The sequence below is a fragment of the Marmota monax genome, unplaced genomic scaffold (genome assembly GCF_021218885.2).
Source record: "Marmota monax isolate L192 unplaced genomic scaffold, Marmota_monax_Labrador192_F-V1.1 WCK01_AAM20220418_F8-fsc00057, whole genome shotgun sequence".
In the NCBI taxonomy this organism is placed as follows: Eukaryota; Metazoa; Chordata; class Mammalia; order Rodentia; family Sciuridae; genus Marmota; species Marmota monax.
Genome location: NW_026693933.1, coordinates 3,018,512 through 3,306,869, shown reverse-complemented (window position 1 = coordinate 3,306,869; position 288,358 = coordinate 3,018,512). Strand labels below are relative to the sequence as shown.

The 288,358-nt window shown below is 37.0% G+C and overlaps 5 protein-coding genes across 8 annotated transcripts; 2 read left to right on the top strand and 3 right to left on the bottom strand.

Annotated features, from left to right (window-relative positions):
• Positions 1-1,995: 1,995 nt before the first annotated feature.
• Agr2 (anterior gradient 2, protein disulphide isomerase family member) lies at positions 1,996-13,666 on the top strand. 2 transcript variants are annotated; one of them, XM_046463632.1, is made up of 8 exons: positions 1,996-2,058; positions 5,277-5,422; positions 5,688-5,751; positions 5,863-5,915; positions 7,806-7,879; positions 10,333-10,396; positions 11,463-11,546; positions 13,371-13,666. In XM_046463632.1, the coding sequence occupies exons 2-8, from the start codon at positions 5,284-5,286 to the stop codon at positions 13,418-13,420; spliced, it is 528 nt and encodes a 175-aa protein (XP_046319588.1). In that variant the 5' UTR covers positions 1,996-2,058; positions 5,277-5,283; the 3' UTR covers positions 13,421-13,666. The 2 variants fall into 2 exon arrangements, with proteins under 2 accessions (XP_046319588.1, XP_046319589.1); XM_046463633.2 differs by having other exon boundaries at positions 2,015-2,040.
• A 4,973-nt stretch (positions 13,667-18,639) lies between these two features.
• Tspan13 (tetraspanin 13) lies at positions 18,640-49,535 on the bottom strand. Its single transcript, XM_046463648.2, has 6 exons — positions 49,254-49,535; positions 25,843-26,010; positions 25,087-25,167; positions 24,369-24,482; positions 22,947-23,060; positions 18,640-19,702 (listed from the first exon to the last, which is right to left on the bottom strand). The coding sequence occupies exons 1-6, from the start codon at positions 49,314-49,316 to the stop codon at positions 19,628-19,630; spliced, it is 615 nt and encodes a 204-aa protein (XP_046319604.1). The 5' UTR covers positions 49,317-49,535; the 3' UTR covers positions 18,640-19,627.
• A 79,464-nt stretch (positions 49,536-128,999) lies between these two features.
• On the bottom strand, positions 129,000-185,211 carry Bzw2 (basic leucine zipper and W2 domains 2). 2 transcript variants are annotated; one of them, XM_046463644.2, is made up of 12 exons: positions 185,082-185,211; positions 165,760-165,824; positions 159,036-159,212; positions 154,501-154,604; positions 151,514-151,579; positions 147,420-147,555; positions 143,864-143,973; positions 139,695-139,865; positions 137,847-137,993; positions 136,646-136,784; positions 130,517-130,639; positions 129,000-129,458 (listed from the first exon to the last, which is right to left on the bottom strand). In XM_046463644.2, exons 2-12 carry the CDS (start codon positions 165,815-165,817, stop codon positions 129,430-129,432), a joined length of 1,260 nt encoding a protein of 419 aa, XP_046319600.1. In that variant the 5' UTR covers positions 165,818-165,824; positions 185,082-185,211; the 3' UTR covers positions 129,000-129,429. The 2 variants fall into 2 exon arrangements, with proteins under 2 accessions (XP_046319600.1, XP_046319599.1); XM_046463643.2 differs by lacking the exon at positions 185,082-185,211 and adding an exon at positions 168,486-168,587.
• Positions 185,212-185,567: 356 nt separating this feature from the next.
• Ankmy2 (ankyrin repeat and MYND domain containing 2) lies at positions 185,568-221,757 on the top strand. Of its 2 annotated transcripts, none has more exons than XM_046463624.2 (10): positions 185,568-185,823; positions 192,681-192,745; positions 197,501-197,639; positions 199,475-199,573; positions 206,348-206,508; positions 210,675-210,889; positions 211,637-211,772; positions 216,986-217,114; positions 219,033-219,162; positions 220,577-221,757. In XM_046463624.2, exons 1-10 carry the CDS (start codon positions 185,757-185,759, stop codon positions 220,759-220,761), a joined length of 1,326 nt encoding a protein of 441 aa, XP_046319580.1. In that variant the 5' UTR covers positions 185,568-185,756; the 3' UTR covers positions 220,762-221,757. The 2 variants fall into 2 exon arrangements, with proteins under 2 accessions (XP_046319580.1, XP_046319581.1); XM_046463625.2 differs by lacking the exon at positions 185,568-185,823 and adding an exon at positions 186,529-186,927.
• A 3,996-nt stretch (positions 221,758-225,753) lies between these two features.
• On the bottom strand, positions 225,754-287,644 carry Lrrc72 (leucine rich repeat containing 72). Its single transcript, XM_046463562.1, has 9 exons — positions 287,576-287,644; positions 277,009-277,082; positions 265,328-265,397; positions 244,060-244,141; positions 242,801-242,911; positions 235,471-235,560; positions 234,109-234,261; positions 226,780-226,807; positions 225,754-225,919 (listed from the first exon to the last, which is right to left on the bottom strand). The coding sequence occupies exons 1-9, from the start codon at positions 287,642-287,644 to the stop codon at positions 225,754-225,756; spliced, it is 843 nt and encodes a 280-aa protein (XP_046319518.1).
• Positions 287,645-288,358: the final 714 nt, after the last annotated feature.

Below are 288,358 nucleotides of genomic sequence, written 5' to 3'. Positions count from 1 at the left end.
CAAGAAAAGGAAATAGGAGACAGGTACAGAGAGAAGATCAGGTGAACACTGGGACATCCACAAGCCAAGGAGAGAGTCCTCAAAAGAAACTAACCCTGCAGACACATTCACCTTGGACTTCTGGTCTCTAGAATTGTGACAAAATAAAGTTCTGTTGTTTAAGCCTTCTGGGCTGTGATATTTGGTTATGGCAGTCCAAAGAGGTCAAATATTTTCTCTTAACTCATTTGATGTTCAGAACAGTCATGTATATCATCTCTTTGATAGATAGGGACAGTAAAGTTTCAGAGATGTTAAAGGACATTGTGCTGTCATCCAGTGACCAAGCGGCAGAATGCTCACATTCTGGAATCTGTGGACTCTAAATGCCATACACTCTCTGCATATGACTGATTAGAAGACCCCTGTGCTTTGGCCCCAGTTTTGCCCTAAACTGGTTGTGAGACCTTTGGAAGATTATTAACTTTTTGATGTTTTCATTTTTTTTCACCTGCAGATGAGGGGGAGTTGAATTGAACATTCTAAGGACTGAAAAGATTAAGGGTCTGTATAAGAGCCATTCTAGTTATAAGTGTTTAGCTCAAATTACTGCTTTCAGTCAAACTCCTAATGAAATTATCTCTGTACACTTGTTTAGAATTCAAAGAAAATTCATCATTTGGGAATGACATTTAGCCTACAGAATTCAGAAATTGAGAAAATTGAGGGAAAAGATTCGTGCTTGAAAGTGTTTTAAAATATAATGATCCTAACTCATTTTAAAAGTTACTTTATAGAATTTGCATCTCATAAGTTAATTTTCTGGTAAAGATTTCTCCACTCTGAGCTTTTAGGGATTACATATAACTTCATGAAGAAAACTCAGGAAGGATTAAAATTTTCTAACAGAAAATTTGAGTTCCATTTGATTGGACAAAGGGGATGGAGAGAAAGATGGGGGCATGGGGGCAGGAAATATGGTGGAATGAGATGGACATCATAACCCTAGGTACATGGATGACTGCCCATATGGTGCAACGCTACGTTGTGTAGAATCAGAGAAATAAAAAGTTATGCTCTATTTTGTATGTACAGTAAATCAAAAGTGCATTCTGCTGTCGTATATACTTAATTAGAATAAATAAATGTTTTTTTAAAAAAGAAAGAAAATTTGAGTTCCAGTCTTAAAATCCTCAGTGAGTAATCAAATAATCTTAAGTAAAAATAAATAAATAAAGTCGCAGGCATAGTTTCTAGTCTGAAAAATTAGGTAAGTAGTTTCCTATATGCCTACAAGGAAAGTTTGTCATAAATAGAAAAATATCTGTGAAATACCTTTGAATTCAGTCTTTGGAGTGAAGTTGCTATATACACTCATCACTAATGTAGTTTTTACAAGTTCATAGTGTCAAATGTCCTTTTACAATAACTTTCTCAGTTTTGAAATATTCAATTGGTACTTAATTTGTATTTTTTATGCTGTAGTTAATGTGCTAACCCCACACACACACACACACACACACACATTCACACACACCAGAGGAAGGAACTGTATTGTGGAAAATAATTTGTATTGTAATGGAGTATGGCAGGTTGTATGACTGCCAGGGTTAGAATTATGAATCATCTCTCGTGTTTTTAGCTAAATAAAGGCAATCTGCCTAAGGTGGAGGAAAAAAAAAATTCTCTAAACCACAAACCATCCAATCACACAAAGACAAATCAGCCTTTAGACAAATCAAATGTCTTCATTTAAAGCTGACCTGGATTTGGCACTCTGCCTGTCTTTTCCAAAACTCTTAACAATATACTTTCACAAATAGTTTAAAAACATGCATATTGAAAAGCATACCTTTTGCAATGTTGTTGTTACAAACAAGAAACTCATTAACCCAGGGAAGACAATTGTTTGGGGAAAGGAGAGTTTTCTTCCGAGTTAGCAACATGTAAATGCAGGATTAGTGGGTGGGATTGAGGTGTGCTGGGGTGCATAAATAGAGGCTCTGAATTGTGCTGGCACACTCAGAAGCTTGGACACATCCCAGCCGGTTCACAAGGCAGGTGGGTGGGGAAAACCAGGTAAGGCTCTTGTCAACAGCTTTGGAATGGCTCTTGTTAGAGTGAGCTTTGGCCTCTGATTGCTCTGTAACTTTGCAGACTATCAACCGACAGAGAAATGCAAGTTTCCTGGGTTGCCCTGAAGTGAGGTTTGGAGATGGAAAAATGAAATTTCCACCAAAGGCTTACTGGGACCTTTGACTAAAGCTGTAGTGTTAACATTCCTGAGCAGGTTCAAAGTGGTGATTTCTCCATTAAGAAACAAGAGGTTTAAAGCAGGTGAATTATAGGAGTTTTGAAGCTTGAGACAGGGCCCATGGATGTCCATTCAGTCACTATCTATGCTCTGCTTCTTTCCCACTGGCTAAGCAAAGACCCAAAAGCTCCTCCAATGCGAAAATTTAGCTCAAATTGCCCCTGTGGAATATATTATTACAAATCAGAAAGAGTTTCTTTTTCTTTTTTTGGTCTGGTGTAAAGACATTCTTGTTGTTGTTCATTTATTTGTTTTCAATCTTAAAATTCATGGGCTTGTCGGTTAGAAGAAAGTGAGTTACTTTGCTGGATATAATATGTAATAACAGGGACTCTGAAACCTCCTGCAACTTCATTTTTTGTTAAAGATAAGACCAGGATGGAGCAACCAGTAAAAAGTGGTGTCACAAAGTGTCAGTGTGTGTTCATGTTCCTGTGTATGTGTGTTTCCAAATTATCAAAATCTTCCAAAGTTAGCATTGTGTTTTGAGGAGCTTATGCAGAAAGTATATGGAGCAGAGTCTCTTCATGTTATGAAAACTCGGTGGAGTGAATCTGAGAAAATCACCCAGAGCAGGATGTTTGCACAGCAGGAGTTATATTAGCCTTCCTTCAGTCATCCTGCCATAAAACACATGTAATCTACCAATAGTTCCAACCTATAACCCGTGGAACTATTGCAAGGGCTCCTGTGAACTAGGTATATGAGAATTGTCAACAGACTGAAGTGCTTTGCCCCCAATTTACTATTATTTTTTCAAATATTCATAGATGCTATTATAAAATTCAAAATCAAATGTCTTTTGATAAATTCAAAGTAGTTTACATTTCTGAACCAATATTTCAAAAGTATAGTGATTCTCACAAGGAAGTTCTTTTTTTATTTTAAAAAGTAGTTTTTATATTAAGAGGGCTGGGTATTGTTGAATTATATTATACTTGAGTTATTTTTGTAGACCTTTAGAAGACAAAAGTTATTACTGGCATTTCTACATCTTTATGAATATAAAAAAAAATGAAGAAATTAAGTTGGGAATGGTGGTGCATACTGCAATCCCAGCTACTCAGGTGGCTGAGGCTAGAGAATCACAAGTTCAAGACCAGTCTGGGCAACTTAGCAAAATTCTGTCTCAAAGTAAAAAGTACTGGGAATATAGCTTAGTCATAGAGTTCTTGCCTAGTTCTTGCATGAATAAGGCTCTGGAGTTGATCCTAAGCATTGAAAAAACAAATTAAAGAAAGAAAAAAATTATATCCCTGAATTTTGCTTACGTCTTTTCTAAGATATTATGTGGCTACCTACTAACACTTGTTTAGTTTAACAGAACACATCTCTTGGATTTGGTATTTTTAGTTGTAGATGGACACAACTTTATTTTATTTTTATTATTATTATTTTTTTAATGTGGCCCTGGGGTCAAACCCAGTGGCCTAGAGCATGCTAGGCAAGCATCTACCACTGAGCCACAACCCTGGCCCAGCAACATTCTTTCTAATCATCTAATGCTTAGTGAAACATTGCCACTTGAGCTATCAAATTGTTTGAAACTCCTGGCTTACAAACACTAAGCAACAATTATTCATCCTGCTTCCTTTGAAGAGTCTGACTTAATTAAAAAACTACCCCAGTATTAGGTGCCATGGTTCCCTATTTCTTTTTAAGAAATATTAGTGTTTGGCTTTACCAGAATCCCAAGTCTCTGGCTTTCTATGCTCTGGCCCCAAGATAACCTTACTGACTTGTGGCGCCACCACTATGCTCACTAAGCTCACCCTTTCTCTCAGCACTCATGGAACTTATCTTGTCATTCACATTCCTGTTCCCAGGCATCTAAGCCTGCCTAGCAGAAAGGAAAAAAGAAATTTCACAGACACCCCTGGGGTTTATTTCTTCATGTTATGAATCTCACAGAATATTTTTTGCTCTACAATGTATGCCCACAACGACCCACCTCTGAAGACCCACACAAAGAATGTTTCACTGGAAGGAACTTGACTTTGATTGTCTCAGTCAATTCAAAGCTAATACAGAGTTTGAGTAAACATTACACCAGGGAGAGAGTTGTGTGGGTGCAAATCTTCAGTTAAGTGACAAAGCTGGCAGGTTCTAAATGAAATAAGGAATTGATCATTTTATTTATAGCTCATTCTTCAATGGCAATGTACCCATTTTAACTTAAAGAAACCAGTCTGTTTAGGGTAATTGTTTTAGGGAGGAGAGAAGAAGCCAGCCCTGTAAAATGAAAAGATCTAGAAGTTTTTGTGCTGGACCCACCTCACAAATGTTATCTCTCTGAACTTTGGATTCTTCACCTACATAATGAGGCATTAGGGAAGTGGGAAAGAAGTAGTAATGCTTAAAATAACTTCTGGTACTATACCTTTTTTTCAAGAGTATATACAGACAGGACTGGGATGTAGCTTAGTAGTAACCTAGCATGCATGAAGCCCTGGACTTAATCTCCAGCACTGTGGGGGGGGGGGGGAGTTTATACATCTAACTAGTTATCTCCTTCCTTAAGTTATATCTGTTTCTCTTATGGATCTATATCTATTGATAGATAGGGGAAGACACAGAGACCGACATATAATGTATTTTTTTATTTCTTTATTTTTTGTACCAGAGATTGAACTCGGGGTGCTCAACCACTGAGCCACATCCCCAGCCTGTTTTAAAATATTTTATTTAGAGGTAGGTTCTTACTGAGTTGCTTAGGGTCTCACCAAATTGCTAAGGCTGAGTTTGAACTTGCAATCTTCTTGCCTCAGCCTCCCAAGCTACTGGGATGACAGGCGTGCACCACTGTGCCCATCACATACTGTGTATTCTTATGAAAATCCCATGGGAGTTAGCTTTTATTCCAATCTCATGAGTCCAGTCTCAGAAGAGCCTGTTTCTGTTCTATTCCACTACACACAGATTCTGTGACATAATCTATAGATCTTGAAGAGTCCTAATTCCTTCTTGTTTGTTTTCCATATAGATTTGCCATGGAGAAAATTTCAATGTCAGCGTTCTTGCTCCTTGTGGCCCTCTCCTACAGTCTGGCCAAAGAGACCACAGTCAAACCTGGAGCTAAAAAGGACACAAAGGACTCTCAACCCAAACTGCCACAGACCCTCTCCAGAGGTGGGAGTCAGCTTCTCGTTGGCTTTCAGCTCCTACTTCATTGGGAAGGACTTCCTAACTCTTGGTGCTGAAATGCATGCACAGAATATATTTTACTCTGTTTCTTTTAGATTTATCCTAGTTTATAATTACTTCTACTTTCTCAAGGTTTTTTTTCTCAAGGTTGTTTTGAGTATATATTTATTCCAGTCTTCACTATTGCTTCTCAGTAGGTTTTGGCCTGAAATTATAGTGGTTTGAAATATGCTGGTTTATTTTGTTTTAGGTTGGGGTGATCTACTCATCTGGACTCAGACATATGAAGAAGCTCTATACAAATCCAAGACGAGGTAAAGACAATGGTTACACAGAGCCCTCTCTGGGCTCTCAAGAGCACCATCTAGTGACCCTAGGTCTATATGAAATCCTACCCACCAAAAATCACCCTTTGTCTCTTACAGTAACAAGCCCTTGATGATTATTCATCACTTGGATGAATGCCCACACAGCCAAGGTATTTATTCTTCTAAATATGATTTTCTTTATGAGCTTTTAGGTAGAACCAGGGTTCGGATCACCTATCTTTATACCAGTAGAAATAAGAAAGGAGGGCTGGGGTTGTGGCTTAGTGGTAAAGTGCTTGCCTCGTACATGTGAGGCACTGGGTTCGATTCTCAGCACCGCAAATAAATAAATGATTAAGGGTCCATCAACAACTAAAAAAAATTTTTTAAAAAGAAAGAAATAAGAGAGGGCTGGAGCTGGGAATATAGCTTTATGTTAGAACACTTGCCTAGCACAAGAGTGAGGCCCTGGGTTCACTCTCCAGTTATTAAAAAATAATAATAATTATTATTATTATTATTATATATATACACATATATGTATGTGTATGTGTATATATTTATAAATATATAAATATTTATTTATATATAAAATATATAAATATATGTATGTATATATATAAAGAAGTATATATTATGTAGTAAAAACATGTTTTAAAGTAACTCAAATATTTACAGATTTTGTGTTCATCATTGATGCATATTTTGAACATTAAGCTCTCAGATTCATCTCGACTTCATGATTTCTCTTATGTACCACATTCAAGACATCAGCATATACTGTTGACTTTACCTTCAAAGATCCTTCTGCCAGCACTAGCTTCACCCACATGCAACCTGTGCCAGGACCCATAACTTAGAAGGCTCCCACACTTGATTTAGTTCTCTGCTACCAATGTCTTAAAATTATGAACAATTCTTGAACAAAAGGTTTTGCATTTTCATTTTGCCCTTGGGATACATTATCTAGCTGGTCCTGACCAAATCCAATCACTTCTTTTTCATATATATATATATTTTAGTTGTAGATGGACATGATACCTTTATTTTATTTATTTTTATGTGGTGCTGAGGATTGAACCCAGGGCTTCACACATGGGAGGCGAGCACTCTACCACTGAGCCACAACCCCAGCCCTCCAAGTACTTTTTATTGCTTCAAGGCCCAAGCCAAGATCACATCTGCTCTAGAATGCTGTAACGGCCACTAACTCATCACCCTCCTGTCAGTTCTCCACACAGAAACCAGAGAGAGGCTAATGAATACAAAGCAAATCCTGTCACTCTTTTGCTCAAATGGCTTCTCCTCACAGGCAGAATTAAGCCCCAAGTGCTGACCAGTCTAGCCAAAGGCTACCTTTCCTTTCCCACCATTCTCCCTTGCTCTCAGAGTCCTCTATCTAGCCTGGACTTTATGCTATTTCTTGAGCCTCGCGGCCCACTCTCATATTGAGGCTATTGCTTTTGCAGTTTCCTCTGCCAAGAGTGACCTGCCCCCCAAATTTTAACTCGCTACCCACATAATGGACCACCCTGTCTTCAATGTCGTTTCCTCAGAGAGATCTGCCCTATCTCTTAAACCCCTTGCCTCACTTATTCTTCAAAGTACACATCTCCACCTGAAATTACTAAATATTTGCTTATGTACTTGTTTTTGGTCTGTCCCTCACACAAGCCTCTCTCTACAGAAAAAGCATATGCTTTTCTCTTTATTGCATCTTCCCCAGAGCATAAAACTATACCTGCCACATAGTAGGCAGTCGGTAAATACGTGTTGAAAAAAGGTAAATGGGTGAGTGAATGGAAAAAAAGCAAAGGGAGACAATGGTTGGGTGTTATTTCACAAATCGTTCACTGAAAGGGCAAGGTGTATTGCATTTGAAACACAACTTGGGGACTGGGGTGTAGCTCAGTGGTACAGCACCTTGTCTGGCATGTTCAAGGCCCTGGGTCCATCCCAGCCTGGCAGAACAAGAAAACACAACTGATTTAAAAATACAACAGAAAACAAGAGTTTTAACCCATGCTGACACTATTTAATGATGTTGCTTTACATTGTAGCTTTAAAGAAAGTGTTTGCTGACAATAAAGATATCCAGAAATTGGCGGAGCAGTTTGTCCTCCTCAATCTAGTTGTAAGTTTGCTTTACATCATTAACATCCCCCCCTCCAGTTCATTATGTGAAAAGGGTGATTCATTTTTCTATATATCTCAGTCATACTGCATTAACTGGGATCTCTTCCAAATAGCCCATCTCATAGATTGGAAAGAAAAAAAAAAGATACTTCATCTTATTGATAATCTATCTGGCATGTCTATGTTTTTATTTAGTAATTAATAACCTTAGCCTGTCAGAAACAAACAAAAAAAACCTCTCCTGCAGCAAGGTTATTTTCTATTTCTGTAATAATGGAAAGGTAATTACATTTTGCAAAGTACGTCCTGTGTCTGTGTCCCAGAAGTCCTGGCTTCTCAATCACTGTCCCTTTGCCATGTGAAGAAGCCAGTTCCCAGGCTTTCTGAATCTAGATCCTGCCTCTTCACACTGTAGCTTCATGTATTCCCACTTGACTTCACCATGGACACTTCTCCTGATGTTCAAGCTTCCTGTCTTCCCCAGGGGGAGACAAAAAGGGCTTTTGGGTTTGGTTTGGTTTTGTACCAGAGATTGAACTCCAGGGTGTTTAACCACTGAGGCACATCCCCACCCTTTGTTATTTTGAGACAGGGTCTCACTAAATTGCTTGGGCCCTCGCTAAATTGCTACGGCTGGCTTAGAATTTACCATCCTCCTACCTCAGCCTCCCCTGAGTTGCTGGGATCACAGGCATACTCCATCATGCCCAGCTCCACTTTCCTTTTGAAAGTGAACAAACAAAATCAATTCTACTAAGCATATGTTCCCTTGAGCCTCTCTTCCTCATCTTCTTCAAAGAACAATCCATATCAATAATTCTTTCTCATCTCCCTTCCATAGGCTCCTCTTCCTCTTTCTACTCCTAATGTGAATGAATCAATGAATCTCTATTTGATAACCCACTTTTTTTATATCTTGTACTCTCTGTGGACATCATCAACTATACTTGAGTTAAATTGATTCCTATACACTAATTTCCTACATCTTACCTAAACATGCAACAACTTCCAACTTGCCTATCCAACCCTGTTCCAGATAGTTCATAATTAGCTTAAACTCAGTATGCTCCACACCTTGGTTCAGGTTTTTCAAATAGCTCATTTGTCTTTATTCCCTATTTCACTGAAAGCAGTGCTTTTCTGGATCACACTCTCCTTATCTGTAGTCGTCAAGAAGCTCTCTGCTCATACATTCTAAATGTTCCTGCTATCATTATACATTGCAGTGTATGACCTTTCACTTCACCTAGCTTACTGCAGTGTTACTAAGCATCTTCCTGCCTACAAGATAAACCCACCTGATCCCACAGGGCTATCAGGGCAATCACTCTAAGGACCAAACAGGTCGTGGTGCCTCTTCAAGCATCCCTTCAGGAGCTCGTGTTTCTGAGCAAATGAAAACTCTGTGGCATGGTGAGCAGGGCCAGTCAGAAGATGCCCCCAGAAGCAACTTAACTGCTCTCAAGAGTCCATAATGCTTCACTATGACCAAGCGTTAGTCATACAACGCTTGGTCATACAAGAAAGTGCCATGTTTTCCTCTCATACCTTTGCACTTAACCGACCGACCTACTTCATGGAGTGATCTTTTTTCCCCACATAATTAATCCCTGTTCACTTTAATATTCCTCCTCACCCACTTCAGAAAGTCCCCGGGAACTTTCATATTGGGATCAATGTCCTGCTCCAGTCATCCAAAACCCTGTATATCCCATCATAACATTTCACCCACTGGACCCTCAGCATGCACTTTCCTACCTGGATCTCACAAAAGACTATGCATTCATTAAAAATAAGCACTGTGTCTTGCTAAATCAGTAACATTCTAAATAGAAACCGACAGATGAATGCTCAAGAAAATCCTTTTGGTTTTTATAATTTCTCCAAAAATATCTTCTGCTTTTTTTTCCTTTAATCCATCTCCTCCTACCTCATCCAAGATTTCTTCCCCCACAACATCACAACTCCTTCCAGATACTCCTTCTTGAACTTCTTTGGTCTTTCCATATCATATCCATTCAATTCTTTACCTCATGGTCTGCATCACATTCTGTTCTTATTATTTCATGCACGTAACTTATCTCCCTACCTATATCCATAAATTCTTTGGAGCAGATATCTTCTGTTCTTAGCCCACTAACAAATACAATCTTTTTCTTTTTTTTTTTTTTTTGGTATTGAGGATTGAACTCAGGGACACTCGACCACTGAGCCACATCCCCAGCTCTATTTAGTATTTTATTTAGAGACAGGGTCTCGCTGAGTTACTTAGCATCTCGATTTTGCTCATGCTGGCTTTGAACTCGCCATCCTCCTGTTTTAGCCTCCCGAGCCACTGCGATTACAGGCATTTGCCACCAGGCTAGGCACAAACACAATCTTGAGTTAAAAAGTTTGAAAATAATCAAAGAGTAAGCAAACTAAAATCTGCATTTCTTTTTTAAATCTTAGTATGAAACAACCGACAAACATCTTTCTCCTGATGGCCAGTACGTCCCCAGGATTATGTTTGTGGGTAAGTGAGAGTGACAAGATAAAACATGCTCAATACACTGTGCAAGTGCTGCACATCCCTTTCTCTCCTTCTCACACTACTCTGCCACTTCGCCACAGTCAAGATCACTGCTAAACTCTAGCAAGGCATTCCTGTGGATGTGGCATTTCACAGCATATTTTCTTTAGTGTGAGCTTCAACCTATTTACACAGACAACTTCTTTCCTCATCAGCTAATTTTAACTTTTCATTTTCTGCCACAATACATCTGAGAAAAAAGCACCATGTTTCTCTCATTGGTAGAATGGCACTCAGACCTCTTTTGGGTGCATCTTATTTTTAAGATCTTTTCTCATTAACCATTTAACTTCAAGCTACATATAAAACATGACAAAATGGATTTAAATCTAAGAAATATAAATAGACACAAAAGACTCAAATTTCTATTTTTTAAAAATTTTTAGTTATAGATGGACTTTATTTTATTCATTTTTATGTGATGCTGAGGATAGAACCCAGTGCCTCACACATGCTAGATGAGCGCTCTACCACTGAGCCACAGTCCCAGCCCCTCAAATTTCTATCTTTAAAATGCAGCTAATTAAACAACAAAGTAAAAAATAGTGGGGAACAATTAGTGTTTATTTGACCTTGCTGTTCTTAAGGGCTTGCATTCTTCCATTTGTTAAAAGAAAATGAAAACCAGCATTAAATGTAAGTTTCTAATTATCCAGGTTGCTCTTGGTAAAACATGTCAACTACAATGCAATTATTCCAGAAGTTTACAATAATTCTGTAGGAATGGATGTTAATATTCTCATCAATAAAACATCATCCCCCAAATATATATAATCCTGTTTTCAGGTCACTTTAGACAGAACAACAGGTTTCATATCCTTTTCCAAAAACAACACAGCACAGCTGTCCAATGCTCCCAGCCCTGCATTGGCTGGGCAGCAGAGTAGACGGGATGGAGTGTGATGCAGAACACACAGTGTTCAACAGGACATGAGTACTTAGGCTCATCGTGAAATAAAAGCTACTTGTAAAAAACAAAACAAAAATCCCATTCCTTTTATCTCTGCAGACCCATCCCTGACAGTCAGAGCTGACATCACCGGAAGATATTCAAATCGTCTCTATGCTTATGAACCTTCGGACACAGCTTTATGTAAGTGGTACTTCCAATTTGGATGTTGTCCAGGTGTAGCACAACGAGGTTGGTTATAGTGGTGGGATGAGAGGGCACAGGTGAAGTGAGAGAGAGCTCTGCTAAGTACAGCAGAGACAGAATCAGTTTGACCTTAACGAGGTAAATCACTCTCATTCCAATTCAATTTATTTTATTTTTATCTCAAGTGAAGAAGAACCCTTTAGAACAGGTATCTTTTTCTCTAGAAAAGTTCCATGACCACATTACCTGGACTTCAGGTTATCTCTCAGGCACACTAACTAACACATAACCCCTTCCTTCACAGAATTGATGCAAGAGTTGCAATAATTAGCATAGTTTTTCTCCCCAAATCACAAACCGAAATAATATAGTCCAGCTTGTTGAAGCTGAAGTCAGGCTCAATTTAAAGATCAATGGGCAAGATGATCCAAGGAATAGCCAAGATACTCACTTTTTTTAGCAGTTGCCATACTGGAAGAGAGAGGGGAGTGGGGGAGGAGGAGGCAGGCACACACTTGAGGCAGATGAGGTACCTAAATGGGAGAATATACCTGGCTATGACATCTGCTTACTCCTACTGGGAAGAAAACTGGGTTTTATCCTGGGAACCAGTACTGATCAATTATTGTGACTGCCTAGAACCTCACTACCCATATGTTAGCCATTAGCCACTTGTTGCTATGTAATTTTTTTTTTTTGCTCTTAAATTTTTAATTACTATTAAAAATTCCGTTTTTCAGTTATACCATCCATATTCCAAATACTCAGTCCACAGCAAGGGGTTTTCTACTGGAGAGCACTGGCTTAGAATATTTTGCTGGGGCAGAAAGTCTGTGCCTTATCCACGGAACAACTCCTCATGGTTCATTAATGTCTCTAGTAGGAGCCGTGCAGACAAGGGGAAGCACATTGCAAGTCCTGACCATTCTTGAGCTAGCAGCATGTATCCTATAATGCCCTATAGAACAGACATGTAATAAATATTTGTGGAATGTGTGAATAAGCAGCTGCTCAGTGTAGGTCTCTCATGTGGATATCCTGTCACCAGATCCCAGATCTCATATTCATGAGTTGCTGCTAAAGGGATACAAGTTAGAAGCTTGGGTTCTGGTGCACAGCTCCAGCACTTGTTATAGCTGTGTGATCCTGCACAAACTATGCTTAGCCCCATCTAAGCCTGTTTCATTATCTAAAAATGAAGTGACAGTAGAGTTTTTTTGGTACTGGGGATTGAATTCAGGGGTTTCTTACCACTGAATCACATCTCAGGTCCTTTTTGTATTTTATTTAAAGATGGGGTGTCACTGAGTTGCTTAGGGCTCCTGCCTCAGCCTCCTGAGTCATTGGGATTACATGCGTGCACCACCATACCCAATGCTAATAGGGTGTTCATTTGGATTAATTTATCTGTGTCAAACACTTGGTTTACTATTATTTATAATTTATATTCCACCCAATTCTAAAACAATTTGCAGTAGCTTCACACACCTAATGGATATTTCCTATGAACATGGTTTAAAATGTACTTCTATTAGTCTATATGTTCCAATAGAGCTTATGAAGAGATTCTTTTGTAAGAAGAGTTGGAGAAAAGATCTGAGAAGTAATGAGCACACTAGAAAACTGGGTGGTCACAAAAGCCATGGCACATAATTTTAGAAAAAAAATTACAGTATATTACCAGCAATTCATTCCATGATTTAAAGGCACCCTGTTAAGCAGGGAATAGAGTACTGTGTCTGGAGATTGATTATATTTATTATTTAAAACCTGATACAATTTGTGATGATACTTGATTATCCTAACCTTTTGTCCCACCAGTGCTTGACAACATGAAGAAAGCTCTCAAGTTGCTGAAGACTGAATTGTAGAGAAAAAAGCAAAGCCTTCAAGCTCTTTGCTTTGTTTCGAGCCTTGAGACTTGGAACCAGGGACTTCAAAAGACCAGAGAATGCAGAAGCCCAGATGGACATGCAGATTAGATTATGGTTTAATGTTACAGCCTCTATTTTTTTTTAATGGTTTCAAGTATACATGTATAAAAACAATATCATTATCTACCTTAATGAGCCATGATTTTCTAAAAAATAAATCCTTACGGGGGTAGCCAAACTGAATTTACCTTTTTTTTTTTTTTTTGCACCAACTTGGCCTTTCACAGAAAAGGCTACCTGGTTCATTCACCAATAAAACTATTGGACACACACACACACACCAAAAAAAAAAAAAAATATCAAGGAGGGAATAAGATAAAACTAGTTCAAACAATGAAAACCAAAGACAAAGTTGACAAAGTTGTCATTCTGCCACACCCCAGGTTCTCACTGACTAAAAGCAAGCGTGAGCATAATCAACAGAAACATCAAAGAGCAAACATTTCACTGTGAAAAACCACATAGAGCACCCCAAGAAAGCCAGCTTCCTGCTTAGAGACAACCCTCCCCACCTGGGCACTAACTCCTAGGGATACATTTTAGGAATTCAATTTTATTCACCAAATGGTCTCAGGAAGTATCTGGCTAGTAAGTCAGTGGAAAGGTCATTCAACGAACCATCTGTACCCCTAAGCACATCCTAAAGAAATCCTGGGAATGGGCTTTGCTCTCTCAAGGTCTAGAGCACTGGCCTAGAATAAATTCAGTCTGAATCCTCTTCTTTGCCAACACGTGATGGTCTGTGAGAAGAGCAAAGGGCAGTGATAGCACGTTGATGAGGCAGAGATCAGAGGTCAGTGATGTTTGGAAAAAGGGGTGAGAAGGTGAGGCAGCAAGTAGGGAAACAGCTTTACCGACTTTTAATCCTGTATTGTGCTTTTTAAAAAATCAGAATTGAGCTGTGTATAGTGATGTATACCTGTAATCCCAGCGACTCAGGGAGGCAGGAGGATCACAAGTTTGAAGCCAGCCTGAGCAATTTAACAAAACCGCCCCCCACCACCAGAAAAAAAAAAAAAAAAAAAACTTTTCAAGGTACACTTGCAACCACAGGAAATGTGTACATACAAGATTAAAGTGTTGAAGATTCAAACGTTAAAATGGTTTTCATAAACTCATGAAAACAGTAGCAATGCCTGTTCTTTCTACCAAATTCATCCACTGCCATTTCACCATCTTTCATTTGTGCTTAAATAAATTTCAAGTGAGAGTGTATCTTAACCTTTTATCTCTGCCTACTAATCTGTATACTAAGAAACAGAAGAGTACCATGAGACTGGAGAATATTATGTCCAGCAGCTACATAAAAATGTTAACACCACAGTGGGAAATGTAAAATGGTGCAGCCACTGTGGAAAACAATATCTCGGCTCCTCAAACTAGCAAACACAGAATTACCATACAACCCAGCAATTGCACTTTGGGGTGTATATTCCAAAGAATTGAAACCAGGGTACAGATATTTATACACCCATGCCCAGAGCAGCATTTTTCATAATAGCTAAATGATGGAAGCAACCCAAGTGCCCATCAATGGATGAATGGATCAACAAAGTATAGCATATGTAAAACTATGTACATACACACACACACACACACACACATACACACACACACACACAAAGGAATATTATTCAATCTTAAAAAATGAAATCCTTGAATATGTTACAACATGGATGAACCTTGAAGATATTACTTATGCTAAGTAAAATAAGTTACAAAAGGACAAAAATTGTAAAATTACATAACTACCTAGAGTGATCTTCAGAGACAGATTGGAAAGGTGGTTGTCAGGGCTGGAGGAAAAGAGGAGTCAGGAGCTACTGTTAATGTTTGTAGAGTTTTGGTTTGGGAAGATTAAATGTTTGTGAAATGGATGATGATGATAGTTGTGTATCAGTATAAAAGTACTTGATACTATTTAACTGTACGCTTAAAAATAGTTAAAATGACAAATTTATACTCTATCTATTTTTGCCACAGTAAAAACATTTTTCGGTTCATCTGAAGTCCCATAGTTTAGGGGAAGCCAGGCATGGTGGTGCACACCTGTAACCCCAGAGGTTTGGGAGGCTGAGGCAGGAGGATCGGGAGTTCAAAGTCAGCCTTAGAAATAGCAAGGCACTAAGCAACTTAGCAAGACCCTATCTCTAAATAAAAATATAAAATAGCGCTGGGAATGTGGCTCAGTGGTGGAGTGCCCCTGAGTTCAATCCTCAGTAAGCAAAACAAAACACACTTTAGGGGGGAAAAAGGAGGAATTAACTTTTTAAAAAATGTTGGTACCATAAATCATCCATAAAGTCATGATCAACAGGCTTAACCTATTTTAGAACTGCAGTATTCTTCGAACGGTCACCTGTGACTGTCCATGTCTATTTTGTTTTGCTATTTTATTGCATTTAGTGATCCTATGTAGCCAAGATCTTCCTATTTAGTGATCACGGATGAAATGGGAACCGGGGGAAACAGAAAAAGCTCTAAGGCAGGAATAGAACTTTTTTCAATCCAAGGACTTCAAAGTCCAAATCAAATCAGCTGAACTTATTAAAAGGCCTTTGTCAAGTTGTGATCTCACCTATTTGTAAAAACCGAGATACTGAAAGCAAGCAAAAGCAGTTTCACCCTTCAAGGGATATCAAAGTCCATTCTTAGATATTTTAACTCACAGTTAACTCCCACAAACCGTCACTTGGAAATGAATTCCAAAAACTAATTTTCCTAAGGAGAATGATGAGAAATGGCCTGGCATTTGGTAGAGGAGTCTGACTTTTCCTTTTCCCAGGTCTCAAGAAATATTTCAATGGCAATTGCCCAGTTGTGGAAAACAACACCATGACAAACCCCATCTTCTCCCTTCCCTGACTCTCTGAGGCACGGGGTGAGAGGATGCTTGCTCCCTTAAACTTGTTAGAACACATTCACTAACACATATCCTAATGCCAGTTAGCATAGACAGCCCCATATAAAAATCATCACTAGTTTCACACACACAACTTCACACAAATCTCCTCACTATCCGGACATCTAGAAGAGTTAAGCCTTTAACTTTCCTCTCACCTCTAAAAACAAAATTCATATGTAAGTGATCATATTTGTACAATAACAATGCATACTTTTCTCCTAAAAATTACTAAATGTGATTCTTTTTCAGTGCTTTTTCAGCTAAAAAAGCAAGAGGTTTAGTGTATTTGGTGCATTTTCAAAAGAGGGTACAAACTCAAACAGAGTTAAATATTTAGAAGAATTCTAGGAGGAGGTTTTGGCTCAAGGAAACTAAGAACTAAATGCCACACTTCTGGTTTCCTTCCCGTATTTGAAAGATTCCAGTCAACAGCATATTATTAAGGTTGGACATGCAGAACTGGTTCTCATACCAAACACATTGGTGCTCAGATAACAGAGTATCTGAGACAAATTTTATCCACAATAAGCTCAAACTTTAGAAATTACAGCCAAACCTTACTTTCTTCTTTTGTATTAGCATTATTTTCTTTAGCTAAAATTTCACCTTCAACATCAAGACTAACTGGAGTAAATAAATGTTCTAGGGAACATTCCTGTAAATGGAAAAATATAAACAGGGAATCAGAGAAATTTTTTAAAGTAGTTCCTTCTTAAAGAAATGTGATATTTGGAAGAAAGGAAATGTAAGGTCTTGGGTCTGCCTTACAGCTGTTTGTTGCAATTCGAGAACAGACCTGAAATATGCCCTCCTCTGACACTGTGTTTTAGGTTGTGTTTTTATACAAACAGCAGTGACCCTCCTGCAATCCTGGGATCAGCCTGAAACTGCTTTTGCACTGGTTCCGGAGGGGCTATGCGGGGCCATGCAGGACCATAATGGACTCTGAATGGACATGTTCAGAGGTCTTTCCCAGTGGATGTTATGAGACACTGTAGAATGAGAGCAGTGTTGATACAAAAGACACAAACAGATCACAAGAGACATGAATGAAAGAGGTGGTAATCAATCCATCACCTTCAGATCTGCCTGAAAGAAGAGAAAGCCAGATTCATTTAACAGGGCTGCCCCAGCGCTTGAAAACTTCTTGAGTGACTAATCATCAGTTATTTATTACCCACTCTTATAATCCTATAGTTACAAGTTCCAAAGATTCATCCTAGCAAGACAAGAAAGCTCACACCTATAATCCCAGCAATTCTTCAGATTGCAAAGAATCACAAATTCAAGGCCAGCCTAAGGATCTTAGTGAGGCCATGTCTCAATTAAAAAATAAAAGGGACTGGGGATATAGCTCAGTAGTAAAGAGTCCCTGGGTTCAGTACAGGGTGGGGGAGAGGGGATTAACCTATCAAGACCCTAATTTTTAAGTGTGTTGATCCAAACAAAGCACTTACAATCAGAGCACAAACCATGGTCTGGGCTGGTTTTTCTCTGCAATAGACTTTTCCCACATATAATCATGTGTACCAAGAGAAGCATTATATTAGGAAATTCCAGAACTTTATAGAATTTTGAAAAGAAACAAGACAAATAGGAAAATACAGAACACCTTAAAGGAAGACAAAACTAAAAAACCTCCCTTCATGTGTCACTTAGGATATCTTCCTACAGTATATGTGGACTCATATGAGGGGGTGCCCACAGCTTAAGATGACATTATAGAAATAGCACAGTTCTGTTTTCTTGGAAGATTAGGTAATGCTGCAGTCATGGGAATGGCATACCTATAAAATGCTGCAAAATGCTACAGACCAACCATTTACCATCTTTCTTCGTCTAAAACCTATCAAGGCAATTACTAAAAAAGTATTACATGCTATCCAGAATGCAAGCCAAGAAAGTGTGAAGTTAAAAGGGATAGGAACTTATGTATTTTTCCCAAATAAATAAAAATGACTTCTCTTAAAAAACAAAAAGGTCTTAAAAAAAAAAAAAGGAAGAAAGAAAAATATCTTTCTCGGCATGCAGAAAATATTAACCATTGAAATATTTCAAGAAAAGATTTGGGGATAACTACCAACAGACACTCGTGCTGAAAGTTCATTCCCAAGGCTTGATTGTGTATGAAAATAGCAACATCCAGCTCTAAGTATGCCAAAGGGAACCTAAAACAAATAATTCTACCAAACTTAATTCTTTATCAATTTTTCCATTACCTCCTTTTAATTTAAACATGCATACACAAAGAAAGGTTTCCATCTTTTAATTTTCAACATAATATACAGGGACTACGACACCATTTTAAGTTCAAATTAGGGGAAATATCACACTCAAATATGCTTTGATTTGACAAGTTGCTGTTACAATACTGAGAAGTTTCATGAAAAAGTTATTTAACAATTTTTAAGATAATCAAATATCTTTTTGCTACATGGGCCAATGCAGTAATAGTAATTTGTTTAAAAATGCAGTATTTTGCACTTCAAATTATTAAAAAAGAATATCAAGATCATATATGTTCTGAATTATTCAAACTCATTCCATTTTTAAAAGATGAAAGTAAACATTCTACATTAAACATTTCATGAGACCACTTCTCCTTTGCACTTACACATAAAAGTCAAAAACTAAAGCACAATTGCCTAAAGACATAGCTATATCTAGAATACACTGGTGTAATCATTAAAGACTACTGGAACTAAATTATCACTTTTATATCAACACTTTTCACCACAACACGTCTTTCCTAAAAAGACAAAAAATCTTGGGATTTAGATTTCCCTTATTGAACTGAACATAACAGAATCTCTTACATTCTGGCTTTATAATAAGCTTCAACTCCTTCCAGTAGGAACTATCTACACAGCACAGTGCTACATACAATTATTCCAGTGAGATGTGTATTTAGTTTCACAATATGATCAACACAGTAGTGCCATACAAAGTTTTCTGCAGGTAAAAATGCTAGGAAAGGCCACGGTGGACAGTGCCAGACACTGAGTACAGTAGATTACAGGTACCACTGAGGGCCAGAGGAGACCACAGATTTCAGTCTTTGTTCAGCAATGGAAAAAGAATAACATCTACAGAAACATAAGAATAAAAATATATAATTCCACTGTTGATAATGCAATTTTCCAGATACTGTTTCTTTTGTTAAATGGGCAAACTAGCTTTACTTCAAATTAGAGAAAGTGAATACAATCAGAATACGAAAGATTTTCCTTGTTTCCTCATCAAAGGAATGCACTAGGGTTAGCGCGAGGATCTTTCTGGTTCCTGTATCTGTAAGTCAGCCAAACCCCCAGGATCTGGAATTAAAAAAAAAAGAAAACAAAAGTTATGTTTGCATATATATGTTCTATTTATCAATAAAATAACTCTGAAACCTGAATAACTTTGCTTTTTTGTTTGTTCAAAAGAAGAAATTTCTATTTCTTTTTTTCAAATGAAGTAAACCAAATGAGAAGCCGTAAAACAAATTAAAGTATGAACACTGGGGTAGGCCACACGATTGTTGCCCAAAGGCATGCACATCAGGAGCCCCAGAACCTGGGAATATGTTCCTTCCCAGGGTAACAGGGACTTCACAGATGTGACTGAATTAGAGAGAATAACCTGATAAGCTCAATGATGCAATTGCAGGGGCTTTCATAAGAGGGAAGCAGGAAGGACAAAGTCAGAAATACAGAAAGAAGGCAGCCCGAGAACAAAGCAAGGAAGCAAAAGGATGCTACAGTTCTAGCTTTAAAGACAGAATATTAAGCTTCAACTTTTCTTTTTTATCTACTTTTTTAATAATAGGAAAATGTTAATTTTTCACTCTAGAGGGGAATTAAAATAGAATTTATAAAACACACACATATAATGTATTAACCATATATTTCATATATATATATATATAACATACATGTTTTATATATATATATATATATATATACACCACATATACAAAAATGAGATTCATACATTATCTGTACATTTTCCACATTCACAAAAAAAATATCAAAACAAGAAAAGCCTTTCTAGGAATAAAAATCAAAGTTCTAAACCATATAGGAAAAGGCAATAGATTTAACTACAATAAAAGAAAAATTTTCTGTAAGAAGAAACAGAAACAATAACAACAAAAAGTTAGGTAAATGCCAAAGGAACTGAAAGCAGAACAAAGCAAAGCAATGCAAGAAACAAAGTGGAGGCTAGAGAGGAATTAGTGGAAGGCATAGAGTGAGAAAGGGAGGTAGGAGGGGTATGAAGTGGGGAGCAGGCAGGAGGAGCCCAGTTTAAGGCCCAGCCTGTCCTATGCTCACCACAAACATTCCACCCCAAGTTCCCCTCTGAGACTCTGAGGAAAAATATCCCCTGTTTTGCATAGACTATTTTTGAGTTTGTTACATGCAGCTCAAAGAGTCTCAATTAGACAAAAAAGTAAATAAGCAAGTCACAAAAGAAATACAGCCAAAAAAAAAAAAAAAAAACCACATACGGATATATGGTCAAATTCAGTAGTCACTTTTTCAAAAGAAAAATATGGAATTGCAATACCTTTTTAAAAAAAAAAATTATCAAAGTGTCAAAAAAATTTTATAATGAAAATACCTAGTTAGTGCTTGAACCAAAAGTTGATACTCTTCCCAGAAATCTATTAAAACAATATAGTAGTCACCAAAAACCTTTTAAAAATCCCAACACTGGATTATATTTGATGTCTAGAAATATCATCACAGGGCAAAAGATAGGATACAGAAAAACATTTTGTACAAGATGACCATGGCATTATTTATTATACTGACATATTAAAGGAAAAATTAAGCAAACTTGTTAAGTTACACCCATACAAAAGACTCAGGATTTTTCTGATATTCTTTAAAGATACATGTTCACTCTTACAAACAGCCTACCATAGTTCTATAGCTACATATTCAACCTTAATTAAAAGAATTACTGGGTACATGTAATTCTGTTATCTGTTTAAAACAGGAATAAGACATAGTCATTTCATAATAGCAATAATAGGAGTCCCACCATCTTTTTATAATGGGCCATTGTGAGTATACACACACACACACACACACACACACACACACATCCCCATTTTAAAAAGTGAGGGGACAAAAGCACAAAATGATTAAGAAACTTATCCAAAGCCACACAACTAATAAGCAGCTGCTCTAGGGTTTCCAACCCAAATAATGCAGCTCCTAAGTTCATTCCTTAACCATGTGCTCCAGAGTGATAGACCGACAAAGCTAACCCAAAGGTTTGCTGCTACAAATAAATATCCTATATATTTGTTTCATATAATTATCTCCATAAAATACTAGAAGTGAAATTTATGAGTTAATTTTTTTTTTAAAAAATTAATCTTTATGTCAACTCAGAAGCATCTTTATGTGCACAGGGCTAGGAAGATAATTCAGTGGGAAGAGCACTTGCCTAGCATATTCAACCCTGGGTTGAATTTCCAGTACCACCAAAGGAAAAAAAAAGAAAGAAAGAAAAACTTGTGCACAGATATTGAGAGTTTAAAAGAAAAGACACTGAGCATACATCTATAGTCCCAGTTACTTAGAGGGCTAAGCCATGAGGACTGCGTGAGCCTAGGAGTTCAAGGCTAGGTTGAGCAACATAATGAGACCCTATCCCAAAAATATAAATTAAATAAATTGAATTTAAAAATTAAAAAGGGAGCTGAAGTTGTGGCTCAGTAGTATAGCACTTGCTTAGCATGTGTGAGGCACTTGGTTCGATCCTCAGCACCACAAATAAATAAATGAATAAAAAAAGGTCCATCAACTTCTAAAAAAATATTGGAAAAAAAAAGAAAATGCTTTAAAAACTAAAAAGGGCTGATGATGATTCAGTATCCAGTTACATGAGTAATGTATGAAACCTCACTCTAGCACCATAAAAAAAGAAAAAGAAGAATTATAAATAAATTTTCTTTAGAAAACACTAAGGAAATAATATTATTTAAAAATTATCAAATAATATTTTTGTGGTTTTTCTTATAGACATTTATACTATATAAAAGTTATAATTAGTATGGATATATTAATATAGTAAAAACATATATTCATGAAGAATTAATAACAGAGACAACTATAAGTTTTGGAAAGCCAGGACCATAGGAGAATGGAGGGTAAAGTTGCAAGGCAATTTTTCAAAGCATTCCTTTAGATATATATTTTTACATATATACATATTTATACACACATAATTATATATTAAATAATATAAATATGCAACCTATTCCAAAATTAATTTAAAATTGAAATTTATCATGCAAAGAAGAGACCCTAGAGATAATTCAGTCTATTCAGACTTATCTTATTTGCCCATTAAATTTTACATAATGGAAAATAGATGAGATATTTTACACTGTCATAAAGTTAAGGCTAGATTGATGGGATATTCTGATTCCAAGCCAGGGGTCCTTTGTTACATTGTAAAAATCAATTGGCCCACAGTAAGGTGCAATACCATATTCTCTTAACATACAAAACAGGACTCCCTATGACAAGAGGGAGAAAATACTGAGGATTTTGCACATACCTCTGTAAAACTGAAAAAGAGGCCAATGCCACCCACAAATCTCAAAACTTCTCCAGCATATTCTCCTATTATTGGAGCACAAAGCGAGCACTTGTGGCTGCTTTGAAGACAGCTCTGCATCAATTAAAGAAAAGACATGTTATTTCAAACTACATTTATAAAGAGCATATACAAAATGCACACGCACACTAATTTAGGGTCTGGGCATGTTACATGTCTGGGCATTGGTGTTTTAGTAGTATGCAAATTTTTAAGATAGTCTCCTCTCGTACATTTGGAAGCCCTGTATTTGCTTCCCCCCTGTGACTGGGACTTGAGAACAAGATGGGGGAAACACTCCCACATTTAGGCTGCATTCTATAATACTACTGCTTAACAGAAGGAAGAGAGAAAAGAGAGTAGTTCTGTATTTCCTCACCTTGGAAGTGTATAGCCGGCTAAGAACCCCACTTTAATATAGATCATTCTTCTTCTCCTGTCCTGATATGCTTTAAAAACCACATTATTTATATACCTCCTCTAAATGTCTAAGACTGATCATACAGTGCTCTTTTACAACATGTTGAAGGAACAGTCAAATAAGAAAGAATTAGGAGTGATAAACCAAAGCTTGTTTATCTGACGGGGCCCTGGAATATTCAGCATTCTCAGGATTTTGAGAACAGGCAAATGCTACAAAATGTATATGAAATACGATAGTTATATGTAAAGCAATTTTGAAATACAATTTAGCACCAGTGTTTTGGGAGGGGCTCAGACCCCGGAAGTAAGGTTCGGGGCTCAGCAGGTAGAAGATATAAAACTCAATTAGGACAGTAGACATGCTTTATTCAGAGGTGGCAACATCCTCCAGCCTATAGCTAGTTCCATTTTTCCCCAGTCAGTTCCCGTTAGCCCCTCAGTTTTTTCATAGGCCCCTTTTATATGCAGGTCAAACAAAGAAGGCACACTGCCAACAGGTTACATAAGTGGGAGCATGCTCACAAGCAAAATGTCTATGACCTTGAGTATATACGCTGATTCAGAGTGTTTGTGGCCTAGACTAGACAAGCTCCATCACTTATGATTATTAAAAGCCACTGTCAGTTTCATCTCATATTGAGGTGGCAATAAAAGTCTTTCCCAGCCATGTCCAACTGTCCAGGGACATAGACTGGATTCACCAGGGTTGTCTGGTAGCAGAACTGACAGGCACCTCCATGACCATAACATAGCTGGTTCCCAGCCCTGGGTATACACTAAAAACACCAACCTGCCAGAAGCTTCAGTAAGGAAGCCTAACTATAATCATTTGGGGCTTGCCTCGATAATCAGAAAATCTATTTTTTATGACAATTATTATTCATTTGTATATAATGAATTTATACACACACACACACACACACACACACACTTTATATATACTGTAAACTTTGGACTTACAGCCAGACAGGTATCATTTGGGTTAAAACTTCGGAACCCACAGCAGTTTAAATTTCTCTGGATGTCATTTCGAGCACTTGCTGTATTGTTCCAACCAACCTCCAGAAGCTGACTCTAGGAAATGCATTTAATATGCATTAAAATGTGTCATCTCTGCATCAATGTGTAAAGCTAGAGCCCAGCGCTTTTAGTATTGAGTGTATATAAAATACCCTACAAGACCATCAAAACTTTTCAAAAACTAAAGCGCTATTTCTACGAATGAAGAAGTCTTAATTTTCACATGCAAGTTAAAAGAAGCACTTGCTTCAAAGGCATAATTCTGAATGTAATGAGATAGAGTTTCTGTTGTTCCAAGACAGAAACCCATATTTCTCTACAAATTAGAGCTTGAAAAGAGTAGTTGCTAGAACTGAACCACAAATATTTTGGAGCAAATGTTTCACTACAAAGTGGTGGGTAAAGGCTAGATAAACATGCTTTAACAGTGTTAAATTTTACCCAGTGAGATATAAGGATACAAAATGCAACACACCTCCTGGTATCGTCAACTCTAATCAGTCCCACTCACACAATCAGGAACAGGAAAGCACAGCTCTCCAGAGTGAAATAGCATTCTGGGCAAGAAGAAATGCTTTACACTCCAACCATTTCTCCCCCCTTTTTCATACTCAGACTAAATAGTATAATAAAGTAGCAGGAAAAAGTATTTGCTTACCTGTTGCTCCTGGTTCAGGGCTAAACAAGCACAAGAGACGGAAAACTGAACAATAAATACAAGAAGGAGAATAATCATATACTGAAAGTTAAATGTTAAGGACATTTCTGAATACTCTTAAAATAGCATTAATCAGTGGGTACTGGCACACTTTAAAATGCACTGGCAGCAGTTCACCCAAAAAATAAAACAAATGGTGCTTTGAGAAAGTTCGAGGATATGTATACAGAAAAATAAAATTGATGATTATATAAATAAAAACACTTCTATCAGAATTTTATCCAAATTAAACAAAAAGTTTTACATACATGAAACAGAAAACAAATATAGACTAACACATATAAGCTTTCTTAATTTTTGTCTAAAACATAAAACACATAAGCTTCCTTAATTTGTCTAAAACATACGCTGTTAAATTCTCAAACATTGTATTATATTGGAAAAAACCTAGAGGTTCACCGAATCACTTCAATTTAACTAAATTAGCAATACATAAGTAAGATTATAATGAACTTGCAGAATACGGTCCAAAGCGACAAGGAGTGAGTGGGGACATGTAAACATACAATAACTTAACCCTCAGAAATGTTCCTAATATAGGTAGAACAAATGTGCACCAAGCTTCCTGGGAGTTGCTTTCTGCCAATTAATAATTTTCTAATAATGACATTATGTTAGCTGTAGTCATCAAAATAGTAATCAATAATAAGAGCGCAACCCAACTGGTGTACAAGTCCCAATTTTAAAAAAGGATACAAAAAATAGCAACACCTGATGATGTTTCACAGCTCCGATCAGCCCCACTAATGCAATCAGAAACAAGAAGATGCCCACTGCAATGACCACGCCAACCACTCGGAGACTGGAAATCAGCCCGAAGCCAATGCCCCAAGCAGCAATTCCAATAAGCAACAGACTAACCAACTGCAAAAAAAAAAAAAAAAAAAAAAAAAAAAAAAGGAGGGGGGCACAGGGAGGAGAGAGAGAGAAGGGAGAAAATGTCAATTTTCATAATATCAACATTTTTAAGGTTAATTAGATTTTATTATCTTTCAAATAATTGCTAATATTCAGTACATGGTCCCTCAGTATCCACAGGAGATTGGTCCCAGGAACCCCCCCCAAAGATACCAAAACCTAAGGATCCTCTATTTTCATATATAATGGTGTGGTAATTTTATATAACCTCTGAACACACTCTGGTATACTTTGAATCATCTCTAAGTAATACTTGATACAATATAAATGCTATATAAATAATTGTTATAGTGTACTGTTAGAGGAATAATGACAAGAAAAATGTTTGCCCAAGATGCAATTTGTTTTCTGAATATTCCTGATCCACAGCTGACTGAATATGGAGGGATGACTGTCCTAGAAGACATACAAAGGGTTTCAGTGGATATTGTTTAAATAAATTATATTAATTCTCAATATGTTTTAGACTAACAATAATCTATAATAGTAACAGGGAGCCTCAGAAGTCACCTGATTTACTTAAACCTAAACACCTGCTACCTAAGTTTATGAAGTAACGACATACATAATACTCCTAGACGTCAATATACCTCAGTCCAGTGTAATCATGACTTCACATGGAACTTGCTAACTGGACTATATCCCTCTCCGCCCTCCCAGCTCCCTAAAGACTGACTGAATCTCTCCCTCCTTTGGCAATGTACTTTCCTTGAGTTTGGTTAGACTGTTTCCATTACTACACTCAACATTGTTTCCAAGCCTCTCTCCAGGAGTAAGGTCACTTCAGAATAACGTCCCATGTTTACCCTCCATGTATTTCCAGAGCTCATCAAAGGCCCTGATCCCTGGGGAACACTTAAAAGTTGCTCCTAGAACTGTCACTGAAACGAAATGCTTTAGATATACATAAGAATTTATAGAGACAGGCAGAAAATGCTTAAATCTCCAAAAGGATGAAAAGCATGTAAGATATTTTCAGCTACTTAGAATGAAACAGCATTCTGAGCAACAAGAAATTATTTTATACTTGAATCACCAGGTAAAGAGGTTGAACACATGTCTAATTGATTTGAACCTGTAAAATTCAAAGTTACAGTCATTTCTTTAAAATAACAAAGGCTAACTGATAGAAGATGGGCTTCATCAGGTATCAGGGAAGAGATGGAAAAGGGTTGAAGAGCAGGAAACCTGAGCAAGCACCTTCCATGTACTTGTCATCAACCACGTACTGGAGCAATGGTGATGAGTTAATACCAAGTTTGAAGGAATCAAAATATTAAAAAATATATTTTGAAGCACTACTTAAAGGCCTGATAGAGTCTGTTTAGAAATATAAAAATTACCACTTAGTCAATGGATCTTTTTCTGCTCAAATGCAGAACTTTCATATGTAAAATACTGATTTATTAGACAAATTATACAACTACTGGTCTATTTAGCAAAAGTGCTAAATACTGTACATTTATTTGTATTTTAATCCAAAATTGTAATTTTGTATTTTTGCCATATAGGAACAACTTGAGAATAAAAGAAAGCATCTGTAACATGATAAAATCAAGCTTCGGAGCTACAGACTTGGTGGTCTCCACTGCAGCAGGCACACACACAAAGCATTCATTTTTAGAGGAACAGGGGAGTCAAAAAGTTCTCACAAACTTTGGCACTCCAGAAATTTGTCTAGTGCCTTCCTCAACTGCTCCTTATCAGCAGGCCCATTTGCTTCTGTTTCATTTTTATCATCCCCACCCGTCTTCTCACAACTTTAAACAATTTGGGATGGAGAAAAAGTCCTCCGCCCCTTCACAAGTGAGCTTATTTTTGACTTTGTGATTTCCAAATATACCATATTTCCTTTCACGAGGTGTAAAAGGCAGAAGCCTGAAGGAGGTGTGAAGGAAGAAGGGCTGGAGATGCTGGGACGGGCCTCGCCTTCAGGAGGTGACAGGGCTATGCTTAGCATCTTGGTACCAAACAAGGGAGATGGTCAAAACTTGCACATATTTGGGTAGCTTCGCAGTTATAGATCTCCAGATAAATAGAAGAAGCAGGAGGAGATATCTATGTTTATATCTAATTGTCAAGAGAATATGAGAAAGGGAGAGACAGAGGTAGAGAAATTTTGAAGAATTGGCTCATACGATTGTCAGGACTGGCAAGTCAGCAATTTGTAGGGTAGGCCAGCAGGGTAGAAACTCAGAATTTCTTCTTCCTCAGGAAACCTCAAAGGTTGCTTTTAAGGTTTCCCACCAATTGGATGAGGCCTACCAACACTGATTACAAATGTCAGTAGTACCTACAAAATGCCTTCAGAGCAATCTCCAGAGTAGGCTTTAAACAAACAAGTGGGCACCAGAGCCTATCTACAAGCTGACACATAAAATTAACCATCCCTTGGCTGGGGCTGTAGATGGAGGTAGAGTGCTTGCCTCGAATATGTGAGGCACTGGGTTTGATCCTCAGCACCACATAAAGATAAATAAATAAAGATATTGTTCATCTACAACAACAACAACAACAAAAAAAAAACAATTAAAAAAAAAAAAGAATTAATCATCCCTCTGGACAATAGAGTCCTGGATGCTTTATTTACAAGTTCAATTAAATTCATGAACTACTAACTCTTTATTTCATAGACCACCACTTTATTTTTCATCTTAGTCTTGGAGACAAAAAAAATAAATAAATCAGAAATATGAATAATCTGATATCAAAAAATGTTCTAATGCCATAGAATCCTTTGGAAAACCATACAAAATCCCTACTATGTAAGTGAAATTCTTAAACATTAAAAATATTAAAGGTTAAATATTCTTAAATGCTAAATTAAAAGCCAATTATTCATCAACAAATAGCATATACCAATTGTGTTCTAAACGCCAGAGACCAAACATCCCAACTACAACAGGAGTCAGCAGTTTCTCTTCAAATGGCAGGAGATTCAGTATTTGGCTTTGCAGATCATATGGTCCCTGCCATAACTATTCCATTTTGCTACTGTATGCAAATAATATTGTATGCAAGCTGAGACAATACATAAATGAATAAAAAGGGTTATATTCCAATAACATTCTATTTTTAAACACTGAAAATTGAATTCACATAATTTTCATGTATCACCAGTTTTTTCCACCCATTAAAAGTGTAAAACTGTTCTTTGCTAATATGCTATTTAAAAAAAAAAGTAGGCAGTAGAATAGATTTGGCCCAAAGGTCAGCACTTTGAAAATGAAAAATTACAATGGTACTAAGACTAATTGTTACATCACACATTTTTTTAAATGGGTCAGAATATAGGACAATAATCTCCTCCCCTCCCCCCACAAAAAAATCCAGATAAATAGGTGAAAGACTACAAGAGTGAGAAAGTAGAGAGTAAACCAAAAAAAAAAAAAAAAAAAAAGCCCACTGTGAATATTATCTTATGTAGTAAAAGAATGAACACTATTTATATGGCAAAAGATGTGACTAAATTAAGGATCTTAAAAGGAGGAGATTATCCTGCATTATCAGATGGGCCCTCAATGTCACTGAAAGATTCTCCCTCAGGGTCTTCAAAGGCAGCCTCACCCTGCCAGTACCTTGTCAGACTTCTGTTTTCCAAAACTATGAGAAAATACATTTCTGGTGTTATAAGGTTTGTGATAATTTGCCCCAACAGCTCTAGGAAAGAAATACAAAACAATTTTCACCTTGGAGTTGGACAAGTCAGGAACCTCTGTGACAGAAACTGTCTGATATTTTACTATCAATGTGATCCCAACTATATGGCCATGTTGAAATACTCCAGTATCTGTCAGCATCCTCCCCATTAACCAAACCTTTGAAACCAACAGCAGCATTTCAGCAAATGAGAAATCTGGTCAATTCTCACTTAATGGCCAACTAACAGGCTCATTAATGAGAAACTACTCCCCTCACCACTTTTTTTTTTTTTTTTTTTTAAGAGTCAGGGTCTTGAATGTTGCCCAGGCTGGCCCCAACCTCCTGGACTCAGCCTCCCCAAGACCTAAGACGTAGCCCTATAGCATCTTGCTCTGTAAAATTAATTTTTTTCAACCAAGGGTGGAGGGGAGTACTAGTCCAGTTCTCTGATTAGGCAGTATGCTATTATTAAAATGTTATCTAGAACATTCACAAGGATCTCTGCTCTGATTCCCCCCACTCACCCCCAACAATAGAGAAAAGAAGAAGGTGTTCCCTTCTTTAACTGTGTAGGCATTCCTCACCAAGGTGATTCTGCTGTTTCTTCAACAGGTTTTAGTACATCCTCATTACTCCTACCAGGCAATCTTTCAAAACCATTGAAGATTCCTATCATTGCTTGAATAAATTACCACAAATGCAGTGACTTAAAACAACACCGATTTATTCTCTACAGTTCCAGAGGTCAAAAGACCTGGAGAGGTTAACATTGTTATATCAGTCAGGCTGCACTTCTTCAGAAAGTTCCAGGAGAAATCTGTTTTCTACCCTTTCTAGCTTCTAGAGGTTTCCAGCATTTCTTGGTACACAGTCCCTGTTCCCCGTTCAAAGTCAGCAGTGTGGCCTCTTCAAATCTCAGACTACAATCTACTTCTCTCGGCACATCTCCTTTTCTGACTCTGACCATTCTGCCTACCACCTATAAGAACTTTTGTGATTATATAAGTCTTATTCAGATGATCCAGAATAACCTCCTCATCTCCAAGGTCTCAATTCAATCAAATCTTCAAAATCCCCTTTGCTATGTGAGGTAATATACTGGCAGGTTCCAAGGATTAGGATGTGGACTCCCCTGAAGGCAATCAGCACTCAGTCTACCACAGAGAGTAAGAACATGGGCAATTGAGTTACCCTAGAATCTTTCCTGCTACAAATATTTCAAAACCTCAAAGAAGATTGTAACATTTTATTGAAATATATATGTGAGCTCGAAGTAACCATGGGAAATCCCAGAGATCAGAAATGAAAGAAGAACTGAAACTTCAAGCTGTAAGCAGGCAACTGGTGAGGTGGGCCCATGAGCGGGTGGGGAAGGAGCTCCTAGATCAGAACAGTCCTTGAAGGAGAAGGACTTTGCTTTCAAGCCAAGTAGAACTAGGAAGCAGAACTGAGACCACACAGCTAGGAACTCCAAGAAGCTATTTTCTCAGTGTAAAATGTTATAGAAAAACAACAACTAAACATCCAGGAAGACAGCAAAGATTTTTTTTTAGACTCTTCACAAAATCTACAAGAAAGAGAAGCACCACTCTATATTTGGAGTTTAAATGCATACTACCCCATGCATGAAGAAATTTTCATGCCAAGTATTTCAAATAAAAGCTGGTCACAGATTGTGATGGTATTTTATGGAAGAAAAACTCATAGAAGCAATTCCAAAATGACTCAGGAGGGACATTATCAAATGACAACTCCAACACCATTTCCCCAAATTTTGTTAAAAAAATAATTATATACACCTATGTGTGACCATTGCTAACCTTAGCAAAAAACACAAAACCCATGAGAAAACAAATAAATAACTATGAGAGAGGCAATATACACAGAACAATTAGAGTTTCCAAGAACTTTAAGTGAAAAGAAATAAATGGACTATATATACTTAAGCTAATATACTTAAGCTAACTAAATAGATTTAAGAAGGAGGAGGAGGAGGAGCAACAACAACACGATTTGGAAAAAAAAAAAACAAAAACATATTTTTAAAATGCACTCAAAAAAGAGCCAGAGCTGGGGATATAGCTCAGTTGTTAGAGTGCTTGCCTTGCATGCACAAGACTCTGGGTTCAATTCCAGCACCACCACAAAAAAAAAAAAAAAAAAAAACCACAAAGAAGAAACATAGTAGAAAAGATAAAACATAACTTACAAAGATAACAATGGACCTTAAGCAAAATTATTTTTAAGAAAAAGAATAAGAGTAAATACCTTAAAATTTCCGTAACAAATAGCTATCAAAATTTCAGAGCAAAAATCACTCAGTTACAAAACAAATACTTCCTTCAAAACTCAAGAATAAGTTCACTTCTTCTACACAGCACTGTAGCAAGGTCTCAGACAACTGAGAAAGAGTGAACAGGAAAAAAAAAATGTGTGGGGCACAAGAAGCACTGCTGGCATTATTCAAAAATTAGCACAAATATGTAAACAGGAAATCCTAAACATTTGCAAATTACTAAAATTGATAAGAACCAGCAAAATTGCTATAACAGGATCAATATGCAAAAGTCAATAGCATGCTCATTCAACAAAAATATTTTAAAAATATTTTTCTTAGGATTCAACTTGTAATAGGCCCCCAGGGTACAAGGTACATACAAATAAATTTAACAAAAGCAGCATAAGACCTTCTGGAGCAAATTGTGAAATGAATTGAAGAACATGATGAAGATCTAAATTAAGAGCTATATCTTGTGCATACAAGAAGGGACACTCACAATAGGGTACTAACTCATCCCCTTCTAACCCACAAATTCAAAGTAATTCTAGGCAAAACAGTAGGGTTTTAATTCATGTGGTGTAAAGAATGGCACAAATGAGCTGGGAACACTCTGAACATTAAGGATAAATGCCCATATTTACTATACTTTTTTCAACCATGTCACCAGCTCCAGGTAGAAGAAATGTTCCTGCGGGCAAATCACACCTTGCTAAGTCATTAAATCCAACTGTCCTGAACTCTGCCTTTGACTTTTCATCCTATTCTGGAAACTTTATGCTTGATTCTGCATCTTTTGGGAATGCTTAATTCTTTAAACATTAGTAAAAATAAGCACATAAATGAAATTAAAAGAGCCAAAGAAGTGCTGGGCACGGTGGCACACCTATAATCCCAGGGACTCCACAGGCTGAGGCAGGGGGAATCACAAGTTCGAGGACAGGCTCAGCAATTTAGCAAGGCCCTGAGTAACTTAATGAGACTCTGTCTCAAAATAAAAACTAAAAAGAGCTGGGGATGTGAGTCAGTGGTTAAGCACCTCTGGGTTCAATCCCTGGTACAAAAAAAAAAAAAAAAATCAAAAGTGAAGAAGTTAAAAACCATCCTAACAAAAGTCAGAACTTACTTTAATGGTTCAGTAATTAAAACCAGGACAGGCAGATCTAAATAAGTCAACAGTGTGGTGTTTGAGAGAGCTGGAATTCTAAATCAGTAGGGAGACGGCTTCAATTAGCAGCTCTGTGACAATTACTTTCCATTGTGAAAGAGGATAGGATTAGTCCCTACCTCCTCCAATCAATTTAACCCTAAATAAAAGAAGCACAACTTGAAAGTTAAAAGAAAAAAAAAGTACAGAGAATATTGTAAAAACCTTGTGGTTAAAGAAATATTTTTAAACAAGACTCAAAAAGGTACACACTAATATGACATTTGATGTATGAAAAAAGTATTCTAAGTGTTTTACATTTATTAACCAATTTAATCTTTATAACAACCCTAGGAAGTAAGTGGTACTACAGCTTTCATTTCCCGGATGAAAACAAATTGCTCACAGAGATATTAAGTAACTTGCCCAAGGTTACACAGCAAGTAAGGGATAGAAGTAGAATATAAACATAGGCTTTCTGGCTGCTGATTCTGTACTATTACCCACTGTATACCATGATACATGTTAATTTTTTAAAATTTTATAAAATGAAAGATACAACAAATATAGGATAAGCCTAGGACTAAACATCTCCAACCCTTACAAATCAATTTAAAATGGGAAAAAGCACCCTGAAGAGTCATCAAAGGTAATAAGAGGTCATCCACTGAAGAAGAATCCAAAAAGACTACACATGGAAGATGTTAACACTCACTAAAAATCAGAAAATCAAAAGCTACATCCACGTACATGAACTCACATGCACTATATTGTCAAAAATTAGGTCCAAGGACCCCAAAGCCATGGGGATCCAGAAACCTTACAAACAGAAGTATGAAATGCTGTTGCTACTTTATAGAAAAATTTGGCAGGAAAGCTAAAGATGTGTATCCCATATTAACGCTGCAATTCTGTTTCTAGGTTAATCCCCAAGAGAACCATGCATTTCACCAACTAGCTATACACCAGGATTCTGCCGCAGCCTTGTTTGTTAATAGTGAAAAGCTGAAAACAACCTCAAACTCGTGATGAGGATTCATAGACTCTGGTATCATCACAACAGAACCCCAAATGACATTTTAATCTATTCCTATGAAATAATAAACTTCTAAAACATAAACCAGATAAGTTGTACAAATACAGATGAAACATACCATTTGTATATATTTCAAACACAAAAAACACTCAATATTCTCTATGGAGTTCAATATGTGAAGTTGTCACGGATTTCATAAACCTACAGATATTGACTTCAGGACAATGAAGTCCTGAAGAGGGGGAAACAGGCAGGGGCTGGAAAGGGGCCCTGTCCCACCACTGCAATCCTTCACCTTTCAAAACAGGAGCCTGGCAGAGTACCAGCATCTGCGAAGTCTCTCTGGTGGGTTCACAGGGCTCTAGCATGTTATTTTCTGTGCATATCAATTACTTTTTAATTAAAACTAGAAAAAAAATTTTGAAACTGCTTCTTAAAGGAACACCAAGTCTAAATTCTGCTTTTTGGCTTTACTCTACAAATCGGTCCATTTTTTCCTCATCTAGCCTTCGTTCCTCCCATTTCCCATACCCAGTAATTTGAATGAAGATAGTCTTGCTTTTCTTTCAAATATTTTGTGTCAATTCCAATCTGAATCATCAAGTGTGGCCCACACTCCCTCCTCTAATTTGCTCCTACTTAGAAAAAAAAAAAAAAGAAAGCTTTCAAATGATGGTGGTACATACAGACCTGAAAGCAGCAAGAAATAATTTCTTGAGTCTCCACACATGTGTGACAAAAAGTCCATCACACTTGGTCTCAAGTATGAACTCACAAGTCATTTATAAGAGCCATCAAAGGTAGTATAGAACAGAGTCAACTGTCTAATCCAAAAACAAATTTTCCATCACTATAACAGTGCAATTTATCAACATGAACTTATTTGAGGTGATCCATTTTCTCATTAAACTCCCCAAATATTTTTCATTTAAAAAAATTGAAAACAATGTATTTGTGTAAGAGTGATATTTCTATGACACAACAAAAATCTCCCAAATGTTCATAACTTGTTTAACTTTTTAAGTTAAAAATTGCACATAAAAACTTTAAATATGCCCCTAAGATTTGATTACTGGTATTTTGTTAACTTTTACTAAAGGAGATCCTTTTAAAGATAATAATGAAACAATTTATTTCTGAGCAGTGGTAATTACATGTTATCATTGGTTTGCAATTTTGAAGGGGAAGTTAAAAGAATTCTTACAAACTAGTGATCTAAAAATTATTGATTCAAATAAATTAATCCTAACTGCATAATTAAAAAGTCTAAGCTTGTCACTGTAACTTGGTAGACAAAGGAACTGCAAAGAATCCTTTGTTCAATTATAATAACAGTTTCCTTATGAAACCAATTGTAATAGAAAGTAAATTTAGACCCATGACAAATAGTTTCCTTCCTTTGGGAGACAGAATACTGATAAAAACAGATTATGGATCTGTTAACTCCTTGATAGTGATGTTTTTATGAGCAGGAAGCACCGACCTTTCCTGTTTTCTCTTTAAAACAAAGAAAAGTTGACCATGTAAAAAGAGCTTTAAGAGAGAGTTTAAAAAGCTGTAATGGAAAAGGCACACCACAGCAAGATGTGTAAAGCTGTTACAGTTTCGCCAAGCTAATCCCAAAGATGTATGTAGCAGCGGCAAAACTACCAGCTCATGCAAGAGTAGATTCTGAAGGTAAATAAATAGAATCTCATGAAAGGGATATAGAGATCCTCAGCCAATACTTGTAAGACAGCACAAAAACACAGAACCCCAGGACCCAAAGGTACTTGGTCAGTCATCTTAATGTATCCCTTCATTTTAGAGGTGAAGGCATCACAGTAGCAAGGTGACATCCAAATGATGCAGTGGTAGAGTTGTAGCAAACTTCCTGTTTGGTGCATTTTTCCCTCCACATAGGACTATATCCTAGTGCCTAGCAATGTACTTAAGAAATAGTTAACACAATATCAAAAATGACATTACAATATATAAGAAACTGCAGTTCTTGCTCTGTACCCCAGATCAATGTTTGAATAGCATCTTTTTAATTTACTTCCTATGAGATTTGACTGCACAGTAATGTGTAAAAGAACAATAAATCCCTCTTCTCATATGACCTTTCCATTAGTTAACTACCAAATGCTATCTTACCCTTTTTGTGTTTTATTATTCTTTTATCTGAATAAAAAATTCTGCCACATACACCTACATTCACACACAAACACAAGAGTACACACTGGGTTACCTAGGCTGGAGGAGGAAGACATTCTCCTTAGAATGGAGAGACTTTATCTCTGAGGTCACTGTAGTAAACAAAAAATGTTTGAAACTAATCAACTATGTGTTCATGCCCCTTTTGGATTGATACTTGAAATACTACTAAAAAAAAAAAGAAAGAAAGAAAAAAAAGAAAAGAAAAATAGATACACAAGGTTCTTTATTATCTAGCATTAAGTGTTAAAATGTTAAGCCATGACACTGTCTTTCAAATAAAGAAGAAACTTCTAGAATATTCTAGAATTAAAGAGAACCAAACAATTGCTGCCCAGAAGAAGAATAACCTTTGTAATGGACATACGTCACTTTTGCAACTTAGCACATATATTTCTTATCCTAGTGCTTTCACTTTTTTGCTGAAATAGAAAAGAGTGATTACCAGAGCCTGGGAAGAGATGGGGTGAGGAAGGGAAGAGAAATATAGAGATGACTAATGGGTCAGGGGTATAGTTGGATAGGACAAATAACTTCTAATGCTTTACAGCACAGTACATTACCTATGGTTGACAACAATTAATTGAACATTCCATGATAGCTAATTGAGGATTCTGAATGATCTGCACAATCTACATCTGAGGTGATGAAGTCAATTTCTTTGATCTGAACATCACACATTGTATATATATGAACTGAAATGTTACACTGTAGCACATTAAATACCTACAATTGCTACGTGTCCATTTAAAAACCTTTTTAAAAATGTTTATAGAAGAGCTCTCTAAAGCTTCTTGATCCAAAATCAAAAAAAAAAAAAAAAAAAAAAAAAGGTGTTAATGAGCCACAGTAACATCCTAGGCCATATTTTTTCTCCAAACACACTCCCTTGGCTTACTAACTTTACCTCCATCCTAAATTTTACTGCTGAGTAGGTCAGTAGTTATCTACAGATTTGGAATTGAGGTTGAGAGAAGAGAGGAATTACAAAAAAGATGGGGAGATTTCTGTGGGTAATGAAAATGTTTAAGGTCTTGAATTTGGTGATGGGGTCACAGACGCACAAATATACCAAAACTTACCAAATGCTACACTTTAAGTCTACATGGTCAATAACACCTCAATAAATCTGCCCCGCTCCCCAGCAAGACAAAACCTCAGAAGGAAAAGCATTTTAGAGCATCATCTTTCTTCTGGCATGAACAAATTCTGGTGCCTAAGAAAGGCACATGCCAAATAGGACTGGACAGAAAAACAGATGGAGACTAGGTACCTGACAGCATGCTTGGGTTGTGTACCTTGCCTGGGGGTTGCCCACCTCCTCACCTATTTCTCAATGGAAACAATGAACTTGGCCATTTTAAGCAGTGGTATAGCTGGGCAGCTATTCTTGCAACTGAAATGTTCCTATTGCTGTCTTGAATGTGTCCTCCAAAAACTTGAAACGTTAGAAACAGGATCCTCAAATCCATGTTTTGGTGATATCTGTAAGTGGAGATTTGGGGAGGTTATTAGAGTTAGATGAATTCTTGAGGGTGGGGGGCCTTGAGGAGGGGATTAGAAGCTTTATAACAGCCAAGTGTCAGGGTTTGGGACTCTGAGGCAGGAAGAGCTAAAGTTCAAGGTAAACCTCAGCAAGGTTTAGTAAGACCCTGTCCTAAAATTTAAAAAAGACTAGGGATATAACTCAATGGTAGAGCACCCCTGAATTCAATCCCCAGTACGGAAGGAAGGAAGGAATTTTTTAAGAAGAGAATGGACCTGAGTTTGTATATACCCACTCTCTTGCCATGTGATACCTTCCTCCATATTATGATGCAGCAAGAAGACCCTCACCAGATGCAGCCCCTCAATCCTGAGTTTTCCAACCTTCAGAACTGTGAGGAATAAATTTATTTTCTTTATAAATTATCCAGTCTGTGGTGTTCTGTTTTAGCAATAGCAAATAAACTTAAAACACTCACATGGTGGTCTTTGTTTAAAGCCAATCCAACTAGGTCATTCCTGGGCTGGCTACCCTTTGTTTCTTGTTTTAGGATAAAGTCTACCTAGGCTCTTAAATTCCAGCATGTGAAAGGCCTGGATGACTCCTAGAGGTAATTCATTAGTCATTAATCCCCACCCCCATTCGTTGAATTCCTTTAAGGGGCCCTCTACATGTTAAGTGCCATTCAATCAAGGCACATATTGATCTTATATTCCTAGCACCTGGCTATGTGCCTAGTACTGAAGAGATACTCAAGATACACTGCTGAATGAAAAAGTTCTAGATATGGCTCATTATACTTTAAGGATGGGCAAATGTTTATTCACCAGCCTATACAATACTTGGGGGGAAGAAATTCAGTCTGATAATGTCCCAGATTATTCTTCATAATACATAACCTATAAAAGTGATTTTCATTCTTTGATCAAATATCCACATTTCAAAAATAAGATGAAAAATCAGATTTGAATGTTTCTTAAACAGTTAACATTTTTCTGAGCACAAAAGTTCTACTAGAGTAAGTAAATTGCTAAAAAAAAAAAACTTAAAATATTTCAAAACACTGGATTAGATGTTGTAATTATTCAAAAATGTTTTTCTAGCAATAAAGTAAGAGAGAAGTTACATTGGTAGTATAAGGCAAGAAAATTTAGGTCATTATTAAGATACAGGAGAACTACACCACCGAAATGTAATGCAGCATCCACTGACATGGGAAGAAGAGTCCCAGACCACCTTCCTCCAGATGCTTCACCATTTATGAGTAAACACGTTTGAAAACTAAACTCTTTCCTAAATTATTAAATGTGGAAAAATAAAAAAGCAATTCAGAGATCAAGCATGTGTTTCTATGATGCCAAACATCTGGATGGAAATGTGAAAACTCTATAAATAATCCAGATATTGCTAAATAGTGTGAAAGCCAAAACCTCAGTTCTTCCATTGCTTTCATTCTTTAAATCATAGAAAAACCCCAAAGTGTTCTTGCACATATTTTTCTTCCTTATGGTTCTCCATAGTGCCATTGCTTTTATTTTTACTAGCCAGAAAATACAGAGCATATTGTAACTCTTGAAAAGAAATTACATAAAGGGAACTGAAAGTGAGGGATCCTGACTTGTCATTCTCCAAGGTTAATTAGTTTGCAATGGCACTCACAGCTGGCAAGAAAGTTCCTATCCCACCCTACCCTTCCTTCTTTGCAGCAGTTAGTTCTAAATGACAAGAAGTGAAGTTACAGGCAGGACAACCCTGCACTGATCCCTGCATTCAATTAACTAAATGCCAACCATGTGCCATGGCTGTGCTGTGCACAAAGGAAAGCGAGAATGATTGGGACACAGTCCTTACTGTTGACAGGCTTATAGGTATCTCAAGAAAAATAAAAGGGGTACCTGCTCTTTCCAATGACTTCATTGCTAAATTCAAGAATTAAGTTTTGGTCCTCATCTCAGCAGCAGCACTTGACACGCATGTTCAATACCACCTTCGTAACTCAGTTTGCATTTGGTGTCTAGGATGCCAAACCCTACCAGGTTTTCCTCCTACCTGACCAACAATTCCTTTCTCCACTCCTTTGCAGAATCTGCTTTGTCTCCTAGACCACTTAATGGACGAATGTCACTGCTTCAATCCATGGCTGCCCTTTTCTATATAACCTCACTAAATTGTTGGTTTAATTCAATCTCAACTCTGTAAATAACATTCTCTATGCTGACAGCTCTCTGCATTTAAATCTCCTGACAGCCCTCTCACCTGAACACCAATGTTCTTAGTCTGTGCCACCTGACCTCTCCACTTGGGTACCTATTGGCAAAAAATCTAATATTAAACCCCTGATTTTCATCCCAAATCCTACTTAACTGATAGCCTTCCCCGGCCCAGTTTATGGTGTATCTATCCTGCCAGTTGCTTAGGTCATAATTACGTGTAATCTGTAACTCATCCCTCTCTCTCACACTCCATTTCCAATCCATCAGGAAATATTGTTGACCTCACCCTAAAGAAAGATACAGAATCTATTTCTTTCACTTTCATTACTACCATACTGGTCCAAGTCTCCATCATCTCAGGCCTAAATTACATCAATATCCTTCTAATTAGTTGTACTGCTTCAGCCCAGGCTCTTGAATACAATTCTCAATAAAAGAGCAGACAATCTTTTACATAAAAATCATAGCCAGGCACAGTGGCACATAATTCCAGCGACTCAGGAAGTAAGGCAGGAGGATCTCAAGTTCAAAGCCAGCCTGGGCAATTTACTGAGATACTACTTCAAAATAAAATTTTTTAAAAAATGAGGATGTAGAACAATGATAAAGAACCCCTGAGTTCAATCCCTTCTATGAGAATTAGATAGATAGATAATCATCAACCCTCAGGCCAAACATACCAATGGTGCCCCTTTTTGTTTGGTATACAAGCTCAAGTCCTTATACTACCCTCCAGACCATTTATATTCCAGGTCCCTTAATTTCTCTGACCTCAGTTCTACCACTGTACTTCGGATTGGTGTTCCAGCCACACCTGACTCTTCACACTAGGAATACTTCTCCATCAGGGTTTTTTTCAAAGGCTGGTCCCTCTACCTGAAACACTTTCTCAAGACATTTATCCTTCACCTCCTTCAAACCTTTCTTCCAATGTGGTCTTCCCAAGAGAGCCAACTGTAACCATTATAGGTAAAACTCTATATCCCTTCTCCCCCACCAACTCCACTGCCCCACCATGTTCATTCCCTACATTCTGCTTCATTTTTCTCCAGGACACTTTTTTATGATGTATAATTTACTTATTTACTTATAATCTGTCTGCCCCTATATAATTAAGCTCCATAAAGGGCATCTTGGTTTGTTTTGTTTCCAGCTGTTGTTGCTCAATTAGTATTTATGATTGGAAAGAATAAAAGAAAATGACTTAGGTTCATCTTATAACATATTCATATTAGACTCACAATATAAAGAACCCCTGCCAAAAAAATTATGGTATAATTTATAACTTTACTGGAATAGATTTGTTCATGTGAAAGGCTACAGAAAACTCTCAGAAGTGTTTAAAAGGTTGTCCAACAACGGAACAAAAAAGTAATTCAAGAAAAATTAGATTCTACAGTGGATTAAAAAAAAAAAAGGATTCCTACTTAATATTAATTTTTAATCTACTGCTAACTTACATGCTTTAAAACATCAGGCCATGGGTTAGGGGTGTAGCTCAGCATAGAGAGCCTGACTAGAATGTAGGAGACCCTGGGTTTGATAACCCAGAAGCAAACAATAAATAAATAAATGATTGACTATGCTTCTGGATTTAACACCACCCCACCCCACCCCACTCCCAGTGCAAGAGATGGACCTCAAATCTCGCACATGATAGGCAAGAACTCTACCACAGAGCTACATTCCCAGCCCTGGATTTAACTTTGATCACAGTGGGCTAAAAAGAATAAGATACAGTTTTCCAGAAGTTTTCCTGATGTGAGAAAGAACAGCTGGAAAAGGAGCAACCAATTCTGTAAATTTGACTTGCAAAGTATTTAGAAAACAATTCTGTGTTACCCCAAAATAAAAATAACCACAGGTTTGGGGCCTGGGTTGTGGCTCAATGGTAGAGTGCTTGCCTAGCGTGCATGAGGCACTGGGTTCAATCCCCAGCACCACATAAAAATAAAAACAAATAAAAGTATTGTGTCCCTCTATAACTAAAAAAAATATATATTTAAAAAAATAACTACAGGCTTAATAATGCAAAAAGAGGGAGTATATAGATCACAGAGAAAGCTATGCTTTATGTCAACCAGAAAATAATGGTCTCACTGAGAGGACAAGAACACAGCTGTCTACAATACACAGCACTGGTAAATCAACAGCAACGACAGAGTAAAAGAAAATCTGACGACAGAAGTTCTCAGCTCTTACTGTAATCCACAAGTAGTTAAAGAAACATGAAAAAGAAAAATTGCATGCCCTCTGTCTCCCCAAACTGTTCTGGGACAGCACTCAAGTATTAAGAGAACAGAGAGAAAATTTGAAAATAAATATTTCTGCAAGGTATAGTGGTACATATAATCCCAGAGATTCTGAACACTGAAGCAGGAGGATCACAAGTTCAAAGGCAGCCCCAGCAACTTAGCAAGATCCTAAGCAATTCAGCAAGACCCTCTCTCAAAAGTAAAACAAATAAAGAGTTGGGGATGTGGCTCAGTCATAAAATACCCCTGGGTCAAATCCCTGGTACCAAAAAAATAAAATAAAATAAAGATTCCTTCCTGATAGAGCAGGCTTTATTGAATAACTTTCCAAAGACAGAGAAGAGCCTAGTATTAGCAAAAACAGGTAGGAAAGGGCACAATTGTATTGCCAATCCAAGCATAAAGCAATGTACATAGGAGGTCAGAGGGTGGTGAAAAATCTCAAATGGCCTGCTAAAGAACTTGTTCTCCTCTGGTTTTCATACGTTTTTAAAAGTGGATTTGGATTATTTCTTTTACAGTGTGGTAAAATGGTTTGTATGTGAATTCAGCTCAATGTAAGAAGGAATATGGATCAGACCCAACCTGCCTTCACCAAAAACTCAAATGTGTTTGAAATGATGACACCCATGGTGACTTACATTAGGACAATAAGATGTTCAAACCTCACTTTTCAACAATGGGCTGAATTTTCCCCAAAATTAATTATTTCTTTCTTTGGAAATGTCTTTAATAATTTTGTAGTTAAAATTTGTGAATGTCAGTAAGCTCATTTTAAATGAAAAATGGCATGAATAGGACATTTTTGTTACTGTATTTTTTAAATCATAAGGTGGAAAATTTTAGGAATATATTTGGCACAAAACCAGATTATAAATATCAACATAATGATATCCTCTGAAAATTCCACCTTCTGTAAGTAGTGAATCATTTTTACTTAAAATGCAAGTAAATATTCAGAACCAATTAAATTCATTCATCCAGTAGTTTGAATGACAGAGATAATGCTACGAATCTAATTACATTAAAATATTAAACTAGAATAATTTTTTAAATGGCCAGAACTTTTAAAAATGTCAAATGCAATAATTTGAAAGCAACTGCAGTAAGTACATTTTTTTTCTTTGGCTGAAGTACTAGTATTTCTTCATTTGAGTTATGACTGAACAAAAATTACAAATCTCCAGCATTCTAGTGACCACATTAGGACTCAGGAAAAAAAAAAAAATGCACAAAACTAAGTCTAAAATGTAAACCTTGCAATTCCAAATTTATACTTCCCACACCTTAATAATTTTTTTCTTAGAACTAAAAGATTTATTTCATTTTGAGGATATGAACTTTTTTCCTTTCTAGAGTCCATTGACTTAACTGAAGCCTGAATGTGTTTAAAACCCCAGAGGGCTGGAGATATAGCTCAGTTGGTAGAGTGCTTGCTTTGCATACACAATCCCCAGCACCATAAAAAAAAAAAGAAAGAAAAAAGAAAAAATTTAGATCTTGGGGGCATATGCCTGTAACCCCAGTGGCTCAGGAGGCTGAGGGAGGAGGATCATGAGCTCAAAGCTAGCCTCAGCAAAAATGAGGTGCTCAGCAACTCAATGAGACGCTGTCTCTAAATAAAATACAAAATGGGGCTGGGGATGTGGCTCAGTGGTTCAGTGCCCCTGAATTCAATCCCCAGTACCAAAAAAAAAAAAAAAAAAAAAAAAATCCCAATAGTTTGAAAATCTTTTTATTGTAGCATGCTGATTTATAATTAGGAAATGTAAAATAATTCACCTTTTTCCACCAGAACCTGTAACAACTCATTTTATTTCTGTAATATATCCAAAGCATTTATATACATCTTACTTTGACTGCAACTGCAAGAGGGAAGAATAGAAAATATTACTGATTTATAAATGAAGAAACTGAAGATGAAATAAAATAATTTTCTAATTCTACCTAAGTCTAAGGGGTAGAATTAGAAAAGTTGAGTTTTCTTTATAAATCTGATGATTTTTCTCTCCATAAATTAGTCTTTTTTTTTTTTAATCTGGAAAACATGGCACACTGTATCTATTATAAAATGCATCTCAATTTCAGAAATGTTAAAATGTAAATCAACGTGTCTCAGAATTGATAAAATTGGGGGGGGGGGGAAGTATCAAGGATTGAAATCAGGGTCACTTAACCACGGAGCCACATCTTCAGGGCTATTTTGTATTTTATTTAGAGACAGAGTCTCACTGAGTTGCTCAGTGCCTCGCTTTTGCTAAGGCTGGATTTGAACTCAGGATCCTCCTGCCTCAGCCTCCGGAGCCACTGGGATTACAGGCTTGTGCCTCTGTGCCCGGCCTTAAATTAGTATAATTTTTGATGTTACGTGAGAATTTTTTCAAAATAATCAAATATTTAGGGGGAAAAAGAGACAAACTTGGAATGATGTTAGAAGAATGAACACACAAAAATAAACTTCTGAAATTTCCTTCGTGATTTTAAGATCATGAGTTATTTGTTCTTTGGGTTCTTCTTTTTGGGGGGGCAGAACTGAGGACTGAACCTACAGGCAATTTATTACTGAACTACATCCTCAGTCTTTTTAGTTGTTTTTATTTTGAGACAGGGTCTTGCTAAGATGCCTAGGCTGGGCCTTGAATTTGCCATTCTCCTGACTCAGCTTCCCTGAGCCACTAGGATTACAAATATGTGCCTCTGCAACTGGCTTATTCCTTACAGTCTTAATTAAAACCCATATATATTAACCCATTAGTATTTATATTTTTTTCACATACATTTTACATATATACTTCTTACAAATGTGTATGTGTGTGTGTAGATATGTATGTGTATAATATACACATACATATATATGAACCATCCGTCAGTTCAACTCTTAAAGGTCCCAACACACTAAACACATTTGTGGTCATACTTTCAATTTGGTTCCATTTAACAAAGTCAGCTACCCAACTACTTTTCTTTCTTTCATTTAAAAAAAAAAAAAATAGATCTTTATTCTCAGGTTAAGAAGTACAAGGAGTTGTACTATAAAACTTCAAAATATAGGGCAGTGGATGTAGTTCAATGGTAAAGCACTTGCCTAGCATGTGCAAGGCCCTGGGTTTGATCTCCATCCAACACCAGGAGAAAATAACAAAAAAACAACAACCAAAAAAAAAAAAAAAAAAAAACTTAAAATATTACATATTTTAATACATTTCATATTTTCCCAATAAGTCACTATGTATATTTTTAAAAGTTCTTTTCTACTATTTGTCAAAATATTTCCAATCTAAAATATTCATATAAAAACATACTATTAAAATAAATCATTTTCCCAAACATGTTTTATTTATATCCTAAATAATTTCAAAGAAATTACACACTAAATTCTATATTTTCCCAATTCAATCACACCTTTATTCCCCTCCCACAAAGACCTTCCCCATTCCTAAATTTCATGGCACCTAAACCCTTACACACAATTTCTTCAACTAGATGTTGTCTTTTCCAAACAAGCATTCATGTTTGTATGTATTTATTTCCCACAATTTTTAGTACAGTACACACAGTAGGCAAATGTTTATAGACTAAATATAGTTCTTGACCTCATATGCACAAGAGGTTTGGCCAACCTCAGTGGCACACACCTGTAAACCCCCATGGCTCAGGAGGCTAAGACAGGAGAATCATAAGTTCAAGGCCAGCTTCAGCAACTTAGTGAGACCCTGTCTCACAATAAAAAATAAAAAATGAGCTGAGGATGTAGCTCAGTGGTAAAGCACCTCTGAGTTAGATCCCTAGTAACCCATCCCTCAAAAAAGAGGCTTCATAAAAACATATTGATTTTAAAGCCCTGTTTGATTTGCTGCTGTGTTTCCAGTCAGGAAATAAAGCCTGTCATACAGTAGGCACTCAAACAATATTTGTTGAATGAAGAAACTTTAATCATCTTTAAATATTGGAAGTTTTTTGGGGTGGGGATGTAGCTCAAGCGGTAGCACACTCGCCTGGCATGCGTGTGTCCAGGGTTCGATCCTCAGCACCACATACAAACAAAGATGTTGTGTCTGCTGAAAACTAAAAAAATAAATAAATATTAAAATTCTCAAAAAAAAAAAAAAAATATTGGAAGTTTTGAAGCAAGTCACTTTCCCTGACAACACCATGAAGATGGATTAAGAGACTGTAACTTTCACTTTTTATTCTATACTTATAAATTATTTACATATACCACAATAACTTATGGTTGTTCACTACTAGGGATCTCCTTTAATAATAATAACTAAGACAGAAAAAAAACAATTAAAAAAAATCACCCATTAAACTTTCTCATAGTCATCAAGTATCCAAGACAAGTTTGGGGATGTTCCTTCCACCATGTTCTAGTGACATGTTTCTGGGCTAATCATGAATCTAGCACTAATCTCAGTTTCATCAGAAGCCTACCTGAGAATCCAGAGTCCAGTTGTAGAGTCCTTAGTTCCTCAGAAAAGCGCTTCCACACAAGGAATGATGCCCTAGATAGGTCACGGTCTTTACACCTGCCATTCCCATAAGCAATCCTGGTTTTACTAATTCTTTTAGAAATGACCTCCAACCTAATCCTGCAGCTTTGAACATATTTTAGAGGCAGAGACCAAGGTAGGATTAGAACCTACAAAAGACTCTTTTATTCATGTTTTATAAATAAATGCCTTCCAAGTCCCCAAGTTCAACCCTACATCCACCCACCTCACATTTTTTTCATGTTAAAATGTTGAGAGAGAGACCAGGGCAGATACAGAATCTAAATAATAGCTATAGAATATTTCCCACATCTATTTAAGATCTAGTATAACTTTGCCTGTCATTCATCTCCAATTTAAATTGCCAAAGTTATTTTAGACTATTCCCAAAAGCATAAGAAGTGGCCACTAATTCATTTTAAGAAATGTCCCTTTGTCTATCTAAAAAGTCTAGGGTTTAAAAGGACAAACCATTTTTATATTCCCATGAATTTCCAATTAATTTTTTTGGTACCAGGGTCCAATTAAGTTTTACCACATAGCTATTAAATAAACAGAATATGCTTTGGAGGAAAATAATTTAGAATAGATATTAGTCTTAATAGATTCCTTTTTAAAACTTTCTATCTCCCTACTGTCCTGATATGCTATAAATACAATTAGAAATGATATATCTTAAAAAAGCAATAGAACTTGATTTAAAAATAACTTGCATGCATATATATGTGTATGTGTATGTATATATATATATATATATATATATATGTGTGTGTGTGTCTGTGTATGTATAAACATTACATAGACTCTGTAGACATTCTACTGTGTACAATCAGACACTGTAAGAGTAAATGTCTGGTGAGCAGGGGGAAGCATCAACAGGAGGAAAAAACAAATAAGAACACAAAATAGAATGTAAAGTTCTAAGCAGACCATTCATGCTAATAAAAGAAAATATCTTAAGTGTTCATCAGCATTTATTTAACAAATAATGATAGGCATGCCTCAGGTGAAACAGGTAGATTTTGACAAAAAAAAAAAATTGACATGTATCCACAATTACAAGCAGCTGAACCACCAGATGTTCTAGTATTTTTTTCCTCAAGACAAGTAAGAACTATGTTGAGGAGATCCCTACTAACTAGCTAGAAAAGCATACTCTATGCCTGTTTTTGCCCTGCCTTCCAAGCTTTGCCATCATGTTCACAGGGGGAAAAAATGGTAAAATGACCCAACCTCTGTGTTGGTGACCACAAGACAGCCTCTCTATTCCAAGGACGTAACCTAAGCTTGCACAGATGCCTAGCTCTCTGCTAATGCAGGGGAGCTGGGTTTGTTTTCAGGGTGGGTGTTGCAAAGCACCAGGTGTATTTATAGAAAGGAGCAAGATATGATGGAGGGATGATGACAGAAGAGGAAGTTTCACCCAGTAGAGAGAGCCTATAGAAAGATCTGGATTCCACAGCATAGGTCTCTTTTCTGATTCACCACTTACCAGCTATGAAAACTTATTAAAACCTTTTTTGGTCTGTTACCTTGTGTATACAATTTAGACAAATCCCCTTACCTCGAATGGTTGTCAGGAAGTCGAACAAATATCGTGTATGAAACCTAGGATATGATACGCATGCAATAAACGTCAACTTGTCATCCTCTTGTCAGTCCAAAATTGCGCCTCAAAAATCACAAAGATAGCTTGCAGCGTTAAAACTATGAGGCCTACGATGGTTGGCAGAGAAGAAACGACTTGGGTGGAGGCTATCTTATTTACTGGAGGACTTCTCTTAAAATGGAGTTAGGATATTGATAAGCGGGGGAGGGGTGGGGAACACATGGAAAAACCATCAAGTATGAGCAAAACTGGCAATAACATTTACAAAAAGACAGCCCTTTATGTAAGCACCAAACTTCGGAAGCTGCGCATATCCTCAGAACCTACTCGGTGGCCTCAATTCAAATTACAAGAGCACGCAGAGCTAACATAGAGGTACACTATCTGTACGCCCCCAGTCAGTTTCAGACCACGCCATTCAGCAAAACTGTCCTCAGACCCCGGGTGCTCTCCCGTCTCCAAACCCGTTCCATATGGGTTCGGAAGCCAGGAGCTAGCGGCAAAAGGAATCAGGATGAGAAAATGGGGAGGTCTGGTTAAATGCCTGAAAAACAAGGCGGTGGGTGAGGGGGCGGGGTGGAGCAATGTGGCAGAAACGCGGCCAGCTAGCCTGAAAGACCGCGGCTTCACAATGAGCCAAAGGAAGAGACTGCGACATGCGCCGGCTCCAGGTCCCGATCAGGGACTGATGGTTAGGCCGGGGGCGCGCAGAGCGTGGGAAGACGGGAAGTGGGGGGGGTGGCTGGGACGAAGCGAACGAGTCTGTGGCCAGACAGGGAAGACCAGAGGCGCCCAAGCAGGTGCAAAGCACCCAGGCCGGCTCGGGATACTTACCGTGTAGAGCAGGTTGAGGGCGCACAGGCAGTTCTTGGAACACGCGAAGCCCCCGCAAACCATCTTGGAGCCTGTGTTTGCCGGCAGCTTCAGGTAAATGCCACTGTAGCGGGGCCTTCCGGGAAGCCTCTTTGTCCTTGACTTGAGGGCCTGGCCGAGGCTACACGGCAGCGCCAACGCGGGCTGGGGGCTAGGGACTGGGGCTGCAGTGCCCGGCACGCCCGCGGCTGCACAGACCCGCTGTGGAACCTGCGGCCGCCGCAGCTCCAGCGGGAGCCGGAGTCCCGCCCAGCTCCCCCGCCTCGCCCCGCGCTCTGATTGGCTGCTGGCTGGGAACAAAGGTAGAAATATGCAAATAAATGCGCTCTGCCAGCCGGGATCCGGGAGGGGAGGGGCGGTCCTGGGCTAGGAAGAGAGGGGCGGGGGCCGTTGGGGAGGGAGTCGGAGGCCAGAGCTTGTGGCCTCCATGTCATTTCCCCCGGAGCAGGTGAGGAGCCGAGGGTGGGGCTCCAAGAGATCCACGTTGGCAGGGAGAAATATGACAGCGCCTTTCGATTCTTGGACCCGGCGGATGACGTGGCACCATTTTGAATGAGATTTTAAAATTAAGCACCTGGCCTTGTTTCAATGAAAGAATGAACGCAAGAATGTGAACGATTTAAAAGAAGGGATGAAGAGGGGACAAATGAGAGGAAGAAAATAAGCGAAAGAATAAAAGGAAGAAGTAAAATCTTTTTTCTTTCAGAAAATAGGTAAGGAATGTGGCCTATAATTATGACCAGTGTCCGATCAGAAAGACTTATTCTATAGGGATTTGCAAAATACTAATAAAGTATGAATACATGAATGCAAAAGAAAATCAAGAGTGATTATTTTTATGGTCATTTCCTGAATTTCAGTAAGTTTTGTTTTTGTTTTTCACGAATAGGAACTGTGAAAACCTTTAAATAAGTTTTCACCTCAGTTAATTATCACTTCATTACATGTCTACTTACAGAAATGCATCTTGAATCCTCAATTCCTCACCTGTAATCCAGATATTAAAAGTGTGTCAAGCTGCTGAAGTTTGGGGGGTGGACGATTGGTTGTCTATTTTTGTTTTTTGTTTGGTTTGGTTTGGTTTGGTTTGTTTAAGACAGTCTCTTGCTAAGTTGCTCAGGCTGGCCTTGAACTTATTTTCCTCCTTCCTCAACCTCTCAGCCTCCCAGGCCTGGGCCACCACAACCAGCCAGATCTGATAGTTTTAAACACTGTGTTCCAGGAATGAAGCTAAACCAATAAAAGTTCAGTTATTTTGTAGTACCTTTTGCCTAACAGAGGCTTTTATAAAGAGATTTTTGAATTTATAACACTTATATGAAACCTACAGTTTTATATAGAGTGAGTTATATGAATGAAAATTCTAAATATGTTCAAATATTGATTTATGCCATGCGGGCATGGTTGTGCACATCTGTAATCCAAGCAACTCAAGAGGCTGAGGCAGAAAGATGGCAAATTTAAAGCCAGCCTTAGCAATTTAGTGAGATCCTGTCTCAAAATAAAAAGGGTTAAGATGTGGCTAGGTGGTTGGTTACTCATTCAAGCTATGGTTTAAAAAACAAAACAAAACAAAAGGAAAACATTAAACAAGTTAATGAAAAAATAATGTCTTCTTCTAGCCTCCTCTTACCTCCCCCATCATCACCACACCAAGGTCTCATTGATTCTTTACCTTTTGTGATCTTTTATGTATATATAGAAATATTCCAAAAATTAATCTGGAAAATAATCCTCAAATCTAAACAGTACATTAATACTCAGTTTTCCTCTTTAAAAGCCAGAAGTTTATTACAGAAGAAATGTTGGCGGGCAATCTATTCATCCTTTTCCTCTCCTTGGTGTCATGTACATTATACCAATTTCAATTACTATTCATCTAACTATGGCAACCCTCTCTGCCTTCTTTGTAGTGCCCTTCACTGTCTCCCTGTGGGTTGAATCACTTTCTTTTTCTCAGAGAAGTACCACCTATGGGTCCAGAGCCCACCAGGAAGTAGATGGTACATTCAAATAATTGTTTGATAAAGGGACCATTTTCTAAGTGTGGACATGTTGAAGGAAGCCAACAAAGTATGATGACGTAGCCCAGGGCCAGTAAGAACAGAAACTTATAATTACCCCTAAGACTGAGGGATAATTTAAGGAAGCAGTTACAGAAGCCAGGCAAGAGCTGTAATTGTAGAAAGCATCTGCAAGGAGCTATGGCCTTTGAGGAATTAATACAAATAAGCAAAATAATATTAATAATAAAAGCTATGATGGGATTTCTCTTTCCACTTTGGGTGTAGGCATTTTTTTTTCATAAGAACATTTGCTCCCACTTTAATAAACAGCAAGTTAGATAAGCTATAAAAATCATAGTTATTTTATTGATATCTAGCTTTTCCCTCTCAGCATTTCATTTCTAACCAAATATATGTAAAAACAAAATAGATTTTGCCCATGTGCTTTTCTTATGTTACATTTTAGGAATGAAATTTTTCAAAAATGATGAGGAGAGAAAACCTTTGAAGAAAATCAACCAAAAAAAAAAAAAACAGTTCTTCCTGAGCTATAAAGAAAAAGATACATTTTTTAATATTAAAAGAAATGTATGAATGAAAAAGAAATTAATTAGGCTGTTTCTCCTTTGTGAAAATGTTTATCCTTTGTGTAAAATTGTTGATTTTTGTTTGTTTTTATAACCAAGACTTCTTGAAAATAGAGAAAGCAAATGTGAGGGGGAAAAAAAAAAGACTACCAAAGAACTGTGAAACTAAAGACATCTAAAGGAACTAGAATCCAGGAAGTAATGAGCTATTCTCAGGAAGAAAAAAACCCTACTATTGTTTCCATCCCTTGTAGATTATCTAAGAAGGAAGATAATACCATAGAGAAGGATCAGAAGAAACTAGTGGAACATTTAACCACCTTTTAAAGCTCAAATATGTAGAGTCATGTATCAAAATATAATCCAAGGAGCTGTGGCCACAGAGTGAGTCTGTAACTACTTGCCAGCTCAACCCCCAAGACCCTTCACTTGGAACAGGGATTATAAGCACCAAAGGCTGGGGTCAGGCTGGAGTACTGAGAGACATTCTCCCTCCCCTACTACCTTAAGGTACACAGGCCTTCCCCAGTACAAAATGGTGGCTAAAATCTGGGGAAAGGGCAGGAAGAATTTAAAATCCCAACAAAGCAATCGGGTATTTACCTAATCCAAGACTGAAATAGTAGCAGAAAAGGAAAATCACCACCGTATGCAAGAATCCCTCAATGGCTGATACAGAACAACAAGGTAGGGAGAGATTTCACAAGGTACTGAAGGCCAAGGACATGACTAGAGAGCAAAGAAGAGTCTCCAGCAAATAAGCAACAGGACACTAAGCACAGAGAACTCCCAAGGCCAGAAATACATCCTGGTAGCCAGGACATAAAGCTCAAAGTGACTGGTGTACCGACCTTCTTCCTATACAAGTCTTAATCACCTTCAAAAACATTTGGCACTAATGATGGACCCAACCTACAAAACCCATAACAAATCCTGACCCAGCTCAACTTAAGTGTGTGCTGACTGAGGTCCCCACACTAGCAGCCTAACAAAATAAGGGGTGTACCACTTTCTGGGAGTAAATGTTGACTTTGGTCTCAGTTTATCTTTTATACACACTCTCTGAAACACAATAGAAAATTCTGAAAGACTTGGATGATCAAAAAAGTTTGATTCAGAACTAAAAGGAGAATTTTGAACAATTTAGGAGATTGCTGAATTATCTCCTCCTCTCCCTACTCCCCCTGCTCTCTTCCTTCTCATTTTCTTTGTCCTCCCCTACACCCTTCTTCCTTCCCCTCCTTCTTCCCCTCTTGTTTTCCTCCTCCTCCTTCTTCCTCTTTCAGTATGTTTCTGAGCCAGGCAAAAGAAAATCCTTGTGCAAGGGTCCAGATCTTCTGAGGGCCAGATGCCAAGATGGGGTGGAATGTGTAAGAGATTTATTAGGAGAAATCCCTACAAGGGGACACAAGGAGAGAGCTACAGGAGGCTGGGCAGGCTGAATGGCCACAATGCAAGTTTGGTAACTGTGAAGAAGCAAAGAAAGGAAGGAAAGAAAAGAAAAAAGGGATTAAGAGAGGAAGGAGAAAAAAAAGAGAGGAAAAAATAAGGGTCTCAGATGGTGATGCAGTTTTAAGATTTGGCCAAGGCTGCTCTGGTTTGGATATGGTTAGTGTCACCACAAGACCTCATGTGTTGAAATTTAATTTCAACCATGAGGTATTAAGAGGGTAGAAACTTAATCTAACTGTGATGTTTGGTGGTGGCACCTTTAGAAGGTGATTAACCTTAGATAAGCTCAGTGAGGCAAAGCCCCCCTGATTGAATACTAGTGGGTTTATAATAAAAGGGACAGAAAGCCAAGCCAGACATGGTGATGAATGTCTATAATCCCAGCAACTTGGGAGACTGAGGCAGGAGGATGATATGTTTGAGGCTAGCCTGGGTAACTTAGTGAGACTGCCTCAAAATAAAAGAGGCTGGGGGTATTGCTTAGTGGTAAAGAATATCTGAGGCCAGCCCCCAGTAACACCAAAAAAAAAAAGGGGGGGGGGGGAAGAGATGATGAAACAGGTACACATGTTCATATCCAGTCTCTTGACATATGATACCCTGTGCTTCCTCAGGACTCTGCCAACAAGAAGTCTGTGACTAGATGTGTTATAGTTAAAGCTTCGTCCCAGGGTTTCATAAACTGACTTCCAGACCACTCACGTATAATCGAATCAAGCCTTTATTGAAGCACACCGGTGGCAGCTGACCAGAACATAAAGCTGTTCCCCTGATCAGCCCCGAACAATTGTAAGGGCACTCCTTATAAGCCTGAAAACCGCAAAAGGGATGTTCAGGGGGTCTAGCCAATGCAAGCAAGCCAGGTTACAGAAGCGGGACAGTGTAGTCAAGCGGAGGGAAGCCTAACCAATCACAGTTAGCCCAGTCACCCCAGTTACAGAAACAGAGCCCTGTTACCCTAGTTACAGAAACAATACCCCATTAGGTACTTTTGTGTTCTTAAAGGTTTCTATAGCAAAAGGAAAAGAACAACTTGCCCCAGTCATGACTCTTCTACTTGGCATGGTTGTTTTACAGGATGAAGTCATAAAACAAAATGGAGTCACATTTGCTCCTATTATCACAGATGCAGCCCCTCCACCTTGCTCGTCCAGAACCAGGAGCCAAAATAAACTTCTTTTTTGTTAAAATGTACTCAGTCTGTGTATTGTGCTATTGACAACAGAAAACTGATGCAAAAACCAATGCAGAATCTCTGAGGCAAAGTTGAATGTCATGAAAATCCTGCACGCCTCTCTGGATTGAGCCTGCTGATCATGCAGCCATACTCCATTACTGGCAGGAAACATCACCACAAATTCTGTGATGAATTTTGTACCACGGTGAGGTCATCTTCAATTATGCTCCCTACAGTAGATTTGAGAAGTACATTTCTTTTTTGAGGGGGTCAGGTAACTGGGGATTGAACTCAAGAGCACTCAACCACTGAGCCACAACCCCAGCCCTAGTTTGTATTTTATTTAGAGACAGGGTCTCACTGAGTTGCTTAGCACCTCACTGTTGTGGAGGCTGGCTTTGAACTCACCATCCTCCTGCCTCAGCCTCCAGAGCATCTGGGATTACAGGCTTATGCCACTACACCTGACAAGAAGTATCTTTCTTGAAAAATTAATTCAAATTACATTTTCCCCTATGTCCTACAAACATTTTCTCTAGTTGTATTTATTTTTTTTTAAATAAAATATTTATTTATGTATTTTTTTAGTTTTAGGTGGGCACATTTTTTTTTTATGTGGTGCTGAGGATCAAACCCAGTGCCTCACACATGCTAAGTGAGTACTCTACCACTGAGTAACAACCCTAGCCCCTCTAGTCGTATTTCAAAGCAGCTTGCAGTTTGCAGTCCTCCTCATTTTATCTGAGAAGGAAATTCTCTGACTTTAGGTAATCCATTTCAGGTTTGAACAATCCCTTTTATCTAGCATGTATGAGGCCATGAGTAAGATCCCCAGCACCACAAGACAGACAAAACAAAAACTAAAATGATCCTTACTTAAAACTCTTTCTTCATTGTTTAGCTTGACATTTTCTCAAAAATTTTAAACTCTCATTATTGAAACTTAAGATCAACATTTTTTAAAGATAATTCAAATTCCATATTTGAGTTTGCTCAATCTTGGCAAAATAGCTACTCCTAAATACCTACAGCACTGTTAACTACTCTACCAAAATACTTTTCCAGACTTCTCGGAGATATGAAGATGAAATTAGATAAAACAAAATTGTTCATACAAAATTTGTTGTCACATAAAACATCAGTGATACAACAAAATTCAAATTGTTTTTCCTCTAATATACCATGCTACAGCTAAATCTTGTTGCAATATTTCCATATTGCAATATCATTACTAGATAAATACCAATTTTTTAAATGTCAGTGGTTTTAAGTGGAATGGAGGTTCAATTATTTCTAATAACAAATTGATTTTTTTTTTTTTTGGTACCAGGGATTGAACTCAGGAGCACTTAACCACTGAGCCACATCCCCAGCCCCTTTTTATTTAGAACCAGGGTCTCACTGAGTTACTTAGCATTTAGCTAAGTTGCTGAGGCTGGTTTTGAACTCACAATCCTCCTGCTTCAGTCTCCCAAACTACTGGGATTATAGGCATGCACCACCTGGCACAACAACACATTGATTTCTTATTATAATTTTTTTGGCCCATGATTCCTGTGTGTCCTAAGTAAACAAAGGATAGAACTGAGAAAATTGTCCTTTGTAATAATTTGCAATCTTTAGAACTAAATGAAGCATGAGCAAGGAGTTCTCACCCAACAATGAGACAAGAAGTTTATCCACAGTAGATTTCTACCCTTCCATGTCTACCTCTTGCTCTATTTTCTGTGTGATCCTATTCTTTTTGATGTTTCGTCAGACTTCAACAATTAAATGCAACACCTTTGTCACCTCTACAATAATATCAGCCTCCCTTTTGCCATGCAGGATATTTCACTATGTATGCCAGAGAACTTCCAACCGTAACTCAAATTTTAAAAAATGTTTTTCTTCCAACCACAAGTTAAACTAGAAGTTTTTTGTTGCTGCTGCTGTTGTTGTTGTTATCAGCCTGCTGTCATATGCAAATGCTGCTCCTTTTCTTCCTCTCCATCATATGCCAGTGGGACTAAATCACACACATAAGTGTAACTATAGTGTTATATGATGTTGGCACTAACATCTCAATTCTGAATTTCCATATTGAATTTTTTAGTGGCATATTTAGCTATCACAACTTACACACAATTTCAGGGCCCAATGGGTAAAACTAGCTTGATGAACTGACAATTCCAGCCTGACCACTCCTCACCTCTCTTTGATTAGGGGAGAAAATCAGCTTTCATTACCTGTTAACACACTTGCATTTTACCTCTTTTTTCCTCCACATCCTCCCTTCCAACTCTCTATTCATAAAAGTATTGCACCAGTGTGATCACTACTTAGAATAAATTGATGGCATTTTTAATACTTTATCACACACGAGGAATTTTCTGCAACTCTGCCCTATTTGGACACTGAGGCCTGCATCTGTTTCCAGTATGATTATGGCAGATCAATAGCTGTTGTATTTATTTATCCAACAACTATTTCAACAAACATGTACAAGTTTTTTATCTGAAAGGTAATAAATAATACTGCCTAACACACAGAGGAAGTGATAGGTTAAACATGAGTGGGGAAGGTGCAATTAAGGTGTCCAGCTGCATATACTTAAATATGCCGTCATGTTTGAGGAAATGGAAGTAAACCTGGTATTTATAAGGGTGGTTAGGTGTTATTACATTTTATAAAAATGTATCTTTCTGCCTCTTCTCTATGAACAGTTTAGGAATTATAAAAATTTGCTACAATGTGATTCAGCTCTTGGTGTACTGGTAATCCTTCAAGCAGGAAACAACTCAAATATCCATCAACAGTAGAAATAGATAACTAAATCATGGCACATTTACATAATGAAAACCTCCCCCAATAAAATATAGCCACCTCAACAATATAGCTGTGTCAGTTGGATGGTGGCATCTACCTGTAATGCCCACCTACTCGGGAGACAGAGTCAGGAGGATCGCAAGTTTGAAGCTAGCCTGAGCAACTTAGCAAGACTGTCAGCAACTTAACAAGACACTGGCTAAAAGTAAAATTTAAAAGGCTGGGGGTGTAACTCAGTGGTAGAGGGCCTCTGGGTTCAATCCCCACTATAGGGAGAAAATAGCTATATCTATATTTATATCTATGTTTATATCTGGCTGTGTTTTACATCAACTTGAGTAAAAGAAAACAGAAATACAACAAGTATATTGTATGATTCCATTTATATAAAGCTCAAAAACATAAACTTTAATGGCAGTATTTAGAGATGAAATGTCAAAAATTGACATTATAAATAAAGATAAGGGATTGCTAATCATTAAAATCAGGAGATTCACGCATGTTGGAGAAGGTTGTGTGAAGAGGTGATGGGGAAGGAGGACCAGAGAGGCTTCCTGGGGTGATGCTAGTGTACTGTCTGGTCACTTTGAGATTAAGCTATAAAAGAGTTCAGAGGGGGAAGATAAGTACTTTGAGTCTAATGCACCACTAATCTGAATTTTAGATTATAAAAATAATGCTATTATAAAAAAATAATAAAGCCATCTTTGTGGTTTTTTTCAAGCTTAATTTCATAAACATATTTTCTTTAGAATGTTCCTTATTTTTTAGGAAATGTAGTGATAAGGCGACCTTTGTTATTCCACTTCAGAGGCCTTTGTTGGCTGCTACTGCCTGAAGTACCTATACTGTGTCTTCGTGCTATTTCTGGCAAAGTCTACCAGGTACAATCTAGGACAAAGAGTCATCATTTTGGGAAATAAAAGTGTGTCAGCATTAGGTTACATCCTGTTTATATGACTTTAAATATATTGGAACACATTGTTTGATACTCTCCTAAAATAGAGTACATGGTGAAAATTTTTGCACCAATCAGAAAATATTTTTATTCTTCTCTGATTTGGTTGAGAGTTTCACGGTATGTTGGATTCTAGGTTGGAAATTATTTCCAGTTAGGAGTTAAAAGGCTTTTATATTTCTATTATATTTGAGCCTCCAGGGCTGTTGAAAAGTCCAGTCATTCTGATTCCTGATATTTTATAAATGACAATTTGTATTTTTTTTTCTATTTGGAAGTTTATAAGAACAGTTGTTTTTGAAATATTCTGAAAATTTCCAGAAGCTCTTTAAGGAAAAAAAAAAAAAAAAAAGGATATCAGAGTACAAAAAATAAAATTAGGTAAAAAAGTAAAGATTTTAAATGAAAAAAATCAGCAAATTACAGATGTTCACAAATAAATGATAAATACTACAGATCTCTCTCACAAAACATTGAAGAATATCATGGTTTTTATTAATTAACTGTCTTTATCTACTTTATCATAAGTAAATAACTCTATCATACATTTGTCTACTTCTTCAATTGTTTACTCTTTAATATCTTCTTCATATGACAACAGTTTTGCAATATTTTCCACAATAAGAATAGAAAGGTAATTCAGTCTTTACTTTAGCATAGTTGATTAAAATTTATTTTGGAGGCTGGGAGTATAGCTCAGTGGTACAGTGTTTCCCTGGTATGTGTGAGGCCCTGATTTCAAACCCCTACACCCGTAGGAAAAAAAGAAAGAAAGAAAGAAAGAAAGAAAGAAAATAAATAAGTAAATAAATAAATACATAAATAAAATTCTTATCGATAATTTGGATTATCTTCTTTTGGCTTTACAATTTATAGTCGGAATTCTTTATTGGTAATGCTGCATAAATTTGTGGAAATTTCTTGTGTCTATTATCTATTTCTATATATAACATATTACCCTAAAATTTAGTAGCTTAAAACAACAACCTTCTCACTGTATCAGACAATTTTGTAGGTCAAGAATTTTGAGTAGGCCCAGGCACGTTGGCACATACCTGTAATACCAGTGACTCAGGAGACTGAGGCAGGGGGATCATGAGTTCAAAACCAGCCTCAGTAACTTAGTGAGGCCCTAAGCAACTCAGTGCGACCCTGGCTCAAAATTTAAAAAAAAGGGGGGAGCTGAGGATGTGGCTCAGTTATTAAGTGACTCTGAGTTCAATTCCCAGTACCAGAAAAAAAGAAAGAAAGAAAGAAAAAAAGAATTTGAGTAGGGCTTGGCTGGCCAATTCTTCTCCTCATAGTGTCTACTAAGTCTCTCAGAAGTATGCAGGTGATAGCTAGGCTGGGATATTTTGGGATTCATCTGGGATGTTCTCCCTTTCCCTGTAGTATCAGGACCTCTCCGTGTGGTTGCTGGACTTTCTACAAAGTGGCTCAATGCTCCAATACACTGGAGCAATGGAATCAGCTCATATTTGGAAAGATGAGCACTGACATTGTGTGACCTCTGGTGTACTCTATTGGCAGAGCAGTCCTAGGCCAGTTCAGCTTCAGGGAGTTTGCTGGGAGTTGTAGCAAAGATTTTGTATCTACAGGGATTCTATTCTAGTTCTCTATTGCTGCTTAATGAACCATCTCCAAAACAGACACGTAAAATGACAACTTATTATTATCTCTTTAGGTTCTGTGGATTGCGTGGACTCCGCTCTGCTTTTGCAGTTGGATGGAGCTGGGTTAGAGGCAGGCATCTGAAGGCTCTTGTAAGCTGGACATGTAAGATGGCTTCCTTACCACTCTCTGAGCCTCAGCTGGGATGACTAAAATAGCTGAGAGATGCTGGTCTTCTCCACAGGACTTACCTTCCTCCTAGAATGTCAAACTTAGGACAATAGGTATTAGACAATGTCGTGCTTCCCCTAGAATGCATGTTCAAGAAGCTCCAAGACTTCTTAGGACTTAGCTTCAGAGTTTACCCAATCACTTTTACCATATTTTTCTGATAAAAACCAAATAACACAGCCAATGTTAGAGTTAAGGAAAGGAGATTATGCAAAGATAGTAATACCAGAAGACATCGGGTACCATCTTTGAGACTAGGCACCACACCCTAAGTATATTTCTTTTTTATCTCTGGCACTACACTTTCATGTTTCATGGAATAGGCTGACATGGTGGAAACACAAGTTCTCCTGGAAGCTCCTCATACACAAGACTAGCAAGGACATAACTGAATTAGGAAAGTGACTGCAAGCTGCATGATTCTATCATACTTAATCCAAACTAATGCTATCCACCAACTCATTTTGCCTGAACTAAATGCAAATATGTTCATAGCCTCTATAAAACTGGAGTGGTGAATATAAAGAGGGCCAACAGACTTAAATAATTGGAATTAAGATATATTTGAAATTCTACAGAACATTGGACCATGTAAATCATTTCTAAAATCCCTCTCCAGGCCTTGGAAGAAGACTGTTTATGTTATTCTACTCCATTTCTGCCCTTTACCTCCTGTCCCTGCGTCATTTCAGGGTAACCTTCTTCAGACTTATTATCATAGCCTCTGTAACTAGTCTCCTTACCTTGGGTTTTAGTTTCTCTGCCTTGAAACAAAAGTCATCATTCTAAAATATAAATTTGACCTGATTGTCATTCTAGCTCAAAATCCTCAATGGCTTTTTGCCATCTTTAAAATTCCTTAATATGATTTACAAGGCTTTTCAAAGCTTGGACTGTACTATCTTTCAAACTAATTTTTCTATTGACCTTCAAGCACTCTTTGATCCAGTCATGCTGAACTGTTTTTAATTCCTTGACATTCTTTTCAGTCTGGGCCTTCCTAACTCCTAGGTCTAGGTTAGGCACTTTATTAATCATATATGGTAGACTAAATTTCTTTAATAGAAATTTTGACCCTGAAGTTCCATGGTTATAATAATACAAATGTTGATTCATACACATGCAAAATTGAGAGTCAGAACAACTGTCCTCCATGCGGTGACCCAGCAACCCAAGCAGCTTGTATCTTATCACAGCAGGAAGGAGAGAACTTGAATAATACACATATGCTACTGAAACCTCCACTCAAAAGTGACCTTTAAGGAGCTAGAGGTATAGCTCAGTGGAATTGCTGCTTACCTAGTACTTCTAAGGCTCTGGGTTTGATACTTGTGATGGGAAAAAAAAAAAGTGCTCACTGTCCCTTGGCCAAAATGAATCAAGTGGTTAGAATAATTACTGATCACCACTTACCTGGTCGGTTATCCATCTAACCCACTCCTATCCTACCTTCTACAACCCTGCCATTATCTTATTTTTTAATTCACTAATTGTTTTGGTTACCAGGGATTAAATCTAGGAGCACTTAAGTTTGAGCCACGTCCTCAACCCTTTATTTATTTATTTATTTATTTATTCATTCATTTTGCTACCAGGGATTGAACTTGGGGGAACTTGACCACGGAGCTACATCCTCAGCCCTATTTTGTATTTTATTTAGAGACAGAGTCTCACTGAGTTGCTTAGTGCCTCTGCAGATACTGGCTTTGAACTCACAATTCTCCTGCCTCAGCCTCCTAAGCTGCTGGGCTTACAGGTGTATGCCATCATGCCTGCCTCCCTGCCAGCATCCTTATCACACCTATTGCCCAGGACTTTTCACTATCTCTCTACCCTTTACTATCATAAAGCAATTTCTGTGAAAGGAGGAAATATATTTGTATGGCTAAATATTTTGTTCTCTCCTAGCACTTAGCAAATTGCAGGCAGTCAATGAATGTTTACTGAATAAATAAATGAATAATACATATGAACTATCAAATGTTTATTACAAGACTCAACTACAACTTTTCATAATCACTTGAAGAAATTATGAAACTTGGCTGGGTGTGGTGGCACATACCTCTAATCCCAGTGACTGAGGAGACTAGACAGAAAGATGGCAAGTTCAAGAACAGCTTCAGCAATCTAACAAGGCCCTAAGCAATTAAGTGAGACCCTGTCGCAAAATAAAAAATAAAAAGGGCTAGTTCAATCTCTGGGGAAAGAAAGAAAGAAGGAAGGAAGGAAGGAAGGAAGGAAGGAAGGAAAGACTGTAATCCCAATGGCTGGGGAAGCTGAGGCAGGAGGATTGCCAGTTCAAAGCCAGCCTCAGCGAAAATAAGGTGCTAAGCAACTCAGTGAGACCCTGTCTCTAAATAAAATACAAAATAGGGCTGAGATGTGGCTCAGTGGTTGAGTACCCTGAGTTCATCCCAGCACCAAAAAACAAAAAAGATCATGACGTTGAAGTTTAGAAATTACAGAGACTTTCTTTTTAGTCATATAACAAAGTTGCTTTGTTCAAATTCTAGATCCCATTTTACATCTGGGCAGAAATGGGTTGATATAACAGGCCTGAGTTGCATAAACCCTACACATTCTAAAGGAAGGATTGCCTTTGGCCACTTCCCAAATAATGGCTCATGAGTCCTTGGAATATTGTACCTGAATATGTCAGTGTTTTTGTGTACCTGAAGCCTTGGACCATGCTGTATTCATGGTAAATGTCTGTTTGCTCTTGTAGGGGCTGGGGAGCAGGGGTTGGAGTCTGAATAGTTGTGGTCAGTCACACTGGTGCTGCCAGGAGACACAAGTGACCTCCAACAACATCCTGGACATCAAGGCTAGGGTGAACTTTTTTGGTTTAGAACTTTTCGTATTGCGGGGAGAATTATGTTTATCCCGTGGAATATCAATAGGAGAAAAAGACCTAGAAACTTGCACCTGGCTATCCCTGGAACTTTTCCTATGTGCCTTTTATTTTGCTGCATTTTATCTGTATCCTTTCACTGTCTTAAATTGAAATGGAGTATGTGGCTGCTTTTCTGAGTCTTGTGAATCCTTCTAGTGAATCAGCAAACCTGAAAATGAATTGTCCCCCCAGCACAATCTCTAATATGCCAAGCTATCTGTCTTGCCAAGTTCTAAAGTCTATACTTATAAATTTGGACTTTTAGTTGAAAAATAAAAGCTTTTTATAATTAACTTTTTTTTTTGGTGCTGGTGTTGCCAAAAGTTTGGTCCTTGTCCGCAATGCCAATCCAATAAGAGGACATAGTTTTGAGAAAAAGGAAAAAGATGGTTTATTATTTTGCTAGCAAAGAAGAAACACAGCAGGAACAGGGGGGGCTTTTATAGAGGTGATTTAGAGAAAATGAGATTAGGGAGGAGAGATCAGGGAAGAGAAGATCAGGGAAAAGAAGATCATGGAGGACAAGATCAGGAAGAAGAGCTTTGGGAAAAAGAAAAAAACATGTAAGTTTCAAAGCCGTAAGGGATATAGTCGAAGCATCAAGTAAACCCCTGTTACACAGGGGATTAAACCTAGGACCTCACACATGCTAAGCATGTAGTCTAACACTGAGCTACACCTTTAGCCTTTTAACTGCCTTTTAATATTTTATTTTATTTTATTTTTTGGTACTGCGGATTGAACTCAGGGGCACTCAACCACTGAGCCACATCCCCAGCCCTATTTTGTATTTTATTTACAGACAGAGTCTCACTGAGTTGCTAAACACCCCATTTTTGCTAGGCTGGCTTTGAACTCACAATCCTCCTGTCTCAGCCTCCTGAGCTGCTGGGATTGCAGGCATGTGCCACCGCGCCCAGCTCCCCTTAACTGTCTTGTAATAAAACATTTCCATGCTATTTTTCAGAGATACAAAGTGCTGGATGAGAGTTTGTTAAAAGAATTAAGTTACACACATAAGAGGTTTAAATCATTCTCATGTTTCTTGGCAAGTACCAAGTAAACATTCAGGTCTGAACAGGCATCTTAGCAAAATGAAGAAAATGAGTTTGCAGTATTTTTTTTTCTTTATTTAAAGAAAATCATAGGGAAAGTAGCTTAATTTTAGCAAGGAGATCTACTGTTGTTATTATTTTGACTTGATAATTGATAAAAATTTAATTGGAAAGTCAGTAAATCTCTCCCTTAGTCAAAGATTAGGCCTTGGATAAATCTGATCCTCAGCTTTCTCATTTATAACCTGCAATGATAATTTTTCTCTAACTCCATTAAATCAGAGTTAGAAAGAAAAATGATAAAATATCTGAAAAAATTAGGAAACATTATAGCCATCTTTGAATAAAAAACATTATTATAAATTCTTAATTTAGTTGCAATAAAGGTTTATTATCAATATAGTTTATTTGTGCTCTGAAGAAATTGTGCAATTAGGTGGACTTTTTCAATAGAGAGATGTTTGTCATTTTGTAACAGTAGTCCACTTTATGCTTTGAACATAACTCTTGTGGGTCTGCCACTGCAAGTGATTTTTAAAGAGGACATGTTTCCTTCTGTTCCTCTCTGCCCTTCTCCCTAATCTCAGGGGAAACAGGTTTACCTTCTTCCCCATCCTAGACAGATTTATCTGTCCCTGAGTATACACCCACCATAGTAATGAAGCATCCAGACTTTGGTGATTGTGCCAGAAGATGTCAGAAATTATTATCTCCCAAATTAACAAGTGAATTACAACTCCACACAGAGAACACAGAACACATGGACTGTATAGCCTTTGAATCATCTCCTCAAAAGCTGCCTGTTCCTGCTGATGGGCAGAATCACAGCCTTTGGGTTTCTCCTTTGCTAGCAAAGCAACAACCCTTCTTTGTCCTTTTTCTCAGAACTGTGTCCTCGTTATTGGATTGGCATCAGGGACAAGGATCAAGCTTTTGGCAACAATTGACTTACAACCTAAGTGGACCCTTTAAACTAGTTATTTGACAAATCAAGAGACTCATACAGGACCACCCCCCTCACCCATGTAGGAGCCCAGGCCCAGGGTAGGCCCTGGTTCACACCGCAGCCTGGAGACTCACACCAGTGCCCAGACTCTGGCCCACGACCACCCCTGATGACCTGCTGACCTATGCCAGATCCAGGTCTAGGCCTAGGCCTAGGACAGCCTATGCCAACCTGCATGGGAGCCCAGAACCATGGTAGGCCCAGGTCTACCCCCCTCCCTACTTGGGAACCCAGGTCTAATCCACCTCCATCTTGGGATACTGCAGCCATCACCATAGCCCTCCCCATGCAGTACCTTCACCTTGGGACAACAGACAGGGCCTGGAGGCAGCTGCATCTTGGAACAGGCAGCCCAAAGACATGGTAAGTCCTACCCTTTCAGCTCTATGTCTGAAAGTGGTTGCATCTGTCTTGGGACACCCCCACTGTTATCTCAACTTACCTCCGTTATTGCTGCTACCACCTTTAGTTGTAATAGCATCCATCACAGGACACGGGTGAGGTTTGGAAGCCCAATTCCAAGGTGAGGTACAGATAATCTGCACAGATACTACAAGATTATAGGGTAGAAACTGTAATACCTCAGATCTGCACTGCAAGAAAGGAAGACACATACACAACATGAAAAAAAAAAAAAAAAAAAACAAGGGAAGAAAGTGCCCCAAACAAACAAGGATACTATAGTAATAGAATCCATGGACAGTGCAGTTGATGAAATGTCAGAGAAGGAGTTCAGAATATACATAATTAAAATGATCTGTGATTTAAAGAATGACATAAATGAGTAAATATAGGCAAAAATTGATTACACTAATAAGGAGATAAGGGAGCAAATACAGGTAGCAAAAGATTACTTCAAGAAAGAGATTCTGAAAAAAAATTAGAAATCCTTAAAATGAAGGAAACAATAAACCAAACAAAAACTCAATGGAAAGCATCACCAAAAGACTAGATGACTTAGAAGACAGAATGTCAGATAATGAAGACAAAGTATACAATCTGGGCAATAAAGTTGACCACACAGTGAAGATGGTAAGCAACCATGAACAGAACATCCAAGAATTATGGGATAGCCTCAAAAGACCAAATATAAGAGTTATGGGTATAGAGGAAGGTGCAGAGATTCAAACCAAAGGAATGCACAATCTCTTCAATGATCTAATGTCAGAAAATTTCCCAAATATAAAGAATGAATTATACAATCAAATACAAGAGGTTTATAGGACACCAAGTGTACAAAATCACAACAGATCTACACAAAGTCACATTTTAATGAAAATGACTAGCATACAGAAAAAGGATAGAATTTTAAAGGCTGCAAAAGAGAGGAATCAGATCACATATAGGGGTAGATCAATTCGTATCTCAACAGATTTTTCAACCAAGATCCTCAAATCCAGGAGATGCTGAAACAACATATACCAAATTCTGAAAGAAAATGGAAGCTAACCAAGAATCTTATTATACAGCAAAATTAAGTTTTAGCTTTGATGATGAAATAAAAACTTTTCATGATAAACAAAAGTTAAGTGAACTTACAGTGAGAAAGCCTGGACTACAGAACATTCTCAGGAAGATATTCCAGGAGGAGGAAATCCAAAGCAAAAATGAAAATCAGCAAATGGAGGAACTACACTGAAGGAAAGGCCAATCAAAGTAGAATCTAAGTCAAGTTAAAAACCCAAAATAAACCAAATGTCCAGTAACATAATTCATATTTAAATAATAACCCTGAATGAGAATGACCTAATCTCATCAATTAAAAGACAGAGACCAACAGATTGGATTTTTAAAAAGACCCAACAATATGTTGCCTTCAAGAGACTCATCTCACAGGAAAAGACATCCACATTCTGAAGGTTCCACTCACATGGACCACATAAACAAGCAGGGGTTTCCATCCTCATATCAGATAAAGTGAACTTCAAACTAAAACTACTGAAAAGGGATAAAGAAGGACATTTCATTTTGCTTTTGGGAATCATACATCAACAAGACATAACAATCATAAATGTCTATGCTCCAAACAATGAGGCATCTACATATGTCAAACACACCCTTCTCAAATACAGGGACCAAATAGACAACAACACAATAATACTGGGTAACTTTAATACATCTCTCTCACCACTGGATAGATCTTCCAAACAAAAACTAAACAAAAAAACTATAGAATTCAATAATACAATCAATAATTTGGACTTAACAGACCTATATAGAATATTTCATCAATCAACAAGCAAATATACTTTCTTCTCAGCAGCACATGAATCCCTCTCCAAAATAGACCATATGTTATGCCACAGAGCAAGTCTTAGCAAACACAAAAAAATAGAGATACTACCCTGAATTCTATCTGACTGTAATGGAATGAAAATAGAAATCAATGATAAAATTAAAAAGAGAAGCCACTCCAACACATGGAGAGTAAGTAATATGCTATTTAATGACACATGGATGATAGAAGACATCAGGGAAGAGATTTTAAAAAAAAGAATTCTTAGAGGTAAACGAGAACTCTAATATAACTTATAAAAATCTCTGGGACACTATGAAGGCAGTGTTAAGAGGAAAGTTTATTGCATGGAGTTTGTTCATTAAAAGAAAAGAAAGTCAACATTACAGCTGAAAGCCCTAGAAAAAGAAGAACAAATCAACACCAAAAGTAGTAGAAGATAGGACATAATTAAAATCAGGGAGGAAATCAATGAATTGAAACAAAAGAAATAATTCAAAAAATTGACAAAACAAAAAGCTGATTCTCTGAAAAAATAAATAAATTGACAAACCCTTAGCTACCCTAACAAAAGAAGGCAGGAGAAAACTCAAATTAGTATAATTTGTGATGAAAAAGGAAATATTGTGACAGACACTATTGAAATACAGAAGACAATTAGAAACTATTTTGAAAACTTATACTCTAGTAAAATAGAAAACCTCAAAGACACCAACAAATTTCTAGAGGCATATGATCAACTCAGAGTCAAGAAGACATCCAAAATTTAAACAGATCAATTTCAAGCAAGGAAATAGAAGACACCATCAAAGCCTACCAAGAAAAGCCCGGGACCAGAGAGATTAACTGCTGAGTTCTACAAGACCTACAAAGAACAACTAATACCAATACTCCTTAAATTATTCCATGAAATAGAAAAGGAAGAAATCCTTCCAAACTCATTCTACAAAGCTAGCATCATCCTGATACCAAAACCAGGCAGAGACGCATCAAGGAAAGAAAACTTCCGACCAATATCCCTGATGAACATTGATACAAAAATTCTCAATAACATTTTAGCAAATCTCATACAGAAACATATTTAAAAAATAGTGTACCCTGATCAAGTGGGGTTCATTCCAGGGATGCGAGGTTGGTTCAACATGCAGAAATCAATAAATATAATTCATCACATCAATAGACTTAAAGATAAGAGTTATGTGACTATATCAATTGATGCAAAGAAAGCATTTGACAAAATACAGCACCCTTTCACATTCAAAACACTACAAAAACTAGGGATGGTATGAACATACCTCAACATTATAAATGATATCTATGCTAAACCCAAGGCCAACATCATTCTAAATGGAAAAAAAAATGGAATCATTTCCTCTAAAAACTGGAACGATACAGGGATGCCCTCTTTCACCAATTCTATTCAACATAGTCCTTGAAGCTCTAGCCAGGGCAATTAAGCAGATGAAAGAAATTAAAGGGATATACAAATAGGAAAAGAAGAACTCAAACTATTATTAATTGTTGACGACATGATTATATACTTAGAGTATCCAAAAAACTCAACCAGAAAACTTCTAGAATTAATTAATAAGTTCAGCAAAGTAGCAGGATATAAAATCAATACCCATAAATCAAATGCATTTCTGTACATCAGTGATGAATCCTTTGAAAGAGAAATTAGGAAAACTACCCCATTCACAATAGCCTCAAAACAAGCAAACAAACAAACAAACTTGGGAATCAACTTAACAAAAGAAGTGAAAGACCTCTGCAATGAAATCAACAGAACACTAAAGAAAGAAATTAAAGAAGCCACATTAATGTTTATAGTGGCACAATTCACAATAACTAAACTATAGAACCAACCTAGATGCCTTTCAATAGATGAATGGATAAAAAAAAATGTGACATATATACACAATGGAATATTACTCAGCAATAAAAGAGAATAAAATCATGGCATTTGCAGGTAAATGGATACAGTTGAGAAAGTAATGCTAAATAAAGTTAGCCAATCCCCGCAAACCAAAGGCCGAATGTTTTCTCTGATACAAGGAGACTGATTCATAGTAAGGTAGGGAGGGGGAGCATGGGAGAAATAGACGAACTCTAGATAGGGCAGAGGGGTGGGAGAAGAAGGGAGGGGGCATGGGGTTAGAAATGATGGTGGAATGTGATGGACATTATTATCCAAAGTACATGTATAAGACATGAATTGCTATGAATATACTTTGTATATAGCCAGAGATATGAAAAATTGTGCTCTATATGTATAATATGAATTGTAATGCATTCCACTGTCATATATAAATAAAAATAATAATAATAATAAAAGAAACTCTCTTATTAGACAATTACAATGTTTCACCAAGCTCCACTGCATCTGAACCTGTCACAGAACAGTAATTTTAAACAATGGACTTTCCTGAGAGCTACACAAAACTCCTAATGTTGCACATTGCAACTATAGTATGTAACTGAAGAATAAGCTGCATAATGTTGCTAAATCTGTAACCCACCTAAGGACACAATAACAATAATGTACTACTGATGTCAGTGGCCTAATGTAACCTATTGATATAAGTAAAGCTGGCAGCTTGGACAAGGGGGAAAAAAGGAAATTCAAGAAGACCTTAGAAGATAGAAAGATCTCTCATGCTCTTGGACAGGCAAAATTAATATTGCCAAAATGGCCATACGACCCAAAGCACTATACAGATTCAATGCCATTCCAATTAAAATCCCAACATCATTCCTTATAGAAATAGAAAAAAAATCATGAATTTCACTTAGAAAATTAAGAGATTGAGAATAGCCAAAGCAATCCTTGGCAAGAAGAGTGAAGCAGGTGGTATCACTATACCAGACCTTAAACTATACCACAAAGCTATAGTAACAAGAACAGCATGGTATTGGCACCAAAATAGACTTGTAGACCAACAGTACAGAATAAAAGACACAGAGATAAACCCACATTAATACAGTTATCTCATACTAGACAAAGCCACCAAAAACATACATTGGAGAAAAGTTAGTGCAGAGAAATGGTGCAGAGAACTGGAAATCCACATGCAGCAAAATGAAAATAAACCCCTATCTCTCAGCATGCACAAAACAACTCAAAGTGGCTCAAGGACCTAGGAATTAGTCCAGAAACCTATGCCTAATAGAGAAAAAAACAGGCCCAACTCTTCATTATGTCGGATTATGCTCCAACTTCCTTAATAAGACTCCTAAAGCACAAGAAATAAAATCAAGAATTAATAAATAGGATGGACTCAAACTGAAAAATTTCTTTTCAGCAAAAGAAACAATCAATGAGGTCAAGAGAAAGCCTACATTTTGGGAGCAAATTTTTGCCACATGCATGTCAGATAGAACACTAATCTCCAGGATATATAAAGAACTCAAAAGAATTAACACCAAAAAAACAAACAACCCAATCAATAAATGGGCTAAGGAGCTGAACAGATAACTCTCAGAAGAAGATATACATTCAATCAACAAATATATGAAAAAAATGTTCAACATCTCTAGTAACTAGCAAAATGCAAATCAAAACTACCTTAAGATTTCATCTCACTCCAGTCAGAATGGCAGTTATCAAGAATACAGACAACAATGAATGTTGGCAAGATGTGGGGTAAAAGGCACACTCATACATTGCTGGTAAGACTGCAAATTGGTGCAACCAATCTGAAAAGCAGTATGGAGATTCCTTAGAAAACTTGGAATAGAACCACCATTTGACCCAGCTATCCCATTCCTCAACCTATACTCAAAGGACTTAAAATCTGCATACTGTGGTAACACAGCCACATCAATGTTCATAGCAGCTCAATTCACAATAACTAAACTGTGGAATTTCTATTCTTCTCTACCAGGTACCATACAGTGCTGGAGATGGGGTGACCTGCTGTAGCCACACAGCCCCTCAGAGATGGGTCTGATTGCAAGATGCCAATCAATAGATGAATGGATAAAGAAACTGTAGTATACATACACATGGAATATTACTCAGCATTAAAAGAGAATAAAATTATGGCATCTGTAGGTAAATGGATGGAGTTGGAGAATATCATGCTAAGTGAAGTAAGCCAATCCCCAAAAAACAAAGGCTGAATATTTTCTATGATATGTGGGTTCTGATCCATAATTGGGGAGGGGGCACAGGAAAAATGGAGGAACATTGATTGGGCAAAGGGGAGGGAGGGGTGGAAAGGGGTTATGGGGCCAGGAATGATGATGAAATGAGATGAACATCATTACCCTGGGTACATGTAAAACTGCACACATGGTGCGATGCTACATCGTGTACAACCAGAGAAATGAAAAGTTGTGTTGCAATTGTGTATAATGAATCAAAATGCTTTCTGCTGTATTATATACCTAATTAAAATAAATTAATTAATTAGTTTAAAAAAAAAGACTTATACATGGCACTTAACCACTGAGCCACCAGTCCTTTTTATTTTTTATTTTGAGACAAGTTCTCACTAATTCACTTGGGGCCTTGCTAACTTGCTGAGGCTTGCTTTAAACTCACAATCCTCAGACTCCTGAGCTACTGGGATTACAGGCATGCACTGACCACATTGGGTCAAATAAGGTTACTTTTAAAGGAAGAACAAATTTATGTTGTGAAACTGCCCACCCAAGTAGTGGGGATGGGTAAGAAAGTCATGTTTAATGTACTAATTTATAGCCTTAAAAGAGATAAAGATTAGACCATAAAGAGAGAACATTTCAACAATTCTGACAATGTAAAAATCATTTCATAAATAATAAATAACAGAACTTAGAACAGTCCCCAAATAATTCCAAATACAATATAATACTGTTGTTGTTGATGGGCTGGGGATGTGAGAAAGCTCAGTCCTTGTCCCTGATGCCAATCCAATAACGAGGACATGGTTTTGAGAAAAAGGAAAAAGTTTTGTTGCTTTGCTATCAAAGGAGAAGCCCAGGGGACTCCTTTACCAAAAGCTGTGATTCTGCCCATCAGCAGGAACAGGGGGCTTTTAAAGATGTGATTCAAAGGTGACATTCTACACATTCTCTGTCTGGAGTTGCAATACACTTGTTAATTTGGGGAGTTAGTCACTTCTGACATCTTCTGGTATCACCCCCAAAGTCTGGATTACTTCTTCCTGTGGTGGGTGTGTACTCAAGGACAGATAAATCTGTCTAGAATGGGTAAGAAAGGTATTCCTGTTTCCCCTGAGACTAGGAAGGAGGGCGGTTTCGGAACGAGCAGGGAGAGAAGAAGAGAAAGAAACGTCCATTTTAAGGGACGAAGAGCAGGAGAAGAAGATTAACATTTAACAGGGATGAGAGGTGGGAGGGAAAGGGAGAGAGAAGGGAAATTGCATGGTAATGGAAGGAGACCCTCAGGGTTATACAGTGGAGGAGGTAGAGAGAGAGGAGGGGAGGGGAGGGGAGAGGTGGGGAGGGGGGAGGGTGGAGGATAGAAAAGGCAGCGGAGCACAACAGACACTAGTATGGCAATTTGTAAATCAATGGATGTGTAACTGATGTGATTCTGCAATCTGTATATGGGGTGAAGGTGGGAGTTCATAACCCACTTGAATCAAAGTGTGGAATATGATACGTCAAGAAATTTGTAATGTTTTGAACAACCCACAATAAAAAATTTAAAAAAAAATCATGTATCACCTCTACAAAAAAAAAAAAAAGAAACGTCCATTTTACAAATCAGTTGTACTGGTAAAGCAGCAAGGGTTATATTCAAAACATAAAATGGACCACTGTTACACTGTGGCCAAAATAATTTGGTCTCAATAGACTAGGTTATGATGTGGTATTGTTAACACTGAGATCTCATTGATTAATTACGGCATAATTCATTTCTTGTTTATGCTGTATTGTCAGGGATGGCAGACCTTATTATGTTCCATATTGTCATCTGGTTCAGGTTGACAAAGATTCCACCATGTAGTGATCTGAATAGTTATTTATATAAGATTCTTTTTATTTATTTATTGTTGTGCTGGAGATTTAACCCAGGGACACTCTACCACTGAGCTACTCCTTTTTATTTCTAATTTTTAAGACAGGATCTCACTATCTTTGTCTCACTTGCTTTGAGCCTTGCTAAATTGCTGAGGCTGATCTGATTTCCCACTGCCTCAATCTCCCCAGGCACTAGGTTATAGGCATTAACCACTGTGCCCAGCTCTTTATAAGACTCTTAGGACCATCATATCATAGGAAGAAGAAGCATGGGAAACTTGTACCTGTTCTAAATATCCCAATCATTCCTCACAGCTCATTTTCTGAAGTCATTCTGGCAAGTAACTTTGGCTAGGAAGTTTTCTAAGGCCAAATACAATAAACGCTATTCACCTCCACCTCAGATGTGTCACATGCTAATGAGTCACCACTAGTATGAAAGTGTGGGAAAACATGCCACCCAGGTACAATCTGAGCCTTCCCTTCACCTAACAGAACTAACTTATGTGTGCTATGTGATTGTGTGTCGTATGATTTACAGACGTATGTTGGCCTATGCTGCTTGTTATGGATTGGGCACCTACCATGTGTTCATTTGTTTCTACCACCACATTCTCCCTTGGTAAAAGAAAACACTATTTTCCAAAAGCAGCACTTGGAACTCAGAAGAAGCTGATGCCACTCTAGTCTTCAAGAATGGGCCTTAGTGGTCTGTCTTTGGTGACAGGCTTTGATTCAGGGGAAAACATGTAAACCAAGTGGTATAATTGAGGTCAATCTCACTGACCTTGCTTGATGTGTCAGGGCAAAAGGTTCCTCTCCCAATAGGCAGATGTAAAACAAGAAAGGTAGCACCTTGGGAGAGTAATTTTTTCTGCATAGGAAGGAATAAGCCACCTGAGAAAATAAAGCCTGGAGTAATTAGAGAAGAAATAAAAGACAAAGTCGGAATTATGCTTTTAAGGGAGCACCTGATAAATTCTTCAAGTCCTGGTAGGAGCTGGAAGAGAACAATTAGTAAGTGGCTCCAGTAGTTTATTTAAGGTACATAAAAGGCAGGGATAAAGTTTTAGGGGTAGAGTCTTGCTTCGTGATGTGTTACAGTCAACAGGTTGATTGGCATCTTGCAATCACACCCATCTCTGAGGGGTTGTGTGGCTACAGCAGGTCACCCCATCTCCAGCACTGTATGGGACCTGGTAGAGCTGAATAGAAATTCACATGTATCTGGGTAGTCTTAACCAGGAGGATTGCCACTGGAAGTTCCCAGATACCAGATTTTCATATTCACTGACTACAATGCCATTTTATTCCACACATAGTCCGTGGATGGCTCTCAACAGAAGGGTACCAAAGGAAACCCAGTCTGAGAAGAATGCCACAAAAAGTCTCATAGCAAATGGAGGCAAAGAGAAATAGAATCCCAGCTCTGGAATTGCCAACCATGAAACCCCTGTCTTTCCTCTAAACTTGCTATTAAATGAGTCAACATGTTTGAATAAAGTCCTTGAGTCCAGGACTCTCTTACATGCAGCCAAAGACACTTTAGCAGAATAAAGACCTAAATCCTGAAAACACCAGCAGACATACCACTTGAACAATAAATTCAAATGTCTACAGGGATTGACAAACGAAACTTTATTCAAAGATCAGAGTAAAACCAGGTTCACGTGTTAGCACACGTGCTTGTGGTCTGAAATGAGTTGAAACTTGTGACTTCACTAGAACACGATTGTGAGCCCCATTAAATGAAATGATCCCTTAAAGTCATCAGCTTTGGTGTATTTCCTTTTCCTCCTTAGCTTTTGCTCTTGACTTCAGAGTATTTTAATCTTTTTTTCTTTTTCCAAATTTATGAAATACTATTCTTCCCTCTGTTCTCTGTCTTGCATAGCAATATCAAAAGCAACATATATTCCTTTGCGTATTTAATTAGTTTTTTGTACTTAATGCTTTTTGTTTTGTTTTTGTTTTGGGCACTGAGGATTAGACCCTGGGGTGCTTTACCACTGAGCTACTTCCCCAGTCTTTTTTCTTTTCCTTTATTTAATTTTTATTTTGAGACAGAGTCTCAGTCTCCTGAGTTGTTGGAATCAGAAATGTAAACCACCATGCCCAGGTTAGTTATTTTTTATGGGGTCCCACTATGTTGCTCATGCTAGTCTCAAACTCAGAGGCTTGAGTGATCTTTTTGCCTCAGCCTCCTAAGTCTAGGAGTCTACAGGCCAGCACCTTCATGCCACAAATAATATTCTCAAAGGCAATATCTACCAACTGCTTGGACCTAATTGTAAATTGGAGCCAGTACACCCAACATATTACTTTTAGTTCATGAAATAGAAAATACCTGTATAAATATCAGCATGGCATTATTGTCAAATAAATTTAATTATACAAGACTTAATGTAATATTAACTAAAAATTATCATGGGCAAATCAAAATTAAACTAGGAAATAATTAAAGTTAACTGAACATTTAAATGTGGCTACTATATCATGGTATAAATTATTGAGGATATAATTAAAAACAAAATCTCCTGTCAAACCTCCACAAAGGTAGTACAGAAAGAGAACATTCTCATTATTGAATAAGCAATAACCCAGAATGTAAGACACATCATGGTATGCTAAGAGATCACAAAGACAGAAAGAAATCTCACCTCTTTATACAGATATATTAGTTCATTTTTTGTTGCTACAACAAAGAACTTTAGGTTGGATAATATATAAGGAAAAAAGTTACTTAGTGCATAGGTTTAGAGATTGAAAATCCAAGATTGGGCAGCTCTATCAATTTGGACTCTACAGAGGGTCTCACAGCCAATGGCATCATGGTGAGAATATGTGCAAGGAAGATTGCATGCAAGAGGGATCATGTGGTGACAGAAAACCATAGAAAAAATGTGTGGGTAAGTGTAATGGTTAATTTGAATTGTCATCTTGATTAGATTAAGTGATTCCAATGATTAAAAGGCCTCTGGGTGTGTCAATGAGGATGTATCTAGCAATGGTTGGCATGTGAGATAGCAAACTGAAGTGGAGACCCTCCCTAAGTGTGGGCAGCACTGTCCAGTAGGATTGTGGCTTGGATGAAATAAAAGTTGGAAGAACAAGGAAGAAGCAACAGATAAAAACTCGATTCTTCTTTTTTCTGAGGGGAGAGGGGATACCAGGGATTGAATTCAGGTGCACTCAACCACTGAGCCACATCCCCAGTCCTATTTTGTATTTTATTTAGAGAAAGAGTCTTCCTGAGCTGCTTAGCACCTTGCCATTTCTGAGGCTGGCTTTAAACTCCAGATCCTCCTGTCTCAGCCTCTGGAGCCACTGAGACTACAGGCGTTTGTCACCACACCCAACTTCGATTCTCTTGAAAAGGCTGTTAATTGCTGCTGCAATTGCTTGAGAATATCAGACTCTCACTTTTTCATTCTTTCAAGATGGACCCTGCCAGTGATTCTCCAGGGAGTTTCTAGAAGTCTCTGTCTAGGACTAGGGTAGCACCTTTGATCTCTCTTGTTCTGAAGCTTTAGTCTCCTGACTGGTGCAGCAACTGGTTCTTCCAGTTCTTCAACTTGCAGATGGCCATTGTGGACTATACAGGTTTTGGTCATGTAAGCCAATCTTTTCAAGAGCCATCCATGGAGTGTGTATGGACCAAACCAGCATCGTGGCCAGTGAATCTGGTATCTGGGAATCCTGATGGTTAAGACTGCCCAGATACATGTGAGCTGTTATTCAGCTCTGCCAAAAAGGTCCCACACAACTTGACCAGAGATGAGGTGAGCTGCTGCAGCCACATAGCCACACAGACTCTCAGATTCGTGACCTGCCAAGATGCCAATCAATCTGTTGACTGCAAGACACCATGAAACAAGACTCCACTGTGGAGACCTTATCCCTGCCTTTGATACTCTCCCTTAAATAAAGAATTGGAGCCATTTTTTAACTATTCTGTTCCAGCTTCTAACAGGACTGGAAGAACCTATCAAATGCTCCCTTAAAACTGATTCTGATTCTGTCTCTTATTTCTTCATTAATTACTTCAGACTTTAATTCTCTCAGGTGGCTTATCCCCTACTGAGGAGGAAGAATTTCCTTGGTGAGGTGGTGACCGCCTTGAGATAAACCAAATAAATTCCCTTTTTATAAGCATACTTCCTGTTGATTCTGTTCCTTTAGAGAACCCTAACACAGTGGGGCTTGCTCTTATGAAACAACTCACTCTCAGAGGAACTAATGAGATTTCCACAAGCCCTACGTTAACCAATTCTGAGGGTAGCACCTTCAATGACCTAGCCACTTCTCTAGGGCTCTTAAAGATTTTACCACCTCCATACTGCCACACTGAGGACCAAACTTCCAACAAGTGAACCGTTAGGAACTAGACTACATACAAACCGCAGCAACAGCCAAGCTTACAACTCATTACACATGTTTTCAAGATAAACAATAATTGGTTCTTAAGCAAGAGAAACACACATAGCCCATCCTAACTTTACCTGGAAATGGGAGGAGGGCGATTTATATTGGCTAATGGACTTTTTCCAGGATATAAGACAAACTTCTACCTTTACAACAGGAAGTAGTTTTGCAAATTGAAGTAACATTCTCATTCAAGTAGGTTCCATAGCAACTGATGTATAGGAATGCTATCCTTATAATGTGTACATTTCAAGAAGATGGCTCCAATATCTTTTAAACACTCAATTCAATTTAATTTAATTTTTGTGATAGGTTTTTGCTAAGTTGCCCAGGCTGGTCTTGAACTTTCGATCCTCCTGCCTCAGTCTTCCGAGTAACTGGATTATAGGCACATACCTTTGTGCCTATACTCTATGGTTCCTGAGAGAGGCATTCCTAGGTCATAAATCTGGCAAAATGTTAATCTAGTTTTCAAAGGGATTTATATATATTTTAGAAAGAGGAGAAAGTATCTCTAGCTACAAGTTTTCTCATGTAAATTCTCTAAGAAAAAATGAGGGTGTTACCAAAAGCTTGGTGCTTGACCCCCTAGTAACCCAATAACAAGGAAATGGTTTTGAGAGAAAGGAAAAAGAAGCTGTGTTGCTTTGCTAGCAAAGAAGAAACATAGGGCACTTCTGTCCCAAAGGCTGTGATTCTGCCCATCACGGGGAACAGGGGGCTTTTAAAGAGGTGATTCAAAGGCTCCATTCCATGTGTTCTCTGTCCAGAGTTGTAATACACTTATTAATTTGGGAGAGAGTCATTTCTGAGATCTTCTGGTACCAGCCCCATGTCTGAATTGCTTTATTCCTGTGGTAGGTGTGTACTTAGGATAGGGAAGAAATCCTCTTTTCCTGAGTTTGTGAGGGGAGGATTATGGAGGAGCAGGGAGAGAGAAAGACAAAGAAACATGTTTGTTTTGAAAATAAGTCACAGTGGCAGATCAGTAAGGGCTATATTCAAAGCATAAAGTGGACCACTACTACATTTCTCCACTGTCAGTTTCTACATTACATTTATGTGGAAAAAATGAGTGACAACATCTCCAAGCTGAGAAAGAGCAAAGTTGGGGGGACTGACCAGAAGTCCTTGTTCTATATCAGGTAGGGCATGGACAAGTAAGGGTATTTAGCAGCAAGGCAGTCCAGAGGTGCATTGGCAGTTGGTGAGTGACTGGACAAGGCATATATAGGGCAGGGATCACACTATGACAACAATGAATGAGAGAGCAAAGCATTACTTTTTGTAAACAATTAGCACAAAAGCCATTAGTATTTCAGCCCATCTCTGAAAACCATGAAGACAGTATCTCAATCATAACAGTGAAAAACAGATTGAGTTTATCTATGTAGGAGGTTAGGAAGATGTGTAGGTCTATGAGATCAGGCTCAAATTGACCAGGACTAATTGGTAACTCTAGAATCCTTTGTGATCATTAATATTGGGCACTCCCACACAAGAATTCTTCTTTCATAGCCTCCAGCATTACTTATTTTTGGTAGGGCTGACAAGTGTACAGCCCTAAAGTTTTGTATTATGTTCCCTGTTTATTTTTATTTATTTGTTTGTTTATTGGTACCAGAGATTAATTAATCAGTAATCCACATCCCTAGGACTTTTTTGTATTTTATTTAGAGACAGGGAGCTGCTGAGTTGCTTAGGGCCTCATTAAGTTACTGAAGCTGGCTTTAACTCAGAATCCTCCTGCACAGCCTCTTGAACCACTGGATTATAGGCATGCATCACCACACTGGGCTTAACCCCTGTTTATTTGAGATCAGAGTAATTTTTTTTCAGGGTGAGGTATAGGGATTAAACTCAGGGCCACTGAATCTGCCACATACCCAACACTATTTTGCATTTTATTTAGATACAGAGTCTCACTGAGTTGCTTAGTGCTTTGCTGTTGGTGAGGCTGACTTGAACTCTGGATCCATCTGCCTCAGCCTCCCAAGCTGTTGGGATTACAGGCGTGCACCAGTACACCTGGCCAAGATCACAGTAAACTTTACAACAACAACAAAAAATCTATCTTTTGAAGTGTCATTCTAAAAGTTATCATGTATTGTTTCCTGAGTCTATGGGAATGTCAATCAACATGACACTACATTACACCTGAAACATTAATCAAACAGAAAGGCTAAGACAGTTCTTAACTTTTTTCTTGTAGAAATGGTGGCAAAATGGTTTTGTGCTCCACATTGTCAACCTTTGAACAAACCAGTTTCTCCTTATTTTCTTTTAAAAATACATTTAAATTCCCATCCTAGTGTAAAAAGTAGCACAAATTTTTATATATAACTCACTGACAACAGATTACCTTTATCTAGTTATAAAACATTAAATAATAAATACATACAAAATTAGTTATTTCTATATAAATCTGAGGAAGACTATTGTTACAGATAATTTTAGTTTGGAGAACACCAATTTGGTACAGTATTATCCTAAGCTTTACATTTTAAAATACTTATATACTTGAAGAATATGAATACATCTAACATACAGAGAAGCCAGTAATGGTTAAGGTCACAATTATGTAGATGTCCTTATATTAACTAAGTTTCAATTTTAAAGTAAAATGTAGAATCTATAGTATATGGTGACAATAACCACAGCTGTGTTAGTAATACTAGCAAAAATCAAAGGATAGCTTTAAATCTCTTATACACTTAGGAATCAATGTTAATGATCAAAATAGATTTAGTCAAGGCCAACAGATATAAGCCAGGCTTTCAAATGGCAGTGTGGTCCTTCTATGTCTGATACAATGTGTAAAATAGGCATTTTTGGTTTCCTTGCCAGTAGACTTACATAACACTGTCATTTTACAAACTTCCACATAACACTTAGACAAGGCTCAGACAAACATAGTTCTCAGATGTATACATATGCTAGTCACATATATTTAGGGTGTCAATTATATTGTTCTAACCTAAAATAACAGTTGTTTATTTAACCAGTTACCAAGTAATCATCTAAAAGACTTCACAATTGGTACAAACCCTAATTCCTTTAAGACTTAGTTTCCCTATGTAACAAAACCTAACAGGCACAAGAAAAAAAATGGGGGGGATTGAACTCAGGGACACTCAACCACTGAGGCACATCTTCAGCCCTATTTTATATTTTATTAGAGACAGGGTCTCACTGAGTTGCTTAGTGCCTCCCTAATTTGCTGAGGCTGGCTTTGAACTCACAATGCTCCTGCCTCTGCCTCCCGAGCTGCTGGGATTACAGGCATGTGCCACTGCACTTGGCCAAGAAAATTATTTTGATAGACAGTAGCAGATCAATGTTTCAGATTTTGCTGCATATCATCAGTACATTGAAATTTAAATAACTTTGACTTTGCTAATTATAGGCAATCTAATCACAAACTTTCTGAGATTTACCTTCCACAAACCTTCTGTAACTCACTTGGACATACAACTTATTTACATTCTTACTTTTGTCCTATCTTTATCTTGGACTCATAATACAAGAAACTTACTTCACCATACAAAATACTTTCTCATCCAGAAACATTTATTTTATCTTCTAATTTTTTATACTGCAATATATTTCTATACCTGTAACTTTTTTATATCTTTTTTCTAGTTTCAGACCCTTTCTTAAAGTCATATTCTAAAATAATCCTTATGAATATTATCTGAGCATTTAATTTACACAATAAATTTCATCTTAGGAGAGGGTTGAACAATTCAGCATATAAAAAAAATGAAAAGAAAAAAAAAAAAAGAAAAACTGTGTCTTAATCTTTTTTTCTCCCAGATTGCATTCAAAAGTTTTGAGCACAATATATTTTTGAGCCTGATCCGTCTGTGCTATCATTATCATGATGCCATCAACTTTAAGTGAGTTCCCCATTGTCAATAGTACCCAGAGGCTCCTTTTGGGTCTTTTTCTTATACTAGGCATATTGATATTCAGTGGAGGAGGCTCTTTCCATCTTTTTCTTTAGGCTTCCTTGAAGATCCCTTTGCAGAGGCTGCCAACAGAATGCAGCTTGGCCTTAGTGTCTGTTTTTTTCTTTTCTGGGTGCAGTTGTGTAACCTGCCAGTCTCTCCATGCATTCATTTAGTTTGATGGATACTTTGCTATAGCAAGAATTGCTTGCCCAAGTGATGGCCAAATGGGGTGTACTTTCAGATCTTAAAAAGAAAGACCATTCCTGTCCCTAGGTAATAAACTAACAGGGCTGAAACCTGCTGCCACATCCTTTGTGGCCAGCAGCCTCTACCTTCCATGAGCAAAGGGGCTGGAAGGCAGGGCAGAGGTCAGGTCCTCTTTGTATATTCTTCTACAGTTCAGGCAGCTTTCCTGTTTTTTATTTTCCCAGCCCAGGACTGGTGTCCCTGATCCACAGTGAGATGATCTTCAGTTTCCTGGGGCCAGGCTAAGAAACAGCGTTGAGTAGAGAGCTGTCAGCACACAGTCTAAAGGATTTAAATTTTTTTTAAAAAAAAACCTTTTCTTCTGGAGTCCTGGTATCATTGCATGCCAGAGGCAGTGCCTTTTTTGCAGGCTCAACTTAGTTTCTGACTGTTCTCTTTATCATGCAATTATATAAATGCTTGCATATATAGTTTTTCTTCCATGTACTTTATCTCTGACAGACCAACTCCAACTGCAAGATTGTGTAATAATCCAGAAAGCCATTCAAAGGCCAGATTGTGTTATAGTAAAACATCTTTCTTTTAGGCAGGTTTATACCTCCAGGTGGCCCATTCATGCAAGATCTTTCTTCCCAACAGACTACTGGTAAGATTGCTATAGCATGGCCCATGTCGTAAAGGGCCAGTAAAAGAAAGAAAGAAAGAAAGAAAGAAAGAAAGAAAGAAAGAAAGAAAGAAAAAGAGAGAGAGAGAGAGAGAATAAACACAGACAACCAGCAGAGAGGATCCCTGAAACCATGATCAACAGATGGGAACCTTTAAAACAAACAGACCTGTACATGCAGAATTTCTTTCATTTACTTTACTTCTGATAAACCAACTCCAACTATAAGATTCTATAATAATTTAGAAAGCCATTTGAAGGCCAGATCATTTCAATAAAACATCATTTTTTTCTTAGGCTTATACGTATAGGTGGCCCTTTCAGTCAAGATCTTTCCTAAGAGACTACCTATAAGATCAATGCAGCGTTGCTCATGTCTTGAATGGGGCAGTTACAGATGCAAACAAAAATACAGACAGACAACCAGAGGGACTCCTGAATCCAAGGCCAACAAACTGATGAGAACCTAGAACAAACAGAAAGGAGTAAAAATCCCCAGGTTCTCAAATCTTGCTTAACCATGACTCCTACGCTAGTGATGCCACAGATATCCCCACAAAAAGGAACCAGATGTGTGGAATCAAGGGTCAGATGTGTGAAACCAAGGGTCTTGACATGCTCACTGGGGGACTTACCAAATGGCCAAAGGTGTCACAATTTTACTATTTCAGTTAACTTTTTCTCAAAGTAGACCAAGATGAAGAAAACTGTACCATTCAGGTAGAAAAGGAAGATGTTTCCAGAAGCAAAAGAAGCTTTGGCAGCTATTGCAACAATCCCTCAGTATTCATAGGAAAAGATCCTCTGGTTTGACCTAAGGAAAATTCACCTTTCTCCTAAATCTCCAGCAGCTGATGCTCAACAAGTTCATCATCCATTGTTCTATTTGAGCATGGAAGTGGACATGTGGGGCCTGCCAGGCCTGCCCAGGAAGGCCAGAGTGGGAAGTGTTCTTGGGTTCCATCTGGGGTGCCAATATATTAAAGAAAGCCTGGTCCTTTTCCTTGATTCCAATCCAATAGGTCCTTGTCTCCTAGGCCAATCCAATAAGAAGGGTGTGATTTTGAGGAAAAGGAAAAAGAAGCTTTATTGCTTTGCTGGAAAAAGGAGAAACACAGGGGCCTCCTGTCCCAAAGGCTGTGATTCTGCCCATCAGAGGGAACAAGGACTATTAAAGAGGTGATTCAAAGGCTACATCCTATGTGTTCACTGTCCAGAGTTGTAATTCACTTGTTAATTTGGAGATAGTCATTTCTGAGATCTTCTTCTCCCATCCTCAGAAATCCAAATTACTTTATTCCTGTCATGGGTGTGTGCTCAAGGACAGATAACCTTGTCTAGGATAAGGAAGAAAGTGATCCTGTTTCCCTGAGATTGGAGGGTAGCAGTTATAGAGGAGGAGGAAGGGAGGAAGAGAAAGAAACATGTCCATTGAAACAATAAGTCAAAGTGGCAGAGCAGCAAGTAGTATATTCAAAGCATAAAGTGGACCACTGAAGCTAGTTTTGAAAATCAGGATCAGGTTTTGTTCCCTGGATGTTGAAGATTGAATACCCAAGAAACACTGAGGCAGGAACAAAAAGTTTTATTTACAGGCAGGAGAGAGAGAGAGAGAGAGAGAGAGAGAGAGAGAGAGAGAGAGAGAGAGAGAGAGAGAAGATTCCTCTGGAGAGAAGGGGGTTGATTGGGGGTGTTTTGGTGTTTTGTTCCTTTTATAGATTTTAGGTTTCGTTTCTTCTCTTGTCCCCTCCTCCTTTTATCTTGCTTACATGGCCAAGGGCAAAAAAGAGCAGTCCACAGGCACTTTTCCCTATTCTCCATATCTGCCCAGAAAGGCAGAAGGGAGCCACCAGGGGGCCATCCTTGCTCAGATGAACAATTCCCTGGAGGCAGGTGATCCTGGCAACAGGTGAAAGAGGGGAAGTGTTCTGGAGGTGTTAGCATTTTCCTTTTGAATCAGCACCCATCTTCCTGACCCAATTATTCCTTCTCTACACTGACTGTCCTTTCACCCTGGTCTTACTACTGTTGTAAGGGGAAGGAAATCTCTCCCTGTCTTCAACAGGGAAAATTTTTAAGCCTCTTTTTTAGAAATTTTATTTGTCCTTATGATCTACATATTTTGATTTCATTTTAAATACCAAGACAACAAAGTTATTGAGATTTTTTTTTTCATTCACTAAGTATTTCTCAGATTGCCTACTACACATTAGGCATGAACTTGGCAACCCCAAAATCATTTATCCTTATCTCATAATAAAAATCTCTCTGAGAATTATGCAAATTTTTATTAGTCTAGTGCTGAGACTCTTCTGGGAATAAAAGTTGTCCTCAAATGACATGAGACTAAGTATAATCTTTATTTAGTCCACTTATGAATAACCTTAACACATTTTTCTGAAAAGTGTTAGTGTACTTGAATACATAGACAGTACCCTAGACTGTTTAGTTAGTTTCAGTTATTGCTTAACTTTTTACTTTAAATGTTGAAGTAAAAAACATTAAAATATGGGGTAGGGGCAGGAGATTAGATTTTATATATATCTGCAGTAGCAAATGTACCTACATACTAGTGATTGATCTGTTATGCTCGAATTCGGAATCCCCAAAAGACCACCAGAGACCAAGATTGATGTAAGCAGCAAAGAGGTATTTATTGCGAGCTAGCTGGGTCCTCCATATGCACACAGCAACTGGTGACGCTGAGAGGCCCGGAACCCAGGGTTTGCAGCAGTTTTATTCACTCTTTGAGGAAGGCAGGGACTTCACATACATCATAGCATCTCTTAGCAAATCATCACACACCACGGGAAAATCATAAAACAACTCTAAAACATGATTCGTATATTCACTGGTGGGAGCAAGTTGGGTAAGGGTGATTGGTTAGTACAAGAGGGGGATCCCTTTGAACTGATTGGTTTAGGCCACGAGGGGAGTATGTGCTAAACTACAAGGTTTCCCAACACATTATCAACCATCATAAACTACTGGGGGGTCATCTGGCATCCCAGGTATTTTCCCTGTCTCATGCTGATTGGTGGTTGCTAGGAGGTTGCAATGGGTCCTCACCTAGCCTGACACCTGGCTTCGCAGATCTCTCCTGTTATTTGTAGATAAACAACTCAGCAGGGTGGGTATGTGACTTGGAGTGCTCTGTGGATATTTCCAAGGACCAGGGTCATGCCCCCTTCCTTGGACAGGCTTTGCTCTGAGGTAGAGGCTGGTTTCTCAGATTCTGTTATAGAGCTCGGGCCTTCCAAGAAATGGAGGCAGCATGAAGACCACCCCCTTTAAATCTCCAATTCTTGTGATCAAGTTAGAAAGATTTCAGATATTTACCTAAAAACAATAGGAATGAGTTTAGTGAAGAGATAGGAAAAGGGAAAATATACACTCTCAAGCGAGAGAGTAGGTCCTCTCAGAGAGAGACAAAGTGCCTCTCCTGCACTCCAGTTTTACTGGGGATCCCAGGGAAGTTTCCAGAGTCCTGTTCAGGTCCATCTTTTGACTTTTGACTGACAGCAGTGTGACATCAGACTTTCAAGTCCCTATTGCTATGACAACTCTGTCACCTTGACCCAGGCTGACTGGTTCTAATTAGATTCAGGCTCTATGGTTAGAGGAATTATCCTTATCTTCTGGAATCTAGTCTGTGAACAGGGTCATAAATAGCCCTTCAAAGTAACTTGGGTTCCTCTTATTGTTATTTCCTGCCTGCATTTCCTTGGGTAGTTTGCTGAGGAATGTGACATTTCCTGTCCACTTAGGCCAGGCAAAGAAAGCATGTGGGGGTCAAGAAAGCATATGGGGGTCAGCATAGTGGGCCCATTTCATAGAATTATTCTTAACCTCTTTTTCCCTCCATCCTCATCTGAATGTACCCTAACAATACCAGGGGCGCTTTACCACTGATCTACACTCCTAGCCCTTTAAAAAAAAATTTATATTGAAACTGGGTCTCACTAAATTGCTGAGAATGACCTCGAACTTGCAATCCTTCTGCCTCAGCCTCCTGAATCTCTGGGATTATAAGCATTCACCACCACACCTAGGACAAACGGTATTTTAAAAAATAAACTAAACCCATCAATATGTACTACTTACTATAATGCAACAATTAAAAATGTGGGAAAAATAAAATAAAATAAACTCCACATTATATCCAGTTATTGAGATTGAAGAAATAAAAAGAAAAAGTGGGGAAAAGTACCAATTGAAGTAAAGGGGGAGATGCAAGCATTTTGTACATAAATATACACATGCAAAAATTTGGCACAGAAACTAAAACAAAGTAGAAGTTGGATAAATATTTGTTATGAGAGGTACAGGAGTAAGAACAACTGGATAGGCAGAGAAAATGGAAAAGATGATCATAGAGTAACCACAAAGAAAAAATAACCTATTTCTAAAACTGAGGAGGAGAAAGGGGATGGAGAGGTGGTGAGGGAGGGAGGGAGAGAGAACACAGCCTAGAACAAACAGATAGTAAGAAAAAGACCAGGACTATCTGCTTTGTACTTAGATAGCTCTACAAGTCTGTGAGAGACTTCAAGAGGCCTATTACCTTTGATTTTTGAAATGCTAATTAACTGATTAAAGATTTTACCCAAATTATGTATACTTAAATTTTTAGAGGAGGTATTTGAGAAGTCTGGGCCTAACTCACTCAAAGGGAAATTATTCCTCTTGTCAAACTGACAAAGAAAGATGAGGTGGTGGGTATAGTCCTACCCAGTCTGAGGTTGTCTATTCTTTCTTTAGAATGAGTGAAAGATACCCCAGCATTTGATAGGTTTACATTTGAAAAGAAAGGTTATACATCATTGCAGTAACAAAGTCCTTTTTCCCACAGTTCTTTTTGTTTTGGTAATGTCATCCACAGCCATTCAATCTTTAAGGAGGCCTCTGCATATTAACTATTCAGAAGATACTGAAAGCTTCCAATTGTTCCATTGATAATGTCTTCTTTTTTGATTTTTTAATTTTTATTTATTTTTTTAATATTTATTTTTTTTAGTTCTCAGCAGACATAACATCTTTGTTTGTATGTGGTGCTGAGGATCAAACCCAGGCCGCATGCATGCCAGGCGAGCGCGCTACCACTTGAGCCACATCCCCAGCCCTGATTTTTTTATTATAAATCTTTTTTTTCCCCTTTCCTCAGTTCTGGGGATTGAACCCAGAGATGCTTAACTATATTTAGCTGAAAGCTTGGTCCTTGTCCCCAATACCAATTCAATAACCAGGAAACGGTTTTGAGAAAAAGGAGAAAGAAGGTTTATTGCTTTGCTAACAAAGGAGAAACACAGGGGACTCCTGTCCTAGAGGCTGTGATTCTGCCCATCAGCAGGAACAGGGAAGGGGCTTTTAAAGAGGTGACTCAAAGATAGTCCATGTGTTCTCTGTTGGAGTTGTCATTCGCTTGTTAATTTGAGAGATAGTCATTTCTGACATCTTCTGGTACCATCTCTAAAGTCTGGATTACTTCTTTCCTATGGTGGGTATGTACTCAAGGGCAGATAACGCTGCCTAGGATGGGTAAGAAAGGTAATCCTGTTTCCTCCGAGATTAGGGAGGAAGAGAGAGTAGGGAGGCTCAGGGAGAAAAGAAGAAAAGGAAACATGTCCATTTTAAAAATCAGTTGCAGTGGCCAGAGCAGCAAGGGTTATATCCAAAGCATAAGGTAGACCACTGTTACGTGACTAAATTCCACTCACTCTGTATTTCCCAAGCTGTGATACTGTGAGATATAGATAGTCTGGTGGTCCATTTTCAGAATACAGTATTTAGCTTAATTGGGATATAAGATACAGTCATAGCCATTTTGAGATCCAATTGTAGCCATTTTAACTGTAGTCCTTCCCTTTGCCTGCTCCAATTTTAAAATTAGCCAAATACCAAGAAATAATTAAAATTAGAGCTGAAATCAATGAAATCGAAACAAAAGAAACAATCGAAAAAATTGACAAAACTAAAAGTTGGTTCTTTGAAAAAATAAATAAGATTGATAGATCACTAGCCACGCTAACAAAGAGAAGAAGAGAGAACACCCAAATTACTAGCTTACGGGATGAAAAAGGCAACATCACAACAGACAATTCAGAAATACAGAAGATAATTAGAAATTATTTTGAAACCCTATACTCTAATAAAATAGAAGATAGTGAAGGCATTGATAAATTCCTTAAGACATATGAACTACCCAGATTGAGTCAGGATGATATAAACAACCTAAACAGACCAATATCAAGTGAGGAAATAGAAGAAGCCATCAAAAGACTACCAACCAAGAAAAGCCCAGGACCGGATGGATATACAGCAGAGTTTGACAAGAACTTTAAAGAAAAACTAATACCAATACTCTACAATCTATTTCAGGAGATAGAAAAAGAGGGAGAACTTCCAAATTCATTCTATGAGGCCAATATCATCCTGATTCCCAAACCAGATAAAGACACCTCAAAGAAAGAAAATTACAGACCAATATCCCTAATGAATTTAGATGCAAAAATCCTCAATAAAATTCTGGAAAATCAGATACAAAAACATATCAAAAAGATCGTGCATCATGATCAAGTAGGATTCACCCCTGGGATGCAAGGCTGGTTCAATATACGGAAATCAATAAACGTTATTCACCACATCAATAGACTTAAAGATAAGAACCATATGATCATCTCGATAGACGCAGAAAAAGCATTCGACAAAGTACAGCATCCATTTATGTTCAAAACACTAGAAAAACTAGAGATAACAGGAACTTACCTCAACACTGTAAAAGCTATATGTGCTAAGCCTCAGGCTAGCATCATTCTAAATGGAGAAAAACTGAAGGCATTCCCTCTAAAATCTGGAACAAGACAGGGATGCCCTCTCTCACCACTTCTATTCAATATAGTTCTCGAAATACTGGCCAGAGCAATTAGACAGACAAAAGAAATTAAAGGCATTAAGATAGGAAAAGAAGAACTTAAATTATCACTATTTGCGGATGATATGATCCTATACCTAGAAGACACAAAAGGGTCTACAAAGAAACTATTAGAGCTAATAAATGAATTCAGCAAAGTGGCAGGATATAAAATCAACATGCATAAATCAAAGGCATTCCTGTATATCAGCGACAAATCTTCTGAACTGGAAATGAGGAAAACCACCCCATTCACAATATCCTCAAAAAATAATAAAATACTTGGGAATCAACCTAACAAAAGAGGTGAAAGATTTATACAATGAAAACTACAGAACCCTAAAGAGAGAAATAGAAGAAGATCTTAGAAGATGGAAAAATATACCCTGTTCATGGATAGGCAGAACTAACATCATCAAAATGGCAATATTACCAAAAGTTCTCTATAGGTTCAATGCAATGCCAATCAAAATCCCAATGGCATTTCTTGTAGAAATAGAGAAAGCAATCATGAAATTCATATGGAAAAATAAAAGACCCAGAATAGCAAAAGCAATTCTAAGCAGGAAGTGTGAATCAGGAGGTATATCGATACCAGATTTCAAACTGTACTACAGAGCAATAGTAACAAAAACAGCATGGTACTGGTACCAAAACAGGCGGGTGGACCAATGGTACAGAATAGGGGACACAGAAACCAATCCACAAAATTACAACTGTCTTATATTCGATAAAGGGGCTAAAAGCATGCAATGGAGGAAGGATAGCATCTTCAACAAATGGTGCTGGGAAAACTGGAAATCCATATGCAACAAAATGAAACTGAATCCCTTTCTCTCACCATGCACAAAAGTTAACTCAAAATGGATCAAGGAGCTTGATATCAAATCAGAGACTCTGTGCCTGATAGAAGAAAAAGTTGGCTCTGATCTACATATTGTGGGGTCTGGCTCCAAATTCCTTAATAGGACACCCATAGCACAAGAGTTAAAAACAAGAATCAACAAATGGGACTTACTCAAACTAAGAAGTTTTTTCTCAGCAAGAGAAACAATAAGAGAGGTAAATAGGGAGCCTACATCCTGGGAACAAATCTTTACTCCTCACACTTCAGATAGAACCCTAATATCCAGAGTATACAAAGAACTCAAAAAATTAAGCAATAAGAAAACAAATAACCCAATCAACAAATGGGTTATTCTCAGAGGAGGATATACAATCAATCAACAAGTACATGAAAAATGCTCACCATCCCTAGCAATCAGAGAAATGCAAATCAAAACCACCCTAAGATACCATCTCACTCCAGTAAGATTGGCAGCCATTATGAAGTCAAACAACAACAAGTGCTGGCCAGGATGTGGGGAAAAGTGTACACTTGTACATTGCTGGTGGGACTGCAAATTGGTGCGGCCAATTTGGAAAGCATTATGGAGATTCCTGGGAAAGCTGGGAATGGAGCCACCATTTGACCCAGCTGTTCCCCTTCTCGGTCTATTCCCTGAAGACCTAAAAAGAGCATGCTACAGGGACACTGCTACATCGATGTTCATAGCAGCACAATTCACAATAGCTAGACTGTGGAACCAACTTAGATGCCCTTCAATAGATGAATGGATTAAAAAAATGTGGCATTTATACACAATGGAGTATTACTCAGCACTAAAAAATGACAAAATCATGGAATTTGCAGGGAAATGGATGGCATTAGAGCAGATTATGCTAAGTGAAGCTAGCCAATCCCTAAAAAACAAATGCCAAATATCTTCTTTGATATAAGGAGAGCAACTAAAAACAGAGCAGGGAGGAAGAGCATGAGAAAAAGATTAACATTAAATAGGGACGAGAGGTGGGAGGGAAAGGGAGAGAGAAGGGAAATTGCATGGAAATGGAAGGAGACCCTCATTGTTATACAAAATTACATATCAGAGGATGTGAGGGGAAAGGGAAAAAAAATCAAGGGAGAGAAATTAATTATAGTAGATGGGGTAGAGAGAGAAGATGGGAGGGGAGGGGAGGGGGGATAGTAGAGGATAGGAAAGATAGCCGAATACAACAGTCACTAGTATGGCAATATGTAAAAACATGGATGTGTAACCCATGTGATTCTGCAATCTGTATATGGGGTAAAAATGGGAGTTCCTAACCCACTTGAATCAAATGTATGAAATATGATATGTCAAGAGCTTTGTAATGTTTTGAACAACCAATTAAAAAAAATTAGCCAATTGCTTAGATCGTGACGCCAACTTCCTCTTATCAGAGCAAGGTGCAGTTGCTGCAGTTAGGGATTAAAAACAGGTGGACTGAGTAGGGTGTGGTGGTGAAGCCAGATTTAATGTTAGGTAGTCAGTGTAGTTAGGTAAATCAGGTCTAATATCGAGTGAGATCTAAAATGGAGGCCATGTTGAGAATGAATTCCGCGAAAAGTTGAACAACTCTTTGAATGTTAATGAAGTCCGGGAAAAGCCCAAGGCCAGAGCCCATCCCAAAGAAGTGTTAATGAACAGCCCCCAGCAAACTTGAAGATGCTGACTCAGAAGTCCTTCCTGCCCAGATTACTTGTTTGGCCCACCCCTTGGGTTTCCCACCTACATTCCATCACTGAAAGAACTATAAAAAGGGGAAACAACCGCACTTCCACGGATTCCATCTCTTGGGTCCCCTTCTTCCTCCGGGAGAAGTCTTTTCTGCTGTCCTTTAATAAAGCTTCTATTTTCCACTCTGACTTTGCCTCGGTGTGCTTCTCTGGTGTTATACTTCAACATTGGGGAAGCAAGGACTCGTCACCGGTCAGAAGCGGTAACAGTGGTACACACCTGTAATGCCAGCAGCTCAGTAGGCTGAGGCAGGAGGATTGTGAATTCAAAGCCAGCTACAGCAATGGCAAGGTGCTAAGCAGCTAAGTGAGACTCTGTCTCTAAATAAAATACAAAATAGGGCTGGGGATGTGGCTCAATAGTCAAATGCCTCTGGGTTCAATCCCCAGTACCCTTTCCCTGCAAAAAAAAAGAAAAGAAAAAAAACAGGTGGATTAGGGCTGGGAATATAGCTTAGTTGGTAGAGTGCTTTCCTTGCATGCATAAGACCCTGGGTTCAATCCCCAGCACCACAAAAAACAAATAAACAAGTGGACTGCTCCCCCAAGTGTGTTTGATTGCCAGACTTTGATAACATGCCCTTCTGCAGAAATAAAGTTTGCCTTGCTCAGAAGTATCTGGGCATGTTATCTATTCCTTGTGGCACCCGCAGTCTTTCTTAGTTACCCTTATTCTAAATTAGATTCACTTAATAAATGCTCTTACACTGTATATTATTTCTTCAAAACATTCCCAACAATTGCAGAATTTTATGTATTCTTCCTTCTTAGTAGAAAATAAGTTCCATAAGGTCAGAGATCATGCTATATTGTTAGTTCTAAATACATACTATCTAGCACATTTTGGTCTCCTAAGTAGTCGATTAGTAAATATTTGTTAATTATTAAAATCAAAGCTTCCTCTTCCTTTGCTATACTGATGAGATTATCTTAACTCTGGAAGATTGACGTGCAGTCATGATTTTCATTTTTACTTACCTCATAGCAAGGAGCTGAGGCTGAAGAAATCATCAACTCAGAAAGAAGCTTAGATGGGATGCTGAGAGGGTATAGCACTGAAGTTTCCTAATAAATTATGCTTACTTTATCCAGATCATGTTTGATAGATGGTCTTCCCTGATGAAAGGGCCCTTGCTTGCTCAAGGGGTCAGGGATGATCTCTGTGGCAATGTAATTCTAAAGCAGAGATTTGGCATGTAGGGTGTGATGTAGAGCATAGAGCATGAGCAAAGAGGGGGACAGGACAATTTAGAATAGCCTCTGAGTCACTCACTGACCCATTAAACCACTTGTTTTTGTTCAGATATGAGATGTCTCCCTAATAGCCCCTGAGTCACTCACTGACACATTAAATCACTTGTTATGGTTTAGATATAAAATGTCTCCCTAAAACTCATGTATTATATAATGCAAGAATTTTTAGAGGTGAAATGATTGAGTTATGAGAGCTTTAAACTAATCAGTAGATTAATCCACTGATAGGATTAAGTGAGTGGTAATTGTAGGAAGGTAGTGTGTGACTGGAGAAGGAAGGTCACTGGAGGATTTATATTTTGTCCCAGCTGAGGGAAACTCTTTCTTTGCTCCTGTTGCCATGTCCTGAGATGTCTTCCTCTGTCATATCCTTCCATCATGATGTTTTGCCTCATCTTGAGCCCAGAGCAATGGAGTTGCCCATGTATGGACTGGGACCTCTGAACCCCAAATAAAACATTCCCTCCTCTGTGTTGTTCAGGTCCTTTGGTCATTGTGAGATAGGAAAGGATAGGCAGTGGAGAATAGGGAAGGTACAGTGAAGGTTGATGAGAGGGCAAGCCCCAGAATAGTCATTTTAACATCCCTCGTCATGTTATAAAACAGTTTCTATTTCTCAGAAAGTGCATAAATTTCCTTGTCTGAGAAAGTGACTGCATAATCTGTAATCCAGCCTGTGTCTACTGTGGAACAACTGTAATATCAAAAAGGAATCAAGAGGAGCTTATCAACTTCTTATCTGCTGTTAAAGGGAGTAATGCTCTAAGTCTTAAATGTAACTCTTGCCCCTCCTAGGTACGCTGCACTGGGATCCTGAGTCTTTCTCTCATTTTGCTTCCCCCTCCACCCTTTTAAACTTGTTTTAATTAGTTATACCTGACAGTAGAATGCATTTTGACACATCATACATAAATGGAGTATAACTTCTCATTCTTTTGCTTTAAATGAAATTCCTGCCCCCCTTGCTTACCTCGGCAGCATTTGCCATGTTCATTCTTCAGCTCCATGGAACACAAACCCAATCCCCAACTTCTATTGGTAGTGACAGCAAGGAAGAAACTAAAACACCACTGACCTTCATTCCATCCCCTGGTCCAGCAACATCAACATATCGCTCATCTTGTACTGAACAACCCAGCACCGTTGTTACTTACTACCACATGGACATTTCTAAGGCTCTTCCAATATTATATATTTAAAGTTTCTATTTAGTTCTACTAGTTCAATCATTTCTGTTACAGAGGATACTCACAGAAATCCAAATGCTTCTGCCAGTCTTGTTTTGACTCAAGGATATGTGCCAAATATTAAAACCAGCAAAGAGCCATCTGCTCTTTATTATTGTGTGCATCCATGTGTGTGCGTGCATGTGTGTGTGTTTTAAATCATCTAATCATCCAATCACCATTTAAAAAACAAAGCAATCTGTAGGCTGGGGATCTAGCTCAGTGGTAGAGATCTTGTCTAGCATGTTCACGGCCCTGTGTTGGATTCCTAGTACCACAAAAACAAAGCAAAAAAGACAGAAAAAAAATCCACTTTTTTAATGGTAATCAGCAAAAAAATAAATAAATAAAGGGAGATTATAGCATCCTCAACTCTTTGTAACAGAGCAGCTCCCTCCCTCAAGCTCTCTTTAATGGAATGACTTTCTCCTCCTCTTCTTAATCTTTTCCCTAATCTCTTAAGGACTCATCCCTTTCACATGGTATTCTAATTCCAAAGAGAGATCTCCATAGTACCCACTCCTTTCTTTAGCTCATTGAATTGAATTGTAGAGAAGTAAAGTATCTGTCAGAAAAGAAAATGCTGGTACTGGCCTTAGGATGTGAGGTATTTTTAGATGTTCTGAGAGGGAGCAGAGACAGGCAGGTATGCACTGTGGAGAGGAAGGCCCTGCCCAGCATGAGCATTACCTGTGCATTGTCTCTCTGCACCCTCTTTTTCTCCTATAAAAGCCCTTTCTGCTCCTGAACCCCATAAAATTGTTTCCTGCCACCAACTTTGAGTGGCAAGCAGCATGGACATTTGATTCTGGTAACACTATGGAAGAAGACAGTGCAGACATACTTTCCTACATCCTTGGCTTCAACCTTTTGACACTGACATAGCTAATGAGGCTCTAGAACTCATCAAGGAAATTTCCTGAGACTTCTAAAGCAATCATCCTGCATAAATTCACATAAGCCTCATCTTTCTAAGATTTGCTATCATGGCTTGATCATCTTCATGAGAAGTGGCATATTTCAATTAATTTAGCTCTCAAGTTAGCAATCATTGCACAGGAAGAAATCTCAGTGCAGTCAATGAAACAATCACCCGTAGTTTGGAGAGCAATTTTCTGGTCATGGAGGAGCCCTGGAGAATGAGACTCAGGTCATAAAGTACCTGTAGACTCTAAATCCAACAATTGTCCAGGTATTACACCTTCCCCCTTGGACCTCACAAGCAATCTGGGTCTATTGGCTTAACTTTCTAGAGTATCCCCAAGGATAAGCAGGCGAAAGCCCAAAATACAAAAAGAAAAAATTATTTACATTTTTGTTTTAATTTATTGAGTATAGAAAAAGGATTATTTCCCATTTTAAACCATCCTTTTATTATCAGATTGTACATGATAAATGATTTATTATTATTATTATTATTATTATACCTTATACCTGGGGTACTTAAACACTAAGTCACATCCCCAATCTTTTTTTTTTTTTTTTTTTTTTTTTGAGGGCCTTGCTAAGTTGCTGAGACTGTCCTCAAACTTAAGATCTTCCTGCTTCCGCCTCCCAGTCACCGGGATTACTGGCATGTGCCACTACATCTGGCTTTCTGAAACATTCTTGAATTGAATATTAAAGTGCACATTTAAAAGTGTTTGCCATATTTATCTGTCTCTAAAAGTAATTTGTAATCAGTTTTAGGATTTTCACAAATTTGATATTTTGTCATAATTATCTCAAATGTTTAAATAGAAATTTAAATGTAAACTTGACTTTAGCAACCAACAGAGCTTTCTGTGCCCATCACTCAACTTTGAATTTCATGTGGGATACATAGTTTCTTTCTTTTTTTTCAGACACATGTTTGTCTTTTTATTTTGTTTATTCCTGTATGTTCTATGACTGTATGTTCTATGACAGTCTGATAGAGATGTTACTTGATATCATTTAATACCTACTGAGGTCAGGCAATCCAAGGTCATCATTATGTTAAAATTAAAGTTACTTATGGAAGTTCATAGACACTTCTAGAATTGGTTTTACCTCCTACATGGGAACATAATCAAGAATCCCAGGGGCTGGGGATGTGGCTCAAGCGGTGGCACGCTCGCCTGGCATGCGTGCGACCCGGGTTCGATCCTCAGCACCACATGCAAACAAAGATGTTGTGCCCGCCAAAAAACTAAAAAATAAATGTTAAAAAATTCTCTCTCTCTCTCTCTCTCTCTCTCTCTCTCTCTCTCTCTTAAAAAAAAAAAAGAATCCCAGAACAGGTTTACTCATATGACTCAATTCATCAATCCCTGTTCACCAGTGGCACAGAAAGAGGGTTCTTTAACAAAGCATTATACAAAACACCTCTACCAAACTAAACAAATTTTTTTTGTAGTTTAATGCAGAAAGTCTTTTTTTTTCTTTTTTCCCCAACCCTTAATTGTTTTTTTTTAATATTTATTTTTTAGTTGTAGTTGGACACAATACACTTATTTTATTTATTTATTTTTATGTGGTGCTGAGGATCAAACCCAGGGTCTCGCACATGCTAGGCGAGCGCTCTACCGCTGAACCACAACCCCAGCCCCAATTGGTTTTTTAGTCAGCTCAGGTAGCTATAACAAAATACCATAGACTGAGTGGCTCAAATAACAAATATTGATTTCTCACAGTTCTGGAAATTGGGAAGATATGGATGCCAGCATAATTGGGTTTTTGGTGAGGGCCCTCTTCTTGGCTTTCAAAGGCAGCCTTCTTCTTGTGTGCTCACATAGTGAGAGAGCAAGCTCTCTGGTGTTTCTTTCTATGATGACACTAACCTCATGGTGGAGGCTCTTCTCATGACCTCATATAAATTTAATTACCTCTTAAGGGCCCCACTTCCAATACTCTCACAGTGGTAGTTAGGGATTTCAAAATATAAATTTTGGAGAAACAGAAACATTCAGTTCATCATATTTGGCTAGGGCTACTGTCATCAAGTACCACAAACAAGATGACTTACATAGCAGAAACTTATTGTGCTACATTTATGGGGGCTGAAAGTCTGACATCAAGGTTTCAGTAGGGCTGGTTCCTGCTGAGGGCTGAAGGAGAGACTATTCTATGCCACTCCCCAGCTTGTGCTGCCTTGCTGGCCACCTTTGGTGTCCCTAGGATTCTGCTGCTATATCACCCCAAGCTCTCCCCTCAATATCACCTGTTGTTCTCCCTCTGTGCATGTCTATGTCCACATTGTCCCTTTTTATGAGGACACCAGTCATATTGAATTAGGAGCCCACTCTATTCCATTACCACCTCACTTAAATAATTACATCTGTAATGACTATTCCCAAACTCACATTCTAAGATACTGGGGGTTAAGGCATCTACTTATGAATTTGTAGAGGACATAATTCAACTTATAACACCCAGTTACACTTAATATCTGTGAAAAAAAATAGATGAGGATATGAAACACATTATTTAGCTCTCAACTGTTTATAGATTATATTATTTTTTACAATATTATGAAATATTTGACATTATTTAATATGGTATGTGGTCTATATCATGTTCTGTGAGAAGTATTATTAATATTGAAACAAAATTCTAGGGCCCGGGTATGTAGCTCAGTGATAAAGCATTTGCCTGACATGTGCAGGGCCCTGGATTTGATCCACAGCAGCAGGAGCAGGAGCAGTAATGACAACATTTTTTTTGAACATTGTGTAAGAAACATTCATTTACAAAAAACAAATTGAGTGCTATGTGTGTTCTTTGAGAATATTGCCAGATAAAATTAGCAATTTTCTCAGTGTTCTGGTATGGTGCTTTCAGGTTTAAAATGGTTTCTAAAGTAGCTGTGTAAAAGCATTCAATTTTACATAAAGCAGTTTTCAATACAAAGCCTTAATTAAAAGTCACTACTTAATTATTTATGTACCACTCAGGGTTATCAGAGGATTTAGAAAGAACTAGCAAGTAACCTTTTACATATTTGGACCCATTGGCACATAGTAACTCAGTAAATTCAAAATCCTATCATGACTTTACTTTTTTGAGTTTGTATCATCAGCCTTAGGGAAGGCTGTGGCCAGCATGGTCTTTGATAAGACCAAAAGTCAAGAGATGGGGGAAGTATTTTGGAATACTCATTTGAAAGTCTAAAGAAATTTGAAGCTGTCCCCCAGCCCCTGATAATGACCATTCTATTTTCTACTGCTAGAGATTTGACTTCTATATACACCTGCTATAAATGAAATCATACTTTTGACTTTTTGTGACTGGGTAATTTCACTTAGCATAGTGTTTCCTAGGTTCATCCAGGATGTTGTGTGGGTGGCAACATGTGTCATATTTGTTAATCCATTTATTCATAGATGTTTGGTAGGCTGCTATTCCTGGGCTATTGTGGATTATGCTGCTCTGAACATGGATATATAAGTCTTTTTTTTTTTAATGATAAAGAGATTTATTCAGCAAGAGGAAATAATAGTTATAATTGGTATGAACATAATGGTGGAGCACTCAATTATATAAAGCAAATATCATTAGATCTAAAAAGAATCTATTTGTTGGGGACTTCAACAATTTTATTAACAACTTTTATCAGTGATCAAGTTATCCAGGCCAAAATAAACAAACAAATAAACAAACATTAGAGTTAAATTATACTATAGTCCATATGGAACCAAAAGACATTTACAGAACAATTCATCCAATAGATGCAGAATGCACTTGCTTTTTATCAACACATGGAACATTCTTAAGGATACATATATTGGGCATGGAAATTGGAAGAGAGAACTTCAAAGTTTCCCAACACAAAGAATTGATAAACATTTGAAGAGATGGATTTATCAATTTTCCTGATTTGATCATTATACATGGAAAACTTGTATGGAATTATTGCACTGTGCCCCATAGTTAATTGCAATTATTATCTTTCAACAAAAAATAAAATATTTTTAAGGTGTATTTAAAGTGTATATATATATATATATATATATATATATATATATATATATATACACACACACACATATATTCTTATATATATACTTATTTTCATATATATATGTGTATATATACACATATATATTCATTATTTAATCAGGAACACAAGAACCACTCTATTCACTCCAGATATAAGGGCTTTTAAGATTACAGTTAAGGACTTACACTGGAAAAATTGGGGAAGTGGCATCAGACTAGCTACACCTTATAATCTCAGCCTGAAGAATTTTAAAGTAGATCATCCTCAGGAACTCCCTGGACAGGGACAAATGCTACAAGTGATATATAAGTCTTAAAAGTTTTAAAAAACTGCTTTCGATTCTTTTGGATATATGCCTAGAAGTGGAATTGCTAGTATTTTTAGTTTTTTGAGGGATCATCATGTTTTCCCTGGCTGTGGCAAACATCACACAAACATCAAACAAATATCACACAAAGTTAAAGTTTCTAATTTCTCTAGGTCAGTGCCAGTACTTGGGTTTTTTTTTTTTTTTTTGATTTGTTTTGTTTTGAGAGTAGCCGTCCTTTTGAATGTGAGGCAGTATCTCATTGTGATTTTTATTTCCCTAATGAATAGTGACTGAAAATGTTTTTTAAAAAAAATTTTTTTAGTTGTCAATGGACCTTTATTTTAAAAATTCATTTATATGTGGTGCTGAGAATCGAACCTAGTACCTCACACATGCTAGGCAAGTCCTCTACCACTGAGCCACAACCTCAGCCCTGAGCATTTTTTTTTAATACACTTGTTTAAATAGTAATTTGGGGTGTTTGGTTTTGGAAGGTGCTAGAGATTGAACCCAGGGTATATAAGTCCCTCTACATACTAAGTGCATACTCTACTACTCTGCTCAGATTGTGTGTGTGTGTGGGGGGGGACAACTGGGGATTGAATTTAGGGGCACTTTACCACTGAATAATACTGCCAGTCCCTTTTATTTTTTATTTTGAAACAGGGTCACATTAAGTTGCTGAGGCTGGTCTAGAATTTGTGATTCTTCTGCCTCAGCTTCCAGAGCTGCTGGGACCATAGGTGTGTACCACTGTACCCAGCTTAAAATATAATTTCAAATGTATTTTTTTAATGTATAGTTTTGAATGATTATAAGAATAGTTTTTAGGTCTGGTGTTGTGGCTCAATGGCAAGGCACTGGGTTTGATTCTCAGCACGACATATAAATAAAAAATAAATAAAGGTCCATCAACAACTAAAAAATATTTAAAATAAGAATATTCAAAATTTTTTTCTTTTAATTAGAAAAAAATTTGAATGTGTGTAAAAAAAAGAGATGCCAGGACACCTGGATATATACATGCAGGACACAACCACATGCTACTGAAAGGTGTTGATAAAAGAATCAGAAGACTCATAAAAACATTGTGCTGCTGAGAAAGCATTTTATGTTTGTGTTTTATTCACAAAATAAAACACTGGTTGTTTTCCTTCTCCTTCTCCTTCTCCTTCTCCTTCTTCTTCTTCTTCTGACTTAAGAAAGGATCCATGAATTCATGATCCATAATGATCACAAGGCTGGTGAGGAAATCCAACAAACACGGTTAGGCAAACACGGTTTACAACTATAAGGAAACAAATGCAATTCTCTAAAACAAATATTGCTTTCCATAAAACAAAATGTCTTTATGGTCAACAGTACTTAAGAGTCTAAGTAAGTAATACAAGCAAATGTTAAATGTAATATAAAAAACATACAAAAATTGACAAATCAGGAGGAAACTCTTTTTCCCTTTTTGTAATCAGACTAAGATTTAATTTTAGGGTAATAAAGAACATAAATAAAGGCTAGATATTTAGCTTTCTCCAATCTCTCTCTCTCTCTCTCTCTCTCTCTCTCTCTCTCTCTCTCTCTCTCTCAGTACTAGGAATTGAACCCAATCATACTTTAACCACTGAGCTGCATCCCCAGCCCATTTTATTTTTTATTTTGAAACAGAGTCTCACTAAGTTCCTGAGGCTGCCTTTGAACTTGCCTTCTCCCAGCTCAGCCTCCAGAGCCGTTTCATTTAGGTGAGCATCTGTGAGGCCCAGGCTGCTCAGGTCCTTGGCTACTGCCCTGAAAGGTAGTTGAGCCTCCGGTGAGTTGCCTGAGCTGCCTTGTAGGGTGGGCTCTCTTCTGCGTGTGACTGCCCAAGATATATGTTGGAAGGATCATTCAACATAACGAACATATAATTTTTTTTTTATATACTGGGGATGGAACTCAGGGGCACTCAACCACTGAACCACATCCCCAGCCCTATTTTGTATTTTATTTAGAGACAGGTTCTCGCTGAGTTGCTTAGCATCTCGCTTTTTGCTGAGGCTGACTTTGAACTTTCAATCCTCCTGTCTCAGCCTCCTGCACCACTGGGATTTACAGATGTGCGTCACCATCCCTGGCTAGCATTTATTTTAAAGATGACAGTTTAGAGGAACATTCAAAGCAGCACCAATACCCGTATTCAGCTAGTGACTAATCAGGATTTTTCAGCTCTGCTTCTTTACTGTTGGATCGAATTTAGGTTTCCTGGGAATTCAAGTAGAATTAACTAGAATCTTTATTCTGTGAGATAAGTCTGGATCTATCACAATAAATTGATATAAAAGTGTTTTCCCACCACAATACTTTTATTTTCCTTAATTAAATATTGATCTGTGATACTTTTTCTGACTCTCCTCTCACCCATTTGGTTCAGAGCCAGGTGCCTTTGGCTTCTGTTTCCATGCACAGTTTAGAATATTGTTTCATCTCCCTTTGTCTGGGCTGGCTTCTGTGATTGCTTTCTCCTTCAGTCCCTCACTTTTCTTCTGGAGTAATGACCTGTGTGTGTGTGTGTGTGTGTGTGTGTGTCCCCCTCAGCATTTTTTTTTTTGCTAAAATCCCACTGAAAGATGGTCTATGTAAGAACAAATTTTAAAAGGGCAAAGCATGAAGCTAAATTTGGTTCACTCTGGATATTAGAATTCTGGAAACTAGCATCACCTCTAACCAGTCCAATCAAGATTGATAAATCATCTTTAGCACTAAGTATTTTACTTTTAAAATTATTTTTTTAAGTATGTTGAAAAGGTAAAGTGAGGCATGAAAATTATTTTGAAGAGTTTGAGCAAACAACAATTTATGAACTTGGCAACAATAAATCAAGTGGATTAGGAGCTCCATTGAGGGCATGTTACAGGATAGACAAAGAAGGAAAGAAAATATTTGGTTACAGTTATGCAGTTGTCTTATTTGGTCTATCCTCATGGACACTCCCTACTTATATAATTATAAATTTGTTGGTAACTTTACATTGATTAGCTTAAATTCTGTCTTTTAAAAATTATTTTATCTTACTTTTTGTACTGGGGATTGAACTCAAAGGCACTTAACTACTGATCCACATACCCAGCCCTTGTTATATTTTGTTTAGAGACAGGGTCTCCCTAAATTGCTTAGAGCCTCACTAAGTTGCTGAGGCTGGCTTTAAACTTGTGATCCTGCCCCAGTCCTGAGTTGCTAGGATTACAGGCATGTGCCACCATGCCTGCCTTATTTTTACTTGTGAGACAAGTTCTCACTATGTTTCCCAGGCTGGTCTCAAGCTCCTGGACTTCTGATTTTTCCTCTTCAACCTCCTGACTAGCTGGGACTATAGGTATGCACCACTGTGCCTGCTTAAATTATTATTTTTTAACATAAGCATTTAATGAGCTCAAATTAAATTTTGCTTATGTTTACAAATCAAGCAAGGTCCTGAAAGAAACTTAACTGGTTTTCTCTGCTTTTGGATTCTTCAGGCCTGATCTCATTTTCATTTCTGTTTTTGCAATGAGGAGGGGATTAAACCCAGGGCTTTGTACATGCTAAGCAAGCACTCCCCTACTGCAGTACACCTCCATACCTCAGGTCACCTTTTAAAATTTACTTTAAAAGTGCTGGCCGGGTGTGGTGGTGCATGTCTGTAATCCCAATGGCTGGGGAGGCTGAGGCAGGAGTTCAAAGCCAGCCTCAACAAAAAGTGAAGTGCTAAGAAACTCAGTGAGATCCTGTTTCTTAATAAAATACAAAACAGGAAAACAGGGCTAGGGATGTGGTTCAATGGTCGAGTGCCCTGAATCAATCCCTGGTACCGCTTTCCTCCATAAAAAGTGTTTATAAAGGGGAGGAAAATAAGCGTCTCCAAAACAGACACCAAAAGACCACATTCTTTAGTTGGCTATTGTGTTGTACAATTCAAGCTAATTACTAATTGGTAATTACTAGTTAAATCCCGATGTTTCCGTTTATAAAAATGAAAATATATAATGAGTTACCTAAACTCCATATTTTTATGGAAAAGGAACCATTGGTGTTTTGGAACCAGTATCCTGCATTGCTCTGGAGCTAATTGCTAACTGAGATGTGGACAAAAGTAAGTGGCCCTGGAGCTGGCATTTCATTATGTCAACACCAATTCCTCTTTGTGTCCCTTCAATTACTTAAACTCAATGTTCTTCATTCTTCTTTATTTTTCCATTGTGAGAATATGTTGGGAAGAAGGGGAAAAGTGTCCCTGACCAAAAATGAGATTCCCATAGGGGACTCAGATATCGATAGTGGCACACATATTGCACATGAGAGATAGTTGTAGGGCTGTGACTAGCTTCTAGAGTCACCGCCACTATGGCTTGGCAAGCCCTCACCAGCTGGAGGCTATTTGTTTTTCTTAGAAGTAGCATATTCATTTAAGAGTTCTTTGTAATTTTCCTGAATGCACACATTTTTAACATATTTTGCAGTTCAGTCTTCAAAGGCATCCACTGTTTTCCCTCAGTTACTCACAAATCTTTCACTGTCAGAATCATTTTCAGCATGATTTCAAGAACACTTCCCCACACTAAAATAATGAAATAATTCACAAACCATAACTGCTTCTGGAGAGTTTGTTAACTTCTAACTTTATTTCTATTGTATCCAGAAAATAACATCTTTTTTAACTCAAGGTGGGAAATAGGACAAAACTTGGAACTGTAACTAAAACAACTTTAGGCACAAATGTTTGACTTACATGATTATTTTATTTTATTTTATTTTTTTATTTTCTTTTTTTTTATTAGTTGTTCAAAACATTACAAAGTTCTTGACATATCATATTTCATACATTTGATTCAAGCAGATTATGAACTCCCATTTTTACCCTATATACATATTGCAGATTCACATCGGTTACACATCTACTTTTTTACCTACCGCCATACTAGTGTATGTTGTATTCTGCTGCCTTTCCTATCCTCTACTATCCCCCCTTCCCTCCCCTCCCCTCCCCTCCCTTCCCATCTTCTCTCCCTACCCCATCTACTATAATTCATTTCTCTCTCTTGTTTTTTTTCCCCTTTCCCCTCATTTCCTCTTATATGATAATTTTGTATAACAATGAGGGTCTCCTTCCTTTACCATGCAATTTCCCTTCTCTCTCTCTTTCCCTCCCCCCTCTCATCCCTGTTAAGTGGTGATCTTCTTCTCATGCTCTTCCTCTCTATTCTGTTCTTAGTTGCTCTCCTTATATCAAAGAAGACATTTGGCATTTATTTTTTAGGGACTGGCTAGCTTCACATAGCATAATCTGCTCTACTGCCTTCCATTTCCCTGCAAATTCCATGATTTTGTCATTTTTTAGTGCAGAGTAATACTCCATTGTGTATAAATGCCGCAGTCTGGCTGGGCACAATCAGGAGCCACTTGTCAAAAGAAACTAACTTTATTTTTAGAACCACACACGCCAAACAAAACAGCCTCTCAGGAAAAACCCTCAGAGCCTCAACTGCCACCACCGGCTTTCCACAAGCCTCTCTCTCTCACACCAGCTTCTCTCCACCTCCCACAATCCTCCTGCTCTTGAGGCCGATTGGCTGGGTCACATGGGCGGAGCCAAAAAAGTCCCCCAATGAGCAGCTCCGTGGTCTGAAAGGGCAGGGAAACAGTCCAATGAGCATCACCGCAGAGGAGCCAATCAGCTAGATGTTGCTGGGGCCGAGGAGCCAATCAGCTAGATGTTGCTGGGGCCGCTGTGAGCCAATCATTAGCCGGCAGCTGGAAGTTTGCTGGGGCCCCTTCGGCTGTGGCTCTCAACATCTCCCCCTCTCTGTTTAAACAACAAGCATGTGGCTTAGGGACCGTGCCTGTTAGGCAGTCCAATTCAACATATGGTCCTTACCCGTCATCGGATGAACTGACCTCTAGGCTTCAGCCTCCTGTCTTAGGTTGGTACCACTGCAATTGGATCATACCCGTCACTGACTACCGGTCCAGCATACAGCTATACTTGTGGATAGGCCTTTGCACCAGTGGGGGGGTGAGGTTCTTTGCCTCACCTCTGTTGGCCCCCAAATTTTAGACCATCACTAGTAGAGGAGGATGCAAAATGCCATGACATTAAGCCAATTGAGGGCTCCTTTGAAAAATTGTACCACCGGTGACACCATCAGCAAAAATACCCCAACACTACCACAAGTCGCTGCACCAACAGATAGTTCACAATGCATACAGGTGAGCTCACAATGTGTCCAGGCAAGTTCTGCAAGCAGTTCAGTGATGGCTATTGTAGAAGCTGTAGATTGGTTTTATCTTTGACTTCACCAGCACTGGGATGAAGATAGGAATTCTGGCAATAATGGCTAAAGAAAAAATTATGTAACATTCCAGAAGGCACTAAAAGAAAACAATTTTCTTAACAATTTACATTGTCTTCAAGAGAATTATTAAATATAATGAAAAGGAAAGGTGAAAGTAAACAAACAGATCTGTTAACCTTCTTTTTTGTTTACATATTAAAACAATCCTCAACAGTTATTTACCCAATTTAAATTAAACCATATAAATCACGTGAGAAAAAATATTTGGATCCATTTTATCATGAGCGCTCATCATATATGATATATGGGCATACGTACATTCAAACATATAACACAAAACACAAGTGTGCACACATAATATAATACATACAACACATAACATTATAGTAAAGGCCTTATAACTTTTTACAGGTGAAATCTCCATTGCAATGTTTAAAAACTCTATAGTCAAAAAATAGAACTGATCAGCAAAACATTAACCTAGGTCTGTATGAGCTCAAAAAACAAAATAGAACTTCATGATATGGCAAAGGGCAATAATAAAATAGATATTGAAAAAAGCATCCTGGTTCTGTTGCAGATGTAAGAATAGCCAAACTGGATATCAGTTGTTATGGATTTGAGCCAAATCATCTTCTTTTTGGTCTGTAGAAATCGCTTTAGTTAATCTTTCTGGAATCCAAATCGGCTGCTGTTCTCCCTGTGGAAACACATAAACAGACCCCCGACTCCAGACAATCACTGGGTCAGGACCTTGGTTAATCTCTCTGGAATCCAAATCGGCTGCTGTTCTCCCTGTGGAAACACACAAACAGACCCCCGACTCCAGACAATTACTGGGTCAGGACCTTTCCATTGTCCTGTTAGAATATCCTTCCAAAGTACCTTGGGCTTATGTACATTTTTTGGACACATATGCCTTTCCGCAGCACTAAGTCCTGATGAATCCAAATTTAAAAAGTTTAGAGTAAAAAGGGTTATTTTAAGTTTATCTTTGGGGAATATATACCCCTTCCCAATTCCTTCTTTTTGCTTTAATAAGTACATTTTAATAGTTTGATGAGCTCTTTCAACTATGCCTTGTCCCTGTGGATTGTATGGGATTCCTGTTATATGAGTAATGCCAAATGTTGAGCAAAATTGTTTAAAAGAGGTAGAAGTATAACCAGGGGCATTATCTGTTTTTAACTGTTTTGGAACACCCACAGTGGCAAAATTTTGTAAGCAATGAGCTATAACATCTTTAGTTTTTTCTCCGGCATGAAGGGAGCCCATCAAAAATCCAGAAGAAGTATCAACTGTAACATGCAAATATTTTAATTTTCCAAATTCTGGCAAGTGTGTGACGTCCATCTGCCAAATATGGTTAGGTATCAATCCTCTAGGATTGACTCCAAGATTAACTTGTGGTAAAAAGGTCACACAATTTTGACATTGTTTTATTATTTGTCTAGCTTGTTCCTTAGTTATTTTAAAACGCTTTTGTAAAGTATTAGCATTGACATGGAACTTTTTATGAAAATTTATAGCTTCTTCTAGTGTAGAGAAAATATGTATGTCATGTGTAGTTTTATCTGCTAAATCATTGCCCAAACTAAGGGCTCCAGGCAATCCTGTATGTGCCCTGATATGTCCTATAAAGAATGGATCTTTTCTGTCCCAGATTAGACTTTGTATAGTGGAAAGCAAAGAGAAAACAGTAGAAGAAGGGGAAATCCTACCAGCATCTTCAAGAGATACTATAGCATTAACTACATACTGACTATCAGAAAATAAATTAAATACAGAATCTTTAAACATCACAAAAGCTTGTAAAACTGCATTAAGCTCTACCTTTTGAGCTGATTGTTTGGGTACTAAAAATGTAAAAGTTTGATCTGGGGTAACTACTGCTGCTGTACCATTATATGACCCATCAGTGAAAATATTTGGAGCATTCATGATAGGTGTTTTTCTTGTCATTTTTGGAAAAATTACAGGATGCAATGACCAAAAAGACAATAAAGGATTAGATGGTAAGTGGTTATCAAATGAAACATTAGATTTGCACATGATTATTGCCCAAGTATTTAACTCATTAGCTAACTCATCAATTTGATTCATAGTATATGGAGTAATAATTTTATTGGGAGAAATTCCAAACACTCCCTTTGCTGCTTTTATTCCTTTGAGTATTAATTGTCCTACAGCCTCAGGATACCTAGTAAGAATAGTGTTAGGAGAATAAGATAAATGTATCCATAATAATGGACCTTCTTGCCAAAATACTCCTGTAGGAATATTTTTTGTTGGTAGTACAATAAATAATAAAGGCAAACTTATATCAATTCTATCCAAATGCATATTTTCCATATATGTTTCAATGATTTTTAATGCCTTTCTTGCTTCAGGCGTTAACATTCGGGGTGAATTTGGATCTGATGGACCTTTTAGGATATCAAATAAAGGTCCCAACTCTCCTGTTGGTATACCTAAATAAGGCCTTATCCAATTTATGTCTCCTAATAACTTTTGAAAGTCATTAAGTGATTTGAGTTGATCTACTCGTATTTGAATTTTTGGTGGACGGACCATGGTTGAGGATAATAGAACTCCTAAATAATTAATTGGAAAATTTAATTGTACTTTATCTATTGCTATCTCTAGATTATAATTTTTTAATAAGTTTGTAAGTGTGGCATAACATTCTAGCAATGTGTTTTTATCTTTGTGTGCTAATAATACATCATCCATATAGTGAAATATTTGTAGTTCAGGATTTTGATTTCTAAGTGGCTGGATTACTTTGTTAACATAAATTTGACACATAGTTGGGCTGTTAGCCATCCCTTGAGGGAGTACTTTCCATTCATATCTCTGATCAGGACCTTCATGATTCAGTGCAGGGATAGTAAATGCAAAACGTGGACTATCCTCAGGATGAATTGGAATTGAAAAAAAACAATCTTTAATATCTATAACTAAAACATACCAGGTTTTTGGCAAAGCAGACAACTGAGGAATCCCTGATTGAGCAGGTCCCATAATAACCATCTCATTATTAATGGCTCTTAAATCTTGCAATAATCTCCATTTACCAGATTTCTTTTTGATGACAAAAATGGGAGTATTATGGGGAGATACAGAAGGTTGTATATGTCCTTCTGCTAATTGTTGTTTGACCAGGTCATGGGCTGCTTGTATCTTTTCTTTAGTCAGGGGCCACTGAGGAACCCATACTGGTCTTTCTGATTTCCAAGTAATTTTTATTGTCTCAGTGGCCCTTTCTGAAAATCCAACCCATGTCTGTCTGTTCCTTGATCTATTTGTATTGGTGCTGCTATACCTTGTTCTTGTTTTTCTAATCTTTTTCCTTTCCTAAAACCTTGTCTAGTCATAATAGTGGGTGCATTTTGGTTGATGTTATTTGTTAATGTCAAACCTAATTGATCTAGGACATCTCGTCCCCATAAATTTATAGGAAGATGATCCAATACATATGGCTGTATAGTTCCTTCACATCCTTCAGGATCCTTCCAATCTAATACCATTGCACTTCTATGGGGATTAGTTGCCACTCCTAGGCCTCGAAGCGTTTGAGTGGCTTGTTGTAATGGCCAATGTTTTGGCCATTCTTGACGAGAGATGATGCTAAGGTCTGCACCTGTATCCAGTAGCCCATTAAATTCATGTCCTTGAATATTTAGTTTTAGCATGGGGCGAGAATCTAAATTTAAAGAAAGCATAGCCCAATCTACACCTGTGGAGCCTAATCCCTTGGAACCTCTTTCTACAGTACGACTGGAAAATTTATCATGTAGGCTGGGTATTATTAGTAACTGTGCTATTCTATCTCCTGGTGAAATTACTGATATACCCTTTGGAGAACTGGCTATAATTTTTATTTCACCTTCATAATCGGGATCAATTACCCCAGGACTTATCATAAGTCCTTTTAGAGTAGAAGAGCTGCGTCCCAATAATAAGCCTACTGTTCCTTTGGGAAGAGGTCCTTTCACCCCTGTGGGAATGATTTGAACTCCCATCTCTGGAGTTAGTACTGCTCTGGCGGAGGCGCAGATGTCCAACCCTGCGCTCCCTCTGGTTTGTCTGATGAGGGATCTGATGGACAGTGTGTCCTGGGCACTACCCTGATGGGGTTGCTGGGTTCCTCCAGTGCTCCGTATATTTGTGGTTTTGGGCCCCGGAGCATTGGGCCCCCCTGTCCATTTTTTGGCAATGGAGCCCGATGCCTTTCTCCACGATATCGTGGATAAACACCTGGTCCTTGTTCGTTTTTTGATAATGGAGTACCCTCTATGGTGGTTTGAGAACGGCATTCATTAGCCCAATGTCTCCCTCTACGGCATCGTGGGCAAATACCTGGTATTATACTCCTTTGATACCTAGTTTTGTTAAACCCTCCTCCAATGGGGCAATTCCTTTTAAAATGTCCTGTTTGTTCACAATTGTAGCATGTTCTTGGCCTGGCATCTAAAGCCTGTTTTACTGCAGCTGCCACAATTTGCCCTTGTTCATTAATGTCTCTGGCATCTAAAGCCTGTTTTACTGCAGCTGCCACGACTTGCTCTTGTTCATTAATGTCTCTACATAATTTAATATATGTGTTTAAATCTTCATGTTTCCATGGTCTAATGATATCTCTGCACCAACGATTCGCTTGCTCATAAGCCAGGTGTTTTAGTAATGGCATTGCTTGTTCTGTATTCCCAAAAACTCTGGTAGCTGTTTGAATAAGCCTATCTACAAATTCAGCATAAGGTTCATTAGCTCCTTGTATTACCTTAGATAATTGACCTTGTAAACCTCCATGTCCTTGTAAAGTCTTCCATGCCTTAATTGCATCTGCAGCAATTTGTGCGTATACGCCAGGATCATATGCAATTTGTTGCTGCTGATCCTCATAAGGTCCCTTTCCTAACAACATATCTAGATTTCTCTGAGGATAACCAGCTGCTGCATTTCGCCTAGCCGTCTCCTTGCAAAATTCCTCATTGGCAACCTTCCATAACAGGTATTGTCCTCCATTTAGCACAGCTTTACACATATTAGCCCAATCTGCTGGTGTCATGTTCAAGTTGTTAATGGATTCGACCATGCTTACAGTGAAGGGTGCTTGAGGACCATAGGTTGTTACAGCCTCTTTTAGCTGCTTCACTGTTTTGAAATTTAAAACTTGGTAAAATCGCTGCCCTCCTGCCTCAAATACAGGGCATGTTAATATTTGAGATCTTGTCTCAGGATCCCAACTATCAACTGCGGGGGTTGGGGGCCTCCCAGCATATGGAGGTGGCGCTGTTGGTTGGACACTTACGCCCTCTGGTGATAGAAAGGTGTTAGTAGCAGTCTCCTGTAGAGGTGGTGCTGTTGGTTGGACACTTACACCCTCTGGTGATAGAAAGGTGTTAGTAGCAGTCTCCTGTTGTAACTTTCCCCCTGATGGCTTTTTCTGTTTTACACTTTCTTTCTCTGTCTGACTAGCTTGAGAGGCCTTCTCTTTTACTTGAATCTTTTCCTCTGTCTGACTAACTTGAGAGACCTTCTCTTTTACTTGAATCATTATGTCTTCTCCTTCCTCTACCATTGTCTGAACTGAAGGCTTTGGACTAAGCAAACAAGATACGAATGTCCACAATGGCAATGTGCCAACTGGCAGAGTCCCTGGGCTTTTCTTTTCTATTCTTTTTAAATCTTCACCATGATGGTTCCATTGTGATATATTTAACAACTCCTCCTTAAAAAGCCATGGGCTACATTTTTGTATTGTATCAACGTATGCCCTGACTGCTCTTGATTTTACTGGGATGCCTCCTTCCTCTAACAATTTACTTAACACTCTTTCAGTTTGTTTTTTACTAATTTCTGATCCCATATTTCTACTATAATACAACCCAACAAGATGACGCCAAACAAAACCGAGACAGAATGAAATAAAAAGGGAACAACAAAAAGTCATTATAGCCTTTCTATCCTCCTGACATGTGCATCCGTCCTTTCTCCCTATCTGTTCCTCAGACGTAAATAGTTTTTCCTCAGATGTGAGCGGTTTTTCTTCCGTCTCACTCATCTCCAGGGACAGGCAACTTAAAACAAAAGTGAAGCAAAATAAAAGAGGAATCTTAAAATGGCTACCCATCCTCTCGCCCTGCCCTCAGGGGCGAGCAGTTTCACTTACCCTCAGTCGCTCCCCGTGCGAGCCACCAAATGCCGCAGTCTGGCTGGGCACAATCAGGAGCCACTTGTCAAAAGAAACTAACTTTATTTTTAGAACCACACACGCCAAACAAAACAGCCTCTCAGGAAAAACCCTCAGAGCCTCAACTGCCACCACCGGCTTTCCACAAGCCTCTCTCTCCCACACCAGCTTCTCTCGACCTCCCACAATCCTCCTGCTCTTGAGGCCGATTGGCTGGGTCACGTGGGCGGAGCCAAAAAAGTCCCCCAATGAGCAGCTCCGTGGTCTGAAAGGGCAGGGAAACAGTCCAATGAGCTTCACTGCAGAGGAGCCAATCAGCGAGATGTTGCTGGGGCCGAGGAGCCAATCAGCTAGATGTTGCTGGGGCCGCTGTGAGCCAATCATCAGCCGGCAGCTGGAAGTTTGCTGGGGCCCCTTCGGCTGTGGCTCTCAACATATAAATGCCACATTTTTTTTAATCCATTCATCTATTGAAGGGCATCCAGGTTGGTTCCACAGTCTTGCTATTGTGAATTGTGCTGCTATGAACATTGTTGTAGCAGTGTCCCTATAGCACGCTCTTTTAAGGTCTTTAGGGAATAGTCCAAGAAGGGCAATAGCTGGGTCAAATGGTGGTTCCATACCCAGCTTTCCAAGGAATCTCCATACTGCTTTCCAAATTGGCATCACCAATTTGCAGTCCCACCAGCAATGTACAAGTGTACCCTTTTCCCCACATCCTCGCCAGCACTTGTTATTGTTTGACTTCATAATGGCTGCCAATCTCACTGGAGTGAGATGGTATCTTAGGGTGGTTTTGATTTGCATTTCTCTGACTGCTAGAGATGGTGAGCATTTTTTCATGTACTTGTTGATTGACTGTATGTCCTCCTCTGAGAAGTGTCTGTTCAGGTCCTTGGCCCATTTGTTGATTGGGTTGTTTGTTCTCTTATTGTCTAATTTTTTGAGTTCTTTGTATACTCTGGATATTAGGGCTCTATCTGAAGTGTGAGGAGTAAAGATTTGTTCCCAGGGTGTAGGCTCCCTATTTACCTCTCTTATTGTTTCTTTTGCTGAGAAAAAACTTTTTAGTTTGAGTAAGTCCCATTTGTTGATTCTAGTTATTAACTTTTGTGCTATGGGTGTCCTATTGAGGAATTTGGAGCCCGACCCCACAGTCTGTAGATCAGAGCCAACTTTTTCTTCTATCAGACGGCGTGTCTCTGATTTGATATCAAGCTCCTTGATCCATTTTGAGTTAACTTTTGTGCATGGTGAGAGAAAGGGATTCAGTTTCATTTTGTTGCATATAGATTTCCAGTTTTCCCAGCACCATTTGTTGAAGATGCTATCCTTCCTCCATTGCATGCTTTTAGCCCCTTTATCAAATATAAGATAGTTGTAACTTTGTGGATTAGTCTCTGTGTCCTCTAATCTGTACCATTGGTCCACCCGCCTGTTTTGGTACCAGTACCATGCTGTTTTTGTTACTATTGCTCTGTAGTATAATTTGAAATCTGGTATTGCTATACCACCTGATTCACACTTCCTGCTTAGAGTTGCTTTTACTATTCTGAGTCTTTTATTTTTCCATATGAATTTCATGATTGCTTTATCTATTTCTACAATAAATGTCATTGGGATTTTGATTGGCGTTGCATTGAACCTATAGAGAACTTTTGGTAATATTGCCATTTTGATGATGTTAGTTCTGCCTATCCATGAACAGGGTATATTTTTCCATCTTCTAAGAACTTCTTCTATTTCTCTCTTTAGGGTTTTGTAGTTTTCATTGTATAAGTCTTTCACCTCTTTTGTTAGGTTGATTCCCAAGTATTTTATTTTTTTGAGGATATTGTGAATGGGGTGTTTTACCTTATTTCCATTTCAGAAGATTTGTTGCTGATATACAGGAGTGCCTTTGATTTATGCGTGTTGATTTTATATCCTGCCACTTTGCTGAATTCATTTAATAATTCTAGTAGTTTCTTTGTAGACCCTTGTGGGTCTTCTAGGTATAGAATCATGTCTCTGCAAATAGTGATAATTTAAGTTCTTCTTTTCCTATTTTTATGCCTTTAATTTCTTTTGTCTGTCTAATTGCTCTGGCCAGTGTTTTGAGGACTATATTGAATAGAATTGGTGATAGAGGGCATCCCTGTCTTGTTCCAGATTTTAGAGGGAATGCCTTCAATTTTTCTCCATTCAGAATGATGCTAGCCTGAGGCTTAGCATAGATAGCTTTTACAATGTTGAGGTAAGTTCCTGTTATCCCTAGTTTTTCTAGTGTTTTGAACATAAATGGATGCTGTACTTTGTTAAATGCTTTTTCTGTGTCTATTGAGATGATCATATGGTTCTTATCTTTAAGTCTATTGATGTGGTGAATAACATTTATTGATTTCCGTATATTGAACCATCCTTGCATCCCAGGGATGAATCCTACTTGATCATGGTGCACGATCTTTTTGATATGTTTTTGTATCCGATTCGCCAGAATTTTATTGAGGATTTTTGCATCTAGGTTCATTAGAGATATTGGTCTGTAGTTTTCTTTCTTTGAGGTGTCTTTGTCTGGTTTCAGAATCAGGGTGATGTTGGCCTCATAGAATGAATTTGGAAGGGCTCACTCTTTTTCTATTTCCTGAAATAACTTGAAAAGTATTGATTTTAATTCTTCTTTAAGGGTTTTGTAAAACTCCGCTGTATACCCATCCGGTCCTGGTCTTTTCTTGGTTGGTAGTCCTTTGATTGCTTCTTCTATTTCATCCATTGATATTGGTCTGTTCAAATTGTGTGTATCCTCCTGATTCAGTCTGGCCAGATCATATGACTTAAGAAATTTATCGATGTCTACACTATCTTCTATTTTATTGGAATATAGGGTTTCAAAATAATTTATAATTGTCTTCTGTATTTCTGTAGCATCTGTTGTGATATTTCCTTTTTCATCTCGTATGTTAGTAATTTGACTTCTCTCTCTTCTTCTCTTCGTTAGCATGGCTAAGGGTCTGTCGATCTTATTTATTTTTTCAAAGAACCAACTTTTAGTTTTGTCAATTTTTTCAATAGTTTCCTTTGTTTCAATTTCGTTGATTTCCACTCTGATTTTAATTATTTCTTGCCTTCTGCTATATTTGCTGTTGTTTTGTTCTTTCTTTTCTAGGGCTTTGAGATGAAGTGTGGGCTCATTTATTTGTTGGTTTTTTCTTTTTTTGAGGAATGACCTCCAGGCAATGAATTTCCCTCTTAAAACTGCTTTCATTGTGTCCCATAGATTCTGATATGTTGTGTCTGTATTTTCATTTGTCTCTAAGAATATTTTGATTTCCTCCTTTATGTCTTCTGTAACCCATTGATCATTCAGTAACATATTGTTCATTTTCCATGAGATGTATGATTTTTCCTTCCTTCTTTTATTGTAGATTTCCAGTTTCATTCCATTATGATCAGATAAAATGCATGGTATTATCTCCACCCCTTTATATTTACTGAGGGTTGCCCTATGGCGTAATATATGGTCTGTTTTTGAGAAGGATCCATGTGCTACTGAGAAAAAAGTATATCCACTTGATGATGGTTGATATATTCTATATATGTCAGTTAAGTCTAGGTTATTGATTGTGATATTGAATTCTATTGTTTCTTTATTCAACTTTTGTTTGGAGGATCTGTCCAGTGGTGACAGAGGAGTGTTGAAGTCACCCATAATTATTGTGTTGTGGTCTATTTGATTCTTGAACTTGAGGAGAGTTTGTTTTATGAATGTCGCAGCACCATTATTTGGTCATAAATATTGATAATTGTTATGTCTTGTTAGTGAATGGTTCCTTTTAACAGTATATAATGTCCTTCCTTATCCCTTTTGATTAACTTAATCTTGAAGTCAATTTTATTCGATATGAGGATGGCCACCCCTGCTTGCTTATGAGGACCGTGTGCAGGGTATGTTTTTCCCCAACCTTTCACCTTCAGCCTGTGTATGTCTTTTCCAATCAAATGTGTCTCCTGGAGGCAGCATATTGTTGGATTTGTTTTTTTAATCCATGTTACCAGCCTATGTCGCTTTATTGGTGAGTTTAAGCCATTTACGTTTAGAGTTACTATTGATACATGATTTGTACTTCCAGCCATGTTTGATTATTTATCTTTTTTTTTTTTAATTTGGTTTGTTTCTCCATGATTAGCTTTCTCCCCGCTCTCTGGCTTACTGAGGTACTTCCCACTGTTGGTTTTGGTTATTGGTTTTCATTTCTTCCTCGTGTAGTGTTTTGCTCAAGATGCTTTGCAATGCTGGTTTTCTGGCTGCAAATTCTTTTAACTTTTGTTTATCATGAAAGATTTTTATTTCGGTGTCGTACCTGAAGCTTAATTTTGCTGGTACAAAATTCTTGGTTGGCATCCATTGTCTTTCAGAGTTTGAAATATGTTGTTCCAGGATCTTCTCGCTTTCAGCGTCTGTGATGAAAAATCCGTTGTTAACCTTATTGGTTTACTCCTGAATGTAATCTGCCTCCTTTCTCTTGTAGCTTTTAATATTTTCTCTTTGTTCTGTATATTGGATATCTTCATAACAATGTGTCTTGGCATTGGTCTACTGTGATTTTGTATGCTCGTTGTCCTGTATGCATCTACAATTTGTACCTCCATTTCCTTTTTTATGTCTGGAAAGTTTTCTATAATTATTTCATTCAACAGGTTGTTCATTCCCTTGGTTTGAACCTCTATGACTTCCTCTATCCCGATGACTCTTAAGTTTGGTTTTTTTATGTTATCCCATATCTCTGGATGTTTTACGCGTGATTTTTTACCAGCCTTTCTGAGTTGGCTAGACTCTTTTCAAGATGATATATTTTGTCTTCATTATCTGACGTTCTGGCCTCTACTTGCTCCACTCTGTTGGTGATACTCTCATTTGAGTTTTTAATTTGGGTTATACTTTCCTTCATTTCTAAAATTATTGTTTGATTTTTTTTAATAATCTCTATCTCCTGATAAAGATGCTTATTTGCTTCTTTTATTTGCTTGTGTATTTCATTTTCAATGAGTTCTTTCATTGTTTGAATTTGCTGTCTCATATCCTCTTTAAGATTCCATTCCATCTGTCTAAGGTATTCTTTGAGTTCTTTATTTGGCCATTTTTCTGATGCCTCTAGGTCCTCCTGTATATTTATGCTGTCCTGCATTGTTTGTACTCCTTTTCTTCCTTGCTTTTTCTTGCTGCTTATGTTACTTCTTGCTCTGTTTGACTGCTAAGTTACTGTTTACTCCTATAAATTTATTTGTTTTTGTATGTCTCTGGGATCTCTCTTTTGTGATGGGAGACTATGACTAGAGACAATGAGTTTTGTTGCACTTTAGTGTAGATTCATTCGTTTCCTAAACTGTGTACGGATTCTGATGGCATATAGCAGTCTGCGGTTTGGTCTTGGGACTTATATTTAGGTCGAATGATGTGATGGTATTGAGGTTGGTATCTCTTGGCAACCTTGGAAGTTTGCTCTACTGACAAGGGATATTAACAGGAGAATGGTCTGGAGTATTTGGGGGAAGTTAAGGTCTTGGTAGCACTATATAACATCCCGGAACATTGACCTATACATATTTAGTAAATTACACATAAACAGCGTTGTATTGCTTGGGAGGAAAGTTATTAGAAGGGAAGGGAAGAAGTCACTAACGAGAATGAGAGTAAACAGATAGAATTCAAGGAAAGGGGAATAAGGAAATTGAAAAGAAATGAAAAGACAAAAGAAAAAAATAGAAAATAAAAAAAGAAAAAATTTTAAAAAAATACTCAAAAAAAGTGAAAATAAAAAATACAAAAAATACAAAAAATATTTTAAAAAATTAAAAAAGAAAAAAAATTAAAATTAAAAATTAAAAATAAATTTAAAAATGCAGTCTTAGAGTTCTATTAACTTCTCTTCCAATAGGTGGAGCTGTGCCCACCGGGCCAAGCTTCTCTTCTCAGTGCACGGGAACCAATCACTGTGCAGCAGCTTCTCCTCCCCGACTGGGCAGGTCTCCACTCCTGAGTGCCTCTGGCCGTTTCTTGTGTCTAGTCACCTTGCCACTGGCCCCGTTCACAGGTGACGCTCACCACAATACTGGTTACGCGCCAGGTCTGTTGCTCACGGGAGCCCTATCTTCTTGAACAACTGGGCACACTCTCCCTGCTTGCCAATCCCTCAGCCCCTAAGGTTGTGGAGCTTGGGGCTGAGAGCCCTAGGCGTATTTTGCTTGCCCTCCGGTAGCCACGCCCCCGGGAGCTGGTGCAAGAGACCTCAGTTGGCTGCGCTGGTGGGAGCGGTAGCCGGGGGGGTCCCACGCCACGGGTCCCGCGCCACTCCTGAATCCCTCGGTCTGATTATCGCGCTCACGGGAGAGCTGGGAGGGGCCCTTGAGGTTTCCCCACTGTGTGGAGGGGGGGACTAGGGGATTACACACCTGTCACCGCTGGTATCAATGATGTTATCTCCTCCGCCGCTTTCTGGTGACTTCAGTTCTCTGCCATGTTGGTATCCCATGCGAATGGCACCATTTCGTTCCCTTTGCCGGGTGACCAAAGCAACGGGTGGGTCCTGACTGGCCCTCTCAAGCCCCGTCTCAATCCTGTTGCCATTGCCTGTGAAGGCTCGGTTGGTATTTACCTCCACAGTATTCCGCGGGACCCGGACTGAGAAGCAGTTTCCGCAGGTTCTTTAGCACTGAGCCAGAGCAGTTTGTCTGGGAGACGCAGGCGAACGGGAGCCTGAATTCGGCCGCTCTGGGCTCCCTGTGTGTTCTAATAGGAGCAGGCTATTCGTCCCAGATCCACGTTAGCTCAGCAATGCCTAGTGATCTTGAGCAAACGGCATTTAGACGATTTAAGACTCCCTATGCCTGCGCAGCTGGAGAGGTCAGAGACTTGATACCTCCGTGCCCGCTGCCAAGTTGGATCACAACCACATGATTATTTTAAACCATAGAGTGGGAAAGACCTTATTATTAACTTCTGCAAATTTCATTGAGCATTTAAAAAGTATGATTTGTAGAATTAGCAAATCTTTAAATCATTCTACTATTTTTTAGAGTCCCCTGAAAACATATCAACAGGGTTAAAGGAGGTCAAGAGGCAATTTCAGAGTATCTCCAAGTCTAGGTCTTGTTTATGGAAGTGTAGACTTATAGACGTAGGTCATTAAGTTGAAACATCCCTCCACCCCCGCCATTTTTTCCCCTTGGATGGTGCTGGGGATTGAACCCAGGGCCTTTCACATGCCAGGTAAGTGCCCTACCTACATCCCCAGCCCTGAATTTTCTGACTTTTTAAAAGAAGGAACCAAAGTCATATCAAAGTAAGAATGAAGGGCTGGGGATGTAGCTCAGCTGGTAGAGTGCTTGCCTCACATGCACAGGGCCATGGGTTCAATCCCTAGCACCAAAAAAAAAAAAAAAAAAAAAAAATTTGTCTACAAATCTATACTACTAGAAATTCTAAAAATAGGGTTTTGTTTTAGAAGAAAGAAATTATATCAGATGGAACCTCTGATTATTTATGAAGTGGAGCACCAGAAATGATAAATAAGTAAAAGAGTCTGTTTTCTGTTGCTATAATTGAATATCTGAGATTAAGTTATTTATAAAGAATAGAGGTTTATTAGAGTCATGGTTTTGGAGGCTGGGAATTCTAAGAGCATGGCAATGGCATCTGCTTAGCATCTGGCAAGGGCCTTCTTGCTGCAACATAATGTGGTGGAGGCATCACATGGTGAAACACAGCTAATGTGCCAGCTCAGTTCTCTTCCTCTTCTTATGAAGCTATAATGCCATTCCAAGTTCCTGGATGACTTCATCCTTCCTTAAATACATCCCAAGAGCCCAACTTAGAAATACCATTAACCAAAGAATTTGAGGATTAAGTTTCCCAAACCTGAACTTTGTGGGGAGACATGCTTAAAACTTAGCACAGATGTTTCTCAAATTATTTAAAATATGCATAGAACTGGGGGAGGGGACATAGCGCAGCAGTAGAGTATGTGCTTAGGATGTGCAAGGAATTGAGTTCAATCCCCAGCATCCCCCATAAAAATACACAGAATTGTCTAAAACAAAAATTAACAACATTATATTCTGAAATCTATGTTTTTAGATTTAATACATATGACAACTACTATATAAAAGATTGGGGAGAGAGAAAATGGAAGTATACAATCACAAGGCATTTATGTGTTAGATAGTGTATTACAATAGCAACTCTACCTAGAATGAAAACTTAAGGTATTATAAATCCTAAGATTCACTCAAAGATAACTGAAAAAGTAGGAGATATAACTAATGGACAATAGACAAATTAAAACAGAATTTTAAAAAATATTTGATGAATTCCAAATGAAGTCAGGAAAGGAGGGACAGAGGAATAAAAGACAGCAGCGGGGAAAATAAACTATAAAATTGTAGACTTAAATCCAACTACATGGATAATGGACCAAGCCAGGCAGAGTGCACACTTGTAATCCTAGTGACCGGGGAGGCTGAAGCAGGAGGATCGCAGGTTTGAAGCCAGCCCCAGCAATTTGGCAAGATTGTGAGCAATCTAGTGAGACTCTGTCTCAAAATTAAAAAAAAAAAAAAATATTGGCTCAGTGGTTAAGCACCCTTGGGTTTAATCATCCCTGTAATAATAATAATAATAATAATAATAATAATAATAATAATAAACCAAACATAACATTTAAAAGGCAAAAATTATCTGAATAGATTTTTTTTTTCAGTACTGGGATTCAAACCCAGGGCAAGTGAAGTGCTCCACCACTAAACTACATTTCCAGTTTCATGGATTTTTTTTTCTTTTTTTTAAAAGCAAGAGTCTATAATGTACTGTGTACCAGAGCCATATTTTAAGTACAAAGACACAGATATAAGTTGAAAGTAAATGAATAAAAAAGATATGTCATACAAACAATATGCCTAAAAGGGTAGAGTGCTATGCTAATGTCAGATAAAGTAGAATTCAGAATAAAGATTATTACCGGAGACAGAGAGATATTTCATAATGAAAAACCAGCCAATCATTTGAAAGACATAAGTTTTCATATGTCTAATGATAGTGCTTCCAGATACATGAAACAAAATTGGTTAATTTAAACAGAGAAATGTATATTTATAATCATAGCCAGAGATTTTAATACCCCCTTTTCAGTCACTGATATAACTATGCAAATAAAAAAAAAAACATTAAGGATGCAGAATCTCTGAACAAAGCTATCAACTACCAAGAGCTCATTGATATTTATAGAACACCCCACCCAACAACTGCAGAATACACATTGTTTTGAAGTGCACATGGTACATTCACCAAGACAGACCATATGCTGGGCTATAAAACAAGTCTCAGTAAATTTAAAAGCACTGAAATCATACCGTGTGTGTTTTCTGACCATAATGGCATTCAACTAGAAAGCAGTGACTATAATACACTAGAAAAAAGCAAATATCTGGAAATTAAACAAAGTGCTTGTAAATCATCCACGGGCCATTGCCCCTGCTCGTAATGTTCAGAAGTCATTTAGCATGTATGTGCTATGATGTGAAACATGTTTTGATTAGAATAAAAAACTAGAGGCCATATGGGCAAAATGAATAGGTTTTCTAAAATCCATGGGAAAACTTTGAAGTTGTGCCAAAGAGATAAATGATCAAATATTTCATGCGTTGCAGTGCATTAGTGCTGCCTCAGAATTTTTCAATCTTTTGTTGCAAGTTCATTAAGTTGTGTTTTGCTATGTAGATTCCTATATGCAATTATACATAAAATCCATTCACTTTTTACTCCTCTGTTTCCCTTGGGATCCTCTCTATTATCCATCAGTTTATTTTGAGGTATATTATAAATAATCATTTCCTAGATTCCATTGTATTTACAAGAGCTGCCTTTTGGTATTGCAAGATGTGCTCTTGTGCTTGTTGTTGAGCCTACTGGAAAGAAGGGGAGAAAACCAAGTATATTTTTCTTTCTTTTAAAAAAATTTTTTTTAAATTAGTTGTTGATGGAGCTTTATTTTGCTTATTTATATGTGGTGCTGAGAATCGAACTCAGTGCCTCACACATGCTAGGCAAGTAAGTGCTCTACCACTGGGCCACAACCCCAGCCCCTATTTTTATTTCTTTGCTCAATAAGGAAACAGAAAAGTTGAGAAGAGCCAGTTCCCACATATTTGGGATTGAGTTTATGTCAGCTGCCAGGCATTTCCATGGCTCCATCTGAGTCGTATAGCTGCAGGGTGCTGACATGCATCCTCTTACATCAGGTAAAAGCTGCCGGAGGACGCTGTTACCTTGCCTCCAGAGATGTTTTCTAGTCTCTCTGCCTCTCTAATGTTTCAATCTTTAATCAGCCTTTAAAAACAAAATTAAATCTTCCATCTCACTAATCTCTTATGTTGTGCCAATGCCTGGTCCTGCGTCTGTTTTAATTGTCTGCTACCCTTAGGTCTCTTGGGAGATGTGTTCCAAGGTGGGTCGGCACCTGAAGGTTAGGTTAGTTGTTTTTCAAGCTGAGCATGCATCAGAGCCACCAGAAGGTCTAAATAGAGGACCCCTCCCCTTCTGATTTAGCAGGTCTGGGGTGGATGCTAACAGTGTGCAATTCCAGCAAGCTCCGGGGTGGAAGATGATGACGCTGGTCTGGGGACTGCAAGTACAAAGTTACTGGCTTTCCTGGTAAAGGGGAAGGAGAATGCTGAGATAAGGTCTAGATTTATTCAAAGATTTAGTCTGTTGTAGGAAGTTCAGGCTTTTCAAGCCAAGGCATTTCCAACCCTTCCATGCTTCTTGAAACTATTTTAGGGTTTCAGAGAAGACAGGAATTAGAGTAAAGTTAGAAATTATGGAAATTCAATAGCTTTTGAGCTAGCCTAACCCAAGGCTTCATTCTATGGCCTTTCATGGGGTGGGATTGCTTCAAACAGCCTTTTACTGGGGTTAGGAATCATCCAGCCCAGTAGTTCTTAATCTGAAGTCACTGGATGAGCGCAGTAGCACCACCTGGGAACTTGTTAGAAAAGCAGATCCTCAGGCCCCACCACTGTCCAGGGGTCCTGAGTCAGAGCTCCTGGAACTATTGTCAGCCATCTATAATTACCAAGCCCTCCTGGTGATGGGATGCACATTAAAGTTTGGGAATTGGTGACCTAGCCCAATGATATTTTACCATCTTAGATCTGCTCTAGGGTGTAGAAGAAGTTAGGCCGAAGAACTCAGCTGGCCAATATTTTGTGGTTAATACCCGCAAATGTGTTGGCTGGGTTATTATGGAGTCAGGTTACACAACCCCCTAAAGTGTGAAGACAATTTTATAAATAAATTATGGAAACACATTTTATTGGCTCTGTTTCAGAGAATGACACAATCAATAATGTTGCATTTCTATTTAGTGCACCAATCCAAGCACTCACCAAGAAGCAGAATGTGGTCCAGTGTTGAACTTTACAAAGAAGGTATAGAAGCACGTAAGGATAAATTTCTCATCAAGCCTTCAAGAAGGAATTCTTAATGCACATTTGCTCATTTATTCATTCAAACATTCACTGAACACCAACTTCCTGCAGGCTACGTGTTGTGCTAAATGGCAATCAAAAACACAGAGTTGAGCAAACTACAATCCATCTTTTTTGGCTGAGGACATGATGTACTTTAGAAAGACAGCACAAAAATAGACCTTAGTAACCACTTGTCCCAGCAGTTTTCAAAGTGTGGTCCTGATACAGAGGAATCAGCACTGCCCGGGGAACTTGTTAGCAATGCACATCCTTAGACCCTGCTGGACAGACCCTGGGGTGGGGCACAACAATTTTAACCTTTGTTAGGTCACTGGTCTAAGAATCTAATGGAAATAGTTTTGCATACTTTTCTCTATAGTTCACGGTCTGAGTTTAAGGACTAATCTTGTCCAGATCCTCATTGTATAATTAAGTGAAATAAATACGAGTGTTAAGTGATTTGCTAATTACTTAAACAGCAAATTAAAGGGCACACTGGTGGTTCCAAGCTCAAGTCAACTAGTTCTTAAATCCATCTCTCCTGTACTTAGCAGCAAACGTCAAATGTGGTAAGACATACAAACTGAAGCTACAGTGATCTATGATTTCTTTTTAAAATCTATCTTGCCTCATTAAAATGTGACTACTCTTTCAGAGAAAGCCAAGATCATTTTCTTTTTGTACTGACTAGTAGAGGAAAAGCCTGTGATCCCAAATTATCTCCGAAGAACAGAAACGTGCTTAGGAGTTATGCTCTGTGCCAGAAGAGAACAGGGCAACCCTCTGGTTCATTAAAAACAATGCTTTCATGACTCATGTGTTCTTGCTGAAAGAGCTAGACATTATTGTTGGTAGATCAACCGTGTTTGCTTAATCATTACCAGAAAGTAACTAAGCACAGAGAACCACAGAAAGCAAAACAAAGTTGAGTGAAAGAAGGTATTAACAAAATAATACTGCATCCATTTCAAACACAGGCAGAAGGAATCTATGTGGTCAGAATTTTCCTTGAGGGTGGAGACTAGGATTGGCAGGAGGCAGGAGGGAGTTCCGTTCGATTTCTTCATTTGCTGATCAAATAGGTGTGTTCTGTTTCCATTCAAGGTGTAGATGTATCTTTCTACATGTATTGTATTAATACTAGGTAAAAACCACATAAAATCTAGGTGTAGAAATTTTTAAATATGTGAAGACCAGCTCTAAAACTTGTTTTTCATGGAAAAAAATATTTTGCAAGCATCTGTTCCACAAGTAGGAGCCATAGCAGTGCAGGGGTATCTACCAGGAGAGACCTTGAAGTCCACCATTTTTCTAAAGTACAGACAGCAAAGGAAATAATTGCCATTAGCTCAGAGAAGGTGAGGTCAGATCACTGAGGAGCCTGGGCTGGGAGGTGTGTTAGTAAGTAGTAATGAGACACACATTGGCTCAAACCATCGACCCTGGGACCAGGTGGGACCTGATGTGTTTTATGATTGTTGGTTTCTTGGCTTGAAGATAAAAGATTTTTACTTTCCTCTGCCTCTCCAAAATTTTATAATTTGATAACTGCTGAATTCAGAAAGTTCCATAATTTCCTATTTTTAGAGGTTGTAATAACAAATTAATTTTTCATTTCTTTTTTTGGGGGGGATCTTAGGGATTGAACCCAGTGATGCTTTATCACTGAGATACACCCCCAGTTCTCTTTATTTTGTATTTTGAAACACTGTCTTACCAAGTTGCTGAGGATCTTGCTAAGTTGTGTAGGCTGACCCCAAACTTGAGATCCTCTGCCTCACTGGAATTATAGGCTTGTGCCACCATGCCTGGCAATTTTTTTTTTCCATTTCTCACTGAAATAATCATTTCAAAATATGCACCAAATGGGAATTAAATGCATTCAAATGTACAAATGAAAATTCAGAGAATGGGATCATGTTATATTTAAATCTTTTGACCCAAATTCCATTCGTTTTAATAACCATGAATGAATAATTTATGTAAAGAATATTTTAAATGGCATTTTTAAAAGTAATGTTATAAAATACCATATTACAGAACAGAATAATAAAATTATGCCTCATCTATACCAAGAACAATTATTTACATTTAAAAACCATGTTTTTGAAGAATAGTTATTGTGTTGATATGGTAAAATGTTACAGAATACTATTAAATAACAGGGTAGAAAACTGGTATAGAGCTTGATGTACTGGTACATTCCTGCAATTCCAGCTACTAGAGAGGCTAAGGCATGAGAATCAAAAGTTTGAGGCCAGCCTCAGCAACTTAGTGAGGCCCTAAACAATTTAGTGATACCCTGTCTCAACAAATAAAGTTTAAAAAGGGATGTAGATGTAGCTGAGTGATTAAATGCCCTTGGAGTATAATCCTTAGTACAACAAACAAACAAACAAACAGACCTCCGCCCCCAACAAACAACCTGGTATAAAAAGGACTTGAATTTTTAAAGAATGAAGCAAAACCATCTTTTTACAAATATAAGAATATTATAAATGGTCTTCTCTATGGGTGAATACTGTTCAATGTTGTTTCTTCTAAAAGCTCTTTAATGTTTTAAATATATAAGGATTTTTAAAATTATGAAGATATTGGATGATCTTTTTTAAAGAAATACAAATAAATGTGTAGAAAAAAATCATCTTTTCCTTCCTACCGGTGCCTGAAACATAGTTAAGAAAAACAATTATTCACAATAATTATTAAATTAAATGCTTTTTCTATGTACCTATAAGGTATATTATATATACACATAGTTCTTTTTCTTCCCCTTGACCCCGGGGATCAAACCCAGGGGCTCATGCACTAAGCACACACTTTACCACTGAACTACACCTTACCTAGTTTTTAGCAGAGAAAATATTCTTTTGGTTAAGTTACATTTTTCCTTTCTTAAAAAAATTGTTCATTTTTTCCTTGATGATACATTATGAACATCTTTGAGCCTACCTCAGTCTCTGATAAGGATTCATCATAAGCTAATTGGTCCCTTTCTCAGATGTTCTAATTTACCAGTTTTATTACTAACACAATAAACAGTCATCATTGTATTTAGTACACCTGTGGCATGATTTTTCTTTTTTTTTTTTTTGGTACTGGGAATTGAACCCAGGGGCACATGACCACTGAGCCACATCTTGAGTCCAAAATTGTTAGTTTTAAAAACACATTTGCTTTAAGTGTAGAACGTTATTAAAATAGACCATAGGTGTGGGTGTCTAAATATGGGGCTTCCAGTTCCATCGTTTGCTGCCTCTAAGCCTTTGGACACCTGTACAGTCCTGGGCCTCAGCTTGGTTACCATAGAAATAATGGGGCAAAGTCAAATGTGCTGGAAAGCAGGGGCCTTCACACTTTCTCATGTTCCCCTATATACAACTAAGTGTAAAACATATAAAATAAAACTCACACAGTCAACACAGAAATAACTTGCACATAACTTCCAAAATCTTCAAATATATTTGTCAGCATATTTGAGAAGCAGACTGAATTTTTGAAGCACACCTGTTGAGTATCCTGACTGGTAATAGACATTTGTCAAATTAGTTGGCCAATTTTATTTTTTAATTAAAAATTTTTACTTTTTCAATCCAAAAAGGCACACTAACACACACTCTGTAATGGGAATACCATTTAATTTCATAACTCCAAGTTTTAGATGGAAAGATAGGTAATGGAGACTTGTCATAGGAACATAAGAACATAAGAGTGGAGATTTTCTTTAAGAACAATACATTCCAGAGTTGTCCCTTTGTTTAGTACCCTGTGCTTTTGATCCCCAGGGCAGTGAACCATAATGGGATAAGTGAGTTTAAGTTTCTTTTATTAAACAGAAGTTGGGCCATTGTGAAGTGGGAGACTGGGAAGGAAAAATTTGCATATGAAAGAGGGATGTTATCTAGTAGGTCAATTTTAGGAAAGAATATAAATGTGCATCCAGAGGTATGCTAAGCACCTTAGGGTACCATAGAACTCTTTATTCTGTGACTGCCAGTCATTCTGGCCAAAGTTGTCCTGTCACATTTTTTTGTGTAATAAAAATAACATTTCACACATAGATGATTTAGGTGTGTGGTCAGGTCATAGGGAAAACGTTTTTTCTTCCTGAAGACAAATAGAAAACTAGGAAGCATCTTTTGCTACAGGATGATGAGCTAACAATAAAAATTTTCATATTCTTATCTTGGAGTTATCAACATCTCCTTTTTGTTTTGATTCTTTTTTATATAAAATGTTTGCCTTCTTGGAGACTACTATTGCCTTAACAACATTAGGGCAGTATCTTAAAGAGTTTTGTTTTTGTCGTTGTTTTTTGTACCAAGGATTGAACCCAGTAGTGCTTAACCACTGAGACACATCCCCAGGCCTTTTTATATTTTATTTAGAGACAGGGTCTCATTGAGCTGTTTTGGAACCTTGCTAAGTTGCTGAGGATGGCTTTAAACTCTCCATCTTCCTGCCTCAACCTCTGGAGCAGCTGGGATTACAGGCATGCACCACTGCGACTGGGTCATATATCTTAGGTTTTTGATGAGTAAGAAAGACTTATGTAATAAAACTGTAAGCTTTCCCAAATGATCAGATGTTTCATATTATTATTGAGAACAGGATAATTTTGAGAATTAAATCACCCACTTATAAATAAATATAAACAAACATCAATATGCCTATACATCTGTTAGTTCCCCTTTATTTTTTGGGGGGGGTACCAGGGATTGAACTCAGGGACACTCGACCACTGAGCCACATCCTTGGCCCTATTTTGTATTTTATTAGAGACAGGGTCTCATTGAGTTGCTTAGTGCCTCACTAAATTGATGAGACTGGCTTTGAACTTGCGATCCTCCTGCCTCCGCCTCCTGAGCCACTGGGATTACAGGTGTGCGCCTGGCTGTTAGTTCCCCTTTAAATAGGGAAGAAATAGAACTGAGGAAAACATGAGAAGTATGGAACTATATTTTACATGTTTAATAATAATTATTAAGAACTTCATAGTGTTATTGCCAATATAACAATATATTTTAGGCTCATTTCTATTTCACTATGGAGTTAACTGGAACGTATTACTTAACGATGATAAAAGGCACACATCAGTTTTTATGGATGGTAAGAAATGCAATTATTCAATACCATGGACAAAACAGCAGAAATTCACTTGTGTGAGAAGCCGTGTAAAGAAATGAAAGCTCTGAGAATATAAGCGCAGATTTTAAAAAAGCCATTTATTTTAAAAAACTGGTTTGTCAAATAACATACACGAGCAGATACACAACTACCAAAGTGGCCCTGTAATAGACACCAGTGGGGCGTTCACCACACAGTACCTGAAAAATACAGCTAAAAAAGGAGTCTGCCGAGTATTGAGTTTCAGATTCCTACTGGACTCCTGGTTGAATGGCTTTAAGTTAGCAGACAGTGAGTGAGAGGTAGAGTCCCAAGTGTCCTAGCAATGCCTCAGGGCTCCATTAAAACAAAACAAGAACAGAAACCATTTCCCCTTTGCACAAGGGAAGCCTATCCTATTTTTTTTTTTCCTTTGTGAAAACTGAAGCCAAGTTTCTCTTCCCAAATGCATCAGGTTCTCAATCAAAAGTGTGTGTCATAATCCTAGGTATTGTGCTCGTCTGGGGCCTTTAATTTTCTTCACCTTCTGATTCAGATTCTAGGAGAGAAGACAAGAGAAAAGTCAGGTATTTCTGGCCAGGTTCCTTTAAATAAGATCATGAAAAAATTCCTAATCACCATCCCTCCAACCTTGTCATGGACCCAGGTCCGTTTACCGTTACTAGGTAAAACAGATATCTATGGGGGCTGATAGCAAACTCTTACTCCTTTTTGCCTTCAAGGGAAATGTTGCCTTTCTGAAAAATGCAACCTGCTCATATGTATTACTGAATATAGACTCTTTCATTCATAACTTTTTTATTCTTTTTTTTTTTTCGTATTGGGGATTGAACCCATGGGCACTTGACCATGGAGCCACATCCCCATCCCTATTTTGTATTTTTTTTTTTTAATTTAGAGACAAGGTCTCATTGAGTTGCTTAGTGCCTCACCATTGCTAAGGCTGGCTTTGAACTTGTGATCCTCTTGCCTCAGCCTCCTGAGCCGCTGGGATTACTGGCATGCACCACCAAACCCGGCCAACTTTTTACCTTACTTAGATTTATTCTTATCCATTATTATCTTTTACCTTGTGTTCACATTTTAAATATTGGTTAACTGGTAAAGGTGCTATAAAAATCCACATAGCTCTATAATATGTGATAAAGCCAAATATATTTGTTTTCTTTTATATCTGCTGATTATTTCTTCCTCATTGTCTCCTATCAGGATAGATAATTAGTTTCTTTTCTTTCTTTTTTTTTTTTTTTCAACTTTGTACCATCTAGATATAGGAAGGAGCACTAAGATATAGGCAAAATGTTTGACATGGGAGACACATCAAAAACTTTGGGCCAGGTGCAGAGGTGTATACCTGTAATCCCAGTACTCAGGAGGCTGGTGTGGGAGGATCAGTTGAGCTTAGGGGCTCAAGGCCAGCCTGGGCAACATAGAGTAAGACTCTATTTCAAAAAGAAAAGAAAATTAAAAAGAAAAGAATAAGAATTTTAGTCTAAGAAAGCAAAGGCTGGGGGGAGCAGTGGAAGAGGTATATAATTTAAATGATAAACTATTTGCCTCATGACTCTCAAAGTTGTTAAACGAAAGAAATCATACCTTCTTCTGCATTTTGTAACCACTCAACAAATTTCTTCATCTGGTCAAGAAAAACACTTTTGCCTTTGGCAACGTGTGCTTCTTTATACCACTTCAGTATTGCTTCTTCACTGAGAACATCAGCTGCAATTTCAAATCAAAGATTTTAAAGTTACTACATGAATGTCACATTTTATTTTCATTTTTAAACTTATTTTTGTGCTGTTGGGGATTAAAGCCAGGGCCTTATCCATGGTAGGCAAGTGCTTTACTCCTGATCCACATCCTCAGATTGACTATCATATTTCAAAAGAACCTCAGATCCTATACCTTAGTACAAAGTGATCTCTTAAGAATAAAAGCTCCATTTTAAAAGAAATCCAATCTGAAACTTACCAGAAGATCTAAGCTCATTTCCAAGTAGCACAGTGCCACATCCTAACAGTTAGTCTAGTAATTTCTTTATTGATGATGATGGCATCTTATCAGGCATGATATAACACAAGCATATAGCTGGGTAATGGCATGTGGAAATCTACAGCATTGGTTTGCTGGTAGGAAGTAGGGTTATTATGTAATTTTGCAAATGAATCAGCAGTTCCAGCATTTAGAATACTCTGTGTCCTGCCAAGTTCAAAGATACCTTGATTAAAGAGCAACCTCAAATGATTATTTGTTTAAGGGGATTTTATTTTCTAGGGGAAATTGGCAAAGGGGGGAAAAAAGTAGATAGGGTGCAATAATGATGCTAATAATTGGACATAAAGATGACCTTCTTGGGTATGCAGTGGGATCAAGACATTTATAACCCAAAGTGCTACACTTAGGCCATCACTAAATCACTCATTTACTTTCATTCAGCACATTATCCTAAATCATACAAGTAATATTATCCTTGTACTGCGTTACAAGAAAAACAGAAACACAGTAGATAAATGTCCTACAGGTTTTAAACAAAAAGTGTTAAGCACCTATTACTAAAACTTTAAATTCTACCATGTACCATCATACTCTCAAGTTACCATTGAGATGATTTAATGTTAAAAAAAGAAAGGCAAATATGGAAATAACAGCCTAATGGTCTGCAGGGTTCTGATGGATTGTCGTTTGGGATCTGAATAAGAAATGATAGAAAATATATAATAAGCATTTATTTCTGTCCCCACTAGCACCAAATCATTTACAAATGCTTGTAAATTCATGCAATGTTGACAAATTATTATAATGACACACTGCAAGTAAAATATAATTCTGCTTTATGAAAATGATTCAATATTATTTAAAACAAAACTAACCGTTTCATAAGAAAAAAACAGTAAGGGTTATTTTCTTCCTTCCTTGTAAAAAGAAATTGGCTCTTGAAAGAGGCTCGTGAATTGAACTGGAGACTAAATTGACTACAAATGGACACGAATCGGTCTTAGAAAACAGGTTTTTCGGTTTACTTTTATCATTAAATGCACCACACATTGGGTAAAGGAAGTCTGGATTTATTCATTCATAAGGCTGGAACCCCAAGAGCTATACTCAGAGGTCCTAGAGACTGACTCTTATCTTCCAGTCTTTCAGCTGTTTACATTTGCTGCTCTCCATTATCTACTCAGAAGGATGACAGAAATTTCCAGTAGACATCAAAGGCCAGTTTTCACAGGTGAGGAGCAGGCAGCCCTGGCTTCAGGAAGTGACAGTGACTATGGAGGACTGCCTTGCAGAGATTTTTCAAGCACACTAATTAGGGATTGTAAAGCCCCTTTTATATAATTGGTGAACTATCTTTAGGATGCTTGTGATTTATGCAGCCCTGCCAGGAAGATAATTTTGAGCATATTTTTGAGTTTATAAACCACAATATGCAGTTTTAAGCTATTATTATTAATGTTATAAAACACACACACAAAATAGAATTAAAAGATGTGACAAAAATGTGAAGAGAGATTCTATTTTCTCTCCATACCTTAGTGAATTGGGGGTGTAAAAAGAACATTTGGAAAGCTGATTTAGTCTGCTGCTTAGTGATAGCTTTTGTCTGGGGTTTCTTTCTGAAGGTTGAGAGAGCATTCCTGTGTTTTATTGCCCCACAGAGGCTGAAAGAGGCCATGCATTTACTAAAATGCTTGTCAGTGACAGTATGAGAAGAACAGAAAATGATAAGTATAGCCTATGAAATGCACTGTTCCCATACAATCAGATAAGCAGGGCAAGTTGAGTTCTTAGATATTAAGACCCAATTTAGTAATAAATACTTGCTGGAAGAACAAATTTCTAGTACCAGGGAATTAATAACAAAGAGACCAAAGCAGCACACAGCACAACTTATGAGGCAAAGCCGGAACATTAAAAAGTTTAGGAACAAACTTAACATCTATTTAGTGAAAAATCTAATCTAAAAATAAGTCGTTGAGGAATGAAGAGAAGCAATTTTTTTTTTTTTCCTAACAAGGAAAAGTGGGGAGAGGTGGGGCTAATTAGAATTGGGAAACCATTAAGTTGGGTTTTTTTTGGTGCTGGGGATTGAACCCAGGGCCTTGTGCACGTGAGGCAAGCATTCTACCAACTGAGCTATATCCTCAGCCCCACCCATTAAGTTTTTATTGAGATTTTCCCAAATGTGTCTACCAGCAACATACAACATTAGTGAAAGCATAGTACAAAAGGAGACGCTCTACAATTGCACTGAGTTCCCTCAGATTAGAATATATATTTTTTCCTTCCATCTGGCCATCTTCCTCATTATGTCTGCAGCAATTATTTGTACCCCTTGGGTGCTTTCTCTTCTCCTTCTCCAAATGAGCTTCAACCCTAAGTTAGGTTCCCTTCTCTGTCTTCCTACCATTATTGACACCCTCTGTGAGAGGCTTGTTTTAGCAATTGACATGGGGACTGCAATTCTGTTTTCTTCTATATCCTGAAATTCAGATAGTAGGCAGCTACTGTAGCATTTAACATAAGATCAGAAATTTAGTGTATATTTAATACATGTATAATGGACAGATACAATAAGTTGATGAGAAAATTTAATCATTTCTCAATTTGTAGAGTTCTAATTTAAAATTTGGGTATTTATAATGATCAAAGAGACCATATTATAAAAGTGGTTCAAAAAGTGTTAAGCTTTAAAAAATGCTAGCTATTTAGGTGTTTAGTCTAAAACTGTATTGCTTAGAACTTAAGAAATTCAGAATTTTTAAAATTAATGATGTCACTCAGGAACACAAAAATTTCCTCTAATGCTGGGAATGTCTGCTAACAAGGCTATTCTTTCCTTTTCTTTCTTACATTTTTTTTAATAGAACCAGAATAAGACACTCCTTTTAGAAAAGTTTGCAATGAGGGACAGAATTTAACCTAAGAAATTTCTGCAAATAAGAAAACCCATGAGAGAGATAATAATAGTACCTGAGAAGACAATTTTATTTATAGACTGATATGCTGAGACTGTGGCATTTACCTTCAGGAGAAAGGAAGGGAGAAATTATTTTTAAAAGTGAATAATGTGATGGTTGAAAACAGCAGATTTACTATTTATTCCCACTGTCTTAGGAATATAAAACTCTAGATTTTAATATAGAAAGTAAACCTTTGTTAAATGACTAATCACCAGCTTCTTTTATAGCTGAAAGGCATGATTTATAGTTTATTCATTTTTATTCTACTATTTCTATCTTAAAAATCTTTATAATGGCATTGGACGACATTTAGTTATAGGGACATTGTTAATCATATCCCTAAATTTCTGTTATCCTCAAGTTCTGGAAATGTTGGGGGAAGGAGTATGTGTGTGTGTGTGTGTGTGTGTGTGTGTGTGTGTAAGAGAGAGAAAGAGAGAGAGAGAGAGAGAAAAGAAAGTGAAAAAGGAGTAATGGCTTCTGTGACATTTTTGAAAACTTGCTTTAAAACAAAATGCTCCTTAAAGTAGGAACCTTGTTAAAACGCAATATCTTGAACTCAACCCTGGACAAACTGAGCCAGAACGCCTGGGGAATCTGCTTTAACAAACACTCCAGGTATCTCTATGCTCACTGGAGTTGGAAAAGGATCGCTTTAAAACTCACTGTTCATCCTGCCTGAAAGGCATATAAAATACAGAAGGAAGGCATGCAGATTCTCAGATACAGGTGAAATACATGCCTCCTGCAACACAGGGTTTGTCAGACACAGTGATATCAAAGTAAACAACTGGTTAAAAAAGATGAGAGAGCTGGGGTGGTGGCTCAGTGGTAGAGTACTTGCCTCGCATGTTGAGGCACTGGGTTCAATTCTCAGTACCACATATAAATAAATGAATAAATTAAAGGTCCATCAACAACTAAAAAAATATTTAAAAAAGAGAGACGAGAGAGAGAGAGAAAGAGATGGGAGAGAGTACAAGTGCATGTGAGATATCTAATTATGTGTGTGTGTGTGTGTATGTATATATATATATATATGGAAAGAAAACAGTAACACTCATTCTTCAGGGATTCCATATTCAGAAAAACATGTAATGACTGGCCATTGATCTTACCAACTAAGGTTATTTAAAAGCCAATTACTTGGTTAATGAATGTCCTAAGGAGGAGCTAATGCCTCCCTTCCTGATGCCTAGTTCTGGGTTATTTTAAGTATCGGGTCACTGTCCCTTTTTCATTTAGGACTAAAAAAGAAGAAATAACTCAAAGTAGTGAGTTCCCAGGCAGAAGCTGTTATTAAGAACCATAATGCAGAAAGGTGTCCCACTTCTCATTCATGGCTGCTGGGTATCACAAGTGAGTTGGCAATATGACCTGCAGGTTTGGTTCTGATGGGTCATCTTATATGTAATTTGGTAAACCCTAATCAAGAAGACCTGACTATGGCCAACTGAAAAGAGATTAGCAGGTATCACGTTCTCCTATTGATATAATTGTTGTTGAATAACTTAGTGGTCTCCAAAAGTAAAATATCACTCAAACACTTGTGAACAAGATGTGTACATTTGAAGAATATAAAAGGCCAATTAAAATCAATTGTGAATGTTAATGTTAATTGTAAAATGTTAATGCTTAATTAACATTTTAAGAATAGCTACTAAGCAATAATATAAAATGTCTATATACCAGATTCCAAAGTTATCATTCAAAATAGACAATTTTAAGACTACATCAAAGGGAAATATTTAGTGTTATTACTTTATATTTTGATTTTTCTGATATTAGCCATCTATGTTTGCAATAACTTCTTTTTTTTTTTTTTTTTAATTTTGGGGTATATCAGGGATTAAACAGGGGCACCACTGAGCCACATCCCCAATCCTATTTTGTATTTTATTTAGAGATAGGGTCGCACTGAGTTGTTTAGTGCCTCACTTTCACTTTTGCTGAGGCTGGTTTTGAACTCGCGATCTTCCTGTCTCAGCCTCCTGAGCCGCTGGGATTACAGGCACACGCCACTGTGCCCAGCTGCAATAACTTCTGATGAGAATCTTATGATGTTTGAAGTGTCTCTTAGGTAGTCCCCCCCCCCCATAAAACTATGCAAATCTAGGCCACAGAATAGTCAAGGATCGTTTTTTATATGCTGTAGGTATAGAGACTGAGATCAGTTAAAACTTTTAACATTCATTTTTAGTGCCAGTTGTCAAGGCAACCTAATCCTTACAAATACAATGAAAAGACACTAACTGTGAAAATCTAAAAATACTCATTTCCTTGGAAAATAGGAGAATGGCTGGGCCAGATAACCAAAATGCCAAGTGAAAAGCCTAATTATTTCAGTAATTTTCAAGTCAGCTTTATGGCACCTAAAAAGGCCTGAACATAATATATATAGCGTTTTGATAATCATTGTTATTAGAGCTAATTGTTACAATTCAAAAGCAGTCTCAATTATCTTATATAATTACATTCTTTCACAACCCCCAAGAAACAGCCAGTTCATCCTGTCTTCTCGAATCTTCCACCAGTGAGAAGTGCCCAGGAGCCTAATCAGGACTCAGTTCCTGAGGCAGTGCCCACATGGCCTGTGCCTCCTCTCCACATGATATGGTTTTCTCACTAAAACTTTGACAAACTGGCATCTTTGCTGTTCTCCCATTAACAGAAGCTGTGATCTTCTGTGCCTCCCCCCCTGCTCTGCCCTTGAAGGGCTTCAATAAATTCAGAAACACAGTTGTGGAACAACATGGATGGATACCTTTGTAAAAGAGGACCACAATCTTTTGGAAGGCTTTCATGAAGTGGATGTTGTCGTAGCAGTATTCCTGAACCTTCTGGAGGAGGATCAGCTCTGACTGGCCTTGGGAGCTGAACACAGCCAGCAGGGGAGCGTATTGCTAGGACAGAAGCAGAGGGTAGAACTCGTTACTTGTGTGGGAAGTATGGGGCCAGCATTGCTGGAATCATAACAATAATCCGGAGGTTTGTTTAGAAAACATTCACTGGGGGAATTGCCACCCTTGTCTTATATCGAATCAAAAACTTTTATTATCCCAGTATCTTATTGGATTTCTCTCACTCTATCCATGAAAACACCAAATGTGAGACTTTGCCTGTATTAAAGATAACTGCTGGGCCCACTATGTGTCATAGGTATTGTGAAAATGAATTACGCCCTTGTACACTATTTATTGTGTCAGTGGCTCTGCCTTAGGAAGAGTGGGATTCTCCTTCCCAGACATCCCAGAACCTTCACAGGTCATCTGGAAGGCTTTGTTCCTACTATTTCCTTCACCTCAAATGTCCCTACTCAACGCTTTTCTCTAAAGAGGCTTCCCTGAGCTGCACAGTGTACTTCTCTGTTCTCATGAACATGGAGAGTCATCTTCTATGACTTATATTCCACCTAGTTTACATTCTGACACTGACTTCCCAACTCAAGTGTAAAAACTATACCTAAAGGCAGGATCTAAACCTTCCACTTGCTTTAATATAGTTTGATAGGGAGAAGTCAACAAAAGCAAAAAATCTATGTAACTATGCTCAAAAATACACAAAAATCAACTTAACTATATTTTGTGTATTTTTTTGACCACTCAGATACTTTCAAATTCTAATGTCAATTCATTTTTTATTTAAACAAAAAAATTGATATCTCTTTTTTCATACTGAACAGATAGAAAACCAATAGTTAGATATATTTCTCTTTAATGTAAAACACTGAATATAATGACTTAATGAATTTTTCTGATATTATTTTTAATAAGAACATACGCTAAGATATTTTATATGTTCTTACATCTGAAACATCTTAGGTAGTGGGATATTTGAAAAGGAAAAAATTAGGAAGTATATGTTTAGCCTGATTATGGAAAATCACATTTAGAACCCATTTGTTAAACTGTTAAAGAGTTTCAGTTGGTCCAAAGCTGAGATAAATTCCTTGTTAAGATTTTTACCTTCAGATGCTTAAGAGCTTGCTCTGCAACAAGTTCTTCCTTCTTGTTCCATTCAACTGCGTTCATTATACAGGTCCACAGAAGTCCAATCACTGCTGTTTCTGGAAGATCATTCCTCTTCATTTCTTCTTTGACATAAAGCACCACCTACATTTCATGGAAAGAGGGTCAGAAAGCAACAGGCAGATGGAAATTTGCCCTCTTAACTGCCTGGGCAGAAAAGGTTTGACACAGGTAACAAATATTCTGTCCAGTTCTTTCTTTCATGGAATGTATTCTCAGATTACAAGAGGAAGGGAAAACAATAATTAATTCCCAAAGCACAGCATCTGAACCAATTTTGACTTTCTTGGGATTTGACTAAGGCAACGGGGCTGTGAATTTTTGCCTCCTATCGCTCAGGGTTAAGCCTCTTGATGGGTGATGTCTTGGGTTTGCATAAGCCCATTCTCTACAACTTATTAATACTTTTGCTGATCTCTCTGCCCCCACCTCAGTGAAGTTAATTTTTTAATAAATCATGAAGTGCAAAGTCAATTTTCTTTATTTGGTACACATCAGTTCAGCCATACTCAACTGGCTATCCCCCCCTTGAATTATATATAAATATGTAAGTTTATTCTCAACTCTGACAGTATGGACTATAGGTTGGTCTAACAATGTACTGTATATCAAACTTATTGGGAATGCTTTTTCCTTTTGAAATAAAATCACAAATTGAGATTAGGATTTTAGATGTGATTAAAAATCATATCACATCAAGTATAATACTTTGTGAGAATTAGTACAACCTTTTTCTTCTCTTTCTTTTTTTAAGTGAAAAGATAGCACTCTCTTTATTTCCATCCTAGATTGCAGAAATAGCATCAGTGGGTTGAACAGCGAGAGCAGAAGTGGCCAGGTAATTCCAGTCCCCAAGCTGCCTAGGGAGGGGGCGGGGAGCCCACAAAAAAGGGAGACATCCCTGCATCTAAAAGTGTTACAGTGTTTTTTGTTTTAACTTTTTTTTCCCTTACATGGAAAATTATGACTTTCTGCCATAAGCTAATAATATTCATTTTCCAATAGCTCTCCACCTGCTGGAGAGTATCAATCTGAAATTTTCCACCCCTCAATCACATAAGGAGCTCTGTAGGACTTACAGCATGGTAGAGGGTGGTAGGGATTTGTGAGTAAGTGGGAAAAGGAAGAACTCTTCAACTTCTCCATTATAGAGATACACAGCCATTATGAATGAGATCAAACAAGAAATTAGTCCAACTTGTCTTTTTTTCCTTCAAATATAAAGCCTAGGGTTTAGACTACAGTGCATTTGCCTACCATGTGTGAGGCCCTGGGTTCAATCCCTGGCACCACTTAAATAAATAAACCATACATATTCATACCCAGTGATGCACAAAATATCATGTATTGATTCCAAACACTAATCAAATGCTTAACCAAGTTAGAAAATCTACTATAAAACAGAAAAACCATCATATAAAAGGGTATTCAAAGAATGAATAGTCAATCCATTTATCAGATGAAATATCTTCATAATCACAGCAGCCTGGCAAAATAAGTCATTTAGGTAAACTAAACATTAATTTCGTATACCCCCTAAAATGTATTAAAATAGAGGATTCTGAATCAATACTTTGAACTCATGTAAATAGTAGGGAGGCAAAGCTTGTGGTACATGACCTACATAATTCCTCTCATTTGTATATATATATTTTTTGACAGTATGGTGTTGGGGATTGAACTAGAGCCTCACATACGTTCATCAAGCACTCTACCACTGAGTGACACCTCCAGACTTTCATTCATTTATTTTGACCATGACAGTGTCTGCCTATGGTGTCTCACCTCCTTAATTGGGCATTCCTGAGACAGTCTCTCTTGGAGCTCTTTCTGCAGTTCTTTCCTGGTGCCCAGGGATTGCTGGACTCGGAGGAAATCTGAAAGCTCCTTCAGACCTGCATCAGTGAAGTATTTAGCAAAATGATCCACACTCTGTCTGTTTACTGGAAAGAGTTCCTGAAAGAAAAGGAAAAGAGACTGTTATACAACAAGCTATTTAAATTTCAATATGCATAAAGGTCAAAATTTCCATTTTAAAATACTGCTTAAGACATTTCTTAAGCCAGGCAAGGTGGTACATCCTTGTAATCCCAGTGACTTTGAGAGCTGAGGCAGGAGGATCACAAATTCAAGGCACATCTGGGTAAATTAGTGAGACTCTATGTTAAAAAAAAAAAAAATAAGGCTAGGGTGTAGCTTTGCAGCAGAGAGTCCCTGGGTTTAATCCCAGTGCTCCTTCCCCCCAAACCAGAATAAATCTCTAGTATATTTATTGAGCTAAGTATTTTCTCAAATGTAGCAATTTTATAAAGAGAATGTTAAGCAACCTAGATACAATAGTTTCATTCATTTTTAACTATCAGTTCCTTCTTGTTTTATTTTAATTAATGATAGTGTATGTAAATACAGAACCAATTGTAAATACAGAACAAAATTGGCTGAACTAAATGCAATTAAGATAATAACTTTGAATAGTATCTGAATTGTGATAAACAAAGAAAATTATTGAAATTATTAGATATTTACACTGTTTCCTTAACAATTACTAGATAAAAGTCAGTTTTAGTAATGTTGTATATAATCATTGGAGAGAATATTAGAGAAACAACACTGACCATTATCTTAAGGATCTTTATTCTTGTTTTGAGAAAATGCTATTATTCTAAAATACTAGCTCAGGAGCTATGGAGAATTTTGTCATTGTCTACTAGTAATGGCGATTCTCAATTAAGTTCACAGCCAGAGCTAATCTAAACCGTCTCCCACTAACTCTCCAGTTTATTACATAATTGTAATGATTTTTTTTTAAAAGAGCAATATAACATAGCTGCTCTCATATTTTCTTGCATTTCATTATACCCTACAAAGCTTGGCAGGATCTCAGTAACACTTAGTCATGATCTAATCCTATGTGAATTCCAACACCCAACTATGAAATTAAAGCAATTTTCAAAGCTCTCATGTTATTCAAACTGCTGCAGAGTATTAAAAAAAAAAAAAAAAGACCCAAAACTTTATATTTGTTACATCTATAACCAAAGGCTATGTGACTCCAATATAAGTCTCAGTGGAGAGATGTGCAATAGGTTTTTCCACCCCATATAGAAACATAGCCAGAGGGTTTCTATACCAGTGCTTAATTTTTAATATTCCCCATATTTTCATCCTGTAATTTCCCTTGAGTCAGATGTTTCAAAATGTCAGAACAGAGTTGGTGGGAGCAGCTATCAAACACACATTCATGTTAAAGCAAACATTTCACAAGACTGAAATTTTGTCACTATTATTTCAATTATCACTTAAGAGCTTCCAAATTTAGGGGAGGGAAGTATTTAATTTTATGGAGTTTCAAGATATATTGGCATTTTTCTCATAATCACTGTGTAAAGTAGAATTTTTCCTGCAGGATAAGCTGTCTCAAGAAGGTTTAGAAGCTTAACCCAATTTCTACAGCTGGAAATAATATTTAAGGTCAGACCAGTTGGCACCAAAGTCAATACTTATTCCGTTACTTGGTGATAGGACTCGATATTCTTAGGGAGAGTATAACTACAAAATTTGATCTAAAGCCTTGTTCAGAGCAATATGTTATCATATATAACACCTGTGATTTATTTATGAAGCATATCCAAAGTCATTATAAATGCTACATGATATACTGAAAATTATTATTCAGATTAAACTGAGGTAAAGACAGTCTAAACCACACCATGCCATGCTTTGGTTTAGAACCTGGTCTATGTTTGTTAAAAACCCTTCCCTTGTACAAATCTCCACCATTTCATCCATAGATTTAGGTCTTCCTGCTTCTGCCCTCGCTCTGGAGCCTAGTCCCAATGCATCAATTAGAGTGACAGCAGGAGAAATCAATCATATTAAGCACACAATTCTTCAGGGAAAATGCCAACAGCTTCCATCTGACTAGGAATAAAAGCCCAAGTCCCTTGGTTACATGGCCTGCTGCTTCTCTAAGTTAATCTATACTCTCAGCCTTACCAACCTTCTCCTATTGCTAACCCTAACACTCCATGTTTCAAGGAGTATGCGTTTTCTATCCCTTTTTTCCAGAATACTCTTCTTTGAAATATTCCTATAATTCACTTACTCATCTCTTCAAGTCTTTGCACAATGTCACCTTGCCATATTGGCCTCCCTAAGTACTGAAAATTGCATCTCAAATTTTGACACCCTTTAGCTTTTCTCTAATTATTTTTCTCCATAGCATTTGTCACCTTTTATTTCAATATTTTACTTATTTAGTCTAAATAGGATGTAAGCTCCATAAAGGAAGGTATATTTATTTGCTTCCTTTCAATATCTCCAGCTCCTTGAACTGTTTTCTAGTATATAGTGGCTAAGAGTTAAAGAGAATTTGTTCTATGGATTCATGAAACCATGAAAATGAATTGGATCCTCTAGGTCCTCATTCATGTGTTGAATCAGCAAATGCCAGGCAGGCACAGTTCTAGTGCACTGCCAGCTACTCTGTTCTCAACCAGCTTATGTTACTGGACATCTGATAGAAGCCACCACCCATGCTTCTCATTTCCAAAATATGTACAGACATATAAATCTTAGTAAGAACATCTTAATAACATGTGTTTTCAAAAAGGATTTTTTTCTTTCTTACATGAAGTAACAGTCTTTTTTGACAAGTTGAAATAGACCACCTACATTTTTCAATAGTATCAAGAGATTCCCCTCCTTGCTTTTTATCTGCAGGGGTGCAGAAGTAACCTATCAGTGGACTGGATTTTCCTACTCATTGCCAAGCCTGTAAGTGATTTCCTTTGGCCAGTAAAAGGTAAGTTTTATGTACTTGAGGGTTCAGTTCAGTCCCTGTGTTGTTGACATGAGGACAGAATGACCTAGAGGGGAACCTTTAGTCTGGGTTCCAGAATGAAAAGACATATGGAGCCCAGCTGGGCCCAGACAAGATACAGCTAATCCACAAACAACTCACAGGCGCATGGGTGAGAAATACGCTCCCTCCATATGAACTTCTAGCAACATATTCACTCATCTTTTGATTTTTGCTTCTATTTACAGAGATTTGCCCTAAGTACAGTTGAAAATAGGCTCCATGAAGGCGAGGAACTTTTTGATACTATTCTCTACTGGTTTCACAGTTTCTAGGATGATGTTTAGCACCAAAGCATTACTCAAGAAATATACCCTGAATGAAAACTTATCATTAGCAGAAATGAGTCAGAACCTAAAATCCTTTTCTTCTTTACCATAATTCAAAGACTTTAGAGTTAAGGCTACTTTAAGGTAAACATCCGGAATTTTAAGTGATTGAAAGTACAAGGACTTGTATGTAAAATCATTTTCAGGTTTTCTTGAAGAAAAGAGTTTTAGAATTATCCATTGCATAGGACCCTGCACAATGGAAGAAAAAAACAGAAAGGACAAGAGAATATGGCAGGAGTGTCTCAATTTTAGACTTCACCTTAGAAAGCAATTCTACTTGGAAAAATCTTTGCATCCACACAGCTGTTGCTTTTAGTACAAAGAAATTATAGGGAACAGATAGAAATTTGAAGGACAAAATCATTTTCTTTGAAAAATTTGAAGATGGAGAAATAAAATCACAATCAAACAATCGTGACTACGGAAACTTCAAATTAACTTGTTTACTTTCTTTAACAGATCAAGTATTTCCAGAGTTTCCATAAAGTTATTGATTAGAGAAAAAAAAGTCTTAATTCTAATAAAATGTCAACACTGTCAACAAACTTTCAAGTCTAAAAGTCTACATCCCTGATCCTTTAAACGTATCAGGCTGTTATTCACCCTGAAATGATGAAAATAAATTTGCCAGTTATACAGAAATAAAGGAACGTGATTCCAATTCAGGTGAGGCTCAGGCATCTGTGTCTTTTGTGACACCGTGGGCCAGCCCCAGTCCTGACGGCAGCATCCTGCACGCGACCCCTGATGGAAGTACTCACAAGCAGCCTCTTGTCTAAGTTGGCTTTTCTCAAGGAAGAGGTAACAGAGTTGGCGTCTTTTTCTGCCATCCAGGCTTTGAAAAGCTTGACAGCAAATGAGGCTGCAATGCCTGTTTAAAAAAAGAAAACAAGAGAATTTCATTCTTTGTATAAGTAAAACCATTTGTGATGATGCATGATGCAACATTTCTTACTCAGTTTCCTGAAATAAGTAAATAACTAAACGAGTTGATTTGGTACCAAGAAAAAAAAAAAAAAAAAAAAGAATTCATCTGCAGACACAGTTCTCTTTTCATTACAATAAACAGAACATTTTCATATGAAAGCAGTTAAAATATTTTTTTCAAAGTTGGACAGCCTGATTCCAGCCTGGTTTATGTATTTTATTTTTACTTTGGTCAAAATATATTCAAAGGCAGAATTCTCAGGGGTTCTGCATCTACTTCATTCTGTGGTTTCATCAATATTTCATGTTAACAATGTAGTCTTTTTTATTTATTTATTTTTCTTTTGCAGTACTAGGGATCGAACCCAAGGCCTTTTGAATGGTAGGCAGGTGCTCTATCATCACTAAGCTACACCTCCAGCCCCACAATAGTGATCCTGAGGCAAAAATTAGTTGTCAACAGATGGCAACTAATTTCCTGATTAGGGTTTCCAGTAAAAGAAAACTAATGACTAATAAAAGTATAGTTATGAATATGATAGCATCATTTACTTTATATTTCTCTTAAAAAAAAAAAGGCACTTAAAAGTATTCTTGAGTAGTGCACATTCTTATACTCCCAATGGCTACAGAGGCTGAGGCAGCAGAATCGCAAGTTCAAAGTCAGCCTCAGCAAAATCGAGGTGCTAAGCAACTCAGAACCTGTATCTAAATAAAATACAAAATAGGGCTGGGGATGTGGCTTAGAGGTTGAGTGCCCTGAGTTCAATCCCCAGTATCAAAAAAAAGTAAAAAAAAAAAAAAAAATGAATCAGACTATATAAATATCAAGGCTCTTTCAAATTAAACACTTACATGGATTTTTAAAATTATCAAATTATTTAGTTATTTTGATCAGGAAACCACATGATCATGTATCTATATTTATACTATTTTATTTACAAATATAAATAATCTGATAACTAGGAGTTAGCTCTTCTAAAAACATTTTAAATTTCTAAACTTATGTTGCATTTTTTTGAGGAGTTATGATGCAGTTGAAATATGTAACTGATTTTTCCTGAATTGATGCTTTCACCTTTTGTGGTGGCCCAAGCAGCCTCTCTTCTCCTTACCTCCTTTTTAAGAGAATTCTCCCTTTGTTCAGGCCGGGTAACTTTGGTTAGTCTAAGTCCTGGCACCACCTCTCATGCATGAGTAAAGTAGTGATCTCAGCCTTAAGGCACCAACCTACACCATCCCCTTGGCAACTGATATTGGGCCCACAATGGTCATGTGACCTATGTCAGCTAATCAGCTTATGGAAAGATAAATGACCTTGTGTTCAAGAGATGTGCCCTTCTACTGAACCTGAACAAGGAAGCATGTACCAGAATGTACTAGCAGACATCCTACAATGACTAGGGCAACCATCCCTGGAATTGACGCTCTGCCTGGTAATGGGGGAACCATATTGCTGTTCATTCTAAAGTCTGACCTACATTTATGTCATTATATAAGAAATAAATATCCTGATGTAACAATGTGGTGCAGGACATCCTGTTACTTGCAGGTAAAAGCATTCAAATGATTTATCATTTATTTATATAGATACCAACTTTGCTTGATTTTTTTCACTTGAATCAACAGAGGGACAAAGTAAAAAATTTGGCAATGACAATCAAACATGCATTATGAAATTGTTGAATTTAAAGATAAAAATTTATTAACAGGGATTTTAAACATTATTAGTTTATAAAATCGATATAAAATTTATGTAATTAAATAACATTAGCACAAGGCTGGAATCTGTCTCATAGGTTAAAAAAAAAAAGTATACTGGAAGCTAAGAGTTTTAAAACTAGATTTAAACCTTATAGTTACTCTTCTAATGAGTGGAGTAGCCCTGCCCCTTAGCATTTGCTGGATACATTTTCTGGGCAAAAAAAAAAAAAAAAAAAAGAATTTCTTAATCCTTTCCTAATTAAGAAGCAAGAATTTAAAACCTGAGTTTCTAAAAATGGTCGTGTAAAAGGAAAAACCATGACAAAGTCACTATTTTCCTTCCATAGCAAACACATTCTGTCCTCTCAACATTTTATTATAAAAAATTTCAAAATTTCAAAGCTACAGAAAAGTTGGACAAATTGAACAATGTACACTCATATCCACACCATCTAGATTCTACAACTATTAATATTCTAGATGTTTCAAAGGAAGTAACAGACATCACTTAGGTTTTTAATGTTAACTAGAAAGGCATTGGTAATGATGGCTAGGGTAATTTAATTTCATTAATGTTCAAGGTTTAAATTCCACCTCATTTTTCCATGTAAAATGGCTAATAACTAAATAAGATGTGTGAGGTATCATGAACTCTCTTCAGGAGAACACTTTCAAATGTCCTAACATTAACAACATACTAACAATAATTACAGAATCTGGATAATCTGAATTATCATAAATCTGAGCTACTGTAAGCCAAACATTATAGAAAGTCCTTAAATAATACCATTTGATTCTTGATTTACTTCCCCCCCCCCCCCCCCAGCTAAAAGAAAACTATAACCCCTTTTACTATGGGCATGAATGGGTCTGGGACTTCGTATCTTTAGGAGAAAAACTTTTTAAATTCTCCAAAGAAACAGATGTTCTCACAAAAGCTCTTTTAATATATTTTTAAGGAAAAATAACTGTGTTTCATGTTGCATTAATTTGAATATCATTATCCTCCTACAAGAAAACAGCCCACATTTGTTTTATTCTATAACCAAATCATTGTGTGCATTCCCATCAAATTTTAATGCCTTAAAATTAAGACAAGCCTCTTTCTGACGGAACAGTCTAAACTTCTTTCTAAAAGTGGTCATTGTCTTTAAGACAATGAATATCTTAAAAATGTGATCAAAATGAACACTTGAGAATGTTTCCCCAGATCTTGGAGAGGAACTGGTTTACAAGAGTGGCCCTATTTGGGGAACATTTAAATGCGATGCGGTATTTTTTGTTGTTTATAACAAATGTGAGTAGGTGCTATCAGCTGGCATTTTGTGTCTAAGGTCAAAAAGGTTAAAAGTCCTACAAAGCACAAAGTGCTGTGGCACAATGAACTACTATCCCAACAAAACATGCCAGAAGAGTCTTAGTGGAGAAAAATGGTTTGGACCTGATCAATTTCAGGGTCTCTAGATATTTATTCTTATGCCTAAGAGTTTAGTTTGCTATTAGTCTTTACATGCCTTTGTACAGGTGTATTTTTTTCCTCTAATTTTCTATAATGTACATTTGCAACATTCACACACACACATTCTGAGGACAAGCACTTAGGACACTAAAAAGAGGCACTGGTGCTGTTTATAGTTTTTCTTTCCTTTTTACACCCGACAGGTGAGAAAACCTGAGTATGATTACCTTCTTTGACTAAGCTGTCAGTGAACAGACTGGTGAGGATGGTGGCAGGAAGGGTGCCATTGCCCAGCAGGATCCCAGACAGCATCGCCAACTTTGTCTGCTCTGTTTCGGAAAAGGCTTTAAGGAAGAGGAGAAGCTGTGGATCAAACAAAAGAAACCGTGTCTATAAAGCATAACAGTAAATTAGGAGAGTAGCAACTAGAATGTACATTCATGGTGCACAATAGTATGTCACATGTAGCACAATGCTGCTATACCTTGGCGACACACATGCTCAGTTATGAATAGATGCTATAGAAAGCAATGCTATTAGATTAGTTCCCTTCCTCTAAGCTCATCCACACACCTCTGTAAATATTCATGAAAAGGAAAAGATATTGGAAGAACAATGTATACAGATAAATAATTTACATTTGGTTACAAACATGAAAAAGGGTAAGTATACACAATGAACAGAATGTTTTCTGACATACATTGACTTTCTCATTTTTTCACTTCTTTGGGTCACTGCTTCTTCCACCTGTTATATATATCCATTTTCTTTGGGAAAGAACTTAATTTTTATGGGGGAAAAAAAACACCAGAAAAGAAGTCAAGGTGCAAGGTTTGTTTGGTAATTTCTGCAGTACTGGGGATTGAACTCAGTGCTACTCTATCACTGAGTTACATCCCCAGTCCTTTGTAAAAAATCTTGAGGGGGCTGGAGTCATGGCTCAGTGGTTGAGCGCTTGCCTAGCACATGTGAGATACTGAGTTCAATCCTCAGCACCCCATAAAAATAAATGCTTAAAAAAAAAAAGATTTCTTTAAAAAAAAATTTGTTGAGACAGGATCTTGCTAAGATGCCCAGGTGGCTTCAAACTTGCAATTCTCCTGTCTTTGCTTCCAATGTCAATGGAATTACAGGCATGAGCTACCATGCCTGGCTCATGTGAAGCATTTCACAGCCAATTTACACTTTTCTGAGCTTACAATATACAACAGTCTTCAAAGCAAAACTGTTGAGGGGAGAAAATGGCTAAGTTCTTGATATTCCTTACTACTACCAGTGTTAGTGAGGAAGTACTGGAGTATATCAGGTCAAAGTTCTAAACAGAATTGACATGGGCTGGAAAGAGCAATTTGAGGGGGCAAAGATATTGAGTCCCAGAAGGGCTCAAGCTCTAATTCTCTTGCCCTAAGAATAGTGAAACTGAATAAAAGTTGACTCTAGAAAGTTTGAAACACAAAAGAGAAGGGATTATAACCCCACGCCCCATTTTGAGTTTTAAGAGTAGTCAGCCTGGTGAGAAGCCCTCCTTTTCTCTAATACTTCTCTGCTTTGTGCTTTGAATATGCCCCAACATTTTTTCCATCATCTCATCACTTCTCTAGCACAGCACTGAGATTCTCCAGGGGCAACTATCACTTGCTGATTCTCCAACACTTAGCACCAGTGAAAAGTCACTGGCACCAATATACACCAAGTGCACACGTGCTTAAGACTCAGTTCTTCCCTGGCTGACAGAACAACAGTAACTGACTTTCCCCAACAGTTGGAGGATTAGTATATATTGCAGGGAGCTATGTAACTATCTAAATATTAACATTGTGAATAAGGAACAGTTCTAGAGTGAAATCAGTCCATTTGAGTTTCAGTCTATACCCTTTCAATTCTCAACAAACAGAAGTCAACATCTAAATGCCAGGAGAGACAAAATGAGAATTTCAAAGATTAAAGCTCCCAAAACACCAGGAAAGGAGTAGTGGGAAAGAACTAACAAAAATAAGAACTTCCAAAATAAAATTTCAATGCTATTTCTTTAAGCACATTAGTATACTCATTCATTAAAAAATATATTTAATCATAAATCCTTGGAAATAAATAATCACATTGCTTAACTGTATAGGTCAACATTACAATTATATGTTTTATAACAGTTGGCTTAAAAACAAATAGTATAAAAATAGAGTACTTATTATTTTCAGAGCAGCTAGCAGTGTAGTGGACAATTTTCTTTCTCATTTAATTTTTTCATATTAAAAATTAATATATGCTTTTGAACATTATCAATTTAGAAGACTATAAAGATGTGAAAAATACCCTCTAACTGTACTCTTAGAAATAACATAAACAGTTTGATGTATCCTTACAGATATTTAAAAAAATTTGTTCTTTTTAGTTATACACGACAATAGAGTATTTCAATGCATTTATGTATGTCTACATTCTAATAATCACTCATGTACACACACATAGTTTCTATAGTATGGAAAGGTGAAAACTCCCTGAGTGAACTAGAAATGTTCCGATGGCTTGATGTATATCTATGCCTCTAACACTGATAGAGTTTGTATGTAGTTTGAGCATCCCCCAAGGACTCAGGTGCTGAAATTTAATTCACATTGTGAGGTATTAAGAGGGTGGAAACTTAATCTGACTATGGAGTGTAGAGATGGGGTTTAGGGAGGTGATTAGGATTAGCGAAGGTCACTAGGGCAGAGTCCCTGTGATTGAATCCTGGTGGCTTCATAAGATAGGAAGAAACCAGGAGACAGACACACAGACACACACTCCCCATCTCTTGCCATGTGATGCCCTGCACCATCTGGGAGCCCTGACAGCAAGACCATCATCACCAGATGGAGTGCCTGCCCGCAGACCTCCAGAACCATGAATTGAAATAAACTTTTCCTTACAAATCACCCAATCTGTGTTATTGTCAGCAAGAAATGGACTAATACAAATAGCCACCATCCTTAGCAATTACAGAAATGACATCTAAGAAACAAAGAAACTAATTTGGCCAAGGTAAAACTGTCACTAAATGGTTGTTCTCTTTTCACTTAATTTATGGTGGATGTTTCCCCTTAATCAATGAACACAGCTATGACTCAGTCTTTACAAGACTGCATGGTACTCCAATGTGTAGACAGGCTGAATGGAGACTTCACCAGTGAACTTCTCAATGTTGTTATGAACATCTTTATACATTTAGCTTTAGATATCCATGCTGGAGAATTCTTATAAATGGAAGGAGGCTCATGGATTGTTATTTTTTCAAATGATTTTACTAACAAAACTTCCTCAATATTACCCATGGGACAACTTTGAACAGGGGTAGAGTAAATAGAAAAGAAGTAAATGTTATGGTAACTTTTTTTCACATGTGGTTACTTTGTTTAGGCAGATATATAAACTTTGAAACAATGACCCAGCAACATACAAAGCCGCATTTTAATACACTGAGTGCTGAATGTAAATATAAAGGAGTTACAAATTAGAGGAGGAAACATGTTGCAATTACTAAAAACCTCAACTTTTCAAAAAAAGTGCTACTGTTGATTTGGCATCTTATTAGAAGCCAATGACTATTTTAATCACCTTATATTATCTCATTTATTCCCACAACACAGGTATAAGGAATATCCTCATATTACAGCCATTCAATGAAGAGAAAAAGCACTGAATTTATACCTATAAACAAAGATGTGATTTTACCCCCTTTGCTGCACTGCATTTTCAAAAATTAAAGAATTTTACTGAGTGTTAGTAGCTGTGCTACACTCTTACACAGGCCTTAAGCAATTAATCACCTTGAGTCTTGCCTTGATAAATAGTCATGTACTACATAACATTCTGCTCAATAATGGACTGCAATAAGATGGTGGTCTCAGGAGATTATAACAGCCTAAGTATGTAGTAAGCTGTACTATCTGGGTTTATGAAAGTACATTTTATGATGTTTGCATAACACAAGATCAGCTAATGATACATTTCTCAGAATAGATCTACTTCATTAAGTAACAAATGATTGCATTTATTTTTCTTGCGCATCATTTAAGCTTTGCGACATAAGAGATCACAATCTGTAAAACTATTTGTATTGAACAAAGCACAGTGTTCTAAATATCAATCAAGAAAGCCTAGGATAATCACATACTACTTCCTCTAGCTATAAGCTAATGATCTGTCATACTGAATCATTTATTCAGCAAGTGTTTGTTAAAACTCATCATACCCACAGCACTTTAGCTACCATGGTGTGTGTAAATTTTTTGTTCTTCTCCATTCCATCACTTTAAATAGGTAGGCATTATATTGGATTTGTTACCTTTTTCATTTCATCTTCAAATGCCTTTTCCAAATACTTATATCTCCTGATGAGTTTATTGAAGACCTGTACATAAAACAGAACCATTAAATAGTAAACAATTTTTTAAAAAAGTGTAGAAACTCACCAAAACTACCCCATAGACTAATCATTATCATCATCATCATCATCAAATAATAGTGGTTAAACATGCTCATGCGTGATATGAGAACTACAAATGCATTACAATGACCTAAGGGAAAAGAGGATCAAAATGCACATGCAGGATAAAATAGATCTACAAGAGAAGAACAGGTAGAGAAACCAAAATTAATGTTGATGAAAATGAAATGAATGTGTGTGTGTGTGTGTGTGTATTGCTGGGGATTGAACCCAGAGCCTTGTACATGTGAATCAAGCACTCTACCAACTGAGCTATATTCCCAGCCCATGAGTAGAGGTTTTCATCTTTGGGAGGCAGTGATTGAGAAGAGCTGAAAGAAGGGGTCAGAGGTACCAACCCTTAGATAATGACATGCTGAGGGGGAAAACAGAGCCCAGGGCAGATCGCTCTCCAGATGGACAACAAAACATGTTTATAGACAAATACTGGCAGTAAAGGATTATTGGTTCCTACAATCCAGTTAGAATTCTGAAACAGGGTTTGCCACTATATCAGTCAGATTCTAAACTGTTTTATCAGTGGAAATGTTTTTATTTAAGGAGGGATCTTGTAAATATTCTTAATTTTTAAAAACCGTGGAAATGTTTTCAGAATCTATTTCCTTTCTCTTATACCTGCATGGCCTACTCTTACAACTTTTGCTGCAGTTATTAATATAGTTAAGATGGATTTCAAGAGTGAAAATTATGGTTGTCCTTTATGGGGTAAAGACTAGTGACCCCACAGGAAATTGATGATATCAGTAAGGAAAAAAAAGAAAGAAATTGTATTAAAGCCCTACAAAATTTGATTTCCAACTTCTACTAGTGCTCACATATTTCTTAACATGATTATTAATATGAAAAATAATTTCCTTTAAGAATGATACTCTATATTTGCATAGGTAAATGTCTACAAGAAAGCAAAATTTATCATTAAAACCAAAACCAAACAAAAAAGCATTCTCCAATGAGTTAACAGCTTAAAAGACTAGGCTCCATTCAGATATTCCCCTCCATTTAACTTCTCTCTGCTTGAGCCTTCCATTGACCAGTCTGGTCAATCTGTAAATACATAATAATTTAAAAACTCAAATGACAAGTGAAAGGGTGTTTCTTCAAATATCCGTACTCCACATGCAAAATAAAATCATTAGCAAAAAGAAACCATCTTCTGTATACATAATGAAGAGACTAAACTCATTGTCTTTTTATGTTTGGGGAAATGGCTATACTAAATTTTCTTCTAGGCTTTATCTTTCCATTCATCAGACTTAAAATAATGAATAATGCAACTTTTATTTGCATTAATTTGAACCTGAAAAAATTCTATGGAGAAGGTAAGAGCCATTTATCATGACTTGGCAGAGCTGAAAACAACTACTAAGTATCAGAGAAGAAATATGCACTTAGAAACTGTGATCCATTGTGAACTACCCTTATTCAGATGAGTGGGACATTTAGAAGAACCAGCTTTTGAATTGAGTATATTTACTTCAGGATACACCTTCTCAAGACATTTACAATCATTACACAGCAGAATAACAGATTTTTAGAGGACAGATTAGAGTCTGACCCATTCAATCCTGTCTGTTCAATTCTTTGCTCTATTTAAAAAATATTTCCTTTGTTTTTACTGGTTGTACATTTTTAAAATATAAAAAGTGAAAATATATCTTTGCTAAAATAGTGGTGGTTAAAATAATTTCACAAAATTTAAATTATTAATGGCCACATATCCCAAATCACTTGGCTTAGCATGCCTTTTCCATTTTAATAACTGGAGTAAAGGCATACTCTCTAACATCTTAAGTTTGACCACTTAGCCACGGTTAATTCCCATGGCTTTTTCCATCTTGTATACTGAAATTGTATAACTAGAGGACTTGTTGCCCTGGGACTTGTCCTAAGAGCTTAGCTGGAATCAACAACTGCCTTTTAAGAAGGATCAGTAATAGAATCCAAAAATAAGTATGCCAGCCCTAAGCTAGACAGCGGTAATGCACCTACGTTTAGCTTTATAAGGTAATATCTATTAGGTTGGTCCTTTTTACAGCCCTGCCACTTCCTGACCTTACTAGAACTAATGATTTCTTAATTTTTTACCAAGCTAATGCATGCAAAATGATAACTCATGGTTTTAATGAAAACGTCTACATACCAATGAGTTCGGACATGCTTTCAGATATTTTAGGGAAATTGTGATTCCTTTTCTTTGACATACCAGTATGTATCTTTTCCTAATTGGTTGCTTATCTTTTATTTCTGATTTGCAGTTCTTAATCCAGATATGAATCTTTTATTGGTTTTATACACTACAAGTATCTTCTTATCTCTTTCTAATGGCTACATAGTATTTTATAATGTGAATTACCAAATTTTATTTGCATAGTCCCCTGTTGACTTTTATGTTGTTTTCATCCTTTGATTTTACAATAAGCAATACTATGTGACCATCACCAAGTCATTTCACACAGTGCAAGCAGAGTTGCAAGACAAAGAACCAGAAGTGAAACTGCTGGGTCAGAGGAAATATGAAGTTTTAGTTTTGTAAGATAGTGCAAAATGGTTTTCCCCAAAGATTGGACCAATTTTCATTCCCATCAGCAATGGCTGTGGGCATCTGGTTTGCCATGTTTCTTAAAGGTGAAAGGTAAACAAAATGGTATCTTATTGTACTTTTACTGCCTATTGTGTTATGATGAATGCAATTGGGTATTATTTCATGTTTAAAAGTTACCTAGCATCCCTATTTTGAAAAGTGGGCTATAGAGTTTTGTTTTCCTCAATGCTGTTCAAATGCTTCTCTTCTAACACAATGACAACCTCTCAAGGCCAGATTCTACCTGAGCATAGTTTCGGATGGTTTCATGATCTTCATTTGCTGAAAACACACAGTGGTTGGTCATCTTAGTCTTGTCACCATCATCTATGCGTGTTCCTCCAGGGGCTGAAAAGAGAAAAGCAATTACAGTCAGGACAATATCTGAATGACAAGAGCATCCACAGAATATATCAATTCCTGCATATCAAGGAAAACAATGAAAGGAGATATAAAATGTGAGGCACATAAAATTTCATAGATAATGTGAATGTGTAAATATATACATGTTACTATAAATTTATGTTCCCAATATAATACAAATCAGCTGCTTCATTTCATATGCCAACCATTGTATATAATATTGTTCATATCCATGCCTTTACTAGAGCCTATTGATAAAAATCTGGTTCTTTCCAAAGTATATCTTTAACCATGGAAGTTAAGGAATAATCTTTATTCAGTGATTTTGATTTTAGCATTCTCAGTGCAACTCCTGATATTTTCCACACTAGGACTCGGTTCTCTTTCCAGGCTTTACAATATTTTTCTGGACTCTAGTTCACCCAAGCATGGGACTGACCAGATTTGACTCTTACAGATCTTGTTGGTTTCCACTTGGGTAGTTCTTAAACTTTTCCCTCCTCCACTAATCCAGTCATCCATGCCTGGTTGAACAGAATGATGCCCTGCCATATCTTTTTTTCCTTGTATACTAAATGCACTAAAACAAAAGAATGACTTTCTTTTCTATAATTCAACTTTCCATATTCACAGGTTCCTACTCTTAACTTTTAATGATGGTCATTACAAGCATTGATTGGTCAGGACAGAATGAGAACATTAGGTATTTTTCTTTTCTGATTTTTCTTCCTGGTAATTAGAATAGGCAGTATAAATCAGCCAAGTTAGAATGATATCTTTCATATACTTGACAAGTATTTGTAGATATGGACTCATATCAGCTACTGTGATAGGCACCAACAATACCGTTGTGATCAAAGCTGGAAGATCAATGTTGCTTACTCATCAGCCACTCCTTTTGTGTATCTTAGTGCATATCTGCCTTGATTTAACTTGTGATTTCAGATCTTTGGATGAAAAAGGCCACACATAGCGACATTTGTTAGAAAACATAGGCAAATAAAAATTCAATAGAGTTACTTTCTTTTGCTTATTGCCTCCTTCATGTGCTTCCGACTCCAGCAAACAGTCTTATAAGCAAATTAGTTTTAGAAGAGTCAGTTCCTTCAGAAGTCCATTTTCACTCAATTAATTTATGTACAATATCTAATTAGCCCTTCTTAATGAACACAACCACCTGGAACAAAATTTTATTAAGATGATAACCTTCAAAACACTCTGGGCTAATTATTCCTGATAAAAGTTATATAGCTGAAAAGTTTGACTTTAAAAATGATAGTCTTTGTCTTAAAAATAAAAGTTTTAAATTCATTATATTTCTTTTCAATTTTTTTTTGTAGTTATAGATGAACTGCATGCTTTTATTTTATTTGTTTATTTTTATGTGGTGCTGAGGATGGAACCAATCCTCACATGTGAGAGGCAAGTGCTCTGCTACTGAGCTACAGACCCAGCCCCAAAATTCATTATTTTACACAACACTTGTTACACATTAATAATATTGCCACAACATGCATTTAAATTTTTTTTTCCTGATGTTGGAATCAGGTATTAAATTACCATTTCTTAAGTTTTTGAGGTCCTGCTATTTTTCTCAATATAGAAGTAAAAGAAAAGTAGACTACATCTTGTAGCTGTCAAGGCAAGGGTAAAACTGAAAGAACAATATGGTTCAAGAATAATAGAAGGTAAATTTTTTGTGAGTGTGAAGAAAATTCCTATATATGTGATAATTAAATGAGGTGTTTATATTATATTAAAAGCATGCAGATGGCTGACTTCATTAATCATACCATAAATCTGGATTTAGTAGGCATGTGGGATTGTACAGGCTATGCTAAGTAAGTGGAACCAAACATTTTCCCCCAACCTCCTTCATGGATGTATGAACATAGGCAAAAGGAGTGAAACCTGGACTTCAGAGATTAATCTGCTGCATGTGGCAAACAAACTTTGAAATAATTAATGCAAAGTATACAGACAACTTAATGTAAGGAGCGTGGTTAACTAGATAGAGCAGAAATTATGTAACTACTGATATTCAGAGAGGTTGGAGGGTCCAGGTAGTCTCAAGAAAGTAAATAAAATCAGCTGGGCACAGTGGTGCATGTGTATAATCCCAGTGACTAGGAAGGTTGGTGCGGAAGGACAAGTTCGAGGCCAGCCTCAGCAACTTAGCAAGGCCCTGTCTCAAAAAAGAAAAAAAAAGGGGGGGGGGGCGGGGCTGGGAATGAGTCTCAGTGGCAAAGCACCTCTAGGTTCAATTCCCAGAACAATAAATAAATAAATAAATAATAAAAACAACAACAACAAAAAGCAAATCTCAAGAAGGACAGAAAGATCAACAATGCAGCCTGGAGGTCACTCAGAGCTGAAAACACTACATATAGCTTTTTATACCCTGACTTGGATTATCTACAGTGGCAATGAGCAATCTGCATAAACAGTAACAACAACAAAATCTATATGATTGATTAATGCAATCATGTGAAACTTTGGTAAGAACCAGCTGAAGATTATTTTTGCATGGAGTTACCAGTGTATTCATAAAATATTTCATAATAAATGCAATAACTACAGCCAATAATCATATTAGAAAATCTTTGATTTTGCTAACAATTATAAATTGTGAAATATTTGTCATTTAACTGACTGATGAAGATCTAAAAAGGCTAACAACTCTCAGTTATCTAACACTGTTGAAAATGCATATAAGTACTTGTGATTTTCGACAAAATATTAACTATAGCATTCAATTTGATGGCTAATTTTCTCTCTCACATAGGGAAATACAAATAGATATAGATATTTCCACCCTTTAATCCATTAATCCTTTGCTATGTAAATAAAGATATAATTACATAATAGCACAAAGATGTGTACACAGACACTGATACCATTGTTGTTTACGATGTTGAAAACTGTAAATAATATTCTTTAATATCATTTTGGCTAGTAACACTCATGGGTGTGAAAGGCAATAATATATTGCTGAGTAAATGTAAATTCCCATGTATACCCTACATTCTGAGTATCACTGCATTCTCAAAAGTTTATGAGGTAAAGAGATTCTAGAAGAAAATTAAGCAAAATATCAACAATGATCATTTTGGGGTATTGGGAGTGGAACACAATGTATACAGTTTTTGAATTATCTAAAGTGATAATGAGCAATCTATGTAAACAGTAAGAACAATAAAACTGATTTAGTATGTGTTGAAAATCAGTAATGCAGGATAATAAGGGCCTGGTAATAAATGAGACCAAGCACCAAAACAAGTATTTGGAATAAGAGCTTAGAATAGGCTCCACCTCAAAGTGGGGGAATTGACACACCTTGTCTTGAAGTTGGCTTAAGCAGTGTTTCTCAGTGAGAGGCCCAGATGGCATTTAGGGCAGGGCAATTTTTCATTGTGTTGAAATATCTTTGCATAGCAGAATCCGAAGCATACCTGTCCCAACCCCAACTCTTTAATCAAAATACTTCCATACATTTGCAAATGTCCCCTAAACAATTGAGAACTGACCACAGGTAGTAATTTATGACTACTATACAAACTAATTACAACAACCAAGACCTAAGAATGACTTTGACAGGAAAAAAAAAAAAAAAAAAAAAACCAAGTGGTTAGGATACCTAAGTAAGCTTTATGGTCAGCTGTGTAACACAGGATACAAATAGTATCCTGAAGCCTTTCCCTCAATTGCTCTGTTAGAAACAGCTTTTAGTGTGTGTGTGAGTGCTTTTTTTTTTTTTTTTTTAAACACCAGTCTTTAAGGGCTGGGAATGTAGCTCAGTTGTAGAGCACTTGCCTTAAACATGTGCAAGGCCCTGGCTTCAATCCCCAGTACTGCAAAACAATAAAAAGAAACTAGGCTTAAACTGTATTTCTTGGATATTTTATTACTTATGGATGAAATGGCATTAACTAAACCTTGAAAAATTGATTTTAAATTTGTTGACAGTTAACACTTCAATGTACTAAATAAAGGGATGATGTTCAAAAGAAAAGCTGCCATATGATAAACATGTGGTCTCATAAGTATACAAGAAGGATCCAGATGACATACACAAAGCTACACTCTTCTGTAGAAATTATCCTTCAGGGCCTCTACATAAACATTGAAGGATTAGGGACACATGGGACAGTTGGCTTTTAGTGAAAGAAAAGTAGCTGACAGTTGTAATGTCAAGAGAAAATTTCAGTTCTATGCATTTATTAGCGAGTTATCATTTCAAACCCACATTAATATCATTCCAAATTGTCATTTAGGTAAAAAACTGTAGACTCTTATTTGCATTTTAAAAATGAATTCTAATAAATGCAAGCTTATAGGATTTTACAAAGAAATATTAAAATAGAATTAAAACATATATACATATATTATAAAAAGATGTTATAACACATGGCTTACCAAGCATACTGCCTGCCACCAGGATATCAAAGAGTGTGTCTGCATAGCGACGATAATCTAATCTTGAGCCAGTCGAGTCCAGAAATTTGGCTACAGCTTCAAGGTCATCACCAGCTTCATTAAGCCCCTGGACAAGTGTATCCCTGAAGACCGTGGGTTCGAATTTCTCTTTTTCATCTAAAATTGAAAATCCATTAAATTATTCCTTTATATATACACATTATATTCCCCAAGGTGTTTTACACATATTCTCTTTGCCCATTATTCTTTATTTAGTGTGATTATTTAGAAATTAAAGGGCAATTTAAGTTTTTCTATTAGAATCCCATGTTCTTAAACCCCTTGTTTAAACATTTACTCAAGCAAATAATGCATTTCTGTTCAAAGGGGCCACAAGAATATTTCAATTATCTAATATATAATAAAATTAATGATTGTTCATTTGTCATTTGTAGGCTAAGCCAATAAAATCTATTAACTTTAATCAGAGGAAAAAAATAGTGTAACAACTGCAACTTAAATTGCTGTTTCACCTTAGACCAAGAAAGAAAATGATCCAGAGAAACACCAAAGAATTTATAAGAATAAAAATAAAAAGCAAAGATTGAGAAGGAAGAAATGAATAGGAATATCTCCTTTATAAGACAAATTACTCTAGAATATAAATTCTTCAATAAATGTTATTAGCTATAGATGTATAATACTGCCTCAGAGCAGAGGGTTTAAACTTTTTGGTCTCTTCACCCCTTGATACTCTTAAACAGCACTGAGAATTAAAAAGAGCTTTCTGTTCATGAAGGTTATATCTGTGGATACTTATTTTACTAGAAAATAGAAAACTAGAATGTTTATTAGGCGAAAAAAGTACTGAGAAGAATGGTATTGTTTTACACTCTTGCAAATCCTTTTAACAACTGATTAATAGTAGATGGACGGATGCTTACACCTACTGAGTTCAATCTACTGCAACATTACATACTGTATAGACTCTATAAACTCCACTGCAAACTCAGAGAACATCAAAAGAGTTTAATATCTCAATATTGTAATTAACAGTTCTGATTTTTAGATCCTCTGAAAGGACTTTAGAAGACTTAAAGGAATATAGATATTGTATAATTTTTTATTCTGAGCAAACATTGAGAAGAAAAATCTAAAACAACCCCAAAGGCTTTTATTTACAGGCATAAATGAACTGCTGCAGGGAACGAGGTGGGTGAGCACAGAGAATCTGCCAGGAAGGGAAAGGATTGGCAGGAGTTTTGGCCTAGACACTAAAGATACTTGTTGTGAAAGGTGGATTTTAAGTCAGATGGAGGAGGAGACAAACTAGAGATGGAAGGGGAGGGAATAATACTTTAAAAATTTACAAGTAAAAATGAGTTCTTAAAATAAAAAAAATAACAAAAAAGTGAAAAACTCAATGGAAGAATTAAAAGAGAAAGCTTAGAATATCTGTCAGAAAACTCGGGAATGATATTGGCTAAATTATATTGCTATATTGTGTGCATGTATGAATATATAACGATGAATCCCACCATTATGTACAATTATAATGTACCAATAAAATATGGGGGGGAAAAAGAAACAACATATATATAACAGAGGCCTAGAAAATAGAAGAGAAAAATGTTAAGAGCAGATCAGTCAAATATTCACATAAGTATGGTGAAAAGATAGAATAAAAAAACTGTAAAGGAAGTTATTTTTAGAAAGCGTCACAGAATTGAAGAATGCAAGTTTCCAAATAAAGGGCTTTTTAAGTGTCCAGTACAGTGATTGAAAAGGGAACCATACCAGGTAAGTTCATTATCACGAATTTACAGAATACTGGGAACAGAGCAACCATCAGGAGATTATGGGCAAAACAAAACAACAACAACAAGCCACACAGAAAGTAATAAGAAATAGAGTGACAAGAATTACTCAACAATTCATGACATATCAGAAAGCAGAAGAAACTTGTTCAAAAGTCTGAAGAAAAAGAGCTTCCAACCTAGAATTGTAGTGTTTAGCTAATTGTAGTGTTTAGCTACTAATCAAGAGTAAGAACAAAGTGAATGTATACTGAAACATTCAAGCTTCCAAAATAGAGAACGACTAGGGAATAAGTTGTGAAAAACAAACAAAAACAAATAGTACTGTTGAGGATAATGGTGAAAGGACATTTCAAACACATCAAGCTCCACAGCTGACCTAGAGTTTATCAATGTGATATGACATACAAATCCCTCCACCAGCCTCTCATTGTTAGAATTCTGAAGTGTCTTGTAAGAAGAGATTTACACAACAGGAAAGGTAAAGGCTGCCTAGTTTTCATTTTCGTTTTTCTTTTACAGTGTAGAGGGTGGAATCCAGGAATTGACACATGCTCTGTATATGATATACCACTGAGCTACACTCCCAGCCAAAGGCTGACTACTTTTAATTATTTAATTCAGAAAATATGTTAAAAAAAATAATCAAATAACAGTTGAGCTGTGAACAGCATGCACAAAGTCATAATACTATGAATCCTAAACATAAGTCTAACTGAAATTATGATAAAGAGGTATGAGCTGGGTGTGGACAGTGAGAAAGCAGAATCCTCAAATTCTTTAGTAGGAAGTACATATTTAACACTTCCAACAGAAAAATCAAGAAATAGCTATAAAGAATGCTGTTTGACTACATGAACGTAAATATCAAAAGTAGCAGTTAAAAAGGTTCAAAGAGTTCCCCTGGGGAAGAGCAGGCCCTGCTGTTGTTAGAACTTGCCTTGCAGAACCGTTTGACTATTTAAATGATGTGCTTGCATAATTTTAATAAAATTAAAACTACATGTAAAAACCAAACTGTCCGGTTTGCATAGACTGACTACTACATGTAACAGAAGGATGGGTTATCAGTGGTTAACAAAACTTACATCAGCATTAGAGTCAGAGAAGAATGGCATTCGCAGTACCAGTCAGAGCCACGGGTGTGAGATGCCATAAAGACATACACAAACGAACAGAACAATATTCATCACACATGAGATAAAAAGTCCTTTTGATGCCATAAGCAAAACATCACGCAGCCAAGAACACAAATGTTGACAGCAGAAAAAAATAAATAAAATTTGGTTCCTGTGTTGGATAGTGGGGATACATAAGAGGTCTAAAGAAACATTTTTTTTTAATATTTAATTTTTAGTTGTAGTTGGACACAATACCTTTATTTTATTTATTTATTTGTATGTGGTGCTGAGGATCGAACCCAGGGCCTCACACGTACTAGGCAAGTGCTCCGATGCTGAGCCACAACCCTAGCCCCTAGAAAAACACATTATATAGAGCTGGAAGAGAGGAAAACTGTATCTCTAAGCAAGAAGAACCCATTAGCAAGCAAATAAAACTTCACTTCTTATTCAGGATCTAACTAAAAAGCAATTCTCCTTCCTCTTAGGAGAAAGATGTTTTCTTTCCTATATTATAAGAATACTGGAAGTGAAAAGACCACAGCCTGTTTATTAAGTCTTGTGGCCAGCTTCCAAAATGAACTGAGGCCATCCCCACAATGACACAACATGTTTGGATGTTGACTCAGGTGGTAGATCAGATTTTGATGGTTTGAAAATTACAAATTGAGGCATATTGGGTAATATATGTTGGTAAATAAGGAAAAACTTAGGCTAGGCCAAGAATCCATGTGGAAGAACTTGTTTTGAATTTAAGAGACAACTTAAAAACTTGTGTTTATAAAAAGGCCATAATCGTCCCATTCTAATTTTCCAAAAGAATTGCCAAGGAAGAAAAATAAAAGGAAGATAATATATCATGGCCAAGGACATTCCAACAGTGAGCAATAATGCATTAAGTCAAAATGACTATTTATAGCTTGGAAACCTTAAAAACTTAGGATGGCATGATGGGACTAATAATTCTTTTGCACACCCCCAAAATCTCTCACCTACAAAGATAGTCTCTATCAAGAGAGACAGAAACTCCTATAGAAGAAAATGATAAGAACACTAATGGAAGTTTGGGGAAACAAGACAACATTTTAACCAAAGATTTCCTTTCATCTGAAACAACAGGATATTGTGTAGTTTATTTCATTTGAGGACAAACTAGCAGCAATACTTTAAAAATCCTAACAAAAATATATCATTGCCTCTTTTGGTTTCCATTTGGCAATTCAAACCTTTCCTGAAGTAGGAAGTATATAATTAGGGTCTCAAATTTATACTGTGTTGGTGAATCACAAATATGACACTGAGGAGGAGTTAGTCATAATGGCCCTTTCGCTGACAGAAAAACAGGCCTATTCCTGATGCTCAAATATGCCTGTAAGTTTTCTGACTGTATTACTTATTATAAGAGCTACAGTAACTGGTTAATAAAGCATTTGTCTAACCTGTTAATGAAGTGATTAATAATACAACCTACATCCCTTCCCAAAAGTCACCGAAGCATAGTAAACAAGTAAAAAAAAAAAAAAATCATGTATTTTCTAATTATATACAAATATTTCAAGATTTATAGGTATACTCGATTAGTTATTAATACACTTATCATAAATCTCTTTTTTTTGGCAGTGCTGGGGATCAAACCCAGGACCCCACATATGCTAGACAACTGCTCTGCTACTATGTTAAACCCCAATTCTATAAATCTAATTGTGATTGAAACCCAGTAGCACAAAGCTAAAGTCTGAGGGACAAGCCTGAGAACATTGTCACTTGGATGCCTGCATTTGTTCCTCTTTTTTTCCTCTTAATTTCACCAATTTTATCTAGTTTCTACAAGATCCTACAAGTCATAGTAGAAAATATAAATTTGGAGAGCATATGATGTATTTCATAGAAGAGGGTATAAATGGGTCCTGTGTGATGTGCTCTACCATATTGTTTATATTTGCATTAGGCAACAATTCTTTTTTTTTTTTTTTAAACTACCTTGGCATGCAAGAGCATTATCTTTGTTAGGAAAAGTTTCAAGGTAATGATAAACCTTTGAAAGAGAGACTATCAAATGTCCTTGAGATAGCCCTTGTAGTTTCCCCCACTCACCCCTATGAAACTACTAACCATTTATATGAAGTCAATCCCATGATAAAGGCAAAGAAAAGCCAAGGCACAATAAATTATCAGTAGGCAATTTAGTATGAAGAGCAGAAAATGAGGTTGACACAATTTTATTTTTCCCAGTCAGCAGTTTGGCACAAAATGGCTCAAGTGTTGTTTAAATCCTCAACAGACCTGAGTTATGTAAGTCCAGATCAACTGACAAATAATATATGTCTCTCAGTATCTCTCCCTGAGTACTCTTGCTGCACAATCTTGACCACCCGATGAATCAGAGGCAAACTTGTTCAGAATTAGAGAAAACCTTTGTGGCTCCACGCTGCAGGCGGACGGCAAGGGCCAGCTTACTGATGGAGTCAGGGCTGCAGTTGTGCAATAGTTCTTGGGCTTTACTGGCTCTAGAGCTCAGTTACAGTGAATCAGCTTCACGCTCATCAGGCAGCTTGAGCTGGAGATCCAGGTCTGAGATTAGCACATACCCTCAGCAGGCGGGCAACAGCAAACCTCTCTGTGCCTCACAGTTGGGCTTAGATTAACTGGTGTCACATTACTGGGCTCCACAAAACCTTCACTATAATAAGGTTTCTAAACTATATCGCTCATGACTGTTAAACTCCTTTTGAAATCATCTGCATCTTTTTTTTTTTTCTTTAAGACTGTTTAAATAAGGAGACAATAAATGCATGCTGGTCAGCACCTCATGTTTGTTATTTGCTTCCAGATTCCTCAGTGGGGAAATGCAGTGAGAGTAAGACATTAGATGAAAAATAAACGCAGGTGGCATAGCCTATATCTGAACTCATTCAGTTTATGGGTTAAGCCAGGAATCAAAATAAAAGGGCACACAGTGGGTCATCAATGAAACAATTCAGCACTCAGAGATCACTGAGTGGGACTATACTTCAAGGCTGTTTATCTTCATACAGGATACTTCCTTAAATACTTCTCAGCCATCCCTCTCAATATTAGTTAGCTTAATAATTCACCTCGTGTTTCCTCTTTGAGTTTCAGTTCAACTGTCTTTATATTCAAGGACATAATTGCATAAAAATTACTAAATGCAAAATATATAACATAATTGTATAAACCCATGTATTTGTGTAAAATATAACTGTAAAATAACAATTCATGTAATTGTGCAACTGACAATGTAAAATCATGTTAAAATAGTCTTTACACAGGAAGAGCAGTAAGATGAATAGCAGATAAAAAAGAAATTTTATCTGTCATTGTCAAACTGTATCTATTACTTTTCTACTCACAATAAGAGATTTGAAAATACTATGAATTTAGAGGAATTTAGGACAGTAGATCTAATTTGACTTCCTAAATTCTGAGAAAGCAAAAAACTCAACATCTCTTTCTGTAACTCACTTTTCTCTCGGTATTACCTTTGCTATCAATATTTTCTCAAAACAACAAAACAAACAAAACCCAAATACAAATGCTGATGTTAAAAACAGTCAAGTATATCAACTTCCCTCAAGCTAAATAACTTGTCCAACAAACATCTAGGAAACTGGTAATTCTATAGCTTGACTGCAGAACTTCAGATTCTACATTTAGAGCATGTTAGTGAAATTTGTGAGATTAAGTGGAAGCACAAAACATTGAATTCTTCTCCAATCTGATAGTTTGATTAGAACTTTAAACACACATAAACACAACACAGCCTACCCCTTTTCCGAGTTTTGAACCGCTGGCCTGTTAGCACTGGCTTCTGATGCTTATTCATAAAATTTCTGAAAAACAAAATAAAGGTTATATATTTTAAATAAACAGTTCACACATTTTTATATATGGCTAATGAACATATATGTTCTATGTCAATCAAAAAATGAACATCTTTTAAAAATAATTGGACTAGGCAAATTTTTAATGTTTACCAATACCAGCTGTTTTCAAAGGACACAGGGAAAACAACCACATGTCAACTTTGGCAAAGGTTAGACTCAATACCATACTTTTGAGGAGCATACAGTGAGTTATCTATAAATATTACATGTATATAACCTATGGTCCATCAATTCCTTTCCTAGGAATTTATCCTGCAGCTATACCACACAAGAATGCCAACATATGTGTATATGTAAAAGTATTTAGCTGTGGTATTGCTGGATTCATTGTGTGTGTGTGGGGGGGGGTGTCAAATGACCATAAATATGAAGTCTGATTAGACAAGACCTAAGTTAGCCACTACATGAAACATTAGGCAGCTTTACAAGAGAATGCATTCGATTTCTAGCCCTGGCTGTGTCTCTGATTACATATGTATGTTAAATCCACATCTCTTCCTATCACTCAATGAGTTTCAGCCACACTGCCCTACTGTTGATAAGGTTCTATTTCTAAGGCTCTGCACCTGTCTTTTCAGGAAGCATCTTCCCCAGCTGTCCACATGGCTTACCTACTGCATTCATTCAAACACCTCATTTCAGAGAGGCCTCCTTAACTATTTTTTTTTTAAATATTTATTTTTTAGTTGTAGATGGACACAATATCTTTATTTTATTTATTTATTTTTATGTGGTGATGAGGATGGAAGCCAGGGCCTCCCACGTGCTAGGCAAGTACTCTACCGCTGAGCCACAACTCCAGCCCCCTCCCTAACTATTCTGACAAACATGGCCTCTTGTCACTCTCAAATCTTTACCTAGTTTTTTTCTCCCTTCCTAACCTTTAGCATTATCTGCCATTTTATTATTATCTGTTTGTGGTCTGCTTCCCCCATGAAAGTTAACGTCAATGAGCTAGGAGTCACGTAGGTTTTTACTCAATAATATATCTTTAACACCTAAAAAGCTAACAAAGTTTAGCTTTTAATGAATGCTTCTCAAATACACTGCTCTGCTGATATGGAAGGATGATTCAGGCATAATGATACTGAGGAAAAAAAAACAGACCCCCCCCCAAAAAAAGAATGGAATGTATAATTTTATTTGATTAAAAAAGGGATAAACAGAATATGTGCTTTTCTAAACAAGGAAATTTTGAGAAGGATTAAAAAATATGTAAAACTTGCTGCAAAATACCTCTTAACAATTGAGAATAACCATGCTGGTATTAATATTATACACTAAAATATATCTGGATTGCTTAAATTATGAAAGCCAAACAAGATAAAAGGTACTATATTCAAGCAGATTATCTCATCTTTCAGAGTTTTAAAAACATGGAAAAATCTTTATTCTGTTTATTAAACAAACCTTCCATTCCAGGGCTCGGGTGTACGTAGCTCTGCGGCAGAGCACTTATTTACCATGCTGGGGGCCCTGGCTGGATCCTCAGCACCAACAACAAAGTAAAACAAAATACCAATCTGCCATGGAAAAGTTCTAATCAATCATTATTTTAAAAGTGAAACCAATTACAAAAGCATTAACAATGCAAAAGTAAATTCAAGTTTTACCATTTGAATGGAGAGAAATTTGATCATTTCTATGAACTAAAATGAACTTAATAGCGCATGCCTGGAGAAACAAAAGGTGACTAAAGCAGAATCCACACCCTCAAGGAATTTAGTGGGAGAGATAAAATCCAAACCTTCAAAACACAATGCAACACTTGAAACAGAAGTACAGACCAGAACCAGGGTAGAGACAGTGACTGATTGCAGCTCAAATATGGGGCAAGAGCTACATATTGAAACACGGGGAAAACAACTTAATTGATAAAATCTCATTTCATTTGATGAATGTTGGAAATTGTTTCTAATCCATTATTTATGTTCACTGTAAAACTCATTCAGAAATTTCCCTGTTGGCATTTTCAGAATTTACTGTGGATCAACAAACATTTAATTGGTGCAAAATTGATGTCATTGTGTAAGTAGTTCCCTCCTTGTCTCTGTATCTCCCAAACATAATATTCAGAATGTATTCTTGTTTTATTTTATTTTTTAAAAAGGGCAACATCAAAAATCTGTCAAGAGTTTGGTTCTCATTCAAAGCCAAAAATAGAGCCCAAATAGCTTGAAACGTCTTCAGCAGGCAAGCATTCAAGGAGCTGCTCTCTGCCGAAGATGTTTTGTTTCATAATTAATTTTAAAGCAATTTTAAGCATGAACCATATCTAAAATTTTTATTTTTAGTCTAGGTTATAAACTCATGGATTTCTCTGTAAGTAAGTCCATATTTGTACCTTGTTTCTATCTTTCTCTGTTAATGGATAATTATCAACATACTATGAGAGAAGTACTCTATTTAAAAAATCCTTAGCTTTTTTATACCTACTTCAGTTCTAAATAAAAAAGTTCCTCTTCAGGGCCCAGTTATGGGGACTTATTTTCTACATCCTCAATATAGTTTATATAGAAAATAATATAATAAAATATAAACAGATATATATGCAAAATTTTTGGCATAAAAACCACCATATGAAACTAACAAAACCCCAAAACTCACCCACTTAGTGAAAGACTAAATGAAGGTATTCTCTTCACCAAGAGTATCTATGGTTTAGCTGTTACTATTTGGAGCAGAGACACAGCTTTCCTCTAAATTTAGCTCCATGCTACAGTATAATCTGCTCAGTAAGGGTCAGCCTTTATAAGGTCCTTGCTGAGCCCTTATCAGAGAGAGCCCTGGCCTAAGATAGAAGCAAGGGCATTTTGAGCAGAAAATGGTGCTAACTTAAACCTGGGAAAGTAACAAAGAAACAGTAATAAAGACAATTCTATAGCTCACTGTAAAACGATTACATGTATTACTTTGCATTATAATTTGAAATCAACTAACTTTTCCCCTTCTAACAAAATGGAACAGCTCTATGGTTTAATACTATTAAAACATGTATGCAGAATGTCAAACAAAATAGATTTAAGATTTCACAGGTCATCTAAGAGACTATCTCTTGGATATCACACAAGAAAAAAGAGAACCATAAAACACTTAACTGATTCAATAATTCAAAATTTGGAAACTAGTCATTATTGAATTAAAAACCTCCTTTTCTGGGGGAAAAATCCTTTTAAAGTCAATGTTGTAGGGTTTAATGAGAAGGTTTTCAAGTCTGACATGTTTCATATATTTCACCCCACCTAATTACACTAATCAATCCTCTAACCATCCTAGTGTCCACTGTAGATTCCATTCTTTAACTCAGAACTACACCTTGGGCCCAGGTGTGACAAGGGGGCAAGCAGCCTAGATACTAAACCTACTAGTTTTCCCAGCCCACTTGAAATGGACTGAAAACTTGGATGTTGACTATTCTGTCTTGACTGGTATTCTTGTTTCTTTAATTCTCTCAGTATTGGAAGGAGCTGATTTACCAGAGAAGGACTCAGTCTTCCAGTTGTCCCTACAAGGGAGTGATTGTTCTTACCCAGCAATCCAAAGGTGTGGTCTTATGCTCTATTTTTAACTCTTCTTCTGGTTTAGCTCATCTTTAGACTATGAGACACTGCCTTACATGATATGCTATACTACCAATGTATTGAATATGTAGTATGAACATAATAATCACATTATTTAACCTCAGTCTTATGAATATATATATAGTCAAAAGCAGAGGTCACAACATTTGTGTGTGTGTGTGTTGAGAGCCACAGTTTAGTTGGAATGACGCCTGGCATTTTGCTAAAGGGAATGGTTGAAAGGTGACCCTGCTCCAGGATTAGGGTGGATCCTCCAGGAATAGGAGGACTCCTGCTGGGATTAGGGCGGATCCTGCTGCCTTGGGCACCCACTACTTTGGAGTTCCCCTGGAGTTCTCAGGGGGTTCTGGGAGAATTGGCGCGTGGAGCCCGGTGGAGGGAGTGTACTCCCGGGAAGTGTGTGTGCAGGTGAGAGTTCGGGAATAAAGAGTTGCTGTTTGAACTTACAAGGCTTTGTGCCCAGCCAGACTGCGGCATGTGTGTGTGTGAGAGAGGACAAAAAGAAAATACTTTAGGCTCTGTGGGCTATATAGTTTCTGTTCCAACTACTTGATTCTGCTGGTCTGACAACAGCCATAGACAATATGCAAACAGACAGTAATGGCTGTATGCCAATAAAATTTTATTAACAAAACAGACAGTGGTCCACACTGGCTCCACAGGTCAGTTTGCAGACCTCTATTCTATAGCAGGGTATCCAATAGAACTGGACTTGATAATGGAATTTTTCTGTATTTGCATAGTCGAATATGGTAACCATAAGTCACATTTGGCCATTGAGCACTTGAACTGTGGCTAGTATGACTGAGGAGATTAATGTTTAATTCTATTTCACTTTATTAGTTGAAACTTAAATAGTCAATGTGCCTGATATCTACCATGTTGGGTACTGCACTTATGAAGTTATCCTTCTATCCCCTAATACTTAATTTGATAAAAAAGTAAAAATAGGGGCTGGGGCTGGGGCTGAGTGGTAAAGCACTCTCCTGGCACACATGAGGCACCGGGTTCAATCCTCGGCACCACATAAAAATAAAATAAAGGTATTGTGTCCATCTATAACTAAATACATATATATATATATATATATATATATATATATATATATATATATAGAGAGAGAGAGAGAGAGAGAGAGAGAGAGAGATAGATATAGATATATAGATAGATAGTAAAAATACATCCAAAAGAGAAGTTTTTAATAAATATTTTTCAAATAAAGTAGCCCCGAGGAGCATTTTACCCAAATATCAAAGTCACATGGCTACAGTAGGCAAGGAAAGAAAAGGCATCACACTTCAAAGAGCCCTGTATACAGTCAATAATGCTTAAGATTTTAGGGAAGGAGACTTTAGAGTCTAAAAATCATAAGGCAAGAATATCACCTCCAAAGTTGAAAGAATTTTATAAAGATGACACACCATTACCCCATAAAACTCAATAAAGGCCATTTTCCCTATTAGGACCAAGAATTATCTTTTATTCCATACCCTAATGAGATAACTCACCACAAGAAGAACAAACTAAAAATTACCCAAAATCATAAACAAATTTTCTTTTCATTAAAGTTAAACTTCAAGAACAAGCATCATAAAATCATTTATAAAACATGTCCAATCAAGAAAACTTTTGGGTCAGTAACATTGTAGCAAAGTTTTCTCAAAAGAAACAAAAATAATTAAACTGTCTGTAAACGTTTAAATTATTACCGCTAAAGCAATCAACTAAATGTCTATAATAACACCATGCAATGTGTTGCCCAGAATAACATTAGTTTTTTTCATATCCTTATTATGACTTTGTAACTAATAGCCTCTTCATACTCAAAATCACCCAGCTGCTGCAAAAAGCTTAATGAAATGTCCTAACAAATTCTAAGCTGCAGTAGTAAAAAAAAAAAAAAAAAAAAAAAGAAAAAGAAAAAGAAAGAAAGAAAAGGAAATTTAAAACAGAAGATAGTATAGCTATAAAAGAAAAATGTTTCTAAAGAATTTTAAATTCAATATTCTTTTAGGATTAAAAAAATTCACGTTCTCTTCTTATACTTATTAATATAAAAGAACATAAACAACCTTGTCAAACTGCATAAAACTTAATATTAGTTTCTTCTAAAAAATTTACAAGCATATTTTTCAGTGGGGAACATTGATGGTGGAATCAAATTGTGCTAAGCAATTACCTTATGAGGAAAGGATCAATTAATGACAAGGCACCATGGCAAAGTTGGCATTTTTCATGTTTCCAGAACTATTTTTCTATCTCAAGTGTAATCAGTACTACCTAAGTTCTGAACTGATATTTCCTTTGGAATAAAAATAGAAATGTTCCAAAAGCTACATGCCAAGTATCCATGTACAACCTTTATATAGAGACAAATTAAGGTAATTACATATAATTTGTTATCTTAATGAAGTTATTTTCAAAAACTTTTAAGAAACATAGTTTATTCCTAAAATACTTTCACTCTACCAATCAACTCCTGCTGTCCACTTCATCTAACCTCGAAGCTCCTTAGGGCATGGATGTTTCTTTGAGTACTTAGGTTTTCCCCAGATGGAAAATCTCCCAGATTCTTAATCCCCTCCCTCCAACTGACTAGGCTCATCTGATCTTCCAGATGCTCCCATCTTGCTGATGCCATTCTTATTTCTCTCAACACTTGCAAAGACATGGACGCATGTACCCTACCAACATTAGAGAATACTTTGGCTTTTAGACAACCTATCCCTTAAATAAAGGTTTCAGGGTATTTTAATAGCAAAATGACCTAAAACCTCTATTCTAGATAAGACCCTAAGAACCTCTGTCTACAAGATAACAATTGTAATAACAATTGAATACCTCTAATATTAAAATTGTAAATCCTGAAAATGTTGAGGAAACAGTGGCATAAAACAAGGATATGTCCAATGGCTACACTGTATATATTAATGTATCAAGTATTTGGGGATATCTATTACGTGTAAGGCATTGTACTAGAACAATGTTTTCACGCAGGATAATTGATGATTTTGTCACCCAGGAGTACTTGGCAATGTCTGGAGATATTTTGAGATAGGATCTTACTAAGTTGCTTAAAGACCTAGCTAAATTGCTGAGGCTGGCCTTGAACTTGTGAACCTCCTGCCTCAGCCTCCCACGTTATGGAGATTACAAGTCATGGACCACTCACTGTGCCTGGCTTCTGGAGAGATTTTTTTTTGATTGTCACAGTCAGAGGATGGGTATAGATGCTACCAGCATCTAACAGCAATGGTGTCAAATATCCTATAAGCTATGAGCATAAGAAAGCCCTCCACAACAAAGGATCATGTGGTCCAAAATTTCAACAGTGCTATGGTTGAAAGACATTACATTAGGAAAGAAATAGTGGTACATTTAAGAGCTAAAAATTTTGCACATGGAACTAAACACACCTCAGCAGCAACTCAGCAGGTATTTAATTGAATGATTGTTTATGTTTAGCAAACACTGATGTCAAATATTAGAGAAAATAAACTTATCACTGAGTAGACCATTTTATATGAAAGCAAAAGTACCATGATGTATGAAATAAATGTTTCCCAGTCTCGGATTTATTTCTGCATTGATAATTTTATATTCTATGATATTCATGGGTGGTAGAGGACAGGCAGAATATAATTTTAAAGGAAGAACTAGAAAAAATAAGGTTGGGCACCAGCAGATGAATTTTTCCTACTTTAAGATGATGCAATAATGAATAGGAACAAAAAAGACAACAAAGACAAATTTTAAAATGAAATACATTTACTAAAAATGAAATTGCCCATTTTTTATGACTTGGAGAAAACAATGATATGCTAAGTGGATACAGTAAAATGCAAAATTTTGTATTCTGATGTGAATTTGGCTATGTAAAATAAACCAGCACTCAATGAGCAGTGGGCTTAAGGGGACATTTAATTCTCTTATCTATACCTCTCTAGATTTTCTATAATATAAATACAGGTAATAGATTAAAAAAAATTGCATATATATAAATGAAAAACTTTAACCTCCTCTGAAGTTCCTATCAAATCCAAAAAGTTACAAGCAACAATATTATTTGTGTATGAAGAAAAATTATATTAGACAGGATATAAATAAAATTCTGCAATATTAGATATAATTCTCTCCTAAAAGAAACCAGGATTCCTTGAATAAATGGTTGATACCAAGGCTATTCGAGGAAAGGTTCACTATGATCCTGGGAGGTCTTGTGCCATAAAATACATAGTTTAAAAAAAATCAGAAAAGTATTAAAACAATACAGGATCCTTCTTTTTGGAGATACTGGAGATGTAACTCAGGCCTTGCACATGGTAGGTAAATATTCTATCACTGAACTGTATCCCCAGTTCATTTTTATTTTTTATTTTGAGACTGAGTCTCACTAAGTTGCCAAGCTGGCCTCTAACTTGTGATCCTCCTGCCTTAGCCTTCTGAGTTGTTGCAATTACCAGTACTTTATACCTGGAGCCACGTTCATAGGAATAATCTTGAGGACAATTCTGCTAAAGCTAGCTTGGGGACAATTTTATTACCAAAATAATTTAAAGAACAGCAATGATGAATATGCTATTAAATAAACTAAGAGCCCACAATTTCATACTTATAACTTCATATTCCATTTATTTATTCATACCAAGGATTGAACCCAGGAGGGCACCTAACCACTGAGTCACATCCCTAGACCTTCTTATTTCTTTCTTTATTTTATTTTGAGATTGGGACTTGCTACATTGCTTAGGGACTTACTGAGTTGCTGAAGTTGGCTTTGAACTCAGGATCCTCCTGCCTCAGCCTCCTGAGTCCCTAGGATTATAGGTGAATGTCACTGTACCTGGCTCATATTCCTTTTAAAGAAAACAACTTAGTATACAACAAAAAGGGAAGTAATTGGAGATAGAAAAGGAAACATGAGGCCTGGGGATACAGTAGTTCAGTGGTACAGTGCTTGCCTAACATGCATCAGGTCCTGGTTTTGTTCCCCAGCACCACAAAATCAACAATAAACAAAATAAATAAAAACAAGAAAAAGAAACATGGAATTAGAAAATTCAGTTTGCAATCATCACACTACAAATTGATTCATGCATTGAAACATGGGAGATTCATCCATGTATATTAAATCAAGATGAATATGTGCATGTACATTGGGAAGCCCATGATGATCAACAGGATAACTGCATAGCCTTAAATCATCTTCACATGAATCACAAAAGAAAAAATGGTGACTACACATTGGAGAAACATGGTCAACAACAAACCTTCAGAGGATTCATACTGAGGAGCATGGGATATTGCTCATGTGGTATTCCAGACAAAAATGCATGATCTGACTCTAATTGTCAAGAAACAAAAGTATACCTAGGAATATTCTCCAAAACCAGGTGGCCTGTATTCTTAAAAAATAGAAATGTCTCAACAAAGACCGAAGAACTGTTTTATTAAAGGAGAACCAAAAAGACATAACTAATAGTAACATCTGTTAAATTAACTGAATTTTATTATTGCACTGGGGTGCTGTAAGAAAAGTCTCTTATTCTTAAGCTCAGAACCACAGGGACTTTGTATTTTCTGGGACTGCTTAGAAAAAAAACTTGCCACAGAGGGAGGTAACATCACTTTCCAGATTCCTCAGGATTTGCTCAGCTGTAAAGTAGGAAACAACTTAGCCACATCAATCACTCACTCAGGAAAAACCAAATTAACTCCTGATATGAACATGTCTATAATAAATACATTATTCTGGTTAATATAGTTTGTATTTGACTGATCTATGCATAATGAAAAAGTTTTGAAAAATGTTTTTATTGCTGTAGCACAGCAGGGGGTTCTTCACCTTGCTGCACACCAACACTACATAAAATCCTTGGCTTAAGTGAGCCATGAAGTGCTTAGCCACACCTTGTACTACCTCTGTAACTCCTGCTGTGGAAATATTTTTCCATATTACATTGTCAACTAATCAGCAATTCAGAAATATATAAAATGAAAGTGATAAAGATTGTCATCATGAAAATAAACTCAATGGTGAAAAAGCGTGTGTGTGTAAAATAAGACATGGGGTTTTTAAGGAAAATAAATTCGGATCTCTGCAAATTCAAAGCAAATACCTTTAAAACTGGAAAAAAAAAAATGATTCCTGAACAAAAACTTTTAAAAATTCGTTAAAATCCATTATTTTTTTCTACATTAAAAATATTTACCAAAACAACACACATGTAAGTATACAATGCTACGTAGTAATTTAACTCATAAAAAAGCACATATTTCAGAATTTACACATGGAACAACTTCTTTCCTCAAAAACAAAGAAACTCACAAATACTATAAATTAAGCTAATAATGCTGCTACTAATCAAAATTCCTTTTAATTAATATATTTCTGAACTCCAACCCCTGCTTTATAAAGAATTTCCCCCAGAGTCTACAAGACATTCTTTTCATTATCTTCAATGATGAAAAATTTTACTGCTTGATGGAGGGTTTAATTTTAGGAAATCAGAGATAATTCAGAATCTAATCGGTTGAAAAGGTATGTGGCCATTTTGAAGCTACCTGGTCTGTGTATTTCTATGTTCAATCATGTCATATTTCCTGATATACATACTTTTTATGTACTCGAAATAAATATTGAAAAAAAAACAATGGCATTCAAGGCATAAAAACTTTTCAATAGAAATTTCAAAAACATTATTCATTAGTTGAAGTATCAGCACAGTGAATATACAATCTTGCAAGGTGATGATTTGGAAGGTCCATATGTTCCAACATTTGGGTTTATTTTACCCATTATGATTTTTTTTTTCTTATTGACATATGGCCATATATTTCATATACAATAGTATATGCCACTTCCTTATTTGACAAAGGTGTAAAAAAAATGCTTGCATCAGAAAATAATTTCTTTAAAATAACTCTAATTATAAAGTCAGCTTACCATGTAGATTCTAGAAAATTTAGAAAAAAATTGGGAAAAATGTAAATTTAGCTTTCTGCAAATGATCATCAGACACATTTAAATAAAATGTAAATTCCTTCTTCTTTATCATAGAGAGCATATATGTAGAAAAATATTAAAATCCAATTCTATCACCTTTTCTAATCTTATAAGTGTAACTTAAAATAAAAGTTGCATTAGGACTTGGAGTTTGTTGTATGACTTAATTCAAAGAAAGTTTCTAGCATCTTTCTTTTAAAAGCATTGTTTTGGGGTGGGGATGTAACTCAGGGTACAGCACTTGCCTAGCATGCACAAGACGCTGGGTTTGATCTCCAGCAAAGGGTGGGGTGGGTTGGGGGTGGGGGTTGTGTTTCAATGCTTCACTTTAGGAAAAGTAGAAACCTTTCTTGGAGAGGAAAATATTCTAGAAATTTGGTTAATCATATTATAGTTCTAAGCTCAAGAAATAACAAGATGGTTTCTATATTGATAATGTACTTATAGCAAACAACAACAAATACTAACAATGTATAAAGGGGCATAAAATAAAAAGTGAAGTCCATTTCTCAATTTTTCACTCTTGTTCTAATGTGCTAGTTGCACTCTATGGGAATGATAATAATTCTAACTCTAACATTGTACTACATGATTTTCAGAAAATACGTACATATGAGATCTCCACCTATATCGAAGAAAAAACAAAGGTAAAAAAGTCTCCTCATCTCCAGTGTTAATTCCTCCAGAAAATGTCCACCTCTTCAGAAGGTTCCTAAATAAAGGTTGAGCCCTTCTTGGTACAGGAGAAAGATGATCTCTACATGAGATTTGCCTTTCACCTAAATGCACATACATCCAAGATGCACATACAACCAAGGCCTTCCTAACTGAGGTAAGAAAATCCAGTCAATGCAAGGAATGCATGTCAAATGCCAGAGAGCAGTCAGTTTATAAGGGCCTGATGAACATAAATCTCATGGGAGTGTTTGTGGCTAGTGGGTCAAAATGGAAGCCAGGGTTAAAGTTACAACCATGAGTACTGAAGTGTGTCTCTCTCTCTCTCTTCACAGGATTTTAATCAAGGAGAAAGGAAAACAGAATCATCTGGGGAAAAAAAATAATATACAAGACTGGTAATAGTGGAAGATTTTTGCATTGTAGCAACTGTTTAAAACACATGGTAATGGACTCTCTAAAAGCTTAAAGGTGGTAGTGGGCATGTGTCCAAACATTTACTCACTTATTAGTTCTCTCAACCAAGAAACTCCTGCCCCATCCTCCCATAGACATGCCAAAGCCTGTCTAGCAAGTGAAGCTTTATGTGAAGGGTTTCTCACCACCCCCCCCTCACACTTTCTCTCTCTCTCTCTCTCTCACACACACACACACACACACAACATATGCCTATTATACACAGTGAGAACATGAACTACAAACATATGCCTATTACACACAGTGAGAACATGAACTACATAGGGCACAGCACACCAATGATATTGGACTATATTCCCTGATACAACTGTATAGAAGTAGACTACACGAATTCAAATTAAAAGAAGGTGGGCTGGGGATTTACTTAGTTGGTAGAGTGCTTGCCTCAAATTCACAAGCCCATGGGTCAATCCCAGCACCACAAAAAACAAAACAAAAAACAAATTAAACGGAGGTGGGGAGACCAGTCTAACACTACAAACTCTCTCAATTACACTTTTCAGTAAGGTTCAAACATAGAGAATAATTCATTCATTTGTTTGCCAAAATACAACCAGGTCTGGTACTTAGTTGATAAGGGAGACATTAGGGAGCAGATCAGAGAAGTTTTCGATGCTCCCTTTCTAGCAGGCAAAGCTTTGTTCCAAGCACTGACCAAAACAAAAAACAACAACAAAAAAGAAGGATAAGAAAAGAAATATGGCAGTCGGACGATCAATCATACCTTATATCATGCATTTGAGTTGCAGTTGTGTTTATTAATGTTTTGATAACATTGCTTTTTTTTTTTTTAAATTATCATCAACATCTATGAGGAATGGAACACTTTGAAAACCATGGCTCTAAACCCAGGTCTCAGCTAACCTCAAGATAAGGTGTGGAGACGATAAACCACTTGGCTGAGGGCCTGTGTTTCACTTTATATCGATGATATAGTGGAGATCAAAGCAGAAAGATCCTTGCTTATCTGGAGCTTACAAAGTCAGAAAAGTAGGGGCCAGAGCCCATCAACTGTCTTTACTCAATGCACTTTTCAAAGAGCCAAAGTTGTGGCAGTATCTTCGAAAGTTATTTATATGATTCTTGAAGGCAGTTTTCTCATTATTTGCCTCATAGATCCTATAGTCTAGAATTAGGTCGAGTAAATATTAATTTAAAGTCTAGTTTAGCACTAGAATAAATTGAATTAGCAGATGTTATCTCCAATATGCCAAATAGCTCTCCATATAGTTCATCATTTTTTCTTTGGGTACCAGGAATTGAACCCAGGGGCACTTAACCACTCAGTCACATCTCTACCTCTTTTTATTTATTTATTTTATTTTGGGATAGGGTCTTACTAATTTGCTTAGGGCCTCACCAAGTTGCTGAGGCTGGCTTTCAACTTTGTGATCCTCTTGCTTCAGCCTCCTGAGTAGCTGAAATTACAGGTGTGTGCTACCATGACTGGCTTGAGTTCTTTTAAGGAAAATAATTGTATTTATATTTAGAGAGAGGATTTAACAAAAATACTGCCTCTTAGGAACATACTAATATTAGGAAATTTATGGTACCATGATTTCTGTAACACTATAAGATCTAGTTTCTAAACTGTTTCTGGTAGAAATCAATTCTAGCAAAAAACAATCTTTAGCCTCCCAAACACCAACCCTACATCCTCTTCCTTTAGCCAGCAGTTTCCTCTGTACCATCAACTTAGGGTCCCCTTTCCTGTTTATAATAGCCCCATCCTATTACTTTGTACACTGAGAAAACATTTTGTCATGTCCTTTTTTCCTTTAGAAATGACCATAAATCTAGAAAGCTGTCTAGATGAGTTTGAAAAGCATTAAAGACCTTTTTGTGAATACACAAAAAGGATGACAGGAGAATATTAAAATACTGCACACCCCATAGAAGCTTATGACATGTTCTCTACAATGGCTGAGTCCTAGTACCTTTACTATTTCCTTTTCTTGAGATGCATTTGAAGTCCTCAAAAATAAAAGTACATCTAATAATTATTTCTAAAAGTCTTCATCTTGTATAAAATAAGTTGAAATATGAAAAGAGAACTTTAATTTTCCATCTTACAAATTTATTGTTTTCCTATTAAAATATTAACATTTCCAGAATCAAGAGAATTAAAGATAGTCAAAGGATTATACTATCCTTAATATTAGTGTGGGCCATTATTCTTTCTTACCTCTATCATCATATTTTCTTTGTTCTTAACATATATAGAACAAAATCAAAGGAAGAGCCTAATGCTATAATCCAAGAAAGAATAAAGAGAACACTGTCTCTTTTGCATTTAACAAAGAATGGTTCATTCAGTGAGCTACCTAAACCTTTATTTTCAATGCAGATAGTTTACAAATATGACTATCTGAGCATTTTTGGCACCCTTTATTCAACACATGCCAAATTTGGAACAGGCCAAATTATTCCACTTGGCACCTGACTGCTTAAAGGATACCTGCTGAAGAAATCCATGGCCTCAATACACAGACACCAGAGTGAGCTAAGAATGGAAAGCATTCTTGTGCATGAACTACTAATATTGGTAGATTTTATAGTAATTAAATGATCTCTAAAAACCCTTCAAACAATGTGTGTGAAGACATGATAAAAATAATATTAAACATATCCAAAATTTAAAGAAAAAATTTCCCCTCTTTTTTTGTGTGTGTGATATTAGGGATTGAACTCAATCCTCACATATGCTAGGCAACTACTCTACCACTGAGCCACAAACCAGACCCACAAAGATGTGCGAACACCAGGAAACATAAACTACAAAGTTATAGGAAGCAGAAAGAAAGCATCTAAGTCAGTGTTCAGTTAAGCAAACCCTGAATAAGAAACTTGCAGGCACAACCTGTCCTGTGCCTGACCCTGATTTTTATATATTAACATACTTATCCTAACAATGCTGATACTGCTCACAACAGTTTTCATATTTCTTTTTGGGGAAAACTTTCTGAAGTTGGCTTAGGAGGCATACAAGAGAACCAGTATCTCCACTTCATTCACATTTCAATTCTTAGCTAAGCTAAATATATTTGCACCCCTTCTGTAAATAACTTTGTTGGTTTCCAAAAACCGATGGAGATTAACTGCCAGCAAGATACTCATAAAACTGTGAAACAAGCACTGAGTGATTCCACCTACCATCTAGTTTTGTCAAGAACTTTAAAATGTGATGTGATTTGCTTATGGAAATGTATTGTTCACAAGACAGTCCTTTGCAGATTTAAGTGTAACTGTTTTAGCACTTAAATGAATAATTGCATGTCAAACTCCAAATATAGAGAAATTACATTTGCATTCATATTAGTTCATGTTATGTGAAAAAATAAAATAAAACCAGCAATTTCTTAGGGGCTGTAATACTTCCAAATTTTCCCTTTAAAACTGTCATTACAGAAAATTTCAAACACATCCACAGAAGAGAGAACAGTATAATGTAGCCACCATCCAGCTTCAACCACTAACAGCATAGTTAATTTTGTCTCATTTATATCCTCACTCAGTCCCTCTCCCCTGCCACAGAATTACATTAAAGCAAATCCCAGATGTCATACCATTCTCCCCCCCATTTAAATAATTCAGAACATGTCTCTGAAAGATAAGGGATGTTTTAAAAACACAACCATAACATTATTTCAAACCTAAAAACAATTAAAATTCCTTAATATCAAATATCAGTTAAGATGTGGTCCCAGTATTAAGTCTAAGAAAATGTCAAGGAAAATAGTATCTGGAAGATATAATATTCAAAACTCAAAAAGGAGCTGTACACTGCAATAAAAAGGACACAGGGTCCTCTTAAACTGGAGCTAGAGATCAGAGGCTTGAATGGAGGAATCCAGGAATGATATGACAAATTTCTAATATTGCATATGAACAATTTTTCTTTTCTTAGTTGACAGCATTCACTCAAATGTCAAGAAGCTTGAGACTCAAAGCATTTAAAGACTTTCTGCCCCTGGTTATGGTTATATGTGCTCAGTGCCACATCACTTCACATTGCCAGGAAGGATTAGTCAAGTAGGAAAGCAAATCCACCTAAATTAACTTAGAGATCAAATGAATTCATCTCAGCATTCACTGAGCAAGTTACTGGGTTATATCTTGAGAAACTAAGATGAATTTGACCTAATTAATTTATAGCATAGAAGAGGAAGGGTCCAAATAAATTAACATAAGCTATATTAGAATGTGATGGTAGTGGTGCAAGCTTTATGTATTTTTATGTGGACACATATCCAGAAGCAAAGAAGTTAATTCAGAAGAGGTTAAGGGGGAATGGGCATGGCCTGGGGTCCATAAGAAGATAGGAGAAAATTAGAGAACACCAATAATAGTACTAGCTACTACGATGCTTGTCAATGCCACCTTTGTGCAAAGATTTTCTTTACTCACTTGCTCATAGACCTGAATAATGTGTGTGAACACATTATTTAGGTTTTATTATTATAATAGGGTCTATACTCCCCTCACTGGACAGGGTGGGAGAAGGAAATCATAGTTGGAGGAAAAACAACTTATATTTAAGTCAGGTCTTGAGAGTTGAGCAGCTCATCAGATATGGGGAGAAGAGACTAGGTGAAGAAGGAAGGGAGGTTATTCCAGGAAGAGAAAAGCAAGAACAAAGGGGTGGAAATTACTGGCAGGTTAGGGAACCAGCAGTGTGGTGACCTCAGGGCAATGTGGGAGGGCCTGGCTGACTGGAAATGCTTGCTGGGACCACAAGATGGAATCCTGTTCTGTGGCCAGTGGAGAGCCAATAACAGCCTAATGAGTGTTCCTTGAATTAGCTGGATGGGTAGAGAAAGAAGCAGGCTATTTAGGATCCACCGTAATAGGCCAGAAGAAGTCTAAGGCAGTAGCAGTAGAAAAGGAGATGAGAGGACACATAGAGTATTTCAGACATTTCAGAAATGATTATTTTAAAAAAGGTGGAGTAGATATGGAAAAAAGTACCACACAAATTTCATTAAACAATGGCCTATTAGTATATTCCCAGTTCTGGAAAAAGAAAGGGAAGGAAGGAAGGAAACAAAGAAAGAAAGAAAAAGAAAATGTAGTAGAAATATACATATATGCTATATTTCAGAAAGAAGACATACATTCCCTTTGGTTGTAGGTAATGGAGAAGAAACTTGGGGAAGAAGTGGGAGAGAGACTTCTGTACCTTTGCATGCTAAAACACATGGACATATTAACTATTAGGTAGTCAAAAAATGTACAATGTGCCTCACCTGGCAGGCACATAGAGAATAATGAAAAGAAAAAGTTTTAGAGACAGACCAACCACTCTGAGTTCCAATTCTGGCTTCGACACTTTCTAACTATAGGGTCATAAGCAAATCAATTTACCTTAATTTCTGTTCTCTTATTTGCATAAAGGGACAATACTGGCTAATTCCTGGGTTGTTAGAACAAGGAAAAAATAATCCCATGCAAAGCATCTGGTAGAACAGCTAGAACAGACTAAATACTCAATATTGAGTAGCAATTTTATTATCAAAATATTTATTTGATGTGAAAACATTTTAATATGCTCATTAATTAATCCTATCCATACACCAAATATTTATATTATATAAAGTTATTAACTTAATCTATCTGATAAAGACTCTCCATTAGGTATGTTTCTGGAAATTTAAACTGAACATGTGATTTATTTGCATTTCTAGGTGGATGTTGGTTTTTCTTTGTCTTTAAATGTCATTGACTCTAAATTGATTAAAGTCATTATTCACAGACTAACCAGGTATCATAAAGCACCAAGAAAATTGATAATAATTTGTATCCTCGAGGAACTGACAACCCAGCAAGACAAACAGGTGTGACCTTCAAGTAACCATGACCCAGATTTGGCACAAGAGATGGAAACACTGGCAGGGAAGCACCCAATTCTGCCTATGCATCTGCTGGTAAGATGTTATGTCACATGTTGAGGTTACTCCTCAAGCATTTTTTTAGGCTCCTGGGTTCCTTTGGCATGATACATTATAAATTGATTGTAACTGTGGCAGTAAAGCATTTTCTGAGTGTTACAAAAGACTGGTCTCTCTCAAAAGCTATGCTACTTTTTTGAACAGCTACATCATTATTAAAGCATCATCAAACAAAAGTTTCTTTGTTATACATGGAGATGAATAATTTGAAACCATTTTCATATGAGATATTCTGGCCCAGATCTACCCTCCTCCCCAAAAGCCAAAGCCTGGCAGGGGGATCAGGGGTGTCGTGGAGAGGCAGCTGGAGTTTAGGAAAGATTTTTGTTAAAGGTAAGAAATAATGATGAATATCTTCCCTGGATTTCAAAAGAGTCAGTAAATGCTTTCTGCACAATGAAGACATAAGGCTAGAGAAAAATGCATTTCACTTTATATATGGCACTATGGGAAGAAAAAGTGGTCCTGGGGATGCTTAACAAAAACCATCTACATAATTATTCAAATATTTCTCTTTGACACAGATGGGTCTTGAGAGAAACATCAATAATTGCCTGTAGACAAACAACAGTAAAACTGCAAACAGTAATTTCTAAAGAAGCTTTCATTGATGCTGTAAAAACATTATGGATGTACACCTTGGAGGAATGACTGACTACATATTTCAGAAAGGGAGTCTTGTTTCTAAGCCACTGAAGAGTGCACACTTTTATATACCCCCTATTTACCTATGGGAAGCTCGGGCTACATTATTACATTTGAATGAAGTTTGGATTAAGAGGCTAATCTAAGACTATATATAGACAGCAACACCAATTTAATCTCCGCCCCTCCTTCCCCTCCCTATTCCATAAATCTCAAAATCTGAGTTACAAAGAGACTGGGAACTCTAGCAGAGTGAAGAGGCCCTTCCTTCCCCTTCCTCCAGGCTGTATCTCATAAATCTAGCATTAGTGGAAGTGTAAATTGCTTCCAAACATCCTTAATAGGCACCACAGGGCGATCAGGTCCGGTTTTCTCCTACAGCTTCCACAGAGGCCAAAAGGAGATGACAAGTAATGGGGGGGACGAGGTTTGCCAAAAGAAAACTACCTTCTCCGAGTCCTTTACCATGAGCTCATCTCGCTCGCAAAGGGGAGCTCTAGTCCTTACTTCTAGCCCAGAGCCCCAGTGCCCGCCTCCCCAGAGGTCGCATCTGGCTGTGCCACGCACGAGACCATGTGCACCCGCCACTTCCCACCGCGTGGTCGGCCCCCGCCGGCTAGTGCTCAGAGGATCTCCTGGGACGGCCAAATGTGGCGAGTCGGGAGTCTCCATCCCAGGGCACTGATACATGATACATGTGGCGATGAGCGGGCAGAATGGGGGCTTCTTTACTTAGGGGCAGGAAGCCACCCCAGGAGGCACATGCTTTTTCCCCCGCCTGCTTTGGCCGTGTGGAAGCCCCCGACGCGGTGGCGGCCACGGCTTCCCCAATCCTGCTACGTCTCCCGGTCCCATCTGGGCTTCCTCTTACCTGTCCGAGGAGGTAGCGACGACGCGCGAGGCTGGGGGCTGCGGAAACTCCTGCAGCTGCAGTGGCGGCAGCAGACAATGGAGGAGTGAAGGACAGACACATTGACATAGACACACGGAACCCAGAGAAGCTCCGCCTCCCGCACCGCCCCCGCCTCCGAGCCCGCCCCCCGCCCGGTTGCGCCACTACGGGGGTTTTTGTGCGTTTCTAGCGAGACTTGCAGAACTTTGTGCACGCCAGGAAGGCAATGTCGGACAGAGAATGCAGGATATAGAATTTTAAATATTGCTTATTCCCAGATAACTGAGCCGGACGTGATGTAGGCGTGGGATGGGTAAGGCGAATTTAATACTCCCCTCTAGTTTTTTTCCATTTGATTTTTCCCTCGTAGGCTGCTCCAATTGGAATCTCTTGTAGCTGCCTATTGCAGCTCCTCCTTCTGGCCGGGCCAATGACGCGCGGGGGTGGTGACTGCAGCTGGATCTGCGGAGTCCGCCTTCCCGGCTCGCCGGAGCTCGCTCCTAGCCCGCCAGCCTGTAGGAGCCTGAGAAGTGCTTCCGCGGTTGGCTTCAGTGCCCTGGTCTCAAGTTGCCTCTTTGCGGTTGACGTTCGAAACACAGGCACATCATTTCCTTTGTAACACTTCCTTTTTAAATCTTCAAGCTGGCTGGAGCAATGGTTCACATAAAGAAAGGCGAGCTGACCCAGGAGGAAAAGGAGCTGCTGGAAGTTATCGGGAAAGGTATGGGTGCTGGGCTTTGATCCGGGAGCTGCAAACTTGGCTGCGGAAAGTGGCTGGGCCCCAGGGGTGCCCCTGGTCCGGGTGAACCTTTTCTATGGTTCTGTGAAATTGGCAGTCTGGGGTCGGAAGAAAACCGTTTCTGGCTTTGGTCTGGGACCGGTTGCGGGGGCGAAGGTATGGTAGGCAGAAACACTGCTGTTACAGGTATGGAGCTCTGCAGAGGAGCGTCCTCTAAAATCAGCTTTGGAAACGTACGGATTTCCACTGCCCACCATAGACTATAATGAAGCATCCCCAGGGCGAGTGCCCTAGCGTGCATGTTCTTCAAAACTCCCAGGTGATTTTAACCACAGTTCGTCTTGGCGACAGTGGCCTGTTAGTTCCAGGTTATTAGGCGGGTATCTAAAGGGCCCTTTCGACTTCCGGAGGCCGAATTATCTGGATCCCTTGCTAGTCCCCGCCCTCGCTTTGAGGGTGGTGGGAGCTCGCACAGAGCGGGGTGCTTATAAGGGCTTAGAACTAGGTCCATAATTTGCCGCATTGAGGTTCCCTGCATTCAGGGCTTCCAGAAGCCCTGGTCGCCGCAGGTTTCTGCAGAGAGGCGAGAAAATTGGCAAGACGTCCACATCCACCCCTTTGCCAGTGTTAACACTGCTGGGATCTTCTAACCCCGCTCCTCAGCGCTTTCCCTTCCACCCTCCCTGAGCGTGTTCCACTTCCGCTGCTCGGGTTTGTAGAAAGGAAGCCACTGGGACGAGCCAGAAGCCATGTTTTGCCCTCAGTCCCAGAAGTGGACGTCCCAGAGGAGTTCTCTGCTGAATCTCGTTACCTGGCAGGTGACCGCATGACCGCATGCCTTTCCTGCACTGTCAAGGCGCTGGGACGAGGATGCGTGGGACTGTCGACATGATTAATGTGGTTTTAAATTCAAGAATTAGAAAGCCACGTCTTCCCTCAAATGGCAGAAAGGCCCAGAATTGCATCATAAGGCTGGCTCCCAGGATCCCTTCTTCTAAGTAGCGAGAATAAGGCCAATTTATTCTTCAGAACAACAAGGAAAGCCCAGATGTAAAGGAGGGGGAAAAAAGAATTTGAACTCAACAGGTGATGATGGGCTAAGCCCATTTGATTTTATCTCAACATTTCAAAGTCATTTGCAGCTAAATTTACCTTGTGTTCTTTGCCAGAATTGTGGGACTTTGGGTTGGGTTGTCATTGTTTGTACTGCACAGTTCTAGATGACCTATTTGGCATTACAGTCTTTCTGTTCTGTCTGTGAATAATCTCTCCCTGTCTTTGGTGTCTCAGAGATTCATTTCATAAAACATATGAATTCCACTTGTGTACCTGCTGTTTTTTGCTGGGCAAAAAGGGACAAAAGATCAACTCGCAGCCCGCCAAGGATGAGAATCCTGATTTTGAACAGGCCAGAACTATCACATATACTGTTAAAAGTGAAAACCAGTGAGCAGTTTTATAAACTAGGTCTCTGAAAGAGGAGGTGGGCATTCCCAGATAAATTCTAAGAGGTCCACCAGTTTTTATTCCAAAGATTATACAAAACAGAATTGATGAACATTTGCTCTTCTTAGTGCTGTGGTGTTTATGGATTCACATCATGGATCAAGTTGCATGAGTGCAGGATGCTATGTTTCATCACTTTTATTGGCCCATATCAATGAGAAAAGAACTGAAGTGGATTTAGTAGGTGATATTGTTCATAAATCAAGGTCTGTGGGCAATCATTGCCCTCATCATTGCCCTCTCAATATGGGTAATGGGAGATATGAGACGATAACAACTATAGCCAGTATGTTATTACAAGCAAGGCACAATTTTAACCACTATGCATGTATTAATGCATTTAATTTTGATGAGCTAGAGATTATTTTGTTATATTATTATGTTATAAGATTCCTTATGGGGTGGTGGTTAGCCATGTGGTCTGGTTTTGAATCTTATCTCAATCATTTATTACTGATGTGGCATTGTGAAAATTATTTTTCCTGAATTTCACCTTTTCCATGTGAATAATGGAAATAATAGTACCTCCCTCACAGCATTATTGTTAGGATGAAATGAGTTTGTATAGGTAAAGCACTTATAAAGCACTGTTATCTGTTGCTATGGTAAATATGTTAATTTCTTCTTCATAGACGATGAAAATGAAGTAGGAGAACTTTTAGAAACTTCACACAAATCCACTATTTTAAATGCATGTGATACTCTACAGAAATATATTTTTAGCTTTATATCTGTAATTATATAAAAGTCTATGTCTATGTTTTTAAATTAAGGCACTTTAAATGTTTTCATATAACTTTTTTTTTATACCTTATACCAACTAACAAGCCAAATGATTTCCATACCTCGGGTACAGATTCCTTCCAATGTCCATTTTTGGGGATTCCACTAAAATAATTATTCAGATATATACATACCTAGTGGCTGAGGGTGTAGCTTAGTGGTAGAGTGAATAGCCAGCATGTGTGAGGCCTGCTTTCAATCCTCAGCACTGCAAAAAGACAAACCTATACATGCCTGAATCTCATGATTTTCTGATGAACTGCTGGAAACAGAATGTCACAAGTTTGTTTCTCCCTGTTTGCTTTAGCTGTATCTGATGATCTTCAGTAATGACCTACGGACTCTTATCTGGATATTAGAAATGTAACAACAAGTTATATTGTGCTGCTCTGAATATGAAATAAAAAGAATGTCTAATATGTAACAAAGGCTTACAGTGCACCCATATAGGGCAAATCCTTAGTCCTCTTAAGAATCCTATGGGATGGATACTACTGTCTTTGCTTTGTATATGGGGAAGCTGAGGGTTTTGTAGGTCATGTTGGATTTCATAGTAGTCCTAAAAGGGCAGTAGTGTGGAGGAAGAGAAGATAATAACAGAGAATGTCACTCCTTGCACCATCTTTTCCCTGCTGAAATGCTGGTTTATTCAGATAAACTGATCAGTTTCACCTTAATGAATCAGGTTGTTTTGTATTCTTTTCTCTGTTTTGAGCAACCCAGAAAAGTCCTCAGAAGGAAACAAATTATTAGTATTACTTTCATTAGTTTAGATCTGTTAATTTTTTAGACACAAAAGTCAATATTTATTTAAAATAGCAAAAGAAATTGGATCTGTTAATTTTTTTTTTCTCCAAAGAAGGTAAAATTTGGCTGATATCGTGTTTCCTTTCAGTGATGCATCCTTACCTTAAGAATTTGTTAAATCATATTTAACACATTTCTGACTCAGACTATCACAGTTTATCTTTTAAACTTCACTGCAAGATATTGTTTGAGATGTACTATGGGTGGTAAGGAAAGAATAAAGTAAAACCTCAAAATGAGCCATGTTTCTCATTTCTATGCTATTCTGGACTGTTTATGTTTTCTTCCTAATATCATTAAATTAGGAACACTAAATTAAAAGCCAACACAAGGTTTTTTTAATTGATATTGTTGCTCATCCATTTTCTAAAACCTGTTTTAATTCCATAGAAGCCCACACTGTTTCAGAATTTTTCTCATCCTGGTCCTTGCATTTCAAAAGGCTAACCATAACCTATTGAGTGGTCTGTGTGAGTATGTGTTTTCACGTGTGTGCATGCACACACATTTGTGATAAAATAAATATGTGTTTGCTCTCTGCCCCCAGTTCCTGACACAATTCCTAAAACCTTCATAAACTCCTAAACAAGAGTGCTACGTGCATCTTTTGCTCTAACATTTGGTCTTTGACCCTGGTTACTGAAAACAGTTGCTAATGCCTTGGAATACCTGGGGTCACAGGAGTGTATTTTGTTATAATTTTATAATAAGTTGCCTCTTGGTGGGCTCTTAGATAGCTTCAGAATGGGGCTGGTTACTAGAGCCCAAGTCATAATTAGAATCTCTTGCCATCCTCCAGGAAGGACAGACGCGATGAAGATTGAGTTAATAATAGATTATGTCTGTATTGAAGCCTCCCTACGTATTCTTGAACTATGAGATTCAGAGAGTATCCAAATTACTGCTAGTTGGAACACCCAAAGAAGGTTGTGTCCCCCTTCCCATATACCTTACTGTCACATCCACAGCCCAGTTGTGCCAGTCCAATGGTAAGGTTGCTAAAAGACCAAAGAAAGTGCCCAGAGATGGTATGGGAGACGTATGACTTATTGGGAAAAACTTAAATCAATGACAGTTCTACTCCCATCCTTCAAAGTGCTTCACCAAGTAGTGTCTCTGTTCCTCATGGATTTTGTCCCATGGTGGCTGGCTAGGTGAATGACACATATCCTTACCACAGTGCCCTCAGTTCTGCACTAGTCGCCACTGACAGGGGTTTTATGTGTTAAGTTACAGAAGCAGTGACATCAGCATTGGCTTGCTTAGTTTGCTTATGTGACAAGCAGCCCTAGGAGTATTTTCCTGGCGTGCAAGAAGGTAGCTTTCAGCAGAGAGCACTAACTTGCCCCTAGTGTGCATGAGAAAGTCAGTGTCCTTCAAGATAATATATAGCTGGACATTTTGGCCCAGGCATGCTCTCATTTTACCTTTAACTTGGCTAGGTTTTGGGGAACATGAAGGAGGCATTCAGGGACATGGTGTTTTACTGTTCCCCCTTTTTTTTTTTTCAGAAGATGACCGTTCTGGGGATTGAACCCAGGGAACACTTTATCACTGCAGCCCTGTTTTGTTTTGTTTTTTTTCTTTGAGACCATGTCTCACTGAGTTGCTGGGCCTGGCTTCAAACTTGGGATCCTCCGTCAGCCTCCCAAGTCCCCCTTTTCTTTAAAGACAATACACTTGCCCTGTGTGTCTCTTCCACTGAGCTTTTCAGCTATATCCTTTGAAATGTCCTTTAAAATTAATAGGGAAATGTTAGTAAATGGTTTTCCCTGAGTTCTTTGAGCCATCCTAGGAACTGAGGAGGACACCCCATTGGTGTCGGCTGAGAATTGCTTGGTTTGTGGGGAAAACCTTTATACATTTGGAAATTTGGTGACAGAAGTGAAATATTGAGACAACTGAGTAAGAGTTTAGCAGGAGAGAACGGTTCATTTTTTTGTTTTTGTTTTGTTTTTCCCTTCATTACAGCTTGCTTTGCTTTGCTTCATTACAGATTTGCTTTTTTTACACTTAAAAAAAAAAAAAATTTCCTTGACCAAACAGATTAACTCAGATTGTTGGCTACTGGGCAAACATTTTATAGAATTAGCAGACTGTTTGCTAGTGAGAACCAAATGTTTTTGATCGTAATCCCCATCCTCACCTTGACATGTAGCAGGCTTTGACATGCTCACAATCCCTGTAGTGTTCGTACATATCCTGGCCAGAAAGAAAGCAACTGCAGTTAGTTCGCAATGGAGAATGTGAAACATCTTTAAGTGAAAATGGGATGCAGGAGTTTTTGTTCAGTTTTAATTCTTCTCTAGAGTTCTTTGAGAAAGTCTCTGACAAGAAGCCACAGGTATGGATAAGGTTAATGTAGAATTTGCTTACAAACTCAAATCTCCCCATCCCCATTCTACCCCCTGCCTTTTTTTTTTTTTTTAAGGCATTCAGCTAATGATACCAACTGACTTTAGTTGGAGTTCAGGGTCAGGAAAATGCACTCTTTACAAAAATAGCTGCTGTCATACTCCAGGGACATGTAGATCATTCTCTTGACATTTTCCCAACAGAGACATGCCTCTGTATATGGAGGGGACATTTCTGTTCCTCTGTTGGAGTGCAACACTCAAGGACTTGTCTAAGGGGCAGGTTGGGGAGAAAGAACATACTGATCTTCATTCTGTATTCCACCTTTATTCTGGAAGGCTAGCAGAATTTAGTATATTCTCGAACAGTAATTCTGAAATTCTGAAAAGCAGAGATAACCTGGTTGGGGGATGATACTATTCTTTATAATGTTCTTTTAGAAAAGAGGCTCATCTTATCCTTTCTCCCTGAGAACATCAATTTCTTTGTTCTCTTCCCAGTCAAACCAGAAATTATTTGGCAGAACATGTCTTGTATTAATGATGATAATCTCAACATTGTCTCCTGAAGTCACTTGATTCTGCCATTATGCCTTACAGAAGACTGGAAAAACCTGATAATCATGGCCCAATTTCAGTTGGTTTCCAAATTCACTGAGGACTGACCTTCAAGTTTAAATTTGATCATTTTTAGCATGCTGGTTTGAATATTGACCATAGAACATTTTCACCGGGCACCAGATTTTACAGTTTAGTTTCACCTAAGCATTTCCAAACCAAGCATTCCATTATAAACATGCATTAATTCACAAGACCTAGTGCTGACAAATTATATAAATACTGACTGCGTTTTGAATTCCAAGTATTACACTGACTAGAATTTAAACTGTAGATGGTGATTTGGATCAGATGCCCTTTAAGATTTGTTTCAGTATTAAATCTTATGCTTTGTGGTTATTATTATTATTATTATTTTTAGACAGAGAGAGAATTTTTAATATTTATTTTTCAGTTTTCGGTGGACACAACATCTTTGTTTGTATGTGGTGCTGAGGATCAAACCCGGGCCGCACGCATGCCAGGCGAGCGCGCTACCGCTTGAGCCACATCCCCAGCCCACTTTTTGGTTATTATATTGTAGCCAAAATGAAAATGTGGCTAATTTAACATAGTTTAAGGTCAGTTAAAGTAAAAACAAGATAACCTATTTTAGTTTCTATAAATCTATTTCTCTCTACTTTGTGAATAAACATTATGTGATTGGATGCCTTATTTTCTTGCAACCCAAGGGCTGACTGGTCTTAGTTTTACAGATAATCCTTTAAAGTTTATTATTTTGATATGTTTAATTCTAGTGGTAAATAATCTTAGTTTTCAACTTTTTTTCAGGTACTGTCCAAGAAGCTGGAACACTTTTATCCAGTAAGAATGTTCGTGTTAACTGTTTGGATGAGGTAAAATGAAAAATATTAATAAAGTGTTTTATTTCCTGTGTGAATGTATGACACATATAATCTGTCAGTAAAAGTTTTCTAGTATTTGTGTTCAAATTATGCTGACACTCTCCAAATCAATGTAAACAGGCAAGTCACAAAAGACATGCATCTGAAACGTGTATAATCTTGTTAGTAATCAAATAAGTACAAATTAAGCCCAAGTCATATTGTTCTTTGGTCAAGTATAAGAAACAAGATCTTTTATATATTAATGAATTAGGTGTTATACTATTTTGTAAAGGAAATTCTAGCTGATATCAAACAAGTTCACCAAATGCAGTGTGTGATAGATGAAAAATAAAAATGTAATCAAAATAATAAAGCATATATCTGGGAATATGTGAACTCTAAATAATTTTTTAGCACCAGGCTAGTGGTGGTATGCATGCCAGTAATCCCAGCAACAAGGGAGGCTGAGGTAGGAGGATAGCAAGTTCCAAGCCAGCCTCAGCAACTTAGCAAGGCCCTAAGCAATTTAGCAAGATCCTGTCTCAAAAAATAAAAAATGCTGGGGATGTGGCTCTGGGTTCAATTCCTGGTACCAAAAATAATAATAATAATAATAATAATAATAATAATAATAATAATTCATTAATTCTTAGATTAATGAATAAGTAGAATAGAAATTGTCTTTTGAATTAAAAATACAACATTTATCAAAAGCTGTTTAGGTAGCCAAAGTGATATTTAGAAGAAATGATGTGCATTTATCACTGCCTGTTTTACATGGGTACTTTTTACCACTGAGTCATATCCCCAGCCCTTTTTATTTTATTTTTTTAAAGTTTGAGACATGGTCTCACTAAGTTGCTTAGGACCCCACTTGGTTGCTAAGGCTGGCTTTGTACTTAAGATCTTCCTGCCTTAGCCTCCTGAGACGCTGGAATTACAGGAGTGTGCCACCATGCCAAGCTATCATTGTACTTTCAATCTTTGTGGTGTTGTAAGTTTTCAGTTCATGAAATTATATAAAAAGAGTAAGGCACAAAGTAGGAGAAATGAGTTAGGAAAAATAAAATTAAATACAATAAAATTTTAAAAAGCAGTAAAGCCAAGCCACAAAATGAAGTCTAGATAAATTGGAAGTCACCAAAATAAAACCTTTTGTGTTTCAAGGCACACCATTAAGAAAATGAAAATAGAGCCTATAGAATAGGAAAAAATTTTTACAAAGTATATGTAATGAGGGACTTACAGCAAGAACATACTTTAAAAACATCTATAAATTAATTATTAAGGTACATATAACTTTATTAAGAAATTCCTTTGTTCCACATAAAATAGATCAATGATCAATATACATATGAAAAAATGCCCAATATCATTAGCTACCAGGGAAATGCAAATCAAAGCCACAATGAGATACTACTTCATATTTACTTGGGATAGTTCTAATTTTAAAAAGTAGGTAATAATGAATATCATTGAAGATATGAAGAAATTAGAGTTCCTACAGATGTACAGCATACTAGCCTAATATTGATGAATTCTTTGATTTAAGAATTGTGTAAGATGAATATCAATCATTTTTAAAGTCATTGTATTTAAAGAATTGTAAAGGCTTTTTTTTTCATATAATTCAATTAAATGGATATTTCTAGTTTGTCTTTGAGAAAAGACAAGGAGGTGAGAAGTTTCATTCTGATCTTTCATTGGATCTAAGGTGCCATAGATTTAAAAACTCTCTAGATTTTAGAAATATTAAAAAAGGCAGAAATGGAAACTCAATTTCATAGATTTAATATAAAAACAAAATATTTCATAGAATTGATGCATTACATTTAACACTATGATAACATTTTATGAAACTTCACTACTTTCCTAATTTGAGCAGAGATGAACATTCAATATTTTAATTTTCTTCCTCATACTAAGTTATTCTATATTTATAACGGGAGCATAGCATATTAATTTACCAAATTTATTTTAAACATGGGAATATTATTTTTCTTGAAGATTAGCTGTTTTGTTTTGAATTATTCATTTCCTTTTCTTGATATTTACCCTGAAATAGTATAATGTTGAGAGCCACAGTTTAGTCGGAATGACGCCTGGCATTTTGCTAGAGGGAATGGTTGAAAAGTGACCCTGCTCTGGGATTAGGGCAGCTCGGGGATTATGGCAGATCCTCAGGGAATAGGGTGGCTCTGGGATTAGGGCGGATCCTGCTGCCTCAGGCGCCTGCTACTTGGGAGTTCCCTTTGAGTTCTCTCAGGGTTCTGAGAATTGGCGTGTGGAGCCCGGTGGAGGCAGTGTGTTCCTGGGAAGTGTGTGTAGAGTACCGGTGAGAGTTCGGGAATAAAGAGTTGCTGTTTGAACCTACAAGGCTTTGTGGTGGTTCGGTTAATTTGTCCCCAGCCAGACTGCGGCAGTATAAAAATACTTGAAAGGGGGCTGGGGATATGGCTCAAGCTGTGTGCTCGCCTGGCATGCATCTGGCCCAGGTTCGATCCCCAGCACCACATACGAAAACAAAGATGTTGTGTCTGCCGAAAATTAAAAAATAAATATTAAAAAATTCTCTCTCTCTCTCTTAAAAAAAAATACTTGAAAGACTAGAAAATTTATAGTATGGTGGCTTTATATCTCTTGGAACATCAAAACTTGTTAACATCATTTCTTTTTTGTGGTCCATTTAAATATTTCCATAAATGGTACTAGAACCAAGGTGATACACAGTAACATTGCCCTCAAATTTTATAATTTCCTTTATACTGTTTTAAATTTGTATATTGCAAAATTGAACTAAGAGATGAGGAAATATGTGTGCTACCCAATTCTTTGAAAGCTAAAGTTGTTACTGTGGGTTTGGTTTCTAATCCCTAGAAATATTCAGCACACCACTGAATTGATATGGCAAAAAATACACACTACATTATTGACACAAGAAAACATCAGGTTCAGAGATTGCCCTGCAAATGATGTAATTGAGATAACTTTACATTTTGGAAAGAAGATCACTCATTGGTTGATTGACTCTAGAATACAATTCCTGCTATGGTGATAGCTAGTAAATGAGAAATAACAAGAGAGAAGAAAAAAGAGAAATTTGAAAATGAATGGAAAAGGAGTAGTGGGAAACAAAGAGAGGTAGACAGATCAATGGGCAGAACTCATTAACATAGAGTTAAAGCACAGGCAAGAAAACAGGCACCCTTTGGCTGCCCACTGTTCTGGATGAATAGAAAATGTTAAACTCCCTGATTGAAGCCTGAGTCCTAAAAATTTGTGAAAGAAATACCTGATTGCTTCATTGTTACCACCATGGTTAAGTCCTTCCAGCCTGCTCCACACACTATCCTTTTATGTACAGGTTTCATCATCCATTAGGGCAGTCACCCTATGTTCTTTGCCTTATTCAGAGGCTAATGACTATGCAGTTCATTCCCTTTCCCTAAAGCACTCCACTGGTGGCCTATGTACATGTGTACAATGAGTGCCGCACTAACCTGCCCACTGCATTCCTGTAAAAACACTCAATTAAGGATGTCTTAAGTTATCATTTCCTTATTTTTCCATTCTTACACCCAAGAAACACAGATTACTCCCACTGAGTTTCCTCTTGTGCAACCACCTGAAAGGTCCTATCCTTCTGTCAGCAACCTTTTTAAGAACAGTATGGCATTGTGTTAACAAGAATAATAGTCTGGCCAGGCATGCTGGAACAAGCCTGTAATTCCTGCTACTCAGGAGGATGAGGCAGGAGGAGGACAACCTGGGCAACTTCGTGAGACATGTAAATATTTTTTTAAAAAGGCTAGAGATGTAGCTTAGTAGTAGAGCCTCCTGGTTTCAGTCCTCAATATGAGGGTGGAGGTGGGCGGGGATGTTTGAAATCGTCAAGAACAACTCAAATTATGTTAGCATTCTAAGATTACAATAGTAAGGGATTGTATAGCTAAGAAGGTTTTTATCCTAAACCACTTTGGCATTCCAGCATATAGAGTTTAGTTTGGAGAAAATTCACTCATAGAAAATAGCTCATTAATTTATTCATCAAATAATATTAGGAGCACAATACACATAAAGATGACTGTTTCATTGAATATGCACAAAATATTTGGAGACCAAACAGTATAGTCCAGTATGAATACTACCAACCAGCTCTGTGTGTGTGTGTGTGTGTGTGTATGTGCGTATAAAACATGTGATATCATAATGTGATTAAACTATGTGATTTGGGTATATTTGTTTTTCGAAATGATATCACTCTAATAAACATTTGCTACACCTTCTTTTTCTCATTGGCAGTCATTCAAACTTTTCCAATTCAGTAGGTACAGATGAATTAGTTTATTTGATAGCTTAATAATATCCACTGTTAAGAATATGCTGTACTTTATTCAACTTTCCTTTTGATGGGTTTCATTTGCTTCAAGGTTTTTCTTTAGTTTGATATTATGAGGTTATATGTTCCCCAGGAGCTAAGTATGTATGGTAGAGATGAGAACATTGGAAATCTGTGTACTTGTTTTTGCCCCCCCCCCCCCATGTTTCAAAGAATGAAACACATCCTTTCCAAATCTGTATGTTGATGTATAAAAAAAAAAAATCTCAAAATGAATATAAAAATAGTTTGCATATAATGAACTAGAAAAAATAAAAAATAGTTTGCAGGCTTTAACATGCTTTTATTAATTCATGTTTATTTTATATTCATGGTAAGGAAAATGTAAATATGTAAAATTAATACATTTTTCCTTTTGGTTGAAGAATGGAATGACTCCTCTCATGCATGCAGCATATAAAGGAAAACTCGACATGTGCAAGTTACTTTTGCGACACGGAGCTGATGTGAATTGTCATCAACATGAACATGGATACACGGCCCTCATGTTTGCTGCACTTTCTGGTGAAGTCTGAGCCCTTGCTCTATTAATATTAGATACCTTTACAAGTTTGTTTTAAATGAATAGGTATTTGAAATTCAAATGCATTTTTATTTTAGTAATTTTAAGATCAATTTTGATGGGATGGAGTGGTAGGAATTGGTTTTGAAAAGTTATAAAGTATGAACTTAATTATATACCTAAATTGGCAATCTGTTTCTTTAGAGACTCAAATCAATTGGTTCTTTATGTTGACAATATAATTTGGTGTAATTGAGAAGCTAGGTTTGTTACGTTAGTTACTTTGTTCTGTTTCTTGATATTTTGAAGCAAACACTTCTTGGTTCTCTTGATCCGGTAGCTGCTATGATAGGGCAATTTGTCTCACTGCAATTTTAACATGATCACCCATTTAGAAACTTATTTATGATATTTATTCTTTGCTGAATAAAGTCAGTTGAGAAATATGATGTAAAATTAAGTGAGGTTATCTGTGATTATTGCAGTTGTTTTAAGAAAATACAGATATAATAATCTCATTTTAAAAACAGTAATCTGTGTTTTTATAATCTTGGAACACAAATGCATTTATAAGCCCCAAAAGGACAATATTGTCTAATTTATTAAATTTAAACATTGGCATATATACCATGATATATACCATAAAAAGAGTTAAAATACAAATGAAAGGGCTGGGGTTGTGGCTTGGTGTTAGAGCGCTTGCCTACCGTGTGTGAGAACTGAGTTTGATCCTCAGCACCACATTAATAAATAAATAAAATAGAAATGGAAAATGGAGGAAAATATTTATTATATAGTTTAAATGGTTATATTGCTATATTTGTATATAAACAATTCTTATATATCCACTAGAAAAAAACAAGTACTATATTACCAAAGAACAAAAGAAATATTTTATCAACATACAAAACATTTTCAATAATAATCAAATGAATCCTAATTTTATGCTTATTATATTGGCAAAGGTTAAAGATAATGCCCAGGAACTTTTTGCATTGTGTTGGTGAGTACATTGTAGTCCAACCTTCCTAGAAGCCAAGCCTGGCAAAATGCATTTAAAATATGCCTAACCTTCAATCCATCCATATTTTCCAGGAACTGTTCCTCAGGAAATGGTGGTTCAAATTTGGAAGAATGGACGGAAAATAATATTCATTAACTATAGTTTTTATTGGCAAAGCATCTATAATGATTCCATTAGTGAAAACAACTATAGATGTTTAGATAGAAAAACATCTAGAAAGATAGATCCTAAGTTGTTAATAGTTATTCCAGAGCCTTTAGTTGTGAGGGTTAGAAAGAGTTAGTGGATATTAAAGGAGGATTCCTGTTCATTTTTTCTCTTCTGGTTTTTATTGTTGTTGTTTGTTTTGTTTTTTAAAAATTGTCAATGGACCTTTATTTTATTTATTTTTATGTGGTGCTGAGAATCGAACCCAGTGCCTCACACATGCTAGGCAAGTGCTTTATCACCGAGCCACAACCCCAGATCCCTGTTGTTGTTTTTGATACTTTTGTATGTTTGTTTTGATTTTATATTGAGGATTATCATTAGGAGAACATATTTCAATTATTTTTAAATGTGATAGTCAATCCCATGCCATTCCTTTTTTTTATTGCCTGATTTTTTTTTCCAGAAAATTTGGTTAATTTTTAAATAGATCCTGTAGAATTTTATTTTTTTTATAATTATGATTCATATTTTGAAAAACACGACAATGTTCCCATGATGGAAAGCTAAAAGTAAATGGGGGAGGAAGAAGAGATACAAGAGAATTTTGAAGGTGTTTACATTGTATATTCCTTATATTAACAAATGTATTCCCTTTAACACTAGGAAACAAAGACATCACATGGGTAATGTTGGAGGCTGGTGCAGAGACAGATGTTGTCAACTCTGTAGGGAGAACAGCAGCTCAGATGGCAGCTTTTGTGGGTGAGTTTTGCTATAGTTTTCCATTAGATTATTCTCAAAGTTTCCCTTCTGGGAAAAAATACCACTTTGCTTTTCAGAATGAAAATTTTGTTGTTATTTTTTAAAAGAAAATGTAGCCTATTATCCCAGCAGCTCTGGAGACTGGAGACAGGAGGATCTCGAGTTCAAAGCCAGCCTCAGCAACAGCTGGGCGTGAAGCAACTCAGTGAGACCCTGTCTCTAAATACAATACAAAATAGGGCTGGGGATGTAACTCAGTGATTGAGTGCCCCTGGGTTCAATCCCAAGTATTGGATTAAAAAAAAGAGAGACAAAATGTTCACAGTCCACTCTCTTTTAGCATATTAAAATAACTAGTGATATTTGGGGAAAATGAAGGCATATATTGAATTTCCATTTTGTGAGATACAAAGAATAGTAGGGCCATTTTAATTATAGCCAAGTGCTTTGAAGTAGTATGTTTTATTTCTCTAATGGAAGTAGTTTGACAATATTTAAGACTATAAACTGTGAAGTCAGCAATTCTAAAGTGAAATTCTGGCTGTGCCATTTAATTACAAGGCATTTAATAATTCTTTCAGTTTCCTCATTGTAAAATAGTTACAGGGTCATTTTAAGGATTATAAGAGATGATAGACTGAAAGGACCTTACATGTAGCACTAAACAAATAGTATCAGTTTCTATTAATAATTACATTAGTGATGCAATTCTTTTTTAGGAAGGAATGTTTAATAATAATATGCAGCTGCTTCATTATCATCTTTATCAATTACAAATGTTTATTTTGTGTGTCCAGTGATTCTTGGCATGTTAATCCTGTTACCTGATATAATGTTTTCGTTTAGGACAAAATGAGAATGAATGTTTGATCATTGGTATTTTGGCCTCGTTGATTGATCTGGTAGTTAAGAGAGTCCTCTGATTCAAAAAAAAGCAAAGATAGAAACATCTGATTTATTTAGTGGCCTTGTGACCAATGATTCGTTTAAAAAAAATTCTTAATGTTTATAACCTGTATATACAGTATCACTCTCAGGTGGTTCAGTTATAGTGGTGAACAAGATAGAGGTTGGTCATGTTTTCATGGCATTTAAAGGCAAATAGCAATGGCAGTGCGAAATGCTACATCAAGGGAGAATTTAATTCCATAAAAGTACATAGAAGGAGGAGATATTCTGTTTTATTCCAAGGGGGTTTTGAGAGAAATTATGTTTGAATTGAGCTTCAGTGAGAATTAATCAGGTGTATACAACTGTAACTGAGTATCTAGTTAAATTTTGTTATTACATTTTCTTAAAATATAGAGACTTTTAATGATTAAATCAGTTACTCATTTAGTTGCCTTGTGACAGCTTTATAAAAACAAGTATCCCTATTTTATTTTATTTTAATTTCATAAGGATTTGAGAAATGTATGGCCTTGCTGTGCAAGCTTCAGAGAAATATTTTGTCTCCCAATTGGGGACCCCATGGTTGCTTCCAACTCTTCTCTAAGTTAGTTTTGATGGGGTCAGTGCAGTGGGAAAAATCGCTGAACTACTGACATGGAAACATATTTTAGTTCATTTCTGCTGTTATTAGCATCCTGGCCAAATCCTGTCACTTCCAATGAGCCTCGGTTTTCTGATTTATATGCAATGAAGCAGGGGAATTAGAATGTGTCCCAACTTTTATTTAGCTCTATGAGTGATCATTATGTACATGATGAAACAAAACAGAGCTCAGATAGAGGTTAACCTTCCCAAGTTCGTAGACCTGGAAGTGGAGGAGCCTTTTCTTTCAGTCATTAACATGTGCTCTTTTTTCTTTACACTACAAAGTTAACAAAAATCTAAAGCATAAATTGTCCACAGTCACATTCTAAAATAAGAATAGCATTTTAAATGCATTTTAATCTACTTAGACTAGTTTCACAGACTGAATATTTTTTCAGTTGGAATAAATTTTCCATATAAAAAGACTTTGAAAAACAGTCATTCTTCCCAGTGTGATGGTGCATGCCTGTAATCCCAGCAGTTCAGGAGGCTGAGGCAGGAGGATTACAAGTTCAAAGCCAGCTTTAGCAACTTGGTGAGGCTCTAAGCAACTTAGCAAGACCCTGTATCTAAATAAAATATAAAACGTGCTAAGAATGTGGCTCAGTGGTTAAGCGTCCCTGGGTTCAGTGCCCAGGTCCAAAACAAATAAGTTATTTTTCCCTTTTTGTTTGCTTCAAATGGATCAGTACATATACATGTGCATATACATGTACAAAATTTTTTTTAAAATGTGATCAACTATACAGTAAACATTCCTTGCAACTTGTCTCCTTCACTTATCAGTGTACCATGGGAATTCCTCCCAACTCAGTAGGTATAAACCAATTGTTATTTCAGTAGCTATATAACATTTCTTGATATAAATGCTTCCCAGTTCATTTAGCTCTTCCTTGCTGACAGATTTTAGTTTTTTTAATCACTTCCCTAGAAACTATGTAATAATCATCCTTGTTATAATTTTTTATTTTTATGTATCTATAAGATACCTATTCTCAGAAGTAAAATTGCTGAGGCAAAGGATATATAGTTTTAATTTTAATGTGAGTCTAGATTGTTTTCCAAAAGGATTAGTATCCTTTCACATTAGTGTCCTCAACTGGACGTTATCACTCTTTCAGTTTTGCCAGTCTGATAGTTGAAAAGATGGTATATCATGAATTTACCTTCCCTTTATAAAGGGAAAGTTTTCGTTTAGTGAAATTAAACTGTTGTTTCTGATCATTTGTATTTTCCCTTCTGTGGGTGGTTTGTTCATATTCTTTAATTGTTTTTCTTTTGTGTTGTCTTTTCTTCTACCAAGAAGCTTCATGTATTTTACGGTTGTTAACCGCTTTGCTTGTCTAAGACCAAATGTCTTTAAATTATTTTATGCCAGTATTTTTTTTCCCCTTTGATTCTTATGAGGACCTTTGCCACAGGGAGTTTATTTTTAATAGTCTTATTTATTTTTATAAATTCCATGTTTCTTCTCTTGTTAGAGATTTTCTTTGATCGGGCAGTCTCCTAAATGTTGTTTGGATTTTTGTTTTTCCTAAGGAGTTTTGCTTTGGTACTTCTAAAGTTTATTTATTTATTTTAACAATTTCTTTTCTCCTAGGTATATAGCTGTGATAATACCATTTATTAACCACCCAACTTTTTCCCACTGCACTGAAATACCATCTTGTTTTAAGTTAAATTCCCTTTTATGTAATTTTCATTATGTATATGCAGAGAATAAACATCTGTATGATATAAGAACTTACTATCCAATTCACATAGTACGACTTTATATGGTTTTTGGGCAGAACTTGTTTGGTCTCTCAACAATATTTAATAGATTCCTTAATAACAGTCATTTTTAAAAAGTTCGTATCTTTAGTAATTTGGAGTTATTGCCCCATTGCAAGGAGAATTCTTACTACACCTCAACACTCTTCCACTTCTCCTAGCCTGTTATGTGTAAAAAGAGAAAAGCTATTGAGTCCTTTTTTTTTTTTTTTTTTGTCATTTTTATTAGTCTCTTGGATTTTTTAGCTATTCAATTCTATTTTATTTTCTATTTGAATTATTGTCAAATTTCAAACTAAAGAGAAGTACTAATAGTGATAATTGGCATGTCCTTTTCCTGGTTTTCATGAGAATGTTTTTAGTATGATATTGTTATTGATTTTATCACTTCTAGTTTTGCAAATAAGAACTCAGTTTATTTTCTTTTGTAAACTTTTCATCTCTTTCTGAAAGAATATTTAATGTTTAGTTCATCCTTGAAACTAAGCAATTTTACCAGAATATGTCAGTGAGTTTTTGAGGGCTACAAGACTCAAGTCTAGTCATTGTAATACTAGAGCAAAATGATGTGCTGACTTTCCCCCCTTGTAACATTTATTCTCTATATTGATAATTCTTTTTATTTGTGTATTCAGAATTTGTAAATTAAAACCCAACAAAACTAAATATTTTATAATTCTAATTATAAAAATTAAAACACATTATCAAATAAAAATTACATTTATAAAGATAAACTTTAAACATATATCACTGTAATGTAAATCATTAGATTAGTTAAAACGAAATGTCACATTAAGCATTATCTAAAATTAAAAACATTGACTTTGACAAAAAGTAAGTAATATTATTTTTTACTTTTCATAAAGGTATAATATTAAACCCCTAATCTTAGCCGGGTGTGGTGGTGCACGCCTGTTATTCCAGAGGCTCAGGAGGCTGAGGCAGGAGGGTAGTGAGTTCAAAGCCAGCCTCAGCAAAAGCAAGGCGCTAAGCAACTCAGTGAGATCCTGTCCCTAAATAAAACACAAAATAGGGCTGAGGATGTGAATCAGTGGTCGAGTGCCCCTGATTCAATCCCCAGTACCAAACAAAAACAAACAAAAATCCTAGTCGTATGACAGTGTGATTGTTATGTAGTAGATATTTTTATGTACAGCCACGTCCAACAGCTAACAGCTTTTTTTGACTGTACTAGTTGGGGGAGGTACAGTTTTAAACTAATTCCATGATGAGGAGGTACAGTTTTAAACTAATTCCATATTTTCCTCTGACCCCTTTATATTAATACCAGATATAAAAGTATCTGGTTTGATCATTTCAATGAGATATTTTGGAACAACTTTTTTAAAAAATAGGAACATATATGTTTTATTCAATGTGAGTGTAGATTGTATTTCAAGGAAGCTTGTGCAGTCTGTCTCATCTTCTCTAGTTTCTTCAAGTACAAGTTGTAAATTCACACGATACCTGTACTGCTTTTGATGCTGTCTTGTCCACAACACACCTCCCTTAGGAGATAAAATTCATTGAACATCATTTTTCTCTCTTCTTGAAGATCCTGGAGGTAGACTTGATCATTCCCTAGACATCACCTTGGCTCATTACAGATTTTTAATATAGACTGCTGTTGTTTGACTTCTCAAGGTGTAGGCAGTGGAGCTTTCTGACATAAGGAAAGGGAGAGAAAGAAAAAGGAAAGAAGGGAGGAAGGGAAAAGAGAATGAGAGAGAAAGAGAAAAGAAAATGCCCCTTCCCCACCCAAAGGAAAGGAAAAAAGAGAGACAGAAACTAGTTAACTAACTGGTGATTTGGTATTTAATGGTAGCATGGAATACCAAAAAATGATGTTGTGATCACCACTAATTTCTCTTTCTAAATCGGTGACCTATTCTTTTGTCATTTGCTTAATTCTTTCTCCATTTCTTTTTTTCCTCTCTGGGATTTTTTACTATTAGATTTCTTGGATCTCTTAGTTCGCTTCTCTCTTCCATAATAATTTTTATCTTTGAGTTGTTCTCTGTCTTGAGATGCTTTGCCCCCTTCATCTGCATTAATGATTTAGTTCTCAATAGTCAACAGGATTACCTCTTTCAGTTTGTGTAATAATCTTTAAAATTGGTATCTTTCTGTGGTTCTTGAAAGTCTCTATATACTGTAATAGAATCTGCTGAAGGGCCATTATTTTCCAGCTCTGATTGTGGCCCTAGTTGTCATGGTTAATGTTACTAGTCCACTGCCATTCCAAGAAGCCATCTGTCCTAGTACTGCGTAATCTTGGAGTTGCTGGGTCTCCCTGGGTACTCTGCTCTGTGTCTGTTAGGCAGTCCAGTGAAGCTGTGAGGGTTGGGCAGCAGTGGAGGAGGTGCCACAATCTCTATGCCTTTGGGCCCAAGGTCACCCTACCAGCCGAGGCACCAAGAGGCTGCTCCACTCCCACGTTCTCCCAAAAATGCTCAGAGACAAGCAGAGCCCCTTGCCAGCCTCAAGTGCCAGGGGTCCAGTTGGCCCACAGTACAATCCCCCTGCAGGTCACCTGTTGTCGAAAGGATCAAGCAGATGCTCCCAGGACCGTGCACACGTGGGCAGGGGCCTCGCTGTCTGCCCAGGACAGATCACCCTCCGAGAGCTGCAGTGATGGGCACTCTCCCCAGGACTCTCCACCACTGGTCCCTCTGCCCTCGCCAGGCAGAGAGGCGGAAGAGGTTTCTCCTTCAGAGATCCCAGAAGAGCCTTCACCCTGGAGTATGCCCTGTAGGTTTTGCCTGCTTCCCCAGAGTGGCCGCTTCCCAGCTCCAGAGAGGTAGTGGAGAGGGATCCCGGGAGGGGGAGGTGGCAGGAGCACACTATGAGGCCACCAACCTCCATAGGAAGGTTTTGCTTCTGTAGAACCATTTCTAAAGCTAGAGATGGCTCAGAGGAGTGGCTTAGAGATTTATGAGAAACCAAACTTTTGGGAGCAAAAATTTAAAAAAATAATAATTTTTTTTTCTTTGATTCATTTCACAAAGAGGCCATGCTTTTCTCAAATTGGGGGAGAGGGGTAGTTTAATAATATTAATTATTACTATTATAACAGTATACTTATATAGCATATATTTGAATTAAGTATAACTAGGGAAGCATGATTATCATTTGTGTAGCGGTTTGAAGAAGAGACATTTAGATTACAACCCATTTTTACAAAAGACTTCAGGGCCATTTATAACTTGAACACTGCTTTTTTGTAATCCACATAATCTTCAGATATGTTGTGGATTCTGTGCATTTAAAAGATTGTTTCTTTACTTTAGAATGCTTATAAATGTTCTCTAAAATAATGTACCTCTCCTTTTCCTCCTATACTCTCCTTTTCCGATGCATGGTTACTTTATAAGGAAGCAGCAACATAGTTAAAAAAAAAAAAAATCCAGATGATGTCTTGTTTTTAATGATAAAAATGCAATTTTTCTATTTTTCTATTAAAAGGTCAACATGATTGTGTGACTATAATCAACAATTTCTTTCCACGAGAGAGACTGGATTATTACACTAAACCCCAGGGACTGGATAAAGAGCCAAAACTGCCTCCAAAGTTGGCAGGCCCATTGCACAAAATCATCACCACAACAAATCTTCATCCTGTCAAGGTAGGTTGTATTTGCTTTTCATTTCAATATTGCTTCAGAGTTTGAACTGCTCTTATTATATGGGATCATAATGGTCTGGGTTTGAGTTTTGTAGATGTGGAGTTTGGAGTAGGCCCCTTTGTTCATTAGATTTCTTGAAGGAGTGCATTCGGTTGAAACCCAAGAGATAGTAGGAGCAACAGGTTGGAGCAGGAGGAAAGGTCAAGCAAAGAGTGGGGCCCACATGAAGCCGGCTTCACACCATTGTGTTCTGCAGCAGGTGTGGCTCCAGAGTGGCCAGTGAGTCAGGCTTTTGTATTCATTTCTGGAGAGAAGAGACAATCTCCCAGGTAGAGAGAAGCGAGATGGCTCCCATTGAATGAGGACAAGAAGGAGGCCACTCTGAGCCTTTTGCAGCCAACACTCAGAGTGCCCAGAGCCTGATTTGCAGGACTGTTAGAAAGGCTCCGAGTAGTGTTCTGTTGGCATCTGCTATTAATTATCTTTCTAGGAAGCATGAACATGCCAATGATTCTTTGATGATTTTAAGTAATATAGTTTTTTCAGGAGTCAGTCAAATCAAGCAGATTGTTCAACTTTTAGACCAACACTTAAGTTCAAATCGCATAACTAGGATGCTTTAAGAATCATTCCTCACTATTTTCACTGCTATTTTCTTTGGATTCGTCATTTTAGAAACAACAACAAAAGTTGCATAAAAAATTATGAAGAAAATGGTACTTAGAATTTACCCTTTAAAAAAAAAAAATTGCCTCTTTTGCGTTAGTGGCTCCTTCCCTCCCAGCACACATTTAGAAGAGAGAACTCGTGGGAATAGCAGCACCTCTTTGTCTTTGACACTCTGGTGTGTTGCAGGCTGGGCTGGAAGACAGGTTTTTTCATATAGATACCATATTTCTTACTGTAGAGAATGTGTGTGGTTTTATAATACCTTTGTTCCTCTTTGGCATGAGTATTACGGGGAATTCTAGTTTAGGTGGATTTGAAGAAGTTTCCTGTATTTTTCTGACTCACCAACTCTTGTTTTTTTATCAGTACTAGGGATGGAAGCCATAGTCTCTCATATGCTAGATAAGCAGTCTACTACTGTGTTATGTCCCCAGCTCTGGATTTACTGACTTTTATATCTACATTTCTATGCCATTAGACTGCAAGAAGGTTCTGGAATAATTTTTGATGTTTACATGGAACCTGGTCTCTCAGGTTTAAAAAAATCCTAAGAATTATTCTACTTTCAGATATCTTTAAAGGCATATATTTTGAGTAAATTAGATAAAGGGCATATTTATACAGGTAATAAATTGCAAAGGTATATAATCTGAAATATTCTACATAATATTTTTGTATCACATAGTCTTATAAAAGGAGACTGTTATATAACCAGAGTAACGTCCTTCAGACCTGACTTTGCTTTTTTGTAGGTATAAACAATCTATTCACTTGAAAATCTTTCTTTTATCCATACTTTGGATATAAAGCTGGCCAGTTGCTTTCATTGTGGCCCACTTTCATTATTTTATTTCTTTTCAAGCTAGCCTGGTTCTTCCTAGTGAGTATTATAAAAAACGTAACAGGCAACCACTGTCTAAAGTCAAATAGCTTTTAAAATAAGCACAGAAATTTCTTCAGTATGCAGCTTACCTTTCCATTCCCTTGCACGTAACATAGCTGCATTTGTGTCTAGGTTAAGTGGCTGCTATGGTAATAAGGATGTGTTTATTTTCAAAAGGGACTTGGGGAATTATGCTGATACCCAGAAAATCAAGGTTATCTAGAGAAAAATAAATCACAGAAAAACAGAACTGAGCAAAGTTTCTACGTGGAAAGGAGAGAGGTATATAGAGAGCAATCCTGTTTTTGTTTAGTAAGATGATATTCAAGCCCCAAATTGTTGATTTAGCAATTTTAAAAATGAAATTTGGGGCTGTATCTGTAGTGGTAGAGTGTGTGTCTAGTCTGCATGAGGCCCTAGGATTGATCTCTAGCACTGGAAATAAAAGGAGGGGGAGTTAAAAAAATGAATTCAAAATTCATGAACATAGTTTCAGGTAGCACCCTTTTGAGAGTTAAGATTCAAATAGTTTTTAATGCTGAAAGGCATATTTAATGCTGAAAGGCATATTGTTTTTCTCTTGGTAATTTATAATAAGGATTCATTTCAAAATACTTCAAAATGCTGCAGAGGGACTGGAGTTATGGCTCAGTGGTACAGCGCTCACCCAGCATGCATGAGGCACTGAGTTCGATCCTCAGCACCACATAAATGTAAAATATAGATATTTGTCCACCTAAAAAAACTTAAGAATAAATATTTTTTTAAAAAATGCTGCAGAGATGAAAAGGAAGGAAACTAGCACAAATATTCCTTTGTGTACAGCTATGTAAATGTTTCAGTAAATGCATGGTAATGGTTCATTACACTAAATTTAATCTTAATCTGTGTATACATAAGAAATGTGGGACTCAAAAGAAAATGAAAGGTAAATAAAAAAAAGAAATGTCGGCTATCGTATTTCTTTATAAATATTTGCTCTATAAAATAAGTGTCTCGAGACAAAAAAAATCATTAATCTGGGTTCTCTTTGAGATTTTTTTAAAAAGAATTCCCACTTGTAAGTTAAGAGCTTGTACTTTGATTATAAATTCTATATATAAAAATATTGAGCAAACATTTTAAATGATTGCAGTAAGTAGAGATGTAAATAAGCTAATTAATGAGTCTTCTTCACAAATTAATTTTGATATATATTTGGTAGGGGGAATAATCAATAAATTGACCACTAAGTATTCTGATTATACATACTTAAGTCTAATAATTTATTGTTATTAAGTGTTGGATTTTAAGAAAAATACCAGGTTATATATAAATCTAGTAGTATCAAGAATAAGTGAAAATTCTGTTTCAGTTTCTCATGTCCATATAATCTGTGTTAGGAGGCTAGGTGTAGGTTTTACTTAAACTAACAACTGATCTTTTTTCATTCCTGAAGAGAGGAATGTAACTTACTAAATCTGCTAACTCTTGTTCCCTGACATTTACAATCACTAGGATAAGTATTTAGCTGGAACATGTAAATTAGTAAGTACTGACTGCATACCCTTGTGGCGATGTTATATACATGTTCACTATAGGTCCTCATGCAGGGTCTCATACAGACCCAAATTCAAGTAATCTACCCTGTAACAAAGCTAGTAAGAAACATACTCCTCATTACACTAAATTCAAGCTTAATCTGTCCATTCATAAGAAATGGGGTAGTTAAAAGAAAATAAAAAGGTAAATGTAGAAATGTGGGACTTATAATGTGTAAAATTTGATAATTTTTGACTTTCCACTTTTTTTTTTTTTTTTTTTTTTGTAGCAGGGATTGAACTCTGAGGCACTCGACCACTGAGCCACATCCCCAGCCCCATTTTATTTTGTTTTGTTTTTTGTTTTTGTTTTTGTTTTTTGTTTAGAGACAGGGTTTCACTGAGTTGCTTAGCACCTTGCCCCATTGCTGAGGCTGGCTTTGAACTCGCAATTCTCCTGCCTCAGCCTCCCGAGCTGCTGGGGTTACAGGCATGTGCCATCATGCCCAACTTGACTTTCCACTTTTAAAATTATTTATAGTTTCTTCCTTGACCTATTCTCATTAGTGTAGATAATTTGAAGCATCTTTAGAAAAATTTCTTCAGAGAAATATAGTTAATTGGAAAGAAAAACAATTTCATTTTTAGACTTTTTATTGTAAAAATCTCATTTTCTTATAATTAATAAGAATTAATGAGAATTATACTTATAATCATGAAATTATAGAGTTCAGTAATGTTAACTAAGAAAAGTAATTGCTCAGTGATTTGATTTTATACAAAAGATTGTACAATGTGCCATGATTACTCTAGAGGCAGTAAAACTATGTACCTGAAATGATGTACTAATACCTTGGTTCAGAGAGATGGCAGATCATATTTTACTTTGATATTAAGAGATACAATGGTGTTAGGGTTCTTGCGTATTAGTTTTATTACTTTGGTGGCAATTTGCATTCTAATTTGAACTAGTACACTGACTATATGATCCTAAGAAAGACTTTATTTGGTAATCTCTTGCAGTCAACTAACTACCCAATTTGTAAATTGAAAATATCTCATGGAATTTCTAAGTTCTCTGGAATTTCTTTTAGATCGTGATGCTTGTAAATGAGAATCCTCTGCTGGCAGAAGAAGCAGCCCTGAATAAGTGCTATAAAGTGATGGATTTGATTTGTGAGAAATGTATGAAACAAAGAGACATGAATGAAGTATTAGCAATGAAAATGCATTATATCAGCTGTATCTTTCAGAAATGCATTAACTTCTTAAAAGATGGAGAGAATAAATTGGACACACTGATCAAAAGGTACTGTTTTTTTACCATGTCTTGTATAAAATACAGACAAGTAGGATAATACTTTAATATATAAAAACTAGTTATAAGTTTCAAAATTAAGTATTTTAACAGCATTTTCTATTGTTGGGATCACATTTAGTCTGCAAGAAATAAGGGGACCATATTATACTAAGATTAGTTTTGTAGGCTTTGCAGTGATTTTTTTTTTTGTTATCCTTGGTTTACACATGAGGAATCTGAGGTTGAATAGTATGTATAAGATCAGGCAGCTAAAAAATGCCTAAGTGCAAGTGTGAGGTTTAATGGTGTTGGTGCTGGAGGTTGTACTGAGGACTCAAAATGGCATTTAGGGTATTTCTGTTGTTATATCTGGGAGAGCTGAGTGTTGTTCTTGTTCTCTGACCACCAGAGATAAACTTTTCTTGCAACGTTAATGAGAAAAGGGAACCAAGTCAGAAGAGTGTGACTCAATGAGAGTTTTCATTCTTCCTACAAATAACTGACATGGTAATAAGTAACCAGCTTATCTGATAACAGTGTTTAGCTTTTTCTGGTGGGTCACCTTTGCCTGTGCATCTCAGAACCTGGAAACCTGTAAAGGCCTGAATTGCAGGTTGAATTGAGTCATCTTCATGATTTAAAGAGATGATGAAAATCTTACATAACAAAGAAGAAACTACTAAAAGCTGTTGGGTTCAGCTAGAAGGAAATGCTTAGTGATTGAACTTCAATATGTCCTTAAAAAATATCTTTCAGCTTGTTAAAAGGCCGAGCTTCTGATGGCTTTCCAGTGTATCAGGAAAAAATCATTAGAGAAAGCATCAGAAAATTCCCATACTGTGAAGCTACACTCCTCCAGCAGCTGGTGCGAAGCATTGCTCCTGTTGAAATTGTAAGGCTCCTCTTAACCAAGTTTGCAATCAGTAAGACCTAGTTACTATGCATTGTATTGTTAAAGATGAATTTTCTTTTAGTATTTATTTTTATTTTCATAAAGTTTTTAGGAACAAAAGTGGGGATAGGTTTGCCTGCTAAACATGTTCCTGTTTGTTCTTTTCTCCTCTTGTGGTCTTCTTACATTTTTATAGCACTCAGTTTAATTATCAGTGTTTCCTTATGTAGGAAGTAGATGGTTATAATAGACACTTAGGTTTTAAATACATCTGTGAAACCTGTGCAGATGGGTATATATCTACTGTTTAATACAGATGAACACATATACACTTGTAGCTATTAAGAATTACTGGTACGAGGTCTTGCATCATGTGCAGATGATAAGGGGTGATGGTATCTAGACTGTGGGTGTGTAGCTGAATAAGCCACGAGAAGGTTCATTGTAGTTCTTAATCTCAATTATATCCCAGCTTCTTATTTTCCACCTTAGTAACTCTGATTAGGAACTTTCCATACTTAAAAAAACAAAACCAATAGAAAAAAACCTGTGACTATTTCCCACATATAGGAAGTAGATTTTGTTAACTTTTTTGTCTATTTTTTAAAATTACTGGTTGTCCTTTTGCCATATATTTAAGTTGTATGTCTTAAGACATTCTCTGTCTTCCTTATTTTGAGTAGATTTCTGTTCAGTTTATCCATCCCATTCATGCTTCATATATTTCAATCAAATCCTTCTTAAGTGTCAAGAAGTCAAGAAACTGATCCTAAAACCAGTCAGTCCCATTCCTTACATGTTCTCTCCTGGCAATTTGGCTTCATTCTCTAGGCTGTTATATCATTTTCAGTGCAGAAAATTGAGATCGAGGCTAGAAGTGAGTTCCAGGGGCTCCTTTGTACATTAAGAATTCACCTACTATGAATCATGAAATGGGCAAGAAGATTTCATAGAGTCCATGCATTAATTTATTCATGAGAATTCCACATCTGTTCACACAGATTCTTTTTTTTAACTTGTTCTTTTTTACATATACATGATAGTAGAGAATATTTTGACACATTATACATACATGGAGTATAACTTATTCTAATTAGGATCCCATTCTTGAGGTTGTTCATGATTTGGAGCACACAGAAATTCTTTACTCTTCCATTTTAATATAGTTGGCTATTTAGTGTTTGAAGATAAAAGTCTTTGAAGATAAAAGTGAGCAAATTGTGAGGTTAACTTATTAATTATAAATATGTTTTGTCTGCACATATCAAATTCAAACCAAATGCCTTAAATAGATAAGGGTTTATATATTCACATATACTCAAATGCTCAGGTAGGCAGACCACGTCCGGTGCATGGCTCAAAAACAGTTTGCACCCCAGTTTTCCTTAGCTGTGTAGGTCCTCATACTCATGCTGATGTCTACACATTCATGATGCTTTTGACACTTCCTGCAGGCTCACATTCCCATCCCAGGCAGGCAGGAAGTCCAAAGGGGCCTATATCTAAAACATGTAAGCTCTCCGAAACACCCTCTGTGTCATATGACCATTCTCAGCTGCACAGGAATTTGGGGAAATGAGTGTTTTGTCTTACTCCTGCTGCTTTAAACAAAATTATGCTTGTGTTAGTGAGAAAGCTGGAGAAACTGACATCAGAAAAGGAACTAGTATAGGCTGCTGTGGGGGGGTTGCAACACTAACAAGTGCTGGCTGGCTTTCCACCTTCATGGGAGAAAACAGAAAAGCTTAAACAGCAGCCCAGAGGACTTAAAAAGTCAAAGCAGGTCAGTGTAGGGTACAGCGATACATCTTAGCCCCACATGATAGAATAATATGATTAAAGTTTACAGAGTAGAATGATTCATATTTACCATAACAATCTAAGTCATCAAGAAAAGGTTCATAATAAAGTTAAGGTAGTACTTAATACGATTTAGAAAGATGTTTCTTTTTTAAAATTTTGTCCTTTAAGAGTTATATAATCCACTCTCTGGAATACTTTATTTTGAATGCTTGTAGTTGAGTGTCCCAGATAGCTACTGTTTACTGCCTAATAGTTTTGGTTGTACCACAAGTTCTTAAGCCTCTGAGATAATGCTGACCTTTTCCTGTAACACAAGGTTCCCAGGGCTGCTGCCCTGAGGATCACCTGTTGCTTTCTGACTATTCATGCCTGGGTCCACTTGTGCAGGTTTTGATTCCTTCTGCCTGGTTGTTTTTTTTTTTAATATTTATTTTTTAGTTGCAGTTGGACACAGTATTTTTATTTTATTTTTATGTGGTGCTGAGGATTGAACCCAGGGCCTCACACATGATGGGTGAGCACTCTACGCTGAGCCACAATCCCAGCCCTTCTGCCTGGTTTTAATTCCTGGGACTCTGGCTTCTGCCTGTCACAAAGCTCAGTAGGAAGTGTGGCACATGGCCAAATTTAAGAAATATTACTCCAGCATTGCAGCAGATTATGCTGTTACACATGTTTTGCTATATCCATTGCTAATGGGTATTTTAACTTTTAAGAGCCTAGCTTCTTTCTCTGATTTTATAGCATACATTGAATAAAGCTTCCTGTTTATTTCCAGGCTGAGTATCTTTTCATAAAAGAAGCTCTGGCACCTAAACAAATTCTTATTTAACCAAGTAGATAACAAGATTTTGTTTAACAGGAAAGTTCTTGTCACACATCAGTGACAAGAAAGATTCTCTGTGGTTACTCATCTGTTCCATCATTAATTTTTCTTTGGAAGTAGTAGTTCACATGAACAGCCATACTCCTAGGAAAATATCCTTTGGTTTTACCTTCAGTTTTATCCATGCGGATATTAGTGTGTTGATGACTCCCACAAAAGTCCTATTTGGAGGGGTATTTTGAATATTTTTGGGTAGTTCTGTAAAGAACTATTTGGATATGAAAATGTAATTGTTTTGATGTCCATTGGACATATCATGTTCTCTTTTGATTTGTGGGTGGGATTGCTATCTAATCTGATATAGTACTTTGGAGGCAAAAGAATTATGTAGATTTATGTATATCCAGTGCTAAGTACTAGTGATTCTCAAACTTTTAATATGCCTTAAAATTACCTCAGATGTTGATAATAATGCAGGTATCTTGACTCCACCCTAAGAAATTCTAATTTAGATATGGGCCAAGGGGATGGTTCTGAATTTTTAATAAGTTCTCTGATGCATGTCAGCATTTCAGCACAATTGTCACCTTCATTTCTGGTGGAATTATTTAGAAAAGTATCTGATATCCAAGGGTTCATTTCACCTAATTTTTTCTTATTAGTACCTCATATTTAATGCAAAAGAGAATTCTTAACATCTTAACATGAAAAGTTAATATTATTGTCATTATTATTTGTGTTCAGGAGCATGAGAGTTTTTTAAAATTAATTTATATATGACAGCAGAATGCAGTGCAATTCATAGTACACACATAGAGCACAATTTTTCATATCTCTGGTTGTATGCAAAGTATATTCACACCAATTCGTGTCTTCATACATGTACTTTGGATAATGATGTCCATCACATTCTACCATGATTTCTAACCCCATGCCGCCTCCCTTCCCCTCCCACACCTCTGCCCTATCTAGAGTTTATCTATTCCTCCCATGTTCCCCTTCCCTACCCTACTATGAATCAGCCTCTTTATAGCAAAGAAAATATTTGGTATTTTGTTTTTTGAGATTGGCTTACTTCACTTAGCATTATCTTCTCCAACTCCATCCATTTACTTGCAAATACCATGATTTTATTCTCTTTTATTGCTGAGTAATATTTCATTGTGTATATATGCCACATTTTTTTTTATCCATTCAACTACTGAAGGGCATCTAGATTGGTTTCCACAGTTTAGCTATTGTGAATTGTGCTGCCATAAACATTGATGTGGCTGTGTCCCTGTATTATGCTGTTTTTAAGTCCTTCAGGTATAGACCAAGGAGAGGGATAGCTGGGTCAAATGCTGGTTCCATCCCCAATTTTCCAAGAAATCTCCATACTGCTTTCCATATTGGCTGCACCAATTTGCAGTCCCACCAGCAATGTCTGAGTGTACCTTTTCCCCCACATCCTTGCCAATACTTTTTGTTGTTAGTCTTAATAATAACTGCCATTCTGACTGGAGTGAGCTGAAATTTTAGAGTAGATTTGATTTGCGTTTCTCAAATTGCTAATGATGATGAGCATTTTTTCATATATTTGTTGATTGTTTGTATGTCCTCTTCTGAGAAGTGTCTCTTCAGGTCCTTGGCCTGTTTATTGATTGGGTTGTTTTTTTGGTGTTTAGCTTTTTGAGTTCTTTATATACCCTAGAGATTATTGAGGAGCATGAGAGTTTTAAAAAGAATTCTACTTTAAAAGCACTTCTTGAATCTTTTAACTATCTTAACTATATAGAACAGTATAGAACTTGCTTCCAGGTTTTATTTTCTAAAGATCCATTATGTACAATTGGTAAAATAATGTAAAAACATTCTTAGGAAGAAGTAAAGACTCAAATGAAAATGAAAATTATGAACAGTGGCAAATATTGGTTCCGAATAAGTAATCCAGAACACAGAGCTATTAGGAATAGGTAAGAAAAATAGATGCTCCTTGATTATTTTTGCTTATTCTAGATAGGTTTTAAAAGCATCACCTCAGGTAGCTAAATATTTCCCCTCATAATTTTCTTCATAAAAATTTTTATATATCCTCTTTAATAACCCATTCTAATTTTAATAATCCTGCAATAATAATTTCACACTGTTGATTTTTCTTAGTACTTAATTTAAATGCTTAAGTTGCATCAAACTTAAGAATTAAGATGATTAAACATTCATGATGTGCCCTATAACTGTCCCACAATTATATGAATATTGTCTTGATGTCAGTTTTCAAAAATTCTACTCTTGAGTTCATTGTCCTTTATCTGAAATCACTATGGGCTTACTGAATAATGTTAATTGAAAAACACTTGTATTCAAAAATAGGTCATTTTTTTTTCTTTATAATTTTTGGGATCTGAGACTTCTTATATGCTTTGTATAGAAAAAAAGTGTTCTCAAAAAATATTTGTCATTTTGTCAAAAAGTCAATGTAAATGATTTCTTTCTTGAGTATGTGTTTCTAGATAACATTGTTCATGGGGCGGCATCATAGTATTCTTTTGTGGTGATTGCAGAGTTTTTCTTTTTTCCCCCCTCCTCTTTATACCCACTCTAGGGTTCTGATCCCACTGCATTCTCTGTTCTTACCCAAGCCATCACTGGTCAGGTGGGTTTTGTGGACGTTGAATTTTGCACCACCTGTGGAGAAAAGGGAGCAAGCAAGAGATGTTCAGTGTGCAAAATGGTGAGAATGGAGTTCTTTTAAATTCATTGATGTCTGATTAATATTGCATCCAAGCTAGCAATTGGGTTTTAGTAGTCTGTAAACATAACAGCTGGTGTTAGTCTTTAATAAGTTGTAATACATGAAAGTATTGCATCTAATATTTTAAAGACTAGTTTTGAAAGAGAATTATAGAATAAATGTAGTTCTGTGTTTTATCTTCTGCCAGACTACCAGTCCGCCTTAGTTTCTTTTCTACTCCACAGAAAGAAAGGATATTACTGGGTGAATATAAGAAAATAAGAAATAGGTAGAGAGCAGGAGATTGAGGTTGGAGCAGATATGGAAGCTTAGATTAGGACAGTTCATAAATACATACTCTTAACTCTTTTGATGTTGACTTTAACTACCATCTTTTCACCAACTCTTTTTAAAACTACCACTTCTATCCCAGTTACTTAGCAGGTTGAAGTAGGAGGATCCCAAATTTCAGGCCAGCCATAGCTACTTAGGGAGTCCCTGTCCAGGAAGAAAAATGGGGTGGGGGTTGGGGGGTAGCTGGGGATGTATTTTCAGTGGTAGAGCATCCCTGCGTTCAGTCCTTAACACGCGAAAACAAAACAATCTACAGCTTCTTCTGACTGTCCCCAAACTTTAATTCTTAGGGAATACACTGCCCACTTCTGCCAGAATTACCTTTGTAAATGGCATATGTGATTGTGTTCATCTTCTTAGACCCCATATAACTCACATACTTGTGTCCGTGCATTCACTTAATCCCATAGGTAATAATTTCCTATTGATTTTAAGGCGAGATTCTTCAATGTATTATACAAACCCCATCATAATCTGCCACAGTCTACTTCTCCAGCTTTATCTCCTTTAATTACTTATTTCTCTGAACCTCAGTTTGCTTATGTGTGAATTGGGGCTAAAGATGTGAAAATTCAACTATCTGTGTTGGCTAATTATTGCTGCATGTGAAAACAATCTAAAAACAGTGCTTATAGCAACAGTCACTTCTTTTCTGTTTGTCATTGGCTGGCCTCAGTTGGGACAGTTGGGCAGCTGAGCTTGTTCTCATGCTAATGGAAAAGTTCAGTTGGGCAACTAGAGACACACAGGGGCTTCTGAGGCCGGGCCTTGTAATCGCCGTGCTGTCTCCTTCTGTGGGCCAAAACAAGTCAGGTGGCCAAATCTAAAAGTCAGACCTCTCTCCTTTTATGTGCATAGAACTTTGAAATCCTATCTAAAGTGAATGAATGCAGCAATGAGTAAAGAATTGAACCCAGTAATGCTGTCCATAATACCATGCATGCATGCATAACGGCCTACCACAGGGCTTGGCATCTAATAAGTGTGTATAAGTTCATTTCCATTCTCACTTGGAAAAATATAAGCTCATTTATAAAGTATTCTTGCTTATCTTTATATATGTCATTCCCTTCCTTTTCCCTGTATTTTTGTTCGAGATACTCCCCTCACTTGGTACACTTCGTTCCTATTCTCTGCCTTCCCTGACTCCCCCAGTTAGAGTGAGTCACTGCTTCCTCTCTGCCTCCTTTGCTCCTGTGTCGCGTAGCTGTTACCAACTGTATTGTTAGGCATCTGTCTCCTTCCATTCTACCCCACCCTGCTCTTTCTCAGGCTTGGCTTCCTCTACGATGACAACTTCATCTTGTCATTTATTCTTCCAATTGTGTTATATAGAAGGATCTTAATAAGTCATTTGTCAGTCTTTTGTAGACTGTTGGTTATATATCATTACTGTTTTAAAGTGTAAGCTAAAAATTGCAAACCTAAATCAATACATAGCCATACAGTACACAATATGGAAAACTAAAACGTTTTTACAGAATAGTTCTTGGTTTAAGGCTATAGTTGGGAAATCATGCAATCCTAACTCTTAAAATGAAAATAAACCTACAATTGCTTTCAGGTGATATATTGTGATCAAACTTGCCAAAAGACACACTGGTTTACGCATAAGAAAATATGTAAGAATCTGAAGGACATTTATGAGAAGCAACAGTTGGAGGCTGCCAAAGAAAAGAGCCAAGAGGAGAACAGTATGTATATGTAACCACTGATCTCATTCTGCTTCTCAGTGGGGAAAATGAAAGATAGTTGATGTTTACACTGAGAACATGGGAACTGAATCATATCTGGGGACCAAGGAAGCTCAAGAGTGACCAACATAAGGACCACACTTAAACTTAAATGTGTCCCCTTCTAGTCTTTGGAATAACGCATAGAATATAGTCAGAAGAAATGTCACTGGGAAACAAAGGAACATAGGATACTAAGGGAATGTGATTTATTCCACATTCTTTATGTAAGCTCAGGAGCCTGCCCTGAAAATGGTGGGACTCTTAATGGATAATCACTTATGTCCTGCTCATGAAGGATTTTTCGAATACAGAAATACTTAAATTTTCCCTAATGGGTACCAGAGGATTTTGAAATTGGAAGCCTTTAAATTTAATTAAATTTCAGTATTACAGATGAAATTACAGAGTATATTTGTAAATTACAGATTAAATTGCAGATCTAATGTACAGACTAAATTTCTTCAAATGTCAGAGTAGTGAGTTTCACATTCTTTCTTTCTCCTTCACTGGTAAGTTTACATTTTCTTCAGTAACTGAATTGTTTCAGCAATGATTCTCATATGCAAGAGAGGAACAACCCACGTCCCTATAGCCCACCCCAGAGAAGCTATTCTGTGTTCTTGGGGAACTTATGTAGTATGTAGTTTGAAAAAATTGTTTAAATGACTGATCCTAGGTATTTCTATCTCCACTAGTGATGGGACAGTGTCCTCTTTATCACTTGATTTAAAAACACTCTTAGTTTGATTGAATGGTTTGTATAAAATTAAACAATTTATCATTAAGAGAATAGTCAGGCCTCCTGACTACCTTGTCCTCTCTTGTTCTCTGGACCAAACCTTTTTTATCCTATGCTGAGGACAGAGAATAGTACCTCTTTATGTTCTAACATCATGAGAGGATAGACGTGTCAGTAGAATGAGAATTCCCAGCCATGTGCCAGACACTATTCTAAATGTTAGATATTTTTTTCTTTATAAATGCAGGTTAGGCTTTATTACAAACACTGTTTTATAGATAAGAAAACAAGGAATAGAGGTGATTACCTACCCAAAGACATCAAGCCAATTAAAAGGAAAGCTGTATTCAAATGCTGATTGGGTTAAATCCCAAACTGCAATCCTGGGTTGGAGGATTGGCTTTGGAGCCAAGAGTCTGAGTTCTGTGATTATTCTGCTATTTTACTATGAAGCTTGGAACAAGTAACCAAACCTATGTCTTCTCTTTATTTGTAAAGCAATGATGATAATTATAATAGAGATAATAATCTATCTCTTGTAGTTATGAGAAATTAAGTGAGTACACATAAAGTATTAATAGACTGTCTGGCACATGTAGGAACAATTTTTTTTTTTTTTTATCTTTTTATCAGATGGCAAACTCGATGTCAATTCTAATTGTGTTAATGAAGAGCAACCAGAGGCTGAAATGGGCATCTCCCAAGAGGACTCCAATTCTAATGATTCCATGGAAGGGAAGAAAGAATCTCTTGGAAGTGAGTCTGGGTTGGAAGGTATACAGGACGCCTCTTCAGGTCCTCAGGTGTCTGAGGAGTAAAAGCCATAGCAGGTGCCATCACGGAGGGGCCTCACCTTAGCCGATAGCTGGAAAACTCGTGTGAATGTACCCTCATTGCTTCATGACACCTGCAAGGCACCACGGCAGGATTGCACATTTCATAGAATAGAGGCTTTCAAGCAAAGCTCTGTCTACCATGCCCCAATTCCCCATTGATCTCTAGTTCCATAATTTAACAGGTAGATATAATGTATTTTTTTTTCCCTTTCAATACAGGAAAAACATTCTGTCCCCTTTCTGAGGCTGGCTCCCCAGCAATTGTTCTCAAAGGAATATAAATCCCCTTAAAGAAGAAATATAGACTCTAGGGAACAAAGGGACAAGAAGAATAGATATGCAAGAGAAGAGATTTTCAGGAAAGAAAAATTTTATAGCCACAGAGATGTGTAGTTAGGGAAAAAATCATATATGTGAGTAAAATACCTCTAAATAGCATTTATTATAATGAAGTTCTACACATTGAAATGTAAGGAACTGAAGAAAAGCTGTATGTTAAGAGATATTTGCCATAGTTCAGCTAAGTGTAGTTGTATGTAGAAATTATCCTGAGCAAGTCTGAACTTTATGCAGTTCTTGTAGCAATGTTTTCTCTGTAGTATTTTTACCTTCAGAAATGTCAGATCTTTCAGAAGGTACCAAGGCAGAGCCAGGGCTGTCCCAGCATGTGCATTAAAAGATACTTCCTGAAATTCTTGACTCAATATTGGCTAAATACACTGTATACACAATTCTTGTAAAATTCACTCATGTGCCATACACTACCCGAGAGGCTAACTTTTATCTTCCTGCAAGCTTTTCATGGGACTCCCTGCTCGAAACTGATTTATAACTGTCATTTAGAAGATGTGCTGGCCCCCATATTCAGCATATGTGGTATTTAAACATAGCTTGGGTATGAGGTCTGAAGATGATTCTGTGTTTCAAAGTTTCTTGTGTTGAATTTAAAATAAATCGTGCTTACTAATGTAAACAGCACATCTTGTTTCATAATTTATTGTTGTCATGAGGTGGCAAATACTAGAGAGCATGACAAATTGTAGGAAATATGGCCAATATTGGAGAACAAAGTAAAAGTTATTTTTAATATGTGCAGTCAAGGTCCAAGTGACTATAATTCTCTCTTCTTTGCATATCAAACTCTTCCATCTTGTTGACTCTCACTTCTTTATACTCAATCTCTTTCTCCTAGCCTGAGCACATGCGTTTTCTCACACACCCTGTGCCACACTGCTCCAGGATGACTTCATGCAAGTAAATCCAACACTTAGGGATTTAGAGTAGGAATGCAGTGGGTGATTTCGTCTGAATTGTCAATTATCATAAGCCTCCCTTGACAAAATAAAAATCAGAGTACCTCATCTATACAGTGATAAACATTTATTTTTCAGTAGTGAAAGTGTCTTCCTAGACCTTGCTCTCCCACAAACATGAGTTTCTGGTTAAATTTTAATGGTTTTGCATGTTTATGTTGCTATCGTTCTCCTCCTTTCCCTCTCCCCACTCTGCCAGTTTGGACTCTAGTAGACTGGCTAAGGACCCTGGGATTTGGACAATTACACTAATTGGTGAGTCTCCACATGTTCTTTTTGCCTTATATATCCCACACTTGGAGCTGAAGAAGCCTGCAACATGGAAACTCCAACAGCTACAGGCTAAAAAATTCCAAGAGCCTGCCAGTCTGCTAGCCAGCCCTGTAGATTTCAAACTAAAGATTGTATCTTCCAGTCAAACCTGAATTTCCAGCCTGCCAGCCTGTCTTACAACTCTGGACCTCCCAGACCCCACAGGGCCTGAGCCAAATTCTTAGAACAATTTAGTGTGTGTGTGTGTCTTCCCACCCCCCACCCCCATCCCCTTCCGTTGTCTTTGGGTTCTCTTTCTCTGGAGAACCCTAATACGTCCAGTGTCTTGGTGAATTTGGACTGCTATTATAAATTATCATACACCACATGGCTTAAATAACAAATATTTATCGCTCATGGTTCTGGAAGTTGAAGTCTGAGATCAGGGTATCAGCAAGTTTGGGTTCTTGGTGACTGACTCCTTCCTGGGTTATGAAGGGCCCTCTTGCTATGTCCTCACATGAAGAAAGAGGGAGAACTAGCTTTGGCCTTTTATTAGGGCACTAAGCCCATTCATGAGGACTCTCAAGGCCTAGTTACCTCTCAAAGGCCACAATTCCAAATGCCATTACATTAGTAATTGGATTTTAACAAATGAATATTGAGCATACACCAACATTCAGCCTATAACCTCCAGAATAGTCCCTAAGGGGCACAATTGTCCTTGGGATAAGAATAGCAGTAATAGCTAACATACATGGAGTACTTACTTTAAGAAGACTACTGTACCTTGAACTTTACATGTGAATCCTTGAGACTGTGAGGTCACTTTTATTATTTTAAATAAGAGGATATTAAAGCCTAGAGAAGTTAACTAATTTTTCTAAGTAAAATACGTGGGGTGGGGGTGGAGAAAAATTAGATTTGTCTGGTTCCAGAGACCTAGCTATCAGCCACAACCTGTATACCTCTATAACTGTATATATCAGGATTTTCTGTTTCCTAGTCACGAGACCTCCCATTGGATGCTGAAATATATTTTTAATTGAGTCAACTTGAGTCGATCTCTGTTGTTAAAAGTAAATAATGTGATCTCGTAATAAAAAAAAGTTCCTCCCAATAATGGTGTGGTTTCGTTTGGGTAGAGTTTTAGGTAACTTATAAAAAACTTCATTTTTGTGTTTTCCCAAATGGTATTTAATACATGTTTTCTAATTGCCACAAGCCCTTCAATATTGAGTAAAATATATCCTGTACAAAAGAATGCACTTTATAGAACATCTTTTTCTTTGAGGCATGATTCCTTTAATTCCCTAACATGAAAAACAAGTAACATATGTTAGATTTTTTTTTTTTTTTTTTTTTTTTGCAGTGCTGGGTTTGAGCCCGGAGTCTCACACATGCTAGACAGAAGCTCTACCACTGAGCTTACATTGTGAGTCCTGGACTCAGTCTTCTTTTAGTGGTTAGTCTAGAGATTATAATATCCCATCCTTAATTTACTGCTGTCTAATTAAAGAATAGTGCTTATGTAACTTATGGACCAGCTTAAACCTGATCCCCAACACACCGTTTTCACCATGAAATGGATTGCTGCCATCCAGTGTTATTGCTAGATGCTTGGGTTTGTTCTCAGTTCATGGTGAGTAGCTTTAGTTAGTTACTTGATTAATGGTCAGGCTCTCAGTACTAAGATGGATTCAGTAGAATGAATAGTCCTTTGCGGCAGATGGTGTGTCCTTGCTCAAGAACCCTTGGAGACTGTGTTGTGAGTCTCCTGTTGGAGCCTGCCAAGGACTCTGCGAACACTATGGATTAGCCCAGGTTATTGCATCCGTTACTTGTTGCTGTGTAACAAATTTCCCCCAAACTTATCAGCTTGAAATATTACTAAGCATTAGCTAATACAGTTTCTAAGACCAGAAATCCTGAATCAGCTTAACTGGGTGGATAATTCTGGTATGGGGTTTCTTGGTTTGAGGGTACTGAAAAGCTTTCAGCCAAGGCTGCAGTCATCTGAAGGTTTCAGTGGGTATGGAGAATCTGTGTCCATGATTGTTGGCTGAGAGACTTGATCCTCATTGGCTTTTGGAAGAGAATCTCAGTTCCTTAGAATATGTACTTATCCAAAGGACTGCTTGGGTGTCATTATGGCACGGCAGCTGGATTCCCCCAAAGTAAGTGATTCTGGTGGAGCAGGTAAATGTGTCAATTCCTTCTATCACCTAATCTTGGACATGCACTCACTTTTGCCTTCATATCAGGCACCCTCATAAATATGGAAATCATTGCTTTTTCATTACCCTAACTACAGTCTTCTGCTAGGAATCATACTCAAATTTTAGACTCTTTTCTGTGACACAATTCTTAGGTGTTCACAGCAGTAGAATCTTGGTGTCAATTCACTACTCTAAGCTTTCAACTCTTGCCTGTTTTGCCAGTCTTCTTTCTACAGTGTGTGTGTTTGCCAGAATGGACAGGATAGGGAGAAATACCAGTCTGCCTTTTATAAGGCTTTTTTTTTTTAGTTCATTAGTTGGGAAAAAACACCAATGAGTTCCCTCAAGTGTCTAATTTTGTCACTCAGCAGCAGGCAGTTGCTAAAAGCTTGTCTGGTTTCTTTTTTCCCTAGCAGCAGGCTTCCAGTTAGGCCCAGCCTAGATCATTATAGCCCATGTGTGAAACTGGCAAATGTCTCCAGAGGTAAGAAAAAAACCAGTATACTGGGTAAATAAATTGTGTAAAGTTATTTGATGGACTACTAGATAATAGTGAGAATGATAGAACTATTGCTGCAAGCAACAAGGAGGAATCTTACAAGGTCAAGGGAAAAAAAATAGATACAGACTATTCATCTGTTATAATTCCATTTATATGCCTTTCACAAAACTTATTATCTAGAAATCAGGACAGTAATTACTTTGGAAGGTTGGGCAGTGACTGGTAACAGAAATGAGGGGCTTTTAGAGTGCTGGTAATGTTCTATTTCTTTTTCTTTCTTTTCTTTTTTTTTTGGTGGTCCTGCTGGGGATTGAACCCAGGGCCTGGTGCATGCAAGGCAAGCACTCTACCAACTGAGCTATATCCTCAGCCTCATGGTAATGTTCTATTTCTTAATCAAGGATGCCACACAGTCTTCATTTTTTGAAAATTCATTGAATTGAACCCTTATAATTTGTGTACCCTTCTATGTACATGTTTTATCTTAGCAAAATCTTTACATTAAAAAACCTAACTATAGCAATTATTTTTCATTCTTAGTGTTTCTGTTTACATTAACTGTTTCAAGTCATATCAACTTAACATATAATATGCTAAGTTATAGGGAGGTTTAATACACAACTGAGTACCACTAGGATTCCTGGCAGTGCCAGGGGTTATCTCAGTGTTACTGAGCATTTGCTGGGGGTTATCTCAGTGTTACTGTGAGCAGCTGAGGAGGTTCTGGGCCTTTCTCTTCCAGGAATTTTTCCTCTCGCATTGGAACAGAGTCCCAGTTCATAGTGGTCAGAGCCATCAGTGATCTCTTCATGGACCTTACAAAAACAGCATCTTCTAGGTTGTCAAACATAGTTCTGCAGGGGTGGCAATCAGAAAAAAAAAAAAATCAGTTTGATCCAAGTGAATTATTTTTTATTTAAATGAATAAGTGCCCTATATTTCTGTGGTATTTGCAGTATAGTAGTATTAAGAATTTGTCAACTCTGACAATGATTTTCAGGCTATGTGACACTATTTTTATTGTATATGTTTTATTTAGAAAATAGAGTATTTGGGTATGTTTAGGGATCTACAATTGTAGTTTGAGTCTCACACAGTCAAGTATTTGTGTTTGAAAACAGTGTTAGATGATTAAAATACTTTCAGAAATCATATGCATATTAGTATCATAAATACATTTTATTACAGTTATTATTTTTCTTCACTGATGTATTTTAAAAATGTGCTCAATAATATTTTTCAACTACTGAATCCAAAGATTTATAAGTGTAAAAATAAAAAGAATGATTTTTAAATTCATCAATATTTATAAATTTGAAATACCTTCCATAGAATTAATGAAGTGTTTGCTTTTTAAAATGTAAATTACAGTGAATGTAAAATGTTAATTTACAGGATAATTACTCTCATTGAACCTATTTACATGAAGAGTAAACAAAGCCTCTCATTTGGAATAGCTTATAATTTTCAGGTTATATTTTCTAATACATCAAATCATTTTTTCATTTATTTGGGGTTACAATAATTATACTAAAAACCTAAGTATGCCAAACATGAATACACAACTAGAACTCATCACAAAAAGCCATAGTCATTTTCACATTTATTGAAGAGCTAGTCATTTTTTAATTCATTAAAATTTATTTTAGGAACTAGAGCGAATTTAGGGAAATAATTGTGAAACAATCTGATCATAAAAGAGTTTTAAACTTACTTGTCTACATTATCCGCAAATGTAAAATCTGAAACAAAAAGTTCTAAATTAGTATTTTTCAAATGTTTAATAGCATTGAAAAACAAAGAAGCATGCTCTAAATAAACTATTAGCTTTCTGTTTTCAAATAATCTATCAAAATTGCCTTGATACCTAACCTAAAATGGAAATTTTCTCTTAGATATGATGGGTTTTCCCATAGTTTTGGGCCAGAGTCTTCAATACAGTCAATTCTCAAAACCCTGAGAATAGAACACTTCATCATTTTAGTTAGTAATGGAATCCAAGTGGGAATTTTTATAATTAAGATTTTGAGTCTCATTGCCAAAGTAGATCCTTTTTCTTTTGACAGGCACATGCACCTGTAAATGGACAAATAGTCCAAATGAGGAGAAATATTTAGAGCCATTTTACCTATTTAGGTTTTTGGCATTAACTTCAAAGAAAGAGAATAAACAAATCCTAGATCACAAGAGTCTCTATCTTTTCCAGCTTAGAGCTCAAGGACTAGTCCTCAAAGCCAGGAGTCCTTAGGATGTCTTCCAGACTGCCCTTGCTTTGTTTATTGCTCTCCAGGAGGCCTAGTGCCAGGCTAAAGGCAGAATTTACCAGCACCTGTTGGGCCACTAAACCACAACGTGAGCTCTGGCCAATCCATGAGCATCAGAGAGCACAGCCGCTGCCTTGGGAGATTCAGGGCACTGCTCCTCTTCATAATGGCTGGCCAAGGTCGCCTGTGTCTTCCTATCTCCCAGTCTCTTTTCTCTTTCTATATTCTTCCCACCTCCTAGTGTTATTGTGGTATAATAAAAAACTTAAGAATTGGAACATTTAGGATGCACAACTAGATATTTTGTTATACATTGCAAAATAAGCTAATTAACATATCCATCACTTCACGAAGTTACCATTTTCTTATTCTAGGGTGTGTGTGGGTGGTGATGAGAACATTTAAGATCTACCCTCTTAGCAGATTTTAAGTATGTAATACTGTAAATAGTCACTTTAATTCAATCTTCAGAATTTAGTCATCGTCCATAATTGAAACTTTGCCCCCCTTTGACCACCATCTCCCCATCTCTCCCTCTCCCTAGTCCCTAGCAACCATCATTCTACTCTTCTCTGCTCTATGAGTTTGAACATTTAGATTTCATATATGAGATATTCTGCAGTATTTTTGTTTTTTCTGTGTCTGGCTTATTTCACTTGATGCCTCCAGGTTTGTCCATATTGCTATAAATGGCAGGGTCTCCCTAATTACAAAGAGCAAACACATCTCCTATAATTAGATAAATAATTATAAACAATATGAATATTAATAAATATATCTTAATTTATATAAATTATAAACAAAAAGGAACACTGGGAAAAAAGTAAAATCTCCCTTTTACCTTTCCAATTCTATTTTTTTTTGGGGGGGGGGGGCATGGCATTGAACCCAGGAGCATTGAATCATTGAGCCATATCCCCAGCCCTTTTAGATATTTTATTTAGAGAAAGGGTCTCGATAAGTTTCTTAAGTCCTTGTTAATTTGCTTCTGGCTGGCTTTGAACCTGAAATCCTCCTATCTCAGCCTCCAGAGCCTCTGGGATTACAGGTATGCACCATTGCGCCCAGCCACCTTTCCAATTCTTATCAGAAGTAACAGGGTTAGCCGGGTATAGTGGAGCATACCTGTAATCCCAGTGGCTCTGGAGGCTAAAACAGAAGGATCTCAGGTTCAAAGCCAGCCTCAGCAATTTAACAAGGCCCTAAGTAACTTAAGGAGGCCTTTTCTCTAAATAAAATATATAAATGGGCTGGGGATGTGGCTCAATAGTTGAGTGCCCCTGGGTTCAGCCCCCAGTACCAAAAAAAAAAAAAAAAAAAGAAGTAACACTGTTAAGCACTGGGTTTTTGGATTCCCTAGCTCGATGGTAGACATATATAGTATGTACAAGGCTTAATCCTTAGCACCAAAAAAGAGAGAAAAAAACCAAAAAGTATTATTGAGTTTTTTGTGTATGCTTCCAGCCTGTGTGTATACTCACACACATATACACAGATTTATTTGTTGGCAAAGTTTAAATTTTTTTATTACTCTGCAATATGTTTTTAAATTTTATTATATTACTCTGCAATATGTTTTTAAACACCTCAAATATATTCATAGAATAATTCTATAGTGGAATTGTTTGTAATACATGAATGTGCCATAATCTAGTATTCCCCTATAAATGACCATTTAGTGGTTTCTACTATATTTGGTATTACAAAAAATGTTGCAATAATCAACCTTAGACATACTTATATATTTTTGTTCATGTGCATTGGAAATTTAGTAGGGGAGATTTTCAAATCAATTGCTGTGTTAAATGGTTTGCATATTTTATATGTTGATAGAGAATGCTATGTCGTCTTCCAAGAAAGTTCAATCAGTTTCTATCTTCCTCAATAATATGAATTATATGCTCTTTCTCCTTTCGTTTTTATAGTCATTTCTCTTTTATGACTTCTGGGTTTGGTGTGAGACTGTGTTTATCCCTCTCCTCAGAATTATAAGAGTTATTTGCTTCTAGTACTCTTCAATTTTACTTACATTTTAGATATTTAATCTTTTTAGGATCTATTTTTGTGCATAAAATCTCCCTTAGAAAGTCATCTAGTTTATCTCTTGGCCCAGGCCTGTACAGGGCAGAACTCCAGGGGACCCCAGTCATCCTTTCCTATGTAAATGGTGCCCACCAGAGTTGTGGAATGTGGTAGCTCTGCTACTGCTGATACTTGTCTTCACAAGTTCTGACTGAATAACTCTTGCAATTGCACAGTTCCTGTGCTAACCAGTCTCCAGGCCTCACGTTGACCTCAAGAATCTATCTTAGACTTCAGGCATAAATAACACCTGGCATTCACTTTTCTGGGTAAACCTGGTGTCATCATTACCCAGAGTCAGAGTTTTCTTCAAGACTAGACTTCCTGAGCTTTTGATTCCCCAGCTCCTCACTTAAATTATGTTTTCTCTGAATACTATCCTGTTTTGTGTCTGTATTGACCAACTCAGTGGTGAATTGCCATTTATGGAATAGTCTGGCTGATTTTCCTTTTGGGTTTACTCCTCTGTCTCTTGCTGAATAGTAGGATAGCTTAGCTCTCAGGCCCAGGCTCTGTCATAGTATACCTCAGCCTGGTCTCTATACCTGGAACTTTATCTTGTTTGGAGAGAAGAGCAAATATAGTAGAAATCCAGCAGTCTCACTTTTGAGTCATTAGTAGATATTTTAAAGGTGTATTGATATTTTACTATAAATAATCCCTTAATGTTTTTCCATAATTGTGTAGTTGCAGGGAAATCAGCAAATGTCTCATTTTCCACAAAACCATGTAAAAGGACAAAGTATTTTGGTTCTGAGAATATTGCTTATCATGTAATAAGACACAAAAACATTAACGGAAAATAGGCACAAGCCTTTAAACCTATACCCATCAGATAAGGATTGATGGCTGAGATTTGAAGAAAACTTAAAATTGACCTTGCTTCCCAGGCTGTTTTGAATGTAATTGGTTTCTTTCTCAATTTAAGATTAAGGATAATAAAATGGAAATGTGGTATTAACAATTGCCTCATAAACAATTTCAAGCATGGTTTCTTTGCAAGAAAAGAATATAGATCCCTAAATGTGCATGCCACAATAAGATAAAATTTATATCAAAACAAATTTCGAAGCTACAAAACTGTAAGCCATGAGTTTTGAACACTTATGTAAGTGTGCTTTGTTAGTTTCATTATAAATGTTTAGCTGAGTAAGTAAGCTAAAATAAGTCACATGAGCTAAAAATGCTTTTTAGTTGATCTGATGCAGTATCATTTTTCTGGAAAATAAGTAGATTGATAGAGTCACACTACCAATTTTTAGATGCCTATTGTCAAAATATCTATGAATTAAGAATATGAATTTAGAAGAAAAAGTTTCAAATGCAATAAAATACTCTATCCTTTTTTCCTCTGGTTTTGATTTGGAGGTAATGAAAAACAGTAAAAAGGATCATCGTTTTTTAGCAATCTGGTTGTATAAATACAATGTACAGCACCAAAGGTACAGATCAGTTCTCCTCTCACACCTATGATAATTATAGCACTGAAACTAGACTGGAGCAGCCTGTGTTTGCTGTTCTAGTGTGTATCAGCTTGTTTTAAGAGGGGATTTTGTCTCTCATAGATTCCTTTCCCACCTCAGCATAACTTGCTCCCATTGCATCCAATAATATTCAGTTTGGGCCATCACTTCTCACACGAAGCAAAAGAAAACCAAGGAAGTGACTAATAACAGTCAACTTCTGATACATTTGGTGTCAGATCCAATGTTAAAATGTTTTACATATTAAGCATCCTAACAGTCAAAGGAAGATAAAAATCTTTGTTTTGAAATTCAGAAAGTTGAAACAAATTTATGTCCCAAACAAATCTTGCCATGATCAGCAGAGCAGGTATGTGAACTCGGGAATTCTGATTTCACGGTTTGGCTTCTTACCTTTGCAATGGTGGTTGTGTGCCAGAAGCCACCCATGAACTGTGCATGAACTAAAAAACGACATGGAAGCCACTAAACAGGAAAGTCTGGTATCTGGGAACTCCAAGCGGCAATCCTGCTGGTTTGAGACTACCCAATACATGCGACTTCCTACCTAGCTTTAAGTTCAGCACAGAACTGGAGATGGGGTGACCCACTGGAACCACACAGCCTCTTGGAGTTGGGTATGGCTTGCCAAGATGCCAATCAACCTGTTTGTTGCAATACCCCTGCCACACCAAGAAGCAAGACTCCTCCTGCTGAAACCTTATCCCTGCCTTTGATATATTCTCCTTTAAAAAAGAAATAAAGCCATTTTTTGGTTGTTCAGTTCCAGCTCCCATGTCGACTGGTGGACCTATTAGCTGTTCCACTTCCTTTAAATCTAATTTCTGGCTCTGACTCTTATTCTTTACTAATTATTTCAGACTTTCTTTTTCTCAGGTGGTTCACATCTTCTGAGCAGGAAACTACCCTGGCAGGGTGTTGGCCGCCAGCCATGCCAAGTTGTCTAACTTGAATGGGCATCAGAATCACTGGGAAAGCTACTTAAAACACAGTGTGGGGTGGGGAGTGCTTGAGTTTCCAAATTGGTAAATTAGGCAAGAATTTGAATCACAAGTTCCTAAGTGATCTGATAATGGTAATTTGGGGACCACACCCCAAGGCCCACCCCTGCTGTACATGTTAATCTGTTGCACCCATTAAGACTCCTGCAGACATCACTTCCAGTCTGTGGGAAATATAAGGGTTAAAGGAACAAGTTTAAGAACATCCGAAGGAAGCAGTCATCAAAAGTGACACATTCTGTATTATAATTTCTAGGTCATGGGAAAAAAATTGACGAATCTATTCTAAATTTAGAGTAAAGACCCATACAACCAAAGGTAATTATGAATCTTGACTGGATTCTGGTTTGAAAAAAGCAGCTGCAAAAGGCTTCTTGGGACAATTTGGAAAATGGGGAAACTGATTCTATATTAAATAATTGGTTATTTTTCTTATGTCTGATTGTAGCATTGTAGTTACACAGGGGGATGCTCTTATTTTCCAACTTGCAGGCAAAATTATTTAAAAGTGAAGGGTTGAGATTCTACTACTGAAACACTTGAGTGGTTCCACTGCATATTGATGTTTTCCAGTTGACTGTGTAGCTGGGGATAAACAATAAGTGTAAATAGGAGCTTCTGAGAAGGCCTGTCCTTTCTTCCCTCTTTTTTGCCACACTGGGGATGAAGTACTCTTACACTGAGCTACATCCCAGGTCTGAGATCTGTTCTTTGAATAAAGAGGCAAACAAAGCCTCATATTTAGAGGCTGGTGAATATGGCAGAATATTAATAATTGTTGAATAAGCTTGGGCATAGATAGACATTCATTGTAATATTCCTTCAACTTAGAAAATTTTACAGCAAAAGATTAAGAAAAAAAAAAAGTTTCATTTGACCCTCATTTCTCTTCCTTCCTTCCTTCCCCTAACTCCCTCTCTTTCTCCCTCACTTGCTCAGTGTTGAATTTAGTTGATTTGTGGATTCTGTTGGCCATTACTTTCTCCCAGCATTTTAAGGAATTAGTTCACTGTCTCCTGACTTCCATAATTGCAGTTGGGGAGTTCATTGTAAATATGTCATTCTTTTGTAGATAATCTGCATTTTTTCTCTGACTTCTTTACCTTTGGTGTAAACAGTTGTTTTTGTTTTTTTTTTTTTAATTTTGGTTATGTGTCTTTTATGTGTGGATTTATTTTGTCATCCAAATCTAAGGATTCCTATAATTTATCAACTTTGGAGAATTCTTAGTCATTATCACTTCAAATATTACCATCTACTGAATTTCTCTCTATAATTTTTTTCTTTAGGAATTATTACTAAACTTTCATTGGATTTTCTCTTTTAAATAACTCCTTTTCTCAACATTTAATTTATATCTCCATCTCTGTCACTTTCTTCATAATTTCTTCAAAATTGTTTTCTAGTTTCATATTTTCCTTTTTGTTTCTGTAAAATCCATCTGGTTCTTTTTAAATAAAAATGTGCGTTTGGCAAATGCCAAATGATGAAGAAAAAGGTTATATTTTTGCACCATTTTTCATTTCCTGTTTCTTCCTTCTTGGAATGAAGATGTGACACATGATGGTACAGCAACCACCTTATAAAGCACACTAAGAAAAAAAAGAGATAGATGTATTCCTCAACATTGATGATATTATAGAACTTTACACTAACTCTGCATACCTATCTTTGTACTCTGCTATGTGAGAAAAATAAACCCTTATTTATTTGGATTTCAGTTACATCTAAGAAATTCCAGCTAATGAAATGTCACTGATATATTTGTTATAGTTGCATATATAAGAACTTAATATGTAAGATAGCGAAAATATTAACAGTGCTTATTTCTGGGAGGCAAAATTGCAAATGATCTTTATTTCCTCTTAATATTTTTTTAATATCATCAAAAATTGATGAATTTGTCTTGTGTTAGTGGTAATAATAATTTTCCACTATGGTAGATACTGGAGAAGAGACTTTAATGTATTATCTCATTTTTATCACATTACCTCATTTAATTTAATATGTACGAATGATGGTGAAAATCATATTCACTCTAATTAGGCTACTAAAACTATAAAATTAAAAATATCATGTTAGCAAGTAACTAGAAATTATTTCACTATGTAGGTACTTAATTTATTTTTACTTACCATTATTATTATAATCAAGTTCTCCAACAATTAAGGAATTTAAATTTCATTTTTACCCCCCCCCCCCGCCCAATTACCTGAAGGTAGTCTCTGGACAGGTTTCTGCTTTAATGGTAATTTTGGGTTCCATGAGGTATCTACTTTTCCTCCAAATGCAATTGATTGAATGATATGAGCCTTTTTATGGTTAAAAATTGTAATCATTGATCTTCTTTCTTTTTCTGTAACCTCTGATAAATGCAAAAATAATGTTATTGCACAGCATTATAAATAGATATGGAGTGATTCAAAAGAGAATGGAACAGTTTCAAAAACATTTAGCTTAACTATGTTATGTGGGAACATCTTGTCAAAATAGATTTGTAAAGTAGCTGTCATGGGTACTTCCATAACCTTACAAGCACTTGACACATGCCCCTCATGTCACAAGGTGGAGCACAATCCTGCAGTCCACTGCACGATACAGACTTTCTGACACATCACCATGGGATGACTGACAGCACATGTTGCCGCCCTTCCTTCCCTCAAGGCTATCCAAAAGCAGAGATAGAACCAGGAGGTTCTGATAAATCCTCACAAATAGAAGTTACTAATAAATTATTAAAAATGTTCAAATCTGTATGTGTAGACAGGTAAGGAAGTAGGTAATATAGCACAAGGGGGGTAAGATAGTTTTCAAAATATTTAATATGTTGTACAGTGATGTGGATTGTGTGTATGTGGCTTATATAAACCAAACATTCTAGTTTGTCTATAATGCATGAAGATATATTTATAAAGAAGTTAATATTGATTATATCAATTTAATATACATGAACTTACAGAATTTCAAAAGAAAATGAATTTTAGAACTCAGGTCTTCAGAGTTCTAGTTCAACTCCCTCATTTTTTGGGGGGGGAGTTGGGTGACTGGGTCTTGAACTCAGGGTCACTTAACCACTGAAGCCACATCCCCAGCCCTATTTTGTATTTTTTATTTAGAGACAGGGTCTCACTGAGTTGCTTAGTGCCTTGCTTTTGCTGAGTCTGGCTTTGAACTTGCCATCCTCTTGCCTCAGCCTCCCGAGCAGCTGGGATTACAGGTGTACACCATCATGCCTGGCCATTCCCTCACTGCTGAGATGGGAAACTAAGGAGCCCAACATAAATGATTTGGCATCCACCGTATCAGTGTGAAACGCAGAACCAGGAGAACCTTTCTCATGCTCAGTTAGATGGCTCTTCCTATATAGTGGAAAAGACATGAATTCCTAAACTAGGGCGAATTTCAGAGAGCAAGCATTTCAAAAATAAATAATTAAAAAAACTTTCATTTATAAAGAAAATTATCCAATGGTATTCTGTTACAAAAACACATTCAAAGGTATTCTGTATTTTTCAACCATTGAGTAGTAAGGCTGAGTTTCAAATATTTCTTTACAAAAGAGAGTTATCCTTACGATTTTGATCAAGCAGCTCCACTCCTGGAAGGTGGTAGATTATATATAAACGATATAGGTTATATTGGCACAAAGGGTTTTGGTGTAGACCTACAATGGAAGAGTCCGAAATAAGACGTCAGATTTCAAAATGATCTTTGGATGTCATTTTATAAAACATGAAAAATTGCAGCATTCATGTACAACATAAGGATACATATCAAGCCAGTGGCCTCATTAAGCCCTCTTTCATTTAGAGCAGCACTTAATTTTCCTATCTGTTATATTCATTCACTCAATAAATAATTACTGGGTACTACTATTTACTAGGAAATGTGCTAGGTGCTGGGGACATTTTATTGACTCAAATCTGCAACAGATTAGGAAAAATTTAAATGTCCATAAGGAAATTCCTAACGGACAAACTAGGTATCAGCTCCATGGGAGTCTTAAGACTGCTTTTGACTAAAGTATCACTTGGGACTCTCAAGTCTCAAAGGTCACCATAGGCCAGTGTGAGGATGGGCAGAGATATAGTATACTGTTATAATAGATTTTTCTCCCTCCACTTTACATCACTATGCATTGCTCAGAATATGTAAATGCTAGTAGCAGCTTTGGATCTCAGTTGGAGCACAGGCCAGCAGATGTGGATGTTGCATCTTGTATACCTTCGGCCAGCCACAGGGGCTCTGAGAGCCTCTTGTTCAGGTGTTCTGATGCGTAATGAACCTGATTCTGCAGTGCAGGGGCTGAAGGAGGGAAGCACATGGGTGCAGAAGAGCTCCTGGCTCTTCTGCCATCACATTCTTTTAGGAATCAACATGTAGATGCATTTTTAAAAATCTTCACCTAGAAGGATTTTGTTTCCAAGTAAAGAATCTCGCCTATTTATCACTGGATAATATTAAACAAGATTATTTCAATACACTGTTCAATAAAGCATTTATAATTTCAAGTTGGGCATCTTTAGCTTTTTAAATTCTGCTTCCATGCAACGTAGAAAATATTTCCGGAAAATACATACAGTGAGGGGACCACTAGATGGCAGTAGCAGAAAGAGCTCCAGCTGTTGCACAGATGCATCACTAACCATGGCTCTCAATGTCCATGTTAAATTTAAGAATACTGCTGTAGATGATTCATAAAATATAACAAATCTTAATAAAGGCATGATAATATAAGTATTCAAAACCTAGAGTAAACTGATTAACATAAAGAAGATTGGTTGGGGCCTGATTAAAAGATAGCAAAGTAGTTAGAAACTGAAAAAAAGAAAAGAAAAATCTGGACATATTTTCTGTAGGTAATAAAACATTCTGATATTTGTTGTATAAACACAAATTTCTCTGGCTAATAAAATCCTTATATATAGCTATTCCCGGTGGAAAACATGAGCTTTATAGGGACATAAAGCAGGCAATAGAAGACACCTGGTGCATAACCAACAAAGTTATTTGTGAGGAAAGGCAGAAAAGAAAACACAGACAGGAGCAACAAAGAAATTACAAAGAAAGAAAATCTGTATGTATTGAAAGAAATGAGAGGAAAAATGAAATAAATTTTTCAAGATGTCTTAAATGACAAAAAAATGACGTGAATTTTATTCTTAAAAGAAATTTAAAGTGGGAACACATAATTGTAATTACAGGATAAGGAATAGAAGGGATGTATATTAAACCAGTAATAAGGACAGATTTTTAAAGCAATCCACAGGGATCATGCATTGTATTTGGAGCCAGAGAAAGTAAAGAAAAGGACACCCTTCAAGGATATAAAAGCAAAGCACATTTGTTTTTAATGAGAATTTAGGAGGAAGAAAAAGTCACAAATGTTTTAGTGCAGAAGTCTGCCTTGTGGTTGCTGTCTTGGGGAATCACATCTGACACCTCATTACCCTGTGTTACATTGTAGCAGCTGGGAGCCAGGTCTGCCTCTGCACAAGATGCTAATGGAAAATGTACCAATATCTTCCAATGACCTTTACTCTTTTTTGGGGATGGGGGTGGTGGTTTCCAGGGATTGAACTCAGGAGCACTCCACCACTGAGCCACATCCCCAGCCCTATTTTGTATTTTTGGTTTAGAGACAGGGTCTCATTGAGTTGCTTAGCACCTCACTTTTGCTGAGGCTGGCTTTGAACTTGCAATCCTCCTGCCTCAGCATCCTGAGATCCTTTACTCTTGATACACCTTTCACAGTGCCTTTTTCCTCGAAGAACATAACCATTCACTGCTTTCCTTGATTTTTCTCCTCATCTCTAGTTAAGTAACTTCTTTATGCAAGTTTAAAGCTCTAGCTTCAGTTAAACGAAACACCAAACTTGGGTTTACATTACTTTTTTGGGGGGGGAGATGGAGGGGCCAAGGATTGAACTCAGGGCATTCAACCACTGAGCCACATCCCCAGCCCATTTTTGTATTTTATTTAGAGACAGGGTCTCTAAAGTTGAGACTCTAAAAGTCTGAGTTGAGACTTTTAGAGTTGAGACTCTAAAAGTCTGAGTTGCTTAGTGCCTCACCCTTGCTGAGGCTGGCTTTGAACTTGCCATCCTCCTGTCGCAGCCTCCAGAGCTGTTTAGATTACTTATTAATGAGGTGTCTGGATACTAAAATCTCTTTTGCATGTTGTGGTTCACTATTCATCTCATCTTAAAGTAAAATCTAAATGACAGAAAGACAGAAAATTGAGCTCCTTGCGCAGCCTCTGCTCACATAACTTAAAAAAAATAAATTGAGCTAAATAATTTGAGAGGCATTTCATCTTTATTATCCTTTACTTTTTCCTGGCTCTTCAATTTTTAGAAGGAAGCATTTTCAACTCTTTTTCTCCTTTTTACACTATTAAACATTTAACATTTTGGATTTATGAGTTTTGGATGGATGCTACTAAAATTACCATAAATTAAGTTTCCAAGATATGAAGTTAGTTTCCTGTGTCTGAATGTTCTGAAAGCCTTCTGTGATGTATGGGCACATTCCTTTAGAAACTATGAAGCAAAACTGCTTACACTTTCACTTTCAATAGGTTAATACCATTTAATCCACCTTCCCTCTAGGCTACTTATAGAGTACACCTCGGTGGCGCCAGAGCTGTCTTGCTTATCTTAATTTGGGATTCAGAGTCTAAGCAATTTACATTTTCCCAATAATATATCAAAATGTCTCTACCACCTTACTGCACAAGCTGGAGTTACGTGACTCATGCATAAAGCTACTTCTTAATGAAACAGAAAATAAGATTCAGTGATCTAAATAATTGGTTTCAGTGAATTTTTTAAACTTTGAAAACAGAATTTAACAAACCTATCATTTAAATGAATCCAAATGTTCTTAAGGTGCCTTTGGAGAAAATTGATGTAATTAGTAAAATACTTTTTAATAGATGGGGAGGAAATGATACAGAGAGGTTTAAAAGCTTATGCATTATCTACAGTCTGTGGAAGGGAATTCAGCTGTCACCCATCAGACACCTAGATTTTGAGGTTCTGGGGGCAAGGTTACATCCATGGGTTAGCAACTTGATTGCTATCTAATTTTAACTTAAATCTGTGGGCCACCACACTACACATGCTTTCACTGAATATGGAAATCATCTTTGATTTTAAAAGGCAAACTGTGATAAACAGGAGATGAAGAAAGGGGAGGGATCAGAACATTCTCTTCAAGATAAACAGCTGTGAAAGACCCAGTTAGTTCTTTTCACTTGGTGGGTTGTTTTGTGAGGTCCACCTTGATGAACATTACAGGTAGAGGGGCTCAAATAAAAGTCCTTGGAGATCATAGTCATACCCTACCTCCCAGTATCTGTCTTCACCCTAGCTTTTTGTCATCAGCAGAGGATGGGGTCACTGCTGTCAGCAAGGTTAGAGAATATATAAGAGCAGTATCTCTGGAAACATGGAAACCTTCTCTTAAAAGAGCAACCCCTTCTTCCCAGTGGTCACTCCTGGAGTGACCCAGGAAGTATGTCCTAACAATTATGAAAGGTAGGAGTCTAAGGGTACTTTCCAACAATAAACTTAATAAACACAGAGAAAACTTTAGAGAAATGAGTAGAACAAAGGTATAGATAGAGAAGAAATGGTTTAAATGTTGTGTTGCTGGTAGTGTTTTTTCTAATGCTCAGAAAAAGGGCAGGAAGACTGAAGGCAAATAATCATCATCATCTATAAAGTGGGTCTTTGGCACAAGCAAATTCTGATTTACAGTTTGGAGGAGGGAAGGGAAGAGGAAAATGGAACTGGGAGAGGAGGGTGTGGAAAGGTAGACCTCCTGGAGAGAAGAGGTGGGGCCCCTGATTTGCCCGGAAGACAGGAATTCCAGTTACCAGGACCTCACACTCTGTGCTGGTTTCAGGCCTCCCTGAAGCTCCCAGCCATGTGTCTCCTGGGCAATCACTTGGCAGTTCTCCTCACATGCCAGGGGAGGGTGCAATGCTGAAGTGGATTAGAGGTTTACCCTCCAGGCTATTTTCTCACCCTCTGAAGAACTTGTAATTGAAGTGGAATAATAATAACACTTTAGATTTTTATATGGTTTTACAACTTGAAAAGACAAAAATTACAACAACATTGGAAAATACATGGTTTTCTCATTTTATTTAATGAGCTGAATCTAATCTCTGATTGCAAATGAGGCTCACAGAAACTTAATCTGAGGACACAACTGAACAAATAATGTTAGTAGTTCCGTGAATGTAAACATTTTTTCCCTATATTAAAACTTTAACCAAAATGGGATATGGGATCAAAATGTTAGTATTCACTACCAAAAAGTTTCAGAAAATGCTTTTTTTTTTTTTTTTTGTAATTAGACATAGCATTTTATCCACTTCAAAAAAAAAAAAATGACCCCATGACAAGTTTCTCAGTTGAAACAACTGTAGTTATAACTTGAATCATATCACTACAATTTTAAGTAGAAGTCCCTTTAACTGTCATGACAAGTAATGATATGGATAGTATTACCTGGCTGGTCTTCAAAAAATGATTAGGGCATTTCATCCCCACCCGTGTCCCCATCCTGACAATTCTGTGCTCACACACACTCTTGACAAGTAGGACATGGGCTAGATTTCAGGGTTCACTTAGTTCTGGACCTGGCACCTTGATTTAAGGCCTAACTCTGTTTACTGCTCTTGGGCCAACCTTGCTTACTACTCTATGAATGTTGATTTATACTATAAGTCTGCTTAAATTATTGAGTTTTTACATGTAGCAAATTATATGTTCAAATAGTGTAGCATCAAATCTCTCCAACTGTCTAAGACATCTTTAGGCTATGAGTTATAAAACTGTAAGTTCCATCAAGGTCCAGACTGGGTCTTTTGTATAACTTTGTGCTGTATAATCTAGTATAGTGTCATATAGTGAATGTGTGATAAATACTTATTGAAACAGAATTATGAATAATTCATAATATTCAATTATGAATATTTATTGAATGAATGAATGTATAAATGATAAGTGAAACCAGGCATGAATTAAACTTCAACATACCTTGGTACTCTGGCTAAATCTCGGAACCTTGCACTTCGATCATTGAAGAGAGAATAATTTTAATTATATCATAAGATTGCTATAAAGGTTTAAATAAGAATATAAAAAAGCATTTTATCAGGGGTTGTGGCTCAGGGATAGAGCGCTTGCCTAGCATGTGTGAGGTACTGGGTTCAATTTTCAGCACCACATATAAATAAATGAATAAAATAAAGGTCCATCAACATCTAAAAAAAATTTTTAAGAAAAGCATTTTATCAACAGGTAAGACTGAAATATGCTACTCTAATGATTCTTATTTAAAATATTAGTTTTATTATACTGAGTTTAATTCCAACTTTGCAGAATTTCTAGACTACATGAGACTTCTTCATTTATTATATTGTTTACGTAATATACAATAAAACAATTTTTACTTTTGTTGTTGCTTCAAAATAACATTAATGGCAGGAAGTGTTTTACAAAGTTATCTCAATGTTTGAAGCAATCCTGAGAGGTAACTGTTAGCCCATTTTTATAGAAAAACGATGATAGGTAAGAGTTCCTGATCTAGTATAACTAGTCTTTTAATCATAGAAGCATTTGTTCAGCATAGAAGGGCAAAATAAATATGCAGGCCATTCACAAATCCAAGTCTCTCACAGAATCTCAGAAGGCTGTGAAAAACTCCCAACAGTAGGTGGCCTTATGTTTCCAAAACAATCCTGGAATCGCCATGAGCTTGGTTTGATTTTAATATTTGGATTTGAAGAATCTACCTGTAAGCACATGAATCATTTCTCCTCAGTACAGCTGATGTTACTGATAGAATGAAAATACATGGAGACTTTCCTAACTATGTGTTGACCTGAGCAGAACCTTCACCATCAACATTAGTTTTCACATATTCAAAACACTGACACAGGCAATTCTCAAAAAATGAATAGGAAACAATAGAAGAAAACATCTATTTCATAACAAATGAAGCATAACATGTGAAGAGATCTTCAAATTCTAAAGTCTAAAAACCTACTCGTTGACCTGAGGGTCTTTACTGTGGGCCCTTAGACTCGCTTGTCCTATATTTCAGTTGTATACATTTCTATTAACCCTCAAGAACGTAAGTGTATTGAGAGTAGGAACAGCTTATGATTCATATTTTTAATCTATTTCCAGACAGACTTCTTCATTATTGAGGCCAATTCCTTATTGGATGTGATTCAGTAAATGTAAATGATGTTTGCTCATCACTCAGTTGAAAACTTAAAAGCTTACTCTTTTTCTTTGCTCTTTATTACTTTATTCATATACTTCACCTACAACACAATTAATCTATTTAAAATATACTATTCAGTCATTTTCAGTAGATTCCGTGAGTGGTGCAATTTATCACTTTAGGCAATTTAGAATATTTTATTAACCCCAAAGAGACCCCCCTACAACACACCCCTTACTCCTTAGCTATCATCGTCCAATTCTCTTAGTTCCCCAGCCCGAAGTGGACACTAATTACTTAAAAACAGTTACCTCTCAGTATTGCTGTATTTAGAGATGTGTCTGTGTAGAATATCTCATGTCAAGAGAATCATATATGTTAAAACTTACTTTTGAGATAAAACCAAAAACACAGATTTAAACATGTAAATCATCTTTTTTGCCATTTTTGTTTGACATTTGTATTGTTTACATAGATAATTCTTTTCTACCTGTTTCTCTTTCAAAAGCATGCCTTGAAAAAGAAGAAAATATAGTCATCTAAGTATTTTAGTCAGAAGCAATCCTCCTCTAAGGAATTTTAAACTTCAAAAGTGGAAAAATGTCTTGGGCTATTGCCATTTTCATTTGTGACCATATAAAAGTATAAATTGTTACTTAGGGTCTTCAGGTTCAGCATTCCCTTTAATTCCTTCACTGTGTCATCAATTTTTGTTAACTCATTGTGATGCAGCAGGAGGATATGCAATGAAGGCAGATAGTGCAGGCCTAAAAAAAAATGAACAAGATTTGCAGCATTTTTTAGTTTATTATTTATTTTTAAATTGATAAATGAAAACAAACATTCAAGATGGCTAATTAAACATGCTAACTAAACAAAAGATATTACAGCTGGTAAAAGAAGGAATGCCTATTAATGATATTGTAAATCATTGTTAAACCTACAAACAAAGCAAATGAATTTAAATAGTTATTTGAATTGTGATGTGGAAATATCTTTCCACTACTACTGCTTTACTGGGTTTTCTGTAACAGTGATTTTGCTTGTTTGAATTTGGACAGGTAATTTGCTTTCTTCCCTTTGTTTTTGTAGGGTGTGTGTGGATGTATGTGCATGAATGTTACTTAGATTTATAATGCCAATCAAGGGAATAACTACTCATCCAATTCAATTTCTTCTTCCAAATTGAAAAGTACTTTATACAATAGAAAAACCACATATCCGTATCATTTTCATTTTTCCTAAATTATACATTTTCCCACATTTTTAGACATAAATGCAAGTGAGATAAGTGTGTATCATAGTCCCATCATAGTTTAATTGACAACATTTTCTTTCTTAATGGTACATGAAATTATGGTAAATATCAAAAATTTATGACACTTTGATTCCATCATTTATGGTATTAAAGAGAAGTGTTTTGTTCGGTACCTCTTCATATTTCATGATCATGGCACCTCATATACTTTTATATCTGTCTTGAAATTGTTAGCTTAGAGATTGTTGCACTTATAAAATTAACTTGGAGTGGAAACAGGAATATGGCTGGTAAAAATGATAGCCAGTAAAAACTTTTAAGACTATAATAGTTTAATATTTATTAGTGCTCTCAAATATTGTTAAAATTGGTTTCCACAACATTTAGTTTGTGTCCAACTGTGCAGTAGAGTGGCAAGTTTCCTATGTTAAAAAGAGATTTTTTAAAAAGGTCAAATAAGACACATGACAATATTAAGTTTGAAAAGCAATCTAACAGCACATTTCTTGAAATATAATAAAAACATTTAAAAATAGATTGTCACATCTTTTTAACAAAATTATTAAAACAATTTTTGCACATCATTAGTGGTTATCATAGTTGAAAATTATTACTTAATTGAAACCCTATTCAAATCAAAGAAAATTTAAGACATACCTACTATCTCAAATATTGCATTGTTGTTTAGATATAGTTCGGTCAGACAATGGTTTCTAGTTAAAAATGCTATCCCATGGAGCTGGAAATAAAAGAAAATAATAGATCTTCTATAATAATGATAGATATGTAGTCAAAATCATAATAAGACAATAGGAATTCAGCCTTTGCAGCAATCATTAATTATCTGTGGCCTTTTGGACTGGGTTGTGAATTTTATCTGGATTGCCGTTGAGGACCATGTGATGAAAAGTATAATTTTAACTAACTTAAAATCAACTTCTCTTTCTACATTTGATCAAACTCCCTTGCCTGGCTTCGTCAACCTCTGTAATCTGGCATTGTCCTTTTGCTCTGGCAATGTTTCTCTTATTTCTGCTCCATGTAGTTTCATGAGATTTGTCTTGATGTGTCCATTAATTCACCATCTATTATTATTATGAGCCAAATCTTCTCTCCTCAGATAACGCTGCTGGCATTTCTACATCTGTAGGAGGCACAATTTCCCTTTGCAGGCACGTGTCCTTTTGTTCCTGGTACATTTCTGATTATTTTTAAGGATCAGCACCAGTCCAGCAAGACATAGGAAACCCTGTTGAGTGAGTTGCCACAGTACATTTTCACAACTCCAGAGATTTTCTAAAACCAACCTTTGGCCTCCTTGCTTGACTTTTTTCCTATTTTGACCCACATTTGTTCTTCTCTAAATTTGTACCTGCTCCAGCACTTTGAGTTGTAGCTCTTGAATAATGGTCCAATTCTCAACCCTCTTTGCCCTACTCTGCAAGCCATCTTTTCTTCCCAGTCTCAATATCTTTCTGGTATGCATGTCTCTCAGTTTAGCTGAGGACTGTGTAATCTGAATGGACACAGGAGGCAACTCTGCCCATCAGGTCTGATGCTAACAACTTAGCCAGCCACTGGTCACAACTAGAGGACAAGGCACAACGTAATCCTGTTCTGTTACTTTGCAGCTCATCATTTTCTCACAAGGCCTCTGCTGACAATCGCTGTGTTCATGAACCTCAATTTTCTTGACCACTTCAACATTTATTTGATTTGTACAATTAATCACTCAATCACTAATGTTTTGTGTTTCCCTTAAGGAAAGGAACCATATTTCCCCAGTAGCTTATATTTTCCACTCCCTGCTCTCCAAACCATATGGTGAAGTTACATTCTTACTTTTCAGATTTGATTTAAAATTCAGTGTGTATGAATTAGAAATAAATGCTCGTTTGAAATAAGTACTCTCTTGAAAATTCCCCAAATGAATCAGGAAGTACCATATACATGACAGAAGATATTCAATGCTAAAATGTATTTCAGAAATCCTCTGTTAGCCTGCAAGAAGAACCCCATTTAAAAACATTGACTCTATAATCTCTATAAAATTTTCCTTATTTGTTTGAATTAGATGAGACATGGTATAGTCTTAGAGGAGGGCAGGTAAGTTAAGAGCAGCAGGTAAGTTAAGTATTATATCTTTGCTACTTAAAAAGGGATCTAACAGGGAGAAGCTTCTCATGCAATAGTTATTGATCAAGTATTAAGTCCTTATATATAGAGAAATATATGATCTTGACCATAAATTTGTTTTTCTAAACCTATAGACCTATTATTATTCAATGGAATTGTTTTATCATTTGAGGAGTAGATTCAGTTAAGTAGATGTCAACCCATGTGACAGTGAGAATTTATTAGAAATTTTATTCATGACCTTCTCATATTTCAGAAAAACCATTTTGGGTTGTAACCAAAGTTTGAAAACTAGTTCCTTTGATGAGTTTTCATTTCTTTTAATATTGGTAACATGCACAAATTGTGATGCTATGAAAGGCATGTGTACCATTCATCTCATCACTTCCAGACTCAACACCACAAAATTATGTCAGCACTCATTCCACAGAACCACCAATGATTTCACCACAGTTTTCAGTAAGGCATGAGAGGACCTGTGTTTCTCCAAGGCAGGGAAACTGTTCACAGCAGCAGGGGAAGAGTTCCAGGAGGCTTCTAGGCCCTTTCAGCTTTTCCTACTTCCTTTCACCTGTCCCTGCTCTAATCATCACCACACTTGACATCAACGTAGGAAAAGAACACCAGTGGAAATCATCACCTCTTTTTCTCTCCTTGACTATTCATCTGCTGACCACACATGAATGGAACATTACTAGTTAGTTGAGACTAATTTCTCTTGCATTGCTCATTAGCACAGAACACTAACAAATGTGACTGTTTCATCTTGATTATAAAATTGTAGTTCTCCCATTGACATCCTTGGATCATGACCACTGGAATATTAAGATTCCACTCTTTGTTAATGTGAGGTGGGTGAGAGGAAGTAGAATGAGAAGAAACAAAGATTGTAAGGACCTTTGAGGGCTATTAAAATATTTGGTGCAGAAGAGTGGTATTGCTCAATTTCATTAAAGTGAAAAAATGGCAGGGTAGAAGGTAGGGAAGACAGAATAGTAGCTACAATGGCAAGAGACAAAAAAGGAAAGTGTTACTCTAATTTATGAAAGCTGGTGGTGGCCCAAAGTAAAGTAATGGCAGTAGAAAAAGAACAACTTAGAGGAAATTTAGAGATTGTTCTAAGGTAGAATTCACAGAAATTAATACATATGGAAATTTTGCAAATTCATTAGTCAGAGACAGGAATTAGAAGACATACTAATTGTCCTGATACTCAAGCTAGTATTAAATAAAATGTTACTATGCTTATTCATTGAAAAAATATGATTCATTCTAAAGATTTCCAAAAAACCTTATATTTAATGTAACAGTTCATAAGTTATAATATCTTAATTCAAAGTTTGGCTGATGGCAAGTACTCACTAAATGATAGCTATTATTATTTATTTTTTAACTATTACTATTATTTTTATACAGATACGTACACTTGCATTTAATGTGAAGCACTTACAGGAAACCACTGAGGTGTACTACCAAGGAAAAATGTATACCAGCAAGAATTGAAAATGAAGAAGGCATAGTTTAGAGCACAGTTCTCAACCTCTCCCACTTACAATACTCTGAACCACAAAATTCTTGGATTTGGGGACATGGGGCAGTCCTGAGCATTGCAACATGTTTAGCAGCATCTCTAGCCTCCACCCACTAGGTGCCAGTAGCACACACACTCCAGCTGTGATAATCCAAACTTTCTAGATAATATGAAACACCCCTTAGGAAAGGATCATATTATTTATTTTATGCTACTTACTTCATCTCCAGTTTACCTAGGAGGAAACTGAAGTTCAGAGAAGTTAAACAAATTTCTCAAGATCCATGGATCATAAGTAGGAGAACAAGGATGAAATCCAAGTCTGACTTTCAAAGCAGCAATTGGCATATTTTTCATCATAATTCGGCTTCTTTATTTGGGGTGAGGACTTTTATATAAGTCATCTATAAGTTATTAATTTGAGATTAGATCAAGCACTAGGAAATATTTTATAAATAAATTTATTTCTAGTATTTTAGCAATAACCCCCAAACATATCTATATTGCACACAGAAATATTTGACCTGAAATGTAAAGAAAAAAAAGAGAAATATAATAATCTTGGCTATATATATATATATATATATATATATATATATATATATATATATTTAATCTTCACTATAAACACTTGAGGTAGAGTACTATTTATATTTTACTTTAAGATGTTAAAACTAAGACATGGAAAGGCTAAATAACTGGCCCAAGATTATACAGTTAGTATTTGATGAACCTGGGGTTTGACTCAGGCTCTGGAGTCCCTGTTGGAAACCACTACAGTTGAGTAACACTAGGGTAGGAAGCTGAGCTATCCAGATCAGTTCATTCTAGACTTAATTTGAGCCACTGGCTGGACTGGCTACATCTACCTGATGCATATCTTAACCTCTCAAATTGTATGGATTCTTTTCAACATTTTCTCTAAACTGGTCACCCAACTTCAGCATTGCTTTGGGTCCTAAGTACTGTTCTATTCTTTCCCCACTCCACAAGAGAGGTTCTTATTTTTTTTCCCAGCAAACCTAGTTAGATGACTATGGTTACCTATAAATCCAAACTAAAAGAACTACCCAACAATAGTGCTAAGCAATCTCAGATACAAGTAAGGGTACTTACTCTTGGCTTTTATTCAAACTTTCCTTTTAGCATTTCTTTTTTTCTCTTGATATTGTCTTTACCTTGACCTTTGTTATTCCTTTTTCCTTCTTATTTTATTACCTTACAACATCCCATTTCTTCTAGAGGCAAAATACTATATAATTCATAAAGATTAAGATATTAGGTATCTCAGGGTATGTTTTTGAAATTAAAGGATTATGATCAATGATTGACTTTCAAGTTGCTGGGCACAAAATAACCGAGCCACCACAAAAGCCTTGTAGATTCAAACAGCAACTCTTTATTCCGGAACTCTCACCCACACTCTACACGCACGTTCTGGGAAAAAACACACTCCCTCCACTGAGCTCTGTGTACCAATACTCTCAGAACCCTGCGAGAACTCAACGGGAACTCCAAAGAGGTGGGCGCCTGAGGCAGCAGGATACGCCCTAATCCTGGAGCCGCCCTATTCCCAGCAGGATCCACCCTAAACCTGGAGCCACCCTAATCCCTGAGCAGGGTCACCTTTCAACCCAAAATGCCATGCATCATTCCTACTTGGCTATGGCTCTCAGCATCAAGTCAGGTTAAATACCATGGTTGACCTAAGAAAACTTTTAAATATCACTCAATTTATGCTCTAAAACAACTTCCTAAGATACCAGCTTGTAAAATCAGCTTTAGGGGCTATGTTCATGAAAATAAAGTAGTATCACGGATAAGAAAAATGGCTTCAAAAAGTTTATGCTATTGTGAAACAAGACCACAGATCCTTAAATTTGCGAGAGAATCTCAAAATTGTACATATGATAAAAACTCTTAAAATATGCAAGGAATGTATCTCAACACAATAAAGATAGGATAAACCTGTAGCTAATATAATTCCCAGTGCCTTTATTTTTTGTAGCAATAGAAAAAAAAAATCCTTAAATTTACATGTAACCACAAAAGACCCTGAGTAGACAAAATAATCTTGAGCAAAAAGAACAAAGCTGGAAGCATCTTACTTCCAAATTTCAAAACACATTACATAAAGCAATTGAAACCAACACAGCATGTTACTGGCATAAAAATAGGCATACAGAATAATGGAACAAGGTAGAGAGCCCAGAACTAAACCCACATATTTATGGTTAATTACTTTTTGACAAAGATGCCAAGAACATACATGAGGAAAGGACAGGCTCTCAAGATGTTAGGAAAACTGTGCATATGCAGAAAAATGGGATTGTGTCCTTATCTCAGAAATATGCAAAAGTCAATTTGAAATGGATCAAAGACTTAAATATGAGACCTGAAACTACTAGAAGAAAACATTGAGGGGAAAAAAAAATACACAACACTGATTGGGGCAACAACTCTTTGGCTATAACCATGAAAGCACAGTCAAAAGTAAATATATAAAAATGAGAAGAAATCTAACTAAAAAGCTTCTGCACAGCAAAACTAATAATAGACAAAATGAAGAGGCAATCCATGGAATGAGAGAAAATGTATACATACACACACATATATATGCATATATATATATGTATATATGTATGTATATATATGTGCATATATACATATATAGTTTTTGAGTATGTATGTTTGTATGTGTGTGTGTGTGTGTGTGTATATATATATATATATATATATATATATATATATATATATATAAATTCTATAACAAGGAAACAACTTGATTAAAAAATGGACTTGAACAGACATTTCTCAAAAAAATTAAAAAAAAACCCATACAAATAAATGGTCAACAGATACATGTAAAAACACTTATCCATCACTAATCATTAGGGAATTGCCAATTAAAATCATAATGATATATTGTACACATGTCAAAATAGCATTTATCAAAAAATTAAAGATTAGTATTGATGATGATGTGGAGAAAACAGAAAGGGAATTTTTATATATTTCTGGTGGAAAAATAAACTAGTATAGCCATTATGGAAAATGGTATGGATTAATAAACTAAAAATAGAATCACCGTACAATTTATTAATCCCACTTTGGAGTTTATATCCAAAGGAATTAAAATCAGCATGTTAAAGGGATACCTGCATTCCCATGTTCACTGTAGCACTATTCACAATAGCTAGTATATGGAATCAACCTAAGTGCTCATCAATGGATGAATGGACAAAAAATAAATGCAGTATATATACACAATGGAATACTAATGAGTCATAAAAAAGAGAGAAATTCTGTCATCTTCTTCATTTTTTTTTTAAATTTTTTGGTACTGGAGATTGAACCCAGGGTTGCCAAGCCAATGAGTCATATCCTCAGCCCTTTTTTGAGTTTTATTTAGAGACAGGGTCTCACTGAGTTACTTATGGCCAAGCCAAGTTGCTGGAATTGGCTTTGAACTTTTGATGATCCTCCTGCCTCAGCCTCTCATGCCACTGGGATTACAGGTGTGAGTCACTGTGCCCAGCTTCCTGCCATTTTCAACAGTATAGATTAACCTGAGGACATTATGCTAAGTGAAATGAGCCAGGAAAGGACAAACTCCACATGATCTCACTTTATGTGGAACCCAAAAGAGTTGAATTTCACAGAAGTACAGAATACACAGATGGTTATCAGAGGATGGGAGGATAAGGAAGAATGGAAAGTTTGTTGATCAAAGGGTACAAAGTGACTACAGACAGGTGAAATAGGTTTTGAGACTTTCACACAGCAAGGTGTCTATAGTCAATAGTATTATGTATTTCCAAAATAAGTAAAAGAGTGATTTTAAATCTCTCACCATAAAAAATGGTAAGCAATGTGACAGAAAATTTAATTAGTTCAATGTAATTTTTCTATATTGTGTACATATATCCAAACATCATATGTTATAAATTCCCTAAATGTATGTGATTATAATTTTTAATTAAAATAATATTAATAAAAAATCATACACATGAGATTGTGTGAGGAAAATGACATTGTTAAATGTAGAGATTATACACACATATCTAATTTTGTTTCATCCAAAAAGGTATCTAAAATGACAGTAAAGGAATTGTTTTGAAATACATGTTTTAATAAGGACAAAGAAATCGGGAAATGAGACAACAATGTGGGGAGCTGAAAAGTATATGTCAAATGGCAACAGAATTATCAGAAATAAGAGAATCTAATTCTAAGTCAGAGAATATTATTCATTACTAAAAAATAATAAGATCATGGCATTTGCAGGGAAATGGATGGCATTAGAGCAGATTATGCTAAGTGAAGTTAGCCAATCCCCAATAAACAAATGCTGAATGTCTTCTCTGATATAAGGGGGCTGACTCAAAATGGGGAAGAGAGGAAGAGCATGGGAAGAAGATTTCCTCTACTTAGGGAAGAAGGGTGGGAGGGAAAGGGAGGGAGAAAGGGAATTGCATGGATGGTGGAAGGAGATCCTCATTGTTATAGAAAATACATGTATGGAGATGTGAGGAAAAAAAAGAAGAGCATTACCCTAGATTAGGTAGGGGGGGGAGGGGATGGGGAGGTAGGAAGGATAGTAGAATGAAACAGACATTATTATTACTGTGTGCATATATGTGAATGCATGACCAATGTGATTCTGCAACCTGTATAATCAGAAAAATGAGAAATTATATCCCATCTGATTCAAATGTATGATATGTCAAAGTCATTGTACTGTCATGTGTAACTAATTAAAACAAATTTTAAAAAATAGTAAGAAAAAAGAAACAATCTGAAATATACCACAATGTTTTAAAAAGACTCAATTACTAGAAGTAAAAATAAAGAGGAAGGAATTAAATAAGCATTATATCCTTGTCTACACTTGTCTTTTTTGATAATTAGGTATCCTAACAAGTATGAGCTGACTAAAAATATATTGTATGTTATCTTTTCCTTGTTTCAAGGAAAAAATATCCTCTCTAACCTCTTTTCTTTCTCTTTGTTTTTACTTTCAGTTATTGAGTCTTTTTAGAACATTGTGGTGTATCTTTCCCCTTGTCAAGAACAGCTGTTTAAGAAGCCTAGAGAATGTTCTCAGACTACTACTAGACAACCGAGCCTTTCTTACCACAGAAAGACTGGAGACTTATTTTATAGATGGAATAATGCATAGTCCCCACTAGGCAGAGTTGAATGTAGAGGGTCTGAAAACAGAAGGATTAGGGGAATGCATGAACACTGAAAGCTGAGAACACTCAGCCCTCTGTCCCCAGGTTGGCTTCCTTCATCCTTGGGCAGAGGATCGAAAATGACTTTTCTGGAGATTTCAAATATCAGGAGAGGAGATCCCAGTTTACTAATACCAGGGTTTTCCCCAGATCTGCCCAGTCATTCCACTTTACAATGAATCTCACAGTTGATAAGCTCCAGCCACACATGCTTAATACTTCCCATTGACATTTTAGACCCTCATCTTAATTGCAACCAGTTAGTCAAGAACATTTCATGAAAAATTCTGACATAAAAAAGGAGATTAAAAGAAATAAATGGAAACCAGATTAATTTAGAAAAAATAGATACAATGTAAACAGCAACAGCAACACCATCATCATGATTATGCTTGAAAAGATTAGGATATTTTATCCTTGAAACAAGGAAAAGATAACATAAAATATATATTTTAATCAGCTCATACTTGTTAGGATAGCTGTTATCAAAAAAGATAACTGTTGACAAGAATGTGGAGAAATTGGAACAGTTGCACACTCTTGGTGGGAATGTAAAATGGTGCAGGCACTATGGAAGACATGGGGAAGCTCCTCAAAAATTTAAAAATAGAATTACTACATAATCTAGTAACCCCACTTCTGGATATATACCCCAAAGAATTGAAATTAGGGTCCCAAGGAGTTATCTGCATCCATGTTATTTGCAGCATTATTCAAAGTAGCCAAGAGGAGGAAATAACCCAAATGTCTATCAAAAGGAGAAGGGGATGAAGAAAATCTGTTATCTAAATATAATGGAATGTTATTCAGCCTTCAAAAAGAAGGCAATCCTACAGTTTTGAAAACTTGGATGGACCTGTGGGAAATTATGTAAAGTAAAATAAGCCATTCCTTCAAGAACAAATACTATACGATTCCTCATAAGTGGAATCTGAACTAGCCAAGGACTGCAGCGAGGCGGGGGAGTCTCAGATATACAAAAGAAATGCGTTCTAGAAATCTGCTGTAAAATATGGTATACTTAACAATGTGGTATGCATTTAAAAATTTATTAAGAAGTTGAAGCTGGGTGAGGTGGCACATGCCTGTAATCCCAGCAGCTTGGGAGGCTGATGAGCCAGGAGAATCAGGAGTTCAAAGCCAGCCTCAGCAAAGGCGAGGCGCTAAGTAACTCAATGAGACCCTGTCTCTAAATAAAATACAAAGCAGGGCTTGGATGTGGCTCAGTAGTCAAGTGCTCCTGAATTCAATCCCCAGTACCAAAAAAAAAAAAAGAAAGAAAAAGAAAGAAAAAAAGAAAAAGAAAAGTAGTTGAATCTTGTGTTGTGTTCTTACTACAAAAAGAAACAAACAACAACATACAAAAATGATACTTGGAATATTTTTGAGTGATTGATGTTATCCCCTTGATTGTAGTGAAAATCTCATGGGTATATACATATGTTCAAATTCATCAAGTTGTATACATTAAACACATGCAATTTTTTTGTGTATGATTTGTGCCCCAATAAAATTGTTAAAAATATATTCTTTAGTAAAACAACATAAAATTGCATAAAGGTAATGCAAATACATTTTAATATAAAATATCTTATTATATAAACATAATTGTGCTATACTATTATAAAAGGATAATATAAAAATAAACACAGAAGCTAGGCACGGTGGCACACCCCTTTAAATCCCAGCTGCTCTGGAGGCTCATATAGAAGGATTGGGTCCTCAAAGCCAGACTCAGCAACTTAGCAAGGCCCTAAGCAATTTAGCAACATAAAATATAATATAAAAAGGGGCTGGGAGATGGGTGCAGTGGTACACAACTGTAATTCCAGGAGGCTGAGGCAGGGGGATGGCAAGTTCAAAGCCAGCCTCAGCAAAAGTGAGATGCTAAGCAACTCAATGAGACCCTGTCTCTAAATAAAATACAAAATAGGGCTGGAGATGTGGCTCAGCAGTCAAGTGCCCCTCAGTTCAATCCCTGGTTACCCCACCACCACCACAAAAAAAGTGGGGGGGGCACTGGGGAATGGCTCGGTGGTTAAGTGCCTCTGGCACAAAATAAATAAATAAATAAACATACACACAAACAAATAAAAAAGAGCCCTTGAAAAATAAAAATCTGAAAGGAGATATTAGGAACATACTACATCCTATTAGGAGAGTTGGAAGAGAAAGTTGAGGAACTCTTCCAGAAAGTAGAAGAAAATGACAAAGAAACAAAAAGAAATTTTCAAAAACTGAAAATATAAAAGAAAGTTTGAAAATGAGTTCAGTGTTTAACATATACACATAGTTCCAGGAACAGAGAACTATAGACATAGAAGAGGAAGAAATCAATATACTTTAAGCAAATATCTCCAAATTAAAAGACATGAGTTTCCATATAGAAGTTTTCTCAAACCCAGCACAGTGGATGATAAAGTTAAACCAATGCACATTATTGTGAAATGTCAGAACACTAAGAACAACAGAACATAAGAGCATGTGCGCGCGCGCGTGCGCGCACACACACACACATATCCCAAATTCAAGGATCAGAAACTCAGATGGCTTCACATGCCTCAACAGCTAAAATGAAAATTAGATGACAAAGGAGAGATGTTTTATTGTCAATGTAGAATTCTATTAGTCAGAGAAGCCAAAATATTGGTTCAAATGTGAGAACTGAATAAACACAAGTACAAGCATGCAGAATCTTAAAAAATTTATCACCTGCACTTCTGCACTCCTTTCTCAGGAAGACACTGGAGTATGTGCTCGGGGGGGGGGGGGGGGGGGAAGACATGCAGTCTAAGAAACAGGAGAGGAGCCAAAGACACTCCCAGATGAAGGGTGATTGTAGTTGTACATAGTCTCACAGGGCAAGCAGTCCAGAGTGAGTCAGAAGGCCTGGGAAGACTTCAAGAAAATGAAAGTAGGGCTGGGTTTATGGCTCAGTGCTACAGTGCTTGCCTAGCATGTACAAGGTCATGGGTTCAATCACCAGCAACAAAACCAAAACCAAAACAAAACAAAAAATGTAATTGAATGTATTAAGTAGATGTGGTCAATTAACAGAGTTTAGATTGGTTGGATGGGAATAGCAGTTTTAAAATGTATTAGTTTGCTAGGGCTGCCATAATAAATACCACAGAATAGTTGGCTTAAATGGCAGGAAAATTTCCCTTACAGTTCTGGAAGCTGAAAGTCCCTGATCAATGTATTGAAAGAATTGGGTTTCATTCTGATGTCTCTCCACATGGCTTGTGGATAACAACCTTCTGGTGCCCTCTCATGATCTTCTCTCTGTATTGTGCACATGGCTAGTATCTCTCTTTCTGTGTACTAATCTCTTCTTTTTATAGACACTGTCATGTTAGATTAGGCCCATGCTAATTATCCCATTTTAACTTAATTCTTCTCTCACTGCACAATCTCCATACACAGTCACATTCTGAGGAACCAGAAATAAGGACTTCAATGTCTAAATTTGGCGCGGGGGGGGGGGGGGGGGCGCACAATTCAGCCTGTAATGAAAATCAAATAAAAAATAAATCAGACAAATATAAACTCCAGGGAATCTAAGGAAATGCAATAAAGGAAAAGCAGAGTATAATACATGGCTTATTGTTCTGAAAAGCATACTTTGTTATAACAATATAACCAGTGAATATTGATTTAACTCAAATTACAATACAACCACATCAGGAGACTGGGGAATGGAAAGTATGCATGTGTGTGGTAGATGTGGGGATGAGAAAGAACTAGATCGTCATCTTCCTCAATGAGAACAAAATAGCTATTGTGTAAAAGAGAAAACTCAAGAAGTAGTAGCAATACTGGCGGGTGATTTAGAGAAATGTTGATAGGTAATAAAATATCATGAAAAAGAATTGAAAGTTGTTGCATCTGAAAGTTATTTCATCTATTGCCAACTTGTAGAACTAGCTAATTCTTTAAACAATTGTTATATGCATAAATAGTTCTGTTGAAAGAAGAAATATATCTATATCTATATCTATATCTATATATATATATTTAAGAGCAGGGAAATAGTATCTCTCTCTCTCTCATTGTGGATGGACACAATATCTTTATTTTTTATGTGGTGTTGAGGATTAAATCCAGTGCCCCAGACATGCGAGGCAGGTGCTCTACCACTGAGCTACAGCCCCAGCCCAGGATCTTAATATTTATCTTGTGACTACTGTGTGTGAGTTTCTTTGATTAGTACTTCATATAGGCCATCTCATGACAACCTTTGAAGTAGTCATGAAGAATAAATATGCTATATTACATAAGTGGAAACAGCTCTAAGAGAGAGGATGTGATTTGCTAATTACTGTTAGTTGGTTAGTGACAGAATCTGAGCTGTACCTGAACTTATCATCTATTTACCTAATAACTACTCTCATCCAGGTTCTCTGACTGGACCATAGCAAATGTTGGTGCTATTTCTTTCATTTCAACCTCCTAAACATTACTTAACAAAATTTGGGAGATACTTGTCACAATTTTTTGGATGCCTAGCATCTAAATCTCCTCTCCATAATTCAAGATATTCCCCACCCAATGAGTGTTGGTAGGAATCAGAACCCGCTCCCCACTGGACAAGGTATTTGTTTTCACAGTCCAGCAGGTAAAGCATACACAGCGCCTAGGCTAAGTCAATCCAATGCATCCACACTGAACTTCAAATCAAGAAATGGTAAAGCAAAGAGGTTGAGACAGTTGGGGTTAATTCTGGTGGTGGCAGGAATGGAGACAATATTTGTCTTTCATAGCATTGGAAATGATGGCAGTGGTGACAGTGGGTGTGTCCAGTGGCTGGTGCTGGCAACACCAATAGTGCAAGCTGGGGCTTTTCTTTGGATTGGCAAGTCAATACTGTTTGTAGAAACTGGTTCTATGACATGGTTTTGACCACAGCTCCCTTTGATTCTGAGTATTTTCAGAACTTGATTCTTAAACTTCTGTAATATCTACCCAATATCTTTTCAATTAATAATTGTTCTGCTTAAAGTAGCAGAAGCATGCTCTGTCCAGTGACCTTCTATTACCTGAACTAGTGTTCATGCAAAGGAAATTTCCTAGCTATGATTCAAATAAACAGAATCTAACATTTTCAAATGAACAAAAGTACTAGGCAAAATATTACCACATTAGTCTCCTCACATTTATAATTGATGTCCAATTACATGCCATTTGTGATTCACTGACAAAATGAGATTATTGTATTCATGAGACAATATCAGGGTTTTTATTTACTCATTCTTCCATTCAACAAACACTGTGGGGCATTTATGTGCAAGTCTCTGCTAAGTCCTGGAGGCATAGCAGTGAATAAAAAAGAAAAAAAACAATTCCTACATTTGTTGTAGTAGGGTGAGATTCAATAAACAACACATACAATAAGTAAAATGCATATTATCAGTTGCTAAGTGCTGTGGGAAGAAATGAAGCCTGGAGATCAGCTTGGGAGGTAATTCGGCATTTTAGTGAGGTTGGTCAGTTCAGCCTCCTGGAGGAAGAGCTATTTGGAGGGACTCATTGAAGGAGGAGTAGGGCCTGTGGTTATCTGTAGGAGAAGCACTAGGGGACAAACCAGGGCCTGGGCCCAGAGATAGGAGGGTGCCCAGGGTGGCTGGATAGAGTCAGTCAGGCACAGATAATAGGTGATAGAGAGATATCCAGTGTCACATTTGTGTAGTTCCTTGTAGATTACTGAAAAAGTAAGAAGGAGCCATGCAGGGTTTTCAGCAGAGGCATGGCATGTTTTCACTTAGATTTACGTAATCACATTTTTTGGTTACACTGAGTGATTTTTGGCAGGTGTGTGTGTGTGTGTGTGTGTGTGTTTGTGTGTGTGTGATTTTTTTTTCCCCAGGGAGTTTTTGACTATGTGTGGGAATATTTTTGGTTGACATTGTGGGGTTGGGGAATACCTACAATAGGTAGAGGCCAGGGATGGTACTGAACATTCTAAAATGCACAAGACAGCTCCCACCACCTGGAATTACACAGTTCAAAATGTCAGGAGCATCAAGGTTGAAAAATTCTAGAAGGAAAGACCACAGATTAGTGTGGAGAGCAGGTTGTGTCCTGCTCTGAGTTACTCTTGTTTTATAAAGCAAATAGTTTGCCATGAGTTATTCCGTTCTGAATAAAAATATCAAGGTAGAATGACTCCATACCTTGTTTGTACAAATAAATAACTACCATTTATCCAGTACAACTGTAGAGCACAATTGATAATTTATTCATGTGAATAAAAACTTATCAAATTCAATCAGGAGCACATGGACACTTGGGCATATCAGATCATATCAGAAACACCAGACATAGGATCTTCTCAATCTCATCAGAGGGAACCCCCTCACCTAACACCTATAAAAGGAAGAATACCCCAAGACTGAACACAGGTGCCACTGACCCTGTCATCTGGTCACTTATTATAAACTTGCTCAGAAAAATTGCCACAGCACTGAAATAATAATAATAATAATTCTTTCTTTTTCTTTGCTTTTTTTTCTGGTATTGGAGATTTAACCTAGGGGTGTTGTACCACTGAGTTATATCTCCCTTTGGACTTCTGACTCTATCCCTGGACTTCTGCTTGGTGAGCTTTCTCCTACCAGTGACAGCCCATGACCCACTCTAAGTGACACTTCAAACTGTCTGCTGTCCACACCCTGGCCTCAACTCTGTGCAAGCTGATTCCTTTAAGTCCTTATCTGACCATCTGTGGTGACTGGTTTTTCATCTTCCCCTGCCTGTGCTCTTGGCACTGCCTCTTGATCCTATAGCCACCTTAATACTTTCTTAGCCTTTTTGTAACCTCTATCTTTGTGTGAAGCATGATGTGTGAGTGTTAAACACATTAGTAATTAAGATCACTTTGGAATAAAATAACTTATGGCCTTCGTCATTATACCAAGTGAAGCATAAGTATTTTGGTGAATTAAAGCAGATCAAAGTAATATAACTTATAGATTTATTGTTATTCAACAAATTCTGACATTGTGGAAAGACACAATGTGTCTGGTCTATGTTAATGACAACCAGGGATTAAACAACATAGTAAAATTCTGCAATATGATACATTTTTGTGTTAATTAAGGGTGTATTACTATATACTTGACTATTAATATCTCAATATTTGCTAAATTTATATAAAATTTAAATATGAGTTGGGGAAATTTTTTAATAATTACACCAAATTATATAGGAGGAAGAAGAAGGAAAAAAAATACGTTTTCAGGATTCCTGAAATCACTTTTATGGTGTTCCTATCCTTTAAATTAAAACAGTACATTTTTTATTTTAAAATATGTATAGTACTTAAAAAAATACAATCTGCAGTTTAAAACATTCAGAAATAACTATTTTTATGTAGTACAGACTTTCATTCTCAGGTATTTCCCTTTCATTTCCAAGTTACTGAAAATTTTGTATACGTTCTTTCCAAAAATAGATTGTATTTCATGGTTAAATCATAACTAGATATATATCAGACATATCCACAAGTTTCAAAACTATCTATGGTAGGCTTATTTTGGGATTATATGTTGAGTTTACTTTTTTTTAGGAGGTTTTAAATACATTTTGAGAACATAATTCTTTCAACAAACTGACATAGCAATATAATAAATGTTTCCCTGAGGTGACAGAAATGTGTAAGAGCACAAATTATATGAAATGCATATAATTCATTTTGTTCTTTAATAACTTATACTCCACCATAAGGTTTGTGTGCTTTTAATCACTTTTTTAAAAGAGGTAAGTTTTAAACAAATGAATAAATAAATGTGTACATATAAGCTTAATGCACAGATAAATCTGACTGAGGGAGCCAAAAAAAAAATTCTACCATACAAAGCATGTTGTCAAACTCCCAGTTAAAAAGTACAGTAGCCTTCCTGAGCCATGCAAGGTTTCACTTCTCTTAGTTTCAGGTACCCACTGTCAACCACAGCCTGAAAATATTAAATGTAAAATTCCAGAAATAAACAATTCATAAGTTTTAAGTTGCATGCCATTCTGTGAAGCTTGTTGAAATCTTACACTGTCCTGCTTCATCCTGCCAGGGATGTGAATCATCCTTTGTCCAACAAACCTAGGTCATAGGTACCCGCCCCCCCCACCCCCCAAAAAAGTCAGTCGACCTTTTGGTTATCAGATACATTATCACAGTATCCTAGAACTTATATTCAAGTAACCTTTATTTTACTTCATAATGGCCCCAAAGGGTAAGAGAAGTGATGCAAGCCATTTGGATATGTTCAAGAGAAGCCATAAAGTATTCCCTTTATATGAAAATGTGAAATACAATAAAATATTTAAGATCGAGAGAGAGATCACATTCACTATAACAATGTGCTGTAATTATTATTGTAATTATTATTGTTTTATTATAGCTATATATACAGGGTTTGGTACTATCTATAGTTTCAGGCATCTCTGAGGCAGGGGGGTCTTGGATTGTATCTCTCATTGATAAGGAAGGACTATACTATATTACCATTGAAAGAATTCCTTATCAAATACTTAAAACAGATTAAAGTAATTATTTCTATTTTCAAATTATGATTTGCTAATTTATATATAAATATTTCTTCCTAAAATATAAAATTTTGTGCTATTTTCTAAATTCTCAATATGTGAATGTTAGGGAGATAGAATGCGATCATAATACATCTTAACAGAACATAAGAACAAGGATAGGATCTTTCCTAAAGCAATCTTATTCTTTTTGATTGTTTATTTATTCAACCATTTGTGTTTTGGAGACAAAAATCTTGCTAGGTTGTCCATGCTGGCCTCGAACTTCTGGGCTCAGGTAATCCTCCTGTCTCACCCTGCCAAGTACCTAGGACTATAGGTGTATACCCTCACACCCAGCTAACAATCTTGTTCTAGCCTGACCATTCTCTGGTCAGTTAGTAAAAGCAATGTTATTATAAATGTTTCAGTTATTCTTTAGATGATGAAAAGGAAGATTTTAAAATTTAAAGTGAATATGTGAAACTTGTTAAAAGCTGTTAGGTTTTTGTTGCACAACAGAAACCTAGATTGCACTTTGGATAGTTGCTTGGTAAGGTGTTATACTGTATTCATCAAATGCTAATCCTAACCCGAGACAAAATAAAATATACTAAAGTAGTGCTGTACTTTCAGAATTAAAAGGATACTAACAAGTGGCACCAATATTACAAATACAGAACTCAATATCAGAAATCTCTAAAAGAAAAATTTTGAAGTAATGAGCCAAAATAGGAAGAGATCATATGTATGTGCTATACTAAATGTATAAAATGTGAATCACTTAGTTCGCCTGTCTGAACAATACCCAACTTTTCATGATAGGATGAGACTGTGGATCTCTAATTTCTTTAGTCAGACTTGAATAGAGAATGAGACAAGAAAGAGAGTCTTTAGAAAGCCTCAGTTAATATGCACCTCAGAGCAGTTATCTCCCTAAATATATCAGGCAGGGGATATGAGAGAAACCCGGCCCCCAAAGGGAACATACACAGTACTAATAAAAAGCTGTGAAGTATGAGGAGGAAATGAAACCAGCAAAGAACCCAGAGTTGCCAGAGGAGATCTAGTCGGCTGGGACAGTGGAGATACTTAGAAACAAACCTGGGTCTACCTCATCATCTATTCCAGGTTCAGACCAGAAGGTCCAGTTTTGACATCCACTAGATAAATGTTTGGAAGAAGTAAGCATCTTTCTACCATGCTAGGATACTAGGCTCCCAAATAACCAAACTACTTCATTGCCTCCAGCGACTATTGCGTTCTCTCACTGTAGGCAGCTTGCAAATACGATATCCTCACCAGGAACACAGTCACTCCTGTATGCCCCTACTAATTCTGGCACTACATCGGGGACCATCACATTTATTCTGTCAGGAGTCTAATGGGAGCATAGAATAAGCAGTATCAATTAGGATGCTTGGACTCCAGGTGGCTTCTAAGATCAATTCAAACCAGCACAGAAGACAAGAGCACTTACTTATTATCTCACCTATTAGGAAGTTCAGGTGTTGTGAGAGCCTCCCTCTTGCCATCTCCATGATTTTCTGGGCTTTTTCTATATGTTGGATTCATTAAGTTGGTATGGTAGTTCCTGCCTTCACATCCAGGCAAGAAAACAAGCAGAGAGAACGGGGATTTCTCTTCTTGTACTCTCTTTTTAGGAATAAAGAAACCTCTCCCAGAAGCCTCCCAGCAGATGTGCCTTTAAGTCCCCATTATAACTGGGTTACAAGCCTTTCATTGACTAGCTCAGCCCCTAAAAAGGAGGATGGGATTTTTCTGGTTGGTTTATACAGCCCCTGGATCTGAACGGGGCCACCTACTGGAATGAAATAGAGGAAGAGTATGTTCCAAAACCCAAACCCAGATTTTGTTGGATAGGAAAGAGGAAAGAATGGATATTGAGTGGACAACCACTAATGTCTTCATAGACCTCAGTAAATATTGTGGATTGAATAAGTGAATAAACAAATAAAGATGTCTCCACTTCATTTGACTGTGCCTTATTTTTTCTAAATAGAGTCTAAAATGTTCACTAATGTAAGAATGATGTTGTTCACAAAATCAGATTGTTCCTCACAAAATATTGTAATTCTAAATATTTATCTTCATATATCAATGTTAATTTTGTTCAACACAATTTTCCACATCATTTTACAGGGGTATGGTATATTCTCGGTGGTCAACCTAGTACAATCTAGGTTAAAGAAAACAGTATTTTACATGTGAACTTTGACTTAGCACCATAATATCTAATATGCCTGTTAAGAGTTTGGGAGTATGAATGCTGAGGCAATTTAGCACTCAGTTAATTATCAATCAGTAAAAAAATTTACATTAGCCTATTTACTTATCTCACTCACAATCTGCTTTAGCAGTGATATCTTTTCAGTGTTATATGGACTACACAGAATCTGTGTCTTAAAGAACAACATAAGTGATGATGGTTTTAGAAATATAGTAAATTTGTTGTATATATACAATCAAGCACAAGAAGAAAATTCAGCCTCTTCTTGTATCCCCCTTCCCTACCCCATCCTCTTCAAAAACAGAAGAATAAAATAGTTGATAGAGCACACAATCTTTCCTGTGTGCATGATGCATCTGTAGGTCAACTGTGTGAAAATCCAATGAGTGGCTGGAGGTCAGACAATATCCACTCCCAGAAAGTGAAAAAATATTACTAAACCCCTCATTATACCTCTCCTTCTAAGACATAATGCCAACATTTGTACATGTTATTTCTTTCAAAATTTGAAAACCACTAAACACTACAAGGAGCGCACTCTAAAAACAAAGATGAGTCATTTTTGCCGTGCCTGATGATTCCCATCTTTTTCTAATCAGAGGTCACATGCTATGACCCAGGATAATTTTTGGCAGAGTGTTTAGAAAAGTTTTGAAATTCTATGCCCTTAGGTGATGTGTGCATTCTCCATTTCATTAAGCTGCCTGGGCCTTGAAGGTATTTGTGTTTGTTCTCCTAAAAATTATTTCAAGCTTATGAGACTTAGGCTTATAGTTAACACTAGAACACTTTCATTTTCCTTTTTTTTTTTTTGCTCAGTTTGTTTAAAAAAACATTAGAAAATGCAATGAAGTATTGAAACATTTTTATAAACATGGATGTTTAAAGACTCAGTGCTGTGGATCTGGACTTGGGCATGAAGGCAGATTATTAATGGAAACAATTATTTTTATCAGCTGGTGTTGTGAAGTCTAAATTCAAAATGCTAAGATTGAGTTATCAACACACAATGAACAAATTACTGTTGGAAAGCCATATTTTTAAAAGTTCAAAACCTCATGACAAGTTAACTGTAAGGATTTTCTAGTTTTGAATGATAGTTCAATCTTGCTCTTTGGTTTGGAAACCAAAACCAAAATGATGAGAGAGAGAGGGTAGGAGGAAACTTCTTCCTAAACTCTAGCCTCCAAAAGAGAAAACTTAAGCACCATACTCTGTGACTTTTAGGCCTCTCCCTGTAGGTGAGTGAATGTATAGTGGGCTGGTGCCTGATTCTTCTCAAGGAAGCTAAATTGGTTTAGGTAGCAACTGGGTGCACTGACCCTCTTGTTCTCTGACTGCAGGTCCAATGGTGTATAAGTCTTTGGAGATAGACGCAGGACTACTGTAGGAATGCTAACCTGGAACACATAACAAGGTATTCTGCCTAAGGGGATACTTTTCTATTAGCAACCCTCAGCTGCCAGTAGCATTGGGATAAAGGTAAAGTCAGGTCAGGGGGCATTATAGTTCGAGGCCTAGAGGCATTAGAGGCTTAGTAGGTAGGCCACCGAATAATCCAGAAAGAGGAGTCAGCTTGAGCATCTGCTGGTATTAGAGAGTACAAAAAACTTTACTTCTGCCTTCCCCTTCATCTACCTCCACACCACGCACTCCGTATCAAACCTGGGAAAGGCTAGGGTAGAAATGATGGGGAAGGAAAATTGCCAACCACACCTTCCCATTTAAAAGGGAGGCAGATGGCCATCTGCTATCAGTCCTAGCTAGGGCTGAGTGTGTATGTGTGTGTGTGTGTGTGTGTGTGTGTGTAGAGAGAGAGAGAGAGAGAGAGAGATTTGTGAATGAAAGACAGTTGATTAATGCATTCCCATTTATGAACTGAACTTACGCCTATGACCAAATAGACTGTAAGATTGTGTATTATTCAGGAGAGGAAACATGAGATTATCAAAGTTTTTTTTTTTTTTCTCCAGGATCCAGGAAAGAAACACGCTCCACTGAACAATTTCAACAGGATATGAGAGACAGACATCAAACTGCATTCTGATAGAATCTTACAGATTGACTTTATTTAATATATCATGTATACATATAATGGATATATAGATCCCAGATACATATGTAGCTGCTATATATGATATATAGTCTTTATCTGAGTTTAAATTTTAGGTATGAAATATTATAACTTTTAAATATTAGCTCTATTAAAACATGAAATTAAGATAATTTAAAGATAAAATATAATACTACCTTATTATGATGAAGCCATAAGTATTTTAAGTTTTTAAACCTAGATAGATCAATGACATCTGTTAGTTCCCTGGAAAGAAAAAAAAATGTGAATATTAGCAACAATGAATTTGCTCATTGGTAAACCTGGTCATAAGAGTTGGCATGGTTTGGGAGTAACCAAAAGGCCTATCTCTTTTTAGGCCCTTTAAAAATTGTAGGTACACTTGCCTGGTAATTTCTGAAATTCCATCATTATAAGTTCATTCCTTTGGATAAGATTTGTCAGCTAGTTAAAGCTAATATATACTTAAAGGAGAGCACTTTACAACATTAGCAGAAATTTGCATCTCATTATGACTGAATTTACAGCAACCTCAGTTCAAAACAGATTTTATTGGGGAGAGGGCAGAGAGGAAAAAGAAAGTGAAGAAGATATCAGGACTTTCAAGTAAATGTGGAAACATAATTGGCTCCTGTTTCAGTCTTGTCTGCAGGGTTCTCACTTTGGGACTGGTCCTGATCTTGGCAGACGGCAGAATGGGCTTAGGAGATGAAATTGCAGGATACCAAAGGACAGAAGCTGAGCAGAGTGCTTTATTGTTTATTTACAGTAGGTTCAATATGTTACCTTTCCCTTTTGCACTATGTGGGACTCCAGCTATGCAAGTGGTCCTGATCATGGTCGATGATGCAGTTTATTTAAAAAAATGGCAGGTGATGGGTGAGCACGGGGAGCTAACAGAAAAAGTGGGCAACACCTCTGAGGAGCCTTGGCCATTTCACTGCTGTGGCCGCTAGTTTTCAGTTCATTTTATTTCTCAGAGCAGAAATTATAGGTCTCAATTATGTATACACAGAAGACCTTTGTGTTCATCAAACACTTATGTAGCACATACTGTTTTATCAAAACTTACAGAGCATATGAGAGACAGGCACTTATGAAAAAACTTTAAAAATACTAAGGTTACTAACGTTAATCATTATATATTAATTCATGGTATATCCTTTTCTTTCTTTTTTTTTTTTTTCTTTTTAGTCTTATGGATTGAACCCAGGGTCTCTCACATGCTAGGCAAGCACTTTACCAATGAACTATATCACAACCCTATTCTTACATATTTTTAACCTTAGGACACTGCAGGACTAAAATTTTCCCAACTTTTTTTTTGAAACTGTATATATTTTAAAAATCATACAAACAATATTTTAAATGAAATAATTTTTTCTTTTTTTAATTAATTAATTAATTTTATTTTATTTTATTTTTTTATTAGTTGTTCAAAACATTACAAAGTTCTTGACATCATATTTCATACATTTGATTCAAGCGGATTATGAACTCCCATTTTTATCCTATATACATATTGCAGATTCACATCGGTTACACATCCACTTTTTTACCTACTGCCATACTAGTGTATGTTGTATTCTGCTGCCTTTCCTATCCTCTACTATCCCCCCTCCCCTCCCCTTCGAAATAAATTTTTCTTACCAACTTTTTGTATCAAGATTTCAAACCTAAGAAAAGTTGAAGGAATGGTTCAATGAACACTTGTAGGACCTTCATAATTTTTAATATAGTACCATATTTTTTCATATTCTATTTATCTAACATACACCCATATTAATGTGGATAATTTTCTTGGTGAATCATTTGAAAACAAAATATTATTATAGTTTTCTTTATTCTCATTCTAAATAGTTTAGTACACATATCCTCAAAACAGGACAGTCTTCAGCAAAATCTCGATATTATTATTATTATGCCTAAAAAGATTGAATATAATTCAATAATCTCATCTAATCTATCATTCATATTCAGATTTCTCCCATGAACCTACATATCTTTTATAAGGTTTGTTTAAATCCAAAATCTCATCAATATTCGTATCTTGCATTCAGGTGCCTTAACCCGTTAGTTCTTTTAAAATTAGATTAGTCATCTTCTGCCTTTTTTTGACCTTTTGAAAAGTCCATCACAGTTGTCTGATAGAACACACCACATCCTTGATTTATCTCATCATCTCCTAATGATGAAGCTCAAGATAGATGACTTCTCAGTTACTTCAGAGATAATTAAATTACTACATCAATTCAGGAGAAAAATGATGTCAGTTTGTCCCACTCTTGGTAAAGCTAAGTTCAGTCACTTGGTTAAGGTGTGATCTGCTAGTTCTCTCTATTTTAAAATTGAAAAGTAATACATGGGACCAAACTATAATCCCACGTGTATATCTTGTTCCTCAAACAATTCTTTACTCAATGGTTTTAGATTCAATTGATGATCCTTACCAGAATCAATAGTTTTTTGTAATTATAAAAAAAAGGTTTTTCTAGTGTTTTTATTGTTTTTACATGTAGTAGCTGGAATTCTTCTGATAGATGCTTCTGCCCCCCCCCCCCACCTGTTATACAGCTCTAGGGATTAGACTCAGGACCTTGTGCATGTGAGACAATTGTTCTACCACTGAGCTACATCCCCAGCCTTACCTCTTCTTTCTATCATTCATTCTCTTCCCCATCCTCTCTGGATTTTAAGAGCTTTTTAAAAAAATTCTTTGTCAGTTTAAAAAAAAAATTCTATAATCACCAGGCTGAAGATTTTCAAGGAAACTCCTGTGTCTTTTTGACAAGTACCATGGTCTTTGAACATTACCTTGGCCCAGCAGAATATTCCAGCTTCCTCCAAAGCCACTTTCAATGGGAAATTTGCACACTTAAGACATTCTCTTTATGTAGACCTATAAATAATTTCTGGGAAGGAGCACTTGGTCTTCAATGCACCTTAACTATTGCATTGGGCAATGATGATAGTGTGTTACTTCACCTCTTTCCATGACAAATAACAAAACAAGCATTACATGGTGGCTTCAAAGGATCTCAAGCCTCTCTTAGGAAATTAACTATAAAATTCATTTTAACACATTAGTACTTTAATATATAAACTGTGTCAAGTTATTATTATGAATTTTTTGTGGTACTGGGTATTAAACTCAGGAATACTTTACCACTGATATATATCCTGAGCCCTTTTTATTATTTTAGTTTAAGAAAGGGTCTTACTAAGTTGCCAAACTAGAACTCACAATCCTACTGCCTCAGCCTCCCGTGTCTCTGGGTTTACAGGTGTCTGCCACCTGCCCAGCTTGCTATTAATTTTCTTCTAGTAGAAATATCAACGTTGGCCGCCCCCTCCCCCTGCACCGGCAAGGTAGACGGAACTGTGACCACCCTCAGAACAGGCCCAGTGGCCTGCTGAGGGACAGAGCCGCCCCCCCACCCCCCGCGCCTGCCAGGTAGGTGGAACTGTGACCACCAACAGAACAGGCCAGACCTGCAACCGACAGACAGAACAGGCCCAGTGGCCTGAGGAAGGGTAGAGCCACCTCCCCCCGCGCCTGCAAGGTAGGTGGACCTGCGACCCACCAGCAGAACAGCCCCAGAGGCCTGCAGAGGGGCAGTGCCGCTGCCTGCGCCTGCAAAGTAGGCAGAACTGCGACCACCGAAAGAACAAGCCTAGTGGCCCGCAGAGGGACAGAGCCTCCGCCCGCGCCTCCAAGGTGAGCGGACCTGCTACCGACCCGCAGAGCAGGCCCAGCGGCCTGCCGGCGTGGTAGGCACATTGCCCCAATTGGAGGAGGGGCAGAGCCGCCGCCCGCGCCTGCGAGGGAGACTTTGCAACTATACAAGACCAATATAAATATATAGGGGGAAAATTCAATAGCACAACAGTTTCACCAAGTAGAAAGGAACGTGAACAGTATGAAGAGAAAAGGAAAGAAAGGACCACAAGCAATGCAGGTCAACTCAACGTTAGAAGAGGTAATAGCTGCAGCAGATGGAATGTCAGATAAATAATTCAGGATATACATGCTTCACATGATCTGGAGTCTCAAGGAAGACATCAGACAGCAAAATCAGACAATGAAAGATCACTTCAAAGATGAATTACATAAACAAATCCAAGAAGCAAAAGATCAACTATACAGGGAGATAGAGGTTATAAAAAACAAACAAACAGAAATCCTAGAAATGCAGGAAGCAATAAACCAACTTAAAAACTCAATTGAGAATACTACCAGCAGAGTAGAACACTTAGAAGATAGAACATCAGACAATAAAGATAAAGTATTTCAACTTGAAAAGAACTTAGACAGCTCAGCAAGACTGTTAAGAAACCATGAGCAGAACATCCAAGAAATATGGGATAACATCAAGAGACCAAATTTAAGAGTCATTGGGATACAGGAAGGGACAGAGTTTCAAACCAAAGGAATGAGCAATCTATTCAATGAAATAATACGAGAAAACTTCCCAGACTTGAAGAATGAGACAGAATCCCAAATCCTAGAAGCCTACAGGACGCCGAATGTGCAAAATCATAAGAGACCCACACCTAGACACATTATAATGAAGATGCCCAACATACAGAATAAGGAGAGAATTTTAAAAGCTACAAGAGAAAGGAAGCAGATTACATTTAGGGGTAAGCCAATCAGGATAACAGCTGATCTTTCAACACAGACTCTGAAAGCTAGAAGATCCTGGAATAACATATTTCAAACACTGAAAGAAAATGGGTTCCAACCAAGAATTGTGTTTCCAGCAAAATTAAGCTTCAGGATGGAAGATGAAATTAAAACCTTCCACGATAAACAAAAGTTAAAAGAATTTGCAGCTAGAAAACCATCTCTTCAAAACATCCTTGGCAAAACATTACAGGCAGAGGAAATGGAAAATAACAATGAAAACCAACAGTGGGAGGTAGGACAGTAAAGGGGGGAAAAATAATCAAAGAGGAAAACAAACCATGTTTAGTAACATAAATAAACAAATATGGCTGGAAGAACAACCCATATCTCAATAATAACCCTAAATGTTAATGGCTTAAACTCACCAATTAAGAGACACAGGCTAGTAGAATGGATCACAAAACAAGACCCAACAATATGCTGCCTACAAGAGACGCATTTGATAGGAAAAGACATACATAGGCTGAAGGTGAAAGTTTGGGAAAAATCATATCACTCATATGGACTTCAGAAACAAGCAGGTGTGTCCATACTCATATAAAATAAAATAGATTTCAAGCCCAAGTTAATCAAAAGGGATAAAGAGGGACACTACATACTGCTCAAGGGAACCATACACCAACAAGACATAACAATCATAAATATATATGCCCCTAACAATGGTGCAGCTATGTTCATCAAACAAATTCTTCTCAAGTTCAAGAGTCTAATAGACCACCATACAATAATCATGGGAGACTTCAACACACCTCTCTCACCAATGGACAGATCTTCCAAACAAAAGTTGAATAAGGAAACTATAGAACGCAATAACACAATTAATAACCTAGACTTAATTGACATATATAGAATATACTACCCAACATCAAGCAGTTACACTTTTTTCTCAGCAGCACATGGATCCTTCTCAAAAATAGATCACATATTATGTCACAGGGCAACTCTTAGACAATATAAAGGAGTATAGATAATACCATGCATCTTATCTGATCATAATGGAATGAAACTGAAAATCAACGATAAAAGAAGGAAGGAAAAAGCATACATCACTTGGAGAATGAACAATAGGTTACTGAATGATCAATGGGTTATAGAAGACATCAAGGAGGAAATTAAAAAATTCTTAGAGATAAATGAAAACACAGACACAACATATCGGAATCTATGGGACACATTGAAAGCAGTTCTAAGAGGAAAATTCATTGCGTGGAGTTCATTCCTTAAAAAAAGAAAAAACCAACAAATAAATGATCTCATACTTCATCTCAAAATCCTTGAAAAAGAAGAGCAAAACAACAGCAAAAGAAGTAGAAGGCAAGAAATAATGAAAATCAGAGCGGAAATTAATGAAATCGAAACAAAAGAAACAATTGAAAAAATTGACAAAACTAAAAGTTGGTTCTTTGAAAAAATAAACAAAATCGACAGACCCTTAGCCATGCTAGCAAAGAGAAGAAGAGAGAGAACTCAAATTACTAACATATGGGATGAAAAAGGCAATATCACAACAGACACTTCAGAAATACAGAAGATAATCAAAAATTATTTTGAATCCTTATACTCCAATACATTAGAAGATAGTGAAGGCATAGATAAATTTCTTAAGTCATATGATCTGCCCAGATTGAGTCAGGAGGATATAGACAACCTAAACAGACCAATATCAATTGAGGAAATAGAAGAAACCATCAAAAGAATACCAACTAAGAAAAGCCCAGGACCGGATGGGTATACAGCAGAGTTTTACAAAACCTTTAAAGAGGAACTAATACCAATACTTTTCAAGCTACTTCAGGAAATAGAAAAAGAGGGAGAACTTCCAAATTCATTCTACGAGGCCAACATCACCCTGATACCTAAACCAGACAAAGATACTTCAAAGAAAGAAAACTACAGACCAATATCTCTAATGAACCTAGATGCAAAAATCCTCAATAAAATTCTGGCCACTCGGATACAAAAACATATCAAAAAAATTGTGCACCATGATCAAGTAGGATTCATCCCTGGGATGCAAGGCTGGTTCAATATACGGAAATCAATAAATGTTATTCACCACATCAATAGACTTAAAAATAAGAACCATATCATCATCTCGATAGATGCGTAAAAAGCATTTGACAAAGTACAGCATCCCTTTATGTTCAAAACTCTAGAAAAACTAGGGATAACAGGAACATACCTCAATATTGTAAAAGCAATCTATGCTAAGCCTCAGGCTAGCATCATTTTGAATGGAGAAAAATTGAAGGCATTCCCTCTAAAATCTGGAACAAGACAGGGATGCCCTCTCTCACCACTTCTGTTCAACATAGTTCTCGAAACACTGGCCAGAGCAATTAGACGAAAGAAATTAAAGGCATCAAAATAGGAAAAGAAGAACTTAAATTATCACTATTTGCAGATGACATGATTCTATACCTAGCAGACCCAAAAGGGTCTACAAAGAAACTATTAGAGCTAATAAATGAATTCAGCAAAGTGGCAGGATATAAAATCAACACGCATAAATCAAAGGCATTCCTGTATATCAGCGACAAATCCTCTGAAATGGAAATGAGGACAACCACTCCATTCACAATATCTTCAAAAAAAATAAAATACTTGGGAATCAACCTAACAAAAGAGGTGAAAGACTTATACAATGAAAACTACAGAACCCTAAAGAGAGAAATAGAAGAAGATCTTAGAAGATGGAAAAATATATCCTGTTCATGGATAGGCAGAACTAACATCATCAAAATGGCGATATTACCCAAAGTTCTCTATAGGTTTAATGCAATGCCAATCAAAATCCCAACGGCATTTCTTGTAGAAATAGAGAAAGCAATCATGAAATTCATATGGAAAAATAAAAGACCCAGAATAGCAAAAACAATGCTAAGCAGGAAGTGTGAATCAGGCGGTATAGCGATACCAGACTTCAAACTATACTACAGAGCAATAGTAACAAAAACAGCATGGTACTGGTACCAAAACAGGCGGGTGGACCAATGGTACAGAATAGAGGACACAGAAACCAATCCACAAAACTACAACTATTGTATATTTGATAAAGGGGCTAAAAGCATGCAATGGAGGAAGGATAGCATCTTCAACAAATGGTGCTGGGAAAACTGGAAATCCATATGCAACAAAATGAAACTGAATCCCTTTCTCTCGCCATGCACCAAAGTGAATTCAAAATGGATCAAGGAGCTTGATATCAAATCAGAGACGCGCCGTCTGATAGAAGAAAAAGTTGGCTACGATCTACAGTCGGTGGGGTCGGGCTCCAAATTCCTCAATAGTACACCCATAGCACAAAAGTTAATAACTAGAATCAACAAATGGGACTTACTCAAACTAAAAAGTTTTTTCTCAGCAAAAGAAACAATAAGAGAGGTAAATAGAGAGCCTACATCCTGGGAAAAAATCTTTACTCCTCACACTTCAGATAGAGCCCTAATATCCAGAGTATACAAAGAACTCAAAAAATTAGACAATAAGAGAACAAACAACCCAATCAACAAATGGGCCAAGGACCTGAACAGACACTTCTCAGAGGAGGACATACAATCAATCAATAAGTACATGAAAAAATGCTCACCATCTCTAGCAGTAAGAGAAATGCAAATCAAAACCACCCTAAGATACCATCTCACTCCAGTAAGATTGGCAGCCATTATGAAGTCAAACAACAACAAGTGCTGGCGAGGATGTGGGGAAAAGGGTACACTTGTACATTGCTGGTGGGACTGCAAATTGGTGCAGCCAATTTGGAAAGCAGTATGGAGATTTCTTGGAAAGCTGGGAATGGAGCCACCATTTGACCCAGCTATTCCCCTTCTTGGTCTATTCCCTAAAGACCTAAAAAGAGCATGCTACAGGGACACTGCTACATCGATGTTCATAGCAGCACAATTCACAATAGCAAGACTGTGGAACCAACCTAGATGCCCTTCAATAGATGAATGGATAAAAAAAATGTGGCATTTATACACAATGGAGTATTACTCTGCATTAAAAAAATGACAAAATCATAGAATTTACAGGGAAATGGATGGCATTAGAGCAGATTATGCTAAGTGAAGCTAGTCAATCCCTAAAAAACAAATGCCAAATGTCTTCTTTGATATAAGGAGAGTAACTAAGAACAGAGTAGGGTCAAAGAGCATTAGAAGAAGATTAACATTAAACAGGGATGAGAGGTGGGAGGGAAAGGGAGAGAGAAGGGAAATTGCATGGAAATGGAAGGAGACCCTCAGAGTTATACAAAAGTACATACAAGAGGAAGTGAGGGGAAAGGGAAAAATAATACAAGGGGGACAAATGAATGTCAGTAGAGGGGGCAGAGAGAGAAGAGGGGAGGGGAGGGGAGGGGAGGGGGGATAGTAGAGGATAGGAAAGGCAGCAGAACACAACAGACACTAGTATGGCAATATGTAAATCAATGGATGTGTAACTGATGTAATTCTGCAATCTGTATATGGGGTAAAAATGGGAGCTCATAACCCACTTGAATCAAAGTGTGAAATATGATATATCAAGAACTATGTAATGTTTTGAACAACCAACAATAAAAAATTAAAAAAAAAAAAAGAAATATCAACGTTGAATTTCCAGCTATTTTAGGACATAATAAAGTGATTCAGTTTTTAAGAGTACTTATCTCTTTCAAGTTGGAAAGGTTCATTCTGCATATAACCTGTCCTAAATCAATAATGATCTGTTAACATTTTAAGGAGATGGCAACAGAAGACAAGAAGAGGTAGTTTTCCTGCTAAAAATCGCCATGACTCATGCTGACAATAACATATCAACACATGTCACCATGCATGTTTTTTTTTGTGATCATTCAAGGAGATTTTGATAAGATGCTTTCCATTTTCCAAGGGCAAATAATGCAGTAAATCTAGTTTATTGGCTTCTGAATTGTGAAATATTTTTTGTCCCCCACAATGGTAATTTAGTGTTCTGGAGATATAAAAAGTGCTGTCCTTCACACAAGAAAACCACATTCAGAGGATCAATAGTTCTTATTTTTGTAGTGTTTTAAAGCTATTTTTTTATCTACTTATCCTAGTGATCAATAATGAACAGTTGTCAAAATCATGAAAGTTTAGACATGCAATCATTTGACTACATGAATTATTTATCATTATTGTAAAACTAACTGATTTATAGAAAGGCTCAAAACATGACCTTAAGGGGCTGAAGTTGTAGCTCAGCTGTGGAGCACTTGCCTCATATGTATGAGGCACTGGGTTCAATTCCTAGCACCACATATAAATAATCAAATAAAATAAAGATCCATCAACAACTAAAATATTTTTTAAAAAATGACCTTACATGTGTCAGAAATCTCTACTATGTCTCTTCTGTTCCACACTAGATGTGTTTTAAAGATTTCAAATTGGTCATCTCTTTATTCCCTTATTACCAAGAGATTCAGAGCCACTATAAAGATAATTTTCTTTTATACTAGTAAATTAAAAGTAAATATTTAATTAGAACAAAAGAAATATGTTCACTAATGAAGTATTTCCTCAAATCACCAGAGATATAATTATCTAATTCACTGATAAATGATAAACCAGGTTGTTGTTGTTTTTTAACCAAAAAAGTGAGTTTTACTCTTGTTTACATATTAGTAAGAGTATGTAAAGCCTATTTTTAAAACATAGAATTTGCAGGCATTAAAGATCACTAAGGGGAGCTGGGTGCAGTAGTGTATGCCTAAAATCCCAAGGATTCAGCAGGCTGAGATAGAAGGCCAATCTGGGCAACTTAGGAAGATTCTACCACAAAATAAAATAAAAAAGGGCAGAGGGGTATAGTTCAATGATAGAGTACCTCTGGGTTCAATCCTCACTACTGGGGGAAGAGGGAGGAATGAAGAGTAAAATAGTATGTATCTAAAGTTTAGTTTGTGCTATTATAACAGAATACCTGATAATAGATAATTTACAAAGAACAGAAATTTATTTATTACAATTCTGGACACTGGGAAGTTCAAGGTTAATGTCCCTATATTTTCAAAGACTCTTGTTGAATCGTAACATGGTGGAATGGCTCACATGGTGTGGGGGGAATGGGAGAAGACCAAGTACATTTTTTCTTTAGGAACTTACTCCCGAGATAACTAATCCAGTGTGGTGATAATGACATTAATCTATGCATGAAAGCAGAGCCTTTGTGACCTAATCAATTCTTAATGGTCTTACTTCTTAATGGTGATTCATCAAGGATTACGTTTCCAACATCTGAACTTTGGGGGTCATATTCAAACCAGCGAAGGGTCATTCTATTATATAAAAGCTATGCCTGTACAGGATTTCACTTATTGGCCTAAAAATGATAGTGTCACACTACAATCCTATCCATAACTTCCTCTTCTCATACCTAGGTTCTGAGGTACTGTGACTGCCCTACAGAAAACCCTACTTTGTCATCTACCACCTTGGAGAGAATTTATGTGGAATTAAAGTGGGTTGTTGATATAAGGAAGGGATTTTCTTATTTAGTAGCAAAATTATTAAGGTTGTTAAGAGTTATACTATTTAATAAGTTTTATTATAATATAGGAGTGTAATGGGCTGTTATTTCTAATGATGATGATGATAATAACAATATTAACTGGACTAATGATAATTGAGGACCTGGATACCAGATCTTCTTCTAACTTCTACTAATTCACCTAATCTTCACAACAACCCCACGACTAAGGAGTATTAGTACTCACAGAAAATAAGGTTGCTAGATAAAACATAGGCTATCCAATTACATTTGAATTTCAGAGAAACAAAAAAAAGTTTCAAAACTGTATGAAATATATTTTAAAAATTGTATCATTATTTCTCTAAAATTCAAATTTAATTAAATAGTCTATATTTTTTATTTGCTAAATCTGACAAGCGTAACAGGGAGTTTACATAATATCCTAAGATTACCCAGCTGGAAGGATAGAGCTGGAATTCAAACTGGGCCTGGCTCAATATTCTTTGTTTTGATCTCTCTTAGTATCTTGCTTCTCCAATGGAATTGGTGAGCCCCAACCAGGGGTAAAATAATTAGGATGTGGTTGCCTACCCAGTCCATGAGGTAGGGGAACTGAACGTATGAAAGATTATAACATAATACTCTTGTTTTTTATTTTATTTTATTTTTAATATCAAATACACTTACTTTTGAGAAAGGAACAGCTCAAAGACATCAACATCTCTCTTGTAGCCACACATCTTTAGTTGATCTTCAACTACCTAATAACATATAATTAATCTGTCAAGCCACATTCCAGTGGGCAAAAGTACCGAGACATTTGCAGTCAATAACAATACGTCTATAAGAAGATCAAAAGGAAGGTGAGCATCCATAAACCGATAAACTCCAACACTGCAATTATATATTATTTACTCATTTTTGTGGTTGAGTTTCATTATTTTAAGTTCTGGGCACAGATGTGCAAATAATTTTTAATCAGAAAAAAAATGTGCATGTATACATATATACCCCAAACAACTTTTTGATTCTGTCTGAGGCAGGATAATTTGGCCTTTAAATAATTATTCTAAAATGCTCCTTTAAACATAAAGTATTTGTATTAGATAGGTTTCCCATACTTATGGAGGACATAGTATTGGGTTGGAGGCAGAGGGTGCAGGATATAATGTATAACACTATTGAAGATTCTTCTTTATTGTCTATCACATTATACTTGGCACCCAGGAAGTTCACAGCAAGTGTCAAACAAATGAATAAACGAGTGAACAGATGTCATGATTCTTTGAACAAATGAATAAATATATTTCCCCTTGGTTGGTAAGCAACAGCGTCTTCATTTTTCATGAGTCACGAACACACTCATACTGTGGGAGTTTTTGGTGAAGAAGCAATTTTTATTCCCTAGGTTTTGTTTTGAAAATACAAATCCAGCAACAGTTATAAAAGGGCTTTGCTTCTTCTTTTTAGGAAGAAGAAGAATATTTGCTAAATTATAAAAGAAATTATAAAATTATATTTAGAAATTATAAAAGGAACATTTTGCTAAATTAGGAAAGGACATTTGTAGGCCACATTACCTAAAATGATATGGAAAAATTAGAGCCCATCTACAATTTTCCATGGAAGAGTAAAGTTAACAAGACACAAGGAAAGGTAAAGGAATTATTTTTGTGGTTCTGGAACATAACAAACAATGAACATATCAGAATCAAACATCAGAATCAAAACAATCACCAAATTTCAGCTAGGATTTGTTGTGGGTGGTAGGGTTGTAATGTCAGCAAGTGATTTATAAAACTCTGAGAATGGTTTTGCTCTTTAGTAGAGAACTTTAGAAAAACAGTTAAATTTAGTGGGGTGAATAAATATTTAAAGAAGTAAGGAAGGTGGGTCTACTGGAGATGGAAGGCAGCTGCATAAGTATATTTTCAATCTTACTTTGATTCCTTGTTAAACAAGCTGAATCTAGGAGTTTGTGGAATGTACAGGTTCAGGCCTAAGTGTCGCGACCCCTTGCCCGCAAGGAAGACGCAACTCGAGAATCTTCTCTCAACAGTTTTATTCAGGTCCCTGGATATTTCTTCTTCTTCCTCTCGGGTGCCCCTCCCAGCCTTAATAAAGCATCCCAAGCCCCAAGCTGCCGCGTGGAACTTTCTCACAGGGTGGTGAAAAATCATGTGCCAACTTTCCCAGATAAGAAATTGTTTGTCACAGACCACAGCGGAGCCAGCGCCATCTTGTAATGGCGACCATAATCTGCAGAAACGGCAGAAGCGGCTCACCACAGTTCCCCCTTTTCTATTTTATTAAAACAATACAGGCGAGAGTAGAGGTCCTATCCCACTGTGCAGAAGTGGCTGCATAGTATGGCTCAGTCCCAAGGAGGGCCCTTCCCCAGATCTGAGGCCATATCAGCCGACGCCTTTTTTCGTGGGGCGGGGCGTGAACGCGTCTAACCCGCATGCAATAGGACATGCTCTCCTTGAGGTCCTCTTCAAGGATCACTCAAGTGCAGTGCCTTGCCTCACATCCTGTATCGTGACGATGGTGGACGAAGGGGGATAGCTGAGGCTGAACTGTGGCTGTTTATAACGACAAACAAGTTGACAGCACCCTGAAAGAAAGGCACGAACTTTAAGGCGATGGAAAAGTACTAGTGTGGAAACCCATCTGCGTGCAATGGCAGTAAGACCGGCAGAGTGCAAGGGCTTTCCAACACTAAGAGAATAACAAGGAAAGTCATATCGATCCCAGTGCAATGTTATAATAACTTGGGGTGTAACGACCGTGACAAAGGTTTACTGCTTAAGATGCGCAAGCCAGACTTGAGGCGAGTTGCCATTTTCTAAAGCTGCAAGAGCTTGTATGATCATAGCCTTTTCTTGTGCATGGCGAGTCTTAAGGCGACAGAGAAGCCACAAACAGAGCACAACACTGAAGCAACACATTGCACCAAAAATGCCTACTCCCACCCACTCTTTGAAGAAGGAAAAAGCAGAAGATATCCAATCGGTGAATTGACCCAAAGTCACTGGTTCGACACGGGTACTATTCAAAACAGCAATCTGAGTTAGTTGAGACTGGATCAAGTTTTCTGCTTCCATGGACCAGGTTCCGGATAGATACTCTCCGATGATGCGGGAGGCATTTCTGGAATCATTAAATCTGACAGAGGTTATACATAAATGTGCACGTTGATCAACACAACCCAAATGTACTAGGTCAGACAATTCCTCAACTTGAGCTTGAAGCAGATCTATCCTTTGATTAGCAGCCAAAATCCCAGATAAAATGTGTTGATTAATTTTACTTTGAGATTCAAGTATGGTGGATGTTTGTTGAATAACCTGATTAATAGTGGCAGCAGTTTGTACCTGGCTGGCCATGGCTACTCCAGCTATAACTGCTGCAGCAGCAGATACCGCCACAGCTGTCACTATAGCTGCCGTAATTCCAAAATCTCTACGGGCTCTAATCAGTTCAACAATAGGAAATGACTCTGGATCTGCAGTAACCGGGATCGGGACAAAAGTTGGAATTTTCATAACCATTGCCGTAGTCCAGGAGCCATTCCAACACTCAGACAAATAACAGGTAATATTAGAACAATTAAGCATCCCCTGTAATGTAACATTAGCCAAAAGAAACAGGAACGGAGATTGGAGACGGACTGCTGCGGAGGGTAATGTAGCATTAGATAATTGTGAATTATTTGCAGAAATTTTAAGCCTCCTACCTCACTCCGAGTCTTGGGTACTGCCAGAAACATTAAACAGCCAACTTTGGACTCCTAATATTTCCCTGGGGAAACACAAGCGCGGACTAGACTAGCCCAATCTGAGGGAGTCATGCAAAATCTAGTAAGTCCCTCCACCTGAGTGAGAGTGAAAGCGGCATCTATGCCATAAGTGCGGACAGATTCTGCCAAGGTTTTAATTAGCTTAAAGTCTAAAGGCTCATGATATCTTCCCCTGTTATTGTCCTGAAATACAGGGTATGCAAGTCCCATATCTGTATTAACTGTCCTCCAAACTTGTGCATGAAAAGATCTCCCGGAACCTTGGCTCCCCCCACATACGGAGGTGGGGCAATCGGCACCATATCTTCTTCTAGATATTCTACCTCCTCCTCCTCAGAGTTTTGTTGACCGATGTTAACTCCCTTCCCCTTCTTACAGTAGGCCTGCGTGCCCTGTGTCTCCTTTTTCTTCTTTTTCATTTTTATCTTATGTAGTTGTTGTAACAATATATCAAGGTCCTCAGAACTCTCTGAGTCGCTTGTGTTCTCAGGCGTTTTTAATTCGGTCAAGTCTGGGTAGAGCCTTCTCCTATTTTTATCTTCAGGCTCTTTTGCCTTCTCACTACTGTTACTTTTAATACTCTCTGCCACTCCACTACATGATCCTTCAGATTTTTCCTCATGCAATTGCTCAAGAATAGCTTGACCCTCACTCACAGCTTCCTGGCATTTACCATCTGTAAGGCAACCATGGACCATTTTCCAAAGGGGTATCACCCCACCCTCTAATATGCCCTGCTCAGAAGCAAAGTCAAGATCTTTGCCTAATTTATCCCAACTAGGCACAGTAAGGCTGCCCGAAAATGCAAACCACGGTGCAGCGATATCTATCTTCTGTAAAAATCTCTGTAAAGTACTATGTTTCACTTCCAGTCCCTTGGAACGTAACAGGCCATCTAGGGCCAGGAGAAGCGGACTTGAAGATGCGGCACCCATGACACAACAACAAAGGAAGCACAAAAAAAAGAAAGCGAAAGTAGGAGCGAAAGTACACAGTGCAGCTGCAATAAAATATAAGGCTCTCTCTTTCATTACAGAGGAGCTGTCCCGCTTTGGTCGCTGATCCCACTTACTAGGGACTAACCCCGCTTTGATTGCGGATCCCACTTATTGGGATTAACCCCGCTTTGGTCGCGGATCCCACTTACCTGGGACTAACCGGTGCATCACCCCTGACTGTTGAAAGTTCTGGTTCCCGGGTTTCGGCACCACTTGTCGCGACCCCTTGCCCGCAAGGAAGACGCAACTCGAGAATCTTCTCTCAACAGTTTTATTCAGGTCCCTGGATATTTCTTCTTCTTCCTCTCGGGTGCCCCTCCCAGCCTTAATAAAGCATCCCAAGCCCCAATGCAAAGCTGCCGCGTGGAACTTTCTCACAGGGTGGTGAAAAATCATGTGCCAACTTTCCCAGATAAGAAATTGTTTGTCACAGACCACAGCGGAGCCAGCGCCATCTTGTAATGGCGACCATAATCTGCAGAAACGGCAGAAGCGGCTCACCACACCTAAGTATTCCTATCAGGGTATTTTGTTATCCTGTGACATAACCTGAATCTTGGAAAAACTCACTGGATCAGGCTTATTCTCATCTGGGGATTTTAAACACCTAAATTCCCAGTCTCTACTGTGAATTGCTAATCACAATTTTCCAAAGTGTTTGTGTGACAAAGGCTGGTAAAAGTAGAGTTTAAAATTTGCAGTTAACTGTTAAATTTATAAATGTACTTTTAATTTCATCAGTCAGCCCATATCTGTTACTCAGAAATACTCAGCGTATATACACCAAAATGTGAATATTATTGTTCATCTCTGTCTACCTTGTCTGTGTTTGTGAAATAGTCTCAATAACTGGAATACAGATTAAAGTGTGACCTCACAAAGGAGTACTGTGCATGCAGAAGTTTAAAAACTATAGAAACGGTGTGATGGCTAATTTTATGTGTCAACTTGACTGAACTAAAGGATGCCCAGATGCTTAGCAAAACATCATTTCTGGACATGTTTGAGTGTATATTTCCAGAAGATATTGACATAGAAGGGATTGACATTTGCATGGGTAGGCTGAGTAAAGTAGTTCACTCTCAATAACATGGCACAGGGGGTGGGGTAAGGGCATCATCCAAACCTTTGAGAACCAAAACAGAGAAAATCAGAGAAAGGATGAACTCAATTTCTCTTCTGGATGCCCAACCAAGGGCATCCATTTTATTCTGTGGGTAGACATCAGAACTTCCTGGTTTCAAGCCTTTGGTCTTAGACTGGAATCACACCACTGGCTTTTCTAGGCCTCCAGCTTGTGTACATAAGACTATCAGACTTTTTGTTTTAATTTGTTCTTTTTAGTTATACATGATAGTAGAGTCAAGTTTGACATATTTATATGAACATGGAGTATATCTTATTAAAATTAGGATCCCAGTTTTGTTGGATGTACAAGATGTGGAGATTCACTGTGGTATCATTCGTATATGTACATATGAAAGTTATGTCAGATTCATTCTACTGTCTTTCCTATACCTATCCCTCCCTCTCCCTTCCCTTCTTCCTCTTGTCTAATGTACCGAATATCTATTCTTTCCCCCTCCCTTATTGTGTGTTAGCATCCACATATCAGAGAGAACATTCAACTTTTGGTTTTGGGGATTGGTTTATTTCACTTAGCATGAGAGTCTCCAGATTCAACCATTTGGCTGAGTAATATTTCATTGTGTACATGTATACCACATTTTCTTTATCCATTCATCTGTTGAAGGGTACCTAGGTTGGCTCCATAGTTTAGCTATTGTGAATTGAGAGGAAATAAACATTGATGTAGCTGCATCACTGTAGTATGCTGATTTTAACTCCTTTGGATATATGCTGAAAAGTGGTATAACTAAGTCAAATTGTGGTTCCATTCCTAGATTTTAGAGGAATCTCCGTACTGCTTTTCATAATGGTTACACCAATTTGCAGTCTCACTAACAATGGGTGAGTGTACTCTTTTCCCCACTTCTTTGCCAACATTTATTGTTTCTGTATTTTTGATAGTTGCCATTCTGACTGATGTGAGGTGAAATTTTAGAGTAGTTGTAATTTGTATTTCTTTAATTGCTAGAGATGTTTAACATTTTTTTCATGTATTTTTGACTGTTCATATTTCTTCTTTTGAGAAGTGTTTAGTTTCTTAGCCCATTTATTGATTGGATTATTTGTTTTTTGTGTTTATTTTTGGAGTTAAGGTTTTGAGTTCTTTGTATATTCTGGAAATTAATGCCTTATCTGAAGTGTGGTGGCAAAGATTTTCTCCCATTCTGTAGGCCCTCTCTTCATGCTCTTGATTATTTCTTTTGCTGTGAAGTTTTTTAGTCTGATACACCATCCCATTTATTGATTTTTTTTTTTTTTATTTCACGTCTTGTGCTTCAGGACAGACTGCAGAACTTCTGACTTCACAATCTAGTTATCTAATCCCTTGTCCTAAATCATTCTACGTATTTGTTTATCTTATTGGTTCTGTTTCTCTGGAGAACCCTAACACAAGATAGATATCAAGACACAGAAAGATATCCAAAACATTTTTAAGAAGTAATTGTCATTATAATTTGTGTAAGTACAGCAATATTTTTGTTCAAAATAATACTTATGTACACACAAAATGCACACATTCCAAATTGTTAGCAAAAATAATCACTTGAAAATATGAGGAAATTTCATTTTATTTTCTCTCTCTTTTTTTTTTTTTTTTTTTTGAAATGCAGTCCTCCGACCTCAGTTTCCCAGGTAGCCAGGACTATAGACACATGCCATCATGCCTCTAGGTAATTCATTTTTAAATGTTTGACTATTGTGATAAGCACATATTAATTTGATCATCAGAAAATAATACATATTTTGACAAATTTAGCTATATAATAAGTATTTAAAAGGATTTAAATCAGATTCAGAAAACAAGGAGACAAAAGGGGAAATGGAAAATACCAGCAGTATATGTAAATCACTGGTATAATTAATTATTCACTCAACTTTGAATCCTGGCATGCTTCTTTCCAGCCAACAATTTTGTGTGGATCTAGTACAAAGTATGAATGTTAAAGTTCCAAGAAACCTGAAATTGTACCAAGAAGTTCAGGTTTCAGCCAAACTGTAGAGAATCAGTTCTAGTCTCCACCCACACACAGCTACTCGGTTGCATGTTTTCATCTCAAGGCACGCAACGAGCACCCTTTTCCTAATTTTAAAAACAATGGTAAAATGCACCCACCAAGGGATTTACCATTTTAAAGTTTGTGGTTCTGTGGCATCAAGTGTATTCCCATGCTGCACATTTGCCTTGCTGAGCGACCATCACTGCCTTCCATATCACAACTTTTCATCTTCTATAGCAGGCTCAGCACCCAGAGGCTACCTACTCTCCCTTCACTCCTCCCTCCAGCCCCTGGTGCCTACTGTTCTATCTTCTGTCTCTGAGTTTGACTAGGGACTCCCACAAGTGGAATTGTCCGGGTGCAACTGGTTTATTTCACTTAGCATTATCTTCAAGATTCTTTCATGTTGTAGCATGTGTTAGAACTTTTTTCATTTTTATCTATCTACCACATTTTCTTTACCCATTAATGTGTCAAAGAACACTTGGGTTGATCTTGATCTACCATTTGGCTGTTGCAAATAATACTATTGTGAACACGGATGTTCAGAGATCTTTGTGAGTCTTTCACTTATTTGAGTAAATAAACAGTAATGGAATTGCTGGATCATTTGGAATTCTATGTATAATTTTTTGAGGAATTTCCATACTGTTTTCTACAGTGACTGCATACCACAAGCATTCTTTAAGATGAACATATTTTAAATAGTACGTCCAAACCTATTCACTCAGCCATTTATTCAGTCAAACTACTGAGCACTTAATCCAGGTTGTGACTAGTTTAGTCTGTGACTAGCTGGTAAATGTGGGAATAAATTAGGTAAGATGCCTGTTCTTTATGAACAAATCTGTTAGTAGGGGAGGTAAAAAACATAGAATGCTACAAAAGAAGGTTGCAAATGTAAAGGGCTGTAAGAAAAGGAAAACATGCTCTGGCAAATTCAGAAGAAGAAGAAATTCCTGTCAGTCTGGGCACTATGAGAAGATTTCAGGGCAGGATCAACAGGCAGGTCCGTAAAGGGTGAGAAGAAAAGAAACAGGATGTTGGTGGAAGAAGAGAGTAAGAACACAAAAGAAAGAAATTATGAGGTGTGTGGGGCTGTGTGGCCTCTGGCTGAAAAGGCAAGTGGAAAGCAACAGTGAAATAAATTAAGAAAGGTGGGCTTGCATTATATTATTGGAGCTAATGTTGAAATTTAGGCTTGGATATGTGTGCTTAATCAGTGCCCAAATAATACTTTTACAGGCTTGGAGAACTCTCACTGAAGTCTACATATTTTAAGAAAACTTATAATTTCTTTGTTTCTTTTTAGATATACATGACAGTATTTTGCCATATTATACATACATGGAGTATAACTTATTCTAATTAGGATCCCATTCTTGTGATTGTACATGATGTGGAAGTTTCACTGGTGGTGTATTCATATATGAACATAGGAAAGTTATGTCATAAACTATAATTTAAAATTAACTTAGTTTTATGTGATCTATACACATATATGAAATACAAACACACATACACACACACACACACACACACATTCCCATGCACTTGGATTAGCTACATAGTAAAATCTAAGAAAGTTCTGCTTTTTCCCATGACAACCACATCAATGCTTTTAAACAGTATCCAATGTGAAGCTATTTCAAAAGCATTTGTCCTCTTTCTCTCTTGGTGCCCTGGTTTTGTTGATACTCTAAAAGCATGGACTTAATTAAGTATTGGGTAATTCAGCATTGACTCAATTCTGGAACAATAGGGATATATTGCAGGATTTCTGAACATGAGAGAAGACGTTGCAGGCTAGGCTTCAGGAAAGTGCCTTTCACAACAAGGTATATGATGGCCTGGGGTGCAGAGATAGCTGCAGACAGCAAGCAAGGCCACCTCTAGAAAGTCCAGATCATATCTAATGAGCCTGCCCCAGGGTGATGGCAAGTGAAAATAAGTAGAGAATAAATACAATATGGTGTAAATAGAGAGGGCATTGGTGGGAACTAGCAGGCAAATGGAGGTTCTGCAAGGGCAAGAGAAGTCACTGGTGATGATCATGATGTGATGACTTGATGATGAGAAAGGTGACTAGGCTGGCAGGGAAGATAGAGCTGGCTGAGAAATGCTGAGACGGAGGCCCTGATGGAACATAGAAGTCAAGGCCTCCACCAGAAAGCTGCAAGGGTGAAAACAGATCTCAGAGACATCAAGGTGGATTTGAAGCTCTGGTGAGTCCTGTCAGTCCAAAGGAGACAATGGGACCCAAGTGCAATCATGGTGAAGTGTCTACTTATAGGGAGAGGAGGAAGGAAACAAGCTGGGTGTGGAGATAGAGGAGAGGTGATTGTAAAGTTAAGGGTGGGACCTTGGGGCAGTGGGACCCCTGAGGCAGGATTTCAAGAAGATAGAACTTAAGTCTGCGAGAGAGGATGTCACTCAGAAAAAGTATTGAATTTGGAGGCCAATTTCAGTATCCTGGTGAGGGGGGATATCAGATTTCAAAGTAATTGGTTAACACCACAAGAAAATAAAAACAATCCAACACAGAACTGGGATGAGGACAATTCTGGCATAGGGAGAAAACAACTTCCTCCATTGCCCAATGCCTTAGAATCTAGAGTCAACAGAAAAAGGTTTTAAAACTGTAGAATTATTCAACCCTAGAATAGTCTGTATTGAAGTCTATAGAAGAAACTATCCTTTTAAAAGATTAATTCCTACACCTACATGCAACACACCCCACCAGTTAGCACTCGGCATGAGTGGCTTTCAATAAGTTCCAGAACTCTCATTCTTCATGAACCATAGTAGCTCCTAGCCTCTCAGGTCTGAGAACTTTAGGAAGCCTTGTTAGCCCCTGTGTTGCCCGATACTGAGATCTCCCCAACCCCACCCTGCCCCTAGATATTCCTTAAGCCATCATCTTAATTGCTCTCAACTTTGCTTGTTCTGTCCCTCAAAGAATTTGTCCTCTTCAATTGTTTATTTGTACTTCAGGGAAACAACATTATCAGGGACCACACACATACAAATATATGTGAGATTTAAGAGTTCAAAATTCCTGGCCTGAAAGTCTCCAAATCACCCTAATTAAATACACAGTAGATATTGAGCGGGGGGGGGGTGGGGGGGGGGGGGGGGGGGGGACGTCAATGTCTTTTAGTATGGATCTCTGGTAGATCCCAAACTCTACCCAGGACATTTTCGACCTCTAGTCCAGGTAGAGGGACTTGGTGGCGTTTACAATTGCTGGACCCCCTTCTACCTGAACCCCAGGAGCAGCCCCTAGCTGTCCTGGGAGTCTTTCTCGGAAGGGAGGCGCTGCTTACCCGAAGACTCTTCTGTAGCGCAGTTTCGGGGACCGGAGATTTGTTGGAGCACTGGAAGGCGCGGGACATGGTGTTTAGGTCTCAGGTCATCAGGAAAATGAGCGATCAGTGGCACCAGTAGTCCACATGGCTGGCCCTGCGGTTCATTGTTCTGTCACCAAGAGTTTATGCATTCCTGTCTACCTAAAGCCAATACCAAGGAGAGAAGATGTGAAGCCGAACCCTGACTTTTGTGACGTTTATGTGTGAAGTGACGTTTATGTGTGTGATACCACAGCACACCTCTGTGCTAGGATGATGCTTTGGCGACGCCTGTGGCAAACACAGAAAGAGTAAATGCCCGAAGCCAAGCTTGGGTCAGAGGACCTGAACTAGTCACTCAGGGATAGTTTCATTGATTTGAAATAATAATATCAGAAAATTTAGGTTTCTGAAAATTAGATACGTCTCGCGACTACTGGGCAATATTGGCGAGTAGGAGTGTAGCGGTTCCCCTGCGGAGATAGGGGAGCTTAAAGCAAAAGGATAAAAACATCTACCACTGATTCTGTCTTAAAATCAGACATTTGGTTCATCATGGATTTTTTTTTGCATAAATTTTGATTTAAAAATACTGCATTAAGATATTTATTTTAAATGCTGAGTTTTTGGTGTCCCTTACATTTTGCACCAAGGCCAGTGCCTCCCCTTGCCTCATCATAGACCCAGAACTGGCAGGGGAAGGGGTGGCAGTATTAAGGCTCCCCAAGATTACAAGTGCACAGAAAATGAAATGCTGCACGT

What these genes read in the sequence shown, in the direction of transcription:
- Agr2 (XM_046463632.1), top strand. Translation starts at nt 5,284, where the DNA reads ATGGAGAAAATTTCAATGTCAGCGTTCTTGCTCCTTGTGGCCCTCTCC. An exon ending in GCCACAGACCCTCTCCAGAG is followed by an intron (nt 5,423 to 5,687) that starts GTGGGAGTCAGC and finishes ATTTTGTTTTAG; the next exon opens with GTTGGGGTGATCTACTCATC. An exon ending in TTGTCCTCCTCAATCTAGTT is followed by an intron (nt 7,880 to 10,332) that starts GTAAGTTTGCTT and finishes TTTAAATCTTAG; the next exon opens with TATGAAACAACCGACAAACA.
- Tspan13 (XM_046463648.2), bottom strand. Translation starts at nt 49,316, where the DNA reads ATGGTTTGCGGGGGCTTCGCGTGTTCCAAGAACTGCCTGTGCGCCCTC. An exon ending in CCCTGAACCAGGAGCAACAG is followed by an intron (nt 24,483 to 25,086) that starts GTAAGCAAATAC and finishes TGCATTTCCTAG; the next exon opens with AGTCAGCTTCTGGAGGTTGG. An exon ending in CAAATGATACCTGTCTGGCT is followed by an intron (nt 23,061 to 24,368) that starts GTAAGTCCAAAG and finishes TAATTGATGCAG; the next exon opens with AGCTGTCTTCAAAGCAGCCA.
- Bzw2 (XM_046463644.2), bottom strand. Translation starts at nt 165,817, where the DNA reads ATGAATAAGCATCAGAAGCCAGTGCTAACAGGCCAGCGGTTCAAAACT. An exon ending in GTTCAAAACTCGGAAAAGGG is followed by an intron (nt 159,213 to 165,759) that starts GTAGGCTGTGTT and finishes TTTCAATTTTAG; the next exon opens with ATGAAAAAGAGAAATTCGAA. An exon ending in GGTGGCAGGCAGTATGCTTG is followed by an intron (nt 154,605 to 159,035) that starts GTAAGCCATGTG and finishes TTCTCTTTTCAG; the next exon opens with CCCCTGGAGGAACACGCATA.
- Ankmy2 (XM_046463624.2), top strand. Translation starts at nt 185,757, where the DNA reads ATGGTTCACATAAAGAAAGGCGAGCTGACCCAGGAGGAAAAGGAGCTG. An exon ending in GTGTTAACTGTTTGGATGAG is followed by an intron (nt 192,746 to 197,500) that starts GTAAAATGAAAA and finishes TTTTGGTTGAAG; the next exon opens with AATGGAATGACTCCTCTCAT. An exon ending in GCATTGCTCCTGTTGAAATT is followed by an intron (nt 211,773 to 216,985) that starts GTAAGGCTCCTC and finishes TACCCACTCTAG; the next exon opens with GGTTCTGATCCCACTGCATT.
- Lrrc72 (XM_046463562.1), bottom strand. Translation starts at nt 287,644, where the DNA reads ATGTCCCGCGCCTTCCAGTGCTCCAACAAATCTCCGGTCCCCGAAACT. An exon ending in TATGGCTTCATCATAATAAG is followed by an intron (nt 244,142 to 265,327) that starts GTAGTATTATAT and finishes TTTTATTTCCAG; the next exon opens with CTCCATGGGATAGCATTTTT. An exon ending in GGAGCTGCTTGATCAAAATC is followed by an intron (nt 234,262 to 235,470) that starts GTAAGGATAACT and finishes TGCATTTATCAG; the next exon opens with AGGTTACAGAAAAAGAAAGA.